The 288,358-nt window shown below is 42.6% G+C and overlaps 1 protein-coding gene and 1 pseudogene across 8 annotated transcripts; both read left to right on the top strand.

The window, feature by feature from the left end:
* The first annotated feature begins 80,676 nt into the window (after positions 1 to 80,676).
* On the top strand, positions 80,677 to 270,723 carry SCHIP1 (schwannomin interacting protein 1). Of its 8 annotated transcripts, none has more exons than XM_055410792.2 (8): positions 80,677 to 80,758; positions 112,736 to 113,428; positions 234,588 to 234,706; positions 258,142 to 258,259; positions 261,242 to 261,439; positions 262,382 to 262,505; positions 265,013 to 265,106; positions 270,079 to 270,723. In XM_055410792.2, exons 2-8 carry the CDS (start codon positions 112,754 to 112,756, stop codon positions 270,128 to 270,130), a joined length of 1,380 nt encoding a protein of 459 aa, XP_055266767.1. In that variant the 5' UTR covers positions 80,677 to 80,758; positions 112,736 to 112,753; the 3' UTR covers positions 270,131 to 270,723. The 8 variants fall into 8 exon arrangements, with proteins under 8 accessions (XP_055266767.1, XP_055266739.2, XP_088695578.1 ...); XM_055410764.2 differs by lacking the exon at positions 80,677 to 80,758 and adding an exon at positions 111,543 to 111,611; XM_055410754.2 differs by lacking the exon at positions 80,677 to 80,758 and adding an exon at positions 112,008 to 112,200.
* LOC148778851 (cytochrome c pseudogene) lies at positions 82,724 to 83,332 on the top strand (annotated as a pseudogene).
* Positions 270,724 to 288,358: the final 17,635 nt, after the last annotated feature.

Genomic DNA, 288,358 nt, shown 5'->3' with positions numbered 1-288,358 from the left:
TACCCCTCCATCGACCCACCCACCCTCGTATCCTTTTGTATAGTGAGTGTATGCTCACGTTAGGTCCTGTGCAGAGTGCTCTGTGGATATGAATAAAGCTCAGCACTCTTCATTGGACTCTTAGCCCAGTGGGTGAGGGAAACAAGGAAGCCCAGACTCTGGTTGATATCTGCTGAGCTATAAAAAGGCAGGAGTAGGGGGCTCTGGATAGATGTTAAGGGGGCAACAATTTTTCGTCAAAAAGTCATCTGAGATTTCAGATTTCGAAAGTCAGAATATCTTTCTGTAAGGATTAAACTATGTGAAAGCTGAATTTCCTTTCTTATTTCCTTATTTATCCCACATAATTTATATAATCATTTTAGGCATTTTAGACACAATTTCCATATAGGTATCTCTCCATATATTAAGGACCAACATAAATATTCATGCTCATGCCCAGCTATGTGTAAATTATAGGAATAAATTTTGTTAAACATCTTACACATTGTTTAAAAATAGACCATGCCCATAATCAAATAACATTTTCAGATTTTAAAACTAAGCACCTACTGTGTGCCAAGTCTGTACTAGAAAGTTTCACAGTCATATTACAAAAATCCAGTGAAGAAAATATTATGATACTGATTTACAAAAATGCATATATACATATACCATAACATATATTTATATGTAAATGTGTATATATTTTCATGTCATATGTAATTGTGATATGTATATATACATATAATTATAAAACATATAATCGATATAATATGTGGTATATGTACACATATACATATAATATATACATATATGCATACATAAAATCGGGAGGTGCAGTGGTAAAGAATCTGCCTGCCAATGTAGGAGGTGCAAGAGATGTGGGTTCAATCTCTGGGTTGGGAAGATCCCCTGTAGTAGGAAATGGCAACCAGCTTCATAGACAGAGGAGCCTGGTGGACTACAGTCCATGGTGTTACAAAGAACTGGACATGACCTAGTGACTGAGCACATATAAATATGTGTGTATTTTTTTTAAATATATATGATTGTGAGAGATGAGATTTCACATCTCAAGATTAAGACTTGAGCTCAGAGCTTCTGATTTCAAGTTGAACTTTTATTATTATTATCACCATGATCATCATCATTGTCACAATTATTATCTTACCATTATTATATATATCATAATGTATATAGCAGCCATATATTTTATTTACTAATAGCTTACAGTATAGTAATATCTATCTAGATTATTAGTCTAGAAAGACATTAAGGATTATCTAATTTATGGTGTCCTGCAAATGAAATGTATTTTGTAGCTAGCATAGTGTTTGTTTAATTTGAATTGGAATGTTTCTCGTAGATATAAGGGGTAGGGTTATATGATGAGGCTGTGCTTCTGCAGTTTTCCAGGGCACCTACTCACAACAGATCCTGAAAGCTTTGAGTTAACCATCCCTGAATCCTGGTGTAAGCCTTTCCTTTTACAAGTAAGGAAAATAATGCCCAGTACACTTCCCAAAGTCATAGCACTCAGTGGCTCATTAGACCTTGCTTGAAGACTTTGGCATCTAGATATGGAGACAACCTAACTCACGTGAACTGCATGCAGCAAAAAACACAACTGGGCAAAGTTGTAGGGCTCTGAACCCAGCACGAATCAGAACACCTGAGCGGTTTTACTTGTTTTCTGATTTAAAAAAGAAAGAAAATAAGAACATACTCTGCTTGACTTTTATTGAGAAAAAAATTGCACTTGTTTTAAAAGTATCAAACCATTCAAAGAGGTATATAGTCAAAATCCTAGCATTCTATCCTTTAAGCTGTGCGTCTGTATGTATGTGTGTTGTTTGTGTGTGTGTTAGTAGCTCAGTCATGTCCAACTCTTTGTGACCCCATGAACTATAGCCTGCCAGGCTCTTCTGTCCATGAAATTCTTCAGGCAAGAATAATGAAGTGGGTAGCCATTTCTATCTTGGGGTATCTTCCCAACCAAGGAGTCAAACCCTGGTCTTTTGCAAGTCTCCTGTATTGCAGGCAGATTCTTCACCATCTGAGCCACAAGGGAAGCCATCCTTTAGGCTAAAACTGTTAATAATTGTTATTCATCCATCTGAAAATTTTCCATACATTAAAAAAGCAAACAGGTATGTGTGTCTCCCCTCACTTCTTTAAATAGAAATGATACCCACAATGTTTTCCTTTTTTCATTTACTGTGAACAGTTGTGAATTTCCATGGTGGTACATATCAGTTCAGTTCAGTTGCTCAGTTGTGTCCAACTCTTTATGAACCCATGGATTACAGCAGGCCAGGCTTCCTTGTCCATCACCAGCTGCCAGAGCTTACTCAAACTTATGTCCATTGAGTCAGTGATGCCATCCAACCATCTCATCCTCTGTCGTTCCCTTCTCCTCCCTCCTTCAATCTTTCCCAGCATAAGGGTCTTTTCTAGTGAGTTGGTTCTTTGCATCAGGGGGCCAGGGTATTGGAGTTTCAGCTTCAGCATCAGTCCTTCAATGAATATTTAGGAGTGATTTCCTTTAGGATAGACTGGTTGGATCCCCCTGGAGTCCAAGGGAGTCTCAAGAGTCTTCTCCAACACCACAGTTCAAAAGCATCAATTCTTTGGTACTTAGCTTTCTTTTTAGTCCAACCCTCACATCCATACATGACTACTGGAAACCATAGCTTTGACTAGATGGACATTTCTTGGCAAAGTAATGTCTCTGCTTTTTATTATGCTGTCTAGGTTGATCAAAGCTTTTCTTCCAAGGAGAAATTTCATTTCATGGCTATAGTCACCATCTGCAGTGATTTTGGAGCCCCAAAATATAAAGTCAGCCACTGTTTCCCCATCTATTTGTCATGAAGTGATTGGACCAGATGCTGTGATCTTAGTTTTCTGAATGTTGAGTTTTAAGCCAACTTTTTCACTCTTCTCTTTCACTTTCATCAAGAGGCCCTTTAGTTCTTCGCTTTCCGCCATAAGGGTGGTGTCATCTGCATATCTGAAGTTATTGATATTTCTCCCGGCAATCTTGATTCCAGCTTGTGCTTCATCCAGCCCAGCGTTTATCATGATGTACTCTGCATATAAGTTAAATAAACAGGGTGACAATATACAGCCTTCCGATACTCCTTTCCCAATTTGGAACCAGTCTGTTGTTCCAAGTCCAGTTCTAACTGTTGCTTCTTGAACTACATACAGACATCTCAGGAGGCAGGTCAGGTAGTCTGGTATTCCCATCTCTTTCAGAATTTTCCACAGTTTGTTGTGAACCACACAGTCAAAGGCTATGGCATAGTCGATAAAACAGAAGGAGATTTTTTTTCTGGAATTCTCTTGCTTTTCTTTGATCCAATGAATGTTCGCAATTTGACTGGTTCCTCTGGCTTTTCTGAATCCAGCTTGAAGTTCATGGTTCACGTACTGTTGAAGTCTGGCTTAGAAAATTTTAAGTATTAGTTTGCTAGTGTGTGAGATGAGTTCAATTGTGCAATAGTTTAAACATTCTTTGGTATTGCCCTTCTTTGGGATTGGAATGAAAACTGACCTTTTCCAGTCCTGTGGCCACTGCTGAGTTTTCCAAATTTTATGGCATATTGAGTGCAGCACTTTTGCAGCATCATCTTTCAGAATTTGAAATAGCTCAATTGGAATTCCATCACCTCCACTAGTTTTGTTCATAGTGATGCTTCCTAAGGCCCACTTGACTTCACATTCCAGGATGTCTGGCTTGAGGTGAGTGATCACACCGTCGTGGTTATCTGGGTCATGAAGATTTTTTTTGTATAGTTCTTATGTGTATTCTTGGAGAAAGAAATGGCAACCCACTCCAGTACACTTGCCTGGAAAATCCCATGGACTGAGGAGCATGGTAGGCTACAGTCCATGGGGTGGCAAAGAGTTGGATATGACTGAGTGACTAACACTCTGTGTATTCTTACCACCTCTTCTTAATATCTTCTGCTTCTGTTAGGTCCATACCATTTCTGTCCTTTATTGTGCCCATCTTTGCATGAAATGTTCCCTTGGTATCTTTAATTTTCTTGATGAGATTTCTAGTCTTTTTCATTCTATTGTTTTCCTCTATTTCTTTGCACTGATCTTTGAGGAAGGCTTTCTTATCTCTCCTTGCTATTCTTTGGAACTCCACATTCAAATGAGTATATCTTTCCTTTTCTCCTTTGCCTTTAGCTTCTCTTCTTTTCTCAGCTACTTGTAAAGCCTCCTCAGACAACCATTTGCCTTTTTGCATTTATTTTTCTTGGGGATGGTCTTGATCACTGCCTCCTATACAATGCCATGAAGCTCCATCCATAGTTTTTCAGGCACTCTCTTAGATCTAATCCCTTGAATCTATTTGTCACTTCCACTGTATAATCGTAAGGGCTTTGATTTAGATCATACCTGAATGGTCTAGTGGTTTTCCCTACTTTCTTCAATTTAAGTCTGAATTTGGCAATAAGGAGTTCATGATCTGAGCCACAGTCAGCCCCCAGTCTTGTTTTTGCTGACGGCATAGAGCTTCTCCATCTTTGGTTGCAAAGAATATAATCAATCTGATTTCGGTGTTGACCATCTGGTGATGTCCATGTGTAGTTTCTTCTCTTGTGTTGTTGGAAGAGGGTGTTTGCTATGACCAGTGCATTCTCTTGGCAAAACTCTGTTAGCCTTTGCCCTGCTTCATTCCGTACTCCAAGGCCAAATTTGCCCGTTACTCCAGGTATCTCTTGACTTCCTACTTTTGCATTCCAGTCCCCTATAATGAAAAGGACATCTTTTTTGGGTGTTAATTCTAGAAGGTCTTGTAGATATTCATAAAACTATTCAATTTCAGCTTCTTCAGCATTACTGATCAGGGCATAGACTTGGATTATTGTGATACTGAATGGTTTGCCTTGGAAGCAAACGGAGATCATTCTGTCATTTTTGCGATTGCATCCAAGTACTGCATTTTGGACTCTTTTGTTGACTATGATGGCTACTCCATTTCTTCTGCCCACAGTAGTAGACATAATGGTCATCTGAGTTCAAATCACCCATTCCGGTCCATTTTAGTTCACTGATTACTAAAATATCGATATTCACTCTTGCCATCTCCTATTTGACCACTTCCAATTTACCTTGATTCATGGACCTAACATTCCAGGTTCCTGTGCAATATTGCTCTTTACAGCATCGGATTTTACTTCCATCACCAGTCACATCCACAACTGAGTGTTGTTTTTGCTTTGGTTCCATTTCTTCATTCTTTCTGGAGTTATTTCTCCACTGATCTCCAGTATCTTATTGGGCACCTACCGACCTGGGGAGTTCATCTTTCAATGTCCTATCTATTTGCCTTTTCATACTATCCATGGGGTTCTCAAGGCAAGGATACTGAAGTGGTTTGCCATTCCCTTCTCCAGTGGACCACGTTTTGTCAGAACTCTCCACCATGACCTGTCCATCTTGGGTGACCCTACATGGCATGGCTCATAGTTTCATTGAGTTAGAAAAGGCTGTGGTCCATGTGATCAGTTTGATTAGTTTTCTGTGATTATGGTTTTCACTCTGTCTGCCCTCTGATGAATAAGGATAAGAGGCTTATGGAAATTTCCTGATGAGAGAGACTGACTGAGGGGAAAACTGGGTCTTGTTCTGATTGGTGGGGCCATATTCAGTAAATCTTTAATCCGATTTTCTGTTGATGGGCTGTGTTCCCTCCCTGTTGTTTGACCTGAGGCCAAACTTTGGTGGAGGTAATGAAGATAATGGTGACCTCCTTCAAAAGGTCCCATGCACGCACTGCTGCACTCAGTACCCCCGACCCTGCAGCAGCCCACCGCCGACCCACACCTCTGCCAGAGACTTCTGGACACTCACGGGCAAGTCTGGGGAAGTCTCTTGGAGTGGTACATATGATCCACCTTATTCTTTTTAATCTCCTCATAATACTTTATTGATTAGCGTTTCCATAATGTATTTCATTAATGTCCTATTGATGAACATTTAGATTATTTCTAGTATCTTGTTATTACAAATACCTTTGTAATAGATCTTTGCCTAAATAGGAAAACATTTCAGTAGAATAAATCTTGGAATTTCTGAGTTGAAGGAAATATGATTTTTTTAAACTGCCTAATATTGGTGTCCTAGAAGCAGCTTGTACCAGCTTGCAACAGCCAATTGTTGAGTATATTCAAGAATCTCATGAGACCATTATTAAATTGCTTATAACTTGAAATGAGCCATGGTGGGAGTGTTTACACCATGAAAACCCAGGCTAATTTTTATTGACATACATATTTTTGGCAAACCAGTTTACCAGCACACCACTGCCTAGAAAGATAACTAACATTTATTTGAGGAAGGTTCCTAAAGTGTGGGGTGCATCCCAGACCTACAGAGCAACTGGGGGGTGGGAACAGAGGATCTGAACTTGTAGAGAATTTCTCATGGGATCTCAGTGTAGCCAATGACGAGGGAACCTCAGCGATGATTAGAGAAGGGAGAGGATGAGAGTGATCAGAGGGTGCTTTCTGGAGAAGATACTAAACTGGAACTTTCGGACTGTTCAGGAGTTAGATACACAAAAGATCCTGGAGATGGATCCAGGTGTGGGAAGTGTTTTCCTCAAATGCATAAAAGATAGATTCTTGGGAAGCAGAGGTCACAGAAGAGGGGGTTCCTCTCACTCAGCTGCCCTTGCAGCCATCAGTCTTCTACTTCCCGTCAGAGCTCATCTCAGAACTTCCCCCTCAACCTCTCCCCAGACGTCCTATTAACACAACACACTCACACACACAGCCTTAGGATAAGTCAAGCTTTCCCCTCTCTCCTTATCTTAAAAAATCCCACTGCAGATCCAACTGAGTTAAATTTAAGTGAATAGTTTCAGGGACATTAACTTAAACTCAGACCAAGAGGGGCATCTCTCTGGATTAGTCCTGAGCTTACTGATGTCAGATGGGGTCTTTCTGATCAAGTGCATCACAAGGACAAAGGGATCCCACTCCGAGTCCCCACCTGCCAGTAGATCCCAGGGAGGTCTTATCCAACAGGCTGTTACAACCTTTCCACCGAAGAAACACATCCCCCACAGCACTGCTTCAATGTGGTCCTTGCTAAAGGGAGAAAGAAGACCAGGTGATGCCGGTCTAAATAAAAACAACAAAATTCCAGGAAACGTGAAAATTCTATTGTCTAAGTCACTCTACTGTTTTCCTTTTCATCACATGACCATTTGGTTAGACAGATTGAGATAACCAAAGAAGCTGTTTAGAATGGTAGTAGTTGAGCACAAAGATTCTACACTGAGTTCATATCTTGACTCAAGCTCCTTGACCTGGGGTATGCGGCTTAACTTCCATATACCTCAATTTCCTCACATAGAAAATGGGGATAATAATAGTATAACAACACAACCGATTCACAGTGTTTTTTGAAGCTTAAATAAGGTAATACATATGTGTGTACACATATCACTATGATGACTGACACATTAATAACTGCGCCGTGTGGCAGCAGTTTTGAGCATTTGGACAGTCTTTAAGATATTAATTCTCCACTTCAGATTGTTTCCAGATGGACAAACCCTGGGTCAGGAAAATTAAAGCCAGTTTAATCGCAACAGGAGGGATAGATATGATAGATGAGAGATGCTTTAATAACATTTTTTGAGCAGCTTGCTCACAAAAAGCACATCAAAATTATTCCTTTCAACAAGCTATAGTGGGGTATAAGGTGCAAAAGTAATTGCTTTAGACCTCCATTTTGACAGACCTTGTAAGAGTTCCCTTTACTTTTAAAATCACTAACTCAGTGTGAAAATTAAAAGTTCAAATTGGAGGGTATCTCCTAGTCCATCATTTGAGGTTTATTTGTCTGTCTCGTTTCATTTGGTCCTCCTGACGGGATTTAAGGGAAGCAGTGGGAGACAAGAAGGGGTCATAAGGTGCAAACTGACTGGGAAACCCTGCCGGGGAAACTGCAGGAGAAAGAGGCATTGCGTTCATCTCTGCCCCACTCAGCACAGCACTCTTTCCCTGGAGGCAAAGTCATCATGAGAGAAATGAGTCTCTGGCTGGTGTGGTGGAGGGTGGAGAGACCCACAGTCTACTTCATATTTACTTATACTGACATATACTGCCCCCATGTCACATCTGTGATCCCACCATTAATACTATAGCAGTTCTATTTCCTTATGTGTTCCTTGCAAGCTGGATTTTAACAAAAGAAAGGCTTATAATAACTTCAAGTATTATCCCAAGGTTGAAAAAAAAGGATAGCCATAGTTTATTTTTGTACTCACATCAATGTAGGCAATAAAACCTTATTTAATGAAAAATTGCATGTCGTAAAAGTGTTTTACAATGCTTACAACAATGTAATATTACCATTAACAAATTCAGTACAAGCTCCACAGTTTATGTTTGCTGGACGAAACCTAATGCCAAGTCAATGAAAATTGGATTACAGCCTTTTCTCAGTGAAGTGTGTTTTGTGACAGGGAAGGTGCTCCAGGAAAAAGGAAAAATGTTTTCAGAGACCTGTAGGGTAGACAGAGGGCTTTCCAGGTAGAGCTAGTGATAAAGAACCCACCTGCCAGTTCAGGAGATGTAAGAGACATGGGCTTGATCCCTGGGTTGGAAAGATCCACTAGAGGAGGGCATAGCAACCCACTCTAGTATTTTTGCCTGGAGAATCCCATGGACAGAGGAGCCTGGTGGACTACAGTACATGGGGTCACAAAGAGTTGGATATAACTGGAGCAACTCAGCACACACACACAGGGTAGAAGGAACACACTATTTATTAGAGGAACGTAAGAAATCAGTCATAGCTGAGCTGGTAAAGAATCCACCTGCAATGCAAGAGACCCCAGTTCGATTCCTGGGGTCAGGAAGATCCCCTGGAGAAGGGATAAGCTACCCACTTCAGTATTCTGGCCTGGAGAATTCCATAGACTATATAGAATCAGTCACAAAGAATCAGATAAAACTGAGCGAATTTCACTTCACTTCAAGGAGTCAGTGGGTGGGAAGGAGGGTGAAGAAAAGAATATGAAACCAATGAAAGGAAAAATAAGGCTTGTGATGGGACTTGTGATGGTTCATTTTATGTGTCAACTTGGCTGGCCTGAGGGATGCCAAGATAGTTGGTAAATCACTATTTCTGGGTGTGTCTGCAAGGATGTTTCTAGATGAGATTAGCATTTGATTCAGTAGACTGGGTGATGGCTGTCACCTCTGTGGATGTGTATCATCCAGTCTGTTGAGAGCTCAATAGAACAGGAAGGCCAAGGAAGGATAATGAATTCTCTCTCGGGTTTTGAGCTGGAACCTTCATCTTCTTCTGCCTTCAGAAATGGAGCTCCTAGCCCTCGGGCCTGATGATTCAGGAACTTACACCATCAGTCCCTCACTCCCAGGCCTTTGACCTTAGACTGAATTACCCCACCAGCTTTGCTGGTTCTCCAGCTTGCAGATGGCCAAGTGTGGAACTTCACCTCCACAACTGCATGAGCCAATCCCTATAACCAATCTCCTGTGTATTCTATCTGTCTCTCTGTACATCCAATTGGTTGTGTTTCTCTGAGGAACCCTGACTACTACAAGGCTTTGAGGACACCTAAATGTGGATTGTCAGCCACTGTGTGTACAAGTGTGGCCTGCAACCAGCACTGCCAGTGTCACCTGGGCACTTGTTAAAAATACACATTCTCTGCCCCCTCTCAGATCTACTGAATCGAAAACTCAGGTGGGACCAGAAAACTGTGTTTTAACAAACCCTCCAGTGATTTTAGAGTATAAATCATGTTGAAAGGTTTAGTGTGCACAACAGAATCAGCTGGTAGACTTTCAAGACAGGTGTCTGATCCCCACCCTGAGTCAATTAAATCTGGGACTCAGGTTCTGGCACTAGTATTTTCTGAAAGTTTTTCAGGTAGTTTTAACTTGTGGGGATGGGGGGAGGTGTCCTTGGTGGCTCAGACAGTAAAGAATCACCCAGGTTCCATCCCTGGATTGAAAAGATCCCTTGGAGGAGAGAATGGCAACCCACTCCAGTATTCTTGCCTGGAGAACTCCATGGACAGAGGAACTTGGTGGGCTACAGTCCATAGTGTTGCAAAGAGTCAGACACAACTGAATGACTAACACTTTTTTTTTCTGACATGGGACCAGAATTGAGAATCATTGGTTTAGACTAACATTTTGTCATCTGTCATATGTTAATCATAGGGAAATTTTACTCTGAGAGGCAATTCATTGATAACCAACTCTCTTTTGGTTTAGGCCTTAGTAACAATGATCTTTCGGAGAAGGCAATGGCACCCCACTCCAGTACTCTTGCCTGGAAAATCCCATGGATGGAGGAGCCTAGTAGGCTGCAGTCCATGGGGTCGCGAAGAGTCGTACACGACTGAGCAACTTCACTTTCTCTTTTCACTTTCATGCATTGGAGAAGGAAATGGCAACCCACTCCAGTGTTCTTGCCTGGAGAATCCCAGGGGCAGGGGAGCCTGGTGGGCTGCCATCTATGGGATTGCACAGAGTCGGACACGACTGAAGCGACTTAGCAGCAGCAGCAGCAACAATGATCTGTAATTGACATTATCTGTCTTCTAGTGCTCAAGACTAGATTGCCCATGCCCTTGGCAAACATGTCTCCATGTCTCTTAACAGAAAGGCCTTTTTGCCCAGACAACATTGTGTTGGTAAGCTTCCATATAGTAAACTTCCATTTAGCACAAACTAAGCTGGAGAAGGAAATGGCAACCCACTCCAGTGTTCTTGCCTGGAGAATCCCAGGGACAAGGGAGCCTGGTGGGCTGCTGTCTATGGGGTCAAACAGAGTCGGACATGACTGAAGCGACTTAGCAGCAGCAGCAGCAAGCTGAAACTTCAATACTTTGGCCACCTCATGTGAAGAGTTGACTCATTGGAAAAGACTCTGATGCTGGGAGGGATTGGGGGCAGGAGGAGAAGGGGACGACAGAGAATGAGATGGCTGGATGGCATCACCGACTCGATGGACAGGAGTTTGAGTGAACTATGGGAGTCGGTGATGGACAGGGAGGCCTGGCGTGCTGCGATTCGTGGGGTCTCAAAGAGTCGGACACGACTGATCGACTGAACTGAACTGAACTGAAATCATCAACTAAACAGTCAAAGAAGTGGGTCCCAAAGTAACAACATCCTTTAGATTAAATTTACAAAGTGTGGGGGGCGGTGAACAAGGGGATGGGGGAAATGGAAGGAGAGAAAGGGACACGAGAAAGCATCAGTGAAGAAAAATAAAGCTTTCATACTTTGATTATTGGAAGATTGGGACTGACATACACTACTATGTATAAAATAGATAACTAATAAGAACCTGCTGCACAGGAAACTCTACTCAGCACTCTGTAATGACCTACATGAGAAAGAATCTAAAAACGAATAGATATATGTGTAACTGAATCACTCTGATGTATAGCAGAAACCAATACAACATTGTAAATCAACTATACTCCAATAAAAATGTAAATATGTATATATATATATATATATAAACATAATTCTTACTATTTTTTTAAAGGAAATAAAGTAGCCATACTCCCTTTGGTCTGCTGCTGCTGCGTCACTTCAATCGTGTCCGACTCCGTGTGACCCCACAGACGGAAGCCCACCAGGCTCCCCCGTCCCTGGGATTCTCCAGGCAAGAACACTGGAGTGGGTTGCCATTTCCTTCTCCAATGTGTGAAAGTGAAAAGTGAAAGTGAAGTCGCTCAGTCGTGTCCGACTAGTAGCGACCCCACGGACTGCAGCCTACCAGGCTCCTCCATCCATGGGATTTTCTAGGCAAGAGTACTGGAGTGGCTTGCCATTGCCTTCTCCGCCCTTTGGTCTAACAGGGAGCTATTTTTTAAAGTTCAAATATCATCTTTATTCATCACAAATCCTTGAATACTTGCTAACTGGGTAATCTTTAATAGTGATAACCACCATTTATTGAGCATTCATGGTGGGGATCACATCTTCAGGAAGGGAGCTTAGGTTCTAAAGATAGTATATAAGTTGAAAATCAAACGAAGTCGAAATTACCCTTGTACATCACTTAATGGCTGAGATAGAAGAGGCACGTGTGTGAGTGTGTGCGACAGTCACTCAGTCATGTTCGAATCTTTGTGACCCCGTGGACTATACAGTCTGTGGAATTCTTCAGGCCAGAATACAGGAGTGGGTAGACGTTCCCTTCTCCAGAGTATTGTCCCAACCCAGGGATCAAACCCAGGTGTCCCACATTGCAGGCAGATTCTTTATCAGCTGAGCCACATGGGAAGCCCACAGAAGAGGCATATAGAAACCAAATCTCCATGAGACCAGCTGACCACATCCCCAATATCACATACCTCAGAGCTCCCCAAATAGGTTGACACTTCTCTTTCTTTCTGTTGTTCGTGGACTGGATGTCTGCTTTGAGTGTCTCCCTTGCCGTTACCTCTTCAAATATTCATCACAATCCTATAAGGCAAAATTATTATTATCTCTTTTGCATATTTTGCAGAGGAAGTAATTGAGATTTAGAGAAGTAAATTGCCCAAAGTTGTGTATTGGAGCCCAAATTAAAACACAATATGTGCAACCCAAGGACTCAGACCCACTGCTCCTCTAAACCAGAGCCAATTTTAAAATTATTTTTTCAGTGCGGGTCTTTTTACCTTTGCATCATTTCCAGGAACAATAAACTTCTTCTAAGTAATTAGTTATAATCCCTGAAAGACTGATAAGGCCAGTGTTGTAGGATCAAGGCAGAACTAGTCCCTTCTGTCCCACAAAGGGAACACTGGTACACTGTTGGTAGCTGTGTAAATTGGTGCAGCTACCGTAGAAAACAGTATGTGATTCCTCAAAAAATTAAAAATAGAACTACCATGCATATATTCCAAGCCGCTTCAATTGTGTCTGACTCTTTGCCACTCCACAGACTGTAACCCACCAGGCTCCTCTGTCCATGGAATTCTCCAGGTAAGAATACTGGAATGGGTTGTCATGCCCTCCTCTAGGGGAACTTCTTGACCCAGGGATCGAACCCATGTCTCCTGCATCTCCTGCACTGCAGGGGGATTCTTAGCGCTGAGCCAACAGGGAAGCCTAGAACTCCCATATGATCCAGCAATCCCACTCCTGGGTATATATCCAAAAGAACTGAAATCAAGATCTCAAACAGATATCTTTGCTCCCCATGTTTACTGCAGCATTGTTCATAGTAATGAATAATGGAAACAACCTAAGTGCTCATCAATGGAAATAAAGACGGAATAAAGAAGATGTGGTGTATAAATATAATGGATATTATTCAGTCACGAAAAAGAAGAAAACCCTCCCGTTTGTGACGATATGTTTGCCTTGAAGGCATTATGCTAAGTGAAATAAGCCGAACAAAGACAAATACTACAGAATATCATTTATATATGAAATCTAAAAACAGTCAAACTCATAAAAAATGTGGTTATGGGGGGCAGGGGAAAATAAAGAGAGATTAGGAAAAGGGTATAAACTTTCATCTGTAAGATGTATGAGGTCTGAGGATCTACAGTATAACATGGTGACTATAGTTGATGACTCAGTATTATGTTACTGAAATTTGCTTAGAAAGCAGAACTTTAATGTTCTCTTCAAAGAAGAAAATAAATCTGTGAGGTGATAGATGTGTTAATTAACTAGATGTGGGAATCCTTTCACAATGTATTTGCATATCGGATCACCATCATATAATTTTTTTTTCACTTTTTATTTGTATTGGGGTGTAGCTGATTAACAGTGTTGTGATAGTTTCAGGTGAACAGGGAACGACTCAACCATACATATACATGAATCCATTCTTCCCTAAACCCCCCTCCCACATACATTTTAAACATCTTACAATTTTCGTTGTCAATTACACCTTAATAAGGTTGAAAAAGGGCTTCCCCAATGGCGCTGTGGTAAATCCTCCTGCAATGCGGGAGATGCAGAAGATGTGGGTTCAGCCCCTAGGATGGGAAGATCCTCTGGAGGAGGGCATGAAAACCCACTCCAGTATTCTTGCCTAGAGAATGCCATGGACAGAGGAGCCTGGCAAGCTACTGTCCATAGGGCCGCAAAGAGTCGGATGTGACTGAAGGGACTTAGCACGCATGCAAGATTGAAAAAAATAAAGATTTTTAAAAATTAACAATAAATAAAAAGAGGCCACACATTTGACACCCTAATAAAATCCGCTTCATCCCCTGTTTGGTGGTCTCCAGAGATGGGAGCCCAGTATGAAAAGAGTGTCCTTGCAGTTGACAGACCATACATATGAACACCCCAAAGGGAGACTCTGAAGGGAGAAACAGTGGAGAATGGCAATAGTTTGAAAAGTTATCACATCCTTCTCAGCATCCTCAGGCTCTGCTGGAACCTTCTTTCCTTTCTAGTGAGAAAACAGATTCAATGAAGGAGCAGACATTTCCAATTAGTGCCCAAAATAAAGCCAGAAGAAACTCGAGAGAGCTTGTGAGATGATTGATTGCCTGCTCAGTTTAGCGTCTCCTGAGGCCCGTTCTCCTCCTCCCCAGCCTCCCCACTGTTGTACAGAGGGAGGGGGAACTCTCCTCATCACCCACATTTCTAGGACTTCAGCCCAAACCAGGAGGAATAGTTTTTCCTGGGAAGAGAAACAGGAGCAATGGAATACCTTCCTGCTCCACAGCCACCTCCTCTTCCAACAACTCCAGTCCCAGACAGTACATAGCTGATGAAAAGCAGAGAACAGTATGAGTGTAATTAAATTCCTTGAGCTGACACACACAGATGTCCAGGTTGCACACTGAGCAACTTCATGGATCACAGTGTAAATGGCATCCCCTTGTGATGGGCAGTGCCTAATATACACAGCTGTATGTGGCAGCCCTGCCAACTACCCCCCAGGTTTTGCCAAGGCAAATAGTAAAACATAATACTGTACATCTGTTTTTCCCCCAAGGCAAAACAAGAAGACTTTGTTGTCCATAATTTTCTATAAGGATATTATCTAGTCTTCTCCTAAAGTAATTCAAATGCTCAAGACAATTAGGTGTCTTTCTTTCTGAAACAATAGGGTGCTTATTTGTGTGTTTCCTTCCTTGTTACAAATTTACATGTGCATCTGTTCAAAAATATACATGTACATATGTTCACATAAACAGCAGTGAAAGAGTAAAGCAGTGACAAAGGATTTACACCAACTCTACAATTAGCAAACATACTATAAATATATTTAAACTTAATTTTGAGCTTCCTAGAGGCCAGGGCATAACAGGGTAATGTTGATTAGCTGATTTGTCATATCTGACTCTTTGTGACCCCATGGACATTAGTCCACCAGGCTCCTCTGTCCATGGAATTTCCCAAGCAAGAATATTGGAGTGGGTTGCCATTTCCGTAGGTTGCCATTTCCTTCTCCAGGGCATCTTCCCAATCTAGGGATCGAACCTGTGTCTCCTGCACTAGCAGACAGATTCTTTACCATCTGCGCCACCTGGGAAGTCCCCAAACAGGGTAATACAATTATATTATTCTTAGGTGGTGGATAAAAATATACCTGAAGTTTAGGAGACACACCTGTTTTCCTGAAGCTCAGTCCTTAAAGAAGCATATCACATTGAAGCTAACTAGCTTTCCTATCTTGGCCAGGCAGCAATGGTGAGATTGGGATGAGGGGGCAGAGCTTCAAATCTACATGGAATGAAACCTACATGATGTACTGGTTGAACTTGCAGGCATGGAAGCATGTGGGCCGGGTTCAAATGCCTGCTGGCCTTGGGCCATCCACTTAACATGGCTCCAGTTTTCTTGTCTGTAAAATGGAGGTAAAATATGCACATGATCTGCTGTGACAGTATGTGGAATATAATGACGGTGTGCTTAGCATAGCCTCTGGTTCATGGTAAGCCCTCAATATATTAGTTTTTATTATGGAAGCCTAAAACAGGAGGTGGAGCTTGTGGCTGGGATTAAATACTAGACTTACTCCTAAGATGCCCAAAGAAGGAGGCATGAGGAAACAGTTCAGGAAAGCCAGGGTGAGGAACCTTCTGGAGAAATCCTGAAAGATGTCCAGCCTCTGTGCCCTCGATCTGCTGCAATGTTCAGGTTTCACCCTCTTGGGCAAGCCTTGGCAACCAGCAGATGACATTGTAAAGAAATGTCTATTAGGTTGATAATAGTTTTGTTGCAAATGCAGAGGGACATGTGTATATGGTGGAATCACCCTTACATGGATGGTCAAGGCATCCAGTGTTCTGACAAGACTAGCGCCTCAAGGCACAGATGTGTGTGTGTGTGTGTGTGTGTGTGTGTGTGTGTGTGTGTGTGGTGGGTGGAGGGTGAGGGGATGGGCTGGTGCAGGTAGCAGGCACAGGATACACAGGAACCAAAGTCCTGGTCATGGATCAGCTGGCCTCTGGAAGGAAGGAATGTTGAGTTTGAAATGTTGAGCCTCAGAGGAAGGCACAAAGCCACAATGACCTTCAAAACAGCTCTATAAAAAAGGGCTCTGTTAAAGCCTCTGACTAGAAGAAGAGAAAGGGGAAGTTAGAGTACTCCCATAGGGAGAGCTTTTCCAACTATTCATACTATGACCCACAGTGAGAAATGTATTTTACACATGAATACATATAACTGAACACAATCTCACAAAACAGTTCTTACCCTTACCATGTATGCTTCACTCATATTATCACTTCCATTTGCTTTCTTTTTTATAAAAAAAAAAAATACTATTTTATTTCACAATTTCAAAAATGCTGCTTTAAGAGAAAAGATGGAAAAGGACCCTTTGGGAGGACCTTGGGCCCAAGACAGTAAGACAGAAGGTTCTTTGGAACAGATACTGACTAAGGAAAAAAGGTCTTGTGCCACAGTGTGGCTGCAAATGTTGGGCTGAGTAGGGGAAATCAGTGAGACCCCGCTAAACTGGATCGTCTTTGAATCCCTCACGCCTTGCACACAATGGGCCTTTAGAAGAGTTATTTTAACTGAGCTTGACTTACCCTAACTGAAAGTAGCTACCTCAAGTACACAGCCTTCTCATGACCTGATGTGACAGCTCAAGGGACTTGAAACAGCTGGAGGAATGGCTGGACGGCATGTCCCACTAGCTTCCTTAACAGAATCCTTCCTCTGCTGGGCTGACACAAGGGCCTTTGTATTGGAGACGTCAGGTTTGCCCCCGACATTCCTCTTGTAGGGCCTGGGGCTCTGGCCTTCTCTGAAGATACTCCCCTCAGGTTGTCAGACCCCGCAGTTCCTGTCAGCTGGGAAGAGCTGAGGAGCTATTTTGAACAGTTCAAGCTACTAAATGAATTTTCTAGGAATGTTTCCTTGTCGACTCCTTCTCCATTTCCTCTTTCTGCAGTAGAGAACTTCTCCCTTTTCCTCCGTCTGTGCCGTTAGACTTCTCAAATTTAAAAGTTACAGGCCTTTTTTTATTACAAGCAAACAAGTGCTCTGGCTGTTCCAGAATGCTAATGCTCACCTAAAAGGAAAAAAAAAAAATCTTTTATGAGACCATAGGGTCTACCCCAGTCTGTGCAATTTCCATTTTGAGTAAGACAGTTCCAGCTCCTCCCTCAGGCTTTTTCCTCGATGCTCCCAGAGTTCTTGAGCTTTAATCCTCCCTGGGTGCTCCCATGGGAGGAGGGGCCGCAGAGGACCAGAGTTCTCTCTGAAGGAAGGGCTGCAATAGGGCCTTGTGAAGGCACCTGTGACCTGGGCAAGCAACTCAAATTTCCGACATGTCATTGCTTCTTCCAGGAAACTAGGATGGTAGTGATATCTTGCAGAGTTGTTACAGAGGGAAGAAAAAATGTATGTAAAACAAAGCAGAATACGAGCCACATGGAGGTACTGGAAAGTCATTAGTAGTTGTAGTAGTAGTAGCTGGAGTTTTGTCATCATCACAGTTATTACAAGTTTCTTCTTGAAAGTGAAAGTGTTGGTCGCTCAGTCCTGTCCGACTCTTTTCAAGCCTATGGATGGTAGCCCACCAGACTCCTCTGTCCATGGAATTCTCCAGGCAAGAATACTGAAGTGGGTAGCCATTTCCACCTCTAGAGGATCTTCCCAACCCAGGAATCAAACCCAGGTCTCCTGGCAGATTCTTCACTGTCTGAGCTACCAGGCTAGAGTATAGATGCTCAATTCACAAGTATCTTCTTAGATGACCCAAAGAAAGCTAGGCTGATTTTGACCAAAACGAAATAGGAAATGGATCATTCGTATTATCACCATTGTTAAGTATTTATGAGACAGCCTTCTGCTCACATCACAATATAAAGAGCATTAGACCCAGTGTCTATCCAATAGGAAGATCTTTTTTCTTTTAATTATTTATTGGCATATAGTTGCTTTACAATGTTGTGTTAATTCCTGCTGTATAGCAAAGTAAATCAGCCATATGTATACATATATTGTCCCTTTTTTTTTAATAGCAACAAGACTTTTCTTTTTTATTCAAATTATTTTTAAAACAATACTTTTTCCCTAGAAGGTGGCACATTTTCAACAACTAAAAACAAAATCTAATGACCCAATGATAATCTGCCTAGAAATACATACATACAATATTAATCTGACAATATTAAATCAATGGTAATCACCATAGAACTGGGCTGTAAGTAGACTGTATACTATAACAGAAGAGTGTGGATATCCCTTTTTTTTTTTCTTTCCTTTCCATTTAGGTCACCACAGAGCACTGAGTTCCCTAAGCTATACATAGGAAGCTAGAGGACCCGGCTGTGAAGTGGTAGATTCTACATAATGATGTGAAATGAGCAGATCACTGGAAGCAGGGGTTTCCTTGGTACAACTGTGACATTTAGGCACAGATCTTTTCTGTTCTACTAGATTAAAAGCCCTCTCACCCCATCATAGGTCAAAGTATCTGTTTCATTTTATTTTCAAATTCTCTCCCTTGCTCTGCTCCCTACACCAAGCAGGCTTTGGGCACAGTTTGGCCAGATGGGTAAATACAAGTATTAAACAATCCTATGACACCACATCAGATGCTCAGGTAATGTTTGAATGCATCCATGGTGATGGATGGTAAGGAACAAATGCTGGGACCCTTTTTAGAAGAAACTCCACTGCATGATATCCTCCAGCCCTGGGAGGAAGCAGTGTATCTTCTCAAGTCAGCGTTGGCAAGAGGCAAAGAGAGGAAGCTGGTGCCTGAGCTTGTCATAAGTGAACCTGGGTGAGTCAGCGTCTATTGTGAACAACTAGCTCCTTGGTAAGGGGCTCTCTGGGGAAGAGAGATTCATCAGGCCACACATTCTGAACAGCTAAAGAAGATTCACCTTATGGGAGGATGTCAACCAAAACTCCAGAAAAATGATCTTGTGTAGGGAAAGCTTGTATCTGGAAAAGAGACTTTGTGCTCCACTTGAAGGCAGTCTTGGCTATACAGGTACATCTGTCTGCTTCTCAGCTGGATTAGAACATTCCAAGTATTAAAATTAGTAGGTCTGCCTAAGTTAAGCAGAATAAACAAACCCAGGACAAGGAGAAGCTCAAATGGCTTCTTCTCACTGATTTTCTTTTACTATTTAAAAAATATTTATTTATTTATTTCTGACTGCATCAGCTCTTAGTTGCAGCACATGGGCTCTTCCTTGTGGCACACGGGCTTAGTTGCCCTGCAGCATGCGGGATTATAGTTCCCTGACTAGGGATCGAACCCATGTCCCCTGCATTGGAAAGTGGATTCTTAACCACTGGGCCACCAGGGAAGTCCCCTCACTAATTTTCATCATCATCAAAATTAGATCTCAGAGCCTAAGTGTCTAGTTGTTGACATCTTGCAACTAATCACAGATAAAAGAGCACCTTAATTGCTCTTCCACAAAACATGTTTCATTGGATTTAAGCAGCCCTGAACTGAAGAGAGAGCAGCCAGGTCAAGGTGAATGCTTCCTTTTACTGTCCAGAATTCAATCACAGGGTTGATGAAAACATGTTGTAAACTGTATTTTCCATTATAAGGTGATCCTTTTTTTTTTATGCTTTACAATTTAGTATTTCTTAAATCAGTATAGGTTGGATATTTTATTTATACAGCTAATGTGTTTATTTTTCTCAGGAAAAAAAAGAAAAAGCTGCCACTAAGCCAGTGGAATGTCAGGTTTGATGCTACCTTAGAATTCGAGAAATAGATGCTTCACTGCTTTTGTGTAAGAACTTTCAGCACAATGTCTTGTGCACAGCCCTTGAGTCATGAGCCCCCCTCCTAAATAGCCCCATCCTCCCTTGGGTCCTGCAGCAACCTAGAGACGCCTTGTCACAAGGACACATTAAGACAGCATGGTCACTGCCGCCCAGGAGCAGCTATATAATTTGCAGATCCAAGTGCAAAATGAAAATACGGGGACTGTCATTCAGAAATTGTAAGAATTTCTACAGAGTGACAGCAGAACGTTAAGCCAAGAGTGGGCCTTTCTGAGCCTAGGGCGCTGTGTAGCTTTCCCCATCTCACGAATGCAAAGCCAGCCCCCTGCTGGCCAAAGGAGCAGGCCACGCTGAGCTTCAGATGCCATGGGAGTCCTCACGCTCCCCAGAAGCTCCTCTCCCCCAACACTTCAAGCTTTCCTCAGTCCCATTCCCAAACCTCCATCCCACCACATCCTCTACCACAACCTATCAATTCGGTGTGTGCTTGCTGAGTCGCTTCAGTCATGTCCGACTGTTTGTGAGCCTATGGACTTAGCCCGCCAGGCTCCTCTGTCCATGGATTCTCCAGGCAAGAATACTGGAGTGGGTTGCCATTTCCTTCTCCAGGGAACTCTTCCCAACCCAGGGATCAAACCCGTGTCTCCTACGTCTCCTGCATTGCAGGCAGATTCTTTAGCACTGAGCCATCAAGGAAGCCCCTCGTCAATTCTACACATGCCCAGTGAACCCGTTCTGTCCGGAGGAAGGGTGATAAGAGAGTCATGAGCAATGTGAAGGCTCAGGAGACCCCCCAGCCTGCACCTGGACAACGTGGCTCCCACCCCAGCCAGTTTGGGCGTCTCCTCATTGACTTCCTTTCTGACCCATTTTTCCTCCTTCTTATTGTCCAGGTGTCTCTTCTGCTTTAGAGTTAGCATCCCTGCCCCACTCTCCCAGGCCCTTCTTTCTCTCCATCCCACATTCAAATAATTTAATTCCACAAACCACCACACAGCAGTAAACTCAACAAAGATTTTCAGCTTGATAATTGACCTATAGGTCAGAATTCTTCTCTATGTGAGCTATAACACAGTCCAGTGTGTTACCAAGTTATTAAGCCAACTTCTAAGTCAGCCTTTGTTTATTTGGAGAGTGGCACTGATGCCTGAGCTTTCTTCCACTGGCATTGGACTTGAATTTTCCCTCGAAATGATTACTGTTAAGTCATTGCCTGAACTCAAATTAATGAGTTCATAATCACATTTTTTTTTTTCTGGGATTGTGACTTAGAAATAGAAAACCTTTCAAAATCCATGGCTTTTCAGGAGAGAGAGTGCTAAGGAACCAAGAATCTGAGAAATATAGGGAGCCAGTTTTGAACTGATTCCATTTTCCCCAACGGGCTCCATTCACTCTCCTGGGAGGGCATCACTGAGGGGGTGACAGGCAGTTCTACACCATGAGAGAGCCCAGTACCAAGAAGGCTGTGTGATCCTATCAACTAATTGGTTGGCTTCATGAAAACTGTTGAGAGCAATCATTTTGTGACAGCTCAAGTTTGACCAGGTACATTCCATAGCTGAAGATAATTGGAACTGCAAATGTCACTAAAATCTAATATCTTACAAGGACTCCAGAGTTGAACTTTGAAAAATTATTAGTCATTGCAGAATTCTCTCATGATGCTGCCATGGCAAAATTTCCTTTTCTGAATCTACTTTGTAATATGCTGAGTCTGCAAGCACATCATTCCTTACAAGGTTCTAGAGATGATTAAATGGGCAAACACTTACAAAGTGCTTGGCACACCTCTTGGAACATAGTAAGCACTCAATAAATGTTAGCTGTTATTGTTATCGGCTCCTTTATTTTGAAACTGACATTAATTGCTGTGACAACCGAAGTACATTGAATCATTCTACTGCTGTGCAAGGCAGTCTCTTCACACAAGTGCTGATGCTTACATGTTAGTTTCTAGCTAAGCAAAGAGTCAGGTTTGCAGGTAGCTTTGGATTCAAAGTTTAATTTTAGGGCTTCCCTGGTGGCTCAGAGGATAAAGTGTCTCCCTCCAATGCAGGAGACCCAGGTTCGATCCCTGGGTCAGGAAGATCCCCTGGAGAAGGAAATGGTAACCCACTCCAGTATTCTTGCCTGGAGAATCCCATGGACGGAGAAGCCTGGTAGGCTACAGTCCACAGGGTTGCAAAGAGTCAGACACGACTGAGTGACTTCACTTGGATTCAAAACCTAGGTTAACCAGTTATGCTATGAACAGTGATTCTTTACCATCTGAGCCACCAGGGAAGCCCCATGAACAGTGATTCTTATCCAAGGGCAATTTTACCCCCAGAGGAACACTTGGCAATGTCTGGAGACATTTTCTGTTGTCACAACCCAGGGAGGTGCTATTGGCATTTAGCAGATAGAGACCAAAATGAATGTGATAGTCGTTTAATCATGTCCAATTCTTTGTGATTCCATGGACTGTAGCCCGCCAGTCTCCTCTGTCCATGGGATTCTCCAGGCAAGAATACTGGAGTAGGTTGCCATTCCCTTCTTCAGGGGATCTTCCCAACCCAGGGATTGAACCCGGGTCTCCTGCATTGCAAGTAGATTCTTTACCAACTGAGCCATCAGGGAAATCCAATAGAGGCCAAGGATGTTTCTAAACAACCCGCAGTGCACAGGACAGTCCCTCCTCTCTCATGAAAAAAATTATCTGGTCCCAAATTCCAGGAGTGTCATGGCTGAGGAACTCTGCTCTGTGAGAGACCTAGGTGGGATGTTGAATCTTACTGGGCCTCAGTTTTCTCATCTTCAGGAAGGAAAAGAAATAGCATCCTACTTGCAAGGTTGCTAAAGCAAAAGAAAAAAATTTAAATGAAAGTCCCTTAGTGGGATCCTGACATATAGTCACCTGACCTTGGCACCAGGTTTCATGGAAGTGGTGGTGGGTTCTTTCGGTTCCTGTGCAACAGGAGAGTTCATTCCCATAAATACCTGGGGGAAGATAGAGAGTCTCAGAAACCATTTAGGCTTTTTTATTACCAGGAGAAGGAAAATGTAACAAGAATCTGCTCTTCTCCTTTTGAGCTGTTTAGAAGTGTCTGTAACACTCCCTTGCACTACTGTTTCCATCCCTTCTCAAACACACAAAGTCCAAGTTATGCAACCACAGTGAACTTGAAACAGCTTTTCAATTCTGCTAATTCACACAGTTATCACTGATACTGGGCTTCCCTGTCGGCTCGGTCAGTAAAGACTCTGCCTGCAATGCAGAAGACCCAGGTTCCATCCCTGGGTCTGGAAGATGCCCTGGAGAAGGGAATGGCAACCCACTCTAGTATTCTTGCCTGGAGAATCCCATGGACAGAGAAGCCTGGTGAGCTACAGTCCATGGGGTTGCAAAGTCTCCAGCAGCCGTGTAACTGAGCCCCCATGAGTGACCTGCGTGATCCTGCCCCAGGTGATGTCCCCTCAGCCCTGAACATGCTATCTTCCTCCACCCTAATGATGAGCACACCTCCCTGTGACTTCTTTTTTTTAAGATTTATTATTTTTGCCTGTACTGGGTCTTCGTTGCTTTGCACAGGCTTTCTCTAGTTGAGCAGGTGAGCAGGGCCTACTCTTGGTTACAGAGCACAGGCTCTAGGGTGCATGGGCCCAGTAGTCGTGGCACACTGGATTAGTAGCTCCAAGGCATGCGGAATCTCCCCAGACCAGGGACTGAACCCCTGTTCCCTGCATTGGCAGGCAAATTCTTAAACACTCGACCACCAGGGAAGTCTGTCCCCTGTGACTTCTATCCTGCCATAGACTATTTCCTAACTTGAAGGTGCAGATATCATAATTGCTTCCTCTTTTACTGATGAAATGTCTCTGAAGGACAGAGCTCAGGCCTATTTGGTGAGCATTCACCTGATTATGGATCTCTTGTTAGTGATGTCAGGCAACTGTGGTTCCCTGCAGGGAAGACCTTCAGAAAATTCTCATGTGGGTAACTAACCAGGCCAAATGGGCAGGGTTTTCCTCAGGGAGGCAAATGATCCTTACTGCAAATCCTCCTGGGTCTCCTGAAGAGAACAAGGTATATCATCAGAAGTGCATAAGCCAGTGATAAGCCTTTATCAGAAAAGAATGCTAAGGGGGAAAGTTATTTACCATCTAATATGCTGCTTCCGAGGGCTTCCCAGTTGGTGCCAGTGGTAAAGAACTCACCTGCCAGTGCAGGAGACATAAGCGATTCAGTTTGATCCCTGGATAGAGAAGATCCCCTGGAGAAGGGAATGGCAACCCACTCCAGTATTCTTGCCTGGAGAATCCTATGGACAGAGGAGCCTGGCAAGCTACAATCCATAGGGTCGAAAAGAGTCAGACATGACTGAAGTGACTTAGCACCCACACACTTACTATTTCCAACCAAGGAATGGCTTGAACATAAGAGACACCATGCTCAGGCCTTATTCAGCATTTGCTCAGTAAAGAAGTATTGCCCAGTGCCAAGCATGCTCAGGGCAATGTGCTTGGCACAGGACATGACAGTGAACAAGCCACGCCCCTGCTGTCTGGATGCTAGCACTGAGCTGACGCAGGGTCCTCCTCAAATCCCTCCTACCCTGGGGCCTAGGGCTGTGAGTTGTTTGCTGAATCCTCTCCAAGGAGCTGATCCAACTGTACCTGAAGCATCCTCTTCACATATTTCTACCAAAATGCCTATTGGGTCCTTTAAGGACCAAACCTGTCTCCTCTGCAAAACCTGCCCTGGGTCATAAATATGCTTCACACTCCCACAAAGTTTAACTCTCTTCATCAGCCCTTACCTTCATATATGTACTAAATGTAACCTACAAATTTATGAAAAATTTGACTTTTTATGTCATAAGTTTGGCACAAGGCATCACAATAGACCCTTGATAAACTGGGACTGGAAGGGTGGGAGAGGGGCACTGAGCTAAGCCCCTGGCTGGCCATGGAGGGCCTAGGAGGACTAGCCCAGTTATAGACGGTGCCCAGAGAGGGCAGCTGGGCAGCCCAAGTAGAGTGCACACGGGCCTGCTTCCCACTACCTATTTTTCGCATAGCCAGCAGGAGATAACAACTGGGGACCCAGGCCATCTTTGAAAGTCAAGGCCAAACTTCTAACAGCTGTCTTTGGGAGACCTGTCCACACATGCAGGACCTGGTCTATTGTCCTTAGTTATGGGGTCAGGATTCAAACCTCCAGAAAGAACTGGGAAAAGCTATCTCTAGAAAAGTTGATTTGAATTGAGACCAGGAGAAAGAGGAAAGAATGATGTACTCAAGCAAGAACAGGAAATGAGAACCTAGGGGAAAACTCAGTCCCAGAGGCTGTGGTGGTGGTGATTTAGTCACTAAGCCATGTCCAACTCTTTGTGACCCCCATGGATTATAGCCTTCCAGGCTCCTCTGTCCATGGGATCCTCCAGGCAAGAATACTGGAGTGGGTTGCCATTCCCTTCTCCAGGGGATCTTCCCAACCCAGGAATTGAACCCGGGTCTCATGCATTGCAGGCAGATTCTTTACCAACTGAGCTATGAGGGAAGCCCAGGTGGGTTCCAATTAAGGTATGCCACAGCGGTGCCTGGGCTCCCTGGAGCATGCCCGGGTCTCATTGGCAATGATAACTCTGTAGGGAGTAGCAGCAGGGATCAAGGAGAGACCAGGGCAAGCACACAGTGATAGCAGGGCTGTGGAGCTCAAGTCTGGAAGTGACTTTTTCCCAACTCGAGGGAAGAGGAGGACAGTGCTGATGCAACCCCAGATCAGATGAGACAAGCCCAGAACAGAGCCCCTGTCAGAGATGTGGGTTCATGCTTTAGTGGATCTGTACTTCAGAGGACCTGGCTTCAGAGCTTTAAAAGAGCAGAGGTCAAGCTGGAGGAAATAGCAGAGAGGCAACTGACTTGTACATCCTTAGATGTGCGGAGACAGAAATGTTGAACTTACTGGTTTGACATGCTTACATATCTCCTCTCCAAGACTGAAAGACTGTCAAGATTACAGGGCAGCACAGCTTCTCTGTGCTCTGCAAGACCCTATGTTTGTAATGGCTGGTGATAATGGTGGGGGAAATGACATGTATTAAATGATGCAGTCTGTAAGTTAAGAAGAAGCGCAGCTACAGATATATTCGAAAGCGTCCCTGAATCACTCATATATTTGAAAGTAGCAAAGGGTGATACCACCTCCAAAAAGGTATGATGAGTTTGTTAGCTGGAGGGTATGTTAGATCACAGACTTTATTTCTCACACTCGAAAAAATGTTACACAAAGTAAAAGGGACATAATGTGAGTGAAATCTTTGGGGACATCTCACCAAAGGCCAGGGACCTGCTCTTGTGCCTGCAGGGTCTTGGTCAGTACCATGGGTTTGGACAGCTCTGTCGAGAGCAGTTCAGGGATGCTGAAAGCCCTAAACAAAATCCCTTATGAGCTAGTGCCAGTTTTACTTTCACAAAAATCCTCCTCAGCACACTGAAGAGAAATCCAAAATCCCTTCTGCTTGGAAGTTTTAACTTATGCAGGACTTCCCTGGTGGTCCAGTGGTGGAGAATTTGCCTGCCAGTGCAGGGAACACAAGTTCCATCTCTGGTCGGGGAAAAACCCACATGCCATGTAGCAACTAAGCCTGTGTGCCACAACTACCGAACCTGGTGCCTAAAGCCTGTGCTCTACAGTGAGAAGCCCACGGACCACAGTGAAGAGCAGCCCCTGCTCGCTGCAACTGGAGAAAGCCCGTGTGCAGCAACGAAGACCCAATGCAACCATAAAGAAATTTGACAAAAATAACTTATGCAAAGAGAAGTGAGGTCGCCCTCTCTTGCCCAGGATGGAAATCTTGGAGTCAGGGCTGAGCACAGAAGTGTAACTTAATATTTACATATGAAATCTAAGTGTTTCTGTAGTTACAAAGGAGACCAGGCTCTCGAAGGCTTTACCCTTTACCATTCTTCCTCTCAAAAATAATCTTCCATAGAAACAGATGTTAGTTTCTTCTGTCTACATCAAAGTTCAAGAGAAGGCAATTACTCAGATAATGCTTTAGATAAACAACGTTATTCTGTTCAGTTCTTCAAATAATCTTCTATTTAAATCATAGCTAATTACTATTTAGCAAATTAAACTCATTGAGTATTTCAGAAATGTTCTATTTTACTGTCAGAATGAATGCTTTAGAGATCCCCTATGGTGAGGAGCCTTCTTTTTTCATTATATAGAATATTATCTAGTTGGCCTGAATCCTTGAAAAAGATTTTCTTTTCATATCCCTTAAAAAACAAACAATACAAATCATTTGTGAAACTTCAGCTCTTTAAGTAGACATTTCTTTAGCACAAGAAATTTCTTAGGTAATGCAGAAAAACCTTGCCAGTATCTCTAGCTGTGGTTAGACCCTCTAACCACGTGTCAAGAGGTTAGGAGTGAAGAAGGGATGTTCATGGAAATGTGTGACTGGCTAGCTGGAATAAACTAGAATCAGTCATGGTGGTTTAGTTGCTAAGTCATATCTGACTCTGAGATCCCATGGACTGTAGCCCAGCAGGCTCCTTTGTCCATGGAATTTCCCAAGCAAGATCACTGGAGGGGGTTGCCATTTCCTTCTCCAGGGAATCTTCCCAACCCAGGGATTGAACCTGCGGCTCCACCATTGCAGGCAGTCTTCTGCATTGCAGGTGGATTCTTTACCGACTGAGCCACCCACCAGAGCTGCTACTTGGGCTGTGTGCTCCACAGTTGTTCAGCCATCCAGCCTCCCTCCAACCTGAAGGAACACTTTTAACTGAAGATTATATAGAGTCAATAATATGGATTCCTTGAGAAGAACTAAATCCACATTACAGAATGAAATCTGCTTATTAAAGAATTACAGAGTGTAAAGGAAACAAGCTACGCACACAATAGAGGCATCTGCAGTGGGGTTCTGCCCGCCATGTCTGCCATGGTACCAAGAGCACTGGCCTTAGACCCACATGGTTCAGAGGATCCCTCTCTAGCCATCTTCTAACCACATTCCCAGCCACAGCTCTCACCTCCCATAGCAAGAAGTTCATGGAACCAAAACGCCTTTTCCACTTGGAACCCAAGTCCTCCCTTCTATGCAGTGATTCAGGTTCTCAGGACCCTAGAATTTCCTGCTCAAGTGATTCCAAGTCTACATCCATGACTTACACAGACCTCTACTCCATGTCCTACCCCCACGGGCAGATTGAGCCACCAGTGTGTGTGCTCAGAGGCCCAAGGAGTGGCCAGTGGAGGGGGGCTGTTGACATGGAATGTGGACAAAATTCAGGCGTATAGTAAAGTAAGAGGGGAGGCTGGGAGAGGTATGTACATATATATATATATACACACACACAAGGCCCCGGGGTACAGGGTAAGAACAGAACTGTGTCAGGCTGTAGGCTGAGAAACAGTGAGCCAGCTCTTCATGTACTACAGAATCCTACACTTGAACCTAATCTTCCAGATAGTTACAAAGGTATATTTGTAAGACAGGAGGATGGAACATACTTATTTAACAGTTTACCAGCCTGACAACTTCTAAATATTTAGACATGGTGAGTGGGCCTCCATCTGTACTCCTGTCCTGGGGCCCAGCACTGTTGCAGAGTGGGAGTCCCTGGTGAAGGCCCCAGTGTTGGAGGGGATCCCCTTTTTTAGAGCATCCCTTAGGTCTGCACAACCTGCTAATCTACTTCCCGATCACGTCTCAGTCCCTCAGTTATACTGGACACAGAGAATTCTCAGTATGGATATCTGGGGTTACTCAAAGTCCATCTTTGAAAGAAGGACCTTTGTCAGATGTGTTCCTATAACTCTAGTTATTTCACAGACCTGTGAAAGCTCTAGGAATTGGAGCAGAAACATTACCCAATAAATCTTATCTGCCTTTTATGTCTACTTCATCTCCTCTTTTGAACCCATAGCTTTTGTGCTGTCTCTAGCTACCCAACATCTCTGCTAGACAGAAACTTTCTCATCCAGTCTTCATCTCCATAAATTGTCCTATTCTCCACTTCACCCACAACTTTGTCATAAAGTCCCATTTCCTCACTGAAGATGATTTTATCCAAGTGAAAGAAAAAGGAGTCTGCAAACACTAATTCATACTACAGTGTGAATGATTGATAGTTTCCTTTTCACCATTTCAATTGCAATTGACTATCTAAAAAAACTCTAGTTGAACCAAGTGAGTAATTTCAGCTGTCAGCTCTTATAGACATATTTTAAGAACAGCATAGATAAGAATGTTTTTTATTGGTGAAAAATTTTATCAGCAAAAATTTATTAATATTGGCAAAATATATTTTAATTTTATAAATTATCTGTTTATGATGAAGACTGATACAGTAAGATATCCCATATAGTAAATATCCCAGTAAAAGGAAATAAAGTAATTTAAGCTTAATTAGTTATTGGATTAATGGCACTGACTGGCAGAGGAGAAACTGACTTTCTCAATAGTGAACGTTGCCCAAAGGATTCTATTGATGAACTATTTCCTCTAAGCCCCAGTTTAATTCTCACAGAGTATGACTTCAGAATTCAGTAATTAAATTCAAATCATGCCTGGCTCTATTCTTCAAGTCTGTATCAAGGTGATTTCAACCCAAGAGAGTTCATTTTAAATTTAGAGAGGGCTTGTTGGCAAACATGTGTTATGAGGGGGGAAATCCCTCTTATAGTTTTATAATATAATACTCTGTCAGAGATTTTTTTAATGGAGTGAGGAAGAAAATGCTTTTATTCTTCAAACCACAATCAGAAGAATACCCCAGATATGAAAATCAGAGCACCTTGGCATCATGGTTTCTCCTCGGACTTGCAGAGGAAGTGATTTTTTCAGTTGGGATGTTTCTGTGAAAAAGTCTCCATCAGTCAGGAACAAGGAGACAAATGGTTCAGCTAATCAGTTATGAAACAAGACAGGCACTGGGAAAGCATGTCCCTAAGACAGACAAGGGAGTCATCATCTGCCTTATCTGAGTCACATGGGGAAGGGTGGTTCTTGGCAGGAAGCCATTTTCAGGAACACAGAAGTGGAGGGAGATCTCTTAACCGTCCCTGTTTTCCAGGAGTGCAGGGCTATGGAGAAGTTCCACACTGTCCATCCACTTGTGGAAGTGTGCACTTTCTTAATGCACAACTATCCTGTTTCATACCAACCCCTCCCTACTTGCTGAGAGCAACGGTGCACTCAGCCTCATCCCTCACCTGCCTTGCTCTCCATTCTCACCCCAAGCTAACTTACTCAGCACCTCTGCCTGGAGTGCTCCACCACCCGCCTCTCTCATTCAGATACTTTATTGAAATGCCATCTTTCCTCTGAGACATCGCCTCTCACATATATCTGTCTCCCTTCTGCGCTTCATTCTCCTTGTGGTATGCATGGACTACTTCACTGATTTAACTGCTTTATTGTATGTCTTCCCATTAGATTATAAACTCCATGAGAATGGGGATGTTTTCACACTTAGTGTAAGCTTTGCCTCGCCTCCTGTTATTAAAGCTGTTTGTTACAGTGATAAATATTCTTTTTTACACAGGAACAGCATGACCTGGGAAGAATAGCATTCTGTTTCTCTTCTGAGTGCTCAATCTAAAAATACGTATTTGAAAACTTTAAAAAGTTTTTTTTTTTAATTACAACTAAAGATCCTGAAGCCAATATACAGCTACATATGTTCCAAATATCAGCTTTCAGAATTTTGGCCTTTTAACTCACATGTCTAATTGATCTGAAAGAAAAGGGCCGAACACTGTGTACATTAAGAAATGGCCACTGATCCCTCAGGGTCTCCTGATCTACAGGTGCTGTATTAACCATATGTTACACGAGGTCTGGGTTACTCTCTCCCTAGAAGCAAGTGAGAGTTGCACAACTGAGTGAGAATTTTCTTTTTTATTTCATTTTTATCATTGGTGGGAGAAGCAAGCATAACAGCATTTCCCCAAACTTCTTATAATCCTGCACAAGGTTTGGGTTCCCAGAAAATGAGAAGGAGAAAAAAATTTCTAATGAAAAAAAAGGGGGAAATTGATTCTCAGGTGATGTTTCTTTATCTTAATTTTTATTGTAAAACTAACATCATCACAAGTAGCAGAATATTCTTAAGCCTTTGGTGAGTCTATGTCCCTAATAAAGATTGATTTTATTATTTCAGATTTTCTTTCAGTTCCTGATCACAAGTACATGTAATTTTTCATACAGTTGCAATCATAGCATAGATAAAATTTTATATTTTTAGGGTTTTTTTCCTGCTTAATGGTAGTCTATAAAAATTACCCACATTATCTTGGCATCCCCAAAATTATCATATTTTGGTGCCTGAAGAATATTTCATTAAGTCACTGATGTACCACAGTTTACTTGTTCAGCAGACGTTTCTCTTCTTTCTGGGTTACTTCTCTCCACTCTTCTTTTTGCTAGATGTGTTATCAGTTGGACTTTGAAAAACTCTTCCAGTTGAGTCACTTGACTTGTCATAACTTGATGTTACCCAACTAGCCGTGTTCCACAGAATTTCCAATGTGCTCCTAATAGGGGTTCTGTGTTGGGGCAGGGAAAGGAGGTCGGGGGACTGTGAGAAGGGAAGCCTGTCCACAAATGTACTTAATAGACAGATCTTGGAGTTTCAGTATCACATTTATATATTAAAGGCTCTGAGAGGTCTTTCAGAAAAGGAACTTACTTGACTTTAATCTAGCTTTTCCAGACTTTGACCATCAAGAACTCTTCCTGGGATTTCCCTGTTGTCCAGTGGTTGAGAATCTGCTTGCCAATGCTGGGGGTGTAGGTTTGATCCCTGGTCAGGGAACTAAGATCCCACAAGCCATGGGGCAGGTAAGCCTTCACGCTGCAACAATTGAGCTCACACATGGCAACGAAGACCTAACACAGCCAAAGATACATAAATATGTATTAAATATGTATGAAAATGTATTAAATATGTAAATAACTATTTTTCAAAAAGAAAAAGAATTCTTGGAACTCACAGAAACCATCCAAGGGAGCATTCAGCTTCCCTAGTACCTGGTGCAAAAGCGCTGCTCTAACAGCTCTCTCCAACTGAAGTCTTGCTAGTTCAGGGACGAGTTCCTCATCTTTCCTGTTCAATAGCATCTCTCTGCTATCCATTGATTTCATAGCTAGACTTTCAGAGGAGCAAATGGAAGCCCATGTTGTCTTGGGTTAGCCCAGGGGGTGCTCGGGAGCTAAGAGATCTGAGTTCTGCTCTCAACCTTGCTCCTATTTTTCTCTATGACTTTGGGCAAATCACCACCACCTCTGCCCCATTGCTACTCCAATTATAAAATGAGGGTCTGGAGTAGACAGTTTCTGGAAGGGTAAGGCTGTACACAGTCCCTACAGTCTGTACACCTCCCTAGGGAAATAGTGGGAAGACTGGCTCAGCAGTTAAGAAACCACCTGCAGTGCCGGAGCCACAGGAGACACGGCTTTGATCCCTGGGTCGGGGAGATCCTGTGGAGTAGGAAATGGCAACCCACTCCAGTATTCTTGCCTGAAGAATCCCATGGACAGAGGAGCCTGGCAGGCGACCATCCACCGGGTTGCACAGAGTTGGACATGACTGAAGCAACTGAGCACGCAGGCACAGGGAGTAGCCTGAAGCCTTCTCTGACTGTTGTCTGGAGCCTCCAGAAAGGGAATTCTGGATCTTGCACAGAGATGTTTCCACAGGAGCCCACGCCCTCCAGCAGAGCATACACATTATTCTCAATAGCCGCAGACATTCTCAATGGCCACCAGTGATCAAAACTTGCTCTTTTCTGTTTCCTTTCCTATTTGATTTCCTCTGTTGTCTTGCTGAAAGGAATCTTAAGTGACTTACTTCACGTCTCTCAACTGCAGTGACTTATCCTTTCTGAGCCTCAGTTTCCTCATCTTTAAAGTAAAAATAATCCAACCTCTCAATGAGATAACATATGTGAGAGACCTCGTACGCAGTGAGCACTCAGTAAATATAAGTTTCCTCTCCTTCCCTTTTCTTTGCCATAGTAAGTGACTGCATGCATGTGTTCTCAATTGTGTCTGACTCTTTGCCACCCTATGAACTGTAGCCCGCCAGGCTCCTCTGTCCATGGGATTTTCCTGGTAAGAATATTGCTATTTCCTACTCCAGGGGATCTTTCTGACCCAGGACTCAAACCGGGGTCTCCTGCATGGGCAGGCAGATTCTTTTCCACTCAGCCACCTGGGAAACTACTGAGTTTCTAAAGAAGACACTGCCAAGGTTGAATAATTTCCAGGAAACTCAATAGAGCATGAAATGACTTCAGGAAAGACCTCAGCTCCAGCTCAGAAACATGAGAACATGGCTGGTGCATTTCATCAGAATTCAGCTGTTTGATTACTTCATGCCCATTTACATTAGGGTTATAGTGATGTGAGAGTTGGACTGTGAAGAAAGCTGATCGCCGAAGAATTGATGCTTTTGAACTGTGGTGTTGGAGAAGACTCTTGAGAGTCCCTTGGACTGCAAGGAGATCCAACCAGTCCATCCTAAAGGAGATCAATCTTGGGTGCTCATTGGAAAGACTGATGCTAAAACTGAAACTGCAATACTTTGGCCACCTAACGCAATGACTTGACTCACTGGAAAAGACTCTGATGCTAGGAAAGGTTGGGGGCAGGAGGAGAAGGGGACGACAGAGAATGAGATGGCTGGATGGCATCACCGACTCTATGGACATGAGTTTGAGTGAACTCCGGGAGTTGGTGATGGACAGGGAGGCCTGGCGTGCTGTGATTCATGGGGTCGCGGAGAGTCGGACACGACTGAGCGACTGAACTGAACTGAACTGAAGTTCAAACCAGTGGATGACTGGGGTACATACTAAATCTCTGGAAATCTAGATCTTCGAAGGAAACTGTGTACTTCTTCTAGACAGTCTCAGAGGACAGGATCACAGAAAAATGACTGGAATGGACTGACCACCTGGTGACATAAACACACTAGACAAAGCAGGCATTCTGAGCATGACCCTACTTGAGCCGGGGTCTCTTGGCAACTGGAGTTATTTCGACCAACACATTCTTTATTAAATTTCCTTTGGGCTCAAATTTCACAACTGACATTAAAACCATTATTTTATTTGTGTATTCCACTGATGCCATACTTTGCCAACAAAGGTCTGTCTAGTCAAGGCTATGGTTTTTCCAGTAGTCATGTATGGATATGAGAGTTGGACTATAAAGAAAGCTGAGCACCAAAGAATTGATGCTTTTGAATTGTGGTGTTGGAGAAGACATTTGAGAGTCCCTCGGGCTATCCTAAAGGAAATCAGTCCTGAATATTCATTGGAAGGACTGATGCTGAAGCTGAAACTCCAATACTTTGGCCACCTGGTGGGAAGACCTGACTCATTGGAAAAGACCCTGATGCTGAGAAGGATTGAAGGCAGGAGGAGAAGGGGACAACAGAGGATGAGATGGTTGGATGGCATCACCGACTCAATGGACATGAGTTTGAGTAAACTCTGGAAGCTGGTGATGGACAGGGAGGCCTGGCGTGCTGCAGTCCATGGGGTCACAAAGAGTGACTGAACTGAAATGAACTGAACTGATGCCTTTAATTTAAGATGGTGCTAACCTAAGTCACTCCTTTCTCCTTATTCCTAATATACTTTTTTAAACTGAATGATAGCTGACTTACAATGTGTTAGTTTCAGGTGTATGGCACAGTGATTCAGTTATGTACATACACATATGTATATAAATATACATTCTTTTTCAGATTTTTCCCAGTACAGGTTATTGTGAGACACTGAATGTAGGTCCCTGTGCAATGCGGTAGGTCCTTGTTTTTACCTATTTCATATGTGATATTGAGTGTCTGTTAATCCCAAGCTCTTAATTTATCCTTACACCTCGCTTCCCCTTTGACAATGTAAGTTTGTTTTCTATGTCTGTGAGTCTATTTCCATTGTGTAAATAAGTTCATCTGTATCATTTTTTTAGATTCCACATATATGAGATATAATATGATATTTGTCTTTAACTTACTTCACTTAGTTTGATAATCTCTAAGTCCCTAATATACTTTTTAAAATTAATTTTTCTTGGAATAGAGTTCATTTACAATGTTGTGTCAGTTTTGGGTATACAACAAAGTGAGTCAGTTATACATATACATATATCCACTCTTGGGGTTTCTTTTCCCACGTAGGTTATTTCCCATATAAGTCATTCGTTTCCCATAGAGGTCATTACATTAAAGTTCCATGTGCTAGACAGTAGGTTCTTATTAGTTATCTATTTTATATGTAGTAGTGTGTTGTATATGTCAATCCAATCTCTCAGTTTATTCCTACCCCCTTCCCCCTTAGTAACCGTAAGTTTGTTTTCTGCATCTGTGACTCTCTTTCTGATATGTAAATAAGTCCATTTGTACCATTTTTTAGATTCCACATATAAGCAATATAATATTTGTCTTTCTCTGATTTACTTCATTCAGTATGACAGTCTCTAGGTCCATATACGTTGCTGCAAATGGCATCATTTCATTCTTTTTTATGACTCATTTCACCTATAAGTGATAACATATGATATTTGTCTTTCTGAGTTATTTCACTTACCATGATAATCTCTAGGTCCCTAATAAGCTTTTAACTATAAAATAAACAAAGAGGAGGAAAGTAGAAGTGAGAAATATTCAGTTATAACTGTATTTCTCAAAGTTTGATCTTGCATCAGCATTATCAAGGATGCTCGTTAAAATTCAAATTTCTGGGCCCCTTCTCAAATCTATTGATTCAGGATTTCTGGAAGTAGGAATTAGGATTTTGCATTTTAAAAAAGCCACCTAGGTATTCACATAACATTGAAGTTCAGAGCCTCACAGCTCATACCTAGGTTAATACAACTGTCTGTTAGCTGATGTCCTGCCCTTGTGTTTTCCTTCAATCATTTTTGGAATACTCCTAAAGATCCAGATCCACATTTATCACGCAATGATAAATGTAGCATGGTTCCTTTGAATCACCTCATTATATTTAGATTTTCCCTTGATGATGAAAGGCTTTCTTCCTGCCTTTTCAATGCCTTCTCACTGGCCTTGTCCCCAGCTCCTCCCCAGACCAATTGTTTATTTGGGCTAAAATAAGCTGCCCTCAGACTACTCAGAGACGCTCTCTCATGGTTCCATTGAGAACTCTAGGGGCTGTCACTGGGGAAAACAGATTGGCTCTAGAACGCTCCATCTCCATTCCAACCAGAGCTTCACTTGTACTTCCTCATAAAACTTATCTGGGGATAAAACTCTTGTGAATATAATAAATTAAAAACAACAACAGCAACAGCACTGTCCTAGATTAAATCTCCCGCATCACTTTCCTCTCTGCAAACACTTCCATTTTCTTTATGTGAAACCCCTGCCCATCACTCCCACTTCAAGGCTTCCTTATCAACAGTCCATAGTCTGTGCATCAAATTTAAAAACCTTCCTTGAGATGCAGCTGGATCTCATCTAACCTTCCAACCTCAGGGTTGTTTGTATCATTCAGAGCTCAGATCAGCTCACGGCAAGTGGGTTTAACAATTTCTCATTGTTAAATTATACCTATCTCAGTTATTTCCTTCATACAGCACACATTTATCAAGCCACTGCTCCAGAGCAGGGTCTGTGCTCAGCCCTGGAAATACAGTAGTGAACAGACAAAAGTTCCTGCCCCTTGTAGAGCTTACATTTTTATGTCCATGTCCCCCCCAAAGAAATTCTTCATTCTGCAATAAGAACCTGATCTTCTCCTAGTTTTATATCCTTTCAAATTTCATAGTAGAAATAATCAATTAACTCCATTATAGGAAACATGACCCAAAATTCATGACAAAGCTATTCCATGTCTTAAAAACTTTGGGGTTTTATTTTCTGGTTACTTGAAAATTAATTTTGAACAATAATTTGTCTGCTTCCTACTTATGTTTCAGATTGTGTTTAGAATCAGAGACCCAAAATTTAAGGGGAAAATTAAATGACAGTTATTTGCAATTCTTTAATTTTGTAATCAGCATGTCACCATTCAATTTTTCTCATACTTTTTCCTTAAGTGACTCTACTATCCTTACAAAAAGAGCTTGTTTAAATTCCCAAACTTACCCAAACAATTTGCATTATTTGCCAAAACTACAAAAAGCTTTGAAAAAGGAGAAGTTCTCCCAGTTCTCCTTACCCATTCCAGAGTCGAGAACAATTTTTTTCTTACCTCATCATAGGTCTAGTGAGCATGAACTTCACACTCACATAACTCAAGCTTGACTTCTGATGTCCAGCAATGCTGAGCTCATTTATTCAGGCCAATTCTCCTATTGAAAATCACTAAAAGTACTGAATAAAATATGCTTTCATCTTTACTAAAAAGCATCAGTAAGCCAAAACATTAGTAAGGCATTACCAGCCTCAGAATAGATGACAACAAAGAAAAGTAGGCCAAGCACTTGAAGCTGCTTTTGTTCCAAGGGCATTTGCCTTTTTGGACTATGAAACTGAGCTGTGGCCTCAATGGAGTCCTGGGGTGAGAGGAATGGAAATCAGATCCCAGGGCCTACCGAATGTGGAGAGTATAATAGAAGAACCCCATATTACAGTGAAACACAATGGGCTACCCTAGAGGTCAGTTCATCCCCTCCCACCCCTATCAGAGAGCTATGAAATGGTTGTTTTAGCCCAGCACAGATCAGAGCAGGAAGAAAAGGAATCCCACCCAGACCCCAAAAGACTATAACCACAGGAATATTTGAAGCCTAAAATGTGCAGCCCCAAGTTTGTATCACTGCTCAAAGTCTAATTTAGAATGATACCAGACTGTCTACCCAAGCCCCCAAAAGAAGAAAGTGCAAACCTCCTCTAGAGGAAGTTAGCATCATGTTCAGATGCTAACTTTGAGAGCCTTTGAGAGTCCTCAAAATATACTTGCTCAAGTGGTATGAACAGCAGAGAATCAAAGGTAACCAAGCACACACACACAAAAAAAAACAAGGCAGCAGGAAGAACAACTGGTAGAAAAAACATGGGACTCCCCTGGTGGAGCAATGGATAAGAATCCGCCTGCCAATGCAGGGGACATGGGTTTGATCCCTGATCCAGGAAGAGCCCACGTGCTGTGGAGCAACTAAGCCCGTGTGTCACAGCTACTGAGCCTGCACTCTAGAGCCCATGAGCCACAACTACAGAGCCCCAGTGCTACAACTACTGAGCCGACATGCCTAGAGCCTGTGCTCTGTGGCAGGAGAAGCCACCCAGTGAGAAGCCCTCATACCGCAAATGAAAAGTAATCTCTGCTCACCGAAACTAGAGAAAGCCTACACACAGCAATGAAGAGCCAGCACAGCCAAAAATAAAAATAAACACATAAAAGAAAAAATAACTAGTAGGAAGAACAGGCAGCAGAATCTGACACTCAGAAACTTTCAGATATTGGAATTACCATACTCAGGTTATTTTAAAAAGTAAAAAATGCTTTGTTACAGTTAAAGAAATCTTTAAAGCTTGAAAATAGCTGAAAGAATCATGAATCTATGAAATTGTCAAAGCAGTTTTTTTAAAGGGTCAAATAGAATCTCTGGGGATTAAAAAATATAATAATTAATATAGAAAGATAAATGCCTTTTCCTCCATAATTGAACTTAGCTCCTTTGCCTCTATTTCTGTTGATGTGAGAGTTTGAAATGTATTGATTACATCTCCAGGTAATACATAGTCTCTTCCAGGTAAATATTCAGTCATCAGTACTCAGTAACTCAGAACTGTGTAAGTTCCAGTGTTTTGCCTATCCTCGGATGGTGGTTGGTCTATGAGGTCTTCTGTCTTCCTATGGATGCTCACCCTGCTTTCTCCCTTTCTGAGGCACACTTTGGCCTCTGTCCTCACTGTTGCTGTTGTTCACTTGCCCAGTCGTGTCCAACTCTTTGTGACCCCTTAGACAACAGCACGCCAGGCCTCCCTGGCCCTCGCTGTCTCCCAGAGTTTGCCCAAATTCTTGTCCATTGCACAATCGATGCCATCCAGCCATCTCCTCCTCTGGTGCCCTCTTCTGCTTCTGCCCTCAGTCTTTCCCAGCGTCAGGGATTTTTCCAATGAGTCGGCTGTTGGCATCAGGTGACCAAAATACCAGACTTTCAGCTTCAGCAACAGTCCTTCCAATGAGTATTCAGAGTTGATTTCCCTTAAGATTGACTGGCTTGATCTCCTTGCTGTCCAAGGGACTCTCAGGAGTCTTCTCCAGCACCACAGTTCAAAGGCATTGATTCTTTTGCACTCTGCCCTCTTTATTGTCCAGCTCTCACAACTGGACATGACCACTGGAAGACCATAGCCTTAACCATACGGACTTTTTTTGGCAAAGTAATGTCTCTGCTTTTCAACACACTGTCTAGGTTTGTCATAACTTTCCTGATGAGAAGCAATCATCTGATTTCATGACTGCAGTCACCATCCAGTGATTTTAGAGCCCAATAAGAAGAAATCTGACACTACTTCCACCTTTTCCCCTTCTATTGGCCATGAAGTAATGGGGCAGATGCCATGATCTTAGTTTTTTTTAATATTTAGTTTTAAGCCAGTTCTTTCACTCTTCTCCTTCACCCTCATCAAGAGGCTCTTTAGTTCCTGTTCAGTTTCTGCCATTATAGTGTTATCATACACATATCTGAGGTTGTTGATGTTTCTCCCACCTATCTTGATTACAGTTTGTAACTCATCCAGCCCAGCATTTCTCATGATGTGCTCAGCATATAGGTTAAATAAACAGGGTGACAGCAGAGAGCCCTGTGGTACTCCTTTCTCAATCCTGAACCAATCATTGTTCCATATGGGGTTCTATCTGTTGCTTCTTGACCTGCATTCAGGTTTCTCAGAAGACAAGTAAGAAGGTCTGGTATTCCCACCTCTTTAAGAGCTTTCCACAGTTTGTTATGATCCACACAGTCAAAGGCTTTAGTGTAGTTGATGAAACAGACGTAGATGTTTTTTCTTGAATTCCCTTGCTTTCTCTATGATCCAGAGAATTTTGGCGATTTGATCTCTGGTTCCTCTGCCTTTTCTAAACCCAATTTGGACATCTGGAAGTTCTTGGTTTGCAAAATGCTGAAGCCTAGCATGCAAGATTTTAAGCACAACCTTACTAGCATGGGAAATGAGTGCAATTGTCCGATGGTTAGCACATTCTTTGGTACTACCCTTCTTGGGAATTGGGATGAGGATTGATTTTTTCCAGTCCGGTGGCCTATGTTTTGGTCTGTGAGGTATTCTATCTTATTCTGGATTCTAACCCTGCTTTCTCCCTTCCTGAGGCATTCATTGGGCTCTCTCCTCACTGTACACACTTTCAAAGCACCCACACTCACTTCTGCACGCTATTCCCTCAGCTAACTCTTGTTCATCCTGACCATAAGTCCTAGCTTGTGTCTATAGAAAACATGGAGAATTCCCAGCCACTGGACCACCTTCTGGGGCCATATGACCTGGGACAGCCTTGGGCCCTCTCCGCCTGAAACCTCACTTGCTGCTGCTGCTGCTGCTGCTGCCAAGTCACTTCAGTCGTGTCCGACTCTGTGTGACCCCACAGATGGAAGCCCACCATGCTCCCCCGTCCCTGGGATTCTCACTTAGGGAGCTCTATTTTCCCAGACAGTAAGCAGGCAAAAGTCCCCTCTACAGTCAGATCCAAACTTTTCTGTCCATTTTGTCTTTTGTGACCCCACTAGCCTCCCTACCCAGACTCAAGAAGAACTGGAAAGGGAACTCTCGTTTCTCCTCTCCCTCTCTGCTAAACTTCTCATCCATCCCAGAAATGTTTTTGTCCCTCTCATATCGCGGGAAAATATTCTGTGCTTATGTAAAAATTTTTTCTGTTTTGTATTTATTTTATCAACTCTATGCTCTGAGATTTCCATGCTTTGTCTTGATATTCAAAACTTTTGGAGTTTTGAATACACAAACAAATAATAACAATGAAAATGTTTCTCTTATCAAGAATCTTGCTCTCAGAGTTGAAAACTCTGGCTTTGAAGACTGTCTTTGAAAACTCAAAGCTAAGAGTATGACTCTGTTTTTTTAACCAGCTTTTTTCTCTTCTCCCTTCTCTAAGATGTAGAATTTCTCTCAGGGTGAGGGTAAAAGGAAATTACTTAGAAGGAAACTTATAGTCAGTTATATTTCAAAATATTTTTCGGCTGCATCAACAACTTTTCTTATCCAGCCTCTATAAAAAGACAGTGTGTGTAACAATGAACTTGATATAACAAAATTGTATGTGTTAGTCACTCAGTCATGTCTGATTCTTTGCAACCCCATGAACTGCACCCCTCCAGGCTCCTCCATCCATGGGATTTCCCAGGCAAGAATACTGGAGTGTGCTGCCATTTCCTTCTCCAGGCGATCTTCCCCACCCAGAGAATAAACCTGGGTCTCCCTCATTGCAAGCAGACTCTTTACCACCTGAGCCACCAGGAAAGGATAATAAAATTATCTTGTGACAAAAATATGTGGACCATGGAGTCTTGTTATATAAGTCTTCAATCAGCCTATAGGTTTCAAAAGCAGGTCCTTGGCAAGTTGTATTAATTTACCACGCATTTCTCACGTGCGTGTGTGTGCCAAGTCACTTCAGTTGCGTCCAACTCTGTGACCCTATGGACTGTAGCCTGCCAGGCTCCTCTGTCCATAACACAGGTCAGAAATAGTGTTATTGAGATTGTTTAAGATTTGGAACAAAAATATATTTACTTTGGCTGGTAGCTATGAAGATAAAATCCATTTTCTTTTCTTTTTAAAAAAAGATTGGTTTATTTTATTTATTTATATTTGGCTGTGCTAAGTCTTCATTGCTTTGTGTGTGCTTTCTCTAGTTGCTGGGAGTGAGGGCTACTTTCATTACAATACATGAGCTTCTCACTGAAGTGGCTTTTCCTATTGTAGAGCACAGGCTCTTGGTGCATGGGCTTAGTAGCTATTTTGCAGGGGCTTAGCTGCCCACAGCATGTGGATTCTTCCCAGGCCATGGACTGAATCCATGTCCCTTGCATTGGCAGGTGGATTCTTAACTACTGGACCACCAGGGAAGTCCATCCACTTTCTTTTAATCTCAAAATTAAGAGGGATATACTGTTACCATGATTATGTCACCCCTAAATGTCAACAGGGAGGGTTTTGTTTTTAAATGAGAATGCATACCATAAATAGACAATTCAAAAATGACTCTACTCATCACCTAAAAATATCACAGCCTTTAATGTTATTCAAAATAATTTGGGTTTCATTGAAGCAGAAATTTTATTTTCACACAGATTCTAAGATTTTTCTTTCCTTTGAGGATAAATATATATATAAAGAGAAAGTATGTAAAATCTTTATTTGGAAAGAAATACAGAGATGATTTTCCTGCCAGCAGTCTTGGATATGAACTAAGTAGATAAAGTCATCAGAAAGGATTAATTGAGTCTCAACAAATGTAATTGAGCTGACACTTTTGGTATGGCGACCACTAAAGTTTTAGACTAGAGAACAAAGTGCCTCTTTCAACTAGGACTTAAATGTTCCCGAAGACCAACTGGAAAACACATTAAGAATACACTGAAATGTCCATGATTTTGTTAGCCTATCTCTGATTGTAACTGTTGATATAGCCCACATTAGTCCTATGGAATCAGCCTCAGTTCTGTACATCTGCATTTAAGGGAAATAACAAAATCCTCCAATTTTCAGAGCTTTGGCTATAAGAAAAAAACTCACCTAGAGCTGAAATTTACAGAAACAAAACTACAGAATCTTCCCATTTTTAAGATTTCAGTTTGATAAGTTTTAGAGATTGTCTTCAAAAGTGAATCCATCCATTATTAAGTCATTTCCAGAGTGTTCGAGGTGAAGGTACATACGTGTGTCATGAAGATCAGCGCTGTGGTTTCCACAGCAACGACAGCTGTGTCTCACTAGACCCCTCACTTTGTGCCTTTTTCAGCCTGTGCTAGTGAATTCAGGCCCGTGGTGAGTACAAATAGGTGAATACGGGCAGGTGCACACACACACCTGTGTTTCAATACGGTCTTTCCTGTAAAACCTAAGTTTTCCTTTTCATCATGTCATGATATATTTAATCTTTAAGGCTGGAATCAACAGAGTCTTTTGAAGGGCTTCCAATTCCAAGGCATTGTAGTTAAACATTTTTGTAATGAGAATTGCATATTTTTTAATCCAAAAACAGAAGGGATATAGTGTAAAAGTATAGCTGATTCACTTTGCTGTACAGCAGAAAGTAATATAATATTATAAAACAACTATCCTCCAATAAAAATAATACATTAAAAAAATTTTTTTTATTAAATGATCACATCTTTGAATAACCCAAGTCTGTCAAGTTTATGACTGAGCAAGAGACCTGTCACTGATTCAAGAAAGGAGTCTTCTTTTGAGCCCACTGCTAATTCCAGAGATGAGGCTGATAGAATAAGGGGATATTTCAGCTCAATTTTCCTTGAAACCAGGTATCTGGGGTTCACACAACAGCACTTCAGTCCCTTCCAACTGAGCTGTTCAATTGCTTTGTGATTCCTGATAGATTGGTTGACTGGGCTAGATGTATCTGTCACAGCAGGCCCCAATGCTTGACTGATTGCTGTATAGTGCAATTAACAGGCCAAGTTATTAGAAGACTTGTCCCCACTGTAAAATACAAGCTCCATCCCAACAATTCTAGAGCTTCTTGCTCCAGTTTCCTGTGGCCTGAATTCCTCCTGAAGGAAACCACTGTTTGCACCTTTGATGTTCATTTATGAATGCACCCAGCAAATATTTGTAGAGTGCCTACCATATGAAAGGGGCTGTGCAGGGCACTATGGGCCCTGTGCTGAGCCTGTCTTAAGTGCTTTGAATCGAGGTCTGAAACGGACCCACAGCAAAGTGAACAGTCTTAGTGAAAGGTTCACAGCTTAGGTTATTCTTAGCTACCAAACACTTACAATGACGTCAACATAGCCACTGCCATGTTTTCCTCTTCCATTACAGGCTTTCACCTACATCCTCAGGTCCTGCCCTACTACTGATCCTTCCTTCAGAGTCCCCACTCTTCCTTTTTCTCCGTGTCCTTTCCTCTAGCCAAATAAATCACCACTTGATCCCCACTCTCACCTCAATATTACCTGTCAGCTTCTCACACCTGTCAGGCCACTTCACCCATATGTTGTTTTTGCTTTTTCTTCCTTCATTCCTCTTTTCACTGAGAATTTTGAAGTCTTCAAGAGACAAGGAAATCTAAGACATTGTGTGGTTTTTGTCTGAAGAGTTGAGGACTTGATGGTGTTTAGGGAATTAGTCTGGGGCTCAGAGTTGAGCCTCCTTGGCTACCTTCTGTGGTATTGATATGAGAATCTAACCACTGTCTTGTTACTTCTTTGGCAAGTGTTTCCATGTCCCGTATAAGCCATTACCTTCTTTATCTTTCCCTCCAACCAGCCTGAACTCTCAAAGAAGTGACACCATGCATAAATTCACCTGAACCAGAATCCTAGGAATGATCCAAGACCCTCCCTGCTCCCTAACCCTTCCTTATCCCTCAGTCACCAAGTCCTGTCTTCATTGCCGCTACCTTCGTTGTTGTTCAGTCGCCAAGTCTTGTCCAACTCTTCATGACCCCATGGACTGCAGCAGCCAGGCTTCCCTGTCCTTCACCATCTCCCAGAGTTTACCCAAGTTCAAGTCCACTGAATCGGTGATAACATCCAACCATCTCATCCTCTGTCACCCTCTTCTCCTTCTACCTTCAATCTTTCCCAGCATCAGAGTCTTATTTAGGTTTTTATCACCTCTGGTTTGAAGTTGCTCTAACCCTATCACTGATTAGTCAAATCTAATCCACTAACACCACACACCGTACTGAGTCCTCTACCTCCGTCCATCAAATCCATCCCTTCAAATGCAACCATGGAGTTTTTTTCCAAAATATATGTCATTTCTTGGCCTGAATCCCACAGCTTGCAGGATAACATTCAGACTCCTTGGTTTTATAACACAGAGTTTATGATCAGATCCTGCCTCCATTTGTGTCCTCTTTTCCCAGCAACCTGTGCTGTTTTTTCCAACAGTGAGTGATTCCCGTAGCCTACTCACACCTGCCTTGTTTTACATGTGTTGACTCCTCCTGGAATGCCTTTCTCATCATAAGGGAGGAAAAATTAATTTTCCCTCTATCCATCTAACTTTTAAGCTCTAACAAAAGACAGATTAATAAAAGCAAACAAGTTTATTAACATATATATCTCACATACAGGTGAGCTATACCCAGGGAAAAATACATAACTCTGAAAAAGGTGGCTTTAGAATTCAAGCTTAAACACCATCTTAAACTTAAAAAAAAAAAAAAGGTGTGGGGGAGGCCAGTTATGGGGAGATAACCTTGAGCAGGAGGGTTATTATGCCGATTTACCTTCTTTTAAATGGCCATTCATCTGATGGTTTAGAGTCTTTGTTCTCTCCATGGTAGGGAAAGGGAAAGAAAGAGAGACCCTAATACATGGAGATTTTCTTTATAAATATGAATTTCCCTTGTGTGTGCATGCTTAATCATGTCCAACTCTTTGTGACCCCACCAGTCTCCTCTGTCCATGGGTTTTCCAGGCAAGAATACTGGAGGGGGCTGCCATTTCCTCCTCCAGGGGATCTTCCCAACCCAAGAATCAAACTCGCATCACCTGTGTCTCCTACATCAGAGGCAGATACTTTTACCCGCTGAGCCATTGGGAAAGCCCAAACTTTCCTTACAGAAGGGTAACTTCTCTGTTTTCAAAGTTTCTTCTCTGTCTGCTGTTTCTCAAAAAAATCAACTCAAAGTAACCCTTTGCCAAAGAGGCATACTTTGGGTTGGCAAAACTTGCCACCCTTCACCATGAAAGGCATATTAACTCTCACTGATCTTACTGGTCCTTAAAACTGAGTTTACTGTGTGTTGTGCACTGTGCTCAGAGCAGTATATGTATTTGTGGAATCCTAACCCCAATGTACACATCCTTCATTTGGGTTCCTTAGCATTCTATGACGGAGAAGGCAATGGCAAGCCACTCCAGTACTATTGCCTAGAAAATCCCATGGATGGAGGAGCCTGGTAGGCTATAGTCCGTGGGGTCGCTAAGGGTCGGACACGACTGAGCGACTTTACTTTCACACATTGGAGAAGGAAATGGCAACCCACTCCAGTGTTCTTGCCTGGAGAATCCCAGGGACAGGGGAGCCTGGTGGGCTTCCGTCTATGGGGTCGCACAGAGTCGGACACGACTGAAGTGACTTAGCAGCAGCAGCAGCATTCTATGAATACCTCTATTAGGGCTTCAATCACAGATAACATTTATTTTGTCGATCTCATTCATTTACTCAAGCAATATTTATTGACTACATTTCATACAATAGTGGGCAGCTTAGACAAATTTTCTGCTCTCCAATTCTTACAGTCTAGGAAGGGAGAAATAACAAGAAAATGGGTAAGTGTCTCCATAGGAGAAAAAGTAGAAGATTCAGTGGGTTATGGAGCCCTTAACACAAGCCAGAAGGTCAGGAAAGGTTTCTCTAGAGATCCTTCCTTCAGTTGAGGCTGAGGCATGATCCAGGAAAAGAGTCAGTCCACAGAAGACCTAAAAATGAGAGAGCACAGGCCTTTGTAGTAAGAAGAGTTCACTACAAACGGAAATAGACTGGCAAGACACCACATTGGAGAGATGGTAGAGGCACCAACTAGCAGAAGACTGCAGAAACATTGTTTATGGAATTTGGGTTTTTACCACCCAAATAATAGGAAGGCCATTGATCAGTTATAAGGAAAGAGTGACATGATCAGACTCACCTTTTAGAATGATCGCTGTGCAACATATGAGAGTGGAGTGGTTGGGAGGTCAGAAAGAGGTTCGATGTAGGAACACAAATGAGGACACTATTACTAATCCAAGTGAGAGATAATAGTAGGTGAAAGTAGGCAGTACCAGTAGGGGTGAAGAAATGTAGACAGATTTTAAAACTGCTTGTGAGGTAGAACTGACAGGATTCATTGACTTATTAGAAAAAAAGACATGTGGGAGAGGCAGTCAGAGATAATCCCAAATTTCTAGATTAGGATCATAGGTATCATTCCAATAATTGGGAATGTTTGCATGTAGAGAGAAGTTTTAAGAGAAAGAAAATAAGCTCAGTTTGGAACACATAGATTTTGAGGAAAATAAACAAGTAAAACTGTCAGTAGATATTTGAAGATTTATGGACCTAAAACTAAGAAAAGAAGATGAAGACAAGGTTTGAAATGGAGATCTGAAAGTCACTAGCATATGGGCTGTGATCGATTAAAGCCAAAAGAATGAATATGATGCTATTATTTATTTCTGTATCACCAGGGGATTAATACTGTGCCTGAAAAAGAGTAGGTACTCTGATCATTTTATTGAATGAATGAATGAATGAGTGAGTGAATAAGTCAATAAACAGTGTGCAATGCAACCAAGTTTAATTGGCAAACTGCTTGAATATAAAATATTGAAAAATAAAAATTATTATGGTATTAGTATGCACCAACAAAGTTTTTAGAAAAACAGTACTGGAAGGGGTAATCTAAAAAAAGAGTTGGATATAATTATAACTACTCTGAAGACAAACAAAATGCATTTCATTTGTACAAATTAAGGCACAGTTACAGTCCAAAAATTACCAAAGCAGATTGCAATTGCTATTTTATTATCATCATTTATAAGGTGCCTGTAATGGTGCAATTAAAATTTGATAATCATATTTGTCTATGCATAATAATTAGCAAGAGACAAAGAGATTGAAGGAATAGTTAAAGAGAAACAACAATGAGCAACCTTTAAACCTGGCATTTGGCACCACCCAAGCCTACTTTCAGCAGTGGCCTTCATGGTGTCTTGTTTTCCATTTCCTACTTTCTAACCTCACAGTTCTGGAATGCAAGGATGCAACAAAACTTCTCTTGTGCATCATCATAGTAATTTTCTAATTATTTTTGGAAGGAACTCTTTGAGTCTTTTTGTTCTTTTACTGAATATAACATTTAAATGTAGGAACACGTACTCTGGAATCAAACCCTGTCTGCTGGTAAGGGGAAGAGATATGGGCTCCATGACAGAAAGACTAGGTCCCCACTACTTTGTAAGCATGTGGATTCTTCCATTTCATTGGAAAGTCTAGGAGGTACAACTGAGAGATTTTTATTTTCTACTTCTGTATCATAATCCCAGTAATTAGGCCAAGTCCCAAAGATAAATCTCAAGTGCACCATTATCAAGTACATAGATGGTAAAGGAAACCATCCCAGCCAAAGGCAGACATGGATGCACACTGAAGCACACCTGTTCAGTTAGCGGAGGAGCTCAGAGAAGGTTGTTCAACCTTTCTGGGTCTCATGGTCTCATACATAAAGTGAGGAATTGGATTTGGTTACTTTTAAGACCCCCTTCTATCTCTATAATTTTATTATTTTATTATACCCTGAGGAACATTTTATTACTTTAAACTACGTAGACTTTATTAAATTTGACTTTGCCTCATTATTTTATTATATCTGTTCTCTATTAAATACCATTTTTTGATATACTGACTATGTCTCCATGGCTGGTGACAACTAAAGGGCTAGAGACATAGGATGACCATGGGGACATGATAACACTAACACTGGTGCTTCCATTCTTCGGGTGTTTACCATGGGCCAGGCATTGGCCTAGGCATTTGCTCTATCTCATTCACTCTTCATAGCAATCCCATATAATAAGTATTAATATTCTCATTATATAGAAGATGAAACTTATATATGTTGTTAACAGGGCTTCCTTGGTGGCTCAGCTGGTAAAGAATCAGCCTGCAACACAAGAGACCCCAGTTTGATTCCTGTGTAAGGAGGTTCCCCTGGAGAAGGGATAGGCTACCCACTCCAGTATTCTGGGGCTTCCCTGGTGGCTCAGTTGGTAAAGAATCCACCTGCAAGTGGGACAACTGGGTTCGATCCCTGGGTTGGGAGGATCCCCTGGAGGGTATGGCAACCCACTCCAGTATTCTTGCCTGGAGAATCCCCATGGACAGAGGAGCCTGGTGGGCTACAGTCCATGGGTTTGCATAGAGTCTAACATGACTGAGTGACTAAGTACAGCACGTGTTGATAACTTGACATCTAGAAAGTTCTATAGCTTGGTTTCAGCCCCAGGTCTGCCTGCTTCCTGTGCCTGTGAGCTTAACCAGTACATTAGATCTAGATTTCTGTCTAGGCCCCACTCTGAGGGTTGGTGTGAACCCAGTAGAAGCAGGTAGCACTCAGGGAGGAAAGTTAACTGGAGCAATCAGGGGTATTTATCACAAAAAATGCAGATTTGAGAGGTGAGCAAAGGAGTCAATTCAGTTGCTCAGTCGTGTCTGACTCATTGCAGCCCCGTGGACTGCAGCACTCCAGGCTTCCCTGTCCATCACCAACTCCCGGAGCGTGCTCAAACTCATGTCCATTGAGTCAGTGATGCCATCCAACCATCTCATCCTCTGTTTTCCCCTTCTCCTCCTGCCTTCAGTCTTTCCCAGCATCAAGGTCTTTTCCAATGAGTCTGTTCTTTGCATCAGGTGGCCAAAGTATTGGAGTTTCAGCTTCAGCATCAGCCCTTCAGTGAATATTCAGGACTGATTTCCTTTAGGATTGACTAGTTTAATCTCCTTGCATTTCAAGGGACTCTCAAGAGTGTTCTTCAACAACACAGTTCAAAAGCATCAATTCTTCAGCACTCAGCTTTCTTTATAGTCCAACTCTCACAACCATACATGACTACTGGAAAAACCATAGCTTTGACTAGACGGATCTTTGTCAGCAAAGTAATGTCTGCTTTTTAATATGCTGTCTAGTTTGGTCATAGCTTTTTTTTCCAAGGAGCAAGCATCTTTGCATTTCATGGCTGCAGTCACCATCTGCAGTGATTTTGGAGCCCAAAAAAATAAAATCTCTCACTGTTTCCATTGTTTCTGCATCTATTTGCCAGGAAGTGATAGGACTAGACGCCATATCTTAGTTTTCTGAATGTTGAGTTTTAAGCCAACTTTTTCACTCTCTTCTTTCAGTTTCCTCAAGAGACTCTTTAGTTTTTCTTCACTTTCTGCCATAAGGGTGGTATCATCTGCATATCTGAGAATATTGATATTTCTCCCGGCAATCTTGATTCCAGCCTGTGCTTCACCCAACTCAGCATTTCACATGATTTATTCTGCATAGAAGTTAAATAAGCAGGGTTACAATATACAGCCTTGACTCCTTTCCCAATTTGGAACCAGTCTGTTGTTCCATGTCTGGCTCTAACTGTTGCTTCTTGACATGCATACAGATTTCTCAGGAGGCAGGTAAGGTGGTCTGGTATTCAGGAAAACTGAAACTGTGCTGGAAGACTGTTCAAATTGTGGCTGTATGATGTGTCACATCCAAGGTGAGCAGCAAGAATGAACATAAGGGACTTTCCTGCCAGTACAGGGAACACAGTTTCCATCCCTGGTCTGGGAAGATTCCAAGTGCTGTGGAGCAACTAAGCCCGTTGCCACAACCACTGAAGGCCATATGACCAGAGCCTGTACTCCTCAACAAGAGAAGCCTCTACAACAAGAAGCCTGTGACCACAACTAGAGAGAAGCCCCCGCCAAAACTAGAGAAAGCCCGCACACAGCAACAGAGATCCAGTGCGATCAAAACATTTTAAATAAAAAAAATTTTAAATGTTTTTTAAAGAAATGATTGGACATTGAACAGTGACATGGGTCGCCTGTAGAATCTTAGCAGAATTCCCTCTAAGACTTCATCATTAAAGCTGGGTACAGCAGGACCATGTGGAAATTCTTAAAATGTTACCTAGTGGCGGCATAAGGAAATACAGTGAAAGTATCTGTAAGACAATGGAAAGGGATCCCAGGAAACACATGGCAAGTTGCTTGTGCTCATGAGAAGCACATTAAAGAAGCTTTCTCAAAGAAGAAATGGGGAAGATGCATCAGGCAGAGATCTCACATGGCTGATACTCACAACTAGGAGATACAGTAAGTATCCTTGGGGCTGGTGTTCTATATTGCCAGGTCATCTCAGTTCACATGATGAAGGCCTCAGAGGCAACCATGCCCACTCTTTAGAAAGGTTTGTTTCCCAGGTGGTGCAGTGCTAAAGAATCCATCTGCCAGTGAAGAAGACATTGGAGATGCAGGTTGGATCCCTAGGTCAGGAAGATCCCCTGGAAGAGGGCATGGCAACCCACTCCTGTATTCTTGCCTGGAGAACCCCATTGACAGAAGAGCCTGGTGGGCTACATTCCGTAGGGTCATGAAGAGTCAGACGCAACTGAAGCAACAACTAAGCACACATGCACGAACAGGCAGTATTGGACCATATGGATGATGGATGGTATATAATTAGAAAACCCTAGATTTTATGTAAGGCTAATTCCCACTGTTAGACATTTGAGCAAAGCAATCTCTCCTCATCTTAAAATAAAGATAATTGTAGCTCCTATCTCATAGAGATACTATGAGAATTGAATATAATAACGTTAAGCACAAAGCTTGGCAGAGTAAACATTTGCTATATCCTTTTAGAATATACACAAGACTTTGTAGAGTGGTCATGGCTATCTAGAGAGGAAATTATCGATTTTTTTCTCTTCTATTTTAGACAGACTTTCAATGTCATTCAATCCTAAAGTTTTCATCATTTTCATTGTGAGAATACATGTGTGTATCCTTTTCTAAATATTAACAAACTTTATTTCTTAGAGAACATTTAGGTTCATGGCAAAATTGAGTGGAGAGTAGAGTCTCCATGTATCCCCTGACTCCACATGCATACAAAATCTCCCACTATCAACACTGTGTCCTTTTTGAATGATGAATTATTTATGTCTGATTTTAAATTTTTCAAATAAATGGAAATTTTTAACTGATAAATTGATATTTAGTTGCACTGTCATCAGAGAAAATGCTCTGTATGATCTTGACTTTGTAAGAATTTACATTTAAACTTTCATTTTCCTATATAAACTAATATATGCTAAATATTTGAAAAGGAGGCATATTTTCTATATGCAAGATTCTTCAAAACAGTCCACATTTTCAATATGATCTATCATTCTTTAACATAAATTTTTAAATCCCTCTTAACAGTTATAGATTTCTCCATTTTTCTAATAATTGCAAAGAGTCGGACACGACTGAGCGACTGAACTGAACTGAACTGAACTGAAAGGTAATGTAGGGACCCTTTTAATCCTGATTGATCTTTTTTGCCTTCTATTCTGTTTTCTTGTGTGAACTATTTACATAAGGTAGCACAGGGCAAGGAGTAGTCAGGAGATGGGCCAGACTTCTGAAAGTGTAAGAATCAGAATGCAGAATGGTATAGTGGTTACTAGCATGTTCCTTGGATGAAGACTGATCTAGACTGAAGTCTAGGTTTATCATGTCTAAACTTCTGTTACTCATCTGTACAACGTGGCTAATGATAATCCCAGCCCAATCCAAATCCACACCTGGAGGTGCTTTATGTTCAAGGTCAGGGTGTTGCAAAATCCTGACGAATTCCCTAAAAGTCCCAGTTGGGAAATAAGTCAGTGTTGACTTGGATAATTCAGGAGCTTAAGAGAGTTTGTTGTTGTTTAGTCACTAAGTCATATCTGACTCTTCTGCGATTCCATGGACTGTAGCCTACAGGCTCCTATGGCCATGGGATTTTCCAGTCAAGAATACTGGAGTGAGTTGCCTCCAAAGGATCTTCCCCATCCAAGGATCGAACCTGTGTGTCCTGCATTGGCAGGCAGATTCTCTACCACTGAGCCACCAGGGAAGTCCAAACTTGAGAGGGCTTACCTACCCACTTGTAGCAATGGCAAGGGAATTATTAAAAAATCACAGCCGAAGTTACACATGCACCTGGTTAGTTTCCTTGAGTCCTTGGTTCATCACCTCAGTTTTCAGAGCACTAGAGGAGCTTAAAAAATCTCCTGAATTCTTTTTCATTTTATCATGTTTTCACTTTGTGAGCAAATTCTGACTAAGCCAAAGTAATTTGTTAATTCAGCCATATTTTCTTAATATCCAAACAAATTATAATAATCTAAATAATAATGGGATTTCAGCCAATGCCTGTTCCTTTAATCTTCTTACACAAATTCTTTAAGATCCTTTGTCTATCTTTTTCTCCAAAAGCATACATAAAGCCAAACCTAATCCTCTCTTGACAAAACACATCCATAGAAGTGAGCTTTGAAGTCTGCAGATAGCTAAAAGGAATGGACATGGTTTACAATAATTGTGAATGTTTAACTTTCCAAAGTGTCCGCAAGATTTAATAGTTTTGTCCAGTTCAAAAACAAAAATAGCACCCTTCTTTGGCCCTCATTTATCTAGAGATCAGTTCAGTTTATTAGCGAATATTTGTGCTCTGCTATGTGCCAGACACTAGACTCTAGGCTTTGGGAAAACCAAAACTGCTAAGACATGATCTGTGGTGAAGGGAATCCTAGTCTATTTAGTAAACAAGCAAAGTAATGAATTAATACAGGTGTATGGAAAGTGAAAGTCGTGTCTGACCCTTTGTGACCCCATGGACTATACAGTCCATGGAATTCTCCTGGCCAGAATACTGGAGTGGGTAGCCTTTCCCTTCTCCAGGGATCTTCCCAACCCAGGGATCAAACCCAGGTCTCCCACACTGCAGGTGGATTCTTTACCAGCTGAGCCACCAGGGAAGCCCAATACAGGTGTATATCAGAGTCTAAAAACAGGTAGCCTGAGGACAATTGACCCACATGCCATTTTTGTTTTTAATCCAGATATTTCAATAGAAATCTGAGTTTGGGGGTTCTCCAGTAGAGCCAACAAATGTGATCGACAGCATTTTGGACTCACTTTTCTGTGTGGCTGCTGTCAATATTAAGAAGCCCTGTGGTTCATGGGGTCGCGAAGAGTCGGACACGACTGAGCAACTGAACTGCACTGCACTGAAATAGAGACACAACTGTAGAGGACGGACGTGTGGAACTGGTACAGTGGGAGGGACTGGCATGGACTGGTATCAACTGGGAGACTGGGGCTGACATATAAACACCGCCACGCGTAAAGCAGGTAACTAGTGGGAACATGCTGTACAGCACAGGGAGCTAGTTGATGACCTAGTTCGGTGGGATGGAGGATGGGAGTGGAGAGAGGTCAAAGAGGGAGACAGTGTATATACGCTTATAGCTGATTCAGAGGAAATGAACGCAACATTGTAAAGCAACTACACCCCAAGTTAAAAACCATTACCAAAAAAATAAAGCCCTACTCTCTTTGGAAAGAACACATACCTCTCAGGTGGCCAGAGTCTGCAGCCAGCCTGCCTCACATACTTGCCTGGCTGCTGGAGGAGTGGAAGCCTCCATTACCAAATAATTTGACCATTTGGTCAAAATATTTGACCATTACCAAATAATCACAGACAAGGTGGTTTGCTTGAATACCAATGATCACTTTCATAGCACTTATAAGCTATACCTTGATACTTCTTTGTAGGAGCTTCCTGTGTGACTCAGTAGTAAAGAATCTGCCTGCCAGTGCAGGAGACAAGGGTTTGATGCCTGGGTCAGGAAGATCCTCTGGAGAAGGAAATGGCAACCTACTCCAGTATTCTTGCCTTGGAAACCCCACGGACAGGGGAGCAAAAAGAGTTGAACACAACTTAGAGACTAACAACGACAATATTTCTTTGTACATAAAGATAAGATATTAAATTATTTTAATAAACACAAAACCCAGTATCGCTAATAAAGCTGCTGGAGACCCTCCACAGTCAGGAATGATCTTGAGGTTTCTTTGACTACAAGTAAAAAATACTAAATATATAAAACTATCTACAGTGAATTGGACCAGATTACTCTGTAGAAGAGTAGTTTGGAAACTGATTTTGTTCACAATGGCAACCTACATGTTTATAATGTTTTTGAGATCTTTTCAGCAAATAACATGTAAGTGTTCTACATGGATAAGGGAAAAACTATTTACTGTTCTCTGCTTAGGGAACATCTGTAAAGTAATTACCTGTGTAGTCATAGCCTAACTTCAAATGTGAGCAGAGCTCTCTACATCTGAGAGAGCCAGTCACTAAGAGCAAGAAGCTAAGTTGAATTCTGGGGGAAAAAAAAATGCACTCTGAACATAAATTGCCCAGACTCCTCCTAACAGGTGAATTTAGAACATGATGCTAATTTCGGATTCATTTTTGAAATTTTCAGAAAATGAATATAGGATTTGAAACTAAAAGTGCAATGGCATTTCTGCACTTAATTTTCTCAAGTTCAACTACATAAACTTTATTATACATGATTTATACATTTAAAAATTTTAGAGTATTTTTTGCAGTTCAATGAAAGGATTATTTTCCCAAACCAAAGTATAGCAAAAGTTTGTGATGACAAGTAGACTTCCCAAGCAGGCTTGTGAAGAAAGGCAGCCAATGATACAATTTTTCTTGCATATCCATTTATAAAGATTGAAAGTTTTTCTTATATAATTGTCTGTATAGTTGAAAAAGTATACACATTTATTCTGATTGCCATTCTCTAAGTGATAAGGTGTTAAGGAGGAGCCATTTGTTTGGGACCTTGAGTTGAATTCATACCTCTGATATGAATGCAGCCAATGATCAGAACCCAGTGTAGTACACTTCTGCCTGGACTGGAGAGGGAAAGGAGGATTATCCATGAACAATCAAATGATTCAAGAACTTGAGCAGCAGAATCAAGTAGAATTCCAGAGTGCTTCTAGACTGAATGACTAAAAACCTTATTCCATTAACCATTTGCATGGAAGGAAACTGATTTTCAAAGTTTTTTTCCATAAATGTTCTCTTTCCACAATCATTTCCCCCTTATCAACCTAAGAACACATAGTACAGGCAAAGTTGAGTTAAAGCTTGACAATAAGTGATATTTGCCAACAGCCTGAAATGAATTTCACCCAAGATTTGTAGCTGACCTGGTGTAGTAAAGTGAAACTGTTAGTCGCTCAGTTGTGTCCAACACTTTGCGATGCTATGGACTGCAGCCCGCCAGGCTCCTCTAACCATGGAATACTCCAGGCAAGTGTCCTGGAGTGGGTTGCCATTCCCTTCTCCAGTGGATCTTCCTGACCAAGGGATTGAACCCTGGTATCCCACATTGCAGGCAGATTCTTTACTGTCTGAGCCACCAGAGAAGCCCTACCATAGAGATATGGGTGAATTATGTCTCAAAGGAACTGTAGGATTGAACTAGAGGTCCCACAGCAGGACCTATCACAGTATTTTACAAAAATGGGGTCCTCAAGCAGTTTCACTGTTGGCACCAACCCCTGACACATCTCTGCTTTCCAGCGCCCTGAAACATTTTGAGGCACCACTGTCTCCCAGTATAATGCACTTCATCCATACCAGCACACATTGGAATGGCATCCACTTACACAGTCAGGTTTTTATTCTTAAGAAAGAAGGAACACAGAAATTCAGAGAACTTGAGTTCTTTCTCGCACATTGAACTGTGTTTGGACAAAAGCCATTCTACTTGGTGTAAATCCAATCAAATTTCATTCTCCAAACATAATTTTGTGGCTCTCATCTCTGTGTTTTGTGCATTCCAAAATGTCCATCTTGGGACTTGCCTAGTGGTCCAGTGACTAAGATTCTGTGCTCCTAATGCAGGGGGTCCAGCTTCTATCCCTGGTCAGGGAACTAGATCCCCATGCATAAAGAGTTCATATGCCTCAACTAAAAATGATCCTGCATGCTGCAGTGAAAATTGAAGATCCCACATGCCACAACTAAGACACAGTGCAACCAAATAAATAAATATTTTAAGAATAAATAGTGTCCATCCCGTATTTCTCACTTCTTAAGCTCCCACTCCTCTCTATAAGTAAAACCTAAGTTTCACCTCCTCTTGGAAGTCCTCCATGACTTCCTCTCCCAAGGCCTTCTTTACATCAAATAGCGTTAAATGCAGTGTAAAGGAATTATTGTTTTATCTGCCTATCAGTCCACTATACAGTGGGTGCAGGTGCCATGTCTTTCCTAAATGTTTAGTGCCAAAGGCTGACCTGGGGCTCAGAAAATGTGTTGGATGGATAACTGAATGAATGAACATATGCATACTAAGATCTCACTAGATATTATCTCACCTGATTAGAGACTGTCTTCTTTGTTGCCAATCAGTGTATTGATTCCTATGATTCCCAAACATCCCCTCTTTAAATCAGAAAAGTGGAAAAGCAAGCTTTCTATCACCTAGCAATAACTTAATAATTTTTTTTTAATGAATGAACATTTTTTTTGAGGATCTGTTGAGTTGACCAACAAGTTTTTTCCCTAACATCAATCAGAAAAACCCAAATGAACATTTTGGCCAACCCAGTATTTTTGTATTGAGCAATTCTTTTGGAAATTAACAGGGAAATTTCCTTTACAGGAAACAATCTCTTTCTTTAACACCAAAGAGACCTCCATTTAAAAATATTTGAATCCTGTTCTTGAGGCCAAAAGAAATGGCACAAATACAGATAGGGCTTCATAGCAATAAAATTATAACAGGATAATACCTTTAAAAATTAATTTTGTCCTTTGATCCCCCCCCACTTTCTTTTATTTGGCCACACTATCTCAAAGAGAGTAGAAAGATTAGATTGAGAATAAAAGAGAAGAATGGTACATGTTCAGCTTTGCAACTCTGAAGCAGGCTTTTGCAAATCAAAGGGACATCTTGAGAGCCCAGAGACCGTGACATAGAAACAGTAAGAGATTAGATGAAGGGCCAAGCCACCAGCCCCCATCCCTCCCAAGGAGGACTAGCAGATATAGAGATAGGACAACACTTGGGGTCAGGGAATGGAATCAAAAGGACTTGGGGTCCCTGTGAAGTACCACAGGGAAGAAGCTTGGTGGAGGTGAAGACAGGCAACATCAAAGACTGCCCAGCACTGCTGGAGCTCAGTACCAAGAGGGAAATAAGGTGACCAGTCACCGCTTGAAAGAACACCGCACACAGGTGTAGGCAGAAGAGCTGCTTTGCATCTCTGCTCCTGCCCTGCAAATAGTTTTACCTCTACCATTTAAATTCCATATATATGCATCAAATATGATATTTGTTCCTCTGTTTCTACTTATTTCAGTCTGCATGATAGGCTCTACGTCCATCCACGTCACCACAAATTACCCAATTTCATTCCTTTTTGTGACTGAGTAATATTCCATTGCATATTTATAACACATCTTCTTGTAAAGAATGAACATGTGGACATAGTGGGAAAAGGGAAGGTGAGACCCATTGGGGGAATAGCATTGACACGCACACCCTACTGTGTGTGAGATAGCTAGCTAGTGGGAAGCTGCTGCATAACACAGGGAGCTCAACTCAGTGCTCTCTGACGGCCTAGAGGGGGCTGGGGGAAAGTGGGGAGAGGTCCAAAAGAGGGGCGGTATGTGTACACTTACAGCTGATTCAATTCGTTGAACAGCAAAAACTAACACAACATTGTAAAGTAACTATACTCTAATAGAGAAATGTTTATTTAAAGAAAAAGAAAAGAGCTGCTTTGCTAATCCTTCTATCAACAGGCGTCTTCTCACTGTGGATTATCCAAGCTAAAAACATTTACTTATACCTCAAGTCTTTTCTGAACTCCATCAGTACTTCCCCATGTAATTTTTTTTTTTTTTTTTTTACTATCCAAGATACCTGTAAGCTTCATGCCAGTCCCTTAGTAGAGGGAATGAGAATCCTTGGCCTCCAGTGATGCTAGGAAATAGAGTGGCATGGAAGAGAAGGCCCAGCACAGGTACTTGGGAAACACTGGACAGTGATTAACTAATGAGATGGCTGGATGGCATCACCGACTCTGTGGACATGAGTTTGAGTGAACTCCGGGAGTTGGTGATGGACAGGGAGGCCTGGCGTGCTGTGATTCATGGGGTCGCAGAGAGTCGGACACGACTGAGCGACTGAACTGAACTGAACTGAACTTCTTACACATATTTTATTTTATTTATTTATTTTGTTTGGCAGCACTACAAGACTTGCAGGATCTTAGTTTCCCAACCAGGGATAGAACCCATGTCCCCTGCATTGGAAGTACAGAGTCCTAACCACTAAACCACCAGGGAGTTCCCTCTCACACATATTTTAAATAGAAGTTGAAGATTTCTTCAACTATGAAGATTTCTTCGTAGAGGAGGTAAAGTTAGAATCTTAGTTTCAGTTCAGTCACTCAGTCATGTACTACTCTTTGTGACCCCGTGGACTGCAGCACTCCAGGCTTCCCTGTCCATCACCAACTCCCAGAGCTTGCTCAAGCTAACATCCATCGAGTCGGTGATGCCATCCAACCATCTCATCCTCTGTCGTCCCCTTCTCCGCCTGCCTTCAATCTTTCCCAGCATCAGGTCTTTTCCAATGAGTCAGTTCTTCACATCAGGTGGCCAAAGTATTGGAGCTTCAGCTTCAGCATCAGTCCTTCCAATGAATATTCAGGACTGATTTCCTTTAGGATTGATTGGTTTGATCTTTCTGCAGTCCAAAAGACTCTCACGAGTCTTCTCCAACACCACAGTTCAAAAGCATCTTAATTTAGAGTCTAATAAATGTGGTCAAAAAACATAAAGTTCAGATCTTTATCCTGAGTACTAAATATGATGTACTTACATTCCATAGAATGTGGACAGAATGATCAGATGAGGATAATCCCAGGCACACTGGATATAGGCAGCTCAAAAAACTTAGATGAAGACTTTTCTGGGGTGTGGAAGGAAACACTAGAGTTCATTAGTCTGCTTCCCTGAACAATGGCACTAGCAGTCAGGGTGGTTCAAAGATACTTCAAGGACAGTTGGTGGACCAGCTGGTTAGAATAATTCTACAGGACTTTTGACAGATGAATGTGGGTTAGTTAGAAGTTGTGGTGACTTCTGACTCTGAGAATCTGTAACTCAATGAAATAAAGATAAAAGGACCTATTAAACCAACCAATAAACATGTATTGATCACTCACTATTTATCAAGAACTGCTTTCTAAATGCTGGAGATGTAATGGAGCAAAATGACCTCTCTCATGCAGCTGACAGTCTAGGGAAGAGAAGACAGACATTGACCAAATAATCACATGAACAAATATAAATTTCAGTGGTGACAGGTGCTGCAAATAAGAAATCCACAGTGCTGTGAGAGCTTTCAAGAGGGCAAGAAGGTGAGGATGGCTCCCTGAGGATATGACTGTTAATCAAGGATGAGTAGGAGATATCCAGGAGAAGGGAGAAGGGCAGAGCAAGCAAGGTCATTGGAAGGAGCAGCCCTGTCTTCCCATTTCCTGGTGGAAAACAGTATGACTCACTGAGAGACAAGATGCCCTAATTATTAAAAGATAGACTTGAATTCCATACCTTTCACTTACGAGTTGTGTGTCCTTGGGCAAGTTATTTAGGCTTTCTGCACCTAAGAGTTCTTACCTGTCAAATTAGGAAAATACCTGTCTCACAGGATTGTTGGCTAAGATAAATGAAACAACGAAAGTAAAATGCAATCCAAGCCTAATACATAGTGTTTATTAAACTTTGTCTATAACCCATAAGTAAACCATAATATCACAATGACAATTTATTCATTGAAGGCAAAATCTTTTAAACAGCTAACTAGTAGCCTGGGGACACTATGTATTCCACCATTGAGGCTGGGAGCCCAAAACCATTAATGGTCAGGAGTGAGAACCATGGTTCACAAACTTGTTATGAAAGAAATCCCACAATTCTTCTTTTTAATGTGAATCTAATTAAATCTTACTCTTACCCAGGTCAGGAATTATTTTCCCTAGATCAAAGAATTTAATCTCAGTTATAATTGGATGCTGTTCCCCTCCCTAATCTTCAGTCCTTCAAAGTCATTAATGATTAATTCATTGGCCAAGAAGCTTCCCCCTTGAAGGCAGGCACCGCGACTTGTCAAAGTCTCTGCCCGTTTCCTCATCTGGGGGCTTGCCCCTCTCCAGTGGTTCTCCCTCTTCTCCTTTCCTCTTTTCCCCGTGCCTCAGGAGGGAGGGGTTGTGCACAAAGGGGTAATTATTCTTAGATTTAGCTTTTCCCGTCGCTTCCATCTTCTGCCAGTGCCTCCAGTGACCCCAGTTGGAAACCAAAGAACAAGGGCACCTGGGTAATGTAATCTTCAAAGGCTGGCCTTCTCAGGTACAGAGTAGGTTAGGAAAGGGCAGATGGGAGTGGGGAAAGGCGATGTAGTGTAGAGCAGTTACCTGTGATGAACATTTATACCATCAAAAGAGACTAGCTCGGTATAAGATAGCATCACTGACTCAATGGACATGAATTTGAACAAACCTTAAGGGATAGTGAAGGCCAAGGATGTTTGATGTGCTGCAGTCCATGGGGTCACAACGAGTCGGACTCTTAATGACTAAACAACAACATATACCCAGTAGTGGGATTCTGGGTCATATGATAGCTCTATTTTTAGTTTCTTAAGGAGTCTGCATGCTATTCTCCCTAGTGGCTGTATCCATTCACATTCTCACCAACAGTGCAAGAGGGTTCCCTTTTCTCCACACCTTCTCCAGCATTTATTGTTTGTAGATTTTTGGATGATGGACATTCTGACCTGTGTGAGGTAATGCTTTATTGAAGTTAGGTGGATGGGATGGGGGTTGGAAGGGAGATCCAAGAGTGAGGGGATATATTTATCCATATAGCTGATTCACTTCATTGTATAGCAGAAGCTAACACAATATTGTAAAGCAACTATATCCCAATTTTTAAAACAGAGATTAGCTATTTTTGACCTGAAAACCGTGTACAAATGAAAAAAAGATTAGTAGTTTTTATGAGTGAGGTTGGAAGGGACGGGAGTGTCTATAAAAGGACAACACCAGGGATTCTCATGGTGATGAAAATGTTCTGTATCTTAACTGTATCAATGCCAGTATCCTAGAGGTGATATTGTACTGGAGTTTTGTACAATATTACCATTGAGGGGAACCAGGTAAAAGGCATAAGATCACTCATATTATTACAACAGCATGTGAATTATAATTATCTCAAAATAAAATGTTTAATTTAAAAAGAATAAAGCAGGCCAGTTTAAGATAGATAAGATGCTAGATATTTCCTGGCCTTATCTCATCAAAAGAAGTGTAATTATTTGTTTCCCCCAAAGACTGCATCTTGCATTTAGTTTACACAGAAATATGTCGCTCCTGGGATTTTTATTCAGTAATAATAGCTGAACAAATTACTTTTTGCTAAAAGGTGCCTGAGTGTTCAGCTTGACCACATCTTTAGAATGTTTGTTAGATTGCAGAATCCCAAGCACACCCGTGAATAGCCTTGATTCATTAAGTTTTTGGCAGAAATACATGCTTTAAGGACATGGAGGCAGAGAGAACGGGGTCTAGTAGACATATTACAAAGAATAGAGCAGGGAAAGTAGAGGCAGTTTATTTAAACATTTATTCTCCATCATATTACAACAAGGATTTAAATGGATTTCAGAACTTCCCTGGTGGTCCATTGGTTAAGAATCCACCTGCCAATGCAGGGAACACAGGTTCGATCCCTGATCCAGGAAGATCCCACATGCCACGGGTCCACTAGGCCCTTGCACCACAACCACTGAGCCTATGCTCTAAAGTCCAGGAACCAAAACTACCGAGGCCCTCGCACTCTGGAGGCCAAGCACCAAAACAAGAAAAGCCACTGCAACAAGAAGCCTGAGCACCACAACTGCGGAGAAGCCTCTGCACAACAATTAAGACCCAACGCAGCCTAATATAAGTAAAATTTTAAATTTTTTTTTAAAGGAATGCTTTTAAAAAATAAAAATACAATGGGTTTCAAACAGGATCAGTTCAGTTCAGTGACTGAGTAGTGTCTGACTCTTTGCAACCCCATGGACCATAGCACACCAGGCCTCCCTGCCCATCAGTAACTCCCAGAGTTTACTCAAACTCATGTCCATTGAGTCGGTAATGCCACCCAACCATCTCATCCTCTGTCGTCCCCTTCTTCTCTCACCTTCAATCTTTCCCAGCATCAGGGTCTTTTCAAATGAGTCAGTTCTCCACATCAGGTGGTCAAAGTATTGGAGTTTCAGCTTCAACATCAGTCCTTCCAATGAACACTCAGGACTGATCTCCTTTAGAATGGACTGGTTGGATCTCCTTGCAGTCCAAGGGACTCTCAAGAGTCTTCTCCAATACCACAGTCCAAAAGCATCAATTCTTCAGTGCTCAGCTTTCGTCACAGTCCAACTCTCACATCCATCCATGAACACTGGAAAAACCATAGCCTTGACTAGACAGACCTTTGTTGACAAAGTAATGTCTCTGCTTTTTAATATGCTGTCTAGGTTGGTCAGAGCTTTTCTTCCAAGGAGTAAGCGTCTTTTAATTTCATGGCTGCAATCAGCATCCACAATGATTTTGGAGCCCCCCAAAATAAAATCTGTCACTGTTTCCACTGTTTCTGCATCTATTTGCCATGAAGTGATGGGACCAGATGCCATGATCTTAGTTTTCTGAATGTTGAGCTTCAAGCCAACTTTGTCACTCACCTCTTTCACTTTCCTCAAGAGGCTCTTTAGTTCTTCTTCACTTTCTGCCATAAGGGTGGTGTCACCTGCATATCTGAGGTTATTGATATTTCTCCCAGCAATCTTAATTCCAGCTTGTGCTTCATCCAACTCAGCATTTCACATGATGTACTCTGCATAGAAGTTAAATAAGCAGGGTGACAATATTCAGCCTTGACGTACTCCTTTCCCTATTTGGAACCAGTCTGTTGCTTCATATCCAGTTTTAACTGTTTTAACTGACCTGCATACAGGTTTCTCAAGAGGCAGATCAGGTATTCCCATCCCTTTCAGAATTTTCCACAGTTTGTTGTGATCCACACAGTCAAAGGCTTTGGCATAGTCAATAAAGCAGAAACAGACGCTTTTCTGGAACTCTCTTGCTTTTTCAATGATCCAACAGATGTTGGCAATTTGATCTGTGGTTCCTCTGCCTTTTCTAAATCCAGCTTGAACATCTGGAAATTCATGGTTTACGTACTGTTGAAGCCTGGCTTGGAGAATTTTGAGCATGAGTTTACTAGCGTGGGAGATAAGTGCAATTGTGCAGTAGTTTGAGCATTCTTTGGCATTCCCTTTCTTTGGGATTGGAATGAAAATTGAACTTTTCCAGCCCTGTGGCCACTGCTGAGTTTTCCAAATGTGCTGGCATATTGAGTGCAGCACTTTCACAGCATCATCTTCAGGATTTGAAATAGCTCAATTGGAATTCCATCACCTCCATTAGTTTTGTTCATAGTAATGCTTCCTAAGGCCCATTGACTTTGCATTCCAGGATGTCTGGCTCTAGGTGAGTGATCACACTATTGTGATTATCTGGGTCATGAAGATCTTTTTTGTATAGTTCTTCTGTGTATTCTTGCCACCTCTTCTTAATATCTTCTGCTTCTGTTAGGTCCATACCTTTTCTGTCCTTTATTGAGCCCATCTTTGCATGAAATGTTCCCTTGGTATCTCTAATAGATCTCTAACCTTGATGAGATCTCTAGTCTTTCCCATTCTATTGTTTTCCTCTATTTCTTTGCATTGATCACTGAGGAAGGCTTTCTTATCTCTCCTTGCTAGTCTTTGGAACTCTGTATTCAAATGGGTGTGTCTTTCCTTTTCTCCTTTGTTTTTTGCTTCTATTCTTTTCACAGCTATTTGTAAGGCCTCCTCAGACAGCCATTTTGCTGTTTTGCATTTCTTTTTCTTGGGGATGGTCTCGATCTCTGCCTCCTGTACAATGTCACAAACTTTCGTCCATAGTTCATCAGGCACTCTATCAGATCTAATCCCTTGAATCTGTTTCTCACTACCACTGTATAATTGTAAGGGATTTGTATTCAAACAGAACACAGTAATATTTTTCTTAACATGTGAAGAAATCCAGATGAAGATAAAACCAGAGTAGTAATAATGAGACAGGACCGGGGTAGGGTTACTACACAACATACAAATGTGATTTCATGTACGCTCTGAGAATCCAGTCACTCAGGCGGCCTTTGGTCTTACCTTTCTGACAGCCAGTGCAGAGAGCAAAACCTGATCTATTACATGCTTGTAAGAAAAAATTGACTTGAAGGACACCTCTTCACTGTGTTGTCATACAGGTGACATTACAATTTAGTCAACATTCTTAGGGTTAACAATGCAACCGATTTCACAGTTTAATAAAAGCAATTATCTTAGGGATCTAAATGATGCTGTTTAGATGGACAGCATTCTGGTTTTGATTTGGGGGCATTTTGGAGTATATTGAAAATGAAAGAATTACTCCCTTCAAGAAATAAAACATAGTTTTCCAGAAAGCTTTGGGTAAAGATTAGTGAGGTGGCAAACTAAAATCCTGACAAGGTACAGGAAGGTACAACAGCTAAGAAAAACAAGACATCTGTTATACACACACACACACACACACACTACAAATATAGTAAAAATGGCATTTTCTAAATGGCCTCCCATTGGGAAGTTCACTAAGGCATGGTGGGATCTACGCAACCTATAGGCCACTGCTCATTGCCAGCCTATTGTTACTATAACCAGAATCAGGGCCGGTCAGAGCTCCTTGTATTCCTGTGTATTTGTCAGAGTTCTGGTCTACAAAACAGAAACCACTGCAGCTATTTTAAACACAAAGGGCAAAGGGCTTCAAACAGGGAATTAGGTGCTTACAGTGTGTTCAAGCTGGGCCTTCAGGGCTGACCGCCAGAAGAATAATGAAGAACCCGCCCCCAAGGAGGCTGCCAACTCTGGCTCAGCTGGGAAGATGGGAATTCTGGATGTTTTCCCTGAACTGTTAGCTCTAGGAACAGCCTAGAGATTAGGTGGCTGTGAATGTTGTCACTGCCAGCTCCAGAGCCATACCTCATCTGTTAGGTCCCCGCAAAGCTGCTGACATGGTTGCTGCTACAGAAAAGCCCAAAGCATTCTTGATCGAGCCTGCCACCAGGGGCAACTGGCCTCTGCCTGTTATGTCTCCTCTTGTGCATCTGATTGGTCTAAGCTAAAACTCAGTCCCTTCCATCTTAGAAATGTCATTTTTAGGTGCCCGGCCTCTGGGGTGGGGGGTTAGAGGGTCAGGGAAGCGGGGTGTGTGGAATGCATGCAGAGTAACTATTTCATCCATCACATTTTATTTTGATGCAAAAATCACCTGAGCTTTTCAATGCTGGTAATTAAATCATTTTTAATGAATACCAACAGGCAGGCTGATAATGTGGGAGTTGATAAAATACATCTATGAACAGATTCAGCTTCATGACAAGCAACTGGATGGCAGTTTTTGGTCCACTTCAGTACATGGAAGGAGACCATTAAGCCCTCCCCAGTCCCCATAGGGGCTTCCCTGATGGCTCAGACAGTAAAGAATCTCCTTATAATGCAGGAGACTGGGGTTTGATCCCTGGGTCAGAAAGATCCCCTGGAGAAGGAAATGGCAACCCATTCCAGTATTCTTGCCTGGAGACTTCCATGGACAGAGGAAGTCCTGACAGGCTACAGTCCATGGGGTTGCAGAGTCAGACACGACTGAGCAACTAACACTTCACTTCCTTCCTGTCAGCCCTTATATGAATAACAATTTGTGTAGTGCTGTGCTGTATTCAAAGCAGTTAAAATGAGCTTACTGTTAAAAAAGTAGTAAATGCTTAAACAAACAATATTCCAACACACGGGTTCACACAGTAGAAGTTTGTTTTTCTCCTCTCACTTCCCACTGTCACTCCCCAGATGTAATTTCAGATAACATTGTGAAATAAATCAGACTTCATCGTGTTTGAAGTTGACTCTTCCAGAAGCACCTTTGTTTCAGATGATCTACTAAGAGAAAGCTAGAATCAAGTGTTTGAAGCATTTGGACTCATGTGAGAATCTATCCACCATATATCTGGGGTTTAATTGGGCTGTTCATTGGAAGGACTGATGCTAAAGCTGAAACCCCAATACTTTGGCCACCTCATGCGATGAGTTGACTCACTGGAAAAGAGTCTGATGCTAGGAGGGATTGAGGGTGGGAGGAGACGGGGACGACAGAGAATGAGATGGCTGGATCGCATCACCGACTCGATGGACATGAGTTTGAGTGAACTCCAGGAGTGATGGACAGGGAGGCCTGGCGTGCTGTGATTTATGGGGTCGCAAAGAGTCAGACACGATTGAGCGACTGAACTGAACTGAACTGAACTGAAGTCTGTTGACTGAGGAATGGGCTTACTATCCACAGCAAAGAGTTCATATCCAGTCTGGGAACAAATATAATTTCCTATAACATATTTTATAGCCAAGTGAACAAATATAATTTCCTATACCGTACATGTTTTACAAGCTTTGTGGCAATCTCAGACTTTGTGGTTAATGGTCATATTTATTGCTAATATTGCTACTATTTGACCATTAACCACAAAATCTGAGATTGCCACAAAGCTTGTAAAACATGTACAGCATAGGAAATTATTGCTAATATTTCTCCCTGGTAGCTCAGTTGGTAAAGAATACACCTGTGATACAGGAGACCCCTGTTCAATTCCTGGTCAGGAAGATCCTCTGGAGAAGGGATAGACTACACTCCAGTATTCTTGGGCTTCCCTTGTGGCTCAGCTGGTAAAGAATCTGCCTGCAATGCACAAGACTTGGGTTCAATCCCTGGGTTGAGAAGATCCCCTGGAGAAAAGAAAGGCTACCCAATCCAATATTCTGGCCTGAAGAATTCCATGGACTATACAGTCCATGGGGTTGCAAAAAGTCGGACATGACTGAGCAACTTTCACTTTCACTGCTAATATTTGAAAACCTTAGTGTGTCCTCTCAGTAAACATGAAAAGAGAGGAACTATCATTTATTATTTTCTGAAACATTGTAGGCAAATACTTAAATTTAAATAAGGCCTTTGTTCCCCTAGGTTGTCTTTCAACAATAGTCCTTGTTTATTGTGCTCTTCTTCTCACCAGAAAGTAAATATTCTCTAAGTTTCTCTTTTCTGTCTTATGGAAAAGAGTAATAAGCAACACTTCTCAAAATATTTGGGTCAACAGGACATTTCCTTCTCAAGGCATCTCATCAAGTCCACAGTGATCTGTCATTTTATTTACACTTAGTCAAGGTCAAGCCAGGGAACTAAGCTTCTGATTATTATATCCACAACTGTGTAATATATACACGTAGACATTTGTAATAAACACATTTTGTGTATATATGCACGTGCACGTTTGTATCACATCATTTTTTCAAGCACTTTCACATACTATCTTATTCAGTTGTCACAAGAAGTATATAAGGAAAGTGGATTTCCTATTATTGTCTCCGAGGAGGCTCAAGGAGGTTTAATAGCTTCATTAAGAGAGCCCAATCAGCCTAGATCTGGGGGTAGCAATCAGCCTAGGTCTGGGGCTTCTACTTCTGGGTCTAGTTCTCTTTTCCCTTTTACATGTCTTCACATGTAAAATCATACAGCATAACTGAAGGGCCTTAGCGTTCACATCCATGCTCCTGGAGGAAAGTGGGGACCAGAAAGAGCGGTGGGGGTGGTCCTTTCAGTAGCATCTCTTCCTCTCACAGTTCCAGCCTTTAGGATCTGCTGTTGCTCATGAACAAAGCCTGTATATGTACAGTGTGCCAGGAATCAGGTAAATGTTTTTCAGCTTCTTGTCTGAATCCTTGACCTTAGCTCATCCAGAATTTAGATTCTAATTTGTTCCTTTTTAATTCTCTTAAGAGATTGGAGAACTACCTCTAAAACTTAATGTTGTCTTTTTATTAAAATACTTTTAAATGTGAACTAATTAATATAGAAAAACCAGTTTCACAAAGATAAGAAATAATCACTGGGACATCTCTGGCAGTCCAGTGGTTAAGGCTCTGTGCTGCCAATACAGGGGGTGCAGGTTCAATCCCTGGTCGGGCAACTAAGATCCCACATGCCTAAGGGTGTGGCCAAAAAAATTTTTTTAATAAAAATAATCTCTCTTTAAAAATAATAATAATAATCAGTAATCCTACCATCCAAATATTTCTACCACTGTAGTTTTGATATATATCCTTTATCTCTTAGTTATTTCAGGCCACTCTAACAAAACACTGTAGATTGACTCAAACAATAGATCAGTTCAGTTCAGTTCAGTTCAGTTGCTGTCGTGTCCGACTCTTTGCGACCCCATGAATCACAGCATGCCAGGCCTCCCTGTCCATCACCAACTCCCGGAGTTCACTCAAACTCATGTCCATCGAGTCGGTGATGCCATCCAGCCATCTCATTCTCTGTCATCCCCTTCTCCTCCCACCCCTAATCCCTCCCAGCATCAACGTCTTTTCCAGTGAGTCAACTCGTCACATGAGGTGGCCAAAGTATTGCAGTTTCAGCTTTAGCATCAGTCCTTCCAATGAACACCCAGGATTGATCTCCTTTAGAATGGACTGGTTGGATCTCCTTGCAGTCCAAGGGACTCTCAAGAGTCTTCTCCAACACCACAGTTCAAAAGCATCAATTCTTTGGCGATCAGCTTTCTTCACAGTCCAACTCTTACATCCATACATGACCATGGGAAAAACCATAGTCTTGACTAGACGGACCTTGGCTGGCAAAGTAATGTCTCTGCTTTTTAATATGCTATCTAGGTTGGTCATAACTTTCCTTCCAAGGAGTAAGCGTCTTTTAATTTCATGGCTGCAATCAGCATCTGCAGTGATTTTGGAGCCCAAAAAAATAAAGTCTGACACTGTTTCCACTGTTTCCCCATCTATTTCCCGTGAAGTGATGGGACCAGATGCCATGATCTTCATTTTCTGAATGTTGAGCTTCAAGCCAACCTTTTCACTCTCCTCTTTCACTTTCATCAAGAGGCTTTTGAGTTCCTCTTCACTTTCTGCCATAAGGGTGGTGTCATCTGCATATCTGAGGTTATTGATATTTCTCCTGGCAATCTTGATTCCAGCTTGGGCTTCTTCCAGCCCAGCATTCCTCATGATGTACTCTGCATATAAGTTAAATAAGCAGGGTGACAATATACAACCTTGACATACTCCTTTTCCTATTTGGAACCAGTCTGTTGTTCCATGTCCAGTTCTAACTGTTTCTTCCTGACCTGCATACAGGTTTCTCAAGAGGCAGGTCAGGTGGTCTGGTATTCCCATCTCTTTCAGAATTTTCCACAGTTTGTTGTGATCCACACAGTCAAAGACTTTGGCATAGTCAATGAAGCAGAAATAGATGTTTAGTTATTGATATTTCTCACAGTTCTAGAGGCTCAGGAGTCCAAGACCCAGGTTCCATAGTGTCTGGTGAGAGCCCTCTTCCTGGTTTGTGAATAATTCCCTTCTTGCTGTATCCTCACAGGGTGGAGAAAGAGAAGACTCTAGTTTCTTCCTCTTCTTCTAAGAGCACTAATTCCATCTGGGGGCTCCACCCTCTTGACCTCATCTAAACCTAAATACCTGCCAAAGATCCCACTTCCAAATACCATCACATTGGGAGTTAGGGTTTCAATATTAGAATGAGGGGGAGGGCAATGTAGGTGACACAGATATTCAGTCCTCTTAACATGAATTCAGCCAATGGTACTTTCTTTCTTTATAAATGTAAACATTTTAAAAAATAAGATGAGCCAGTTTGTTCTCTTTGCAACATGTTATTTTCCTCTAGAAATAGAAATACATCAAAAACATACTTCTATATCTTCTGGAATAGTCTTCTGTAAGAACAGTTTTGACGATCATCTCACTGCATGATGGCACAGTTCACTTCATATCCTGGGCTGGGCTTTTGAGTGAGTCCTCTTCTTCACCATTCTAGATAGGTTACGCTCATTTCAGTCCCTGTCTCTTGTGGCGCATGCAGCACCTAGCCCTCACTCCACAAATAGCCCCTGGAAGAAGTAACTCTGTGTATCCTATGACACTTCCCTTCCCAGACAAATGATGGTTGATCGGATGAAGTCAGCCAATCAATCGGCACTCAGCAAGTAATCAGTCTAAATCAATCGAGAATTTTAACTAAGAGAACCAGAAAATGTAGAAGAGAATAGGCATTTCAAATGAAAGATGCCTTGCAACCTAATACTTGTGACTAAAAGAACCTTGGCTAAAAAAATCTGTGGTAAAGCTCGAGGTTGAATCTTTTTTCTTTTAACCTATTCATAATTATTTCTTAGAATAATGTTCAGAAGTGGGATGCTAGCTCAACTTTATTTATTTTTCAAAAAAGTTTTGACATGTACTGCCAAATTGCTCTCTAGAAGTTATTCTCTTCCCAACCATCACTAAAGGTTAGTTTTTCCAATTGTATTTCCAAAATGGTATCTCATTGTTTTACGTTGCATATTTATGAATTCCAAGTGGGTTTTAATGTTTTCTGTGGGTATTAGGATTTTGTATTTCTTCTTTTGTGAATTGAAATTTGTGATCATTTGCCCATTTTTTTCTAAAGTAATCATATTTTTCTTTTTGATTTAAAATAACTCTCTATACGTTACAGACTTTAATCTTCATCAGGATACTTTTCACTGTGAACTAGTGGAAATCAGAAGAAAGAGTAGAAAAAGATAGACCAAGGATTTGGGTGAAGGTCAGCAGCCAAAAGAGGATCAGGTCAGGGGACACTCCACCCTCGACTCTTCTTCCTCTTTCCTAGACGTGTCTTAAATGTGGAATACAGGTGTCCCTGGACACTCATGGAGACTTTCAAAGGGCTATATAGACATAGAGATTTTTAAGGGAGTTAAGTTCCAGATCTTCACATTTTACATAACTTGTTCCTTAAATTGACTGCCTAAGAAATCCTTTCCTATTTCAATTTTCCTGTAGTGTTTCTCTCATTTTATAAAATCTCATTATGGTGATTTGCACTGAGACATACATATAATTCAGTTGGGAGACATGCTATAACTACCTCTACTTCCACCTACATGAACAAGATTTCTTGGTCTTTTTATTGAGATGCATTTTCAAAAATTAAAAATTATTTTTTTTAATAGTGAACTATCAAAAGTTGTAATATATCCATGTTTTTTTGATCAGTTATGGCATATGTTAATCAGGATAGTGTAAACTACCTTAGTAACCAATATGCCTAAAACTTCAACAGCTTAGCACAACAAAAGTGTATTGCTAATTTTTATATCACAGTCCAGTTCAGACAAGGAGGATCTTGGGGATTCTCTTCCAAGGGGGCCCTAGATAATTATGCTTCCATTTCTCATCTTTGCCATCTCAGAATTTTAGGATTCCAACAGGGAAACTGAAGGAGACAGAGAAAGGGAAAGAGAAAGAAATACAGCTCAACTCACTGTTAACTAGAACAGGAAACAATACGTCATTTCTGTTCACACTCGCAATGGGAAACTAAGAAATATAAACTTCCTCTACCTCCAAAAAGAGAAAAGGATGTGGTGAACACACATTGTCTCTGCTACAGGTATTTCCAGTAATGATTGTAATGATAACTCAATCCAGATGATTTAACAGAACTTGTGACTACAGATTATTTAAAAAGCTTTAATTTTACTTTATTTTTATACAGAAGTATGGTTATACAGTTGATAAAGAATACACCTGCCAATGCAGGAGACACAAAAGAGATGGGTTCAATCCCTGGGTCAGGAAGATCCCCTAGAATAGGAAATGGTAACCCATTCCAATATTCTTGCCTGAAAAATCCCATGGAGAGAAAAGCCTGGCAGGCTAGAGTCCATGGGCTCACAAAGAGTCAGACAAGACTGAGCACACATGCACTGTTATATGCATGAAATAGTTAAATAAATATTCTTAATCACAAAAATACATTTTATTAGGATAAAATTACGGAAATGAATAGAAATAAAAATAAAAGGAGAAAACAAAAAGATGTAAAACTGCAACTATTACTCAGTAGATGATAGTGGATATCGATTTGCTATAGGATTTACATTCTCTTGGATTTATTATAACAAGTTAAGTAAATATCACTTTAAAGGGCTCCCCGGACAGCTCAGCAGTAAAGAATCTGACCTCAGTGCAGGAAACACAGAAGATGCAGGTTCGATCCCTGGGTTAGAAAGATGCCCTGGAGGAGAAAATGGCAACCCACTCCAGTATTCTTGTCTGGAGAATCCCATGGACAGAGGAGCCTGGAAGGTTGGAGTCCATGGCATCGCAAAGAGTCAAACAGGACTGAGCGCACACACCACACACACACACCACACACACACACACACACACATCACTTTGAAAAAGCCGGTATTGACAACAGACCATAAATTATACCCTTTGCTACTATTCAAGGTTTGGACAAAATGTTTTACAACATAAAACTGAAGGAGGGTGCATAGTTTTTCAAAATTTCTTTAGGACATAGTGAACAAAAGCATTGCATCCCAGTATCCTATCCTATATTTAAAGAAACACCCACCCAATTTGATTTTTTTCTTTAAAACTATCAAGAAAGAAAGAAAAATACACTGTTAATGGAACTGCTTCTGCCGTACTGGACTTGCAGATGTCAAGGGTTGCAAACCATGGTAGTTTATGACATAAGCTTCCCAGAAAGTCCAAGGATAGAGAGTGCCAAGTAAGAAATGTATTTCTTGGCAGAGTTCATGTGTCAAGGTAGCAACCAGACCCACGGTGAGCCATGCCCTGCTTAGCTTTGCGGTCAAGCTACCTTAGGATTTAAATCTTCCCCCCTGAAGTAGGTGAATTCTTATTGCCTTGCTCATCAGCTGGTCATATTGAACCACTCTCCCAGCTAAATAAACATCCTGCCACTTTCCAGAAGAATCTAAAGCAGCCTGTCTTTTTGACTGTCGAAGAAGATGGCCGTTTTAGACAGGGGCCTAGCTCTCCTTCCTAAAAAGGCCCATTGACCTTTATTGCAAGTGAAATAGCTTATGGGAACAGTAAATGGCTAACCTCACTGTACCATAAAATAGAGCTTCCTACAGCCTCTCCTCTCTCAGCCCTGGCGAGAGGCCTGTAATAGCACTCCTCATAAAAGCCTCCGTGCCATTCCCCAGGTGCAACCCTTTACAGAAGTACAACTAGGGAGTTTCCAAATGGCTTGAATAGAAGGCCATCTAAGAATAATGCCAGCTATTTAGCAGATGTTTCATGGCCAGAATTCGACTTTTTTTTTTTTGCATTTGCTCTTTTGTAACTAGTATAAATGACAACTGGCAATATACCAGAAACATAGAAGAGGAAGCTTGCATTAAAAGGCCATTGAGATCTTAACTCCCTGACCAGGGATTGAACCTGCACCTTCTGCATGGGAAAGTGAAGTCTTAACCTCTGGGGAAACAGCCAGGCAAGTCCCACAATATCTTTGGTAGGCTGAGGTTGGACCCAAGAATTTGCATTTCAAAGGCTTTTCCAAGAGATGCTGCTCTTGTTGACCCCCGATGCACTTTGAGAATCATTGCTTTAAACTGTAGTATGACTAGAAGAAGCTGATGGAATTCCTTTAGAACAATCTGCTGGGAGTTGACAATGCCTCCTTTTCAAAATTAAACAAATGTTACATTTTTTAAAAAAGAAACAATACTGTAGCAAGTTTAATAAAGACTTTAAAAATGGTCCACATCAAAAAAAAATCTTAAAAAAAAAGCCATTGAGAATGCCATCTGATTTGGAGATTAAAAAATAAATTCTACTCTCTGAACCAATGAAGTTATAAAATAGAAATTTTTGTCACATTTCAAAAATAAATACATGATTCTATAATATTGATTGAGCACCAACCATTTGCAAGGTGGAGTGCTACAGGAACTAAGAAGAAAGATATCAGCTTCAAAGTCAAGAATTCAGAAAATCTTTTTCTAAGCAACACCGTCATCTCCTTCACATATTGTGTTTTCATCAAGGAGTTTATCACTGCCTGACATTTTCTCCTTTATTTCTCTATTGGTCTCTCTCCCCTCAAGACTATAAGCGTCATGATTATTGAGACTGCCCATTTTGTCATAGCTGCATCCCCAGGTTTCAGCATTAAGCCCAGGATGCAGTAGACTTTCATCAAATTTTGTCAAAGAATGAGTAAATTCCCACCTTTAGAAGGAGCATGGACTCACAAGGGGCTGGAATGTACATCCCAAATATCAATAATATTCATTTATATATTCAGAAAAAAAAAAAAAGAGCTCAAACAAACCATAAGGGACTTAGCGGGAACTTTCCCTTTTTACTTTTTACAATCAGCATCTACATATATTTTTAGAAAAACAAATATAAAACTGTAAAATAAATGTAAATTAAAAAAACACACACAAAACTTTGACATTCCTAAGAATAAACTTCACCTTAAGCTTGAACATAAAGATAGTGCATGAAAAATTATATTATTTACTGATGCTTCTAACCATCATGTGCAAAGGATCTGTGACCACAGATGGATTAATACCTATTACTCAACCTGTTGTTTAGTTTATTTTGTTTGTTTGGGTTTTGTTATACTTGCTTTGTCTTTTTCAAAAGGGGTAACATGATGGCATCACCGACTCTGTGGACATGAGTTTGAGTGAACTCTGGGAGTTGGTGATGGACAGGGAGGCCTGGCGTGCTGTGATTCATGGGGTCGCGGAGAGTCGGACACGACTGAGCGACTGAACTGAACTGAACTGAATATGTATTTAGCTGAAAAGAATATTAAATAAGTTTGCTCAGTCTACAGTTTTATGAAATTTTAGTTTACATTATTAGCATTTTATTAGGAAAAAACTTTTACTTTCATTTAGATATGTTATTAAGTTTATTAAATCTTTATTTACACATTCATTTGGAATTTTGGAATCACATGGTCTCCTGTCCCTTTTCTTTTTTTTTTTTTAATATTTATTTATTTATTTGGCTGCTTTGGGTCTTAGTTCTGTCATGTGCGATATAGTACTCTAACCAGGGATCAAACCCGGGCCACCTGCTTTGGGAGCTCGGAGTCTTAGCCGCTAGACCACCAGGGAAGTCCCTTCTCCCCCTTTCTTTTCCCTCCTCCCATGAGAGAATATCTCTGACCTAATTTTAGAAAGGGCTTCCCTGATAGCTCAGATGGTAAAGAATCTGCCTGCAATGCAGGAGACCCTTGGTTTGATTCCTGGGTCGGTAAGATCCCCGGAGAAGGGATAGGCTACCCACTCCAGTGTTCTTGGGCTTGCCTAGTGACTCAGCTGGTAAAGAATCCGCCTGCAATGCAGGAGACCTGGGTTCGATCCCTAGGATCTTATGGGGAAGATCCCTTGAAGAACGGAAAGGTTACCCACTCCAGTACTCTGGCCTGAAGAATTCCATGGACTGGCCATTGGGTCACAAAAAGTCAGACACAAATGAGAGAGTTTCACTTTCAATTTTAGAAAAGAAAGTATGATTAGTGGGTCAAAACTATAAAAATATGAATGCCTCCTGAAGCAAGTTTTCAGTTTGTTTTCTAGAGCTTAACTTGTTTGATTTTGCAGTACCTTATAAGGTATAAATATATTCATTTCATACAACCCTCAACGGCTTCAAGCAATACATATACTGTCTTAATTGCTAGTTAATTTACACCGAAGTTGCCCTCTTCAATCCTAGAATAAGCCCATCTTCTGAGACATATCTGTTTGTTTACTGATAAATATTATCAGATTTAGAATCCCTCACTGGAAGCCTTCCTACATAAGGAAAAATGTAGGTTAGACTTCTTTCCTGAACAACACTATCACATAAAGCTTTATCCTTGTTGTTGTTTAGTTGCTAGGTCATGTCTGACTCTTTTGAGACCGATGAACTGTAACTAGTCCATCCTAAAGGAGATCAGTCCTGGGTGTTCATTGGAAGGAATGATGCTAAAGCTGAAACTCCAATACTTTGGCCACCTCATGTGAAGAGTTGACTCACTGGAAAAGATTCTGATGCTGGGAGGGATTGGGGGCAGGAGGAGAAGGGGACGACAGAGGATGAGATGGCTGGATGGCATCACTGACTCAATGCATATGAGTTTGGGTGAAGTCTGGGAGTTGGTGAGGGACAGGGAGGCCTGGTGTGCTGCGATTCATGGGGTCACAAAGAGTCGGACACGACTGAGCGACTGAACTGAACGGAGCTGAACTGAACTGTAGCCTGCCAGGTTCCTCTGTCCATGGGATTCTCCAGGCAAGAATACTGGAGTGGGTTGCCATTTCCTTCTCCAGCGGATCTCCCCAACCAGGGATCGAACCCACATCTCCTGCATTGGCAGGCAGATTCTTTACCACTGAACCCCCAGGGCAGGTCCACAAATCATAAGATATTAGGTGAAAATGGACAGTGAAAAATATTTTGATGTACAGTCCATTCGAGGGTGACTGAACTGTAGCGTGGGGATGCGACATACAGGTCCCTTCCCTGAGTGTGGTGAATCACTCGGCTGGGAGAGAGCCCCCCTGGGATAATAGCACCACCAAAAGAGCCTCTTGACACTCACTACTCTAGGCTGATAGCATCATTTAGATAGGCTTAGAGCCAAAAGAATGCCAAGGTCAATGTATTTGTAGCAAGTGTTAATTCTTATCAATTTAAAAATGAAAACCATAAATAACATTTAAGACAATTTTAGAGAAATCATATCATAGTCCAAAACTATTATATAACTGTTTTCTGTTTTGCATAAGGCCTTCCATTTCTTATAGACAGTTAACACTAGTTATAGGTATTTTATCTTCTGCTTCAGTTAACTTTATATCATAAGCATGTTTCCAAGTTTGTATAGAGTTTTGTGATTATTATTTTTAATGACTATGTGAAGGCCATTTGATTAATTTTATTACTCTATCTATCCTCAATGCCTATTATGCTCAGTGAGTCCTGATGAGAGCATAGGATGAGTGCCTGTGTTCTCAGTCACTTCAGTCATGTCTGACTCTTTGTGATACCATGGACTGTAGCCTGCCAGGCTCCTCTATCCATGGGATTCTCCAGGCAAGAACACTGGATTAGATTACCATGCCCTCCTTGAGCTTAGGATGATGCTAGTCTAAATGCTAGTGCCAAAACACCTCAATTCAAACGTAAGTTTATTAACCTCTGTGCCTTAGTTGTCTGGTCTGTAAAATGGGGTTGATGACAATTCCAACCAAATGGGTTTGTCATGATTAAATGAATTAATTTTCTTAAAGTGCCTGGTACATGGTAAGCAATCAATAAATGTGAACTATTATTATTGATGTATCAAGGTAAATGACTTTGGAGCCTTCAGGTATCTCTTGCTTTTGCTATTGCAGACAACAATGTAATGAACATCTCTACTTATCAGATGTTTTGCTTCTGTTTAATTATTTTGTTAGATTAAATTTCTAGGAATAGATTGCTAGGTCAAAGAGTTTATCACAATGATTACTTTCAAAGAAATTCCTTTAACCTTGCCCCTTGAAGAAAATGTGATGGCATGGAAAACAAACACAAGTTGATACAAAAGGGATGATCAAGTAAAGAAATCATGGCTTTATTTAACAACAATAATTTTAGTAAAAACACATTTTATTCATAAAACTAGGTAGACATTATACAAAACCCTGGGTCCTATTCAACTGATTTAATCCAACAAGTATTTCCCCTCCTGCTCTATGCTTGTTCCATGCTAGGTATTAAGCAGAGTATGGGAGGATATGAAGTGACCTTTGTCCTTAAAGACTCAAAATCTATGTAAGAAAGTGAAATATGAAGGTAGTATGAGACTATAGAATCAAGGGCCAAATTATATATATATATATTTTAATCCAAAATCTATGATACAGATACCAAGTATTAGGTATAGTCAGCTGGCAATAAAGAAACAGTAGTTTCAGTGAAGAAAAAGTGTGTGTGTTGGGGAGGTGGGGATATGTAATGGTATAAGTGCACTTATAAACAAAACAGAAGCAGACTCATAGACATAGAAAACAAACTTATGGTTACCAAAGGGGAGCAGGGGAGATAAATTAGGAGGATGAGATTAACATATACTCACTAATATATATAAAGCCAACAAAGGACCTACTATATAGCACAGGGAACTAAAGTCAGTATTTTGTAAAAACCTATAAGGAAAAAGAATATATATATGTATATACGCACACATATATGAGCTTCCCTGATGATTCAGACAGTAAAGAATCTGTCGTTTGCAATGCGGAAAACCCAGGTTCAATCCCTGGAAAAGGGCATGGCAACCGACTCCAGTATTCTTGCCTGGAGAATTCCATGGACAGAGAGGAGCCTAGTGGGCTACAGTACATGCGGTCACAAAGAGTCAGACATGACTGAGTGACTAACACACACACACACATATACATATACAACTGTATGTATGAACATACATATGGTGGTTTAGTCGCTAAACTGTGTCCGACTCTTGTGACCACGTGGAGCCTGCCAGGCTCCTTTGTCCATGGGATTTCTCAGACAAGAATATTGGAGTGGGTTGCCATTTCCCTCTTTAACATAAACACACACACACACACACACACACACACATATACATATATCTTATATGTTTTATACCTCAAACCAACATAATATTGTAAATCAACTATACTTCAATTAAAAATTAATAGTTAATTCATTAAATATATTAAGCAAAAAAGAAGGAAAAAGAGATAAGTGTGTGACCATCCAAGTGATAACTAAATTAAGCTCCACTTTTTTCCTCAGAATCTAACATTTTATAATTTCTTTTAATACACCTCAAACATTTTCTGTCTGATACAGATAACATTTTCTGTACCAAACAGAAAATGTTTGCTCTTGCTAAGACACATTCTTATCCCTGCCGGTTAAGATAGAAGTGCTCCTCAGACTTCAACTGTGGGCTTTAGTCAAGGGAGCCTGAAAGGGGTGCTCAGGAGTGGAGGTGTCCTTGGTCAAGATCTGTGTGTGTGTGCCTGTTTAGGAAGGGCCTCTGCCAGCTGAACTGAAATAACAAAATCAGCTCCATTTCCCTCGTTTTGAGGGAAGCACTGCTACAGTATCTTAAACAACCAAAATCTCCGACCACAAGCCCCACTACTTTGCTGTCCTCTTCTGAGTGTTGAAGGAAGTGAGGACCAACTGCCTCTTCTTTTTGAGATGAGCAAGATCATTGGTTTGTTTCCAGGAAGTCAAACCTGAAATAGGAGCAAAGCCCTTTCCCGTCACTGAGGCAGACTTCCCAGCTACTGTAAACCCTTTCTGTAGAGGGCAAGCCCCAGATAAAGGGTTTTCCAGTCTTTAAAATGGCCTGCCAAATACTATTTGTGTACCTTATCCAGCAGTTTTCAACCTGCCTACTATGTATAGATCCTCTTGAACTGACAGGCTCCAGATTTTCCCAGTCAGTTTAAGCCTCTGCAATGTCCAGAGAAGGAGCTGCTTTGCCCAAACAGGTCCCAAAGCAGACAAGTGAAACTGTCTTCCTTATATGGTGAAAAGCGCCCTGTCGCTTTAAGGCCAAGAGATTTGGCTGCAGATGGTCCCTGGGAAGTTTGCAGGCAGCCCCATCCTGTGTCTTCTCCTCTCCTCGCAGCTGTGCAGGTGAGTTTCCAAACCTTCTTTCACCAATTTGCCCTCTACAGTCTCTCTTCTGGCCTAGCCAGTTGGAAATGCCCTTACAGAGGGCTAGAGAAATTCAGGGTCAATAGAGATGGTGTTGTTTGAAGAAGTTTGAGCTGAAGGAAAAAAAAAAAAACAAACACACAAGCTTACTAGGAAAACGTGCAGTAATGCAGCCAAGGAGGATGCTTTCAACTTCCAGTGGGGAGGCAGCATCAAGGTTACAGGAGGCCCTGAGGCTTTCCGGGACCAAGCAGGGGAGGAGGGACAGACTCTAGGTAAGACCCTGCAGGGGTGAGTTTGGACTTCTAAGCTATAGAACCTGGTCAGCTGCAAGTCTAAGCCAGAGAGAGGTGAGAGGAAATAATACTTCTGGAAATGCTGAAGGCTTTACAGGAGATGGAGCTACAGGGTTGACTGTAGAAAGTGAACGTGAAATGTTTGCAGCGTCTGCTGGCATGGAAGGCTGCAGCCTTAACCCTTCATTCAGCCTGGCTGATTAGCAAGTAGGATTTGACTGCACAGAGCACAGGCGGGGGTGGGGATGCCTGTGTGGAGTATTGCAGTAGAGACTAAAACAAATGGATAAGACTGTGATCTATGATCGTGGAACCGCATCTCCGTATCCCCACAGTACCACCTGCAGAGAAAAGAGCTTTTCTAAGCTCAGAAATTCTGTGTCATCCACAGGCAAAGAGCTGCAAGAAGTCTCATTTAAGCTGCTTACTGCTCTGTCATTTACTAATTCAGTTTCCTGATTTCTTTTCTCCCATGGCCTGGAGCCCCCTAAGATATTAATTTGGAATTAATGAATAGAACTTTTTAACAGCTAGAGATGTGCTAGCAGAAGTGTGTCTGTGAGAGGCTGAGATGTATCTGGGGGTTGGGGTTGGGATTTTATGGATAGGGTGAAAAGAGACGGGATGGCATAAGAGGAGAAACACTTGGTGGTCATTTTACAATGTATGCAAAGACCTTTAACTGAGCCCATTCGGCAGCTATAGCCAAAATAGAAGTCCACCCAGGAATTTAAAAAGTGTGATGCCAAATGATGGGACTGGGCTTGTCTTCCCTCCTGGTTGAGTCTGGGGCCATTCATCATTCAGAGGCCAGTGGTTTCTCTACAGCTGTCGTGTGGGGGAGTGAACCCGGCGGCTGGATTAAAATTCCTTGCATACCCCATGCCTCTAAAAAATATTCATTCATCTGAGTAGTCACTGAAGAATTCGTTTTATTATTAACTAACAAGTGCTCCATCTACTTGTTTTCTAAAGACACAATGTCCATGAAAAAAAAGGTTTGTTTTATCAACAGGGATTTGTTAGTGCAAGAGTTCCTCTTTTCTCACTTGTGATGGCTAGGCAAAGTGAGAATTATAGCTTGCCGACACACTGACGTCCTGAGCAGAAAGTTAAATTTTGAGTTCATAATTTGGAAGAGAGCAGGGAGTGTGAGTATAATTTTATTTTATTTGTTTCAAGTTAAATCCAGAAAGCAGTGTCGAATATACTGCTTTCAAATATGAACACTGCCAAGAAAAACAAAATCTAATCCCCAAAGCTGGAAAATCTCTAAAAGTAACAGACTGTGATCTTTTATAAGCTAAATCAAAGTGTTAAAAGGAAAAAAGATGTGGCTTCCTGAACATTTCACATATTGACCCTCAATCACACATCAACTAGAGGACATCTCTTAAGCGATTTCTTTTATCTGTGCCTCAGTTTCCTCACCATTAAACTGGGCATTTCTGTGAGGGACTTTCCAGTGAAATGGAAAGATCCACTGGAGCTGAAACTGAGCAGATCTGGGTTAAATTTTCCAGTCCCTTCATTTATTCCATAATGTTAAGCGAGTTACACAGCCAGTCTGAACCTTGGTTTCCTTATTTGTAAAAAGACTCACTGGAAAAGACTCTGATGCTGGGAAGGATTGGGGGCAGGAGGAGAAGGGGACGACAGAGAATGAGATGGCTGGATGGCATCACCGACTCGATGGACATGAGTTTGAGTGAACTCCGGGAGTTGGTGATGGACAGGGAGGCCTGGCGTGCTGTGGTTCATGGGGTCGCGAAGAGTCGGACACAACTGAGCGACTGAACTGAACTGAACTGACTGAACTGAAAGAGAGTAAATAATTAACAGTGTCATCAGATTAGAGGAACCTACCAGGACATAGGCTCAGACCTGCATGTCTTTGGATTTGGAGAGAAGGACATTGTGAAAAGAGGACGATCTAAACATGGGTAATGTTGAAAAAGACAAGAAGATTTTTATTCAGAAGTGTGTCCAGTGCCATACCATGGCAAAGGGAGGCAGGCACAAGATTGAGCCAAATCTCCATGGTCTTTTTGGGCAAAAGACAGGTCAGGCCCCTGAATTTTCTTACACAGATTTCAACAGGAACAAAGGCATCTCTTGGGGAGAGGAGACACTGATGGGGTATATGGAGAATCCCAAGAAGTACATTCGTTGAACAAAAATGATCTTCATGGGCGTTAAAAATATGGCAGAAAGGGTAGACTTAATAGTTTATCTCAGAAAAGCTACTAATGAGTAATAGTTGTGCATTGCCTTGTTTATTGGCTTCCCTGGTGGCTCAGAGGTTAAAGCATCTGCCTACAATGCGGGAGACCCGGGTTCGATCCCACAAAACAGAAATGTCTCATGAGTTTTTTATGTGTACCACATTTAAATAGACCTCATATAGCAGCGTCCCAATCATGAATAGCTAGTAGGATATTTATTTTGGATAGTCCTGATTTATATAGATTGACTCTTGGTTAAATTAATATGATCAGCTTTTTGAATTTTGATACTAATGCTAGTTTAGCAAGTACTATCTCTGTTCTCCCCTTCTAAAGACGTGACTGGACTTGATGAGTAGTGTTCAGCTCTTCATAGAGATGGTGAATGCCATTTCAATACCTATAGGAAACTGGTTTTACATTTAAATTTATATAACTGATTACATTAATATATTTAAATATGGAGGATATCCCTTTACTATGTCATAGAACAGCAAGACTCACCTGTGTTTCACGTTGTATTCATTAGCCTTCTAAAGGCAAGGGCTGAAGATAAGCTGGTAATGTCCACTCTATCTTTTTGGTCTTAACTATTACCAATTTAATTAAAATCCCCTGTATCTAAAATGTTGCCTTTTATTCAATGAAAGGCATTTTAGTGCAGTTCATGTATAATAGCATATAAAGAATATTTAATTCTTTTCATATTTCATAGGTGATTTGTAAGGTCACATGGGCTTCCCAGGTGGCAGGTAAAGAACCCACCTACCAATGCAGAAGGCATAAGAGATGTGGGTTCAATCTCTTAGTTGGGACGTTCCCCTGGAGGAGGGCATGGCAACCCACTCCAGTAATCTTTCTTGGAGAAGAATCTCATGGACAGAGGAGCCTGGCAGGCTACAGTTCATAGAGTCAAAAAGAGTCAGACATGACTGAGTAGACTTAGTACCCATACAAGGTCACATGCTTTTAAAATTTAGCCTCACAAGCTATAGTGGCAAACTTTGCTTTAGAATTCTTTACTAATTCAAACTAAAGTTATATTTCAGGATTGTCTTTTAAATTGCTATTCCAAAACACAAATAACCGTAGAATTACCATGTGTGATTGGCAATGGTGCTTTGGCCAACTTGTTAGAAACATTAGAGAAGATATACAATCAACAAAAATGTATAAATTATGTGATCCTAAGACTTCAGATAATTAAAAACAAAATCACAGATCATGAATAAATTAGAGGAATCCTGGAATCCAGTAGAGTCTCCATAAATGTTATTTTTCATTATTTTCTCTATGACTTAGGAAACTATATTGTTCCTTGCAGAGGAAGAAATGAGTTTTGAGAGCAGAAACCAGCTCTGTAGCACAACTTTAGAATCCCTGTTACTTCACCTGCTTCTCCCCACCCTCCTTCAAGAAAGGATGCCCAAGTCCCTAGAAAATCCATTCTTAATTATTAACCAGGCTCATTGCTCAGAAGTTGTTCTTAAATTAAACTCACTTCCACCTATTTTGTGTTCAGAGATATGAATATTTGGTTGTTTCCCTATAGTATAAAGATAGTCTACGGGCTCCCCAAGTGGCGCTAGTGGTAAAGAACCTGCCTGCCAATGCAGGAGACATAAGAGACATGGGTTTGATCCCTAGGTTGGGAAGATTCCCTAGAGGAGGGCATGGCAGTGCACCTCAGTATTCTTGCCTGGAGAATCCCATGGACAGAGGAGCCTGCCGGGCTACAGTCCATAGGGTTGCAAACAGTTGGACACGACTCAAGTGACTTAACCATGCATGCACACAAAGAGAGTCCATATGTGTGAAGAACAATGGTAACCACCTTAGAATCTCAATAAAGGTGGTCTATCCAAAAGCAAGTTTAAACAGCATTTTTTATGGATTTTTTTTTGTTGTTGTTATTAGAAGCCACATCTTATAAGTGGTTCAGTACTAACCAATTACTAACTTTCAGTAAAATCTCGTAACACATTCCCACCGCTGTCTTTAAGAACATAGTTAGTGCCACTCTCAGAGTTTTAATCATTCACTGCAGTCATTTTAAGATCAGGGTTGCCATACCTGCAATGGGGCTGTGTGTAGGACACAATGTTAAATTGAAAACATTCCTTCCACCAGCTTAGAAAGGTGGTGATAAATAGCAGCAGCAGCAGAAACATTCAATTGGAAACACAAATCACAGCACATGCATTGGCTGGGAATTGAGAGCTGTCATTTTTAACTCAAATAAGGGTAGGTCACCCCTGTAGCCAATCTTCTAGTGGTGGATTAATACCACCTTTGTCAGGAGACTGGTGTTTAGGATCTACCCTTGGCCACTTAAAGTAGCTGTGAGACTCTGGGCTAGTTCCTTTATGTATCTGAGCCTCAGGTCCATGGTCTGCCTCATGGGAATGACAGTAGTACTCATACACTTGGTTGTGGGAAGAACAGAAAAGTTGGAAGTGCAGATACTCAATAATTATGTTGGATCTGAATGCCTGACGTTTTCTAAATAAGGTCCTTGTTCTTTAATAATAAGACATTGGCCATCAGTTCAGTTGAGTTCAGTGTCCAACTCTTTGCAACCCCATGGACTGCAGCATGCCAGGCTTCCCTGTCCATCACCAACTCCCGGAGCATATTTAAACTCACGTCCGTTGAGTCAGTGATGCCATCCAACCATCTCATCCTCTGTCATCCCCTTCTCCTCCCACCTTCAATCTTTCCCAGCATTAGTGTCTTTTCCAAGGAGTCAGTTCTTTGCATCAGGTGGCCAAAGTATTGGAGTTTCGGCTTCAATATCAGTCCTTCCAATGAACACCCAGGACTGATTTCCTTTAGGATGGACTGGTTGGATCTCCTTTCAGTCCAAGGGACTCTCAAGAATCTCCTCCAACACCACAGTTCAAAAGCATCAATTCTTTGGCGCTCACCTTTCTTTAAAGTCCAACTCTCACATCCATACATGACTATCGGAAAAACCATAGCTTTGACTAGATGGACATTTGTTGGCAAAGTAATGTCTCTGGTTTTTAGTATGCTGTCTAGGTTGGTTGTAGCTTTTCTTCCAAGGAGCAAGCATCTTTTCATTTCATGGCTGCAGTCACCATCTGCAGTGATTTTAGAGCCCAAAAAATATAGTCTTTCACTGTTTCCATTGCTTCCCCATCTATTTGCCATGGAGCAATGGGACCAGATGCCATGATCTTAGTTTTCTAAATGTTGAGTTTTAAGCCAGCTTTTTCACTCTCCTCTTTCACTTTTATCAAGAGGCTCTTTTGTTCTTCTTTGCTTTCTGCCATAAGGGTGATGTTATTTGCATATCTGAGGTTATTGATATTTCTCCCAGCAATCTTGATTCCAGCTTGTGCTTCATCCAGCTCAGCATTTTGCATGATATACTCTGCATAAAAGTTAAATAAGCAGGGTGACAATATACAACCTTGACGTACTCCTTTCCTGATTTGGAACCAGTCTGCTGTTCCATGTCCAGTTCTAACTGTTGCTTCCTGACCTGCATATAGGTTTCTCAAGAGGCAGGTCAGGTGGTCTGGTATTCCGTCTCTTGAAGAATTTTCCAGTTTGTTATGCTCTACACAGTCAAAGGCTTTGGCATAGTCAATAAAGCAAAAGTAGATGTTTTCCTGGAATCCTGTTGCTTTTTTGATGATCCAATGGGTGTTGGCAATTTGATCTCTGGTTCCTCTGCCTTTTCTAAATCCAGCTTGAACATCTGGAAGTTCATGGTTCACGTACTAGAAGCCTAGGTTGGGGAATTTTGAGTATTACTTTGCTAGTGTGTGAGATGAGTGCAATTGTGTGGTAGTATGAGCATTCTTTGGCATTGCCTTTCTTTGGAATTGGAATGAAAACTGACCTTTTCCAGTCCTGTGGCCACTGCTGAGTTTTCCAAATTTGCTGGCATATTGAGTGCAGCACTTTCACAGCATCATCTTTCAGGATTTGACATAGCTCAACTGGAATTCCACCACCTCCACTAGCTTTGTTCATAGTGATGCTTCCTAAGGCCCATTTTACTTCGCATTCCGGGATGTCTGGCTCTAGGTGAGTGATCACACCATCGTGGTTATCTGGGTCATGAAGATCTCTTTTGTATAGTTCTTTTAAGTATTGTTGACACTGCCCATAGACCTTGTCTATACCCTTTAGACCAATCTGCAAGTATGAGTAGTGCCCAAGAATGTGTAAATTGAACTTTTAATAAAAATTAAGGTTTCAGGTTTGGTGGAACCAAAGAGAAGTCAGTGCTGAGGCCATCTTAGATCATGCTGCAGGGGTTAACTTTGGAAAACAGGTTTAAAATCTGCTGGATCACACAGGGCTTTGGTTAGATTACGTTTTCTGAAAGTATTTTATAACTTTGACCCCACTAGAGGTACTTCTGTGTCTGTATACTGGCAGAAAGAGTTGGAATGGGGGAATGCAATGGTCTAGGTTGAGCAGGTGAAGCAGAGAAATCCCCATGGAGTTGGATCTCTTGACACATCTTTGATACCCCCTCCTTCCCACTGCCCCCAGGCACCTTGACCTTGTCAGATGCAATTCTTTCATGAAATTACCAAGCTGGGGGAGCCTGAGGAAGTGTCTAGATCAGCTGCTTGCCTTCAGTCAAAGCTGTACTTGAAACCACCAAGAATAAGGGCCACCTTCCTCTGCTCAGAGAAGGAGCCTTTCAGTTTCCAGTCTGTGGTCTCCCTGCATCTGGGCCACATTTGGGAAGCTATTCCTTTGCTTTGGAGCTATTTTCATTCTCTCTTGGTGAACTCCGAGTCTGTCCTTGGTTATAACAAACTGCTATCCTGCCTGCGGAAGCAGCCGCTAGGGTGGGGCATGCTCATGGCCACATCTTCTTTGAGGGGAAGCACTTCCTGTTTCCTCTCTGATTAATCACCAGGTGAGCACACATGCTTCTTGTTTGACTTTATCACATCTATTCATCCTCTGCCTTCCCTCTCCCTACTGCAGTGCCTCCCAAACTAGAGAGAGCATGCATCAGCAAGGCTTGTTAACACACTCAATGCTGGGATCTATCCCGAGCTTCCGACCTGTAGATCTGAGCTGGGGCCTATGTACAATTTGTTTCAGAACCACTCATCTAGTCCAACACTCAGTCTCAATCTACTGTTTCCAGTAACCTGCACCACCTCCTGCCTTCCAAGATAATATCTCCTCTGTGTTCTTGGGGGTTAAATAAAGCCTTCTCACCACAGTTCTATGCTACTATTTAGCAAATTCTAATTGTAACAAGCATGGTGATAAACACTTTACTGCCATTATTTGTAATTTTCCCCAACAACCCTACAAGCTTGATATTATGAGACCAACAGAAAGAGAGTGAAACCAAGATCTCACACATTACAGAGAGCAAATGTGGTATTCACACTCAGATTGGTCTGGAAGGATTTACTCTTTCCACCATTCCCAGGCTGGCAAATAGATGTTTAACTTGTATGTCAACTCCAGTTCATTGCTAGTTGCTGCCAGAAACACTTGGTTGAGAGTCCCAGATGGAATGGGTGCTCAGCAAGAGGAGGCACTAAGATTGGTGAGCTGTACCTGCTGTGATGCAGGAGTGGAGAGAGAACCCAGGTGCCGTGTGTTTGCTATGCCCCATGTGATGCCTTGTTCGTGGATCAGTTTTGTCAGCCACTAGAATCAGAGGAGAGCTGAGTGTTCAGACTTGTTTTACAGAGAACAATAAAACATTTCCTTTCTCATCTCTTTCTCCAAAGGGTGAATCTAAATTTTTGAGGCTAGATTTGAAAAGGTATAATAGCTTGTAAAGTAAAAAGAAATCCAGTTAATAGACATATAGTAGTAGCCACAATGGACATTTAGCCTCAAAGTGGTGGAAACAAGAGAATTTATTAATTATGTATGTCTCTGTATGTTAAAGGGGCTTCCTTAGTGGCTCAGTGATAAAGAATCCACCTGCCAATGCAAGAGGCAGAGGTTCCATCCCTGGGTTGGGAAGATCCCCTAGAGAAGGAAATGGCAACTCACTCTAGTATTCTTCCCTGGGAAATCCCATGGACAGAGGAGCTAGGTGGGCTATAGTCAAAGGGTCACAAAAGAGTCAGACATAACTAAATGACTAAACAACACCAGCAACTCTATGTTATATGTCTTTCATTGTGACCTGTCTAATAGATCACCATGTCCTGAATAATCCACTGTGACTTAATAAGGAGGCAATGGCATTTCTGGTTTTGTTCCTCCCTCCATCACTAATATTCAGTGTGAGATTGGTTATTTTTAGTGTCTTGGTACTTTATCTAAAAAATGAGTTTGATAATGCTTTTCTGCTTCTTCCCAATATGTATTATGTATGTGGTTAAATGAAAAATAACCTTATGGCATCTATTATTCAATCAACAAATATTTATAAAAATTTATCCCCAGGATCTGGGAGTATAGCAGCAAACAAAACAGACTGTTCTCATGGAACTTACATTCTAGAGAGGGGAGACAGACAATAAACAAGTAAACAAAGAAGAAAATTGTGTATCGTGATAAGTATACATAGTGAGAGTGACTCTGTGTGTGTGTGTACTGCTATTTTAGAAGAGGTGACCCAGGGATGATATTTCTGAGGAAGTGACATTTAAGATAAGACTTGAATGTGAAAAGGGAGCCAAACCTGGCTAGTCTGGGAGTGGAACAGTCCAGGCAGAGAAAAGAGCCCACGCAGAGATCCTGAGGTTGGAGGTAGGCAGGTGCCAGATCATGTAGCCTAGTGGGGATTTTCAGCTGGGGGTGATGCCACCCTCCTTCCCCTGCCTAGATGGTGTTTGAGGATCTGCAGCTGGTGGTTTGGATGCAAAATATAGAGTTGAAGACAGAGCACTGTTGGCTTTTGAAGGCAGGACCAGGGGTGCTAAACTTCTTGCACTGCTGTAGATGGACGCACACGAGAAGACTTGCCCTGCTCTTCTTCCTGTCCTCCACATACTGTCTCTGTTGAGAAATCCTGAGGAGTCTCTAGGGTAAGAAGCTTGAATTTTATCCTGTGTACAGTGACAAGCTTGTGGAGAACTGTAAGCTTTAAAAGATGAACTTTAAAAAATAATTTTGGTTGAGAGGCGAGTGAACTGTGAGGGTCAGAGGTGAAGCAGGGAGATTCAACAGGCAGCTATTTCAGTAATCCAGGGTAGAGGCAATACAATGGTGGCCTGGGCAGGGGAGTCACGGTAATGGTTTTGAGAAGTACTGGGTTGACCAAAAGATTCATTCAGGTTTTCAATAACATGTTATAGAAAAAGCCAAACGAACTTTTTAGCTAAGCCAATATTTCTACCTTCAAGAAGACTGCTTAAGTAAGTAAATATAAAATGTTTTTTCCCATGACACCCCCATGTTATCTTCTTAAAATTTATTTATTTATGGCTGTGTTGGGTCTTTAAGCATATGAAAAACCAGAGACATTATTTGCCAACAAAGGTCTGTATAGTCAAAGCTATGGTTTTTCCAGTAGTCATATATGGATGTGAGAGCTGGACTGTAAAGAAAGCTGAGCACCAAAGAATTGATGCTTTTGAACTGTGGTGTTGGAGAAGACTCTTGAGAGTCCCTTGGACTGCAAGGAGATCAAACGAGTCAATCCTAATGGAAATCAGTCCTGAATATTCATTGGAAAGACTGATGTTGAAGCTGAAACTCCAATACTGTGGCCACCTGGTGCAAAGAACTGACTCCTTGGAAAAGACCCTAATGCTGGGAAAGATTGAAGGAGGGAGGAGAAGGGGATAACAGAGGATGAGATAGTTGGATGGCATCGCTGACATGATGGACAGGAGTTTGAGCAAGCTCCAGGAGTTGGTGATGAACAGGGATGGACAGGGAAGCCTGGTGTTCTGCAGTCCATGGGGTCGCAAAGAGTCAGACATGACTGAGCGATTGAACTTAACTATATTGGTCTTTGTTGCTGCACAGACTTTTCTCTAGTTGTGGTGAAGGAGGGCTACTCTCTAGTTGCTGTTCACAGGTTTCTCATGGCAGTGGCTTTTCTTGTTGTGAAGCAGAGGCTCCAGGGCACATGGGCTTCAGTAGTTCTGGCTCCTGGGCTCTAGATCACAAGCTCAATCCTGATGCACAGGTTTAGTTGCTCCACAGCATGTGGGATCTTCCCGGATCAAGGATGGAAGCCATGTCTCCTGCATTGTCAGGCAGATTCTTATCCACTGAGACACCAGGGAAACCCTGTTATCTTTTATTTCTCCTTTAAAAATTTTACAGTTTTGGAATCTGCTGGTTTCCTCTGTAGCCATTTAACAGAATCTTTGTGGCACCAAATTACAGACTTCGCTCTTTCAAATGCAAGTCCTTATCCTCTTGCTCTTTAACCTAGAAGATCTATGTGCATTTCAAGTTGTTCATAGCTCAGGGAAGTAATCTATTTGATTTGGGCTTGTAAAATGACATAAAATTACATGTGCTTCTTGAATAACAATATGTGATTTCTCTCTCTGAAGGGTCAATAGGAATTAGCCTGCACACATCATTTTACACAACTGATGCCTAATCACATGAATAACCGAGTTCACATTTTTTTTTTCTGCCAAAAGAGGAACATTAAGTGAACATCACTATCTCTTGAAGAGATTCCAGGCATTTCAGTACTAATTTTACTCGGGCAGTAAAGTCTTGCAAATAGTTTTCAGGTGCATCAGCTACTCCCCGACAGAGGCAATTCAGCTTCCAAAATTCTAGACAATTCCCCTCACTGCTATCTTCTTTTTTCACATCATGGCCATCTCTTCTTCCTGTCCCCTCATGGCAAGTGCCCCCACACTGCCCCACCCCCACAATGTCCCTGCAATTGCAGAGATCCATAAAGCACAACACGGAAACCCACTAGCTCACCTGCAGAAGAACACCCTTCTCCAATAGCTGGGGGAAGAAGCACCCTGGCCCCCAGGCTGAGCTGAAGGGGTGGAGGAGCAGAAGAGAAAGGCAGCTGGCTTCAGGCCATCTTGTACCAGTGAATGGTTCCACTGAGTGTGAAAGTCAGGTGGTGGGTCTTTCCACTGGAATCTTGTGTCCTCAAAGTAGAGAGAGGTGTCACCAAAGAAACACTTGGGACTGGATGCAGACAGGTGAAACACCACACCACATGTTCCAGCTACTCTAAAGCCTCTTGCAAAACAAACCATCCACCTCACCCAATTCCTACTTCTCACTATCCCTGAATTAATAACTGACCCCACGCTGGCCCCATTGGCTCCTGAGAATGCTCCCGTTGGCACACCTAGAACACTACTGCTTTTCTTTATTTCTTTATTTGCGTCTCTTTCTCTATTAGCTCTTCAAACCCCCCACCCTCAAAAGGAGGTACCAATGTCAGGATTATTCTTAGAAATTCCACAGTTTGGCACTGTACCTGACACTTACTTACTAGATGTTTAATAAATGTTTGTTGTTGAATGAATGACTAGAGAGGATCTAAAAACAGAGAAGAACGAGCCTGAGCCAGTTCAAACCTCAAGAGCCAGCTTTTGCTAAAAGCCATATATTCTGCCCATAAGATCTTGGACTTCTTGGAATTAAAAAGAGAGAGAATAGGGAATTTTAGATATTATAGCAATAATTTTCAGACATCACAGTTTCTAATACCCTATGTCTCCACTGAGATACACCAATTTCACAGGATTTTAGAAATACTAGAGTGTTACCTAGCCTTAATGGAATGTCTTATATTTGTAAAAACCTAGTACAAAATTGCTGAGTAGAAGTTTCCAGATCCCTTACTTCATGACTTCATGCCTCTTTAAGCTGTTCTTAGTGAGGTGGGGGAAAAAAAAATCAGAAAGTTTAAAACTGCCTGCATCTTGTTTTCATCAGCTTTGATCCTTTCACTTATTTAAAATTCATAATCACCCTGGCCTCAATTAGAATTGCTAAAGAACATAGGAAAGGTCATATAGGATGAACCCCCTGGCCTATTTAGCCAAGTCACCAAAAATGGTAAAACCTTGCTGATGTGGTGCTGGGAGGAAGGGAGGGGGTTGGGACTGCCAGCAGAGGTGGTCCGGAGCTGACAAATCCCTGTTGGTCCAGTTCCACGAGTTTGGATATAAGGGGACTAAGATTCGGTGCAGAGGCAAAACTTTTGGGCAGTGGCCAACTGTTTGATGAGCTTTAGTGTAATCAGGGAGGACCACGCACCGGTGACTCCAGCCTCAGGAAAGGGGTCAAAAGGAAAAGGGAAATGCAGTTCATTGTGCCACTTCCTTGCACCAGGCCTGCTGCCCAACAGATGCTTCTGCAGGGCTGGGGTGGGAAGTCCCTGCCCCGGAAATGTGGAATCGCCAATGGCGTTTCTGAGGGGTACTGAATGAGGGTTTCTTCCAGAATACTGTCCACAGGGAAGAATAAAGTACACCTCCAACTTCAGTGTAGTGATGTGCTACTTAAGGTTCATCCACCTACTTGTCTAAGCAACTTGAGTAGCCAGTGTCATGAACTCAATTATATTTTTAGTTTTTCTGTCCTCTGTGGAAAGAATTGAGTCCGTTTGGCCTTCAGTAGTGCTGTCCTGAGGGTGGGGAAGAGCCCACCATGAGACCATGATACAACCAGAGATATGATGACAGTAATAAACCTTATCTGGAACCAAAAAGAGCAGGGTTTGGGTAATGCTGGAGACCCGGGTTCAATCCCTGGGTCGGGAAGATCCCCTAGAGAAGGAAATGGTAACCCACTCCAATACTCTTGCCTGGAAAATTCCATGGATGGAAGAACCTCATAGGCTACAGTTCATGGGGCTGCAAAGAGTTGGATATGACTGAGCAACTTTGCTTTTGCTTTTTTGGTAAGCTCCTGGGGGTCTTATCTAAGGGGTGCACAAGGGGAAGGCCGTGAGAGGTGAGACTATGTATCACCGGCTACTGGGGAGTTATATCAGGAGTGCACATTTGCTGTGAGCCTGCAGGCTGTTATTCAGGGCATGTGCTTGATGACATGAGGGGCTGGCATCAGTTTAAGCCCACCCCCCACAGACCTCTTAGCCAAAACATTGGATGCTGAGGCAGTAATACCATGGTTTAGCTAAGCTCTGGATCATACCTTATTGTAAAACGTTAAGGAAGGGGTTAAGCTAACTTTAAGGATAATGTCGAGGAATAGAAAGGAGAGACAGAGGGAGAAAAGTGACAGGATGTGTGACCCAGAGGGCCTCAAAGGTACCGGAAGCAGCTGACTTTACTGGAGAGATGGGAAATGCTGGTGTTCATTTCGTTATTCTTTAAACTCTACATAAATGCTTGTAGACCCTGATTTGTATTTATGACATATTTTAAAATAAAAAAATATTAATTCCTTCCACAAAAATAAAGACCCAAAGTCTGAATGAAAGAAACTGATCAAGAACCCAAAAAGCTGCCAAAATAAGGTCATTGAGACCTTGAGTGAAAAGGTAAAACATTAACCAGAGAACTAATACTCTGTCTCTCTGCCTTCCCTGGTAAGACTTTTGCTGACTGGAAAAACCATCACGGGAGAGAGAAGCATTAGAACTTATCTATGAATTACATTTGAGAGAAAATACTTTTTCCTCTCCCTTCCCATGCTGCTCATAGGGGTAGGAGTGATTCAGAACACTTTCTTTTCCAAAGTTGAAAGGTTAAAAATAGTGCCCACACTCTGTAACCATTGGACAGAGTCCCACTTGATGTCAGAATGTGCTGTCTGTAGTCCTGGGCCTCCCGAGTGCCTTATCCTGCCCTGGTCGCTGCCTTTCCCTCTGTTCCTCTGTCCGAGGCGCTCCATTATGTCCTCTGCACCACCTCAGTATTCCTTATGTAGCTTCACTCTTTACATGCCTCGGATAGCTCATTTTTTCCCTGAGCGCCCAGCTTAGCCAAGTTCCCAGTATTTGGTTCCTTTGATCCTTCTCTTAAAACCAACCTCTTCCTCTATTTTCTCTTCCACTCCTTTGAACCCCTTCCAGTTGCCTCTATTTCTCAATAAGCCAGGTATTTAATAAAGAATCTGGATGAGGTTCAGGCAGAATCAGGTACATGCAGCTGCTTGCCCTTGGGTCACTTGTTAACCTCCTCTAAGCAGCGAAGATGGTTTGCTAAAGACCAGTGACATTCCAGAGACATGACAGTGCCCTGCACGTGGCAGGCACTCAGTAATTATTGCATGAAGGAATTAATAGGGATCTCTTTTAAATGAGCTAGGCTATATTCCAACTTACACTTAATCTGTTTCCTTATTCCACCGTCAGCCCGGGTCTTTCTGCTTTTCCAGTTTAATAGCTTATTTCTTTGATGCTTTAGTTTCAGTTCAGTTCAGCTCAGTTCAGTCACTCAGTCATGTCCGACTCTTTGCGACCCCATGAACCGCAGCACACCAGGCCTCCCTGTCCATCACCAACTCCCGGAGTTCACTCAAACTCATGTTCATCGAGTTGGTGATGCCATCCAACCATCTCATCCTCTGTTGTCCCCTTCTCCTCCTGCCCTCAATCTTTCCCAGCATCAGGGTCTTTTCAAATGAGTCAGCTCTTCACATCAGGGGGCCAAAGTATTGGAGTTTCAGCTTCAGCTTCAGTCCTTCCAATGAACACTCAGGACTGATTTCCTTTAGGATAGACTGGTTGGATCTCCTTGCAGTCCAAGGGACTCTCAAGAGTCTTCTCTAACACCACAGTTCAAAAGCATCAATTCTTCAGCGCTCAGCTTTCTTTATAGTCCAACTCTCACATCCAGTTTACACATTTTCAAATCAATTTTATTCTGTTTCCTGCTCATATATTTAACTTCATTAGTTTAATTCAGGGTTGTAGGATTTTACTAGTAACTTTGCTTACCAGATTAGCATTGTTTCTAAATTATTCTGTTTTACCCCTTACTCTAAATAACTGATCATCGTGTTCATATTGTCTTATTATTAATTTCTCTTTACTAGAGAGTAGACTTTGCTTCTGTATTTGTGAATTTTCAGTGTTTTTTAATTAGCCACAGCACAAAGTTCATCATATCCTATGATTCTGACACAGGTTTGGGTTTAAGGAAAAAGATCATAGTTTTAAAAAGGTATGATGTCTGGGATTTGCTTCAAAATAATCCAGTGGAAGGATTATAGAGGAAATAAGATTACTGTGGGCTGATAATTGCTAGGTTGGGGTGATGGATACATGGGGTTCATTTTTCTATTCGATTATGTAAACGTTTGAAGTGTTTCCACAAAAAAAACTTTTAAAAAAATATATAAATAAACTATAGATGTATAAATAAAAGTTGATACAATGGGTTTATCTTAGGATATACAGAGAGGAAATGCCTCCAGCATTCTCCATCCTGCCCTGTCACTGTCATCTACTGGAGGTTCAGCCAGCCCTCCAAGTTCACTGTGAAATTTAGCACTGGCTCCTCCTCTTCCTTTCTTCACAAACTCTGTCAGCTGGGAGATCTCCTGCCTATGTGGGACTCCTTCAGCACCTCACATCTGCAGTGCTAATCATCTGCCCTTTCACACCCTTTCAGCAGCCCACAGTCCTGTCCTGATCATGGTTCAATTTTTTACATGACACGGATCTCTACGTGCTGACTGTCTAGCACTCTGGCTAAGGCCTTCAGGTTATGTTTTAATACAGAATTTACTTTTCCTCAGCATCAGTCAACACATAAAACACACATATAATCCAGCCATTTCTGGCTGAAAATCGTTCAGGTCTCTCTGTGAACTTCAAGGTCAAGTTCAGTATCCTTCCCATCCAGCTTGTGATTTCCTACCATTTCCAGCTTCTTTCTCTACCATCCTCTGATATTCACTTTCTCTTTTCCAGTTATATTAATATCTCTTATTTGTGGGTGACAGATCATGCTTTCTTAACAAACTGCTAAATTTTGACCACGCTGTTCCCTGAGGTGGGGGTATCCTTCTGTCATTCGGCGTCTGGAGGATTTCAGCAACTTTCACTTACACCTCAAGACTCAATTCAAGCATCACTCCTTCTGGAAGACTTCCCTGGGAGGTCCACATTGAGTAAAATGCCCCGTTCCAATACTTTTTTCCTTTGTACTCTTTGTCTACACCCACCCTCATACTTCGAAACCCAACTGTAATCACTGCTGTTCATTTCCTTTCTACGCGGTGAGCTGTTTGACCTCTTTCAACTGTTTCTTTCCAGAACCCAGCACAGTGCCTGGCACTTGGTATTTCAATGAATGAACAGAGAAATGGAAAAATGAATGCTGTTTTCTTCTGAAGGTAGCACCTACCTACTCAAGGGCCTTCTCCAGAAGTCTAGGTCCTGGACAGCTCCTGCAGGCTTTTGCCTCTTAATTGCCTTCTTCACCCTACCTGAAAAACCTGGTTCTAACTGTAACCCAACTGTCCCTGTGTCCCCTGAGTCCTTTCTACTTGGTGTTCCAACAAGATGAGTGTAGCCCAAAGTGTGATACACAGTAATTTTTAGGTGATGCTCAGACAAATGTCTTTTGACAGTCTTGTATTTACATTCATATATATTTGGCAGAAGGGAATGAGCGCATAAAACCTGTAATTTCACAGAGAATATTGCTTAGGATGAGACAAATGTAGTACTGTCATGGGAATCAAGCTTACCTACACCTCATAAATCAGGAGTGCGGTGCTCAGGCATAATCATAAGTGTTCCAAGCCCTCAACAACGGAACCCTCAGCCACGCCATTAGAAGCATAGACAACCATGACTCACACCAAGAGGGAAGGACTCCCACATACTGCATTTTACAGGTACCTCTGTGTTTTATTAAGTGATATGTTGAAATATCACTTCCTAAAGTTGCTGAGTATGTATATGTACACTTAAATATAACAGATAAAATAGTTGAATATTTTTGAACTGTCTTAACCACATCCTTGGTCTTCCTAGGTGGTACTAGTGGTAAAGAATCCACCTGCCAATTCAGGAGACATAAAAGACGCGGGTTCAATCCCTGGGTTGGGAAGATCCCCTGAAGAAGAGCATGGCAACCCACTCTTGTATTCTCACCTGGAGAATCCCATGGATGGAGAAAGCTGGCAGGCTACAGTCCATAGCGTTGCAAAGAGGCAGACATTACTGAAGCAACTTAGCAAGCAAGCATGCACATGCTGCTGCTAAGTCACTTCAGTCGTGTCCGACTCTGTGTGACCCCATAGACGGAAGCCCACCAGGCTCCCCCATCCCTGGGATTCTCCAGGCAAGAACACTGGAGTGGGTTGCCATTTCCTTCTCCAATGTGTGAAAGTAAAAAGTGAAAGTGAAGTCGCTCAGTTGTGTCCGACCCTTAGCGACCCCATGGACTACAGCCTACCAGGCTCCTCCATCCATGGGATTTTCTAGGCAATAGTACTGGAGTGGCTTGCCATTGCCTTCTCCGTAATATAGAAACTAACAGGTTTGTCTCATTGATGTGGATCGTTATCTTTGTCTGAAATCCTAACTAGAAATCCAGTTAGGATTTATAGTTATTTTGATCCCAAAGTTCCATTATAATCAACAAGAAACTTATATTCAACCATACATTTTATTTATTTTTCAACTGTGCTGGGTTTTAGTTGCAGCACATGAGCTCTTCAGTTTCTCTTGTGGCATGCAGGGATCTTTAGTTGTGGCATGCAAACTCGTAGTTGTGGCACGTGGGATCTAGTTCTCTGACCATGGATGGAACCCCGGGCCTCCTGCATTGGAAGTGCAGAGTTTTAGCCACTGGACCACCAGGGAAATCCCCAGCCATACATTTTATAAGTCAGTTTGATTTATTCTGTTTTTCAATTGTCACTTTTACTTTTCATTTTTAAAAGTTCAATAGCATTGTTTTTATAGAATTTACTATATTCCATCAAATCTAGCACTGATAAGTAAAACACGCCATTATTTTATATGCTACTAAAATGTGATGTTGCCAATTATAATTGTAAGATGCCATTAATTCTAAGATACATCTCAATTTCATAGATGTTAAAATTATGTCGTATATGTATACTTCTATTTCAGCACATAATACTTATACTCTATTTATCGTAGTAATATAAAGTTTCTCCTTTAAATGAATGTAACTGAACAACAATCGATTTAGCATAAAATATTGTATAAGTTGGAGTAGAGGTGGTAAGTGTGCATGCTGTCTTGTTTTATTCTTTGCAAATCCATGGACTGTAGCCCACCAGGCTCCTCTGTCCATGAGATTTTTTAGGCAAGAATACTGGAGCAGGTTGCCATTCCCTCTTTCTGGGGATTTTCCCAACCCAGGGAATGAACCTCCATCTCTTGCATCTCCTGCTTTGCAGAAGGATTCTTTACCTGCTGAGTCATTGGGGAAGCCAGAGGTGGTATATAGTATGGCAAAATCCTGGAGGTGGTAACCAAGTGACTGTGCCTTGGACAAGAGTCTAGACCCAGATTCTGTCCTTTGTCCACCCCTGCCAGCTCAGACCAACCCAGCCACCCTCTGGCTCTGTGCCCAGATCCACATGAGGGAGAGCCTGACTCTTCCACTGAGAGTGGGAGAGGAGTCTGAACCCATGCTCAGGAGTCTGAGATGCCCAGGGTCAGGAGTCTGAGCCCAAGCTCAGGAGTCTGAGATGCCCATGCTCAGGCTAAGAAATGTGACTATCATTCACTGAAGTTATTTGATGAGAATGAAAAGAAATTCCCAGGAAATAGACTCATTATAGGCATTGGAATAACCTGGTGTGTGTGTGTGTTTGTTAGTTTCTCAGTTGTGACTGACTCTTTGCAATCCCATGGATTCTAGGCTCCTCTGCCTATGCCTATGGCATTCTCCAGGCAAGAATACTGGCATGAGTAGCCATTTCCTTCTCCAAGGGATCTTCCCGACCCAGGGATTAAACCTGGGTCTCCAGCATTGCAGGCAGATTCTTTACCATCTGGGAATCCCAGGGAATCCCAGGAGCAATCTGGACTTGCCTCTATTTAAATAACAGCATACTCAGAGGTTTCTCTTTTGTTTTCTTTTGAATCCAAGAAATAAGTGAGGAGGGGAAAAGAGTATTTGAGTCTCTGTTGATGAGCAATTTATTCACTGATAATGGCTGAAAAGTGAACATGAAAGTCACTCAGTTGTTGTAGACTCTTTGGGACCCCATGGACTGTACATGGGATTCTCCAGGCCAGAATACTGGAGTGGGTAGCCTTTCCCTTCTCTAGGGATCTTCCCAACCCAGGGATCGAACCAGGTCTCCCACATTGCATGCGGATTCTTTACCAGCTGAGCCACCAGGGAAGCCCAAGAATATTGGAATGGATAGCCTATCCCTTCTTCAGGGGATCTTCCCAGCCCAGGAATCGAACCGGGGTCTCCTGCACTGCAGGCAGATTCTTTACCAGCTGAGCCAATGGCATCATAATAGATTTGTCAGTTGAGAGTATCTGAATAACCTGAAGCAAAATGTATTTCATTGAGAAAGTAGACAAGCAGCTGATTTGCTTCTTCCAGAATAAGAAAAGTGAAATCACTTTACAGGGAAGAGTGAAAAACGGTTAAGTTTCTGCTGGTGAAACTCTGTGCTTTCATATGCCATCTCCCTGGATGTTGCAGGGGATTTGTGTTCCTCGTGCTTCCAGCTCTCACCTTGCTCTGAATCCAGCCCTTGGACTGCAGTGCACATTTCCCTGGGAGCCACACACAGAACCCTTCGATTAATTCAGTGCTTATTCTTGAAGGTTATTGTCATCATTAACGATGCAATAGTGCAGGAGATCACAAGCCATATAGGCTCTGTCGCTTGTCTGTTTTTGCAAACTTGATTTGGAAGGTTTTAATGTAGGTGTAATTGAGAAGATAAATTGAACACATATGCATATTCTAATAAAGGTATTCTTCCAAGTCAGCAAATAATCACATCATATTAAGGACCAAGGAAATTATTACAGTATAATAAAGTGAAAAAGCCTTATAATAAAAGATTATTTATAGGCTATTGGTTATTAGTACAGTTTTAAAAATATATTCAATAACAATTAGCAAAATTGATAATATTGGAGATACAGCTGTTTCCACTCTCTAGTACAAATAATACGAGCAATAATTCTATTTAGTAATATCAATCAAAAGCTAAATCTCTCCCACGCTCTTTGTCTGTCCTTATGGGTGTTTTTATCAGCTCATTACTGCATATTTTATAAGAACTATTTCCTGGTATTCATAAAAGTTATTGATGTCATACAGTAAATTTTGAAATTTATTCCTGGATTAGAATAAAATTATAAGAATAACCCAGTCCTGTCTCTTTTCTCCAAGCAGATGTAGTGGTCAGAAAGCCAAATATATTAAGAAGCAGAATCATGGGATCTTGACGTCTTAGGTCAGGTTCCCTAGAAACAGAGTCTGAGACAGGGATTTGCATGCAGGTGATTTCAGCTCAGTTCAGTTCAGTCTCTCAGTCATGTCTGATTCTTTGAGACCCCATGGACTGCAGCACGCCAGGCCTCCCTGTCCATCACCAACTCCCAGAGCTTGCTCAAACTCATGTCCATCGAGTCGGTGATGCCATCCAACCATCTCATCCTCTGCTGTCCCTTTCTCCTCCTGCCTTCAATCTTTCCCAGCATCAGGATCTTTTCCAATGAGTCAGTTCTTCGCATCAGGTGGTTTATTAAGGGATAAGCCTGTAAGAAAGTGAGAGGAGCAGGATGGGGCAGGAGAAATGCCAAGTAGCATGTGGATCAGATGGTCTATCCCTGGCCTGATGAAGGCAGAGGGACAAATTGCACCATAGAGGATAGCTGTGAGCCTTCATAAGCCAATATTCACAGCAGCTGGGGGGTGGGGGTGTAGGGGCCAGGAACATGGCTCTGCTTGGAGCATTAACAGCACTCTGTGTGCTATGCTTAGTTGCTCAGTTGTCTTTGACCATTTGCAACCCCATGGACTGTAGCCTGCCAGGCTCCTCTGTCCATGGGGATTCTCCAGGCAAGAACACTGGAGTGGGTTGCCCTGCCCTCCTCCAGGGGATCCTCCCAACCCAGGGATTGAACACAAGTCTCCTGCATTGCAGGCAGATTTTTTACCATCTGAGCCACCAGAGAAGCTCAAATAATATAACCTTAGAATAAACATGTTGCAGATTCTAGGAATCAATCTGGGATCTAGGAATCAACCCAGGGTCTCCTGCATTGCAGGTGGATTCTTTACCAGCTGATCTACCAGGGAAGAGGTGAAGCACAGATGGGAGGGACAAGGATGGCTCCCAGGTTTATGACTTGAACAAATGAATAGATTCCTGGATACAACAGCAACACTCCCCTCATGGCACCAAACGTTAAGATTATAGAATGATGAAAAGATTCATTTTATAAGAAATTTTTCTTTAGCTTTTACTTTCTAGGTAAAACTACCAACTTCTTGATATATTTGTATAGGTTCAGTTTTCCATTAAAAAAGAAAAAGAGTTTCTTTTTAAAGTTTGCTCCAGGTGACTCCAGTGGTAAAGAATCTGCCTGCCAGTGTAGGAAACGCAAGATATGTAGGTTCAATTCCTGGGTCAGGAAGATCCCCTGGAGAAGGAAATGGCAACCCACTCCAGTATTCTTGCCTGGAGAATCCCACACACAGTCCATGGAGTTGCAAAGAGTCAGACACGACTGAGCACACACACACTAGACACACTTTTGGATCTTTTCTGTTTATTCTGCTTCCTGTTGAAAATAGATCCCAACTGGTTCTAGGACTTTAATAATTGAACATTCAATCCCAATATTATGTTAGTTTTTAATGAGAAAGTAGTTATGTATTGTTCTTTTTTTAATGTTTTGGTTTGTTTTAATTGTTAAAATTTATTTATTTTTGCCTGCGCTGGTTGTCTTTTGCCTGAAGGTGCTCATTGCAGCCGTTTCTCTCGCTGCAGAACACTGGGCTCTAGGCGATGGGCTCAGTAGTTGTAGTATTCAGGCGCAGTTGTCCCTGGCATGTGGAATCCTCTAGGACCAGGAATCAAACCTGTGTCCTGTACATTAGCAGGCAATTCCTATCCACCAGACCGCCTGAGAAGTCCGTTATGTGTTATTCTTAACGTATTCATCCTTTACTCCAGAGGTCATTAAACTGTGGTCTGTGGGCCAAATCAAGCCTACAACCTGGTTTTGTATGGCTGGAAAACTAGAAGTTTTTACATTTTTAGGGGGTTGCTTAGGAAAAAAAAATAAGTAACAGTATGATTGTATGATTCACAAAGTCAAAAACATTTACTACTTAGCCATCTACCATAAAAGTTTGCCAGCCCCTGCTTCCATTCATTATGGTCTCAAACTTTTTTTCAGAAGTGTGCTGATTCAATCTGTATTTTGAAAGAAAATCCTATATTAAAAAATTTTATACTAATAAACCACTTTGTTGTTCAGTCACTAAGTCGTGTACGACTCTTTACAACTCCACAGACTGCAGCACCCCAGGCCTCCCGTCCCTCACTATCTCCAGGAGTTTATTTATTCATTAGTTAAATTTATTTTTATTTCCTTATTATTTATTTACTAAATAAGCAATTTATGAAACTATAAAAGTATTTATTTATATGAAGATTCATCACAGAATTTATATAAATAAATTCTATCTCATTGGAACAATCATTTTAATGGGATTCTTTAACAAATTTAGAATCATTCATTTTGAATAAAATAAATATGCATAATTTGTTTTCTAGTTTGAAAAAATGTTACAACCTATTCTGTGATGATTGTAAAGAAATTGAAAAATACATAGATACAAATGTTAAAAAATCACCCGCAATTTTGCCTTCCAGAGTTAACCACCATTAACATTTGGCTACATCTTTTTCTAGGTATATATCCATTTAATTTTTTAAAATGTGGATCACATTGTGTGTATAATAGTATACCCTCCTTTATTCATTTAATGTTATAATTTTCAAAAGCATCTTACTTGACTGCATTTATTCCACGGAATGAATATGTCACAATTTATTTAAACATCTTCCAATTTTTTTACATCTAGGTTGAAGCTAATTTTTCACTATTGTATATGCCACAATGAACATCTTTATGTGTAAATACAGATCCTCTTTTCTGTGTCCTTCCGTTCTGTCGCTCAGTTGTGTCCAACTCTTTGCGACCCCGTGGACTGTAGCCTACCAGGCTTCTCCGTCCATGGGATTCTCCAGGCAAGAATACTGGAGTGGGTTACCGTTTGTGTTCTTAGGCTACATTTTTTAGAGTAACGACTGTCTCCCCTCCCATTCTCTTCCTTGTCTTCCTTATAAACACATTCCTCTTACCGTAAGATCTATAAATGATGGAGTTCCTCAGGGCTAGAGACTTCTCTTCTCACTCTCTCTGTTTGTCTCCAGTGTCACATACACCAAACTTTCACATCTATATGCTGCAACTCCCATATTTACATCACCAGCCCCAGATCATTCTTCTAAGTTCCAGACCTACATATCCAAATACCTTCTTGTGATCTCCATTTGTATGTCTTATACCATCTCAAACAGAAAATGTCCAAAAAGGAGTCAATGTTTTCCTTCTTTCTGCTCCTCTGCCCAAACTCCCTCCTCCTAACTGCCCGTTTCAGTAAAGAGACATCACCTTTGCACTAAATTCCCTGTGATAACAACCTGGAAACTGTCCATGGGGATTCTTCAAGCAAGCATACTGGAGTGGGTTGCCATGCCTTCCTCCAGGGGATCTTCCCAACCCAGGGATCGAACCCAGGTCTCCTGCATTGCAGGTGGATTCCTTACCCACTGAGCTACCAGGGAAGCCCAAACTGAGGATAAACCTGCTTTTTGTCCTGAATTTTATTTCAGATGTCTCTGTGCTGTTCAGTGAGTCAGTGGCTCAAACTGTGACTTCCTATTGCCCCTGCTGCCAGCCTCACTCATTTGCCTCACCTGCCTGACCCTCGGAGGCATCTGATGATTTCATACAATTCTCCTTTCATGATGAAGCCAGTGGCCCAAAGAGCTACAGGGACCACCTTGCCCCTAAACGTAGAGTTGGGCAGAGGCAGAGGCAGAGTCAAGTCTCTTGGCAGCATTCTCTCCTGTCCCACCTCACCACCTCCCTCCACTTTCCAATGCATTCCTCTTGCTCACATTACACTGACAATGCCAGCAGCCACTTCTGAATTTTAGAATGCTTCCAACGTTATGTCAAGAAGTGGCCGGAAGTTTTCACTTCCATATATACATATACATGTATATGTGTATTTGGCTATGCTGAGTCTTTATTGCCATGTGGGGGATTTCTCTAGTTGTGGCGATTGGGGGCTACTCTCTAGTTGCGGTATGTGGGCTTCTCATTGTGGTGGCTTCTCTTGTTGCAGAGCACGGGCTCTGGGGCATGCAGACTTCAGTAGCTGCAGCACGTGGGCTCAGTAGTTGAGGCTCCCAGGCTCCAGAGCATAGGCTCAAGAGTTGTGGCACTTGCTCTGTGCATGTAGGATCTTCCCAGACCAGGAATTGAACCCACGTCTTCTGCTTTGGCAGGCAGATTCTTTACCACTGAGCCAGCAGGGAAGCCTAAGGTATACACTTTCTGAGCACTTCATCCTGTATCAAGTGATGGGCAAGTGGGCTTCAGTGCCCATCACTTGTAATGCTTCCCTCAGCTCAGGCAGTGTGTCTACAAAATTTCCCAGCTTTTCCTAAACATCCTTTTATGTAATGTATACTCTTCAGCGGACTTCCCAGGTGGCAGGAGACTTAGAGACATGGGTTGTATCCCGGGTCAGGAAGATTCCCTAGAGGAGGGCATCGAAACCAACTCCAGTATTCTTGCCTGGAGAATCCCATGGACAGAGGAGCCTAGCGGGCTGCAGTCTATAGAGTCCACAAAGAACTGGACACTGTTGAAGCAACTTAGCACGTTCACCTACCCTTCAATAAAGTTCAAAAAAGAAATTCAGAGTTGCTGACAGACTTGCATTTTCAAGAAGTGCTAGGAACTTACGGAAAGTAGAACCTGATGACAGAAAACGTCTGGGGAAAGAAAGACTGGAGGGTTTCGATGAGTTGAATTTGTGTTCGTGCCATCCAGTCTGTGGTATGCCTTGATTAGCAAAAGAACAGCAGCCTTCCTCTTCTGATCGTGCCAACAGAGAAGAAATTTCCTACCAGTGGAATTCCCAACAGAGCCTATGTGTACTGAACAACTCCAGAGGGCATCATTTACATTGTCATCTATGCGAAGGGAACCAAATGGCCCCTCCTGGTAGGCGCCTGAGGTGGGGTTCACAATCCTCCTGGCACTGTTCAGGGCACAGTCTGTGTGGCCATATGCTGAGGTCCTGACTGACACATTCTATGTCAGTTTTCTCTGATAAAGATGCTGTCCCTTTGCCACAGTTACACTTGGCTTTCTTCGCCAATGCCGACAGATTTTTCAGGGTAATCTTCATCTCAAACACGCATTCACCTAGTTTCTGTGAGTGCTGTAGTATTTGTCGAGCCAAGTGTCCTGGTTTCAGGTTTAGAAAATAGGTCATTGGAGCTATCTTTTAAGAGCTGAGTTTTGCCTAGATTTTGCTATTTCCTTTTTACTGAGGAAAGCACAGGAAATAAATGCAATCTCATGGTTTGCTAGAGAATCAAAATATTTCAGATAATTTTTTTAAGTTGTGTTTTTTTCATTAAAGCATAGCTCTATAAATGGAAGAAAAAAATTATTTTAGGTGTGTATAGGAACCATCTCCAAAATAGCTTCATGTATAGACTAATAAGTTAATTCATTTGCCCTACAGAAATAAAAGAGACACACCATGTATTCAACCTATCTAAGGGAGATAGACCTTGGTTTTGAACTGCTGGAGGAACCAACTTTGCATCTCCCAAGAAGGAAAGTGACCAAATGATTCAGAGACATTTCTAAAAGGTCCTTAAGCTAGAAGAAGCCTTTTAGTGCAGTCACTTAATCATTCAGTCACTTGATTCTTACTATTTAACACCGGGAGCGGCAGTCCAGCTCCTTCATGAGGAAGCTGAGGTCACAAAAGTGGTTAGAGACACTGCAGGAAAGAAAGCCCAGATGTTCTATACCCAGGACACTCCGCCCCACAGTGCCTTTAAATATTCCCATATAGTCACACTCCGGTGATGAAACAGGAGAGCATCTGTGTACTGCATGTGACTTGCATGTAATTCATGTAATAACGATAGAATACAAACCCCTTTGCCAGCCATATCTTTATTATTCTAAATGCCACAACTTAGAGAAGGTTCAGCAATAGGGCTAATAACTTCAGAATTAGTTTGGAAATTCTGCAAATAAATCTTTTGCCCCCTATTCTTACTCCTTATGATTTAAATATGTCTGTTGTGTCTTTTAACAAATGTTGCCTTTACAGATTAAAATCCTATAAATAGCACTGATCTCTAAGGAAGGTGATCTCATCCAGACCCTTTGAGTATTATTCCAGTTTCCTGCTGCTGCTGCTGCTGCTGCTGAGTCACTTCAGTCGTGTCCGACTCTGTGTGACCCCTTAGATGGAAGCCCACCGGGCTCCCCCGTCCCTGGGATTCTCCAGGCAAGAACACTGGAGTGGGTTGCCATTTCCAGTTTCCTATCCATGTCAAAATGAAGACCTCAATCTCAGGGTGGCTACCTTCTTAAAGGAGTTCATAATAATGTGAAATTCATTTTCTGATATGTCTAGACTCTTCCTTTTAGACAATGAAGTGCCCCGACTTGCTGTTTACTGCTGAGCTTGTTGACAGTTGAGGACGTTGACTGGCGCACGTATGTGCAGAGGGGAACAGCTGTTCTTGGTCCTCTGTACAGACATAAACACTGCGCAAGGAGTCTCTGCAGGTCAGGAGACAGAGAACTCACTGAGGTGGCTGTAAGGAATCAGTTTTGCTTAGTCAATTCATCTATATGCATCTGGACCAAGGGATGCTGAGCCCTTAGCTCTGTGACTAAGGGCAAGGATTCTGAAGCCCAGCTGCTGCTGCTGCTGCTGCTAAGTCACTTCAGTCGTGTCCGACTCTCTGCGACCCCATAGACGGCAGCCAACCAGGCTCCCCCATCCCTGGGATTCTCCAGGCAAGAACACTGGAGTGGGTTGCCATTTCCTTCTCCACCTGGAATCAATTCCTGGCTCTGCCACCCAGCTTTCTAGCTTTTCACATTAGTTGCTTAACCTGTCTTCAGCTTCCTTACCTATAGATGGAGATACTAGGTGTTGTATTTTTTTAATAGGGTTTTTGAGGATTAAATGTAACTATTAATAATTCCAGCAGCAAATATCAATCAAGTTCCTATTCCATTCCAATTACCAGGAACAAGATAGAAATAGCCCCTCCCTTTATGGAATTTAGAGTCTTTTTTCCACAACCAAACTGATCCATTCGAGGGTTGTAAAGTCAATGGTGAAATGTGACCACATTTTGTTTTAAATGGATTAGGATAGGATTTTACAAAATAAGAGTTTTAGGGAACTTTTTCATATTTTTATATGTATGTATGGCCTGGGTCTTGATCTAAAATGGATTTTTCAGTCTAGGAAAGATGATCAGCAATTAAACAGCAACTTGGGTATAGCTTATGTGATAAATGAAGTGTCATGGGAACATGGCAAAGTCATGATCCCCTTCCAATGGGTACACAGAATCAGAGAAACCTTCCAGGAAGAAGTGACATTGAAGCTGAGACTTAAAGGATAAGTAGAAATTAACCAAAAGAAATTGGGGGAGATTGGACAGGAAGCAGTTCCTTTAAGGGCAGTAAGGAGCCCTGGTTAATGAAGCCAGGAGAGAGCTACTCAGATTTGCACGGTGTGTGGGGGAGGGGGGAGGGGGGAGGGGAGAGGTGGTGGTGGCATCTTCACTATGGCACATGGGCTTAGTTGCTCCATGGCACGTATGATCTTAGTTCCCTTGACCAGGGATCAAACCTGAGTCCCTTGCATTGGAAGGCAGACTCATAACCACTGGGCCACGAGGAAAATCCCTCAGATTTGCATTTTAGAAAAGCACTCTGGTTGCTTGCACAGAATGGGCAGAGTTAGTAGGGAGACTGTTTAGTAATTTCAGGACATAGTGGTCTAGACTAGAGTGGGAGCAGTGGGCACTGAGAGGGACAGAACCCTGGTGATTGATGGGGCTGAAAGCGCTGGTCTGGGATGACACCCACCTGACTCACATGTCTGACATCTAATTTACAGAGGCTGCAGGGGACAAATCTAAGTCTGTAAGCCCCAAGCCCCTGATTTGAGGAACTGTTCCTATAAACAGGAAGACAGGGCCTTTCCATCATTTTGCAAATCATTTCTTCATCCCATTGGACATATCTGTAGACTATTGCCTGGCCTGGCAGTTGGCAGGGTTTCATGTTCCAAAGTGGGATGGTTCTTGGCAGGAGATGGAAAGCTGGAAACAATGCAAACTGGGCGAGCCAGGCACCTTGCATGAAGAGAAAAGAGAAAAAAAAGGGATGGTACTTTCCCATCTGATCCAGAATATCTGGTCAGAAAATAATTTAAAAGGACAGATAATTCAAAGATGTTTCTATTCGGCTTTGAAATGCCGTGCATTTTTGGCAGGGATCTACCTTGCCAAATGTTTTGCTAAGGCGTCATTTTGCATTCCCTGAACACAGACCATCTGGGCAGCAGCGGGCTGAGCCTGAACCCAGGAAGGAGTCTGGGGGGCTGGCTGAGGAGGTCCTGATGCTTGAAAATCAGACGGAGACCACAGCTCTCCCTTATCGCCCCAGTTGATCAACATGTGTCTGTCTACCTGTGTCCTGCCACAGAGCACAAGCTTTTTCTGACCTAAGCCTTCACATGGTGACTTGGAAAGTAGCTCCCTAGTTTCCAGCACACAATGTGTTCTACTCCTGTCTCTGGACACTCACAGAGCCACCTCTATTCCACAGCGGGTCAGCCCACTGACCCAGGGCTCCGCAGCAACCTCAAAATCAAACCATTTTTGGAGCAGGAGGCAGGCTGTTTACAGATGTTACCATAAAAGACATTTTAAATTATATTCCGTCCTATTTTACAGAAGAGCTGTAAACGGGACAGACCAGAAGGCCCCTTTCCTGTTATTCATAAATAAGATAGCTGCTTCCAGACAAGTGAAAAGATTAGCTTATCTTCCCTGGCTCAAGCCTACCTAAGAGAGGAAAAGAGTCTCATTTTACAGAAATCACTTAAACAAAGGGTCTCTCCCATTTAGGACTTAGAAGAAATGTCAGGGTGGCAGCCACTCCCTACTAAAGAATTCCAAGCATTCCCCCTTTTCTCAATCTGGAGGGTGCCAAGCCAGGGTAGTGGCTTGGTCCAGACTAGAATTCACAGGGAATAATTAGTAACAGTCCCAAATCTGGAAGTTCAAGGAAACTGGTTTTCCCCCAATCTGTAGTAAAATTAAGCACTGATTTTTTTTTCTTGTTCTTCATTTTCTTAAAAAAATTTTTTTCCCGCTTTATTGAAGTATAATTGACATATAAAATTATTACATGTTTTAACTGTCCACCATGGTGATTTCATATCTATAAATTATATATATATATATATATGGGACGCCCCCCCACCCTGTACCTAGTTACATCCATCACCTACTGTATCTTTTTTTTTTTTTTTGGCCTGTGGAAGAACACTTAAGTTCCAAGTACTGTTTTTCATAATCAGAAAAGAGGGCATTTCCTTCTTCCCCAAAGTTGGCTAACAGTTTCTTCACAGGAAACTCTCAATCCTTAAAAGATGCTCTGTGACCCAACTCCTTTTCCCGAGTGTCAGTTCTTTCATTTCATAGAACCTTGGTCCTACAGAGCTAACAAACTAACGCCCTTGAAGTGTTTTGAAAAACCCAGCAGAGGTTTCTTTGATTCGGTTTTCCAAAAAACTGAAGGAAGCCAAGCCAGGCGGCACGTGACCTGACACCCACCCTTAATGTGTCCTAGATCCCACACTAGTGTTCTTGCCTGGAGAATCCCAGGGACGGGGGAGACTAGTGGGCTGCCGTCTATGGGGTCGCACAGAGTCGGACACGACTGAAGCGACTTAGCAGCAGCAACAGCAGCCAAGGGGGACTTCGGAGGCATGCCCAAACCTTTAGAACAGATTCCCCACCTCCATGCCAGATACTAGTCCCATCTGCACTACCCTGTTCCTCGTACACACACCTCTCATAGGTCATTCTCAGCGAGCAGCCAGGAAGGGAAAGAAAACGTGTGCTAAAGCAACAGGTTCCACCCACAGCCTGAACTTGGCAGGGGAGGCTGGAGCCAGGCGACTGGAGCTGGGCGGTGGAGGGAGAGGAAGCGGCGAGGAGGAAGGTGGAAGGGAAATGATGGTGCATGACCACGGAGCACACGTCACTCGGGCTCCCACATGGGCTTGTGTACGTGCGCGTGTCGGGGGAGGGAGGTCCTGCAAGGGGTCACCCGGGGACTTCCGCGTGGGTTTACGAGGCAGGGGCCTGCGCTTTGGGGTGCCGGGAGGTTTAGGCGGGGCAATGAACCCCGCAGAGAGGGCTTGAAGCGCGCACAGGAAATATGAGTGTTTGCGGGTTAAAATTCACCACTCTCCCCAGGGCGCCGGCCCTGCTAAGTGGCCATGTCTGCGTCCCTAAAGCCCCCGAGTCCCCTTCCCTCGGGCCTTTTCTCGGCCCCTCCAACCTCGTCCCCGCCCGGCCTCCCGCCCCAGGCTGCAGCCGAGAAAGCCGGGAGAGCGGACTCCGCCGCGCCCGGCAGCCTCTGGGCATGCTCGGTGGCGGGACCCGCTCCGCGCCGGCAGGGCGCGTCCTCCTTCCCCCAGGGCGGCGGCGGCGCCGGCAGCCTCGGCCGCCGCGCCCCGGCCCCGCACACCTTTGGGGGCGGCGGGGGCCACCCTGCCCAGTGGGAGCCGAGAGCGCCCCCCACCCGGAGCCTTCCAGCGAGCAGAGGCGGGGCTGGCTGGAGGGGCGCGGAGGCGGGAGTGAGACCTCCGAGGTGCCTGCGGTTCCTTAGAAAGTAAAGCTCAGCTCGCTAGCAGAGCCGGCCTCCCGGCCGCCGGCGGGGGCGGGGCGGGGCCGGGCAGGGGGTGGTCTCGGCGCCCAGCGCGAGGTGAGAATTTAGTAGCCGCCCACCCGCTTCTTGGTCCCCGCCCCCAGGGAATTAGAATTCTCTGGGAAAGTGTCTGGTTCTCGGAGAATCCCTGGAGCGGGGTGCGGGGGCGCACCCGGCACAAAATGGTTAACAAAGTCCACGCGCGCCTAGGGGCCCCTGTTAGGAAAAGTCTGCGCGCCAGCGCCTGGGCACCCCCTTTGCAGATTTGAGGGTCAGTTGCCCGGAGGAAATCCGCTCGTTGCTGGGGAAGGGATGCGATGAGGGAAGCCTCAAACCGGTGCCGGCTCCCACCCCGACGCCTTCTCGGGGGCGCACCTCCAGCCTGGCGGGCGCGGGGCACTACTGGGCCGGGGCGTTCGCGGCGGGCGGCCGGAGCAGGCTCGGCCAAGGGCTCACTCTCTCTGCCTCCTCCCCCCAGGATTACCGAGAGGATGGGATGGATCTAGGCAGTGACGCCGGCAGCAGCAGCAGCAACAGCAGCCGCGCCAGTTCGCAGTCCAACTCCACCAAAGTGACCCCTTGCTCCGAGTGCAAATCCTCGTCGTCGCCGGGGGGCAGCCTGGACTTGGTGTCTGCCCTGGAGGACTATGAGGAGCCCTTCCCGGTCTACCAGAAGAAGGTGATTGATGAGTGGGCGCCGGAGGAGGACGGGGAGGAGAAGGAAGAGGAGGACAGGCGCCACGAGCGAGGGTACAGGGATGGCCGCTGTCCGGCCCGGGAGCCGGGGGACGTGAGCGCCGGGACCCGCAGCGGCGGGGGCAGGCGCGCCACCCCCGCCATGCCGCCCCCGGTGCCCAACGGCAACCTCCACCCGCACGAGCCCCAGGACCTCAGGCACAATGGCAACGTGGTGGTGGCCGGCCGGCCGAGCGGCTCCCGGGCCCCGCGCCGGGCTGTCCAGAAGCCCCAGCCAGCAGGGGGCCGGCGCGGCGGCCGGGGCCCGGCGGCCGGGGGCCTCTGCCTTCAGCCCACGGACAGCGGGACGTGCGTCCCTGAGGAGCCCCCGGTTCCCCCTATGGACTGGGAGGCGCTGGAGAAGCATCTGGCCGGGTTGCAGTTCCGGGAGCAGGAGGTGCGGAACCAAGGCCAGGCGAGGACCAACTCCACCTCCGTAAGTTGGCCGGGGTGCGTGCTCACGCGCGCACACACGTACCCACCCCGCGCACGGCCCGCACGCGCCCTCCCCGCGCTCGCGCCAGCCGCCGGCCCCATTCATTCTGCCGCGAGGGTGGGGGCCGGGCCGGGGACGCTGCCTTCTGCTTCCCCGGGGTACGGTTGCTCAGTCTCTGAGCTGTCTGGGTTTGCAGGATGGGCGGAGAGGAGGGCGGGGCAGAGAGAGGGCAACGGAAAGTCGGGTTAGTGGAGCTGGCGACTCATTTTAATGGAATTACTTATGGAGACGAGACTGTGAGTCACTTCCCTGAAAATAAATCCGGGGAGATTTTGGCACCGAAGCCGGTACCCTGCGGGTGATAGTTCAAGTCGTAATTCTTGTGGTTTTATCAAGCGTGGTGGGTCTCCCTTCGCTGCCACTAGTGTCTCGCCCATATATAGGCTGTCCCTGCGCAGAAGCGTGCATTCGCCTGCCCACACCTCCGGTGAGGAAGCACGCCGTTGTTCCCTCTTGACGTGTGTGCGGATGCTCCTGAATTGGAATGGGCTGACCGCCCTACTCAGACTTTTGTCCTTTCTGAAACCCGACTTATTGTTGACCTGCTAGGATAAGGGAGTGGTTCTTTCCTCTGTCGGCTGACTCACCCCCACTGTCCGGTGAATCCCTCCTAGTTTTGATAAGGAGCCACTTGCAGTTCCTTACCAGAGGCTTGTGCCTCAGTTCGAGGAAAGGGTACTGAAGTGGATGAGGGAGGGAAGGAGGGCTGCATCTATAATAAGAAGTTCTGGCAGGTTTACACTTGTCTCAACATCTCTTTTTGCCCCCGAGAGAAGAGCAGATAAATGACTTAAAAGAACAGCATTATGAGAGTAGCTCCTCTATTTATCACTGTTTTGGGAGAAAGCAACAGTTGTAATTTGCAATCGTTAATGACGATCGTACATGGGGTTGAAGGGTACACAGTTTAAATGAGAGTCTCTCAGTGTGTGGCAGCTGTGTGGCAGTGTGGGAGAATGCTTGCTTGCAGGTGTAATTTTTGGCTTCCCGGCCCCAGGGCTACTGGAAATTGGGTGCGTGCACTTCTGACTTCAGGGGTAAGGACAGTAACTGTGTTTCACAGAGAAATTGGCATGGTTTCTATGAGAGAGAGCCCTTGGCTGACAGAGCCTATTGGTTAGTGTCCCTTGAGAAACTACCTATTAAATTAACACACTCGTTTTAATCCCAGCTGTTTACCATGGCCACTAGCAGACACGGAATCTTTCCATTACAGCCAGTACTTGCTCTTGTATCTTGCAGTTCAAAACATCTTTCTTCCACTTAGTGCTGAGAAAAATACCTGATTAAGCTCCCTGGACTTAAACAGTGACTTGAAGATAAATAAGTTTCCTTTACTATGGCCTGACATTTTTACACTCCAGGAAAATGTAATGATTGGGTTATACATGCAAAGTTAGGGTTTAATGATGACTATGAGCTCCATTATTCAGAATGTTCTTGAGCACCTATGTTGTTGTTAGTCAGTTACTAAGTCGTGTCTGACTCTGGGACCCCATGGACTGCAGCATGTCAGGCTTCCCTGTCCTTCACTATCTCCTGGAATTTGCTTAAACTCATGTCCATCTAGTCAGTGATGCCATCCAACCATCTCATCCTCTATCACCGCCTGCTTCTCCTGCCCTCAATCTTTCCCAGCCTCAGGATCTTTTCCAATGAGTTAGCTCTTTGCATCAGATGGCCAAAGTATTAGAGATTGAGCTTCAGCATCAGTCCTTCCAGTGAATATTCAGGGTTGATTTCCTTTAGGATTGACTGGTTTTATCTCCTTGCTGTCAAAGGGACTCTTCATGACTTCTATGCTAAATTCAAAGTCTGATTCCCGGGGCTGCAGTGACACATCTGTCCACATAGGCCTGGAATTATGGTGAGCAAGGTAGAGATACAGATTGACTTCCTTCTAGGAACTTAAAACCTAATGGCTCACCTAACAGACCTGCTTCTGCCAACGCACACTCCTTTCTAGCTATTGTGGAGACTGAATCTTTCCTTCTCGGGCCATCTTTGAAACCTGAGGTGTCTTGTCTCCTCACCTAGTAAACAGTTTGCTTGTGTGGGTTCCTCCTCTTTCCTTCCCTCACCCTCCTAAAGATGTCCCCTCTGGGCATTTCTTTCACAGAAATTTGGGTTCCATTGCTCTAAAGCAAATATGTGTACAGGAAAAACGGGAGGGGGAAATGGCCTTTGAAGTTGTTGAATATTGAATTTTTCCATAGTTTGGAAAAAGTTGAACAAAACTACTAGCCATTATTGGGTTAGAATAATAATTTTCAAACTGTAAGTTCTCCATGAAATCATCTTATCACTTTAAAAAAATAATAAAATTAAATAGAATGTACTACAGTGACTGATTTTTTTTAAAGTTTTATTTCAGTTGTATGTAGACACTGGGTTACAGTGTAAGATTTCTTTTGCACTGTGGGTCACTGTCATGAAAGTATGGAAAACACTGATTAAAATCCTGTTTACTCCTGCCTAGAATAAGTGTGAGAATTTATAACCCTGGGGACAGAAGCTTGAGAGTCACAAAGGAGTTGGTGTGGAAGAAGTCTGTCTTGAAGGAACTGCTCAAATCAAGTGCTAGTTTTTGCACCTCCTTAAAAAGTCGTGTGTGGGTTTGACAGAAAGCAACAAAATTCTGTAAAGCTATTATCCTTCAATAAAAAATAAATAAATAAAAAGTTGTGTGCAGGTTCCCTTGGTGGCTCTGGTGAAGAATCTGCCTGCCAATGCAGGAGACACGGGTTCAACACAGGTTCAGTCCCTGGTCCGGAAAGATCCCACATGCTCTGGAGCACCTGAGCCCAAAACCATAACTGTTGAGCCTGTGCGCTAGAGCCTGGGAACCTCAATTACTGAGCCCATGTGCTGCAATTGCTGAAGGCCATATACCCCAGAACCTGTGCTTTACAACAAGAGAAGCCACTGCAAGTGGTAAAGAACCTACCTGCCAATGCAAGAGATGTAAGAGATGAGAGTTCAGTCCCTGGGTCGGGAAGGTCCTCTGAAGGAGGGCATGGTAACCTATTCCAGTATTCATGCCTGGAAAATCCCATGGACAGAGGAGCCTGGGGGGCTGTATCCATGGGGTTGCAAAGAGTGGGACACTACTGAAGTGACTTAGCACGCACGCATTGCAATGAGAGGCCTGCACACTGTAGCTGGAGAGTAGCCCCTGCTCTCCACAATTGGAGAAAAGCCCGTGCAGCAGCTTTAAATAAATAAATACATAAATCATTTAAAAAGGGCTGTGTGCAAATATATTTAAGTGAAGTTAATATATAGTACTGAGAGGAAGGGTATAAAGTGAAAAAGAAGGGCACCTCTTTTTCACCTGTGAGGAGACCCAAATAAGCTATTCCCGCCTCACGACTTTTGCCTGTGCTGTTACCTCTGTGTGGAATTGAGTGACTGGTTCCTTGCATCATCCCAGACCGTACTCAACTCACTTCCTCAGGGAGGCTGTCCCTAAGCCCCCTTCCAAGTGCAGAGTAAGGCACTCCACCTTCTACCCAGGCACTCCTTGTATATTTTCGTAGTGCTTGTCACTGCCTGACATGATCTTATTCATTTCTTCATTTTTGGTCTTTTTAGAATCGAATTGGAGTGCAGTGGGCTAGCCTGCATTGTTTTATTGCTATAACCTAGTATCTGTGATAGTTCTTGAGTAATGAAGGAATGAATGGTTTATAAGACTCACATGCCCCAGACCTAAAAATCAGTCCCATTATTGTACCGTTGAGAAAATTGAGCCCCGGAAAGGTTAAGTGATTTGCAGAAGACCCCAGGAAGAAAATCATGAAAGGGTTTTGTTCTTTCTTCTGTTGCTAGATTGGGTTTTTTTTTTTTTCCTTTCAACGCTTAAAATTAATTGAAATAAAAGGAAGAGCTTCCACCTTCCTGGAATAACTTAAAGGGTTTCCCAATGGCGGCTCCTCTCTTGTGTTTCCTCAGTGTTAAGGACAAGTAAACTAGAAGATCATCAAAATCCCATGACTTTATGAGTCTCTTCTCACAGACAGGCTTTGGTTTGGTTTGAATGGAATAATATTGAATTCTGTCCATCAAAGCAGTGACAGCCTCCTCACCCTTGTTCATGCCCCTTTCTTCCTCTCACCCACAGTGACAGGCTCAAAACGAAGGATTGAGATCGCGAAGATGTGTTGACGATCAGCTGTCTCTAATCTAGGGAAGATTTAGAGGCAAATTTTAAAACACAGTGTTTGGGTAGGATGAAAAACCTAGGGCTGACCTTAACTTTATGACAGTTTCAAGTAGCTAATCTCTTTCGCTGCCAGTGGAGGGGGAGGAGCGTGGATGCTCCTGGGAACTGTCTTTGGTGTCAGAGCAGGAGGGGCCTGGGGAGTCTTGAAGGAGCCTCTGGTGACCTGACTTCCTGCTGTCTTCTCCCGGCTGCGCCGGCACAAACCTGCATGGCCTCAGATGGCCCAGCCCCTCCTCAATGTCCAGCCCTTCACCTTGATGTCAGAGCCTTGAGGGCAGCGAGGTCACTTTATTCCACTGCCTTATCCCCAGTAGCTCCCTTGGGCCCCAGAGATGCCTGGCACTATGGAGGGGCTGGGTAGGGGGTGAGGTTCCATCCAACAACCAGAACTACTCCCCGAAGTCCCCCCTTCAGTTGGCCAGACCCCACTCCCATCCCGAGTCCCTGTGTTTCTCACGGTCCTGCCCTGCACCTGCAGGTGTGTAAAGGCTCCTGGTAAGCTCAAGGGCCGTACACAACCCAGAACCAGAGTACCACGTTAAGTGACTCCTGCCCCCGTATGTTCACTGTGCTGTGCTGTGCTTAGTCGCTCTGTCATGTTCAATTTTTTGCGACCCTATGGATTGTAGCCCACCAGGCTCTGTCCATGGGGGTTCTCCAGGCGAGAATACTGGAAAGGGTTGCCATGCCCTCCTCCAGGGGATCTTCCCAACCCAGGGACTGAAGCCAGGTTTCCCGCATCGCAGGCAGACTCGTTACCCTCTGAGCCACCGGGAAAGCCCACTGTCTTCCTGCCTGCTCTCTGGGAACTGGTATGGACAACCCTTCGGGAAACCTCAACTTCTCTCCCTGTTTCCCTCTTCTGAACACAGCCAAGTGGTAGGCATTCCCTTTCTCCTGCTTCTCCAGGACCTTAGTTTGTCACAGTATCATTCTTCTGTCTCCCCTTCACCCCAAGTGGAGTTGGGGTGCCCACTGCCTCGACCTACTCCTCTTCCTAAATGGAGTATAACTTCACCCCTTTTTCAAAATGGTCTTTCTGTGAAATTTTCTCAGGCTTTGTGACACTTCATGTTGAGCCTGTTCTACCTCTGGAAAGTCACTCCTTTTTTCTCCCTTTGACTTCTCCTTTTGGTTTTTTATTAAAAAAAGCAACAACAACAACTCCATTGAGGCAAAATTGACATACAATTAACTGTACATTTAAAGTATGCAGTCTGATGAGTTGTGACTTATGTGTATACCTGTGAAACCATGGCTAAAGTCAAGGTAGTGAACCTATCTTTCACTCCCGGAAGCATACGCATGCTGCCTTGTAATCCTCCCTTTCTGTCCCTTGGCAACCACTGATTTCATTTCTACCACTATGAGTTAGCTTGTATTTTCTAAAACTAATGTAAAAGGAATCATATAATATACACTCATTTTTTTGTCTGACATCTTTCAGTCAGCGTATAATTATTTTGTGCTTTGTCTGTATTGTTGTGTATGTTAATAGCGCATTCCTTTTGTTTACTGATAGAGTTCCATTTTATGGATATACTCTATTGCCCAGTTGATGGACCTTTGGGTTGTTTCTATTTATTTGTTTTTGTCTATTACAAATAAAAGTGTTATGAATATTCACATACAAGTCTTTCCATGGACATGTTCTTTTACTTCTCTTGGGAAAATACCTTAGAGTGGAATGACTGGATCGTATGACAGCTGTGTGTTTAACTGTTTGAAGTTGCCTGTTTTCTAAAGAAGTTGCCCAATTTGATGTTGGCTTCCTCTCCCACCAGTTGCCGTATTCCTCCTGTGTTCTTGGGGACTGGCGGGACATCTCTCTTCAGGTGACTGGGGTAACTTCTCCCCTCTGCCTTAAGAGAAAACCCCAGCAAAATACCAGGATCACATCTTATATCCAACCTGCAGTCATTACACCCATTGTTCAGAAAAAGAAAAGGACTCCTTTTTAAATTAGAATTCTAGTTGTAGACCTGAAACATTTTAATCGCCGTTTTATTATTTTTTTTACTGTCTATGACAGGTACATTTCCCTCTTTTAATGAGAAGATAAGAATAATTTTAATTGACATGTTAATTGAAAGTAGATTCTCCTGGTGAAGTTATTTCCAAAGTACTTGAAAGCAGTTTGTCTTTTTATTTGTTTGTACTATTAACTAGTCGCGAACTTTAAATTACCTACATTTCTTCCTAGAATGGTACTAATTACAGGTTGTTTTCAGTGTATTATTCTGTAAGAATTACAACCCAGTTACTCCTCCATCAACGACACTGCTAAAGTAGCTTTGAATGGCTAAGTAGTTTGTTTCCTTAGTTACTTAGGCTATGTTTAAATTACATGAATTCCTGTTTTTATAGACTAAGTTAAGAGGTCTTTATTATTCCTGCAAAATATAGTAAAGTTTGTGTTTAATAAGTTATGTGATTCCTCAGCCTGGGACACCGCAGTGAAAACATTCTGAGTGGTTTGCAGTTGCCATTTATCCTTCTTAGCATGACGTGACAGTGTTGCAATCACTTTTTTTTTTAAACCATAACTGCAAATGACTGGGGCTGACTGTATTCTGTGTATCAACCTTACTTTGAAATGTTTAGTGTCATCACTGTCTGCTTTTCTAATTTATGTTGATTCCTGTTTAAGAGCTGCAAGGCTGCTCTATCCATTAGCATGTAACTTCAGAAAGAAATATGGTTGGCTTTTCCAAAAAAAATAGGTTGCAGGTAAACCACAGGTTCTCAGGCTCTGTGTATTTCAGCTCCCATCAGATAGTTCACCCTACTGCAGAAGAACCTTTGGAAAATATTGTAGTTGGATTAAAGGAAATCTATGCCCACCAGTTGGTTTGCACGTCGTGGTCCTTTCGAACATTCTGAGGAACACTGTCATGGTGCAGATCTGAAAAACAGATGCAGATATGCTCATCACACATTCACTGAGCTGTTTGGACATCTCACCACTGACACTGCATCACCTTCCTCCATCCACTTCTAGCTCAGCCTGCACTTTCAACTCCAGATCCTTCGCCTGACATTCCTTGTGACTTCACTCCCTGGAAGGCCCAGCACAAGCCCTTTCCTCTGAAGGAGGACCAGACATTATTGGCCACCAAGCAGACCAGCACTGTCTTCCCCAAGAACTGCTCTGACTCAGGGCCTCACCTCTTTGGGAAGCCATACCTGATCATCTCAGCTCTGAGCAACTTCTCCTCTGAACTTCTTATTTCACTTATGTTCCACTTTCTCATTCTTAGGCTTTCAAAGGCTCATCCCCGACAAAACTCAGACCAGATCTGTCAATTTCTGCTTCCAGGCATTCTCTTTTTGTGGGTATGTCTCTTGTCTGCCCCACTATTTTAAATCCTTCCTCCCCTTCAAACACATACATATATAGGCTTGGGCATTTTCTGAGGACTAGCCATTTGATGGATGCTTGTTATCTGTATTAATGCATTTTGTACCACCTGTTTAATTCTTAAATTTGCTCAAAGCTGCTATACTATGAGCTAATTCATAGGACTATGAATTAGTCATAGTCCTAATAATAGTAATTCCAGGTCCTTCCTTAAGAGCTTCTCTAAACTCTGTGACTTTACATTTGCATTTTTAAAGAAATTTGTTTTTACTTCTGGACCTTTGCACCAAAGACATGAATGGTTTTGTTTTCTTACCTCTGAAATTCAATCCTAAGATTTGTTGTTGTTTTTTTTAAACAAGGGCCTTTGCAAATGTTTTTCTTTAGCTGCTTTATGTTCCTTGAGCTCTTAGGACTGATGACTGTTTACACACTTACTGCTTTTATACTTTCAGTCACTGGGAGATTATTTTGCACAGCTGTTGGAGAAGTTCGAGTGTCAATTATGAAACTGAGCATTTTTAATAGAAAAGTAGTAAGATTTTAAAGATAGAAAGGATCTGAGAGGTCAACTCATCAAACCCTCACCACTTTCAGAGGAGGAAACAGGCTTATGATGATTAAATATCTTCACCCACCTTCCTCAACCCAGGACTGACCCAGTCTCAGGTCACCTGACTCACAGTTTCCACTTTTAATGGACTCTGTCCTCTTCAGCTATCTTTTTTTTTTTAAAGAAAATCTTTTCACAACTTAATTGGAGGATAGATCCATCCTCATCACTTAAGAGCTTCATGACTAGAAGTAGATTCTAATTTTTATAACCTGATAGGAAAGTTTCCTTTTATTGTTTTCTCTTTTCTTTTTAAAACCCATCAGTTCAGTTCCGGAGAAGGCAATGGCAAGCCACTCCAGTACTCTTGCCTGGAAAATCCCATGGATGGAGGAGCCTGGTAGGCTGCAGTACATGGGGTCGCTAAGTGTCAGACACAACTGAGCGACTTCACTTTCACTTTTCACTTTCACACATTGGAGAAGGAAATGGCAACCCACTCCAGTGTTCTTGCCTGAAGAATCCCAGGGATGGGGGAGCCTGGTGGGCTTCCGTCTATGGGGTCACACAGAGTCAGACACGACTGAAGTGACTTAGCAGCAGCAGCAGCAGTTCAGTTCAGTTCAGTCCAGTCACTCAGTTGTGTCCGACTGTTTGCGACTCCATGAATCACAGCACGCCAGGCCTCCCTGTCAATCACCAACTCCCAGAGTTCACTCAAACTCACGTCCTTCAAGTCGGTGATGCCATCCAGCCATCTCATTCTCTGTCATCCCCTTCTCCTCCCGCTCCCAATCCCTCCCAGCATCAGAGTCTTTTCCAGTCAGTCAACTCTTCGCATGAGGTGGCCAAAGTATTGAAGCTTCAGCTTCAGCATCAGTCCTTCCAATGAACACCCAGGATTGATCTCCTTTAGAATGGACTGGTTGGATCTCCTTGCAGTCCTAAGGGACTCTCAAGAGTCTTCTCCAACACCACAGTTCAAAAGCATCAATTCTTTGGTGATCAGTTTTCTTCACAGTCCAACTGTCACATCCATACATGACTACGGGAAAAACCATAGCCTTGACTAGACGGACCTTTGTTGGCAAAGTAATGTCTCTGCTTTTTAATATGCTCTCTAGGTTGGTCATAACTTTCCTTCCAAGGAGTAAGCGTCTTTTAATTTCATGGCTGCAATCAGCATCTGCAGTGATTTTGGAGCCCCAAAAATTAAAGTCTGACACTGTTTCCCCATCTATTTCCCCTGAAGTGATGGGACCAGATGCCATGGTCTTCGTTTTCTGAATGCTGAGCTTCAAGCCAACTTTGTAATACAAGTATAAACTTGATCTCTTCCATTCAGAGTTTAACTCATCACTGTGTGTATTTCTGCCAACAGAACAGTGCTCTCCTTGAGCTGACAGATTTTTTTTTCTGTCCTTTCGTATCTGTAAATACCTTTCTCTGACTGTCCACCCTTCTTTCCAGCACTGGGGGACACACAGTCCTCTCCTCTCATGGGTTCAGGGCTGACTGGCACTTGAGAACGTGGCAAGGAGCCGCCTGAGCTCCAGGAGACGGAGGAGGCAGCTGTGCGGGTGCGGGCTCCCCGTTGTGTACATCACTTCTGCTTATAGTCTGTCCATTGACTGTCGGGCTGTGAGGTGGTGCCTGGGCTCAAAAAGACAGAGGAGAGAAGGCCTCTCTGTGACTCACTCAACAAGGCGACTGATTTCATTTTGAGACTGGTTTTGTTTTATCTAGTCAGAGTTTTGGGCTTGTCTGGTGGGTCAGGTGGTTAGGAATCCGCCCGCAGTGTGGGAGACCTGGGTTTGATCCCTGAATTGGGAAGATTCCTGGAGGAGACAACCCACTCCAGTATTCTTGCCTGAAGAATCCCCGTGGATAGAGGAGCACAGCAGGTTGCAGTCCATGGGGTCACAAAGAATCGGATGCAACTGAGCAACTAAGCACAGCACAGAGTTTCAAGTGATCGTTCATTGTGAGCCTCCAAAAGAGCAAAATGAAAAAAACCAAGAAAAAGACTGGAAAGAAAGGCATTTATGGAGTTCAGGGGCAGCCCGTGGAATAGTCTCCATTAGGACTCTGGCTTCATTAGAATATGGGTGAGAACCAGGAATAGAAAAATGGATGTCAGGGAAGGGAGATGTATTTGGATTTTTCTGTTGCCTATATGATGTTTTTTACTCTTCCAGTTAAATCTGTAGAACTGAGCCATCACTTCTTGTCAGGTCCAGAAGAGTTGTGATAATTCCCCTTCACTTGCCAAGCTTCATCAAATCCCTAAGGGTGCTCACTATTCCAGATGTTCTTGGTTTGTCTGCTTTGTTTTGCTTTGGTCTGATTGCTGTTTCACTTTTGTGAATGATTGTTATTTTCCTATATATTTCTTTGTTAATTATGTCCAGCATGTGCTGTCACCAATCTTTACCACTTGTTTTGCTCTGTTTTCATTCATAAATATTTTAACCTAATTTTGTTCTCTCCACCTGACCTATTTTTTTTTAATATTTGTGTCATTTTAGGTTATTCTCATTTTTTCCTACTTCCATGGTATTTTCTCAGTAAAGCATTTGTGATTCAAAAGGTGATGATTTAGATTAGGAAACACCCAGGTGATAGGCATGAACTTGACCAGTCTTGTTTAGCCCCTTGTTCAGGTTGATGGTTATTTAAGTACTTGTAAAATATTTTTTAGTTATGTTTAACTGGCATGAGGTTATTCTTAAACCAAAACTTACTGGAAGTGAAAAAATTACCAGTTTTCTTCAATTTAGCTTTGTCTATCAGATTTCCTAATAATTACCTCTTGTATATGTCCATTTTACTGATACCCCTTTATCTCCATCCAAATATTTTATGTTTGTAATTGAATGGCCTTTCTGGTATATCCATCATTAACAATATCATGTTCTTCTTTCTCTCTTTTTCTATTTTTCAACGTCTTTCCTTAATATTTATGGTTCATGAAAGTGATTGTGAATCTTCCTTGGGGTATTAGCTCAGTATACAAAAAAAAAAAAGCTTCAATTTTTATGGATTACAGGGAGCAATGCATTAGTCTGCAGCTGATTTCTGCAAATTCATCACTTCAAGAGTTTTATTACCCATGTCCTAATAGACATGATTGATTCTTCAAAACTCTTCCTTGTAGAAATAATGTCTTAGTTATTCATAGACTTTTTGACTTTTTTCTTTCTCTTTTTTACAAAATGTTACGAAAAGCTTCTATCAAGAAAGTGTGGGGACTTGCGCTTTTCCAGGTGATGCTCCATTTGCCCAGGTGGATGGGGTTTGTTTTCAAGATCTTTGAGGAAGAGCGGAGAACAGAGCACCATCTCTGTAGCCTCACAGCCAAGCCTCCAGGAGGCGGAGTTTCTGCCCCTACCTCCTGGACACCCACCGGCCAGGCTGGTTGATCATTGTCCCCACAGTGGCACACACCCATCACTTCCTCCTCCAGGAGACCCCTCCCCACTGTGATCTGCAGCCTGCCTCTGTTTCCCCTTTCACACCTGTGCAGGTGACCTGTCTGAGAACCAATGCAAAGTCGGTAAGAAAGTGGCTTCTCTGTGCTGGGTCCCTCTGGTGGCCAGAGTCCCTGCCAGGCTCCCTCCTGGACCACTTGGTGATGAAGAGCTGAGGACAGGCACTCTCCCCAGCCAGCTAGCTGTGGTCAGGGCCCACCTGCTCACTAGTAGGCTGTAGACATGTCCTGAACAAAATGACAGGTAGGTCGTAGCAGCTGCTTGATTCTGTAACTTGATTCTGTTTCCTTCTGTGTTTGCCATACATGGAAAGAACTTTGCTGTCTAAAAAAGTTTAAAGGGAATGAGGTAATTTCCTCATAATTCCTGAGATCTCTAGCCATGTTGTAAATTTAGATTTGAGGTTAAAAGCGTTAAAAAATAAAAACAGAAAAGTTGCTGTGTTATGAAAGGCTGGGGCATTTTAAATGTCAAGCATACGAGCTTGTACCTCTTTTTCTCCATCCATAGAAAGAGTAGTGTTCAACTTCCTTCTAAAATAAGAAGGGTCTGGACCTCTGGGAACCTAACACAGTGTCTTCTTAGAAAAGAACATTAAGGCCTCATCTCCACTCCTATAAAAATAACATGTTTTCAAATAGTTTCAAAACCAATATAGCCTTCTGTTTTTCTCCTTATGGTTCCGGTGGCTAAAAATTATGCCACTTATGAAAATTACAATTTTTTTTCTTTGTGCAATCTTATGTAATTTGGGTCCATTTTGACCTGGTCTGACATTTTATTATGAGTAACAACATCTTAAGTGCTCTGTTCTTTTTATTTCCACTCTGAAATTGGTTTTGTGAGGAGTAAGAGAAGGCCACTGGGATTTTATTTTTAAATACTTAAATTACGTAAATTATGTAACCATTCATCTCCTGTTAAGAGTTGTCATCTGGTCAACAGTGGCCCCACTCTCTGACCCAAATAGCCCTTAAGTAAGAACTCATTCTAGAAGAAGAATTTTAGGGAGCAGTAACTTTAAGTTTTTCTGAATACTGGCTCTCCTGTGGTATGGTGTTTTCATTAGATGTATTTTTCTTGTGTTTCATATAGAAACTCAACAAAGCAAATGTATAGTGGTTGTGCTTGTACTGACATGTAAGACCTCTGCAGAAATTCTAGTACTCTGGAAGTAAATTAAAACTCTAGTAAACAATCACACTGAGAATGTGAATATTAGAGCTGGAAGGGACTCCATAGCAAAGGTGGCAAATTCTAATGCTTCCAGAGGCCGCGTAGGGAACTAATGAGAGCAGTGGAGGACGGGTCCCAGGGACAGAAGACAGCTGTTCTTTCATACTCCTGACTCGTTGCTGTGCCAGGCAGAGTCTCAGAGTTCTGATATGTCAGAAGAAACCCAGGACCCAGGTTTTTAGGAAAAATATCTTGGATACTGGGGCTTCCCAGGTGGCTCAGTGGTAAAGAATTCACCTGCCAATGCAGGAGACTCAGGAGATGCAGCTTTGATCCTAGGATCAGGAAGATCCCCTGGAGAAGGAAATGGCAAGCTACTCCAGTATTCTTGCCTGGAAAATCCCATGGACAGAGGAGCCTGACAGGCTACATTTGCAAAGAGTCAGAGGGACATGACTGAGCAGCTGAGCATGGATTCATTTTGAATACTAAATGCACTGCAAATAACTTTAAATAAGGACAAGTTTTGTGGAATTAAGAAGCAGATCTGCAGTTCAAAAGGTGCCCTTGGACTACCAGTTTTCCATCCTACTCTTAACCCAACCCCTTCATTTTACAGGTATGAAAACTGAGACCCAAAGATGTTAGATGACTTACCTGATGTGGGGATGAGATGAGGGTAACTTGCTGAAATGTTTGATAAGAGTAGAAATGAGAGATCTCAGGGAGGAAAACTCCTGAAGGAGTGTTGGCCTGATTTACTGATACCAGAGTAACATCTCCCCCACTTCCAGTGCTTAAAGTAATTTAAAGCAGTAACAGCCAGAGAAAATAAAAGATACCTTACACAGCTTCCTCTATTTCACTTTATTTTTATATACATTCCATTACTTAGAATTTTCTTTTCTCTTTCATCTTCAAAGCAGTTCAGAAATTGATTTCTTATTTGGATTTGGGGTATTTCATTATTTGTAAAGGATGAAAAGGGAAGGGCTCTTTAAGAACAGATTGTCTTAAGCATAAACATATGTGTGCACACAGACCCAGACACACTGCAGGATATGTGGCCTCAGTTCTTTTATCTTCTGGAAACTCATCTGAGACCATTTAATTCCAAGGGGTGACAGTAGGGGTGAGTTCTAATAAAATTTCTTGTTATATAGAATCTAATGAAACTTTAATACTGCTGAATTGTTTTGAGTTTTTATTTAATTGTAGCTGTTACTACATAGTATTCAGGAGGACCTAACTCTTGCCTGGAAAAGCCCATGGATGGAGGCGCCTGGTGGGCTACAGTCCATGGGGTCGCAAAGAGTCAGACATGACTGAGCAGCTTCACTTTCACTTTTCACTTTCATGCATTGGAGAAGGAAATGGCAACCCACTCCAGTGTTCTTGCCTGGAGAATCCCAGGGACAGTGGAGCCCGGTGGGCTGCCGTCTATGGAGTTGCACAGAGTCGGACATGACTGAAGCGACTTAGCAGCAGCAGCATTGAAAGTATAGTTTTTTTTTTAACTTTTACTCTTTAGAACTATTGGCTTTATGTCCAAAGTCAACAGATTTCAAACAAATGAGACAAGATTGAGGTGGTTATTTCACTTTCCTTTTGAAAAAATAGAAAATGTTCACTTAGATTTTTTAAAACAAACTTATTACCTGGGAACAAATTTAGATTTACAGAGATGTTAAAAAGATACAAAGACAGTACCAGTTTCTGACTATCCTTTACCAACTTCCCCTGATGTTAAGATTGTATGTAATATATATTATATACAATATACATATATATATAATTATTAAGAGAAATACATTTGTTTTTTAATATTTATTCAAATATAATAAATAGTTTGTGTGTATGTGTGTGTGAGTCATTTATAACTGTGGTACATTTGTCGAAACTAAGAAATGAACATTGGCACAGTATTATTATCTAAACTGCAGGCTTTAATTGGATTTATATTAGCTTTAAAAATTAAGAAGTATGTATTAAAACCACCCAGCAAAGCTAATAAATAACATATAGGCTGTGGCTTGAGGAGAGAGGGGAGAGTCAAGTGCTTCATATTGTCCCTTGGCTCCCACAAAGTCATCCCAAGCAAACTTGAAACTCAAACAAGTTCTGCTAGTGTGTTTGCTTTGTAAATGCATGTTGAAGATGGGACTCCAGCTTCTCTTCCAACGAGGCTGTCTTCTCTCAGTCTTTCCCCTGAAGGAGGAAGCCTGTGTCATGAAGGGACAGGAGAGCCAGGTGAAGAGAGAAACACATACACACAGACCTGAGGGGAGGCTCCTCCAAGCAGGAAGGTGGGAGGCAGGGGGCTGTCCTGAGCCATTGCCTAGTTTCATGGGCTGTGGCCAGCCACAAGTTGTCACTGTCCTTAGGAATGTTATTTGGCTTGCCAACTTCTGAATCTTTTGTTTACTTGTTTTTTTAATGAGGGAGCAGCATTTTGGCTTGAGAGTCACGTTCTTTAAAGTAAAGGGTCTGGTGGAATTGCAAAGGCTCTGTGAGCCCGCAGTGTGAACATTCCAGCAGAAGGGAGTGAGTTAGAGTTGACTAGAAAGAGGTGTAAGTGACGTGGGGGACACAGGCCACTCAAGATGTGAAATGAGGGAGGGTCATAAGGAACACATTGGAGGTTTCACAGACTAAAAATGGTGAGGAAAGAGGTTTGAGACTTGTGAAAATGAAAAAGGAAAGAAAATTGGCATATGAGAGTGATCAATATTTGCGGACTGCTTGAATACTCTGAATTTTCAAAACTAAACTGGTAATGGGCTCCAGGCACAGTTTTCTCAGCCAGAGAAAGATGTCCCTGTGACTCAGTGACTTCTCATAAGGAGGGTTTCCTGGTTACTCATTCCCTGCCTTTGGGTGGCCTGGTTTGGCTGACAGGCTCAGTGATTTCCTCTTAAGGTTTTCTTCAGATTTCCCAGAATTCTTTGTTAATTACATGTTCAATGTATTGTGGATTATGCTACTACTAAGTAAACGTTCTTTTGGTAGAACCCATACAATCAAGCTGAAAACTGTGTGTTCTCCAGACCAAAATGGTTGGGGTTTTTTTTTCATTTTTTTTTTTTAATTGCAGTATAGTTGATTTACAATGTTGGCCAGTCTCTGCTGTATAGCAAAGTGTCTCAGTTATACACATATAGACATTCTTTGTTATATTCTTTTCCATTATGGTTTATCACAGGATATTTCAGACCAAAATTGTTTTGACCCACTGCTTCAGTTTATATACTCCTTTGAAATTCATTGGACGCTATGCTTGAAGACAGAACATACAGACATCGCTGACCTCTGTATTCTCAGGTTCTCGCTCCTCTGGTGGATGTGCATGGGGTTTCTGCCTGGCATCAGTTAACCTTCCCAATAGCACCTATGTTCCCCTTAGGGAATTAACTCTTTGCTGATTTTGGTGGGAGGACAATCGCAAGTGGCTGACTCCTGTTCTAGAGACCTCAGCCCAGATTCTCCCTCCCCTGACACTGCTGCAAGCGGAGGAGCTCCCCTGGGACTTTGGGTGTAGTGCATTCCCTGTGAGGCCCTCAGGTGCAGTGGGAGGCTTCCTTGAGCTGGTGACAGCCGCTGAACTCCTCCCACAAGGGGACCGTGGCCACGGCTTCACCTTCCCTACGTTTTCCACCTCCCTGCGTTTCTCAATGTCCATCTTCTGTTGATTCTGTGAGCTTAAGTCAGCTAGGGTTGGTCTTATTGCTTTAAAATCAGGAACTCTAACTGATGAACCAGCTCATCAGTCCCAGAACCAGGCCCTGATATGCTGGGAAAGATTGGGTGCAAAAGGAGAAGAGGGCAACAGAGGATGAGATGGTTGGATGGCATCACCGACTCGATGGACAGAAGTTTGAGGAAACTCTGGAAGATAGTGAAGGACAAGGGAGCCCAGCATCCTGCAGTTCATGGGGTTGCAAAGAGTCAGACACAACTGAACAAAAACAGACTGATAATAAAAAGCAGTCTCTAAACTTATGACTCAGATTCGAACATGACAGTTGTAGGCCCAACAGCACTAAGTAGATGCCTCTAAGGTGTTTTGAGTCTTTCACTGAATGTCAAAGGTGGGATGGACCTTAGAGCTCAGCTGGTCCAAGGGAAGGGTAACTCACACTGGGCTGTCAGTTCCTTCCATTTTTATAGGTAAGGAAATAACCACACAAAGTGAAAGTAGCTTTCATGTTGTTACAAATAGAACATGCCACAGTGACACCTCCGCTGAGACCTCATGATTCCTCTGCTCAGGGCATCTTGTCCTCCTGCCCTCCCTTTACTTTCTCTGACCTGGTGCCATGGTACCCATTTATCGGGTGACTGGCCAGATGTAAAGTCAGCATCTGTAACCCTGAAGAGCATCAGCAAAGCTAACTGGACCACATAGGGCTTCAACCTATGGCTGGTGGTATTAATATTAGAACCAGTATTCAAACACTGAGCTTAAAGAGGGACTGCCCTCTGATGCCAGTCCAGATGTGTCCTTTGTTTTTTATTCTTTTCTAAAATTAATTTTTATTGGCATATAATTATTTTACAATGTTGTTAGTTTCTGCTATACAGCAAAATGAATCAGCTATATACATATACATACATACATTCCCTCTTTTTTGGACTTCCTTCCCATTTAGGTCATCACAGAGCACTGAATAGAGTTCTCTGTGCTATACAGTTGGTTCTCATTAGCTATATATTTTATGCATGCTGCTGCTGCTGCTAAGTTGCTTCAGTCGTGTCCAACTCTGTGTGACCCCATAGATGGAAGCCCACCAGGCTCCCCCATCCCTGGGATTCTCCAAGCAAGAACACTGGAGTGGGTTGCCATTTCCTTCTCCAGTGCGTGAAAGTGAAGTCGTTCAGTCGTGCCTGACTCTTCGCGACCCCATGGACTGCAGCCTACCAGGCTCCTCCGTCCATGGGATTCTCCAGGCAAGAGTACTGGAGTTGGGTGCCATTGCCTTCTCCAAAAGTAGTGTATAAATGTCAGTCTCATTTATCTCAGCCCCCATCCTCTCCCCCTACCCCGGCATCCGCACGTTAGTTCTCTACATCTCTATTTCTGCTTTGCAAGTAAGTTCATCTATATCGTTTTTCTAAATTCCACATGTAAGAGTTATTACACAATATTTGTTTTCCTCTTTCTGACTGATTTTACTCTCTATAACAGTCTAAGTCTATCCACCGATGTGTCCTTTTGATGCAGCTCAGACTGTGTATAAGGAAGTAGTTATCAGCAGTCTCCGGAACCAGGCAGACCTGACCCAGAACAGTAATAGTAGCCTCTTTGTGATTAGGGACAAAAAACAACTAATATTATGGTAGAAATCTCATGTTTTTCATGTGAATTTTAAAGATTGTCTTCTAGACACCTCTTATTTTATAGAAATTGTGCTTTTATGTTGTCTAAGTATAGCAAGGCTCTGAGCTTTGAAAGGGTAAATTTTCTGAATTCATTTTGGAGCAAAAGCTATATTTTAAAATTGCTTATGTGAAACTTTTCGGTGAAGTGAGAAGTCTACAATATGATGTCTGCCAAGACTTTCCTTAATACATGTCATTATATTTTTCTTCAGAGCTAAGCTTTATTCAGTCGGTGACTATATATTGCATGTCTGCTGTGTTTTGGGTGTGGGAGATAGAGACGAGCAGAAGCTCGCTCACATGCAGCTGTCATGTCACTGGGCTTCTTGCCTTCATGGAGCTTGCAGTTGAGTTGCAGAGACCCATATAAATCATATAAACACACAAATGTGCAGGTTCTGCTGAAGAAGGCCATGATGCTGTGAGAACCGCAGAGACATGCCCTAAACCTGTTTTAATGAGAAAAACAAAGCTATTACTTATTGAGTGCCTACTGGGCAGGCACTGAGCTTTTTGTGTATTTGCCTAATGCACAGTGGGGCCAGGTGAACGCTGTTACTCCCATTTTATAGGCAAAAAGATAAAGCCCTGAAGTAGGGACTTCCCTGGGCTTCCCTGGTGGCTCAGAGGTTAAAGCATCTGCCTCCAATGCGGGAGACCCGGGTTCGATCCCTGGGTCGGGAAGATCCCCTGGAGAAGGAAATGGTAACCCACTCCAGTATTCTTGCCTGGAGAATCCCAGGGACGGAGAAGCCTGGTAGGCTATAGTCCACAGGGTCGCAAAGAGTCGGACACGACTGAGCAACGGAACGGAGGGACTTCCCTTGTAGTCCAGTGGTTAGAATTCACTTTGCAGTGCAGGGGGTGTGGGTCGGGGAAATAATATCCCACATGCCTCAGGGCAACTAAGCCTGCATGCTCCAATGGAGAGCCCACATGCTGCAATGAAAGATCCTACATAATGCAACAAATATCCTGTGTGATGCAACTAAGACCCAATGCAGCCAAATAAATAAACAATATTAAAAAAAAAAAAGACAACACCTGAAGTAGATGATGGGATCACAGAGTTAGTACACATTCTTCTGGCTCCAAGGGCCATGTGCTTTCCACTTCAGCTAGAAACCACTACACCAACTGTTTGGAATGTAGCCCCTCTAACTTTCCATAACACAGTAACTGCTTATTTTTCCTGATGGCTATGACCACAACTAAATATCTGTGATCTTGTGATATAGAATATCTACTTATGCCCACCTGTTTGTATTTGAGAATTTTACATAAGCTGAAACTTTAAGTAATTAATTAATAATTAATTAGAAATTCATTTGAACATAAATGTGTGGCTTTGTGTTTGTTTTCTCTCTTTAAAGGTCCCTACCACCCACCCTCTGTGCTTTCATTTAATCATCAGGTCTATCCAGTTGTTAAGGCTAAGTCAAAAACTCACCCAGCGTATTGGCGTGAAGGGGACGTAATGACTCTCCAGTTGTGTGGAAGCTCATAGAGAGAAAACTGTGCATTCTCACTCCCTTGACACTCAATCTTGAGCAAGTGGCTCCTCTTAAATTATTTTACGCATAGAATGGGATGAAGGGGTCCCTGAGGTTCCAGGCAACTCAAATGGATGGGGCATGCCTCAGGAGCCCTTACCATCAAGGAAATGCACCCAGAGAGCTTTCTCTCCAAAACTCCTGAGACCACATTCAGCAGTGGCTTTACCTGTGCCAGTAAAAGAGACCGTCACCTGAGGAAGCAGGAAGAGGGACAGGCTGGATACGGTGAAGCTGAACGCGCCGCGTTCTGTGGTTTAGATTCTGCCCCTTCGTGTACTTACTCACCTAATAGCCATTCACTCAGCAGTTGTCCTGTGCTAGACGCTGAGAAGTTGTTGCTGTTCAGTCACTGAGTCGTATCTGGCTCTTTATGACCCCATGGACTGCAGCACACCAAGCTTCCCTGACCGTCACTATCTCTCAGAGTTTGCTCAAGCTCATGGAGTTTGCTCAAGAGAGCAGTGATCCTGCCCAAATGGCATCGTTATTTTGGTGAGGGAGGGGGGCATTAAACAACTTACTCAGCTAGTTATTTAATATCCAAGGTAAGTGATATGCAGGAGAGGTCCAGGGGACAGAGGCAGCAGGGGAGGACAATGGAATGGAGATCTGGGAGGAGGGAGCCCTGCTCAAGGAGGGCTGGCAAGAGCTACCCAGGTGGAAGGGCTATGGAGCAAGAGGGAGTTTGGAAAGGTACATGGAAATCAGCCAGGAGGATCCTGACCAAAATCACTCTCTTTCTCAGCAAACATCCCAGTCTTTTGAGTCTGTACATGACTTTTGGAACTTTCCACCACCATTTTTAAAGGTATCTTTTTCACAATAAAATCACCTTGCAATTTTCCTATAATAATTTTTACACTGTTCATGCTGTAAGGAGTTTAATAAAAGAGGCAATATTTGAAATGCCATTTCCTTGGACCCAGAGAATGGGGGTACATGGGGAATGGGGCCTTTTAGGAAAATAAGAGGGAAGAAGCTACTTAAATTCAGAGGTGAATTAATGTTAAACTTCTCAGGCTCCCGAAACTTCTAGAGTATTTTGGTTTAAAGGAATTGGCATATTGGTGGGTTTTCTGCTCAGGTCTTCTGGATGCTGTGGGCTGGGAATATGTTAAAAACAGGAGTCCCTGCCTTTTTCCTCGTGAGCTATTTGTGCTTCAGACACATTAACCCAGGTACAAATGTTAACATGCCAGATGCTCACAGAATTCGGGGCAGAAGGTCAGGCATTCTCATGCTGGCCATGTGAGCACTCCATCCTAGGAATTCCTTTCAGAAATCCCCATAATGCTCTGCAGGCAGGTCCGGGAAAGTCAAAGCTATGGGGTTTTTCCATTAATCATCTATGGATGTAAAGTTGGACCATAAAGGATGCTGAGGGCTGAAGAATTGATGCTTTCAAATTGTGGTGCTGAAGAAGACTCTTGAGAGTCACTTGGACAGCAAGGAGATCAAACCAATCAATCCTAAAGAAAATCAACTCTGAATATTCACGGGAAGGACTGATGGCTGAAGCTGAAGCTCCAATACTTTGGCCACCTGATGTGAAGAGCCGACTCACTGGAAAAGCCCCTGATGCTGGGAAAGGTTAAAGGCAAAATGAGAAGGGCAGCAGAGGATGAGATGGTTAGATAGCATCACAAACTCAATGGACATGAATCTGAGCAAACTCCGGAGACAGCAAAGGACAGAGGAGCCTGGAGTGATGCAGTCCATGGGGTTGCAAAGAGTTGGACATACCTTAGCAACTGAACAACAACCAACCAAGGAGGTTAGAGAAACCCCTTCCCTCCCCCAGCCATCCAACTTGAGATGATTGGATCTGGAGCCTTGGTTAGGAGCTATAGGGTAATTACCAATTACCGTGTCTGAGCAGGACCAGTGAATAGTGTGAGCTGCGGTAAAGCTTAATCCTCTCTCTACCCACCCACAATGAAAAGCTGTTGAACGTCAAATAGGGTTTGCAACTTTGAAGTGAAAATGTTTCCTGCCACATATCATCAAGTTGAACAAGTCCACACTTGTTCACCTGGTCCTTGGTTAGGAGAAGGAATGAAAAAGAAGAACTGTGTGCCTTTGAGCTAAGGCATTTTAAATACTTATTTCTGTGATTCACTTTCCAGCATTCACCTTCATTGCAGTTTTCCTTTCATCTTGACACTGTAAGTAATGCATGAACCTTCCCTATGGAACACTGCAGATCTCATTTAAATGGTAAAACCGTCTCCAGCTCAGGCCCATTGGCTACGCAAGAAATAGGAGATGTTTTTGTCAGATAACAGCCAAAGGATTTCTTGTAACATGGGCACCTCCCATTGGCTTCATCACTGTATTCCTTTAACCAATGGTTTCTGTTCTTTCAGTTATCTTAAAAACTGATGGAAAAATAAATGGCTTCATAGCATTGTGCTGGGTCTGAGAAAATTGTCTATACATCTCCATCAAAAACAAAACTTCAAGGACTTCCCTGGTGGTCCAGTGGGTAAGACTCGGCCTTCCAGTGCAACAGTACAGGTTCAGATCCCTGGTTATGGGGCTAAGATCCCATGTGCCTCTCAGCCAAAACCCCCAAAACATAAAACAGAAGCAATATTGTAACAAATTCAGTAAAGACTTTTAAAAAACTGCAAATGCTTTAATACCAAAATCAAAAACCAATCTGAATTTTCTCCTTAGTACACCTCCTTTGCTTTATAACCTAGAGATTGAACTAGAGCTAGAGGTAATGAACTAGACAAGGTTTGCATGTTTTGTTTTTTTTTTCCCCAAACACTCTCACCCATTAAAAAATAAAAAAGTTTTAGGGAGAACTCAAAGGTCCATATTACTTTTTTAAAAATCACAATTATGTATTATTCAGGTTATCTATCCACCCGCCAAAGGCAATACACTTAAAATGCCATATCAGAGCAGTTGTGCAACTTCTCAACCTGATAGCTTTTCTGAAAAGTGTAACCATGCATCCATAAATGTAATGAGAGCTTTTTTCATATTAAAGGCATGTTATTGGGAGATGGAATGTTTCCTTCTCCCTCCATAACTGCACAGTGATTAAATATTGACTAGGAGCCAGGAGTTGACAGCCCTTGGCCTCACACTGGTAAATGCTGATGTGTGAGGCTGAATGTAAATACAGAGTCATCCCCACAGGGCCACGGTTTCCTGTTGGGAGGTGGGGAGCAGCAAGCAGTGTGTTATGCATGAGGTGTCAAATTCCAGTGCTCAATAGAAGGATGTAATTTGAAAGAAGTAATTCCTTAAAAAGCAACCTGACTCTGTCAAAAGAAAAATATATTTTCCTAATCAATCTGAATAATAAAGAGGATGTTAGTCAGAAGTTTTAACAAAACATCCAGGGTATCCACTGAACACTGCTTCTTACAGAAACAGAAGAGCTGTCTGGCACTGGAACAGCTTATTCTTTCACTGACAGTGATTATTTGGTTTCTATGAAACAGACTGGTTGAAATCATCAGATTTATTTCTGTGATACTCACTTGATTAGGAAATTTCAATGCATCGTCTATAGCTTTCTTGTGTGTGTACTTTTTATTGTTATTTTAAACAGTCTGCCCATTGAGAACACGCAATTATCTGTTTCTGTCCTTCTATGGGGGAGGGGAAGGGAAATGAGATGTTTTGCTTGGTTTCTATAAGAAAATAGTTTTCATTTCATTTTTTCTGTTAATAAGGTTCAGGTAAAGAGTCTACCTGCAGTGCAAGAGACCCAGGTTCAATTCCTGGATGGGGAAGATCCCCTGGAGAAGGAAATAGCAACCCACTCCAGTATTCTTGCCTGGAGAATTCAACGGATAGAGGAGCTTGGTGGGCTACAGACCGTACGGTTGCAAAGAGTCAGACACAACTGATTGACTAACACACATACACGATCTAATTATTTTTATTCTAAGACATTTAAATGATGCAGCAAATACCTGGAATTTGTTTCAAAATAGCTCCCATCCGGGCTGAAGGTAGACTGTGAGCTTTTGCCTAACCTCCAGCCTGTTTTGTTTCTTTGAGTTTGGGTTGTCTTTCAAACCCTGGAAGTTGCTGAGGCACCTTCCTCTGATTTTCCAATCCTTGTTCATCCCCCACACATTCACACATACTTGGCTCAGTTCAGTTCAGTTCAGTTCAGTCGCTCAGTCATGTCCGACTCTCCACGACCCCATGAATCACAGCATGCCAGGCCTCCCTGTCCATCACCAACTCCTGGAATACACTCAAACTCATGTCCACAGAGTCGGTGATGCCATCCAGCCATCTCATTCTCCGTCGTCCCCTTCTCCTCCCGCCCCCAACCTTTCCCAGCATCAGAGTCTTTTCCAGTGAGTCAACTCGTCGCATGAGGTGGCCAAAGTATTGCAGTTTCAGCTTTAGCATCAGTCCCTCCAATGAACATCCAGGATTGAGGCTCAGGGCTGTATATTCAGACCCTGGGATCTGAGTGACTGTCAGCCTGTGGAGGACCCTGCCCCAGAGTCTCCCCCCTGGCTGAGTGTCTCCTGGGCTGAATGGACTCATATGGAAATGATGAATCCCTTTCCTCAAATTCTATGTTTTTAAGGTGAGCGGAGAGCAAATCCAATAGACTAATTTTTAGTGTTTTCTCCTCCCAAAAAACACCTTTGTGGCTTAACTGGGCTTTCAGAGATTCAACCAAGGACTGACGACTGTGTTGAAGAGGCAGCTGTTAGGCCAGAGTCCTCCTGTCTCCCTACTGCACTGGGACCAGACCTCCTCAGCCCAGTTTCAGCTGGTCAGCCAGCATGGAACATCTGGCGTGGTTTCCATGACCCTTGACTTGGGCTTCAGTAGGTGGGATGGAGAAGGTTAGCCAAGGAATGTTTATTTTTTCTGATTTCATGTGGCAGATAGAATTACCATCCCTGAGATTTCAAAATGGTATACTTATCAAAATCTGAAATTAATCAACATCTTTGCTCTTTCTCCAGAGAAAGAAAGGTCTGTGAACACCTTAACTTCATCTACTTTCTGTCTGACTTACATAATTTTGCTAGGTACATATTATAATTTTTAATAAATGTTATTCATTAAAAAAATAGTTTAATGAAGGTCGCTTGACCCCTGCTCAGAATAGTCCGCTTCGCCTGGAGACCAAGCCCTGCCTTCATTCTTCATTAGCTGCCCCTCTGAGTGGCTAACATGGAAGCAGAGGGAGAATATCCTTGTCCGTGAGTTTCAGGAAAGTACATTTTTTTCAAAAGACTTTCTAGACTGATGTATTGGGGCAGAAACACTAAAACAGACAGTATTTGAGATGAAGTTTTCAATTTTACTCTTTCCAGAAAAGCAGTGTGCTGATAAGAATCTACTGAGATACAAGGCCTAGCAGAAATGACAAGATGCAGTCACCATGCTCATGGCACTTAAACCAGTGGCTCCTGTGGATAGAACAGAATCTTAAGAACGGCCTGCTGAGTGCTGAGCGTGCTTTCACTTGTAAGAAATTAAACTCAGAAACACTAAACACAATTCCTTGATGTGATTTCCTGTTGGTTCATCTATATACTCTAGAAGATTCCTGAGGCGAGGTTTATTGCTCACCGGAATTTAGTGCAAGTGTCCTCCCACAGTGTTGACTGTTTGCTAAGAGCCCCCTCTCAGAGGCAAATTATCCAGTTCCCTTTCCCTGTGAGTTTAACGCAGATCATACATTTATCAAAAATATAGAAACAGGGACTTCCCCAGCAGTCCAGTGCTTAAGAATCTGCCTCCAATGCAGGGGACTTGGGTTTGATCCCTGATCGGGGAGCGAAGATCCCACACGCTGTGCGGAGACTGAGCCTAGACACTGCTGAGCAATCCCAATACAGCCAAACATAAATACATATTAAATGTATATACATAGAAAGAGCCTATTATAGGCCGGGCACTGAGCATTCAGTACTAGAAGAAACAGGTAGAATCCTGGTCCTTATGTAGTGCTTAGTCATGTCTGACTCTTTGCGACCCCATGGACTGTGTAGCCTGCCAGATTCCTCTGTCCATGGGATACTGGAGTGGGTTGTCATTTCCTTCTCCAAGTCCTTATATAGACACATACATTAAGCCTATGAACCACCCTGCATTAGTCAGGGTTCTCCAGAGAAACAAAACCAATAGGATGTGTTTGTTTTGCTTGTCTTTCATTCTATCTATCTATCTATCTAGAGATTTAAGGAAATAACTTTTGTCCAGGCTGCCAAATCTGAAATCTACAGGACAGGCCACCAGGAGTTGATGTTTGAACTTTGAGTCCAAAGGCAGTCTGGAGACAGAATTCCTTCCTTGTCAGGGGACCCCAGATTTTTTTCTCATAAGGCCTTCAGCTGATTAGATGAGTCTGCCCCACATTGTGGAGGGTAATCTGCTTTACACAAAGACCATGAAGTTAAATTTTAATCACATCTAAAAAAAAACCAAAAAAACCTTCACAGCAACATCTAGACTGGCATTTGACCAAACAACTGGGCACCATGGCCTAGCCAAGTTGACACATAAAATTAACCATCAGTTCCCTCCCTCCACCCCCAAGTGACTATGTTATTTCAATTTAATGACTCTCAGACTTAAGCAGGCATCAGAATCCCTGGAGTACTTGTTAAAGCAGAGTGCTGGCTCTTGTTCCCTTGATTCAGGAGGTCTGGGATGGGGCCCAAGAATTTGCAGTTTTAATAAGTCCCAGGTGATGCCAGTGCTGCTGATGCAGGGACCATACTTTGAGAACGAACTGCTTCGTGTAATTCAGGGGCTGCCCCTTCACCTCATGGCTCAGAAACTGACTTTGTGATCATAAGAAAGGTTTTTTATTTCTCAGGGATGGACCCAAATGAACCCAGATTACAAAGCTGCTGTGCAAAACATCAGTGCAAGGATGTATATTAACCACCATAGTGGTTAGAATAATTGTATCTGCTTGGGAGGGGTAGTCTCCCATAGGGCCACTTCATGGAACAATGAGCAATGATCAGAGGGAGCTAGAGAATCAGAGCCAGGGAATAGGAATGATTGACTGTTTGCTACAGTCTCCTCACCACAAGGTCGGTCATGTTCTCAGGGTCCTGTGGCCAAGGCTTTCTCTCCCTGGACCTTGTACAAGGATTAAGATAGAGCTATTGTTTAAGGAATGGATGCCCTAAGTGGACAGTTTGTTTGTACTGGTCTGAAAGAATGCTTCTCTCTGCACTGCAAACTCTACTCAGCAGTGGGGCTCAAAGTCCACAGAGATTGGAAATACTTGTAGTAAATCATTAAAAATTTACTTTTTATAGTAACTTTTCATTAGCTGTAACACATACTGTTTTTATGAAAGAGAAGACTGGGCAGCATTAGAATTGGTTAGTGTGTGTCCTTTATATGTTGGGTATCCTTTCATGATTGTACTTTGAGTGAATTTACAATCTCCCCTTCAAAGACTATTTCCGCCTTACTTTGTACATTATGGGGATTTGAGTTTGAAAAAAAGAAAAACAGTTACACATTTCATATTTTCAAAATCTTCCATGTCCATTTAGGAGCCACTTTCCCCTGAGTTTTAGCTTTCTGCTTCTATTGTGCTATTTTTAGATTTTTATTAATAGTTAAGAATGGGATTCTTCGCTTCATACAGACCTTTGAACTGAATTGTGTTGCAAAAACGTTGTTTATATTATTTGTTTCAGTGTTATTTTTTTAAAAGAGTTCTGCATTTGCCTTCCTCAGTATGAAAAGTTTGGTCTTTTGTTGAAAGACAGACCCTTAAAGCTGGTTCTTAGAAATCTGTGGGCTAAATTGCCATCACCCCACTGACCTAGCCAGTCTTTCTGGGAGCTGCCCCTGGGTTATTGTCCCGAGATCTCAGTGCAGATAAGAAGTATATCCATGCCACGCGAATCTCAGTGACATGGCAAACGCAGGTGCATTCTCAGGCTTTCAGTCTCTTTGTCCTACCGATTCAGGGTGCCTGTGTGCACACTAAGTCGCTTCAGTCGTGTACGACTCTGCAATGCTTTGGACCATAGCCTACCAGTCTCCTCTGTCCATGGGATTCTCCAGGCATGAATATTGGAGTGGTTGCCATGTCCTCCTCCAGGGGATCTTTTCAACCCAGGGACCAAACCTGAGTCTCTTAAGTCTCCTGCATTAGCAGGCAGGTTTTTTACTACTAGTGCCACCTGGAAATCCCACTAGTCTAGGGTCCAGTTAGCAAACAGAAGGCAATCTAGGAATTTCAAGGAACTGACTTAATACAGGGAACTGGTTACACGAGTGAAGGGAGGCTGACCAGGCACAAAGCGTACTTCGAGGTAACCCAGAGACGTGTAACTGCAAGCAGCCACCCCCGCCAGAACGGATACCACAAACTGGCAGAGATGGTGTTACTAGAATCTTCCTGGGAGGTGCCTCGTGTGCTTAAGGCACAGCCCCTGGAGGACAAGGCATACCTTAGGGAGCATCCTGGGGCTGGGAAGCCAGCAACCACAGTCAGATCACAGGAGACCACACCACGGGTGGCGCTCTGTAGCCACTGGAAGACCTGACCTCACCGAGCACATGCCTCTCGCCTCCCATTGGCCAGCCTCCCACGGGGGCTTCCCGCGGACAGGATCTCGCGAGAAGACAAGTGGCAGAGGATCATGAGGTGTGGTTTGCAGAGGATCATGAGGTGTGGTTTGCAGAGGATCATGAGGTGTGGTTTGCAGAGGATCATGAGGTGTGGTTTGCAGAGGATCATGAGGTGTGGTTTGCAGAGTCTCAGTCTCGGCATCATAGAGCAGAGACCTTCCATGGCTTTCTTTCTTTCCTTGCTATGTCGGTCTTTACTCTCTGTTTTATTCACTTATTTCTATGAAAAAACAGCATCGCAAGTGAGAGTAATATTATTGCTCAAGGGATCTCCAAGATCAGGGGAGGAAATCTATTAACCCATTTAGCTGATCTTACTGATCCTTCCCCAGTCATTATTAGGAAACACTTTTATATTAATAAGGGAAAGAAAAATCTCTATTTCTTTATTTATTTATTGGCCGCAGCAGACAGCATGTAGGATCTTAGTTCCCCAACCAGGCATCAAACTGCTGGCCCCTGCAGTGGGAGCACAGTGTCTTAACTACTGGACCACCAGGGGAGCCTCAATCTCAATTTATTTTTGATGTTTAAGTTTCCTGGAGACTAGAATGACTGTGTATGTTATCATTTCACTTTTGAGATTTTAAGTCTCGTTCTTATTTGGGTATAAAAGTATGTTCTCATAAGAACCATTCTTGCCTGTGTGTCTATCTTGTGTCTAGAAAATAAATCATTTTTCTCCTAAAGATTAGATTTCCATGGGCATCACTTTTTGCTACAATTCCTTTGTTTGTTCATTTCAGAGATGATGGAGTTGGCAGTGATAATGCCCTCCTTGTGCTGGGTTCGGCTCAGCTGAACGACCCTTTAGCAGGGCTTGTCCAATGCCAGGCTGTATCCTGAAGGCAAGGAGACAGAGGAGGTGGGCAATGAGAAGCGCTTTGGGCTTAGGACAGGCTTGGCTTTGAGTTCCAGCTTAACCACCTGAGTTTCTTACCCTGATAAGCTCAGTTGCTTCATCTATGATAGGAGGATAAACACTAATGTCACAGGGTTGTTGAAGAATTATATGTGGCAAAGCATTTGACATTGTGTCTAGGACATAGTAAGTGTTCTATAAATGGTAACATGTTTTTACTGTTATGACTATTGTTGGTAATAATTCATAGTTTTGGTAGACTTTTTAGATTATTAAATTTAGTAGCAAAGTATTCATTACTTAGTTATTTGTGTTTCATTTGCACAATCAGCATTTTAGTTGTCATTGGCCTAGAAGATTTTTCTTTTAAACTTTTTAAACCTATAGACTTACTAGTTTGTTTAGGATTTGTTTAACTCCGTTTCCTACTTCCAGAAAGGATTTGAGCAGCTGGCTTATTGTTTATAAGGTTTTAATAAAGGATTAAAAAGAAATAACTCAAATACTTTGATCAGTTTTTAGGTCTTTGGTTTTCATACTTACTTAATAGTTGAGAGTTTGTTCATCAGAATGGGGATTTGATGTGGACTTGAGTAGGGAGATTTATTCTATTCCAGTGACTCTAGCACCGAATTGGCATTTTAGAAGGAACCTGTGTGCTACTTTTAACTATGTCAGAGATTTGCCCATAACTGTAGGTTGACTGTTTTATTCTCTCTGCTTGTTTTCATTTTATATTTGCCGTCTTCTTGATTCACAATGGTTATAAGAATTAATGAGAATGTTTATAAATAGCATAGAGTATATATTTATTTTGTTTGGAAAAGGCTGTGTACAAAATATATCCTACCCTACTTTTGTTGATAGGGGGCAAGATTCTTAGCTCTCCCTGAGTATCATAATCCCTTGAGAACCTTCAATAAATTCAAACCCAAGGCATCTCCTATCCCACCCTAAGATTCTGATTCAATTGGGACCCTAGCATTAGCTTGTTGTGTTGTGTCTGTCTGTGTGGTCTATTTATCTCTCTGGGAAGGTTCTGATAAGACACCAGCATTGAAAAACCTGGGCACAAAGGATCAAGCCAACCTGTATGCTTGGTTCTTTCTCTTACGTTGTATTTATCGGCCATTTCATTACTTATTACACATGGCAGATGCATTAGTTTCTTACTGCTGCTATAATAAATCACCAAAAACTTGGTGGCTTAAAACATTACATCTTTGCTATATTCTAGTTCTGGAAACCACAGTCTGAAATGGCCTTACAGGGCTAAAATCAATTTGTTGGCAAGGTTAATTCTTCTGGTGGCTGAAGGAGAATGTGTTTCCTTGCCTTTTCTAGCTTCTAAAGGCTGCCTGCACTCCTTGGGTCATGGTCCCACATCATTCCTACCTTTTCTTCTCTCTTTACATCTTATTCTCTGACTCTACCTGCCTCTCTCTTATAAGGATCTTGTAATTATCAATACACTGGGACCACCTGGATAATCCAGGGTAATCTCACCATCCCAGTATCTTAGTCACGTCTATAAAATCTCTTTGGCATGTAAGGAAATTTATATCAGGACATGGACATGTTTGGGAGACGCCATTATTCTGCCTACCACAGCAGGAAAAAAATTCAGATCCTCCCACTTTTCCTATTTGAGTACAGAAACCCCAGAGTTAGCCACAGTTTCTACAGTTTTGATAGGCAAAAAATAAATAACATTTTGCAAAGGCTGGAGGTGATGATACCAACTTCAAACTTTTTATTTCATTGATTTTTTTAGAAGACTACCAATTTTTAAATTTTTCAGATGCCTTAGGAATTTGTTTCAGAAATAAATTGCATAACATTTGAATTTCATCAGCTCTTAAATGGTACATTGTCCTTCAGATAGGGTACTTTTCTGCTACTAAAACAGTGATCCTCAATTTATACTTGATTCATTTCTCCAACGAGCATTTATTGAACCCCGCATGTGTACTCAGTCCTTAGACACAAGAAAACAATATTCCTGACCTTTAAGTCAAAGTCAAAGAATTCACCCCTAGTGGTCAATGTGTTGTATTTTAATATAGTTAATTACCTTGTAATCATATGTTTTTACTACATGCATGTGAAAAACATTGGCCTGGGAGGGGGGGGTTGTCCACAGTCTTCATCCCTCTGTCAAAGAGATCCTCTTGACATAAAAATGATGAAGAACTCCTATGTGAGGCCAATAAATAGGAGTCTAATAGAATGGTAGGTCTCAACAAAAAGATGATCCTGAGTTGCCAGAAGCTGCCCAAGGGAGGGGGCAGCTCCTGGAAGTGGTTTTCAACTCTAGCTGCCTATTGGGATAATGGGCAGAAAGTGGGTGGTGCTCCTGAAAAATACCAGTGCCTGGGACCCATCAACAGAGATTCTGACTTGATGATTCTGGGGAAGGCTCTCACATCTGAATGCAGAGGTGGTGTTGAGTTTGGTCTTACAGAAGTGAAGCAGAATGGGAAGACCTGGAGAGTGTGGCAGCCGAGTAGAGGATTCGGAAACAGTTCAATTGAGCTGAGATGTGGACACAGCCAGTTAGTCCATTAGCTCATCCTGCCAGCTCCACCCCAGTTCTTATGCCAAACAGTCTGCTGAAGACTGTGACCTCTGAGTAAGACAGAACCAAACTTAGACATTTGGCAGTGCAACAAACCTCTGTTCCTCCCTTAGCCAGCTCATTTCCTTGTAGGGAAGACAGGTCTCCAGTTAGTTAAGAATGTGGGCACCAGACTGCCTGGAGGCTAATCCCAGCTCCTCTACTTAAATAGCTATGAGATCTTTGGAAATTTAGTTAATCTCTTTGCCTCAGTTTCCTCCCTAATGATAACTTACTAGGATAGTTATCAACAACTGAGTGGGGTCGGTACTGTTCTTGGCTCTATTTACAGATGAAATTTAGAGATATTAAGTAACTCCTCCAAGATGTCACAGCTGCTGTCATGACCTGAATATTTGTGTCTCCTCAAAATTCATATGTTCAAGCCCTCACTCCCGATGTGATGATATTAGGAAGTGGAGCTTTAGGGAGCTAATTATGTTTAGACTAAGGATGAAGCCCCAGTGATGGAATTAGTGCCCTTATAAGAAGAGTAATAGAGACAACGGCTCCTTTCTCTGTCACATGAGGATATAACAAAAACCCTCTTCTTTGAAGGCTCAGCAGTAAAGAATCTGCCTGCAGTGCAGGAGCTGCAGGAGACATGGGTTAGATCACTGGGTCAGAAAGATCCCCTGGAGAAGCGCATGGCAACCCACTCCAGTATTCTTGCCTAGAGTATCCCAGGGAAAGAGGAGCCTGGAGGGCTACAGTCCATAGGGTCGCAAAGAGTTAAGCATGACTGAATCAACTTAGCGCGCACACACGCACTCTTCTTTGAAGAGGGCCCTTCAAAGAACCAACTCTTGGACTTCCATAGCATCCCAGTGGTTAGGGGGCATGGATTTGATCACTGGTCTGGGAACTAAGTCCCACATGCCACTTGGTGTGGCCCAATTTTTTTTTTTTTTTAATTAAAAAACAAAGTACCAAAATCTGGCGCCTTGATCTTGGACTTCTCAGCCTCCAGAATTAAGAGAAATAAGTGACTGTTGTTTATCAACCATGCTATGGTATGTGTGCGTGTTAGTTGCTCTCAGTCATGTCCGACTTTTTGCAACCCCATGGACTGTAGCCCACCAGGCTCCTCTGTCCATGGAGTTCTCTAGGCAAGAATACTGGAGTGGGTCAGTCAGTCAGTCAGTTCAGTCGCTCAGTCGTGTCGTAGCCAATCCCTTCTCCAGGGGATCATCCCAACTCAGGGATGAAACCCAGATCTACCACATTACAGGCAGATTCTTTACCATCTAAGCCACAACAACCCAAATGGACTGACAGCTAGTGAAGGGGCAGATCTGGGATTGGAAACTGTATCTTTGATTTTCATGTAGAGATGCCTCACCTGCATACCATCTCAGTGTAGGGTAGTCAGTATGACGAACTAGGCACAGTGGTGACCCAAAGGAAGGAAGGAAGGAAGGAGTACTTCATCTGAGTAGGTTAGAGGAAAAGACTCTTTAATTGGGTCTAGAAAAGTAATGAATCCTCCCGAATTGGCCAGGAGGATGCAGCAGAAGGCATTCCAGGTGAAGGTAATGGCACATGGAACATTATGAACACTTGGAAGACAGGCTGCATTGGGAAGCATTTGGCCATGGAATAGGATGTACTGAAGGAAGCAAGAGGGAGGCTGAGCAACAGTGTTTACCCAGGGTTGTGCTGCATCAGATGTATATTAGAAGCACCGGATATGCAGAACCCGGGCCTCTCACATGTGTAATGAATCAAATTTTCTCAGGTCAGAGCCTGGCCATCTGCATTTTAAATGAAGCAAACCCTATATATCTGAGAAGACTAAGGTTTGGTGAACCACAGACAAGGCTGTAGGGGAAAGAGAAATCACAGGGGGTCTTCTGTGTTCTCTGAGGTGTTTGGACTCAGGCAGAGCCACTGCAGGTCAAATTTGGATTTTCGGGAAGATCACTCTGAACAGCGTGGAAGAGGAAGGTGAAGGGTGTGCCTGGGGGGTGGCATCTGATGTGGTGGGAGTGATTCTTGCAGGGGGATAAGTGTCCTAAGTGAAAACACTCCTGAACTAAGACAGAAGGTGGTAGCAGAAAAGAGAAGGGCAGAAACAGAAGTGATGTAAAGTGTGGAGAATCATTAGAATGTAGTGAGAGATGGGCTGTGTATAGAGGCGATGGGTTGTTGCCTGACATGAAGTGATTGATAGGAATCTACTGAGTCACTAAAGCACTGCTTCTTGCAAAGGAGACCTGCCAGGGCTGAGTGTCATGCCTGCATCCTCCCTGGATCCCCCAGAGGAAAGCAGAGATGGAAACATAGCGTGACTGGGTGACAGCACCTGGAGGTAACAGGGGGAACACCATTTGTTTCACTACAATCCTCTCTCTGTGTGACACGTGTAAGTAATGGTAACCATACTAAAGGATGTTTGCCATTTTGAAATAGACGTTGCCATGCAAAGAGTTGACAGTCATTGTACTAAAGCAAAGTGCTGATCTAGAGCATACCTTGGTGACAAAGAAGTCTTACATTAACCATGGAAAAGCAACGTAATAATTACTCTGAGCATACCAAGGCCATGAAATCATGAAAGGGGGATTAAAAACCCAAACCAGGCACTCTGAATGTCAGGGAGGGAAATGACTGGAGCTTTCTGGACAAGCATCACTGTGTTTTGCTTTCAGATGATGTCGTTCAGTTAGAACAAGGACTTATATGATCAGCGACTGAATTACCCATTTTTCCATGACTAACTGTCTTCTCTTTTGTTTGGTGCTTGGATTTCTGCTGCTCAGGAGATCCACAGCTGCTAGTTCAACCCCACACTCTTCAAAATTACTATTATTATTTTAATTCCTCTAAATTGATGGGAGGGAATGGTTGCTCCCATGTCTGCAACATAGAATTGATAAGGTAGTAAGGGCATCACATGCTTTTGACCCTGGCTATTTATGTTGCCCCACTGGTAACACTAACCAGCAAGTCATTGTAAAACTTGGTTTTATTAGATGTCTTTACATTTATCTTAGGTTAAAATGTGAAACTCCTACAATCACTTATTTGTTAAGACTTTCTTTGAAATTTTTCCTCCAAAGGATTTTCTCTTCTTTCCCTTAAAAGAAATTAAACATGGCATCAACTTTATGAAGTTTCTTACTGTAGTCAACACATCTGTAAGATACAATTAGTATTGGAATGTTGTTAGATTAATTCTGTACTACATTTTTCTTAAAAATATAAAACTAGGTATTAGAGACTGTAATTTATATTAGTATTATATAAAGTAGAGAGTTGTTATTGCCTCGAACAGGTTATGGAGGCAGCTGGGCTAGATCTATTCCTTTCTGTCCCATCTAACTGTGTGACCTTGAGCAAATTACTTGATCTCTCTGTGCTTTGCAGATTTTACAGATGCAGACATTGATAGTGTATAACTTCAGGGCTGCTAGAGGATGAACTTGTGATGTGTATACCTGACCCATAATTATTGTTATATATTTTTCTTTATCATCATATTTACTTCATTTTCATAATAGCTAAACAGGACTTATGTTTTCAGGGGTCTGCTGGGATTTTGTATACTTGCTTGGCTCTTAACAAATGAATAAATCTGAACTTTTGCATTAGACTAATCATAAGCTGAAACAGAAAGTGATTTTAAAATCCCTCCCTTGATTTCATGAGGTTTTGTTTTCATGATGGTTGCAAAGCTTCCAGAATTTTCCATTTAGCTATCTTCCACTTGTGGCCTCACACGTGGGATGAGAAAAGTTGGGTAATAGAGGGAGATGCTGGGCAGGGCAATCATTTGACCTACATTCCATTGCTCTGGTGTTCAAAGCAACACTCACACTCCTGAGTAACAGCAAACATTCCATCAGCTCCTGGTAGCATTCTTTCTTGCTGAGGTAGGATAACTTTCTTGTGAGTGCTATGGGGAGAGATCAGACACAAGTGAGCTCCCAGGGTGGCTAACCTGGAAGAGGAGGTGCCAGTGGCACAGTGCAAAGGAAGTAGGCTCAGGTCCATGGACTTGTGCTTGAACCTGGGCAATGACTTAGCCTCTGTAGCTTCAGCTTTCTCATCCATGAGAAGCAGAGGATTACCAAGAGCATGGCACTGAACCCAACGCAAAATAGAATGTATTTATCCAGTGAAAGTCTCCTCACTGCCTCTTTTGTGCCAGGGCTTCCATGAGCTAGATGCCAGGGATGCAAGTGACCAGGGTCACAAGACAACCTGACAATGGCCTGCAGACAGACCATCTGACAGAGGGCACAGTGAGGGAATGAAGAGTGATGGTGAGAACATGGAAGACAGAGCTGAGAGCTGATGGATGAGGTGGGAGTGTGCACCCCCCCGGTGGAGATGGGAAGGAGGGGTGTGCAAGAGGCCTCTGGGCATGCAGAAGAACTCAGTAAGGCTGGCCAGGGCGGGAAGGATGGTCGGAGGCCTCATTTAAAAACTTGGACTTTGTCCTAAATACTGTAGAATTTTTTCTTTTTATAGTTTTATTTATTTTATTTTTGGCTGTGATGGGTCTTCGTTGCTGCATGGGCTTCTCTCTAGTTGCAGTGAGTTGTGCTGTGTGGGCCTTTGATTGCGGTGGCTTCTCTTGCTGCAGAGCACAGGCTCTAGGGCATGCAGACTTCAGTAGCTGTGGCTGCCTGGATCTAAAGCACAGGCTCAGTAGTTCTGGCACGAGGGCTAAGTTTCTCCATAACATGTGAGATTGTCCTGGATCAGGAAATCGAACCCATGTCTCCCAAATTGGCAAGTGGATTCTTTAAGACTGAGCCACAAGGGAAGCCCTATAGTAGGATTTTAAGTGAAGAGATATCAGTGATTGGATTCTAGAAAGATAACTCAAAGTGGAGATTGGATTTGAGGGGGAGCTATAGACCATTCAGATATGACCTAAATCAAATCCCTTATGATTATACAGTGGAAGTGAGAAATAGATTTAAGGAACTAGATCTGATAGATAGAGTGCCTGATGAACTCTGGACGGAGGTTCGTGACATTGTACAGGAGACAGGGACCAAGACCATCCCCATGGAAATGAAATGCAAAAAAGCAAAATGGCTGTCTGGGGAGGCCTTACAAATAGCTGTCAAAAGAAGAGAAGCGAAAAGCAAAGGAGAAAAGGAAGGATATAAGCATCTGAATGCAGAGTTCCAAAGAATAGCAAGGAGAGATAAGAAAGCCTTCCTCAGCGATCAATGCAAAGAAATAGAGGAAAACAACAGAATAGGAAAAACAAGAGATCTTTTCAAGAAAATTAGAGATACCAAGGGAATATTTCATGCAAAGATGGGCTCGATAAAAGACAGAAATGGTATGGACCTAAAAGAAGAAGAAGATATTAAGAAGAGGTGGCAAGAATACACAGAAGAACTGTACAAAAAAGATCTTCATGACGAAGATAATCATGATGGCGTGATCATTCACCTGGAACCAGACATCTTGGAATGTGAAATCAAGTGGGCTTTAGAGAGCATCACTACGAACAAAGCTAGTGGAGGTGATGGAATTCCAATTGAGCTATTTCAAATCCTGAAAGATGATGCTGTAAAAGTGCTGAACTCAATATGCCAGCAAATTTGGAAAATCAGCAGTGGCCACAGGACTGGAAAAGGTCAGTCTTCATTCCAATCCCAAAGAAAGGCAATGCCAAAGAATGCTCAAACTACCGCACAATTGCACTCATCTCACATGCTAGTAAAGTCATGCTCAAAATTCTCCAAGCTAGGCTTCAGCAATATGTGAACCGTGAACTTCCAGACGTTCAAGCAGATTTTAGAAAAGACAGAGGCACCAGAGATCAAATTGTCAACATCCACTGGATCATGGAGAAAGCAAGAGAGTTCCAGAAAAACATCTATTTCTGCTTCATTGACTATGCCAAAGCCTTTGATTGTGTGGATCACAATAAACTGTGGAACATTCTGAAAGAGATGGGAATACCAGATCACCTGATCTGCCTCTTGAGAAACCTGTATGCAGGTCAGGAAGCAACAGTTAGAAGTGGACATGGAACAACAGACTGGTTCCAAATAGGAAAAGGAGTACGTCAAGTTTGTATATTGTCACCCTGCTTATTTAACTTCTATGCAGAGTACATCATGAGGAGTGCTGGGCTGGAAGAAGCACAAGCTGGAATCAAGATTGCCAGGAGAAATATCAATAACCTCAGATATGCAGATGACACCACCCTTATGGCAGAAAGTGAAGAGGAACTCAAAGGCCTCTTGATGAAAGTGAAAAAGGAGAGTGAAAAGTTTGGTTTGAAGCTCAACATTCAGAAAAGAAAGATCATGGCATCTGGTCCCATCACTTCATGGGAAATAGATGGGGAAACAGTGGAAACAGTGTCAGGCTTTATTTTTTTGGGCTCCAAAATCACTGCAGATGCTGACTGCAGCCATGAAATTAAAAGACGCTTACTCCTTGGAAGGAAAGTTATGACCAACCTAGATAGTATATTAAAAAGCAGAGACATTACTTTGCCAGCCAAGGTCCGTCTAGTCAAGGCTTTGGTTTTTCCCGTGGTCATGTATGGATGTGAGAGTTGGACTATGAAGAAAGCTGATTGCCAAAGAATTGATGTTTTTGAACTGTGGTGCTGGAGAAGACTCTTGAGAGTCCCTTGGACTGCAAGGAGATCCAACCAGTCCATTCTAAAGGAGATCAATCCTGGGTGTTCATTGGAAGGACTGATGCTAAAGCTGAAACTCCAATACTTTGGCCACCTCATGCGAAGAGTTGACTCACTGGAAAAGACTCTGATGCTGGGAGGGACTGGGGGCGGGAGGAGACGGGGACAGCAGAGAATGAGATGGCTGGATGGCATCACCGACTCGATGGACATGAGTTTGAGTGAACTCCGGGAGTTGGTGATGGACAGGGAGGCCTGGTGTGCTGTGATTCATGGGGTCTCAAAGAGTCGGACACGACTGAGCGACTGAACTGAACTGAACTGATGCTGGGGTCTGGGGTCCAATTCAATTGAATGGCAGTTGAGGTCTTCCAGGTGAGAGACAACAGGGACATGGTCTTGGAAAGAGGAGGCTTCTAGAGAGAATAAAGTGGTGCTTTCATTCATTCACTTATCCCATACACATTAATTGAGCATCTGTTATGTACCATGTACTGTACCATTCTAACTGCCTAGGGTCCTGTAGTGAACAAAGCTCCTCACTCATGGAGCTACATTCAGCATGTAACACAAGTGGATGTAAATGAAGCATGTATAACTCTCTGATTTTATGACCAAGTTGATGCCCACCTTGCTGATCTCACTTTTACAAGGAGAGGTCAGTAGATTTGAATGGGTGTTTCTCAGGCCAGCTTCCCAGTGCACAGGATTGACAGACATCTCTGATCACAAGAACGACACACCCGAGTCCCAAGAGCCGGAGTTTTCTGACCTCGTCTAGGAGCCCCTCTTGCAGTTGCTCCTCCCCCACTAACAGATATGGAAAAGGGACTCAATGCCAGGGTCACAGACTCAAACGCCTTCAGGGGCAGAATATCATTATTGGCTTTGTTACACAGATGGTGTCTGGTGCTGGAAGGTGAACTTTGCAATGAGTCCGTTGGGTTTGAGGAATACAGACCGCCATGGCAATTGCTGCTGTGTGACTGTGGAGCAGTGGTTCTCCACGTGTGGTCTTCAACGACTGGTGGGCCAAGAGGGTCCCAGTGACAGAAGGGGAACTGAACCATGCCAGTCATTCATCATTACTCTCTGCCCATGACCTACAGGTGCATGGTCTCCCGTTTTCACAGGGCAGAGGTGTGTGTGTGTGCGCAAACTCAGACACCTTAAATCATTTGTGAAGATTCATATGTCTTCAATACAGGCCAGGCCGGTCTGTACCTAAGGGGAGTACCCCTCCTCACCTCGCCCCGCTGCAGGTACAGAGAGCGTAGACGTCATCTAAAGGGGCCCAGACAGTGCTATGTGCTGTCAGCTGTGTGTGACTCTGTGTAAGTGCAAGTCATAGGATTTTTTTTAATGTGAAAATTCCGGTTTTAAAATGTTGGCAACTGTGTCCATTTTTTAAAAATTATCTGTGGGCTGGATTCTCCTTTGATCTTTTCCAAGGCTGCCCCACCAAATCCTCCACTTCGGGCATCTGCTTTTCTACCCTTTCACTCCCCACTGAGTCCTACAGTCCATTAGATCCAATAGGAGTGACCCCAAATTAGCCAAAATGTTCTTGCTTTTATACAAAAGTTATATACAGAAATAAGTTTGTTTATGCAAGGATTTTCTTGTATAAGAAAGAACTTTCAGTTGGGGACATTAGCCAATGCTGTTTCTCTCTAAAGGGAGAAACTTCTAAATTCTAGTCAATTTACAAACACTTGTTATGGAACACAAACATTTATTTATAAATAAAACAGAGAAAGTACATGCAGACATCAAATATACATTAATACACACTACATATGAGTACATAATACCATTTTCCTAGGAATTGTCAGATAGTTTTTCCTGAATCAAATGAATCAAAGGACTACTTAAAGTATAAAAGAAAGAAAATCAATGTATTCTGTAACCAGTTAGGTAAATAGGTGCCTGTATTCTGGCATTGGAGAAGGCAATGGCAAGCCACTCCAGTACTCTTGCCTAGAAAATCCCATGGATGGAGGAGCCTGGTAAGCTGCAGTCCATGGGGTCGCTAAGGGTCGGACACGACTGAGCGACTTCACTTTCACTTTTCACTTTCACACATTGGAGAAGGAAATGGCAACCCACTCCGGTGTTCTTGCCTGGAGAATCCCAGGGACGGGGGAGCCTGGTGGGCTTCCGTCTATGGGGTCACACAGAGTCGGACACGACTGAAGTGACTCAGCAGCATTCTGGCATTATGTAGTTTTATATTATTTTTTAAATTTAATGCAAGTTTTATGAGTGAAATATTTTTCTTTCTAAAATTAAGGTATTTTCTTCTAAAAGAAGTAATTGATTTGATCACTACTATTGCTGTATTTGTATGTTCCTTACAACTTTATAAATTTCTTTTATACACTGTATCCTTATAATCACTTGCTTATTTTTACTTACATTCTTAAAAACATCTCTAAGAGGAAAAAAAAAAACAAGTTTCACTGAAATAATAAAAATAAAAGGTTTAGTGCAGTGCCTAACACTTGATAATCATGCAACTTGCCAACAATTGTTATTGCTACGATTAATGATATCACACTTGTTATAAACCTGATTGACAGTTGAAGAAGCTGACTCTTAAGTAACAAGTCCAATAGAGTTATAAAACCAATAAGTTTTAGAGACTAGAACTTATTAAGATAACAATTCTACTGATCTAAAATGGCAACCCACTCCAGTGTTCTTGCCGGAGAATCCTAGGGACGGGGGAGCCTGGTGGGCTTCTGTCTATGGGGTCACACAGAGTCGGACACGACTGAAGTGACTTAGCAGCAGCAGCAAACTCCATAGGCTTTCTTTTTTAACAAATAAAAAACTAAAGAGCAAAGGAAAAGAAGCATTTGTTATTAGAGCACTATTTATGTGCTGGGTGCATTGAACATATTAGCTTATTTGATTTTTTTTTTTTATAAGTATACTGAAAGAGGTTTCATTTTATAGATAAAGAAACTGGAGCTAGTGAGGGGTTGTGTTACTTACCAAGGTCACATTGCAAGTAAGCGGCAAAGCGTAAAAGTGCTCCTAGATCTGAAGTCAAGGTCCCTGACCACTGTCTGAAGCACATTGTCTCTTACTCCATTGTATCTAATTGATGCTTGCAAGTAACAAGTATTGTACTTTTAACTGATAGTGAGCATTTGTGTCGCTAAAAAAATAGTCTTCATTTCATAAAATTGCCAGTCAAAGTAGGAGAAAGCAGTCATCTTGAATAGATAGGGTTTTCTGTAAAATAAACAAAAGGTTTTGTTCTTGGTTTAAAAAAAAAAAAAATCTGTATTTCTTTCCATGTCTGAGAGATGACCTTTCTGATGTTATACCATGGATAGAATTCATTCTGTAGGATGTGAGTGGGATTTGGGGAGTATGATGGAAATCACTGATGAATCCACATCCCCTTTGTAAGTGGTGTGTCACATTAGACCCAGTGCCATTCTGATATCACAGATGCATGCTGGAAACATAAACAATCGATATACGCAAGTGTCCGTTCAGATTAGGTTTTGCAACGAGTGATAAAAAAAAATACAACTCAATGCTGGGGCCTCAAATAAGATAGTGTTTTATTTCTCATGCATATAAAAACAAGTGTGAAAGTCAGGTGTCTAAGGCAGTTTCAAGATGATGGTTCGTTTTCTGTTTTGCTCTTCCATCATCCTCAATACATGACTTTCTGCCTTGTGGTCCAACCTGGCTGCTTAAACACCTACTATCATGTCATAGTGTGGCCGGTGGGGAGGAAGAAGGGCACATCTCCCCTCCTTTAAGGGCACTTTCCAGTTGCACATGTGACAACTTTGCTTAGACCCATTTAGCCAGAATGCAGTCATGTGGTTGTGAACACACACACCTGGGTGCAAAGGAGTATGGAATATGTGGTCTTACGGGAAGGGATGGGGGAATGGGACATATGCTGTCAATAGGAAGAGAGTGAGAACAGATACTGGGGAACTTTCTGCCACAGAAAGAGTGTAAAAGAGAAAGATTGACTGATCCACCTTTTGTTCTAGAATACCTTATATGCACTTGCCCTAGGACAGGAATCCTGGAACAGATGTGCTAATGTAGGTCCTAAACTTTTACTCTGAATAGATGATAGAAATCTTTAGGCGCCTATGTATTTAAAAAAATCAAAGATGACAATAATCTGATTTTTTAGTAGCTCCTTTTCACACTGCTTTAGCACAAATACAGTCTACCTAGGAATTACATCATTAGTAAATCACTAACTCCAAAACTGCAATGACTACCCAAAACCGTCAACTTCCATTTCAAAGCCTGTGCTGCTTGACATAGATACAGACTGTGTACAAGGGACATGGATTTCAAAGTTCTCGGCCCACTGATCTCATCAGGAAGCACTGTTGTTCAGTTGCTAAGTCCTGTTTGACTCTTTGCGACCTCATGTACTAAAGCACACAGGATGGTTTCCGTGTCCTTCACTATCTCCCAGAGTTTGCTCAAACTCATGTACATTGAGTCAGTGATGCCATCCAACCATCTCCCTTCTCCTCCTACCTTCAGTTTTTCCCAGCATCAGGGCCTTTTCCAGTGAGTCAGCTCTTTGCATCAGGTAGCCAAAATATTGGAGCTTCAGCTTTAGCATCAGTCCTTCCAGTGAATATTCAGGATTGGTTTCCTTTAGGTTTGACTGGTTGGATCTCCTTGCAGTCCAAGGGACTCTCAAGAGTCTTCTCTAGCACCACAGTTTGAAAACATCAATTCTTCAGCACTCAGTCCAACTGTCACATCCATACATGACTGCTGGAAAAACCATAGCTTTGACTATCTGGACCTTTGTTGGCAAAGTGATGTCTCTGCTTTTTAATACACTTTCTAGGCTTGTCTAGCTTTTCTTCTAAGGAGCAAGCATCTTTTAATTTCGTGGCTGCAGTCACCATCCACAGTGATTTTGGAGGGCAAGAAAATAAAATCAGTAAGCATACACCCAGAGAATCTCATCATGGGTGGGAAGTAAATACAGTCCTTCCTCCATTTCTGCAGGGGATTGGTACCCAGGACCTACCACCAATACCAGAATCCTCAGTGTTCAATTGCCATAGTCATTTACAGTGGATAGTGAACATAATACAAGGTCTGAGGATGCAGACCCCCTTGATTGGGAAGGCAGACTAAAAATACACTGAGAAGAATGTTTAGAGAGCTGGCTGCTTTTCTGCCAGAGTGCTCCTTCTACTCAAGGAATTTTGAAAAAATAATGATAGCAGCCATTCTTTGAATGCCAAACCCATTACATGTTACTATGCTTAAACTTCAAAGTGACTCTGAAAGGTAGGGTTTATTCATTCTCACTTACAGACATAGAGGCTCAGAGTCAGATAAGTAGTAAGGGGAGTTCCTGAGATTTGAATTTGGGTCTGATGGACTCCAAAAATCTAAACCCTTTGTCACCATAGCGTCTCATCTTTAAAGAATACAAGAAGGAACTAGGACCCCTTCAGTGTTGTGTGTGTGTGTGTGTGTAACAGTCTAAGAAAAGTAGGGAGTTGGGATCAACTTTTCCTGATGCCCAGAGTTGTGTCAAGACCCCTCAACCCTCTCATTGGTTCTTTACTGAACCAGTGGACTAAATAAAACCTCAGTAGAGTCACCTGTAGGAAATGACACTGTTTTAAAGCAGTGAGGGTACAGACTGCTTAGGGCTGAGCAGGTGATGTCAGTAACAAAGAACTGGGGCTCTGTTCTGTCCCTGGGGTTTTTTGCTTTTCAAATGTCTGTTTTCACCACTGTACTCTTATTCCCCAGCTACCTTCATCTTATAGCTGTGCCTCCACACCTGGTGGTTACCACCAGGTTTATATCTGGTGTTTATATCTCTAGGGTTTGGGATTTCTTCATCTTAATCCTGGGAGAGAGAAAAGGAGAGGGAGGGAGATTTAACAGAAGCTCTCCCAGAAGAGCAAGGAAGCTACTTGCCCGTAATCCACAGAAAATTACTTCTCAATCTCTGTTGGTCCACATAGGGTCACCTGTTTATCCTAGAACCAATCCTGTGGAGCTGGGGATGGGGTAATGCAAATTCACTTAGGCGGAGCCACAGATCCCTCTCTCGGATCAATTTCCCTCAAGCACTTGGACTTTGCAAGAGCGGCTGAGCAAATAAAAGTTAAGTTTGTTACTAAAAGACTGGGAGTGAGGTTTGGGAAGGCATCCACAGTGTCTTTTAGATTCTCCCTGTTCTGAGAATCAGCCCCTATCATCCCCCCCGCAGCACCCCAGGACTGGGGCTCTTACTGCCTCATGACTTTTGGAAGGCTGCTGACCCCTAGTGTTTGGAGTAGAGCACTGGAGGGAGGATCCAGAGATTTGAGTTAACCTGTAAAGTGAAAGGGCTTCCCAGGTGGCTCAGCAATAAAGAATCCTCCTGTCAATGCAGGAGAAGTAACAGGCGCAGGTTAGATCCCTGGGTTGGGAAGATCTCCTTGAGGAGGGCATGAAAACTCACTCCAGTATTCTTGCCTGGAGAATGCCATGGGCAGAGGAGCCTAGGAGGCTACAGTTCATGGGGTCGTAAAAATCGGACACAACTGAAGCCACTTAGCAAACTTTAATGAATATGTGATTTTAATTAGAACTATTCCAAAGACCCTTCAAGACCCAGTATACAGGCCTTCCAGACCTTGCAGACTCGCACCCTCAGGGCACACTCTGTAACCCTTGTCACACCTGCGAACAGTCATTCAAAGTATGTCTGCTTCCCTAAATGAAGGCTATGCTCTCTTAGGGCGAACCTGGCTGCGAAGTCTGCAACGCCAAGCACCCAAGCCTGGATGCTTAGTGAAAGACCCAGATGTTGCCCAGCTCTACTCTTCCCTACCCTAGTCACTGCTTTCACTTACAAAGATCAAATAGATCAGCGTAATTGTACTCACAATAATAAAACTAAACAAGCTACCAAAATTGTGTTTGAAATATATAAATATGAAAATATTCCAACAACCCCAAATATACATGCTTTGTAATGTGAAATGGTCGCTACGTGGTAGGACAGCAGAGAAAACTGATTTGACTTCTGTGCACATCAGCAAGCACAACTTCTGGGAGCTCTCCTTTGATCTGCAGACAAATTAGATGGGCACCTTCTTTGGTCTGTGTGTTTGAGTCACAGGGCTTTTTCTGCCTTCCACACTTTGGGATAAGGGTGGAAAGGAAAAGCGAGAAAGTGGCCATAATACGGGATGGCTCTCAAGAAAACAGAATGCGGTTCTGTTTTGTTTTGCTTTTCATTGACTTCTGATTCAACTGTACACGCGACAGCTTGCAGGATGAGAGGTCTTTTGCACAAACCTGTGAGTAGAATGAACTGCCACTCAGCAGTGGAGGACACGAAAGGACAGATAGGATTTCACAGTCGAAGCTCCGGGAACGAGTTCTGGGAAACGGTGGCAGCCACAGCTGTAGAAGCCCCAACAGATGTTGGGCTTTGGCAGGCCAGCTGCTGCGCACCACGGGAAGCTGTGCTGGCTCAGTCCGGGGCCCTCTCCTGACTTGCAGCCTGCAAGATCTCCTCCCCAAGAGGAGTCCCACACAGTCTTTCTCTCCCCCTTTTCACAGGGAAAAGCAAAATGGGAACACGGGTCACAGGATGGGAAAAAATTAAATCACTGATACAAAGGGACTGGGAAAAACAGACTATACCCTTGTCTCCTAAAGTGTATCAGTTCTGCCAGCCTGTTCTTGTCTCATGCGTGCGTGCATGCCGAGGCTCTTCAGTCATGTCTGACTCTTTGTGATTCTATGGACTGTAGCCCGCCAGGCTCCTTTGTCCATGGGATTCTCCAGGCAACAATACTGGAGTGGGTTGCTGTGCCCACCTCCTGATCTTCCCGACTCAGGGATCGAACCTGTGTCTCTTACAGCTTCCTGAATTGGCAGGCAGCTTCTTTACCACTAGCGCCACCTGGGAAGCCCTCTCTTGTCTTTTAAGTAAAAGCAATGCTATTTATTGTTGAGGCTCTTGTTATTAATAAAATTGAATCTTTTGAAGAGAATGAAGATGGGTACTAAATATTATTTTAGCATTTAGTTGGCAAATTTCACAATTCTGCTTTGGATTTGTTCTTCTCCTTTGGGATACCTAGTGGTCTTATAGAAATACAGATTATTTCTAGTCATTGTTTAACTGACTTTTAAAAAGCCACTAAAGTTGCAAGGAGAGGGAAATGGCAACCCACTCCAATATTCTTGCCCAGAAAATCCCATGGACAGAGGAGCATGATGGGCTACTGTCCATGGCGTCTCAAAGAGTCTGTCACGACTTGGCGACTAAGCAACAACTGAAGTTGCAAACTGACCCCAGCAGCCAGTTTGAACATTCTCCTCTTGTAAACTAAGTTTGTGCCTCAGGGAGAAAGTGATGAAAAAGGATCTATGTTGGTTTTGTCAAACTGATGTATGAATAATGGACTAGGAACGGATGACCCGGGGCTCATGCCAGCAGACCCACCTGCACACCTGCTTATCCAAGCACCTGGCACAGGCCTCACACTTTTTTAATGTGCTAAGGACATAGATGTAGTTGGTGTGTTTTTTCTAAGTGCTCTCTCTGATTCTGTATGAATAACATTCCTAATTCTATTAGGAAGGTTACAACACTTTGGGTACAAAAGTGAAAGTATTTTTAAAAGTTTGTTCTCTACAGGTTAACTTTTATCTTCAGGGTGCTTTCTTTGATTTGGTTTTGTTTTCATTATTTAATTTTGGTGGCAATGGGTCTTAATTGCTGCATGCGGGCTTTCTCCCATCCAAGTACTAACCAGGCCCGACCCTGCTTAGCTTCCGAGATCAGACGAGATCGGGCGCGCGGGCTTTCTCTAGTTACAACACGTGGGCTCTAGAACACGGGCTCAGTAGTTGTGGTGCATAGATTTCATTGCCCCCCCACGCCCGACATATAGAATCTTCCCACACCAGGAATCGAAGCCAGGTCCCCCCGCATTGGCAGGCGCCCCTGACCAGGGGGCCACCTGGGAAGTCCCTGGTTTTGCTTTTTGTCTGCTTTATGTGTATTTTTTGGCTTGGCTTTTTGCTCTTCCCCTCCCGCTTCCACACCCTGCAGTTGTAATTGTGTGTGTGTGTGTGTGTGTGTGTGTTGAATGCTGCTGCTGCTAAGTCGCTTCAGTCGCGTCCGACTCTGTGCAACCCCATAGACAGCAGCCCACCAGGCTCTGCCGTCCCTAATAGATGATATTTAATTAGGAATTCTCTTGAGAAAAATTTTCATCCTGAGAAATACGGGGAAACCATGGCTGAAGAACTCTGAGACAGCTGTTTAATTTTGGCAGGAAAAAAAAAGTAGGGCTTAATCTTCGTTGGGTGCGTGAGGCACCCTTGTGTCACTCTGCAGTGTGATCTGTGAAGGAGGGAGGTTAATGCACTGGCAAGTGCTTTTACACCTGCAGGCTTATCACCTCTACCCAGTAGCCCTGTGAAGGAGGTCTCATCATGCTACCTGTACAGGTGAGGAGATTGAGGCTTAGATAAGCTTTGGCATTTGCCTAAGGCATAAACACTAAAAGAGGGTGGTCAAGTTTTTGAATCCAGGCATTTCCAAACTCAAGGATGCTGTTCTTTCTACTGTTCCAAGTGGCTCGGTTCTCAAGTTTTTGTCTTAGAAATAAAAATGTGAATAACAATAGACATTTGTTCAGCTTTACTATTTCTCAACAGAGTAACAGTTTCTTTGGAACTCTTGTGTTTTCACTGAGAATTTGATTGTTTTTGTTTTCATTTGGATAAGAAACGATTAATAAGAAGCACTTGGATCACCTGGATTATCACTTTATAATTGAGTCCTCCTCCATTATGTAAACAGTGCTGGTTCTATTTGTGTTTCCATTGACCCCAAGAAGTGTTTCTCCACCCCAGAGATGGCTAGCTGCTCTACTCGACATCCACTCATTCTTTCTTCCTGATTTGACAATATTCCTACATTTCTACATTCCAATTTTCTACATTTATTAAAAAGCAGAAACATTACTTTGCCTACAAAGGTCCATATAGTCGAAGCTATGGTTTTTCCAGTAGTCATGTACGTATGTGAGAGCTGGACAATAAAAAAGGCTGAGTGCCAAAGAATTGATACCTTAGAAATGTGGTGCTGGAGAAGACTCTTGAAAGTCCCTTGGACTGCAAGGAGATCAAACCAGTCAATCCTAAAGGAAATCAACCCTGAGTATTCATTGAAATGACTGATGCTAAAGCTGAAGCTCCAAGCTTTGGTCACCTGATGCAAAGAGCCAACTCATTAGAAAAGACCCTGATGCTGGGAAAGATTGAAGGCAGGAGGAGAAGGCAATGACAGAGAATGCGATGGTTGGATGGCATCACCGACTCAATACATGACATGAATTTGAGCAAGCTCCGGGAGATAGTGAAGGACAGGGAAGCTTGGCGTGCTGCAGTCCATGAGGTCACAAAGAGTCAGACACGACTGAGCAACTGAACAACTACTACATTTCACAGCCTTCCTTGAAACTAAGAATTGTCACAAGATCCTGTTCTAGCCAGTAATATGTAAGAGAGTTATTGGGTGGGGCTTCCCAGAAGGATCCTTAAAGGTGGCCAATGTAGCAGGCTAATGCCTCGTATGCTCTTTTCTTTCTCTTATTCTTCCTTGGACAGAGGTCAAGCTATAACCATGAGGGCAAGAACACATGCTATGGATGGCTGAAGAGGGAAAAGGCTGGGTCTCTAGTGAGTACAGAAAGTGTCATAATAGCCCTGGACTTAACTGTCTACAAACATCCTATCATATGGGAACAAAATTGAGATATAATTTACATACCATAAAGTTTTACCGCTTTTATATGTACAATTCAATGATTTTTACTAAATTTTCAAAGTTGTGCAAACATCACCATAATCCAAATTTAGAAAATTGCCGTCATCTTCAAAATATCCTACCTTCTCACTGACAGTCAAATTCCAGTCCCACTCTTAACATCTGGTAACTATGGATCTGCTTCCTGTCCCTATAAGCTGGCTTTTTCTGGACATTTCATGTAAATGTGACCATTCAATATGCAATCTTCTGAATATGGTTTCTTTCACTTGGCTTGTTATTTTTGAGCTCCATCCATATATCAATAGTTCACTCCTTCTTATCACTAAGATCCCATTATATGGTTGCTCTGTTTCATTTATCCTTTCGCCAGTTGATGGACATGTGATTTTTTTCCACTCTTTTGACATAGTGAATAATACTGCAAAAAACACATACAGGTGTTTTGTGATAGGTATTTTTATCTCTCCTGGGTAGATACTAGGAATGGAATTACCGAGTCATATGGTAAATTAATGTTTAATTTTTTTTTAAAGGAACTGACAGGCTTTTTCATGGTGTTTGCACTATGTTACATTCCCATCAGCAACGTGTAAAGGTTCTAGTTTTTCCATATTTTCACCAATAATTATTTTGTCTTTTTAATTCTACCATTCTAGTGGGCATGAAACAGTCTCTTGTTTATATTTGCATTTCCCTAATGACTAATGATGCTAAACCTTGTTTCATGTAATTATTAGCCCCTGTTTAAACTGGTTTGTCTTCTTATTGATTTGTAAGAGGTCTTTATATATTCTGGATATGTATCCTTTGTCAAAAACAATATTTGCATATATTTTCTCTGGGACCATGTCTTGTCCATTATTATTGGTAATTTTTTGTATTATTTTGTTTATTTATTTATTTGTGATTGTGCTGGGTCTTTACTGCTGCTCAGGCAACCAATTTCTCTAGTTTTGGAGAGCAGGGGCTAATCTCTGATTTTGGTGCACAGGCTTCTCTTGTTGCAGAGCAAGGGTTCTACATGCAAAGGCTGCAGTAATTGAGGCACATGGGCCCTGCAGTTGTGGATCCCAGGCTCTAGAGCACAGGCTCAGTAGTTGTGGCACATGGGCTTAGTTGCTCCACGACATGTGGGATGTTCCTGGATCAGGGATGTAACCTGTCTCTCCTGCAATGGCAGACAGATTCTTTCCCACTGGATCACCAGGGAAGTCCCTGTTATTGGTAGTTTTTTAGGCATAAAATTTTAATCTTGATGAAGTATATTTTTTCTTTGTTTTTCTTTTATTGATCATGCTTTTGGTATTGTCTAACCCAAGCCACAAAACAGCTATATTTTCTCTTAGAAGTTTTATAGTTTTGTCCTTCAGTTCAGTTCAGTCACTCAGTCATGACCGACTCTTTGCGACCCCATGAATCACAGCACGCCAGGCCTCCCTATCCATCACCAACTCCCAGAGTTCACTCAAACTCATGTCCATCAAATCGGTGATACCATCCAGCCATCTCATTCTCTGTCATCCCCTTCTCCTCCGGCCCGCAATCCTTCCCAGCATCAGAGTCTTTTCCAGTGAGTCAACTTGTCACATGAGGTGGCCAAAGTATTGGAGTTTCAGCTTCAGCATCAGTCCTTCCAATGAACACCCAGGATTGATCTCCTTTAGAATGGACTGGTTGGATCTCCTTGCAGTCCAAGGGACTCTCAAGAGTCTTCTCCAGCACCACAGTTCAAAAGCATTAATTCTTCGGCGATCAGCTTTCTTCACAGTCCAACTCTCACATCCATACATGACCACTGGAAAAACCATAGCCTTGATTAGATGGATCTTTGTTGGCAAAGTAATGTCTCTGCTTTTTAACATGCTATCTAGGTTGGTCATAACTTTCCTTCCAAGGAGTAAGCGTCTTTTAATTTCAAGGCTGCAATCAGCATCCGCAGTGATTTTGGAGCCCAAAAAAATAAAGTCTGACACTACATTTTCACTGTTTCCCCATCTATTTCCCATGAAGTGATGGGACCAGATGCCATGATCTTTGTTTTCTGAATGTTGAGCTTCAAACCAAACTTTTCACTCTCCTTTTTCACTTTCATCAAGAGGCTTTTGAGTTCCTCTTCACTTTCTGCCATAAGGGTGGTGTCATCTGCATATCTGAGGTTATTGATATTTCTCCCGGCAATCTTGATTCCAGCTTGTGCTTCTTCCAGCCCAGCGTTCCTCATGATGTACTCTGCATAGAAGTTAAATAAGCAGGGTGACAATATACAACCTTGATGTATTCCTTTCCCAATCTCGAACCAGTCTGTTGTTCCATGTCCACTTCTAACTGTTGCTTCCTGACCTGCATACAGGTTTCTCAGGAGGCAGGTCAGGTGGTCTGGTATTCCCATCTCTTTTAGAATGTTCCACAGTTTATTGTGATCCACACAGTCAAAGGCTTTGGCATAGTCAATGAAGCAGAAATAGATGTTTTTCTGGAACTCTCTTGCTTTCTCCATGATCCAGCGGATGTTGGCAATTTGATCTCTGATGCCTCTGCCTTTTCTAAAACCTGCTTGAACGTCTGGAAGTTTACTGTTCACATATTGCTGAAGCCTGGCTTGGAGAATTTTGAGCATGACTTTACTAGCATGTGAGATGAGTGCAATTGTGCGGTAGTTTGAGCATTCTTTGGCATTACCTTTCTTTGGGATTGGAATGAAGACTGACCTTTTCCAGTCCTGTGGCCACTGCTGAGTTTTCCAAATTTGCTGGCATATTGAGTGCAGCACTTTCACAGCATCATCTTTCAGGATTTGAAATAGCTCAATTGGAATTCCATCACCTCCACTAGCTTTGTTCGTAGTGATGCTCTCTAAGGCCCACTTGACTTCACAATCCAAGATGTCTGGCTCCAGGTGAGTGATCACGCCATCGTGATTATCTTGGTCATGAAGTTCTTTTTGTCAGTTCTTCTGTGTATTCTTGCCACCTCTTCTTAATATCTTCTGCTTCTGTTAGGTCCATACCATTTCTGTCCTTTATCGAGCCCATCTTTGCATGAAATGTTCCCTTGGTATCTCTAATTTTCTTGAAGAGATCTCTTGTTTTTCCTATTCTGTTGTTTTCCTCTATTTCTTTGCACTGATCGCTGAAGAAGGCTTTCTTATCTCTCCTTGCTATTCTTTGGAACTCTGCATTCAGATGCTTACATCTTTCCTTTTCTCCTTTGCTTTTCACTTCTCTTCTTTTCACAGCTATTTGTAAAGCCTCCTCAGACAGCCATTTTGCTTTTTTGCATTTCTTTCCCATGGGGATGGTCTTGGTCCCTGTCTCCTGTACAATGTCACGAACCTCCATCCAGAGTTCATCAGGCACTCTATCAGATCTAGTCCCTTAAATCTGTTTCTCACTTTCACTGTATAATCATAAGGGATTTGATTGAGGTCATATCTGAATGGTCTAGTGGTTTTCCCTACTTTCTTCAATTTAAGTCTGAATTTGCTAAGGAGTTCATGATCTGAGCCACAGTCAGCTCCTGGTCTTGTTTTTGCTAACTGTATAGAGCTTCTCCATCTTTGGCTGCAAAGAATATAATCAATCTGATTTCGGTGTTGACCATCTGGTGATGTCCATGTGTAGAGTCTTCTCTTGTGTTGTTGGAAAAGGGTGTTTGCTATGACCACTGCGTTCTCTTGACAAAACGCTATTAGCCTTTGCCCTGCTTCATTCCGTGCTCCAAGGCCAAATTTGCCTGTTACTCCAGGTGTTGTCCTTACATTGGTCAATTTTGAGTTCCTTTTTTGTTTATGAATGAGGGAAGTGTGTAAATTCATCTTTTTGCATGCAGATATGGAGTTGTCCCAGCAACATTTGTTGAAAGATTGTAGTTTCCCCTAATGGTTTCAGTTCAGTTCAGTTCAGTTGCTCAGTCATGTCCAGTTCTTTGCGACCCCATGGACTACAGCACACCAGCTTTCCCTGTCCATCACCAACTCCTGGAGCTTACTCAAATGTATCGAGTCCATTGAGTCGGTGATACCATCTAACCATCTCATCCTCTGTTGGGCACTTCTCCTCCCGCCTTCAATCTTTCCCAGCATCAAGGTCTTTTCTAGTGAGTCAGTTCTTCCCATCAGGTGGCCAAAGTATTGGAGTTTCAGCTTCAGCATCAGTCTTCCAATGAATATTCAGGACTGATTTCCTTTAAGATGGACTGGTTGGATCTCCTTGCAGTCCAAGGGACTCTCGAGAGTCTTCTCCAACACCACAGTTCAAAAGCATCAATTCTTCAGTGATCAGCTTTCTTTATAGTCCAACTCTCACATCCAAACATGACTACTGGAAAAACGATAGCTTTGACTAGACAGACCTTTGTTGGCAAAGTAATGTCTCTGCTTTTTAATATGCTATCTATGTTGGTCATAGCTTTCCTTCCAAGGATCAAGCATCTTTTAATTTCATGGCTGCAGTCATCTTCTGCAGTGATTTTAGAGCCCCAAAATTGAAGTCTGTCACTGTTTCCATTGTTTCCCCATCTATTTGCCATGAAGTGATTGGACCAGATGTCATGATATTAGTTTTCTGAATGTTGAGTTTTAAGCCAGCTTTTCCACTTGTCAAAAATTGATGGCCTATAAATGTAAGACAGAAAGCATATGATATCACTTATATGTGAAATCTAAAAAATGATGCAAATAAACATATAAATAAAACCAAAGCAGACTCACAGACATAGAAAAGAAACATGGTTACCAAAGGGGAGCGGGGGTGGAAAAGGATAAATTAGGAGTTTAGAATTAGCAAATACAAACTACTATATATAAAATAGATAAGCAAGATCCTACTGTATAGTTCAGGGAACTATATTCAATATCTTGCAGTAAACTATAATAGAAAAGAAGCCAAAAAGAATGTTGTATGTGTATGCTGATGCTGCTGCTAAGTCACTTCAGTCATGTCCGACTCTGTGCGACCCCATAGATGGCAGCCCACCAGACTTCCCCATCCCTGGGATTCTCCAGACAAGAACACTGGAGTGGGTTGCCATTTCCTTCTCCAGTGCGTGAAAGTGAAGTCGCTCAGTTGTGTCCGACTCTTCACAACCCCATGGACTGCAGCCCACCAGGCTCCTTCGTCCATGGGACTTTCTAGGCAAGAGTACTGGAGTGGGGTGCCATCTCCTTCTCTGGTTGTATGTGTATCAGTTCAGTTCAGTTCAGTCACTCAGTCGTGACCGACTATTTGTGACCCCATGAATCACAGCATGCCAGACCTCCCTGTCCATCACCAACTCCCGGGGTTCACTCAAACTCATGTACAAGTCAGTGATGCCATCCAGCCATCTCATTCTCTGTCGTCCCCTTCTCCTCCCTCCTGCAATCCTTCCCAGCATCAGAATCTTTTCCAGTGAGTCAACTCGTCGCATGAGGTGGCCAAAGTATTGGAGTTTCAGCTTCAGCATCAGTCCTTCCAATGAACACCCAGGATTGATCTCCTTTAGAATGGACTGGTTGGATCTCCTTGCAGTCCAAGGGACTCTCGAGAGTCTTCTCCAGCACCACAGTTCAAAAGCATCAATTCTTCGGCGATCAGCTTTCTTCACAGTCCAACTCTCACATCCATACATGATCACTGGAAAAACCATAGCCTTGATTAGATGGATCTTTGTTGGCAAAGTAATGTCTCTGCTTTTTAATATACTATCTAGGTTGGTCATAACTCTCCTTCCAAGGAGTAAGCGTCTTTTAATTTCATGGCTTCAATCAGCATCTGCAGTGATTTTGAAGCCCCCAAAAATAAAGTCTGACACTGTTTCCACTGTTTATAACTGAATATACATATATAGCGACTGAGCACAGTGAAAGTGTTAGTTGCTCACTTGTGTCCAACTCTTCATGAGCCCATGAACTGTGGCTCAACAGGCTCCTCTATCCATGGGATTCTCCAGGCAAGAATACTGGAGTGGGTAACCATTCCCTTCTCCAGGGGTTCTTCCTGACCCAGGGATGGAACCCCAGTCTCCAGCATTGCTGCAGATTCTTTATCGTCTGAGTTACCAGTGAAGCCCTGCTGCTGCTGCTGCTGCTGAGTCACTTCAGTCGTGTCCGACTCTGTGTGACCCCATAGACGGAAGCCCACCAGGCTCCCCCGTCCCTGGGATTCTCCAGGCAAGAACACTGGAGAGGGTTGCCATTTCCTTCTCCAATGTGTGAAAGGGAAAGTGAAAGTAAAGTCGCTCAGTCATGTCCGACCCCTAGCAACCCCACGGACTGCAGCCTATCAGGCTCCTCCATCCATGGGATTTTCTAGGCAAGAGTACTGGAGTGGCTTGCCATTGCCTTCTCCGAGTGAAGCCCTAACTGGGCATTATATATATATAATGGAATCACTTCTCTGTACACCAGAAGCTAACACAAAATATAAATTATACTTCAAAATATATTAATTAAAGGGTTTATTTCTAGATTCTCAATTCTGTTCCATTTATCTGCATGTCCATCCTTACAGCAGTACTGCACTATCTTGATTAGTGTACCTTTGTAGTAAGTCTTGAAATTGGAAAGTATAAGTTCTCCAACTTTGTTCTTTTTCCAGATTGCTTAGGTATTTCTGGGTTCTTTGCTTTCCTGTGTAAATTTTAAGATCAGCTTGTCAGTTTCTGCCAAAAGCCTATTGGAATTTTAATAGGAATTGTGTTGAATCTATAGATCAGTTTGAGGAGAATTGCCATCTTAATAATATTGAGTCTTCTGAACCATGAATATAGAATGTCTCCCCATTTATTTAGGGTTCTTTAATTTGTCTCAGCAATATTTTGTAGTTTTCAGTAAATAAATCTCACACTTCTTTTGTCCCTTAATTTTAAAATTCATTGTTTTATGGACTTTGTTCACCTAAATTGAAATCCTGATGTATGTTCTAATGGGTAAATGAAATAGAAAATTAAAGGAATAGAAGAGGACTTAACATACATAAATATTTCCATGTGAAGGTCAAAGAATGTCATGGTTCACTATATAAATGACAGGTTTCACAGTGGCTACAATGGAGGCAAGTGTTGAGAAAATGGAATTATTGCATGGCATACAGAATATAGGCATCTCCAATCCAAATGAAGATTGCCTTGAAGTTAGTACCATATGTATAAAAACCAATAAAGCGGCAGCATCTGTCACAATAACTCCATATTTGCTCATTGAAATTGATTGTATATCATTTTTATTTATATTTATTTATAAATATGTTTGTATTTTATGTATGATCAGCATAAGGAATTTATACTTAGTTTTACATTTATTGGCTCAATATTTTTTTCCCTTTAACGGATGTCTAGTACACAGCATTGGAAAACACTGGTTTTAGTTTATTAGTTTACAAAGCATCTTCAGCTCACCATCTTACTTTTCTGAGAGCAACCCTGGAGCCTTGATAAAATAAAGATTTCCATTTTCCCACATTGTAAATGATGGAACTTAAGATTCACAAAACTATAAGTGATATATGTAATTTCATACATCTATAAGTGGCAATTCTGTGATTTAAAATTAGAATTTCAGGCTCCACATCCCTTATTTATTTCACCACGTTTCACTCATTTCACTACATCATTGATCACTTTCTTAAACACTGCTAAGGATGCAAGAGAAATATAAAATGTGGATGGTCTTTGCAATCTAGGTAGGAAGATAAAGCCCATGAAACATGCTAAAAGTAAAGTTAGCATATCAGAGCCCACACCTCAGACACCAAGTGCTGTTGGCATCTACAGGATGTGGACAGGTGCTGGTCCTGGGTAACTGAGTAGAAGCATGACCTGAGCAAGGAGCAAGGAGGATACCTTCAGGCAGCCCAGATCCATGACACCACCCACTCCCTTCAGAAATAAAGCACTCATTCCCCACCTCCATGCTGCTGGGAAGGTTGGCAGTTGACAGTTCTCACTGGAGACCCTCTTTGAGGATTGCCCTAGGTGCCCTTGGCCAAAGAGAGCTGCTTTCCCCAAGGTCATACCACTTTGGGGCAGCCCATATCCAATGTCTGGTTGAAGATGAGACCCGATTCTCCCAGCTTGGGCCAACTCTCCAGGGCCAGCCCAGCTCCAAGCTCGTTTACAGGGGCAGTGAGGCCTTTGCGGCAGCTGTATCAGAATTGAACCTCCCCTTCTGTCCTGTCCTGATGCCTTTCTTCCCTCACGGGGGCTGAGATCCCCAGAGAGTTCCTTAATAAAACTCCTCCTGTGATCCTCACCTCAGAGTCCACTTCCTGGGAAACCCAACTGCATCAAATGATCCCTAAGGTTTCCAGACAGCAGAAATAACATGAACAAAGGCCTGGAAGCTGCAGCTTCTCTCGAGGATGCAGCAGAGAAAATGGAATCGTTTTTAAAAGCCTAGAAAAGAGGGGGCAGATGGTGAAGGACTTTTAGGAACAAAGTGAGGTATCAGCCTTGATACTGTCAACAGAAGAAATATATGCAATCTAAAAGTTGAGAGAGGAGAAGGGGATGGATGACAGAGGATGAGATGGTTAGATGGCATCACGGACTCAATGGACATGAGTTGGAGCAAACTTCGGGAGATGGTGAAGGACAGGGAAGCCTTGTGTGCTGCCGTCCCTGGGGTTTCAAAGAGTTGGATGCAACTTAACAGCTGAACAACAACAAGTCTTATTTGGTGGAAAATTTTAGGACTTAAGCCTGGGAGGCAGCATCTCAAGTAACCCTGAGAGAACTACTCTGAGGAAAGGGATGGGGCAAAGCCAGGTTATATAGAAGTTTTGCAACAAAGGGCAGGTAGTCTGAAGGTCAAAAGTTTTTTTATAAATTAAAGAAAAGCAAATATCCCAAGTTAAGGAATTTAGCACTTTTCTTTGTATGGGAAGATGCAAGAGTCTAGGCTCACTGAAGTCATTCCTCTGATGTACACCTCAGCTATCTGTGGCCAGTATCCTGTTTTCACACCCTGAATTCCCCAGGGCTGAGTGTAGGGAATGGCTGCTAAGCGGCAGCTGTTCTCTCCTTCCTGAGTTCCCTCAGGGCTCACCAGCTCACCTTCTGTGGTGGCTGCCATTGCTGATGTCTGTGACATTGTTTACTGATATGGCAGGAAATATTCCATTTCTCAATAGAGAATGCTCCAGAAAACCTGGCTGACCCATGTGCTGTGGGTACTGCCCCATGAGAATACTGGAGCTCACCCTGACACGTCCTTTATAAAGTGAATGTGTAACCCAGATAAGTCAGCCTTGGCCTTGAGAGCATATGGCCCCAGCCATCAGTCATCCTGTGAATCGGACCCTGAAACTAGAAAGGGAAGATCTGAATTTAAGATCTCCCTAGGACATGAGTTTGAGTGAACACCGGGAGTTGGTGATGGACAGGGAGGCCTGGCGTGCTGTGATTCATGGGGTCGCGGAGAGTCGGACATGACTGAGTGACTGAACTGAACTGAACTGACCTGAGGCCACTCACTGCTGGTGGGATTTTAGAGCTTTCACTCCTCATTTGGAAAATAGATATGCTATGAGGATTGAAATATTCCTAATTTCACTTGCAGTATCTGACAAGAGGCTTCCCTGGCCAGAATAACTCTGGATGATACCAGTCTAAAATTAGTTCAGTGGATTTCTTTGCTGCAGGATTTCTCTGTCTCTAATACGCTGCTGTGCCTTGTGATCTCAAAGAAGAGGATGAAATTCAAATCATCTTACCTGAACAGCAAGATCTTTGCCCATTCCTGACACCTTCCGGGTAGCATCTAATATGCTTGTGACCTACTGAAATCTTTTCAAGAACCACTGGCCCATCACAGAGCAGGCAGTTAATAAACGTTAAACTGAATTCTGTTGATCACCATAGTCTGCACTGCCTTGGCCTTAAACTAAGTTAGGAATCTCTCAGGAATATGGTGTGTGTGTGTGTGTTAGTTGCTCAGTTGTGTCTGACTCTTTTCAACCCCATGGACTACACAGGCTTCTCTGTCCATGGAATTCTCCAGGCAAGAATACTGGAGTGGGTTGCCATTCCCTTCTCCAGAGGATCTTCTCAACTTGGGGATCGAAACTGGGTCTCCTGCATTGGAGGCAGATTCTTTACCATCTGAGCCACCAGGGAAGCCCCCAGGAATATGTTATGACTTCTCTGTGACCCTGCTACTGAAGATCAATGTAGTCTTGCATATCTAAATTTGTCAAGGGTACCTCCAAATGATGATATGTAACTTTTAGAGAATGATATTCTCTCAAGCCTTTAGATTAGGAGGAGTCATGGGCTTCCAATGCACGCACTCTCCATTGGACTGTTAGTGGCCGCCATGTCATATGAAACATATGGTGGCTGCCCTGTGGGGATAGCGCAGTGTGCTGAGAAGGATGCTGGAGCTGTGCCTGGGCTGTGTGAACAGGGTGCTCTGATGGATCAGTGATGTTGTCCATTAACACAGCATTTGTTACGTTTATTTTAGATCAGAGTTAAATTTAGCTTATATACTCCTTTACTTTGTTTGCAATATATATATATTTTTTGGTTGCACCACATAGCCTGTGCAGTCTTAGTTCCCTGACCAGGGATTGAACCTGCACCCCCTGCATTGGAAGCACAGAGTCTTAGTCACTGGACCACTAGAGATGTCCAACACTCCTTTACTTTTTGAAGACAGTGGGAGAATAAATAAAGTGTACAAACTATCTCAAATGTAGCATGTTCAGACTAACTCGTCATCATCTTCTCCTCTAACTTGAGTCTATGCCAGTACCTTTCGTCTCAGATAACGGCAGTGGCCACCACCAACATACACATGATTCCTCCCCACTCTTCGTTTCCTAGAATAAATCAGTCACCAAGTCTTGCCAGTTTTCACTTCTAAATGTGTCTCAAATCATTCCCCTCCCCATTGCAGCTACTGCCCTAGTCCTACTGCTGCTGCTGCTAAGTTGCTTCAGTCATGTCCGACTCTGTGTGACCCCATAGACGGCAGCCCACCAGGCTCCCCCATCCCTGGGATTTTCCAGGCAAGAACACTGGAGTGGGTTGCCATTTCCTCTTCCAATGCATGAAAGTGAAAAGTGAAAGTGAAGTCGCTCAGTCGTGTCCAACTCTTCAAGACCCCATGGACTGCAGCCTACCAGGCTCCTCTGTCCATGGGATTTTCCAGTCAAGAGTACTGGAGTGGGTTGCCATTGCCTTCTCTGCCCAGTCCTACAAATGCTACTAATTCTCAATCTAGCTGCTATAACTTCTCCCACCTGGTCTCCCTGCCTCCAGCCTTGTACTCTTTAAATCCCTCCCCTAGTCGACCTGTCTTACCTGTTCAGGTGGGTCTCCTTCTCAGATCCTTTAATGACTTCCTCAGGAAAAAAGAGAAAAAGTGAAAATGTTAGTCTCTCAGTCACGTCCAATTCTTTGGGACCCCATGGACTGTAGCCCATCAGGCTCCTCTGTCCACGGAACTCCACAGGCAAGAATACTGGAATGGGTTGCCATGCCCTTCTTCTAAGGGATCTTTCCAGTCTAGGGATCCCACTCACCTCTCCTGCATTGTAGGCAGTTTCTTTACTGTCTGAGCCACCAGGGAAGCCCAAAGCCTAATCTAAATGTGGCATCAAAGACCTCCCGTATGAGTCTTTCTCATCTCTGGCCTCTATTTATGCTACTTTCTTGTGCTCTAAGAAAGCAATCTCTCTGACCTGCCTGGTTCACACTGTTTCTAGCTTCCATGCCTTTGCTTCTGCTGTACCCTATGCCTGAAATGTATTCTGCATCCTGTTTGATCTGTCCTTTACTTGCCCAGTTAATTCCCACTCATCTCTGAAACTTAGCTCAGCCATCACCAACTACAGAAAACATTTCCTGACCCCTCCTTTCCCTAGGCTTGGATAGGTATCCTAACCTATGACATAAATTATATATAAATATAATAAATCTGTGATGTATAGTATACTTGTCTGATTATGTACCTGTCTGCCCTTTGAGAAGGGGGTTCTGTATTATTTCATCTCTATTCCTTGCTGCTGTCAATATGACTGCTTTATCTGAAGCATTCAGTAGATTATGTGTGTCCCAAGTGAAGGAATTAAATATCTATGATGATAAAACTAAGCTGACAGCAGCCCATGAACATGGAAAATACAACCCAAACTCAAGTTAAAAAAAAAAATTCTTTGTGGATTAAGAAAGATTGCAGTGCCTGGCTGGTGAGGTTTAGAGAGAAAATCAAGCAATGGGTTTGACCAGTGAGAGTAGCAGTCTAATACCTTAAGGGTCACACAAAGCAACATCGACACTGAATTGCATCTTGTTTCCAGGGAAAGAAAGTCACTCTAAGAAGCGCTTAGCCGTGTTTAAAGTAATCTTTCCACTTTAGTGTGGCCATTTTGGTGTTGGCCAATATCTGTACTTCTGTGGCTGACTTTTTAAAAAGTGCCTACAATTCAGTTCGTTTTCCTTATGGATTACTATAAAAAGAACACCGTCTTACTACTGATTAGATCAGATTTAAGTTAACTCCCATGACCCTAGGGTGAACAACTTGAGTGGATTAAAACATCTTTTCAAGGAAAGCTTTTTTTATGACAACAGAGGAGGAATTGAGTGTAACCTGTCACCTTCTGGTTAAATTCCTCATTGTACTTTTGTCACTGCATTTTTACTATGGGCAGGACTTCTGCCAGTCACAGCCTCTAAGCCTTGACTTTTGAATGGTCTCAGGCATACAGACTTCCAGACTCTCTCCAGTCCTCTCATTTGTTTTTATTTTCCTTTTTATATGCATACACCACAGTATGCCACCTTCCAGAAACTTTGAATTTAAAAATAAACATGCAGGGCTTCCCTGGTGGTCTAATGGTTAAGAATCCATCAGCCAGTGCAGAGCACACAGGTTCAGTCCCTGGTCCAGGAGGATTCCACATGTCGTGGGGCATCTGGGCTCCATTGCACCACAACTACTAAAGCCTGTGAGCCCCAGAGCCTGTGCATCTCAACAGCAGAAGCCACCACACTGAGAAGCCTACGTACCACAAGTGAAAAGTAGCCCCCACTCTCCACAACTAGCAAGTAGCCCACACATAGCAATAAGACACAGTGCAGCCAATAAATAAAGAAATAAGTATTTTTAATAGTTATGTAATAAATCCTCATGATATTCATTAAAAATAAAATAAACATGCAACCCTGTCACACTCATCTGATGATGAGACCTTCAGCACCTGAGGTTTACTGAAGTCTCAGCAAACATCCTCAATTCAAGCAAATCATGCAATGGTCAGCACCAAAAGAGGGTTTGCAAAGTTATGTGTATCACACTTAAGTAAGTCAGGAGTATGTAAAGGGGTAAGCTGCAATTGGGTGGAAATTTTTGTGCTGTGCTGTGCTCAGTCTTGTCCAACTGTTTGCAACCCTATGGACTGCAGCCTGCCAGGCTCCTCTGGTCCACGGGATTCTCCAGGCAAGAATACTGAAGTGGGTTTGCCATACCCTCCAGGGAAACTTCTCAATCCAGGGATCAAACGTGTCTCTTGTGTCTCCTTCATTGGCAGGCAGGTTCTTTCCCACTGAGCCATGTGGGAACCCTGGGTTGAAATTTCACTCATCCTCAAATGATGCTCAATGAAAAAAGCACTTGACACCAGGGTAATAGCACCAATACTCTCATCACATGGCCCCCAGGGAGTGCACTGTGTCTCAGGCTGAAGTTAAAAAGCAGTTGAAAAGCTGTAAACAATAGCTGCTGCTACTGCTGCTAAGTCACTTCAGTCGTATCCGACTCTGTGCGACCCCATAGACGGCAGCCCACCAGGCTCCCCCGTCCCTGGGATTCTCCAGGCAAGAACACTGGAGTGAGTTGCCATTTCCTTATCCAATGTGTGAAAGTGAAAAGTGAAATTGAAGTCGCTCAGTCGTGTCCGACTTGTAGCGACCCCATGGACTGCAGCCTACCAGGCTCCTCCATCCATGGGATTTTCTAGGCAAGAGTACTGGAGTGGCTTGCCATTGCCTTCTCCGTAGCACATAGCAGACAACCAAAAAAGTTAACCATCATAATAACTCAATTTTTAAGTAAGTAGTTAATTCACAATTAATGGATTCATGTATGAGGCTAAGAAAATGTAATACGTTTGAGACAAAGGACCATCAAAATGATAAAGCTCTTAGAATCCAATTAAACTTCTAATTATCTAGAAAGTTGACTTATCTAATACACATGGCATGCTAATATACAATTTTAAGATTATTTTTATGTGTCCCTTGATAGATTATCTTTTAGTACAAATGACTGCAAAGAAGAGTGATTGCTTTGTACTGTGTGTGATCAGTTGTGTTCAACTTCTTGTAACCCCATGGAGTCCACGCCACGCTCCACTGTCATGGAATTTTCCAGGCAAAAATAATTCCTACTTCAAGTGATTGCCTCACTGAACAGATAATACAAAAATACCAGTGACCTTACTAAATTATTATCAAATAACTAATAGTTCTCCATCTGTATTATTCTACATTATAGTACATTATAATATTAAAAATGAAGATAAAATATAACCTCTTTTGCAGGCAGAGGCAAATGAAAGTTGAACAATGGGATGGAATGGTTTACTTTAAGTTAGCTTCTGCTAAGATGAAAAGACTGAACCCACATTCCTAACTTTCTTCTTTTCTCAGTTGCTGTTGCTCTTACTCATTAAATGGTGTCTGACTCTTTGCGACCCCATGGACTATAGCCTGCCAGGCTCCTATGTCCATGGAATTTCCTAGGCAAGAATACTGGAGTGGGTTGCCATTCGCTTCTCCAGAGGATCTTCCCAACCCAGGGACCAAACCTGCATTTTCTGAGTCTCCTGCATTGCAGGCAGACACTTTACCTGCTGAGCCATCTGGGAATACAACAGGTACCAAAAAGCATGCTGTGACTGCTCCCAGAAGTAAATGCTGACAGGACTTGCTCCTTGGAAGGAAAGCTGTGACAAATCTAGACAGTGTAACAAAAAGCAGAAATACCACTTAGGCGACAAAGGTCTATATAGTCAAAGCTATGGTTCTTCCAGTAGTCATGTACAAGCGGGAGAGTTGGACCATAAAGAAAGCTGAGTGCCAAAGAATTAATGCTTTCAAACTATGGTGCTGAAGAAGACTCTTGAGAGTCTCTTGAACAGAAAGGAGATGAAACCAGTCAATCCGAAAGGAAATCAACCCCGAATATTCATTGGGAAGGACGGATGCTGAAGCTGAAGCTCCAGTTCTTTGGCCACCTGATGTGAAGAGTTTACTCACTGGAAAAGACCCTGATGCTGGGAAAGACTGAGTACAAGAGAAGAGGGCAACAGAGAATGAGATGGTTAGATGGCATCATCGACTCAATGGACATGAGTTTGAGCAAACTCTGGGAGATAGTGTGGCACGCTGCAGTCCATGGGTGCAGAGTCAGACTCAAAGAACAAAGACAGGAAAGCAATCTAAGTGTCCATCGACAGATGAATGAATAAAAGATGTTGTGCATACAGTGGAATATTACTCAGCCGTAGAAAGAATGAAATAATGCCCATTTGCAGCAACATGGATGGACTTAGAGATTATCATAAGGAAAGTAAGTCAGATACACAAAGACAAATATTATATGATACCACTTACATATGGAATCTAAAATATGATACAAATGAACTTTTTCACAAAACAGAAACAGACTCACAGACATAGAAAATAAATTTATGGTTACTAGAAGGGGAAGGAGGTGAAGCAAGGATAAATTAGGAATTTGGGGTTAGTGGATACAGACAACTAGTTCAGTTCAGTTCAGTTCAGTCACTCAGTTGTGTCCGACTCTCTGTGGCCCCATGAATCACAGCACACCAGGCCTCCCTGTCCATCACCAACTCCTGGAGTTCACTCAAACTCATGTCCACAGAGTCGGTGATGCCATCCAGCCATCTCTTTCTCTGTCGACAGACAACTAAATATATAATAAATAACCAAGGTCCTACTATACAGCACAGAGAACTATATTTACAAACCACAAAGGAAGAGGATGTAAAATATATATATAAAATGGAATCACTCTGCTGTATAACAGAAACTAATAAAACATTGTAAATTAACTATATTTCAATTAAAAAGTGTTCCCTATGATCAAAATTGATTCCTCAAAGTTTTCTCAATGCTAATCTGTAATTTGACAAATTTCATGTGAAAATGTCTTTTCAAACCTATACTGCCAAATACTGATATCAAACCATGAGCATGAGTTTAACTGAATACATTCATCACTTGATAGGCAATTATAAAGTGTACTAGATTTCTTCTATGTTTGCATGTTAACATGTCATTACATTGTAATCACTTCTAGTTGAAGGTTGGGTGGAAGCACTACTCATTTGTACAATTAATGGGTTCTGAAATATGTAAATTTCTTCCACAACGGCATCAAAGTTCAATAAAATACTATCAGAACCATGGTTTGAGTTCAGAAAAAATATCCATTGCTAATTTTTCTTAGACATCTCACTTCTGGTTAACTTTTGACAGAAATGGAAGTATAATACTTGTAATTCAAACATTCAGTTCAGTTCAGTAGCTCAGTCATGTCCGACTCATTGCAACCCCATGAATCACAGCATGCTAGGCCTTCCTGTCCATCACCAACTCCCGGAGTTCACTCAAACTCACGTCCATCGAGTTGGTGATGCCATCCAGCCATCTCATCCTCTGTTATCCCCTTCTCCTCCTGCCCCCAATCCCTCCCAGCATCAGGGTCTTTTCCAGTGAGTCAACTCTTTGCATGAGGTGGCCAAAGTATTGGAGTTTCAGCTTTAGCATCAGTCCTTCCAATGAACACCCAGGACTTAATAGTTAGGGATACTTTAAAGTGGCAATGATAACACTGAGATTCAAAACCAAAGTGGAAAGAGTCCGCCAATAGTGCAGGAAGCCTGATAACTTATAAGCCTCCTGAACATTTTGTCACCAGCATCTCTCCCTGCTCCTCTCTTGTTTCTTAATCACCTCGTGTCCTCTTCCCTAGGAAGGGGCAGTGTGGAGCTATGGGCAGAGACTGTCTGGGGTCTGCTGGGCCTTTGTGTGTGTGCAGGGCGGCCTGGGGTGGCAGGATCCCTCTCACTGCCATCAGTCTCGCAGCATCAGGAGCTGTGCCAAGCCTGTGGCACTCATCATCTTACATGGCCTCTTAACCCCACTGCCAGGAGGCGCTGAGGCTTGGAGGAGCCAAGTTACCTGCCCAAGGATTGGGCACGGCTGGCCCAGAGGTCTGCTCCAGTCTGTGCTTCCTCTCAGGTCCTTTGTCTTCCTCTCAGCTGAAGACTTTTTATTCCCTCATTAACAAAATTATAAGTTATAGGTTCTTGATTTAAACATGAGAGTTTGTGTGGTCTTTTCATGTCCTTCCTTATCTGTCTTAGTTACGCATTCCTTTCAGTTTACTATAAAACTGAATAGCTTAAAACAACAAACATTTATTATCTCACAGTTTCTGATAGAAACCTGGGAGCAGGACTTTCCTGGCAGTCCAGTGGTTAAGACTTTCGCCATCCAGTGCAAGGGGTGTGAGTTAGATCTCTGGTCGGGGAGCCAAGATCCCACATGCCTGGCAGCAAACAGCCAAGACATAAAACAGAGCAATATTATAATAAATTCAATAAGGGCTTTTTAAAAAATGGTCTGCATCCAAAAAAAAAAAAAATTCTTTAACACACGCACAAAAAAGAAATCTGGATGCTGCTTAGCTAAGTGGCTCTGGCTCCGGGTCTCTGGTGAGTTTTAGTCAGAATGTCCACAGGGCTGTAGTCATCCAAAGGCTTGACTGGGGCTGGAGCGTCCTCTTCAAGGTGGCTCACTCACGGAGCTGGAGGTTGGAGGCTTCCGTTCCCCACTGTGTGGCCCTCTCCATAGACTGCTTGAGGGTTCTTGCAACTTGGTGGCTAAGTTCCCCCAGTGCAGGTGAATGAGGTGAGGGAAAGAGAGAGCAAATCTGTGCTTCTTAACCTGGTTTCTGTGTTCCTTCTGCTTTTCTTTCCCCCCTGTTCTATAAAAGAAAGTCACTAAGTCCATACTCAAGGGGAAGAGAATGGGGCTCTACGTCTTCAAGGGGAGAGTATCAGAGAATTTGTGGACATATTTAAACCACCTCACTCTCTCTAGCCCATATCCATACATCTTCTAAGGCAAACAAGACAGAAGAGACCCACCATCTCCAAAAACTAATTGTTCTGCTCTTTCTCTGTTTAACTTTCACGTGCATGTTCACTCCAGTTGAGAAAACATTTTCCTAACCCTAAACTACTACCTAAGGAAATGGCTGTTCCTATAGCAGAGAAATCTTTACTTTCCCAAGGAGTGTACAGAGACTGGAAAATATAGGGCTACCGCTTGTCCTCTTGATTAAGCCCTGGCTTGGGGGGCTGTCTAGAATCTGTCTCTCGCTTTTTGTTCTGCAGGACAGTGGTGTAAGTGGGGCTGAGCTGGTGCCTGTGGCACCCTTACCCACAGATTCTGCCCCATGTGAATTTTTCTTCCTGTCTCCTAAGTGAGACAGGGCCTCAGGGTGGGGCTTAGCCCCCAACTCCACCCTACTTGGGCTTCCTAGGTGGCACTAGTGATAAAGAATCCATCTGCCAATGCAGGAGACATAAGAGATGCTGGTTTGATCCCTGAGTCGGGAAGATCCTCGGGAGGAGGAAATGGCAGCCCACTCCAGTATTCTGGCCTGGAGAATCCCATGGACAAAGGAGCCTGGTGGGCTATACTCGATGGGGTGGCAAAGAGTCGGACAAGACTGAAGCAGCTTAGCATAGCACCACCCCCATTTGGTACCCGCACCCTTGGGGCAGATGGCTCAGGTAATCAGTTCCTGGGAACCACCTCTCTCTGGGCAAGATGGTCTTATCAATAGTTGGGATCAGTTGGTCATTTCCAGGTTTGAATGAAGGTTGTGCTGGTTACCAGGGTCACACACCTGACAACCTGCTCAGCTCTATTGTTGGTCACTCAGAACTCTCTGCCCAGACCTCAGGTGGATGCTCTATAAAAAGGCTTAAGTGGCTCTAGCAGGGCAACCCCAAGGTGAATTCTATATGTGAAAGTGTTTTTCTCAGAGTAAGAGAGCAAAACCAATTCTAGAATTGAGGTGTTCTTACCTTTCCCCCCGCACCTACCTTAATCAGAGTAAGCATTAGTGACTTCTGCCACTTAAAGGTAAATCAGACACCAAGACTAAACACTTGAGATTATGATGTCTTCCTTTGAGAGGAAATGATTAAAACTTCTAAAAATTGTAATTACAGACAAGTTAAAAATGTATATGTATATATATTTTCAAATGAATTTATCAATACAGTATAGAATATTTTAAAAATCTTCAGCTTTCGTTCTGTCTGAAATTAAATGGATCTTACCACAAAGGGGTACAGGTAGTTATTAGCAACATAATTAAAACCTGAAGAAAAGTAAGAAAGGAATGAAAATGTGTGCCTGTTTGGTCATTCATTCAAGAAATGTTTGTTGAGGTGCCTGGCACATGTGAGACAGTTTTCTACATGTTAGAGACAGCTGTAAACAAAATGGTCCCTTCAAGTCCTAAGACTGAAATGATACCAGGAGTTAAACAATAAACAAATAAGTACTTATATAATATTTTATTTATTTGGCTGTGCCAGGTCTGCATTGCAGTATACGGGATCCTTTTTTAAGTTGTGGCATGCAGTATCTAGTTCCCTGAGTGGCATAAAGGTGAGAATACCATGACTTTAGGTAGGGGGGTCAGGTAAGGCCTCACCATTAAGGCAGCATTTGAGGGGAAACCTGGAGAAAGTATGGGAGCAAGTCACAGGCTACATGGGGCAGAGAGCTCCAAGCGTGAGAAGCAGAGTGCTTAGCTTGATCGAGGACTAATAACGGGGGCGTTGTGGTGGAAACTGAGAAGGTAAAGGGAAGCACAGGGAGGCAGAGGACAGAGGCCTCCCAGGCTCTGAGCAAGAATTTGGCTCCCGTTCCTGCTACGAGAAGATTTTGAGCAGACCTGAAACTGATGCACTCAGATTATCCTTTAGAAGAATTAATTCTGGCTGTTTTGTTGAGGGTAGACCAAGGTGGAAGAAACTGGAAGGATGGAAGCAGAAAGTCTGAGTAGAAGATCTGGGTGGGAGATGGTGATGATTCGCAGCAGAATGGTAGCAATGGTGGTTGTGAGAAGTGGGAAGACAGTGGATATATTTGAAGGTTCAGCCACAGAGGATTTGCTGATAGGTAGTGGGGTGTGAGAAGCAGGGAAAAGTCAAGAATGACCCCCAGAGTTCAGGCCTGATTAACTAGAAGCATGGAGCTGTCAGATACTGGAATGGGGAAGACCAGGTAGAAGAGCTGCAGAAGTCAAGGGTTGTAAGAGATCAGGAGTTCGCTTTAGGACTGATAAAAGTAAGATATTTATTAAACATGCAAGTAGAATTGGTTGAGTAGGCAGTCAGATAAAGGAATTCAGGAAATGGTCCAGGTTAGATGTGTAAGTATTGGAGTCCACCAGCCGAGAAACTGGCTGACATTCTGAGGAGAGGGAGTTCAGATAGAGAAGAAGCCCAAGCATTGTAGCCATGCGTTCCGGGAAACAAACTCACTCAGAAGGACAATGCAGATAATGGAGTGCAGTTTATTATACCAGGGAGCCCAAGGCAGAGTCTCCGCTTTAGCCAAGGACCCTGACCAGTTTTTGTGAAAACCTTATATACCCTAAGCTTCTGTGCCCAAACCCACCTCCCCAAAATTCCCTGAAACTAGTCTGAACAAAAGAAAAAGAAACACACAATCAAAGTTAACCCGTGATTCATATGCCTTAAGCCTAGGTAGTTAACAATGGACAATTAGCAATAGACCTGTGGTCATACCTCAATAAGCAGAATAGAATGTATGATTCTATTCAGTTACACAGATAATTAGGGTATTATTTAGGGTATTCTTTTAGGTGAAGGAGAGCCCTGGAGCTCTTCCTTCCGGGGGCCTGGTTTTCCAGTTGGTATATCATTTCCATAGATACTGGGCATATAGCTCAAAGTCCACAATCCGGCCAAGATGGAGTCCTACTTTCAAGATAGAGCCTGTTCTTTCCTCCTTCACAAGGACTGAGCCTTGGGTGTTCTAGTGCAGCGCTGCCCAATAGAATATTCTGTGATGATGGAAACATTCTCTGTCTACTCCATCCAGCACACTAGCCACTAGATGTGGCTATTGAGCACTTAGGAACTAAGGAACTAAAATGATAATTTAATATAAATAGCCACTCAAAGCTAGTGGCTACCATATTGGACAGTACAGCTTCAGTGGGTAAAAGTTGAAGAAATGAGGAGGAATCCACAGAGGACAGACCTTTAATGTAGGAAAAGACCCAGGAGAGAATGTTGTCTAGGAAGCCGACAGTATTGACTATTACTCACTGATCTGGCATGAGAAAGACTAAGACTTGACCTTGGTATTTAGGGAGATGTAGCGGAGAAGGCAGTGGCACCCCACTCCAGTGCTCTTGCCTAGAAAATCCCATGGATGGAGGAGCCTGGTGGGCTGCAGTCCGTGGGGTCGCTAAGGGTCAGACACGACTGAGCGACTTCACTTTCACTTTTCACTTTCACACATTGGAGAAGGAAATGGCAACCCACTCCAGTGTTCTTGCCTGGAGAATCCCAGGGACGGGGGAGCCTGGTGGGCTTCCATCTATGGGGTCACACAGAGTCTGACACGACTGACGTGACTTAGCAGCAGCAACAGCAGCAGCCATTTCAATGGCCTCGGGTACACAAAAGCCTCCTCTCTGGAGAGTGTTCGAAAGAGAAGAGAGGGCAGAGGGAAACTGTAGACAGTGAATCTGGACAACTCTCTGAAGGAGTGTTGTGGTTGTCTACGAGAGTATGGGGGGTGAATGGACGGGGGAATATAGAGGAGACCGGCAGCAGCGAGGGCACCCTTGGGGTTAGTGGTCATGAATTTCAAGTGAGATCAGTTGGTATGCTTGTGTATTTTTCTCCAGCCACAAATATCAGCCTGAGAACAAGCACAGAGTAGCAAAGAGCTGAGTTATCCACGGCTGAAATTTAACCAAAGGAGTGTGAAGTGAGTCAGGGAGAGAGTTGGTGGTTGTAACGATGGGCCATGGAGTTTCAGATGTATATAGAGAGAAGGGAGGATGTAAAGGGAGAGAGGATGGTAGAAAGGTGGGCAAGAAATGGGGTGTAGGGCCTGGTGCAGCTGAAGAATTGTTGAAATTAGAATACTAGAGCATCAGCCAGAGTGATGAGGCGAGATTGTTGGAGAACAGGAGGCTTGGTCAGTGATGGCAAGGTCAGGATAAGAGCGTGGGAGCAAGTATAACTGAGATAGAACGGAAGAAGAGGGACTTCCCTGCCTGTCTAGTGGTTAAAAACTCAGAGCATCCACTGCAAGGGTACAGAGCACCCCATCACTGGTCCAGGAACTAAGATCCTGCATGCCCCAAGGCACAGCCAAAAGAGGAAAAAAGAATGGAAGAAGCAGTCAAGGAATTTACAGGTCAGGATATATTAGAGGGATTGTTTAGCAAACATGGACATTCCTAGGAATACAACAGGACTCACAGGGGAGAGGAACTCCTTAAGGGTTGAGGCAGAGTCACCTGGGGAGGAATAGGTGATTATAACCTGGAGGGCTAACTCGGGGTGACTGAGGAGCCTGAGCAGGGTGTTAGGGAGAGCAGCAGTGATCAGGAAGCAGGAGGTGAATAGGAAGACACCACCCATCCAAAAGACCCTTTTAGTAAGAGGGAGGTGGGAAGGCTAAGAGCTGCCACTTGAAAGAGCTATAAGGGAGACAGTGCCTTGTTAGAGCAAGACAGTGAAGTGGGGCCCCCCGGGAAGGCTGTGGGGGACTTTGGGAGGGGGAGGAGCTGGCCCTGAGATGGGGGTTAGAGAGCCGTACGGAAAGCAATACAGGTGGATGAGGGATGCCCCGAGGGGTGAAGGAACATGACTAGGAGCGAAAAGTCCTCTCAATAAAGTTGATGGTCTGTCTCTGAGATCGACACTGAGGGGGACGCTGCTCGCTGCTCGCATTGGAGGCAGAGGGTGAGTTCTTGCCCAGACCTCTGCAGTCTTTGGGCTGATATCTTTGGTGGGGCTGAGTGGTCTTAGGCGGAGGATGTGAGTCAGGAGAGAAATCTCCAGTACAGAATAGCCCCACCTGCCCTGGTGTCTGTATCTCTTAACCTGCTCTTTCTAAACTTGAAGCGGCTGAGCTTAAACCCATCACTGACCTCAGTTAGCTCTGCTTTTGTAGTGTGGACTCAATCCTACGCTGGAACGGGAAAGAATAGCACCAATGTCAGGGCCAGCTCGGGGCCCAGCAGCTGGCATGTGGTGGGTGCTTGGTAAAGGTCATTCTCCTCTCCTTCTCATTAGCCTCTTAAGTTTCATTTCCTCTTCTATTGAGGGAATTTTCATCTTGCCATTGATATTCACCTGCCAAAATCAAAGATATTTCTTTCTTTGTATCTGAGAACCCATGGAAATATCAAAGGAAATGTCTATATGTCTGGTTCCCTCTTCACCCCTCCTCTGCCACCCAGGATGGGTGTCATGGCTGTGTAACCTCTGCAGTTCACACAGGGCCCCAGGCTTCAAAGGCACTGGCTCTTGGCTTCATGCTCTGCTGCTGCCATACGGAAATTCTTAATAATTTTTGAACAAAGGGTCCCCGTTTTCATTTTTCACAGGGTCCTACAGAGTATGTAGCTGGCCCTGTGATTATAAATCCAGCCCCTAAAAGAACAAATAACAGGTAAAAAATGACCATGGAAGAGTCAGGCCACTGGATTTATCTTCCCATCCACGTGTCAACGTTTCAATGATGGGTAATTTGAAAATAATGAAAACACCTTAACTATATCATTTGTAAATCAGAAAATAATTGAGTACATCTGAAATCTTCAGTTCAGTTCAGTTCAGTCACTCAGTCGTAACCAACTCTTTGAGACCCCATGAATCACAGCACGCCAGGCCTCCCTGTCCATCACCAACTCCCGGAGTTCACTCAAACTCACGTCCATCGAGTCGATGATGCCATCCAGCCATCTCATACTCTGTTGTCCCCTTCTCCTCCTGCCCCCAATTCCTCCCAGCATCAGAGTCTTTTCCAGTGAGTCAACTCGTCGCATGAGGTGGCCAAAGTATTGCAGTTTCAGCTTTAGCATCAGACCTTCCAGTGAACACCCAGGATTGATCTCCTTTAGCATGGACTGGTTGGATCTCCTTGCAGTCCAAGGGACTCTCAAGAGTCTTCTCCAACACCACAGTTCAAAAGCATCAATTCTTCGGCGATCAGCTTTCTTCACAGTCCAACTCTCACATCCATACATGACCACGGGAAAAACCATAGCCTTGACTAGACGGACCTTTGTTGGCAAAGTAATGTCTCTGCTTTTTAATACACTATCTAGGTTGGTCATAACTTTCCTTCCAAGGAGTAAGCGTCTTTGAATTTCTTGGCTGCAATCAGCATCCGCAGTGATTTTTGGAGCCCAAGAAAATAAGGTCCTTGTTAGTTATCCATTTTAAATATAATAGTGTACACATGGGAGAAGGCAATGGCGAGCCACTCCAGTACTCTTGCCTAGAAAATCCCATGGATGGAGGAGCCTCGTTGGCTGCAGTCCGTGGGGCGCTAGGGGTCGGACACGACTGAGCGACTTCACTTTCTCTTTTCACTTTCACACATTGGAGAAGGAAATGGCAACCCACTCCAGTGTTCTTGCCTGGAGAATCCCGGGGACGGGGGACCCTGGTGGGCTTCTGTCTATGGGGTCACACAGAGTCGGACACGACTGAAGTGACACAGCAGCAGCAGCAGCAACAGCAGCAGTGTACACATGCCCATTCCAAACTCCCTAACTATCCCTTCCCCCCGTTTCTTCCCTGCAGCAACTGTAAGTTCATTCATGAAGTCTGTGAATCCCTCTTAGTCTTGTCAGCTCGTTTGTATCACTTCTTTTTTGATTCCACATGGAAGGGATATCAAAAAACACCTCCTTCTCTGCCTGACTTATTTCATTCAGTACGACACACTCTAGGTCCGTCCATGTTGCTGCAGATGGCATTATTCCATTCTTTTTAATGGCTGAGAATAATATATTCCATTAATATACTTACTGCAACTTCTTAGTCCTTCCCTCTGTTGATGGACATTTAGGTTGCTTCCATGTCTGGGCTATTGCAAACAGTGCTGCAATGAACATTGGATGAACACCCAATTTTCAATCATATATTTCTTCAACAATAAGAACCAGCATCACTTTCAGAAGGATTCTTCATCTATTCTCATTACCCCCATGTATCAATACATTGAAAATCTTAAAGTTATTTTTAACTCCAAGTGAAGCATGACTCAATTATTATCACACCAAATACAGCACCGAGTCCTTCCCTGAGAGCCTTTCTCACTTGCCCATAGGAACTCTCTTGGCTTTACTGGAGACATCCGTTCCCTGTAGAGTGTACATCTTAGAGCAGTGGCCTTAGAGGAAGGAAGGAAAGAGACACCAGGGCAGGGCGGGTGTGCATTCCACTTATTGATCTGGGGATAGCCAGCAAACCTGCCTCATTCTCTCACTGTCTGTGAAAAGCAAAGTCTCTACACAGATTAAGGCATCAAACCTGGATTATGGTGATTTGTGCTAAATGAAGCACCTCCTGGAGTTATCTAGATTCTGCAGCGCTAGACCTGTACTATGCATTTCCCAGGTGGCGTTAGTGGTAAAGAACCCCGCCTGCCAATGCAGATGGCATAAGAGACTTGGGTTCAATCTCTGGGTCGAAAATCCCTTGGAGGAGGGCACGACAACCCACTCCAGTATTCTTGCCTGGACAGTCCCATGGACAGAGGAACCTGGTGGGCTACAATCCATGGGGTCGCAAAGAGTAGGATGTGACTGAAGTGACTTAGCATGTATGCACGACCTGTATTCTATCCATTCTTTAACTCTGATTCACAATTAATTCATCACTGAGAGAGGGCAGGCCAGTGCTTGGAGTCCTGAAACTTGAGTAGCAGCTTTACCGTAGAGATCACGACGCTGCTGTACTGTGGAATAGGAGGTATTTTCTACGAACAGCACGCTTTGGGATTAGGTAGACTCAAGCCACATCCAGTTTTTATTCTTCAAACAATAGAATACTTTCTGTAAAACCACAACCCAAACTGCAGTTTCTTGCTTGTTTTTAAGCTGTCATTTTTGTTTGTTTTCCTCTAAGAAAACAAAAGTGCTCATTTTTTCTTTCTGTGCTTTTTCTCCCTCCAGCCTAAACCTCCATGAAAGGCAGGCAAATTTTTAAATGTCAGTCTTTCACAAACCCAGTTCACCTTCACCCAGGTCATTTTGCATCTTATTCTTTTGGTTAGGAAACTAGTTGGGACACTTTGTCATTCCTTAAATATAAGAATTCTGACACTGTACACTTATCAATATCTTTTTTATTTTTAGATGCACAAGTTGCCAGTGGCAAATTGAGAAGGGAGGAAAAAAATCCACTAAACTGTTTCCTTTTTTTTTTTTGAATTAATTTTGAATTCAATTGGGGGTGGTAGTCTAGTGAATGCACTTTAGAATGTGTTAACCTTCCATGGGGAGCTGTAAATGATTATTTTTTCTCTCAGGTCCAGCTGGCACAGTCGGTCCTGTTTCTGAGGCAAATTTACAAGGTGAGGGGCCCCTCTGAGTCACTGCTCACAAGGAGGGAGATGCAGCCGGAATGCCTCACCTTGCTTAGCTCACAAGCTGCCCATCAGCCACTTGGTGTACAGGTGAGGCCTCCCCCACTGTCTTGGGATGAAGAAGTGGCTGTTTCACCGGCTTTGCCCCAGTGATGAATTGAACTAAGAGCAGCTAGTTGCAGGCACTGTCCTGCCCTGGATCCCAAGGCCTGATACAAGAGAATTTCAAGAATTTCCTTCCTTCCTTTCTTCCTTCTATTATTGATTACCTGCTGTGTGCCTGGCCCTGTGCTAGATGCTGGATGGAAAGCTGGATGAAGTACACAGTTCAGTAGAGCAAATCAACATTATACATCCCACAAGTTAACAGATACTTACACATTGTGTGTGTGCTAAGTCACTTCAGTTGTGTCCAATTCTTTGCGACTCCACAGACTGTAGCCTGCCAGGCTCCTCTATCCACAGGATTCTCCAGGCAAGAATACTGGAGTGGGTTGCCATAAAGTGCTAAGAAGGAAAACATGGTGTTGGGTCTTCCCTAGTGGTCCAGTAGTTAAGAATCCACCCTGAAATGTAGGGGACATGAGTTCAGTCCCTGGACAGGGAACTAAGATCCAACATGCAACTGAGCCCACGTACCACAACAAGAGAGTGAGTACACAGCAAGAAAAGATCCTGCCTGATGCAAGGAAGATCTTGTGTGCCACAAATAAGACGCAACACAACCAAATAAATACAGATGAATTAAAAGAAGAAAAGAAAACACGGTGTGCTCAGTGAATCTGAAAGTTGCTTAGTCGTATCCGACTCCTTGCGACCCCATGGACTATACAGTCCATGGAATTCTCCAGGCCAGAATGCTGGAGTGGGTAAGCTGTCTCTTCTCCAGGGGATCTTCCTGACCCAGGTATCGAACCAGGGTTTCCTGTGTTGCAGGCAGATTCTGAGGCAGGACCTTATTTAGCCTTGGGGCTAAGGAAAGGCCTCCAACTTGAACCCAGAGGTGTTACTCCAGGTTGAGAGACAGCTCCTGAGAAGGGCCTGAGACAGAAGCAATCTTGGATTTTCTAGGAAACTGAAAGGCAGCCATTGTGCCCAGAGCTAAGTAAGCAAGAAGGTGGGAGGTACAGAGGAAGCCTGGAGAGTAGAGCAGGGCCTGTGACAATGTTAGGGCTTTAGAATTTTAGCCTAAACGTTGTAGGAAACCACTGAAGGATTTTAAGCCAAGACGTGACATAATCTGATTTATGTTTTCAGAAGGATTTTTCATTCACAAACAGGAAGTCTACAAAAGCTTAATTTTGTATAACAATTTGGGAACGAGATCAAGAAAGGATGCAGCTATGGAGACTTTGAAATCAGGGGCAGCTGGGTGAATGAATGAGGCTAAACTCCTTTGAAAGGGACGTTTTATAAATTTATGCCATCTAACATTAGAGTCGAAGGTCTGATCGCCTCCGTTGTAGTGACGGCTCTGGTGAAGAAATCACTTCTGTCCTTGGGAAAGCGAATGTGATTCCTAAAACCTCAAAACAAAACACAAGTGGCTGGAACCATCAGAGTGCAAAGCAGTCTGTCTGCAAAGCAGCTGTGAGCTTTTTCAGCTGTTCCTCAAGTTACACTGGGGGCAGAGGCCATGAGACGGGGAGAGGAAACGTGGGTGTTCGGACAAAATGGATCATGTTTATTTTTCCTTTCTTCCCCTCTTTTGATTGAATGGTAGGAAACTCACCTTCCCTCAGCATCATCTCAGATGAGGAGAGAGAAAGATCGGGGTGAGGCAGACAGGTGTTCTAGGAAGCACCAGATCGCAGAAGGACTGCTAATTTCTGCCTTGGCTTTCTTAGTAAATAATGGATGCACAAACAAGAGTGGAAAAGTCCTAGCACTTAACAAGAAGTGGGCATTTTCTTGACCCTGCTTACGTGTCTGAAAGAGATGCTCTTTGCTATTCACAGAAGAAAACTGGTGAAGTTATTTATATATTTCTTTTTTACATTCTCTTTCATTATAGGTTATTATAAGATATTGAATATAGTTCTCTGTGCTATATAGTGAGACCTTGTTGGTTATATCTATTTTATATATAGTCTGGGGCTGAGAAAGCAATGGCAAGCCACTCCAGTACTCTTGCCTAGAAAATCCCATGGATGGAGGAGCCTGGTGGGCTGCAGTCCGTGGGGTCGCTAAGGGTCAGACACGACTGAGCGACTTCACTTTCACTTTTCACTTTCACACATTGGAGAAGGAAATGGCAACCCACTCCAGTGTTCTTGTCTGGAGAATCCCAGGGAATGGGGAGCCTGGTATGCTTCCGTCTATGGGGTCACACAGAGTCGGACATGACTGAAGTGACTTAGCAGCAGTAGCAGCGTATATCTATTAATCCCAAATCCCTAATTTGTTCCTCTCCCCAACCCCTCTCCTTTGGTAACCATAAGTTTGTTTTCTATGTCTGTGATCTAGTTCTGTTTTGGAAATAAGTTCATTTGTATTACTGTGTTTTTTTGTTTTTGTTTTTTTTTAGATTTCACAGTAAGTGATATCCTATGTAATTTGTCTTTCTCATGAACCCATGACTAACCTTAACCCTTAACAAGTTCACCCCTCATCTACTGGTCAGAGCAGAGCAGCACAGTTTCCTAACCAGTAGATTTATGTTCTGAAAAAATTTATTTCTATAAGATGAGAAAGTTTCTTAATTCCACAGATTTAAGATAAAGCAAGCTAATGTAATAATTCATTGATATTGTAGCATTTTATTATCCTTCAAAACTCTTTTTTAGACCAGCATTTTCTCTCCTACCTTTTAGCAACTAAAATCATTTGAATACCTCTCTTAAAGGGCAAGAATGAGAAAGATGATAAAAACCATTCCAGATTGCTGCTTACCTGGCCCTGGGAAAGCTTGTTAGAGAATCTACCTGAGGAAGCTCTTAAGTATTAAATCGCATTATAACTAGTACACAACTCTTGTATTGGGCGGGGGTGGGGTGGGCAGTGGAGATTTAAAGAGCACTAAAGATTTTAATATTAAATAATTCCTTAGAGATTATGTTGAGTATAATCCTAAATTATTATGTTCTGTCCTGTGTTCAGTGATGAAGCAGGCAAATATGCCAGCTGGTGAGCAGGTAGTTTTCAAAAGAGATATATACTCATAAGTTATTTTGTTTTCCTTCTTTTTATTATTTTTACTTTATTCTATAAAACAAATTTTTTTTAAATAATAGCTCTAACTTTCAAAGTAAACTAAAATTTCATAATAAACTCCTGATCTAGTGTGTTTAGCTTTTGAAATGCTTTTTCTCACAGTCAATGTAAGAAGAAAAGTTAAAAATCATTACTTTCATAATATTTATATTAGGAAAGGTCTTAAGTTGAAAGCAAATAGTTTTTGTGGAACTACCCAGTGCTAATATATAATGTGATATTAATTTTATTTTGTTTTGTTGCTGATGTTGATACTGATTTGAAAGCCTCATCATAAAAAATAAACTTAATTTTAGAAGACAACAGCCTGATGGCCTGAAGGGAAGAGAGAGGGTGCAAGGAGATGACAGTTTGTAAATAAACCCATCTTATAGATTAGGAAATAGAGGCTCTTATATATAAAGTTGCTCAAGAGAATACACCTAATCAGAGGCACAGTCAAGCCCGAATCCAAGCCTGTGATTCCTGGTTCAAAGCTCCATCCATTCTGGAAACCATCAAAGATGGCCTAGATTGTAACTTTGGATATATTAACATTAGTGTGACATTTATGTTCTTTTACTAATGAAAACTTACGTATTTATGTTTATAATTAGTATTAAAAATATCACTGAAATTTCAGTAAGACAGTGGAGCATAATTTCAACACTATTTCTGTTTTCGAATCCTGTTGTTTGAACTGATTGCAAAACACACTTGTCCACTAGAGGTCACCTTTCTTCAAGATGAGGGTCAGTTCCCTTCCCTAGTCTTGAGTCTGGTTTTAAATCAACCACCACCTGAGAAAAATGAACAGCCCTTTTTGTGGTCAGGGACCTCGTGTTGCTTTGGTTGCTGCTGCTGCTGCTGCTAGGTCGGTTCAGCCGTGTCCGACTCTGTGCGACCCCATAGATGGCAGCCCACCAGGCCCCCCCGCCCCTGGGATTCTCCAGGCAAGAATACTGGAGTGGGTTGCCATTTCCTTCTCCAATGTTGCTTTGGCTAAATGCACTTATACTGGTAGGTAACTATTAGGGGCTGAAGGGAGGTGTGCTCCCTTTTTGCCTTACACACACACATACAAACCACACACGCACACATACTTTGTGTGAGTTCTGGCTTGACCATTCTTGATGAACCAACTTACTTTTCTCACACACACACACACACACACTGTGTGTGAGTTCTGGCTTGGCCCTTCTTGAACCAATGTATTTTTCTTTGGAAGGTCTTGTGTTAACCCTGGCAGGTTTATACTACTTTTCACTTTTTCTGCCACTGCTCTCTCTGATTCCAAAGTCAGAGACTAAATGGAGACTAAAAGAAATGGTCCTTAAACGCTGGCATAATTTGGGATGAAACCATATAGACTTCACCCAAATTTATCTAGGAGTCAGTTCCTATCTTTCCTCAGTAACTGACTCCTATGCGGTGTGTGAATTTCAGGCAGGGTTGGCCAGAGAGTACTATGGGGAGAAGACTAGGCCTGGGTCCAGTAAACAAGTGCTTTGGCAGATTGTATTGAAATATAAACCATCTCATTATTCTAGAGGGAGAGGGAGGCAGCGGCTATAGCACCACCTGATGCATCAGGTTTCAGACTGTGTCTGCAGAAACCCCAGGGCTGCAGGAGGTATTTTTAGAGTTTCGTTTTCTCCTGTTCTGTGAACTGCTGAACACCTCAGCCCCTAAAAAGTCAAAGTGGAAATGAAAGAGTTCTGAGATGTGAATTTAATTCAGAATAGAGAACAAATGAAATTGTGAGGCTCTGGGCATTGGGAAAAGAGTTTTCCTGTAAAGCCATGGTAAGAAGTATATAACGACGTTTCAGCCCAAGCTGTAGGGTCTCATTCCCTCATATCTTTGCAAAGAACTTCTCCCCACCCACTTTTCTGACATCAGCATATTAATTTATCCTGCCAGGGTAAGTAGTCTTTTACAGTCCTCAAAATTGAACTTGTAAATGTGTCATTTACCACAAAGGTGGTGGCTCCGTACTGGTCTTGCTGAAAACTCATGCCCAGGTAGGAAAAATGAGCTGGGCTGTCTGTGTGGCCCGGCTGAGTTCAGTGTCAGGTGAGGTCTACACATCTTTTTGGCACATTTCCACATCAAGCCTAGTAGGTGGATTGTGCAAATCACAAGTGAATGCCCAGTGTATCACATGAAGAGGTCTGTTTCCAGGTTGATGACCTGTTGTCAGTCTGGGTACTCTGTCTTTTCCTATCTTGTTTATAAAAAGGAATGTGAGCACTTGCTGTATGTTGTTAGTAAATCAGTTTTGAAATAAATTTTTTATGATGTTGCTTTCAAACTCCTGGACATGTTTAATGAAGACTATCCGGGGATTGCAGCATAAGCTATTATGAAGGACTATTACCATTTCCAGTCACTTATCTGTGTGAAACAGGATTCTCTTGGTGTGGCACAAACAAAATAAAGAAAGCATACAGTTGGAATAAGACTGTCACTGACTTTTATAAATTCTATTTTTAAATTTTTTTATATAAGAAAAACAGTCTCATGTTCCCAGTTAAGGATTTAATAAGTAAATAGTATCAATTTGAATGAAAAATAATTTTATTCTGATTGAAAACACTTTGGTTTGTTTTATATGAGTTTTCATTTGAAAAGCAGACTTGAATACTTAAAGAAAAATGACAGCAATTTTTTTCACACTAACAATTTACTCAGGCAACTATTTTTTTAGTATCTGAAATAATAAGCACAGGTGGAACCATTGTCAGAACAGTAAAAACTTTTGAGTAAATTAATTGATGTACATTTGTAAGACTCTCAGGTAATTTTCTTATAAGGATAAAAAATTACAACCTATTTTTACCCTTCTCTCTCTCCCACTTTTGGGGCTCAAAGGACGTGGGAAGAAGTTGTGGACGATACAAATACCAACCATCCTTTTCTCTGGGAAATGACCTTGATGCAATAGTAGCCTCCAAGTCCACTACCAGGCTCTCCTCCAAGAAGTCTCAGACCAAATTAAGATGCTTGGATCACAGCTTATAAAATCAATTTAAAATGCATATCAAGATGCAAGGGAAAGAGATGCGACGAGCTAGAATACTTAGTGTGATATTGTGATTAGGCCTTCTCCCCCCTTTCTGGCACAGAGCTTCTAAAAACCCTGGAATTTCCTAAGCCATGAGAGTGATAAAGCCTTGTCCTGCTATCTGTGTTAGTGAGGTGATTTTTGAACATACATCAGAATTGGGTCCCTCAGGCTCCCTCTGCAACTTGCTCCCTCACACGACGAGCAGTTTTGGAATTGTATTTTTTGGGCAGAGGACAAATAGGGACAGAATGTGTGTCACCAGTGGGCAGTGTAAAATCTAATGAATATTGAGGGCCTCGGGGTTGTTTAGCATGTCATGAATATTAGGTGCTTCTCTAGTCTTTCCATCCCTTTCTGTGTTGATCTAATTCTGCTGCTGCTGCTAAGTCACTTCAGTTGTGTCCGACTCTGTGCGACCCCATAGACGGCAGCCCACCAGGCTCCCCCATCCCTGGGATTCTCCAGGCAAGAACACTGGAGTGGGTTGCCATTTCCTTCTCCAATGTGTGAAAGTGAAAAGTGAAAGTGAAGTCGCTCAGTCGTGTCCGACCCTTAGCGACCCCACGGACTGCAGCCTACCAGGCTCCTCCATCCATGGGATTTTCCAGGCAAGAGTACTGGAGTGGCTTGCCGTAGCTTGATCTAATTCTTAGGCATCCAGGTTACTAACGTACTCTTTAATACATCACATCTCATGAATTCGGCCTCATTGTCTAAATCCTGCACATTTCATCTGTCTGACAACCCTTTACATACTTCATTGTCTGTACTTAACACATCTTATAGGTTTCATCTATCCCATTTGTTTTTCTTATTCTTATATAGCATTAGTCAACATTTCTCGAATATTCTCAAGTAATACAGCAATGCCTTCTACAAGGTATCTTGGAAGAGCTTTTCCCACACTGATCCTTCTTCTCTGATTCCAGTCTAGCCAGCCTCCCCATCCTTGAGGTCTTTCCCTCAAGGACCCAATCAAGATGCCAGTCTGTGCTCTTTCATCTTTCCCCATCTCCACTACAGGCTCCTCTTTACTCAACATTGCTTTGTAATTTCACTCCCATAGCTTCAGTTTCAAGGCTAAATAAAGCCCTGATATGTGCTCCTGATCTAACTCATCCAGGATCTGTTCTTTCCAGTTATTTCCCACCTAGCATAGTCAGTTTCTCCCTTCTTCCTGGCTCCTCCCCTGATGCCCACATAGACATTTGGATCTCCTCTATCTTACAGATCAACCACAACAACCACCTCTCTGATTCCATTATATCCTCAAGCTATCAACCTGATGCTCTAATTTATCCACAACCTTCTTTACAAACCACTCTCTACTCAGTCCTTCAACTTCTTAATGGCTTGTAACTTGGTTTCTACCCCTAACACACTAGTATTGCAATTATTCTCGAGGGGAACTGATGACCTCTCAGTTGTCAAATCTAACGACTTATGGTTGTGCTTCCCTGCAGTATTTGAAGCCGTGGAGCTCTCCCTTTGATCCCTGACTGTGTTCGTTTTCCTCTTCTTCTCACCTTATCACCCCACCCGCTTCCTTCCTCTTGCCCTCTAAATGCTGGCTTTCACCCTAGGGGATTGTGTTCATTTTCTATTGCTGCTATAAAAGATCACCCCAAACTTAGTGACTTAAGTCAACATGCATTTGTTGTTGTTCAGTTGATAAGCTGTGTCCAACTCTTCTCTACCTCATGAACTGCAGAATGCCAGGCTTCCCTGTCCTTCACTATCTCCCGGAGTTGGCTCAAACTCATGTCCATCAAGTTGGTGATGCCTTCCAACCATCTCATCCTCTGTCGTCCCCTTCTCCTCCCGGCCCACCTTCAATCTTTCCCAGCATCAGGATCTTTTCCAGTGAGTCAGTTCTTCACATCAGGTGGCCAAAGTATTGGAGTTTCAGCTTCAGCATCAGTCCTTCCAATGAATATTCAGGACTGATTTCCTTTAGGATGAACTGGTTGGATCTCCTTACAATCAAAGGGACTCTTAAGAGTCTTCTCTAGCACCACAATTCAAAAGCATCATTCCTTCAGCACTCAGCCTTCTTTACAGTCCAGCACTCACATCCATATATGACTGACTACTGGAAAGACCACAGCTTTGACTGAACAGACCTTTGTCGGCAAAGTGATGTCTCTGCTTTTTAATACTCTGTCTAGGTTTGTCATGCATTTATTTATTGTAATAGATAAACATACATTTATAATCTTACAATTCTGGAGGTTGGAAGTCCCTAGGAAATCTCACTGGACTAAAATCAAGGTGTCAGCAGGGCTGTCACCTCCTGGTGGCTCTAGGGGGAAATCCACTTCCTTGCCTTGTCCATCTTCCGTAGGACTCCACCTTCTTGGACTGGGACCCTTCCTTTGTCTTCACAGCCAACAACATTGGGCAGAGTCTTCCTCACGCTGCCATCTCTCTGGTTCTTCCTCTGTTGCCCCCTCTTTTTGCCTTATAAGGACCCTCGTGATAACACTTGGCCCTGGATGACCCACAGTAATCTCCTTGTCTCAAGGTCAGCTGATTAACAAGTCTAATCCCCACCCCCACCCCCAGCTCTGTGGGGATTGATGTGCCCAACATAGCAATGTCTGTGTTTCTTATCAGTCCTTTCTCTTCAATCTCTCCCTTCATCTAATCCATTTCTGCAACTATCCTGTCCCTGCAGAAGACCTCCCACGTTCTATCTGTTGGCCTGACTTCTCTTTTGAGCCCCCATTGCCTCCTGCACCTTCAACTCAAAACTTTATGGTGGAAAATAAAAGAACACTACTGCAACCCAACCCCTCAGAATCATTTCCTCCTCCCAACTTCTCTGTTTGGTTTCACAGCACCAAGTTTACTCCAGCAGTGGTCTCAGAACCTGAGAACTGTTCACTCTTCCAGGTCAGATCACTGGCTAGGTTCCGTCAATGTATTTTTCACAGTCTCATGAAATGCATCCCTCTGTCTTCAACTTTCCATTCCCACTATCACCTCCGTCCTTCCAGCTTCTTTTTGTTCCTTGGACTGTTGTTGTTGCTTTTAATTCAGATGGGGAGGTGGTGGTGGAAATCTATTTTCTGTTCCTTTCTAGAGCCCCTTAGAGCTGTTTTACATGTTATTCTAATTTTATCATGTCATCAACCCAATAAACCAGTAATTAACATCCTTAGTTTATAGATGAGGAAACTGAGGCTAAGAGCGATGAAGTAACTTTCTGAAAGTCATAATCATTCATTTGTTCTTTTAAAAATATTGAAAGCCTATTATAGGCCAAGTATTATTTCAAATGTTGGGGATAATAGTACTGAATTAATTAACCATGATCTAAGTTCTAAGGAAAATTACATTAATCTAGAAATAGAAAAAAATAGAGTTAAGAAGTAGAAAACCAAATGAACAAGATTATTGCAGTCTCCTAGCTAACCTAGCTAAGTGTTTTCTTGCTTTTCTGAATTCCTAGTGAGCAAACAACAAAATCTCCTTGGTAGCACTTTACTCATTCAACACTATATATAGTCATTTGTATACTGCCTGATTTCCCTCACCAAACTCCCTGGGGGCAGAAACACTGCCTCTCATGGCACATAACAGGATTTGTTTCAGCTACAAGGTTGTAAGAGTCAAAGAAGATGTTCAGGAAAGTACTCTGTAAACTGTAAAGCCATTTTCTAAGGTTTATTGTCATTAGTGATGCCAGCTGTGATCTTCTTTGGCAAGTCATCCAAGGACCCAATTCCCCTTGATGTGGACAGGGTCAATTTTCCTTACAATTCCTTTTCTTCCCTTACCTGGTGAAAAGGCACAACATAACACTATATGTTGGGTTGGCCAAAAAGTTCATTTAGGTTTTCTGTGTCATCTTACGGAAAAACCTGAATGATTTTTTTTTTTTTTTGGCCAATCCAATACAATGTCTACCTGCTTTCCACAAGTTCCTAAGGAAAAGCTTAAAAGTTATTGCTTAAGACAATGACTTTCTTGTTCATCTTCCCCACACCCCCAATACCTTCATTTTTTTTCCATAATATTTCATTACAAAGCTTTTCAAACTGAAGTTTTTTAGGTGACTATCCATTTATGCACCATCCAGATTCTACCATTACTGTTTTACTAAACTTGCTTTGTCACCCGCTTTCCAGTTATCTTTCCAGTCATTCATCTCATTTATTTGATGCATTTCAAAGGAAGGTATCACTAAACTGCCCCCTAAATACTTCAGCTGCATATCATTAACCAGATCATTTATATTCTTTTGAGGTACATTTGACATGCAGTGAAATGCACAAATCTTAAATGTTTTATTCAATGGGTTTTGACAACATATACTCCTCTGTAAGCCAAGCCCTTTCAAGTCATTCAGCTTGTGCCAGAAAGTTCTCTTATACCTTTCCCAAGTCAGTCCCTGACCCCAGAGTTCACTCTTGAAACTGTATGCTCAGATGACCTGCAGATGTGACTTTTTAACCACTATATTTACTATCCGAAACACCCCGTCATTCCGTTCCCATTGCAAAAATTTATTTTAATCTTTTTTTCAGCTTTCTTGAGGTATATTTGACAAAATTTGTATATGTTTAAGGTGTACAATGTGGTGATTTCCTATTAACGTACATTGTGAAGTGATCACCACAGTCAAGCTAATTAGCATTCATTACTCACCGACTCGATGGGCATGAGTTTGAGTGAACTCCAGGAGTTGGTGATGGACAGGGAGGCCAGGCATGCTGATTCATGGGATCGCAAAGAGTCGGACACGACTGAGCGACTGAACTGAACTTCATATAGTTACCTTTTTTTTCTTTCAATCCCTACCCCCTCTCCGTGGCAACCACCTTAAACAGGTGAATTCTCTGAATCTATGAGTCTGTTTCTCTTTAGTTCTGTTTGTTCATTTGTTTTGTTTTTTAGATTCCACGTATAAATAAAATCACAGTATTTGTCTTTGTCTGACTTATTTCACTGAACATAATACCATCTAGATCTATCCATGTTGTCACAAATGGCAAAACTGCGTTCTTTTTTACGGCTGAGTAATATATATATATGCCACAGCTTCTTTATCCATTCATCTGTCGAGGGACACAAGCTGCTTCCATATCTTGGCTACTGTAAATAACACTACAGTGAACATAAGCGTGCATATGTCTTTTCGAATTAGTGTTTTTATTTTCTTGGGGGAAAATACCCAGAGGTGGAATTGCTGGATCATAATCCCAGGGACGGCAGAGCCTGGTCAGCTGCTGTCTATGGGGTCGCACAGAGTCGGACACGACTGAAGCGACTTAGCAGCAGTAGCAGCAGCATGGGCTTCCCAGGTGGCTCAGATAGTAAAGAATCCACCTGCAATGCATGAGACCTAGGTTCGATCCCTGGGTTGGGAAGATCCCCTGGAGAAGGGCATGGCAACCCATTCCAATACTCTTGCCTGGAGAATCCCCACGGACAGAAGAGCCTGGCAGGCTACAGTCCATGAGGTTGCAAAGAGTTGGACATGGCTGAGTGACTGAGCACAGCACAGCACAGCACATGGTACTTCTATTTTTAATTTTTTTGAGAACTCTCCATACTCTTTTTCATACTGGATGCTCCAATTTACATTCCAATAGTATACAAGGTTTCCCTTTTCTCCACATCCTCTGCAACACTTGTTGTTTGTTGTCTTTTGGATGACAGCCATTCTGATGGATGTGAAGTGATATTTCATTATGGTTTTGATTTGTGTATTCCTGATGATTAGTGATGCTGACCATCTTTTCTGTGTCTGTCGGTCATCTTCATCCTGTTGCTACTAATTGCCACAAATGAAAAATTTTCAGGATTTAAAGACATAATAGTTTGCTTGGTGGAAGAAACAGGAAAAATGGCTCAGTGAGGCAATAGTCTAATTTTTCTTCTTTTAAAACATACCTTGAATTCAGTTTTAGGTCGAACCACTCTGCTGCCTCTCTCTTACCTTACGATAGATTTTTATTTCAAGGCCAGCCTACATTAGTTCAGTCAAAAAGGGTTTGTTTCTTTAAGTCCTCTGGCCCTCATTTAGCAATTTTTATATGAACTCACTCACAAGGAAATCTGGAGGATTTTTTTTCTTCTTACTGCCGTTGCTGGAAGATTTATGTTCTTGGGCATGTCACTACTCTCTTAGGCCTCAGTGTCCATAACTGGAAAATAAGTTTATCTCTTAAGTCCCCATCTAAATCTGAAACCCAATACTTTCAATGGGAAGAAAAGTTGTGAAGACCTGAGAAGAAAAAAAAAAGTATCTCTATGCTACATACAGTAGTATATTAAACGGTTCATCAATATTTTTTAGTCCAAAAATAATAAATGTTACTGTATCTTGGTAAGTTACTCTAGCTTATGTGTTCTTGGAACAGCTGATTTGTTTAAAGTTTTTTGTACTAGCAAATCATAATTTAAATTGTAACACAAAGTCCTTTCCAATGAATGACTATAGAAGGAAGCTTGCTTGATATATTCCTTTTTTTTTTTAAATCTTGTTTATACCTCTTGAGAGGGCTTTTTGACAGGATTTGGGAGACAATTGTCAGAAATCTGTTCTCCCCATAGCCACCTCTGAGTCACTTCCACTATTTATGGAACAGCAACTGTGAAGAGTGGGATCATGTTTAGGCTTTTTTTTAAAAAAACAACACATGATAAATGTCTTTAGAAGTTTATGTAATACATCCCGAAGCTTTCAGTTTTCAGAAGAGAACAGAGTCCAGAAAGCAACTTTTTAGGCCTTGTATAGCTTGAAAGCATGTTCCTGAGTCTTAGGATCCTAGATTGTCAAAGTAGTAACCTGAGTAAAGTTTTAGCAGTCTTTGGAGTAAAGCTGTTCTGTCTTGGAAAGTTGCGACTGTGCCTCCTATATCGGGCATAAGATTTCCATTTCATCTTATTTGCTACCTTGCAAAGGAACTTTTACTTTGGCTTACTTTTCTTTGCACATACTTCAGATTCCAGAGCCTTCATCTGCGCGGTTGTATAGCAAGGCACTCCACAAAGCAGCCTCTGTCTCTGTCCTGTATGGATTGCTCAAGAGGGAGGAATGAAATCTAGGATGGGGATATGTTGCCTGTTGTTTACTTTCGCTGAAGACCTTCTGTCCTCTTTTATGTTTAAGAAGACTCATCATCTAGCTCAGCTGTCTGCTTCATTCATCAAGCTCTCATTCTACCACCTGCCAATAAGCCGGCCTAAGAAGTCTGACACATGTTAGTGGCCTAGCTATCTCCTAGATTCCAGGCCCTCGAATTTGGCAGGGTGCGTGTCCAGAGTGCTTTTTCCTTGGAACCCAATGAGCCTGTGCGGAAATGGCAGTCTGTGAAATCACCAGTTGAGTCTTTCCTGTCGCCTTTCCACTGTCTTAACCAGGAAGCTGAAGCCAGGTTTGTGAATGTGTCTCTGGAATTGAACTCAGCCAACTTCTCTCCTGTCAGAATCTCAAGTCACGAAAATTAACAGCATACAAAAAAATAGGTTTTTCTCTTTCCAAGCAACAATGTTGTTAAGTTATAAGATTAAAAATGTTTTGCCAAATATCCTTAACACAAACTCTCAGCACTCCCAAAGATCAAGTCTGGTATGAAAACTTGTCAAATGTGTTGATCCCACTCATCAGTCAACAGTACTTGTTTTTCTTATCAATAGCATAATGAAGACTTTGCAGTTATTAATAAGAGTATTGAAGAAGATATAGCAAAATAGCTTAAGAATGTTTTTAAACTTGGTTTAAATTCAGTCAAGATTTTACGGAGTTCCATTTGCTTGAGCATCATTTTGAGAACCATTTGTTTTTATTAAGAAACAACAAAATGAGTTGCCTGTGGCAACTGAGAAATATGGATAGGGAAATTTTATTGTGTTTATTTTTTAAATTTTCTATCATTAAATTAGCTTCAAGAATTTATAGGCCTAGTTGTTCCTCCTTATAAACTAAAATCCTACAACGGCCCTGAAGAAGTCCAAAACTGGCTCCTCTTTTGACCTGAGACATGTATGGTCCAACGTGTGTGTCCTCTGATTACTATCTGGAAGTCCAGAATCCTTTCTATTATGGTCACTTACATGGAATGGTCTGTTTCTAGGATCATACTGTGGTATTGAGGGTGTCTATATATTCAAGTCATAGCACTGAGTTATATATATATATATATATATATATATATAGCCTTACTTTAAAAAAAAACTTGCACTTTGGTTTCATTTTCATGAAATGAATTATACTGACTTGAACACTTTAATAAGCCCTCTCCCTAAAAAGTTACAGGAATAATTATTTCATCTTCTTCTATTTGACTTAAAAAGCAGATAAGAACCAAAAATGAGTGGAAAATCAAAAGAATTCCAAAACAATATTTTTAGAAAGAATGAAGGCCCTCATTTTAGCTATAAAGTTGACAAACACTTCAAACACTCAACACAGAGAACACCCTTTCGGTGTCAAAATTCAAAATGGACTGTTTTCCCTTTCGCCTGTTCAAAGTTCTGAAATGATCCTTAAGGGCTCTCGTTTCATAAGCACCAGGCAAGCAGCATCAGTGGGCAGGAAGGATGATGCCGGAGGTTAGAAATGTTCAATTCCAACATTGATTTGTGTCTGCCTCTCTCCCTCTCCCTCGCTGGCCTTTTTCCCTTTAATGAGGACTAGAATGTTTCCACATCAGTTAACTGCCTTCATAAAGCACCAGAAGGTCACACCAGCCCCAGACTGATCCTTTTCTTTGTGCCGATAATATAATTGGCTGATTGTGCCAGTGATGAGCGCGCCCCCTCCCCCAGCCCGGTCCTAGCTCCATGTTTGTAAGCCTTACTGCTGGTTTCCGAGGAGAGCAGCTCAGCTCGCTGCGCGCTTCCCAGCGCAGGCAGTGCCACTGCGCAGGTTGATCAGCGAAACAGCATCCATTTTAATCTGCGGGGAGCCCCTGCCTTCCCAGGGCGTTCTCTCAGCCAGTGGATGCTCCGCGCTTTCCCTCCGCAGCCTCGCTGAGCAGTCCTGCTTTGGGGTCTGCTCCCTAGGATGCACTGAGATGGTACATCAGGAGAACTGTTCATATCAGGTAAGATTTAAAGCCTGATCGTGAGGCCGGCATCCTCTGGGAGAGGAGGCCTTCCTTGTCCAGAGCAGCAGGTTGCTTCTTTACGGGTTTTCACGAGATTTTGCCATCCTACACTCCTGGCCTCCATCACATACAGTATCTGAATTGTAATTAGATTTTCTGGGGAGTAATGGGGCAGAAAACTCAGCTTCTTGGCCTTTAAAACATATGTGAAATCCGCTGAGATGATCTGTGTTTTGCACATTCTGTATGTCTCTGCAAAATAAGAGAAGTCACGTTAAACTTTGAATTTAAGGGGCTTTGGAAAAGAAAAATCTGGGCGGAATTTCAAATAGATAAAAGGGAAAAATATTTTTCTCATTGCATAGGAGGTAAGTTGCTTCACATCCAGTTTTTAGGATTGTCTTGAAGGAAATTATGTAAATTGGAAGTAATAATTGATGATCTGAGAAATTTTCAAACACCAGCTGGTATGCACTTGACATTTAAAGTTGCACTTGTCTCTCCAAACTTATTTTTACTAGTATGTTGTTTTAAATGACTAGTAAATAAGAATTAAGGTACCAACGTGCATAAAAAACTCCAAATGGGAAATTTTTAGTAACACGTACTCATCTCTGTCCCTAATTTTCTGTCTGGAGTTTTCAAGTGAACACTTAGAGGATCTCAAAAGACCAGTTCTAGAGTGTGACTAGAACTGTGGAAGCAACACTGAAAATATCCTCCTTGTAAACAGACAACGAGAAGGTTCTCAGAGAAATTTCTCTGCAGCAGCAAGCACCGCTAGTCCAAGTCCTGGATAGTTAATATCAGGGTATTACTCAACTGACCGAGTTTAGAAGCTCCAAGAGACCATTTCTCTAATTTAACAATGCCTCTTCCTTGTGTGAGGTCAGATACCTGAGACCAGCAGGTGTTTCTCAGAAGGTCGGATTTCACAGTAATGAATGTATACAGGCAGAATAGTACATCTCACAAGACTCAAAGCAGTCGTTTCTCAGCTAAGTAATGTATGCCTAGAAAATATGTTTATGCACTTTTTTCTCTGCTTAATAATTGGAATTTTGTAACTGTGGGCTTCTCTTATAGTATTTTCATTTTATAGTCCATTTAGGTCCATAGATCCTAGATAGATTTCTGCTTCATAAGAGTTCTTACCATGCATGAGAAAAGGGTCATGATGCTGAGGAAACAACAAAACTTAACACAGAATACAGTGCGGGAGTGGAGAGTGTCGACTTTTATGGAGAGACTAACCTACTTATGGCATGGCTCCAGGTCATTAAATTACTATAATAATTAAAATAATTTTTCTGCTTGCTTTTTAGAGAAGCTATGTAATGTAATTTTTTGAAGGCAAGATGCTAGAAGATTATTCCCTATATCTTTTCATTTGGTTGAATATGGAGTCACTGGTTTTACAAGTCACAGATTGGTCAAATATCAGCAGTGCCATCAGGAGGGGAGGGGTTTTTTAGCCTTCTGCTTCCAGAGGAAAACAAATTGATTTTTTTTTTATATGAACTACAACATATAACACTGATTGTGTGTTCAATAGTTTTTGAAGTATTTATTGCTTATTTTTACAATAAAATTATGTCCATTAGGCAGGTGATAATAGGCAATAGATTCTACATCTCCATGGGGTTTAATAGAACTTTATTTGTCTGTCCTTTTGAAATGCTCTCCCTCTGTTCATAACTCAGCAAATAAAGAAGCATTAGCCTTGAAGCCATGTCTCAATCCTACTTGGAAACCTTAGTTTTTAGAACCCACCTGACACCACAGATTCTGAAAGGGCAGTTTCTCTAAGTTCTTGATGTTATCATGGTCACTGGTAATATCAATAATGATGTTTTTTAGAAATGTCCCCTTTTCTGATGAAGGCTTGCTTATTTATTTATCTATTCTTAAGGATGATAACAGAGTAGTTAAAACAAAGTCCCTAGATTAACATCTTAATGAGTAGAAGGAATTTATTTGTAGGATTGTTTCCTTTCATCTGTAATGTATACCACGATTTCTTTTTTTTTTAATCTGATTTTATTTATTTGTTTTTTTAAATTGAAGGATATTTGCCTTACAGAATTTTGTTGCTTTCTGCCAAATATCAACATGAATCAGCCATAGGTATACATATGTCCTCTCCCTTTTTTTTTTCTGGCATATGGTCATTTCCTGACCAGGGATGGAACCCACACCCTCTTCAGTGGAAGCACAGAGTCTTAACCACTGGACTGTCAGGAAGTCCCGTATACCACAGTCTCTTAATGGAGAGATCATGAATGGGGCTTCGGAGGCCATTCCCCTCAGACTTATTTGGATAATTTGGTGCACATGTCTGGGTGTGTGTTATTATTACCTTTGTCATCATCATCATCTTCTGAGCAATAACCGTCTCCTGACTACTCCTGCCCTTGCCCCTGTTCTGTGTTCTGTGTTCAACGCAGAATCCAAATGCTCTCTTAAGACCTAAATCAGAGCCTGCCACCCATCTCATAATTCTCCTCCTTGGCATAAAAGCCCACATCCCACTAGGGGCCCCGGGGTCTTACATTACCTCACCCCTGATTCCTCTCAGACTCCTCTCCCACCCCTCTCTGCCCCTTCACCCTGCTTTTCTCATGCTTCCTGCGTGTGCTGGCCCTCCTGCCTGGTATGTGCTTCCCCCCCAGGGAGCCCAGTTGGTTGCAGGTTTAGCAAGCAGTCTGCCCTTTTGGGGGAATGTTTATACTAAAAAATTGTTCACTTCTGCCTGAAATTCAGATTCACCCAGGCATCAGGTATTGGTCCTGGTGGTGGCCGCCACGGCTTGCTCTCACTTTCTTCAGATCTTTGCTCACACGTCACCTTCTTGTGAAGGCCTCCTCTGGACTTTCTCTGTCAACTTCCAATTCCCCAACTCTATCCCAATCTTTCTATTACACTTTATTTTTATATTTGGCGTTCATCACCATCCATCAGACTACCTGTGCTGTGCTGTGTTCCGTCGCTCAGTCATGTCTGACTCTTTGCGATCCTATGGACTATAACCCACCAGACTCTGTCCATTAGATTCTCCAGATGGGAATACTAGAATGGGTTCCCATTTCCTCCTCCAGGGGATCTTTCCGACCCAGGGATTGAATCCACATCTCCTGTGTTGGCAGATGGATTCTTTACCACTGTGCCACCTGGGAAGCCTATCAGACCACATTTTTGTCTATTTTCTGTCTTCTTTACGCCACAGAAGCTCCACGAGGACAAGAATTTTTAGGTTTGTGTCCATCTGCTCTCTCAGTGCTAAGAACAAGCTCTAAATAATATGGATGGATGTGACTCTTGTATGTAAAACTGAGTAAGAAAAAAGGCACTGTATACACTTTATAGCATTGTGGTTTCTTACACTTTGATGGCCATTGGGATGATTTTCAATCCTATTCCTGTTCCGACTCCCTGCCATTAACATGCCCTGATTTCATTGTCTTAGGATCAGATTATACTTTTATTTTTTACTTTTCTGATCGGTGAAATGGTATTTTTTCTTGTTAACATCCTGGCATGAGAGTTGGCAGGTCCCTGCCAGAGGTCACTTTTCTTCATCAACAAGTCAGTTACCATGAATTAGAAGCCACTTTCTCCCAATGTTTACATAAAGGGCTCAGTGAAGATTATAAAGCAGCCCAAGGAAACCATGCATTGCTTCACTTCCCAATTATTTATTGCTAATATAGAGAGTATAGCTGATCCTCAGGTATTACTTTTCCAAATAGATGATTGTTTTGAAAAAGAGAGTTTCACTGCTTCCTAGAGTTTGAACCCCCTGTTGGAGGTGGATGGATGTGCCATGCTATGAACAACTTCATCAGTGGCGGGGGTCGGGGGGATGTTCAGAGAGAAATTCTCAGGCAGAATTTTCCATGGTTGTTTTATTTTTAAAGTTTCTCAGGTTATCGTCATCTTTGTGTACTTCTCTCCCTTGCAGGATTTACATTAGCACAGAGGTTAGAGGCATGTCTTGTCATTTTCAGTTGTAGCCATGTTAAAAGATAGAGCTATCGACCTCCATTTTCCAGTCTTGGGAGGAAGCCAGTCTCTTCAGGAAAGAGCCTTGCCCACAGCTTTGGGCCTGGCAGCCTTTAAGAGACAAGATTCCTCTACACGATCTCTGATAGAAAGCGTCAAAATACTGTTAACTTGAAAGCACAAGCTTATGTCAAAGGGTCCATTTTGCTTTAAAACTCCCAAAGATTTTCTCCTCTTCCCCTGCAGTCAGTTTTGGGGATTAATGTGTATATAAAACCAGTGACTCGCTTTTATCCCTTTCTTTCTGTTGCTTAAATTCCTTTATGACCACTCCAGATATAAACCACACCCTCATGCTCTCAGCTCCAGTAGAAATGACAGAGAAAAAAAGTAAAATGGTATGTGAATGACTCCCATCTTTTTCCTCCCTTGGGAGTATAAAGAGACTCTTCTTCAAATGCACACCTGATCTTGAAGAAGAAGAGTGGACATTTTCATACTTCCCCATTTTCTTTAGGATAAACTTCCATGCCTTTTGCATGGCATTTAAGGCCTAATCATGGGGACTTCCCTGATGGTCCAGTGGCTAAGACTCCATGTTCCCAATGCACGGGGCCTGGGTTTGATCCCTGGGGACTAAATCCCACATGCCAAAACTAAAGATCTTGCATGCCACAATGAAAATTGAAGATCCATTGTGTCATAACTAAGACCCAGCACAGCCACATAAAGAAGGAAATACTAAAAAAAAAATATATATATATATATATATTTTTTTTTTTTTTTTTAAAAAGGCCATGATCTGAACCCTGGACAGAAACACCCCTCCCTCCTCACCTTGTCCTCCTGCCCCAACACAGCCATCAATCCTTTTTCTTTGCTGTGCTGCCTCAGCCTGGAATCCCTGCCTCCCGCACACCTGCTTCTGCCTGTTGCAAGCTGATGCACTCTGAGGCTCATGTCACTTCCATTAGGAAACTTTCTTCTTCTCAGTGCATTTTGTTTTTGCCTCTATAAGAACCCATTTACAGCTAGTGACATATGTCTGCCTCCCTGATTAGACAACAGGCTCCTTGAGGACAAACGCCTGATTTTCGTTTCCTGTCCTATACACAGATTGTGTGTTCCATAAATGTGTGTTGGACTGATTGGATTTTCTGCAGCTGGTCCTGTTCTGAGTCCCCAGGATGAGGGTTTTGCTTCATAATACCAGAGAGGAGCTCAGATCTGTGCATTGTAACTGGGAGCGGGTGAAGGTGATCCCCCTGCATTGGGAAATCAGAGTCTTAGCCACTAGACCACCAGGGAAGTTCCCATAGTTAGGCCTTGAATGCCATGCAAAGGAGTTGGAATTTTATCCTAAAGAAAATATGGGAAGTATGAAACTTTCTACTCCTTGTATGTGGCTTATGAGCCTCTTGCCCATCCCATGTGCTGAGATGAGGGACATTGTGCAAGGAACAAAATGAAAGAGACAAACATCCTACCCTTCCCAGAGACAATCATTAAGAATATACCACCACACCTACTTCTCCTTCACCAAGAGAGGTTCCCCAAGGTGAACCTCATGGTCTGTCCCCAAGCACTTCTTCAAAACACCTGTGGTCAGTGGAATCTAGTAGTCATCCTCAAGACACCTTTCTTAATATACTGAATTTTGCAAAGTTTTCATAAATCTTCTTACCATATAGAGGGATAATTTTACTGCCTCCTGAAACACCAAATATTCCTTGGGTAAAATGTTTCAGCCCAATTGAAATATTGTACCCATCACCTAGAATGAAAGGTGTCCTATATTGGTCTCAAATGATAAAACTAGGGAGTATATCAATTTAAGTAGTACATCAAGATATCTTAAAAAACTTTCTGGGAGAAAGTAGTAAACAGACCTTCATGCCCAGATTCTAGTGGGTTTGTGGTGTTTTTTTTGCCTCCGTGCATGGCATGTGGGATCTTAGTTCCTTGACCAAGGATGGAAACCTTGGCCCCTGCATTGGAAGCGTAGAGTCTTAACCACGGGACTGCCAAGGAAATCTCTCTAGTGGGTTATTTACTGGTTAACAAAAGAAAGGAAATATAGTCTGTCCCCGCTGACACCAGGCCAAGAGAGGGCTCATTTTCCAGTCTCCTCTTCCTGTGAATGAGAAAACAAGGTATCAAGTTTGACTTCATTTAAGATTCCACTCGGAGAAGGCACTGGCAAGCCACTCCAGTACTCTTGCCTAGAAAATCCCATGGATGGAGAAGCCTGGTAGGCTGCAGTCCGTGGGGTCGCTACTGAGCGAGTTCACTTCCACTTTTCACTTTCACACATTGGAGAAGGAAATGGCAACCCACTCCAATGTTCTTGCCGGGAGAATCCCAGGGACCAGGGAGCCTGATGGGCTTCCGTCTATGGGGTCGCACAGAGTCGGACACGACTGAAGTGACTTAGCAGCAGCAAGATTCCACTCAATTTAAGCCTGGTTTCATCCACAGCAGGGAAAAAAAATATATACTGACCTAATAGAAAGGGGGATTTCAAGACATTTAGTGCACTATTTGATACCGGCTTTTAAAATATAAGTTCAATGAAAAATAAATGAGAAAAATAAAAGCTCAGTGAAGTTATTTTTATGTCTTATTGTATAGATTTTTATTTGATTGGAGAATTTTTTCCCTGGGGTGTTGAAGAATACTTTGTCTTCATTGTTTTGGCTGGTTGGGGGTACAGTTGTATTTTGCCTTGTTGAGATGCAGTGTGTTTGTCTGAGGAGGGAATAACATGCCTATCACCTTAAAAATTAAGAAAATAGTTCTGGATACAAATTCATCTGCGCTTGTTTTTAGGCTGTATATCTGAAAATGTAATGTATATATTTTACCACAAAAGGAGCACAGTGATAAGTGCCCAGATGGGAGGGAAAAAATCATTTTAACAGGGTTTCAGTATGGGCCTGATCTGAAATAGAAATTTAGTACAAGCACATCATTCCTATTTAAAGTAGCACTGGGAGCCTCAAACATCATGATTTAGACATCAAGTGATTTTAAGAAATAAATATGCAATGCATATTTTAAGCCAAAAGTCTAGTATTTTCTCTTGGAAAGAGAGTGGTGGTGGGGGATTGGAAGGAAATGGACACACTGCTGTGATACACGTCAGGGCTTGCATGGAGAGCAGAGACCTCACCTTCACACACACACACAAACACGTGCATGCATGCACATGCACACACGCACAGTCTTAGGTAACTAAGACTTCACATGCAGAAGCTCAAGATTAATAGCATCGTATTCTATTATTTATTTATATTCTCCGTACCAAGGGAAAATGTGAAATCTTGGTGTACTTAGTATTCCCCTGAGCACTATGTGGAAGCATCAGAAATTACCAAGCTTCATGAAATAGAAAGTACTTTGACAAAATTGCTCGAATTCAGAAGAAAACAGTCATCCAAAGGCCTAGTGACAATCAGCATAGGAAAGCCATTAAGGGGGAAAGAATGCTAAGAGCTCAGAAAAACATAATGAGGGCATTAACAATGGTCCCCCTCTGAAGCTCTGCCATCATCAGCCAAGTGACCGTAGTTGGCGTTTCTCGTACTCAGGTCTTCAGATGGACGGAAAGCTTGATGCCTGTGGTCCTCAGTTTTTCTGATATGGATAAACGATTGACGTTTATCTCCTTCCAACGTTTTAACCGCCTCCACTGCACACTCCCAGTGCCAGTTTAACTTTTTAAATCTATAATGAAAAGTCCTCTGCAAAACAATATGCAGATTTTCATGGTTTATCTAGCTATCAGAATACTTTAATTGAAAAGAAAAGCAAATTTAGATGAATACTGCACAGAAGAAAAAATATAATTTTAAAAGAGATTATAAATCAGAGTCAGTTTGTGTAGCACATGGAATTTGGAGACTAAGGCTGAAGGAGAGGCGGTGGGAAACTAAAGGGTTAATCAGGATGAAATAAGAGTTTCCATTAATAAGAATAGGAAGATCTTTTGACAGTGCATAAGTGATTTCCCAGTAATGCGGTCTGTGTTCTCAGAGTCAATAATTTCCACCAGTGGCCGATAATGATCATTTAAAAGCATTAGCTCACGTGACCAATGCGCCTCACAGTTCAAATTATGGCTTGACAGGAAACTGAAGCTCTCCATTCTGGTCCTTGAATTTCAGGGCAGGGGGGTGAGCAGAGGCCCTTTCAACCTCAGGGGTTGTAAGTGGCTCTGTGTATTTTTCTAAGAGGAAGCATTAGTATCCGGCCCCACGTTTGGCAGGCAGAGTTCATTTTAGAGAGGGCAGCAGTAGAGGAAATGAGAGATGTGTCCCGGCTCCTCTATTCACGGGATTCTCCAGGCAGGAATACTGGAGTGGGTAGTCATTCCCTTCTCCAGGAGATCTTCCTGAGCCAGGGACTGAACCCAGGTCTCCTGCATGGCAGGCAGATTCTTTACTGTCTGAACCACCAGGGAAGCTCAGTAAGGAAGAAACCAGGAAAGGTTCTCTGTAGGAAGGACATGACTGACTGTTCTCTTGTTTGTGCATGGCTGCTTCAAAACCACCAAATACCAAGTTTGGCTCAAGTGTTCAAAGGTGGTGCTTTGTTTTTTCATTTCCTGTATTTATTTGAACCAGTTGGAAGTGAAATTAATCGCAGTGTTGATCCCAAGCATGTAAAGTCAGGGTCTTACCACCAAGCCTAGAAATATGATCGAAAATAAGAGAATGGCTTATACTGAATTTTTTTCAAGGTCTCGAGCTGTGCTTCTAAAATTTAAAGCGCACTCAAAAATCTTAGAGCTCTTGTAAGACCACAGGTTTTGATTCAGTAGGTCTGGGGTGGGAGCTGAGAGTTTGCATTTCCTGTCCACTCCCAAGTGATGTGGATGCTGTGGTTGGAGAACACAGAGCAAAGCTCTAGAAAGCACCAAAGATCAGTCTAAGGGATAGGAAGATAGCATATATTTTAAGCTGGCACAAGGCATCCAGATAGTAATGATACAACTCCTTCTGGAAAGGGTCTAGGCTCTGAGCCTATATCCCGAGCACTCATTTAGGGAGGGTGCAAAATACATTCATCACTGCTGGAGACCAACTTTCAAAAGAAGGTGTTTTATCACTTGTCTCTATATAGTACTTAGTAGAGGATCACTTATGCCAAGAAAAGATATAGGGGGTAGAGGAGGAGAGTGGTTTTTATTACTTTCTTGGGACTAACCCTTATTCCTGTTGTAAACTGGGAAATTTCCATCTTGGATTTTGAGATGCCCTTCTCCAAAAGGTAATCTATTATGATTGTATATGCATATATATATGTGTGTGTATGTATGTGGTCAATATATTATTGGTGCATATAAATTAATTTGAATATGTTTATACATATACATAGTTAATACTGAGAGTTCAGTCCTTTTAACTGTATCTTTAAGTCCACCGTGTTAAAACAAACCTGAAGAAGGGCATGGCAGCCCACTCCAGTATTCTTGCCTGGAGAATCCTATGAAGAGAGGAGCCTAGCCAGCTACAGTCTATGGGGTCATAGAGTTGAACGTGACTGAAACAACTTAGCATGTGTGCATGCATGTTAAAATTAAAGTCAAAAGATAATAATTAGATGTATAGTTTTATGTACGTTACTAAGTCTTGTAATATCTAAATTTTTATTGGGAATTCCCTGGTGGTCCAGCGGTTAGGACTCAGAACTTTCACTGCCATGGCCTGGGTTCAATGCCTGGTCAGGGAACTAAGATCCCACAAGCTGTATGGCACGGCCAAATAAATAAATAAATGTTTATAATCGCATGCATGTTAGCTCTTGATTATAGATAGCTAAATGGGCTAGATACTAACCTAGGTAAGAGGCTGAAATCACTGAAATGCATGGTAGGCCCCCTTCTTCAACCTGAGCAGACCCATGTATGTGGGTTAAATGTATGCGGTTTCCAAAAATGATTTCGGTTGAAAAGCACTCATATAAACTATTAATATTTCCTTCCATGGACAGCATTCCAAGGAAACATTGTAAGCAGCCCAAACCTTTCTCCTCTGGGCATGTATCTATTCAACAGCTATTCATTGTCCACTTAACATGTGGAGGTGGTGTCTAGATGCTGTGGGAAAAACAAGATGAATAACACAAATTTCTGCCCTCTTAGAGAAAGGCTTGAAACTTTAACGGTGTTAGAGAAAAACCATTATCCGTCTAAAAGCCGCAGGGTAAACCTGAATGGAAAGTTCACTGTACAGCGTGTTAAGTCACAACTATTGATAAAGGAGTTTTTGTTTCATTCCTTGAGGTCTGATCATCAGGGGAGAGTGGTGACACGTGCTGAAGGTTACAGATATGTGATTTAGAAAATAGTGTCAGGATGTGATATCATTTTTAAAAGCTATGTTTGATTATTGTTGGGTACAGTTGTTTCTCACAGAGGCAGCCAGTAGGAGGCAGTCTCCACACCCATTTAGAATATGGGCCACAGAAGCAAATTCTGTGCTTCAAATTCTGGTCTGACCGTGAGCAAGCTGCCACACTGGGGCAATTCCCTAGCCTCACTGATTTCTCACTCCACTGTGAAATGCAGTTTGATAATAATATCTACCTCAGAGGTTTCTTGTGAGGACTGAAACCAAATGCAAGAGGCACCTGTAAAGTACCTAGCCTATCAGTTCAGTTCAGTTCAGACTCTCAATCGTATCCGACTCTTTGTGACCCCATGAATCACAGCACGCCAGGCCTCCCTGTCCATCACCAACTCCCGGAGTTCACTCAAACTCATGTCCATCGAGTTGGTGATGCCATCCAGCCATCTCATTCTCAGTCGTCGCCTTCTCCTCCCACCCCCAATCCCTCCCAGCATCAGAGTCTTTTCCAGTGAGTCAACTCGTCGCATGAGGTGGCCAAAGTATTGGAGTTTCAGCTTTAGCATCAGTCCTTCCAATGAACACCCAGGATTGATCTCCTTTAGAATGGACTGGTTGGATCTCCTTGCAGTCCAAGGGACTCTCAAGAGTCTTCTCCAGCACCACAGTTCAAAAGCATCAATTCTTCGGCGATCAGCTTTCTTCACAGTCCAACTCTCACATCCATACATGACCACTGGAAAAACCATAGCCTTGACTAGACGGACCTTGGTTGCCAAAGTCCGTCTCTGCTTTTTAATATGCTATCTAGGTTGGTCATAACTTTCCTTCCAAGGAGTAAGCGTCTTTTAATTTCATGGCTGCAATCAGCATTCGCAGTGATTTTGGAGCCCAAAAAAATAAAGTCTGACACTATATTTTCACTGTTTCCCCATCTATTTCCCATGAAGTGATGGGACCAGATGCCATGATCTTCGTTTTCTAAATGCTGAGCTTCAAGTCAAACTTTTCACTCTCCTCTTTCACTTTCATCAAGAGGCCTTTGAGTTCCTCTTCACTTTCTGCCATAAGGGTGGTGTCATCTGCATATCTGAGGTTATTGATATTTCACCCGGCAATCTTGATTCCAGCTTGTGCTTCTTCCAGCCCAGCGTTCCTCATGATGTACTCTGCATATAAGTTAAATAGGCAGGGTGACAATATACAGCCTTGATGTACTCCTTTTCCTATTTGGAACCAGTCTGTTGTTCCATGTCCAGTTCTGACTATTGCTTCCTGACCTGCATACAGGTTTCTCAAGAGGTAGGTCAAGTGGTCTGGTATTCCCGTCTCTTTCAGAATGTTCCACAGTTTATTGTGATCCACACAGTCAAAGCCTATAGCAACCCCCAATAAAGGGTATGCTGTGTGTGCTAAGTCGCTTCAGTCATGTCTGACTCTTTGTGACTCCCTGGACTGTAGCCCACCAGGCTCCTCTGTCCCTGGAATTATCCAGGCAAGAATACTAGAGTGGGTAGCCATTCTCTTCTCTGGGGGATCTTCCCAACCCAGGGATCAAACCCACATCTCTTATGTCTCCTGTATTGGCAAGCGGGTTCTTTAGCACTAGCGCCATCTGAGAAGCATGTTAATATATGTCATGTAATAAGATGCGTGCTTCTTTCATTTTAACTAGCCTCCTTTGGCAGAGTTTAGTATGCAGAGGGTCCTTCAAAGTCGAGAATCCTTTGATTTTAACCACAAAGCCTTACCTCTGGAAAATTCTTTGGCTTTGGGAACATTCACCGTATGGCAGCACTCAATGACCAGCATGACCTCTCAGGCCTGGAGGGTGTACTGGGCTTCTTGCATGCAGGTGGTGGGACCCCTGTCCAGAGCAAGGGTCCTGGAGTCTGGAGGAGAGTAAGACAGGGGAGATCTCTGCTAGGGAGAAGGCCTGCCCAAAGACAGGTGCGGCTTGGGAGACACAACTCCTTCAGACTGTCTGACAAAGGCACAAGACAGTCTCAGGAACTGGGGTGGGGGATGAGGGTAGAGTTAAGCAGGGGTTTGGATTTGAGTTAGGGGCTGTAGAGGAAAGTATTTGCTTTATGGAAATAGTGCTACAGAAAACCATGTTAAGACAACTTAATCCTACAAGTCTTCCACAAATTGATTTTATTTGTTTAATTTGTGGAGAGAAAATACTAAAGTGATGTGAGCAACATCAGCAGAGGTGCAGATGCCAAAAGCTGTCTTGAACAGCATTTTGCCCTAGCGTTGAAGCTGTTCTTAACAGCGTTGAAGCTGGTCAAGAATTCACGTTGGAGAACCTATTGACTGGTACATTTACTGCTTCCTGTCTAAGCCTGTCAGACTGTAAGATTATGCTTCTAAATGGAGCCTTGGCCCTTGAATTCTTCTTTGACCTGTTTCTCCTGCACACAGTACTTTCAAAAAAATACCGTGTATATATTTTAGTTTATGGCCGTAGTCACTTGATAACAAGGAGCGTGTGTTTGTGTGCGCACTTGTTTATCTGCTTCTTGCATCAAAACATCCTGCAGCTGTGGGCCTTTTCCTTCTCTGTACGTAAAGCCAGTAAACAAAGCCAAAAGCCATGGGAAAAGGGTAAAAAGAGCAGCAGCAAGGAACGTCCTCTTTTGTGAAAGCCCGCCACTGCCTCTTAGAGAAAAGTTGATGGATCTTTTTCTCCTGCCTATATTACTAGAACAAAGCAACAATTCCGGGGGCAGAGGGGTCCCTCTCTGTGTTGGAGATGAATTTCATTCTTGTGCTGGGGTTTCTCCCTGAAGATGAGACTTTCACATTTGATTTGAAGAAATGATTGGTTATAGGAAAAAGGCAAGGGGGAAAAGGGCAAACATCTGTCTTACAGGTTAACTTTTAAATTATACTGTTTGGTTTTGTCATGCAATACCCGGCTTTTAACTCGCCAGTGAAGTCTGCGAGGCAGGGCTTTGCATCTATTTTTATCCGGTACACTCTATCCCTAGTTCAGAATAAGATTGCTGGCTTCCTCCAGAACTCTTATCCACACTCAGCCCTGAAGCGGGAAGTTCAGGCGTTAAATTGGCTTTTCCTGGATTGGGGGTAGAGAACGTGCTGGGGAGAGGCATCCAGGCAGGATCATTCAGGGGAAGAAGGTGACAGCAGATGTGGAAAGGCTGGACTCATCACCAGCCAAGTGTCAGGGCAGAGGAAGCCTTAGAGAACAGCAGCTGCCCCTGTGCCGGAGTGCGGGACAGACCAGGGAGACGGGTGGGGTGGTGTCTTTGGGACGGAAGGGGGCAAGGTCACACACAGCCGGACACAGACTCTTAGCTGGCTCTCCATGTCAGCATGAGCGGGAACCAGGGTCCCAGGCAACGGCACATCAGCCTATCAGGATTCATGGGAGCTTATTTCTTAAGTGAAATTGTAAAGAGTTAAAAGGATGAATTTGGACAGTGATGGAATGGATGACATCATCAGTCAAGAATCCCCATTGGATATGGAGGGGAATTATAAAAAGGTAAGGGGGGAGAGCGCTTTTGTTTGTAAACAATCGGACCATTTTTCTAACTGGGAGAAAGATAACCCTTGAGGAGTGGCCAGATTCCACACTCTGTGGCCATTACCAGAAAATATTCAGGAAAGCTCAATGCACAGAATCGAACGCGTTAAGTTGGGAGAGGACTTCTTTCTGCTTTTTTCAGCTTGTATTCATTAATATATTATAGCAGTAACTAGAATACACATGTTGTTCTCCTGAAGTTGAAGAAAAATTCTCTTATTCTTTTAGTTTCTAGTTAGGCTTTTTATGAAAGGAATAAATTTTTAAATTATTGACATGTTGACAGTTCATCTGCAAGAAATAATTACTAGCATGTTTAATACAACTAAATTTGACCTTTTTTTTCAGTTTGATCTTTTTAAACAATGAAAACTATGAAGTTTTACTAAGAGAAGTGTGGGGTTTTTTAAAAAAAAATCTAGTACAGTATCTGCTAATTCTTTGCTTGCATTTTCTTTTGCAAGTCAGTAAATATATTTTTGGTATGTTATTTTAAATGGTAATTGTTTCATAATAACAGCCCCAAGTAAAAATAGCTTTAGTTATATGGGTGAGGTCATGAAATTAAACTACCAGTATATACTTGTCTGTCCACAGAAGGCTAAACACTATGTCCTTCCCCCTTATTATTTCCTGTAAGTCAAGTGTAGGTCACGACACAGCACAGTATGAAAAATCAGGGCCGGGAAAGAAAGACCTCTTTTCCCTCAGAAGCAAATGACCTAAAACAGTAGAACTTGCTTCTAAATTTTTAATTTGATCAAATATGTCACTAACTTTTTTCCCCCTAGATTGAGATAGAAGATCTATCTGTCTTAATAGATCGTTATATATAATAATGTAAAATATGGCAGTTTAGATCTTATATGCATAATTGTGTGTGAGTATGGGGGCTGTTTTAAGTATATCCTTTATTTCTTAGGGCAGTTTAAATAGTTTGTTTCCTTTCTCAGAAACTGAAACTTAAATTTGTAAAAGAGGTTTAAATGACCTACAGTGTTGCTCTGTGTGGGTTTTGTCCTTTGTGATCCCCAAAAGGAAATGAGGGCCCAAGGGGATAAATGCTCAGAGTCCTGAAACCCTGACACTTCTCTGATGTCCCCTCCTGCTGGAAGTGGGTGTGCAAAAGATACTTGGGACGCTCAGCAGTCAGAGTCACTCACCCAACCCGGTAGAACAAGTGCACAGCTCTCATGTTGCCTCTGTATTCAGTGCCAAAGGACTGGTCACATTTTCTTTGTCACAGCGTTTCTCAAAAAGGAAAGTGTAGGTCAGCTTTCACTTCGGAAAAATGAAAGACATAGACCGTTTGCTCATGGAGTAACAATAAAGTAATGACCACTGTAGTTTTATCTGCTTAGAAACAGAGAAAGCCCAGATGCCAGGAATGACTGAACCATGATCCGCTGGCTCCGTGATAACAATGCTGACTAAAGTGTCAAACATGAAATGGTCAAGTAGCTTTAACACCTCAACAACAACAAAACAGAGTTGCATTGTATCACCCTTTATCTCACTAGGGCAGTAACACACCAGGTGTGACTTTAGGAGAAATTGTATCTGAGAGGTTAGTATAGAAGACTACTAGATGAAACTTCTAGATGTGGAAACACCCAGAGATCAGTATGTGTTGTTCTGGACCCTAAACCTGAGAATCGTTCTCTAGTCATTTTAGCTTTATCTACCTTTCTCAGGCGAAGTGCTTTCAAATGTATACACATCATGGAACTATGAAGGCTTCATTATGCTTTAAAAAAAAATATGTTAACCATTTCATTAAGAATATCTAGTGAAACCAGGTGATAGAGGCCTTCTTTAAAACACAAAAGGTAAGAAAGAAGTTACCTAAAATAAAAATCACTTTTCCTAATTAGAACCTTCCTTTTCTAAGTTTTTTTCCCTCTAACTTTTTTTTCTTCTTTTTTTTTTTTTTTTGGCTGTTTAGTAAGTAGAAAATTAACTTAGATACTTAGATGCCATAAAGTAGTGGTCTACAGGCTTTTTTGATCTCATATTTATCAATAAAATGTTTTTGAACCCAAGCCGTTAACATACACATATCCCACTCATAATTACACATGCATGCTGTGTCACTTCAGTTGTGTCCAACTCTTTGAAACCCTGTGGACCATAGCCCTCCAGACTCCTCTCTCCATGGTATTCTCCGAGCTCTAAGAATACTGGAGTGGGTTGCCACGCCCTCCTCTAGGGGATCTTCCTGACCCAGGGATTGAACCTGAGTCCCTTATGTCTTCTGCATTGGCAGGCAGATTCTTTACCACTAGTGCCCCCTGGGAAGCCCCATAATTACACATATACCACTGTAAAAATCCATCTTGTGTGTATGAAACTTATACACTAGTCCTTTGATATGCACTAGGGATTGGTTTTAGGATCCCCACAGATTCTGAAATTCCAGGATGCTCAAGCATGACATGGTATTTGCATATAACACACATATCCTCCTATATATTTTAAATAATCTTTAGATTACTTATAGCACCTCTCTCTAACCTCTGAGTGCTCAGTCGTGTCTGACTCCGTGACCACATGGACTATAGCACACCAGGCTGCTCTGTCCATGGGATTTCCCAAGCAGGAATACTAGAGTGGGTTGCGATTTCCTCCTTCAGGAGATCTTCCTGATCCAGAGATTGAACCCACGTCTCCTCTGTCTTCTGCTTTGCAGGCAGATTCTTTACCTACTGAGCCATCCAGGAAGCCTGCTAACTACCACCTAATACAGTGTAAATGCTATGTAAATAATTGTAAATACAATGTGAATGCTATACAAATAGCTGCTGGATGCATGGCAAATTAACATTTTGCTTTTTGGAACTTTCTGGAAGTATTTTTCCAAATATTTTTGATCTGTGGTTGGTTGAATCCACAGATGCAGAATCTGCAGATATGGAGGGCTGACTGTACACAAATAGGTATTTTTAAAACTAAGATGTTTAAAATATAACCAAAAGCAAAAGTTTTAGTAATTTCTTCTTTTACCTCCTTATAGTCTGAGGTCAGTTGTCCAAAACAATTTGAAAATTGGTATATCCCTTCCTGGGTACAATAGAATTTCCTATACCAGTTGCACTAATAAATACTGCCCTGTGTATAGGGATTATTTTACAAGGTTGTTTTAAAGTCAGGCAAACAACCTTCAGGGGAAAGGTCATTTTACAATGACTGAAATTAGATTCCACCCAGGCAGAGGAAGGAAAAGAGTACGCATCTGTTTCGTTTCCTTGGGGAAGGTCCTGTTGGTAAGAAAGATGTTTCATTTAGGGCCTCTGGTTTATTCAGTAACAGTAATAAGACTGTACTCAATGGAAAACGTAGCTGAGTATCTAGAAAGGAAAGTCTGCGCCTTGGCAGAATCCGAGGTGTGAACGTTCGGTCCATTTATGGCCCTGCCTTGCTCTGAGCAGCCTCTGGCCCTTTGGTCACACAGCCCATTGTCTTCAAGACACAAAGGCACACAGGTCAGTGTCCTGATTCCTTCAGCTGTCACTCACCAAGAGCCCTCCTGGGTCCCTGGCGTTGTGCTCGGGCCGGGATCACAGAAGGGAGGTTGGGCTTTCCCTCAGGGAGCTTACAGTCCACATGGGGAGGTACACACACAAATAGGCTGCCCTGAAATTGATGCCACCTGGAGCGACGTTCAGATGGCCAGTATGGACCCAGAAAAGGCACAGCCCATGCCATCTCAGAGCGGGGGAAAGATCCAAATTGTACCAGTGGAGGGGAGGGGTGGGGAAATCAAGAAAATTTAACGTGAAATACAGCAGAGGACTGGCTCCCACTTCGTGCCAGAGCAGAGCAAACACAGGGAAGCCGGCCTGGCTTTCTGTCCCCAGGCTACTCCTGGCAGAAGGAGCCGCAGCCGCAGCCATGTGTGGTTGGAGGATGGGCACGCCGGCTCGCCAGGCTTTGTTTCTCCAGGGTGCCGTCTCCAGTGTGGTGCATCCAATTATGGTGAAAGATTAGGGAGGAGCCCGTGAAAAAATTAAAAGGCTGGAAGGAACAATATTTAAAGTGAAGCCACAGCTGCGCCTCATGTTTTTTTAAAAAGGTGAATGGAAATGACTGCTTGAGATAAACTGCAATAAACAGGAACACAGAATGCCAGCTGCCATTCCAGACGAGAGCTCTGCCCGCCCCACGCAATTACTGAGGAAAAGCAGCCGTCGACCTCTGTGTACCCTCACGTCTTCCTGTCTGTGAGGCTGAACGCGCTTGAGGACCTCCGTTAAGTTACTGAACCCTGGAGGACAGCCCACCTCAGGCCCCCAGGGACAGTCTCTTCCACTCTCTGGGCCAGAGTCTCCTTTTCTTTCAAGGGAGAAATTGGCGGGACTGGTTTTAGGTCTTGTAAATATGAAGCCTCTTGGCTCCTCCTTCAGGCTTCTTTGCATCGTATCACCTGGTTGGTACACCTTGGTGAGCCAGCCTGGTCAGGGAATGGGTTCTTTCAGAACTCATAGATCTTCCGGATATATGATGTGTGGATTTTGTCTCAGTTTAAAAAAGACTCACACACACACAGTTTGCGGGAGGGAGGGTGCGGTTTATTTATTAACTGAGATACAGTTCACATACCTTAAGATTCAAGTTTCCAAGTGTACACTTCAGTGGTTTTCATTATATTCATAGGGTTCTACAGACCACTGCTATCTAATTCAGAATGTTTTCATGAGCTCCCCTCCTAAAATAAGCCTGTCCCCATTAGTAATTACTCCTAATTCCTCCCCACCCACCCCCCACAATCACTCATCCACTTTCTGTCTTTATGGATCCGTCTGTTCTGGACATTTCTGGACCTCTCTCATCCCTTTCTCCACTCTTCTCAGCAGCTTACCCCACCCCTCCCTTTAATATTAACAAGTGGACCATTTAATGAGTTTCTCTCTGGGTCAGACACTGGGTCAAGTACTTTCTATATAGTATTTTATTTCATCCTTAATACAACCTAAAAAATAAGGTATCTTTATCCCTTTTTTTCAGAAAAAGAAACTGGGGCTTAAAGTGTTTTCATAACTTGCACTGTTAAGTGTCACAGTGAAGAAGTTAACTTGGGTCTTCTTGGCTTTGATTGCCCTGCTCTGGGCTCCTGCACTCCTTCCTGGTCACGCACATGTGTTCAACACCCCAACATGGGCAGCCCACCCTGATGTGGGAGGTAGGGGACCCAGCTTCCTGTGGCTAATTGTAGTTTGGCCGTTTCATCACCTTGCAGTGGGTGTTTTGAACTGTTGTGTTCTGACAGTGATACCAAATGACCGAGATGGTTTTACAGACTTGTAAGATGGTGCCTATTAAAAATAGAGTCCCAGATAACACTGTCCTGTTAAAAGTAGTCTCTGAGGGCAGTCATTTGAGAAAAGGAGAGAGCTCAAGGTGTACCCGGCATTTCTGTCTGCCTCCTTTTGTTGATATCCTCTCCCAATAGCTGGAGGAAAAGGAATGCAGTAAATAGGCCGAACCATCCTCAGGATTAACCGAGAGTAAAAAAAAGAAAAAAATCTCAGTCGTCTGGACTGGTATCCCAACACTTTCATGTTGGCAAATTTTTAAGTAAAATAGGTGTCAGGAGGCTCCTGGGCCCTGCTTGGATACCCATCCTGGACTCGATCCAAGGGCAGCTCTCTCCTGAGTACTGATGTTGAGCAAGCCAAACCCAGGCCTCAACATTGCCTAACAGCCCGGCCTGACATCTAGTCCAGAGGACTTGTTTAGGCAGATCAGTGTAGGGATGCAAAGATAAGAGATTTCAACAGCACTTCGGGAAACTTTTCTGGATTGTTTAGTGTAAGTGTCTGAAATAGAAAATGTCAAAAAGACAAACTGAAAAAAAGCACCCAGATTTAATATCCATTTCAGTGATACAGTGGGAAGATACTTGGTTATTTAAGTTACATTTCCACTAAGAATCGTAAAGACCTTCCCAGGGTATGAAATCAGATGCAAGAACTTGAAATAACCTGCCCAGAGAAAGTATTTCTGCCCTTGCCATTCAAAAGCATACAATCTGTATTCTTACAGAATGCTGTGTTCATATTTTGATCTTGTGACAAACAAGATCTTGTGTAGTTGTTTCAGTGAGAAAATAATCAGAAAGTACTATCAATATTTGGTGGGTTTTGTTTTTATTTTTTGTTTAAAAGAAAATTTTCCGAATTAACAAATAGTTTGTCCTTCTGGTTCCTAATGTTTAAAAGTCTCAGACTCCTTTGCACTTGAATGCTGCCTATAAATTTAGAGTAAAAGTTCCTTTCTTAAGGAGAGAAATAAGAGTCACTATTATTCTCCTAAAGGAAGAGTTCTTTGCTGCAGGGAGCTCCAGAATCCCAATTGCATTCCCTGGTAGATGCTGCTAATAGCAATGATGCCAGATATCACTAGGCAATAGATTGCACTGAAGCAACGGGCACATTAATCGCTTCAAAACAGGCATCCTGTCAAGGCCTCGGCAGAGAGCAGACAGCCACCAATGCAGTGCACCTGGATCTGGAATCTGGACAGTCCACAGGCAACACAGCTGTGCTCAATTGAAGAAGTACCAGCTTTGTGCCCTGTGTAGCTCCTTGATTGGTTCAGGTGTTTAAAGCCATGGTTCTCAAGGTGTTTGAGCCAGCAGCATCTGGGAACTTGTTAGAAATGCACTTTCTCAACCTCACCCCAGACCTTCTGAATCAGAGAAATAGTGTATGGTTTTGCAAACCCTCCGGGTGATTCTCATGCATAATCAAATTTGAGCACTACTGATTTAAAGAAACTTGTGAACAGAGAGAGAGGACCACGCTGTGCGGGTACCCCACCTATGCAATTCTCCACTTGTCATGCTGGCTTCACAGTGAGGTCCCTACAGCCCGAGTTTCTTCCTGGGCCTTGGGGGACCAGGTTATTCATCAGCTCCTGGAATAATGCAGCCCTCAGGAGGTTTATCCTCAATGGCACATTGCTTTCCTTTTCCCCATTGGTGGAAAATGTTTATATCATCACTTTAACAGACATTTCCTGAGACTTATGTGGGACACCTAGGTGAAAGATGGAGAAAGAACATTCATGCCTGGAGGCTTCTTGAGCTTAGAGAGGGAGAGAGGACCTTCTGTGAGCCAACTAACTCCTTGCAACTCCTGGAGCATGTTAGATATGCAAGGTCTCAGGGATGGGGCTGATATATATACACTACCGTGTGTAAAAGAGATAGCTGGTAGGAAGTAGCTACATACACAGAGAGCTCACCTCTGTGACCTAGAGGGCTGGGATGGAAGGGGGGGCGGTGGGAGGGAGGCTCAACTGGGAGGGGATATATTTATACATACAGCTGATTCACTTCATTGTACAGCAGAAACTAACACAACATTGTAAAGCAGCTTTGCGTGTGTGCCAAGTCGCTTCAGTTGTGTCTGACTCTTTGCAACCCTATGGACTGTTGCCCACCAGGCTCCTCTGTCCGTGGGATTCTTCAGGGAAGAATACTGGAGTGGGTTACCACTTCCTCTTCCAGAGGATCTCCCCAACCCAGGGATCGCACCCGCATCTTTTACATCTCCTGCATTGGCAGGCGGGTTCTTTACCACTAGTGCCACCTGGTAAGCCCAAAGCCACTATACCCCAACTTTAAAAAAGAAAAAGAAAGAAATGCAAGCCCTCCGGCCTGGCCCTAAACCAGAATGTACATCCCCAGGTGATTGGTATGCACCCTGAGGTATAAGAAGCCCTGACAGAGTTAACTTAACAACCTTAGCAAGGCAGGAAGGAGGCTGCTGGAAGTGGTGTCTTACAGGATTTGTAGTGAATTGTACTGAGACAGCATGGTAAAATAAGCGCATCCAATAATAACAGGCTATTTCTGTTCCCATAGTGAACAGGTAGAAGAAGGAAACCATGGAGCTGGGGAGGAGGGGAAGATCAACCCAGGGAAGAGATGGAAAACAAGACACCTGGGAGAAATGCTTTCCTTTCTTTCCCCTACTTCCTTCCCCATAACTGAATCCCATCCAGACTCAGGTTGTCACTGCGCTTAAACTCACATTTGCTTTGTTCCCAAAGCGCCGCTGAATCGTTTGCATCGACTGTTCTCCCTGATTCTCTAAGCCAAGCTTCCTTATGTGTCTTCCTGCTTTAGGGAGTTTAAGGAACCCCTTCCTCTGGGTCAGGCGCTTTCCGACTACATAGGACCAACATCTGTGGAGGGGTCAGAAGGAAGCAGCTGCTCTCAGTGTCCTGAGCACCAGCTGGCTATAGGTTTAGGCACCGGATGTTGTGTGTTTCTGAGAACCCTGGTGGGCCTGCAGCTGCCCTCCCAAAAATACAGTTCATCAGATAAAGTTTAGAAATGTGCAAAATACACAATTTTCTGCTTATAAATATATGATCAGCGTGTGAAAGACAAGGTGGCTCCTGAATCAGCAACCAGATGCTGCGAGCAAGCTGAACTGAACAAAGAGGGATGAAGACAGGACCAGAGGAGGGGTTGGGTAACAGGTATGTAAGGACTGTATGTAAGGTCCCAGAGAAAGTGTGAAAAGAACTCGGGATGGACCAGATTTGGAGATGGAAAGAATCTGCCTGCCAGTGCAGGGAGACACAAGTTCAATCCCTGGGTTGGGAAGATCCCTTAAAGGAGGAAATGGCAACCCACTCCAGTATTCTTGCCCGGGAAAATTAATTCCATGGACAGAGAATACTGGCAGGCTACCGTCCCTGGGGTCGCAAAAGAGTCGGACATGACAGGGCACTGCTTTTACCAAACCCCCATCTTGATTCTTGTCGCATTTAGGGAATTGCAACAGAACAGTGGCACAATGGGAAAGGCTGAGCCCTGGCGTTTAAGTGTCGAAGGGCTCAGTGGTCCATGTTCTGAGATCTCAGCTCACGTGATGCCCTCAACAGCCATTGTGAGCCTTATCTGCCCAGGCTCAGCGGGTGGCAGTGGGAAATTCGGTGACAGGCGAGGACAAAAATTGCCTGTGACGACAATGGTGAGTCTGTGAGAGCATTTTCACTCTTGATGAGGGTCGTGAGAGCCATTCTGTCTCATAGTGATGAGCCGCTCCTCCTCAGGCGCCCTCTTGCATTTTGCTAGCAACATCGATTTTAGATGTTTCACTTTGGTTTTATGACGGTATTTCCCAAGGCTGTTTTAGGAGTGGACGTGGCTCAGCTTGCCATAAACACAGTCGGAGAGTGTAGTTTTGTGTTCTCCTCCTTCTTTTCCTGTGCACTTTGCTGTTCTTCACCCTGGGGCATCTTTGGGCTTTGGTGGCTTAGAGGACATAATTGCCCTGCAGGTATAATTCCTTAGAGAACAAAAGAACTTCGGAACTGTACAGGCACACACATGTAGACTTAAAAAATACTTACAAGCTCGAAGTTGAGAGTTATTTTTTATTTGGTGGGAATTTTTAGGACTTGAAGCACGGTAGTCAGCATCTCAAGTAACCCTGAGAGAACTGCTCCAAGGAGGCATCGAGGGGAAGTTCAGTTCCATATGTAAAATAGATAGCCAATGGGAAATTTCTGTATGAGTCAAGGAACTTAAACTGGGGCTCACTAACAACCTAGAGGGGTGGGATGGGGAGAGAGGCGGGAGGGATGTTCAAGTAGGAGGGGAAATGGGTAAACCCACGGCTGATTCATGTTGATGTTTGGTGGAAACCAATGCAATACTGTAAAGCAATTATCCTTCAATTAAAAAGAAAAGTTTTGCCATAAAGGACAGATGTTTGAACAGCAGAAGATGACTTAATTAAAGAAAGCCAGATATCCCAAATTAAGGAATTTAGCACTTTTCTATGTATGGGAAGATGCTAGAGTCTAGGCTCACTGAAATCATTTCTTTGATATGCACCTCAGCCATCTAGGGCCAGTATGTGTTTTTACTTCCCCAGTATCCTCAGGACTCAGCGTAGGGAGTGGCTGCAGTTCGATGGCTGCTAGATGGCAGATATTCTTTCCTTCCTGAGTTTCCTCAAGGCTCACCAACTCACGTTAAAGGGCCACACTCACTGAGGACTATGGTATCCTTTGTTTACCGATATGGCAAGGAATATTCCATTTCACACACAGACACACACACACTGCTGCTTTACACATGTGGGCAACTGGAAGGAAATTGAGTTCCAATTGTTGCAGTTTAAGAGAAAAACTGTTTTACTAGTCAGTTGATAATAGTAATTTGAAATGTTAGGAATCACAGTTTTTCCAGAAGGAAGATTGAGCAGTGATGGCAAGAGAGTGGCTCCGATGAGAAGATATTTGTGTTGTAGATATTTGTGGTTATAATTAGCCATGCAGAGTATATGTTTTGAAGTCAGGTGTTCTCCTTTTCTGAGAAACTGTCACATCCATTTCAGGAAAGCAGTCGATACATATCTATCTCCAGCATGGTGTCCGCCTGGACACTTGACTAATCCATGTGGAAGAGGAGCCGGGAGATGTGGCCCTAGAAGGATGGACTTGAATCCTTGCTCGTCTATCTAATAGTAGGGTAACTGTCCTTCAGCCTCTGTTTCCTCATCTTCAGAGCAAGAATGGTTGGAGGATTAATCATAACAGCTGCTGTTTATTGAAGATTTACATTACCATAGGGCAGGTACTACTACTAAGCAATTTACATAAATTTTCTCATTGAATCCTCCAACATCAAGTGGGAGCCCTTACTTCTGGACTGGGAAGGGTTTTCCAAGCACAGAGCCAGAGGACACTTCAGACGGAGTGCACTATTGACTGAACCATGTAACACTTAGGTTCCAAACTCAAAAAGAAGAACCATATGCTTACTATAAAATTTTCAAAACTCTCAGACCTATATAGAAAAATAAGCAAAACTCATAGTAAGTAGTTTCTAGAAAAGCTAGTATGTTAACTGAAAAAAAGTGTAAATATTTCATCTCACTGGTAATCGAAGAAATTAAAATAAAAAGGATAGTCCTTTTTTCCCATCAAATTAAAAACAATAGCATTTTTTTTTAAGTGAAAATACTCAGTGTTAGCCAGGATATAGTGAAAGCTGCACCCTTTCACGTTGCTGGTGGGCATGTAAATTGGAACAGATTTCCTCTCGAGCAGTGTGACAAAATGTGTCAAACGCCTCAACAAATGTTCACACTCAGCTGATCTGGTAATTCCACTTCCAGGAACTTATCCTGAGGAAATAATCAGACATGTGGGCAGGGATTGATGTAAAAATGCTAACTTCTATGTCATTTTTAATTGGATACAACCCAAATGGGTAACAATAGAAGTTAACTCCAGAGGACAGAATGGCATGAAGCCATTTACAATTGTATCTTTAAAGGATTTTGAATGAATGAGGGCAGTTCTCAAAGTATAATAAACAATGTGATCTCAATTTTATAAAAAAGAGAAAAATACACACATAAGATTAGAGAAAACTAAAAGGAAATATACCAGAATGTTAGCAGTGATCTGTGTCTCAGTGGTGGGATTAAGGTGACTTTTATATTCTTCATACTTTTCTTTTTTAATTTATTATTTTATTTATTTGTTTATTTGTGGCTGTTTGGGGTCTTCATTGCTTCATGGGCTTTTCTCTAGCTGTGGCGAGTTGGGGCTACTCTTTATTTCAGTACCCAGGCTTCTTATTGCAGTGGCTTCTTTTGTTGCAAAGCACGGGCTCTAGGGCACACAGGCTTCAGTAGTTGCCTTTCCAGAGCTCTAGGGTACAGACTCAGTTGTTATGTTACTTGGGCTTAGTTGCCCTGTGGCATGTGGGGTCTTCCCAGATCAGGGATCAAACTCATGTCCCCTGCATTGGCAGGTGGATTCTTTGCCACTGAGCCACCAGGGAAGCCCCCATATTTTTCTTGATCCAGAGGGAGAAGAGGATAAGCGGGGGACATTTGTGTATTACAAAATAGTCCTCTTTATTTTCTTAAATCTTATTTTTTTTAATTGGTGGAAAGTTGCTTTACATTTTGTGTTGGTTTCTGCCCTACAACAACGTGAATCAGTCTCTCTCTCTCTCTCTCTCTCTCTCTATATATATATATATATATATATATATATATATACCCCTTCCCCTTCTAAACCTCCCTTCCCTCCCCCATGCCACCCATCTAGGTTATCACAGAGTGCCTGCCTGGGCTGCCGGTGTTATTCAGCAATTTTCCACTATTTTACACATGATATGGCAACCCACTCCAGTGTTCTTGCCTGGAGAATCCCAGGGACGGGGGAGCCTGATGGGCTTCCGTCTATGGGGTCACACAGAGTCGGATACGACTGAAGTGACTTAGCAGCAGCAGCAGCAGCAGTGTATATGTGTGTGTGTGTATATATCTCTCAATGCTACTTTCTCAATTCATCCCACTCTCCTCTTCCCCTACTGTGTCCACAAATCTGTTCTCTACTAGGTTTATCAGTAGCATTTTATCTAGATTCCATATATATGCATTAGTATACAATACTTGTCTTTCTTTTTCTGACTTACTTCACTCTGTATAAGAGGCTCTAGGTTCATTCGCCTCACTGCAACTGACTCAAATTTGTTCCTTTTTATGGCTGAGTAATATTGGAAACAGTGTCAGACTTTATTTTTGGGGGCTCCAAAATCACTGCAGATGCTGATTGCAGCCATGAAATCAAAAGACGCTTACTCCTTGGAAGGAAAGTTATGACCAACCTTGATAGTATATTAAAAAGCAGAGACATTACTTTGCCAACAAAGGTCCGTCTAGTCAAGGCTGTGGTTTTTCCAGTGGTCATGTATGGATGTGAGAGTTGGACTGGGAAGAAAGCTGATTGCCGAAGAATTGATGCTTTTGAATTGTGGTGCTGGAGAAGACTCTTGAGTCCCTTGGACTGCAAGGAGATCCAACCAGTCCATCCTAAAGGAGATCAATCCTGGGTGTTCATTGGAAGGACTGATGCTAAAACTGAAACTCCAATACTTTGGCCACCTCATGCGACGAGTTGACTCACTGGAAAAGACTCTGATGCTGGGAAAGGTTGGGGCGGGAGGAGAAGGGGACAACAGAGAATGAGATGGCTGGATGGCATCACCGACTCTGTGGACATGAGTTTGAGTGAACTCCGGGAGTTGGTGATGGACAGGGAGGCCTGGCGTGCTGTGATTCATGGGGTTGCAGACACGACTGAGCGACTGAACTGAACTGAACTGAATATTTCTTTGTATAAATGTACCACAGTTCTTTAACCATTCATAAAACAGACCTCTTTAAACTGTTATTAAGTATTCTGGTATTAAAATTGTAATTAACATGAATAAAAATATTTTTAAGACCTTCTCTACCATCTATTGCTTTAACACACCAAGTAATCAGGAGAGACAGACATGGGATCAAGGGTATGTTAACACCTTTACACCCAGGATAGGTGTTTTCTTTAAAGAAAACCTCTTCCAGACCCCAGGATAATGTTGGACAATATTGGTCATTAACACTCATGTTATGATCTACCAGTTTTATATTTGGATATTTCATTCTGACAGTAGAGGACATTAAGTAATAATCTCTTTTGTCTGTTACATGGATTCAGAAATAAGTTCATTGACTATGTTAAATCTGCATAGCAGATTTGTGGATTTTGAAATGAACTTGTTTTAAGTAAAGATGTCAAGTGTGGTTCTGTTTTGGCAGGACCATCACCAGTAAGTACCAGCCTTGCATATTTGGAAGGGTGGGTTGCTTTAACTAAGGTTTCCGAAAATACAGTTGCAAGTGGTTAGTGAAATTAAAGGCATTCTTTACTTCCCTTTACAGCCTTGTGGTTGCCTTCTCAGGGCTCAGTGCTGTGCTCACCCAGTAATCAAGTGAGATCAGCATCACATCTGTAACTGTACAGAAGCAGTCTTTCACCGTGTGGCTGTGTAACACACACATACACACACACACACACTCTTTAGCTGCTAGTATGACACAGTTCCATGGGAAAATGAAAAATAGGAAGATATCTGAGTAGATGGATAGATTTCAATATAATTGCTAAATATGAAAGTTGAAAGAATGGTTATAGTGTTCAAGAATTTTTAAATGTTAGAGAAAAGGAAAATAAAGATGAGCTTTCCTTGAACTAGAAGGAAAACCTATTGAAACTAAATATCCAGTGCTAGAGACTAGGAGTGTGTATTTTACACTTGATCTTAGCCAGACGGCTCAGAAGCAATGGGAATGTGCATTTTTAAGTCTCTACAGGAAACTCTGATGCAGACTGTTGAAGCTAACGCTGTCTTAGCGGGGCTGCGCTGTCATGTATTTTATTCTGAGCTTCCAATATGGTATCTGCTAGAGCCACCTGTGGCTCTGGAGCTCTTAAAATGCAGTAGTATGACTGGAGAAACTGAATTTTTTATTTGAATTAATTTTAAATTTGAATGTAAATAGCTCCATGTGACTAGTAACTACCATGTTAAATAGCCTCCTTAGCCTGTAGTATATTGCCCTTCACTTGGGGCTGAAATGAAGCTGTTTTTCAGCCTGCCCTTATGATAGGTTGTACATTTCATTACTGTGACAATGATGCTCAGATGGTGGATTGGAGCATCCGCTGTAACTTGTGGGTACTGGTGGCAGCAAATGTGGCTCCAGAACCTCCTCCTGGGAGAATCAGGGTGATGGAGTGTTCCATGACCACACCCCATCACCTGAGCTGTGTTATGTAATATAATTTGGTCAGCATCGTCTTCAGCTCCCTGCTCAAAACTTAACATGGTGCTTCTCACATTCCCTCTCACCCCACAAAAACAGAAAGCCTAAATCTCATTCTCACCCCAGGATATCCAGCTCATTATATTTGTTTTTTGTGGTTTTATTTTTAACTAAGGAAATCATGTCTAATCTCCTCTCCTGTTGTTTAAGGGGTTTAGAAGTTCAGCATGGTGAGTTTTTATGGGACTTTTATGGGAAGCCAAGTGTTGTAAACATATCCAAATTATCCCAGTAGTGTAGTTTACCAAATTCTGTTCCTATGCACATGGACCTGACTTCCCTTCAACATATGAAACAGATGGGTCCAGTGAGAATCCTCCAGCTACTCCAAGCTCTGTGTTAGGATTTCTCACATTCTCAACCCAGTGAGATCAGGATATTGAACAAAAACAAATGTCCCCATCAAGACTAAGCTGGGTGGGGGCAGAGGCTCTGTCTATCCATCCTGAGCTGTGCTTCCAGCGTCACAGTATGGCTCCTGCCTCTCATAGAGGCTTGGTACCTGTCAGTTGAATGAATTAATGTTCTTGCCAAAGAGAAAGTGGACTGAAAGGGACCATGTAAAGAAGGCAAAAGACATGATCCAGGGAAAGCCCTCATTTAAGATAAAAGCGATTTGATTTAGGACAAAGTGCTTGTCCTCCATGCTTTTACTCTTTTACTCTTGTCATATCCAGCAGGTAAGAAGAAAGATGAAAGCACCAAATAATCTACCGGTGACCCTTTAACAAGGGGTTAGGGATGTCGACCCTTAGTACAGTAGAGGATCTGCCTGTAACTTATAGTCAGTCATGCCTGTGTGTGGTTCACAGATTCAACCAGTCATGGATCGTGAAATACTATAGTATTTACTATTGAAAAAAGTCTTCTGTAAGTGGATCTGAGCAGTTCAAACCCATGTTGTTCAAGAGTCAGCTGTAGTTCCATCCTGATGACAACCATTTAGTACCATGAAGGTGATTTCCTAGACTAGTGATCATAATGGGCTCTGAAGAATTGAAATTAACTCACAGACTCAGAGTCAGGAATGACAGGTTTCATTTCAGCTCTTATTAATTCAAATGCTCTTGTGCTGTGGCCTGTTTTATTTTTGTCTAATATTACAGTTCTAAGAGACCTAGCAGTTAGATTGCCTCTGGTTGTGATGTATCTGCCTGCTTATCGGCATGTTTTATTTTCCTGAAATTTTAGGCACAGAAAAATGAGAGGGAATCTATCCGACAGAAATTGGCACTGGGAAGCTTCTTTGATGATGGCCCAGGAATTTATACCAGCTGTAGCAAAAGCGGGAAGCCAAGCCTTTCCTCCCGGTGAGTGTTGTTTTGAGTTGATTTTTTGATATATACCTAATGGATTTTGTCATCTGACTGTATGTTTAATGAGATATCCTTTAAATCCTTGAGTATTTTTCCCCCATAATACTACCACCTTTATTTGTGTGCTGGACAGATCCCTCCCCACCTGTTTCTTGGGTTGGTTTTTTGGGTTTTAGTTTTGGAGATTTGGGGCCCATTTGCCCAGCCATTTGAGGTCAGATTTCTATATTTCATTTTTAGACACAATACTGATTTTACTTTGTGATGGGGAAATCAAGCTACACTCTTAAGCAAGCCAACTGATGTTTGGAACATTGTGGCAGACCACCAGATTTCCCATTAAGCAATCCCAAAACATCTGGACTCACCCCTCTGATGAATTTGATAAAAATGAATACTAGTAACTGAGAAATACAATTCCCACTTTGATCATTTAATATTTACTGCAAGTTTAACCTATCTTGCAAGGTGTTTTTTTTTTAATCTTGATTTCAGGGTATCATTGATTATTTTCATAGCTTTTAATTCCAATGAAAATATGCTAAAATCATAATTCTACCTAGAAAATAGGACTGTAGACCAGAGCTTCTCAAACTTTAATGTGCAAGTGTGTCACTTGGGGATTTTGTTAAAATGCTGATTCTGATTCAGTAGGTCTGTGTGGGGCTTAAGATTCTGTATTTCTTACAAGCTCCCAGCTGATGTTCCTCTGCCAGTCCATAGGTCACACCTTGTTTGAGGGGGTATAGACAATTTGCAAAATTAACTGTTACAAGTACAGGTATTCCAAGTGGTGAAAGTACATAGAACATTGTTTTTAAAAGGTGGTAGTAACTGAAGATGCATCAGCATTCTCTTGATCCCTCCCCAGATATCTGCTTCTTGTCAAAATACCTGTCTCTTCCTTTGGACTCTCTTAAGAGCAAATATCCCCTGTATAAATACTACGTATACTTACCATGATAAACCAAATATGGGAGACAAATAATAGCATTCATGCATTTGTTCAACCAGGGAATTTCCACTCTTTCCTTCAAATGAGGTCCAGAATTAGACACTTTGGTATCTATTTTATCTGGCTTTCAGTAAGCCTCATACTTCTGTCTGATCCTTACAGATTTACCTAAATCAGCACAAATCAGAAAGCACACATATGTGCATATCAAGGAGTTACTGCCAGTGGGTTAGTGCCTGGAGTCAGGAGCTGAGACCTGGCCACGCAGCGTTCAGGCATGTCCTCGTTGGTGGGTGGGGCCAGCACAGGCTCAGAGGATTCCCTCGATCTCTTCATATGTCATTTCAGAGCTGGAAGCCTTTGCCTTTGCTGTAGAAGCACCTTTCCCCTCCCAGTGGGATGTGGCAGAAGAACTGTGGCCTAGGAACCTGGACACCTGAGGGTTCATCCTAGTCAGCTTCTAACTCTGAGACTTGAACAGTTTACTTAGTTTCACCATGCCTCAGTTTCCTCGTTTTTGTAAAATGAGGAGAGTAGACCCCATAGATAGTCTTCTAGATCTCTGTTACTGCTCTCCCCAAAGCCCCAAAAAGTTTTCTTTTAGAAATCCCATCTCTCTGCTCAGCCATGTCATATTCATCTGGTCCAAATGGGAGGTCTGGGTTTCAGAATCAAAGTGTGTGTGTGTGTTTGTGTGTGTGTGTGTTACATGGCTTTAAAAGTAAAGTAGAATTAACTACAGTTGTATAATAACAACACAAAATAAAAGTAACAGTCCTTGGTCCTATCCCTCTCTATCCTCTCTCACTCTCCAGAAATAATAGTGTTTAACTCCTCAGCTATTGCTGCTGGTGTTTATGTCTCTGAATAAAATGCTGATCTTCTTAGCTTTTACTTTTAAACCATCTTTTGACTACCAAATTACAGAAGGCTAGGGTTTAACTCTCTTTTACAGCCCTCCCACAGACATATCTGTATATCCCCCCATCCTCCCCATGTAATTATTTCAGAATTTGGGGTAAAATAACTGTTTGATTTTACATTATTAAGATCGTATATTATTCACCTTGAACCGTATAGTAAGCTATGATTACTTGAGAAGTTGTATTGTTTATTCTGAGAGTTTAATTGCCCCATTTTCCCTTTGCTAGTTGGAGGGCTCTATTACATTCCACTGTATGAATGTATCCCAATTCATGGAGCCACTCTTCTGATGAAAGGCATTGACTTGCTTCAAACGTTCTTTCAAAGGTTTTGCTCTTGTAAATAGTGCTGCTTCTGAACATCCTTGTTCATCTCTTCTGCTGTCCATGTGCAAGTTTCTCTTGGTACATTCCTAGGAGTGGAATTCCTAAGAAAATACATGAATGTTCCTACTTAGAAAATAATGCCAAAACTGTTCTCCAAAAAAATTGCTCAAGTTACACTCCTACCAGCAATAGTTCAAAGATCCTATAGATCCATAGCCTTTCTAACACTCAATATTGACAATTTCTTTTATATTTTTTAACTGCATATGTATTAAATGGTATTTCATTGTGCTTATTAACTCTCATTGTTTCCCTTTCTGTGGTATATCTATTTGGGCTTTATGTTCAAATTTCTGTTGGATTCTTTATGCTTTTTTCAATGTACATCATATTTTAATGAGCTGTTTCTCGCCTGTATAACCCTCTGGACCTGGTGTCTACTTTGTATGTTTGATTTAACTGCTTTCATGGGAAATAGATGGGAAAACAGTGGAAACAGTGTCAGACTTTATATTTTGGGGCTCCAAAATCACTGCGGATGCTGATTGCAGCCAGGAAATTAAAAGACGCTTACTCCTTGGAAGGAAAGTTATGACCAACCTAGATAGCATATTAAAAAGCAGAGACATTACTTTGCCAACCAAGGTCCGTCTAGTCAAGGCTATGGTTTTTCCCGTGGTCATGTGTGGATGTGAGAGTTGGACTGTGAAGAAAGCTGATTGCCGAAGAATAGATGCTTTTGAACTGTGGTGTTAGAGAAGACTCTTGAGAGTCCCTTGGACTTCAAGGAGATCCAGCCAGTCCATTCTAAAGGAGATCAGTCCTGGGTGTTCACTGGAAGGACTGATGCTAAAGCTGAAACTGCAATACTTTGGCCACCTCATGCGACGAGTTGACTCACTGGAAAAGACTCTGATGCTGGGAAGGATTGGGGGCGGGAGGAGAAGGGGACAACAGAGAATGAGATGGCTGGATGGCATCACCGACTCGATGGACATGAGTTTGAGTGAACTCCGGGAGTTGGTGATGGACAGGGAGGCCTGGCGTGCTGTGATTCATGGGGTTGCAAAGAGTCGGACACGACTGAGCGACTGAACTGAACTGAACTGACTGAACTGAAGATTGTACACACTTTTTATTTCTTAAGTCAGTTCTAGTAAGGTGTATTTTTTAAGAAGTTATCCATTTTATGTTTTCAAAATTTTTCACATCATGCTTTCTCATTTCACTAAAGGTATTAATTTTAGTTAAATTGTTCAAAATGTTTTCTTCTGATTTCTGTAAGTCCACGATTTTTCTTCTGAGTTTATTTTTTTGTTTGTTTACATTTCTGTTAATAATTAGGCATAAAACTCTAAGAGCTGTTGGCTCCAAGCCCTAACACTGAACTCTCTGGTTAGGGCCTGTTAGCCACATACTAACTCTCCTCAGAGAGACATGCCTTGATCACCCAGTTGAAAAGTCAGCACCCAGCCTCTTACCCTGATTCATTTTTCTTTGTGACCCTTATCATTACCTGACATTGTATTAAATATACTTTTAACTTGGTTTAAGTGTACTCCGGGAGTTGGTGATGGACAGGGAGGCCTGGCGTGCTGTGATTCATGGGGTCGCGGAGAGTCGGACACGACTGAGCGACTGAACTGAACTGAACTTGTTCTTTGTCTTTCTCTAGTACTAAAATATTAACCTCAAGAGAACAGATCTTTTTTTTGTTCACCATCCTAACTATTGGTTAGTGTCTAGTCACCGAACCGTTACTGAATTAATGAATGATGAACTTCACTTTGGGTTTTCCAGGTGGTGCTAGTGGTAAAGAACCTGCCTGCCAATGCAGGAGATGTAAGAGACACCGGTTCCATCCCTGAGTCAGGAACATCCCCTGGAGAAGGAAATGGCAACCCACACCAGTACTCTCACCCTGGAGAATCCCATAGGAGCCTGGCAGGCTACAGTCCATAGGGTTGCAAAGAGATGGGCACAGCTGACATGACCTAGCATGCACGCACAAATTTCAGTTTAGAATGGTCAGGTGAAAACAACTATTTTGTTAGGATGAACCCAATTTAAAGTATCTAAATCTCTTTTCTCTTGGGCTGTAAGTTACCCAGAGAGAACCTCTCCAACTTCATCCTGAGGAAGTTTAAGCCTGGCTGCTAGTGTAAGACTCAAGCAGGCTAGTGGTTGACGATTCATCATGCACTTAATTCCCTTGATTTCAATAAGACCTTTCATTGCCATCTCAGCTGTGCCTGAGGGAGCCCCAGCCTGGAACTCCTCTGATTCAGCCTCTATAGATAGCATACTTTCTCATTCTGCCAGACCACAGGTAGACAGGGCAAGTTAGGTGGTCTAGATTTTTCTTTCAATTGCTAAATCAGTCTTCCTCCACAAACAGTCTACCCCACTCTCCCAGCTTCAGATGTACCTGAGCATTTCCAGGATCCTGCAGTGAAAATGCACGCGCTTCCTCCACCAGCCACCCCTGCAGGCATCTAGCAAATTGAAATAAAGTCAGATGCCGCTCATCCATCTGTGTTTTGTTTTTTTTCTATCTTGTGTGCCATTGTCTCCTTTTCCATTTTCTTCGTCCCTGTAGGTTTATACCTTCTTTTTTCCTTTTATATTATTTTAGTAGGATTTCAGAAGCGAGAGTAGATAAATACTTGTGTTCCATATGCCATCTGTAACTAGATGTCTCATAAAGATTTTCATTATTTTTTAAAGATTTTTTTTTTAATCTGGACCATTTTTAAAGTTTTTATTTAATTTGTTACAGTATTGTTTCTGTTTTGTGTTTTGGTTTTTTGGCTGTGAGGCATGTGGGATCTCCCTGACCAGGGATCTAACTCGCCCCCTTCCCCATTGGAAGGCGCAGTCTTAACCTACAGGACTGCCAGGGAAGTCCCAAAAGGTTTTCATTATTTTTAATAGAAGAAATATCTTTGCAGATAAAATCGTGTGCCAAAACCATGTGTGTAAAACAAAGCTGACCTCTGGTTCAGGAGGACTGAAGGAGAGAGGTTGGGATAACTCTGCCCAGAATATGCCTCCTCCACCACTTCTGCTCAGTGCCCCTCTATTCCACGCTCACTGACCCTCACCATCCCTCCCCTGTAAACCCTCAGCCCACCTGACACTCCTCTAGCAGAGCATCATTTGAGAATCAGTGAGTCATCCACGCCCTTTGGAGACACAGCTCTCTAAACACATATGTATTTCACAGGAGCTCAGAACAAGCTACTCTTGTTGACTCGCCATAAGGAAGATTATTTATATCCTGTTCTTTCAGATGTTTTCATCCTGGGATGAGATCATCCCCTCTGAGAACACGATGACTTTTTGGATGATGGTTAATGATGATACTTAATGTTTCTAAGAAATATCACTTTATCCCAGTAAATTTTAAGTCTTCAAAGACTGACTGCCGTTCCCTTTGCTCAGTCATAATGTAGGAGAAAAGCCTGAGGAGATGTTCAGTTGCAATTGTGTAACCCATATTCTTCATCCCTATTAGAATTAATGTTCTAATGTATTACAGTTCCTGAAATTCTTCATTAAGCTGGAAAATACCTTACCTCTTCCATACCAAAGTACTTAAGGGATGTTAGAACTCTGAGGTCTCGATGTGGCACTCCAAAATGCACCTAAGCACATGTGCTGAATTAGTAAAATAATCAAAACCAGGTAAATATTAGATGAATTTACTACTTTAAGGATCTCAGTACTCAATTTTAAATGAGGCTGAGGACTTAAAATTAATTGACCAAGCAACAGGTTTTGAAGTGCTAAGCTTTCTTTTACGGCAGGGCTTACCTGGTTAAGTAGGATCCTTTGGCAAAATAATAGAGTTCTATTTATGCATTTTAAAGGGTATGTGATTACCTGTAAAAATTAACTTCATGCGCGTTATGTGAGAAATTGTGAAGTAGCATGAGGGTCCTTTGGGAAGACGTGCTTATTAAGCCGCTACTGCAAACGTTAAGTCCTTCTCAGTTGGCCTTTGGGTTTCAGCCCCACTGAATTTTTCTAATTGGTGCTATCTCCTAAAGCACTTTTTAAAAGAATGACAAGTTATTAAATGTAAGCTAGGCTTACTATAATCCCATAAAGACATTTCATGCCCAATACTGCAGCAAAAGAATTTTTGATATTGCTTCATAACTCAAGTAATTAAATTTGACTTATACTGAAATGTGGCAAGTACAGGAAGTGCCATATTTTTCTTCCAAATTTGCTAATCCACACATAATCAGCCTTTTCAAATGGAGATCATATGACCTTTGTCAGTTTTTTCTACTTAAAAATGCTTCAGCTAAAAGCTTAAAAGGAAATGAGGAAAATGAATTACCTATTTTTGAAATAAGCTTTCTAAGAAATATTACTCATGTTCTCAAAAAATATTCGTTTTCTTTTATGACTGGTATAATACTTTGCTATAAAATTTTTCTCATTGACCAAATTAATCTTGAATCAGCATTATATTTTGGATTCTAAGTTTACATAGCTTAATGTTATTAATATCAAAGGAATGGAAATTGGCTTGCTGCTGTTAAGTCACTTCAGTCGTGTCCGACTCTGTGTGACCCCATAGACGGCAGCCCACCAGGCTCCCCCGTCCCTGGGATTCTCCAGGCAAGAATACTGGAGTGGGTTGCCATTTCCTTCTCCAGTGTGTGAAAGTGAAAAGTGAAAGTGAAGTCGCTCAGTCGTGTCTGATCCTTAGCAACCCCACGGACTGCAGCCTACCAGGCTGCTCCATCCATGGGATTTTCTAGGCAAGAGTACTGGAGTGGCTTGCCATTGAAATTGGCTTGGCTGCTATGAAAATACAAGACAAAGTGGTCATTAGTAATAGACGTCTAGGAAATCTTTCATCTTTCAAATAGGACAGCCTGTTTGGACATTGTAGAGAAAGCTATTTCTGCCTTTTCCATTCTCCTTTTCTCAGAGTAAACACAAAATAAACCTGACCCCCACTCTTCCTCTTCCCTTACCCTAGATAGATTTTATTTGTTGTTGTTGCTGTTTAGTAGCTAAACCATCTCCAGTTCATGGGCTATAATCCACCAGGCTCTTCTGTCCATGGAATTTCTCAGGCAAAATTATTGGAGTGGATTGCCATTTCCTTCTCCAGGGGATCTTCCTGGTCTTCTGTGGGGATCCAACCCAAGGCCCCTGTATTGGCAAGTGGATTCTTTACCACTGAGCCACCAGGGAAGCCCAGATTTCATTTACATGCATATAAATATAAATGCACTTTAATGCAGTCTATTTCATAAAATATGCAATGGGATGTCGTAACCTAGAAAAGGTTATTTACCCCTCTCTCCATGCAGCGTGAAGATTATGAAAAACAGACGTTCCCCAGAGAGTTTTTGAGATGCTGGTTTGAATAATGATTACTGTTTATTTGTCTCAGCCATTCCAACATCCCCAAATCAAAATGTATTTCTTTCTTGTTCTTACAGGTTTATTGGTGAATGACTGAGACAAGACCAATAATATTAACCCAGCACCTCCTTTTGTGTCTGGGCTGATTGGAGGGGAGCGGGAGCAGGGAGGCACTACATAGCCCAGGGAGTTGTGTTAGTAGGACGGATGACAGTGCTCTAGAGTGCCTTTAAAGAAACTGGATTCACAGAAGCTTTGAATGTGTGGAATTGAGGATCTGAATATATAATCTGATGTGGAATCACAGGTCAAAGCAGCATCATTTTGCCAGTAAAGTAAATCATCCTTTGGTCTCTGACAGTAATAATGTTTGCATAAATTCCTAGAATTAAGCACAGTGGTCATATATACCCAGCATGGGCGAGAAGAGGTTATCCTGTTTTAATGCAGTGAAATTTGCTTTCCTGAAGTAATAGGTACATACTCCAGCAACCTATTTATAACGTGTGACATATCTTTTAAACTTCATATTAATCTCACACAAGTACACTATTCATTTGCATAGAATATCCTTCATATGAGTAATTCCAAGGTACATGCCACTGCAAATGATAGTTTACAAATTCTTTTTTTTAATATACTATTTGAAAAGTCATCGGGTACCCTGCAGAAAACTCTTTACTATTTTTCATGCCCTCCTCCAAGAATTACCTCCAGTATTCTAAAATATTACACAATTTTAAAAGTAAAGGAAAATTTGGAAAGGATCTTTTGAGGACTAATACTATTAAAATGGCAAAACAAATTTAATTATGTAAGCAATCCTTCTCTTTTACAAACGTGAAAGGACATCGAATTGATATTTGTGAAATTTTCTTTGTCTAATAAATGGCCTCACTTTACGGTAATGCCAATGACCCCAGTTTAATTAGGTGCAATTAATTTTGTGCAAGTGAAATTTGACATCTTGCTAGAGGCATAACTAGCTGTACTCTTATGAATTTTATTATTATCACCAGTGAGAATTCAATTGTCAGAGCTACTGCAGAAGGGTGGGAGATGGGGAGAAAAGGGCCACAGGGCTGGCATTTTATATTTAAAAACGGTTCCAGTGGACAGCCAAATGTTTAATTAAAAGAACTTCTAGAAATGATTTTTCATTGGCGCATCATCTTTGACAAGTTATCATGACTTTATTATTGCCATTTGCACTCCCTACAGACAGTGGTCCCTCCCATGTGCCTGGACACACACAGCTTATATGAGGACTGGATTCTTTGAGACTTTACATAAGCACCCGCTGCTACGAGAAAAAAGCCTCACTGACTGCAAGTGAGCTCCGTCATCTGGAGGTTAACACAATCCTTTTGTTTGATTTTGTTATAAAATTTTTTGTGCCCCTCAGATTATTCTCACTCAGATTGTTGTTGCTGTTCAGTTGCTAAGTCATGTCTGACCCTTTGTGACCTCTTGGTCTATAGCAAGCCAGGCTCCTCTGTCTTTCACTATCTCCTGGAGTCTGCTCAGATTCATGTCCACTGAGTCGGTGATACCATCCATCCATTTCATCCTCTGCTGCTTCCTTCTCCGTTTGCCTTCAATCTTTCCCAGCATCAGTCTTTTCCGATGAGACGGCTCTTCGCATCGGGTAGCCAAGATATTGGAGCTTCAGCAGCAGTCCTCCCAGTGAATATTTGGGGTTGTTTTCCATTAGGATTGACTGATTTGATCTCTCTGCTGTCCAAGCAACAGACTCTCGAGAGTCTTCTGTAGCACCATAATTCAAAAGCATCAGTTCTTCAGCACTCAACCTTCTTTATGATCCAAATCTCATATCCTGGACTACTGGAAAAACCATAGCTCAATCAGATTATCACATGCATTAAAAACCCATGCAAGATATTTCAAAAAATCACTGTCAATTAAATGGTGACACTTGCCTCCATAACACGTAGAATTTTATTTTTTTTGTTAATCAGGGCAGCAGTGGGGCAGGGGGAGCTGTGCCATGTACATGTGGAATCTTAGTTTCCAAGGATCAAACCTGCGTCCCTTGTGGTAGAAGCTCAGAACCCTGACCACTGGATTTTCAGGGAATTCCAGAATTTTTGTTTTATTGAAAAGCTCTTTGAGGTTTATTTGGATATGCATTTTTGTCGCATGTGTCTTTTGTGCATACAAAAATATAAGAAAAAGGGAAATTGGTTACGGTAGTTGTACACCCTTTTCATATTCACAATTCAGTTCTCCTTTCACCAGTTTCCCTTGGAGTTGTCCATCTTTCCCCACAGTGTCACCCCTTGTGCCATCAGGAGGTGGCACATATCACCTTCCAAGCCACTGACCCCCATTCTGCATGTTTCCATCAGAAGGCATGGAGAGCCAGTTTCCAGAGCCCACCTCCTTCTCATCGGCGCTCATATGGTTTGTTGGCTGATGGGGCTACTGCCCAGTAGAACAGTTATGCCACCAGCTGTGTGGGTGACTGAGATCATGAGACATATCCGGACTTTAAAAGATGGCCAAAGATGAATAACCGTGTGTCACAGAATTAGCGCAATTCAGTAAATCTGCTGCATTCTCCTAATGATTGAATCGAATCAGATGACCACAAATTAAATCATGAAACAGAAAGTCTCTGAGATAAAGCTTACTATGGGACCAAGCCTAAACGGTAGCCCCAATGTTTTTTTAAACATAAACATGAAAAGTGGCGAAAGCAGTTCTTCAGTCTTAAAGAGAGTAAAAGAATTTGCAGTTAAAATTTTCACCAGATCCAACCATCCCCCTCCAAAACATCCATAGGCACTGAGTCTTCAACTGCCCTATCTTTAACCTAACCTCACAGACCTTAGGGCTTCCCAGGTGGCTCAGTGAGGGTTCAATCCCTGGATCGGGAAGATCCCCTGGAGAAGAAATGGCTAACCCACTCCAGTATTCTTGCCTGGGATACCCCATGGACGGAGGAGCCTGTGGGCTACAGTCCATGGGGTCTAAAGAGTTGGACATGACTAGGCAACTAAACAGCAGCAGCACAAACCTTATCACAGGTCTGGAAGGGGTATGAGCCGAACTTCAGCTCCAGCAGCTGAAAATCATCAGCAGGTCAGGCTGATACAAGTTTAAACTCCACTTGGGCTGAGCAGAATCAGTAGGCAGGCTGGCTTTAAAAATACAGTGAGGGACTTCCCTGGGAGTCCAGTGGTTAAGACTCCACGCTTTGACTCCAGGGGATATTCCACTTCAGGAGATGTGGGTTTGATCCCTGGTCAGCGAACTAAGATCCCACATGCTGTGAGGCACAGCCAAAAAAAAAAATTTTTTTTTAAGGTAAAGTTCAAAAAAAAAAAAAAGAAAACAAAGGGTGAAATGTATATCCATTACTTTAGAGTCTGTCATCTGTGCAGAGGCAAAAAGAAGGCGGTTAAGGCTAGGCTGGGGAGGGATGGCAACAGTTGAATCAAAGAGTCCATCCACAGAAATGTCCACTTGCAAGAAAATATGTTTCTCACTGCCCTCAAAGAGGATCTTCCACCACCCCCACCCCAGCACCCTGCCAGAAACAAAAGCCAGCCTGACTCATGAGTCATGGTCTCTGCATAGATACCGTCTGAGTCACACACGCAGCAGTCCTCTTCCAGCTGTCAAATATTTAATCCTACTCACCTTTCTCCAACAAACAAGTGCTAATCAACTTGCCCATTTTCTCTCCTTTTCCTTTTTTAATTCCTGCTAAATGCCCACACATAGCAACTTAGAGGCACTCAAAAGAGAAAAGTTCAAAGTCAGCTGAATTTCTTCCGTCAAAAAATATCTAGGTGTATTTCCTGCCACTTTTTCTGTACATATATCTCCACATTTTTGTTTACAGAGTTGGAATCATACTATATCTATTGTTTTAGAGTTTGGTTTTTCATTTTGAGTTAACAATACATCAAGATCATGTGCCCATTTCATAACTGTTCGTATGTTTTTACCAGCCTCATAATGGCCAATTATGTATTTCACCATAATATACTTAAATTTCTTATCGTTAGACATTGAAGTTGTTTCCAGTTTTTTGTTTTGCTTTTATTTTTTCGTCTTCTCTTTTATTCTTCCATTCATGAATTTATTCTAGACTTGTTAAAGTGCCTGGCTTCTCACCATACTCCCTTAGAATAAAATGCCAGCTTTGTGACTTTATATAATTTCTTGATTTTCTTATATGTAAAGTGGAGTTCATCATACTTGTTTTATGTGTATCTGAGGATTAAAGATAATATTTATTAAGTGCCTACAACATAGTAGATGCTCAAAAGTGGTAACTTTTGAGAATGTAGATGGCTTAGAAATCATTTGACTTTAATTAAGATGAAAGTATACCACATTTGGCACTTAGGAGAGATGACTGTTTTATTCCATCATTATTGCAGTATCAGAAGAGGTCTCATTCAGGTCTTCAATTCATGCAGAAAATATTTCTGGTGAAAATGCATTTTTTAACATTAAGACCCTATAATTCCCAATTTAATTACATGTAAGTGGTCATTAGTGAAGGGACTGGATACTGATGTGGAATTAGAACCAGCAGCTGTCTGAGGAATGCAGGTATTTATGGCTCCCTGAAGTGGAAGTGAGAAATAGATTTAAGGGACTAGATCTGATTGATAGAGTGCCTGATGAACTCTGGACAGAGGTTCGTGACATTGTACAGGAGACAGGGACCAAGACCATCCCCATGGAAAAGAAATGCAAAAGACCGAAATGGCTGTCTGAGGAGGCCTTACAAATAGCTGTAAAAAGAAGAGAGGCGAAAAGCAAAGGAGAAAAGGAAAGATATAAGCATCTGAATGCAGAGTTCCAAAGAATAGCAAGGAGAGATAAGAAAGCCTTCCTCAGTGATCAATGCAAAGAAATAGAGGAAGACAACAGAACAGGAAAAACAAGAGACCTCTTCAAGAAAATTAGAGATTCCAAGGGAACTTTTCATGCAAAGATGGGCTCGATAAAGGACAGAAATGGTATGGACCTAACAGAAGCAGAAGATATTAAGAAGAGGTGGCAGGAATACACAGAAGAACTGTACAAAAAAGATCTTCACGACCAAGATAGTCACGATAACGTGATCACTGACCTAGAGCCAGACATCTTGGAATGTGAAGTCAAGTGGGCCTTAGAAAGCATCACTACGAACAAAGCTAGTGGAGGTGATGGAATTCCAGTTGAGCTATTTCAAGTCTTGAAAGATGATGCTGTGAAAGTGCTGCACTCAATATGCCAGCAGATTTGGAAAACTCAGCAGTGGCCACAGGACTGGAAGAGGTCAGTCTTCATTCCAATCCCAAAGAAAGGCAATGCCAAAGAATGCTCAAACTACCGCACAATTGCACTCATCTCACACGCTAGTAAAGTCATGCTCAAAATTCTCCAAGCCAGGCTTCAGCAGTATGTAAACCGTGAACTCCCAGATGTTCAAGCAGGTTTTAGAAAAGGCAGAGGCACCAGAGATCAAATTGCCAACATCCGCTGGATCATGGAGAAAGCAAGAGAGTTTCAGAAAAACATCTATTTCTGCTTCATTGACTATGCCAAAGCCTTTGACTGCGTGGATCACAATAAACTGTGGAACATTCTGAAAGAGATGGGAATCCCAGACCACCTGACCTGCCTCTTGAGAAACCTGTATGCAGGTCAGGAAGCAACAGTTAGAACCGGTCATGGAACAACAGACTGGTTCCAAATAGGAAAAGGTGTACGTCAAGGTTGTATATTGTCACCTTGCTTATTTAACTTATATGCAGAGCACATCATGAGGAATGCTGGGCTGGAAGAAGCACAAGCTGTAATCAAGATTGCTGGGAGAAATATCAATAACCTCAGATATGCAGATGACACTACCCTTATGGCAGAAAGTGAAGAGGAACTCAAAAGCCTCTTGATGAAAGTGAAAGAGGAGAGTGAAAGGGTTGGCTTGAAGCTCAACATTCAGAAAACAAAGATCATGGCATCTGGTCCCATCACTTCATGGGAAATAGATGGAAAAACAGTGGAAACAGTGTCAGACTTTGTTTTCTTGGGCTCCAAAATCACTGCAGATGCTGATTGCAGCCATGAAATTAAAAGACGCTTGCTCCTTGGAAGGAAAGTTATGACCAACCTTGATAGTATATTAAAAAGCAGAGACATCACTTTGCCGACCAAGGTCCGTCTAGTCAAGGCAATGGTTTTTCCCGTGGTCATGTATGGATGTGAGAGTTGGACTGTGAAGAAAGCTGATCGCCGAAGAATCGATACTTTTGAACTGTGGTGTTGGAGAAGACTCTTGAGAGTCCCTTATACTGCAAGGAGATCCAACCAGTCCATTCTAAAGGAGATCAATCCTGGATGTTCATTGGAGGGACTGATGCTAAGGCTGAAACTCCAATACTTTGGCCACCTCATGAGACGAGTTGACTCACTGGAAAAGACTCTGATGCTGGGAAAGGTTGGGGGCGGGAGGAGAAGGGGACGACCGAGAATGAGATGGCTGGATGGCATCACCGACTCTGTGGACATGAGTTTGAGTGTACTCCGGGAGTTGGTGATGGACAGGGAGGCCTGGCGTGCTGTGATTCATGGGGTCGCGGAGAGTCGGACACGACTGAGCGACTGAACTGAACTGAACTGAAGAATCAGGCTAGGCTCCAGAGGCTGGCACTTCACCAGAGAAAAGCTGGCGAGTGCTAGTCCACCCCTAGCCTCTTAAGTAGTGAGAAGACTCTGTGGAGCTGGATGCCCACCAGCCCTCATGTGAACACATACAGACGGAAGGTCCAGAACTAACAAGCCTTAGAAAAGAGAGCAGACAAAAGGTCTGCCCAGAACTAGGAGAAGAAAACCCAGAGAGGGCCGTCCACATTTCCCCACCCTCAGAGCTGCTTTCCTCTGCTTTTGCTGAAGAAACCGGAAGCCTGAGTCCTGTAAGATGTGGGGTCAGGACAGGACATGAAGAGACATGGTGGCCCCTGTCTCCCAGTCCTGTCTCTAGCACACAGTTTGAAACAACCCTTAACTTCTCTTGACACATTACTGCTGGAGGGTTGGCTTTCCATCCCTCTCTGCATTTGCTCACCCCACCTCCAGTGGCCAGACGGCCTTTCTTCTGCAGTTAGGGCCCTGCTCATTCGCTCTTCTTGGTTACCACCTTACTTGCTAACTAACGTTCAGGTTAAGTGAAAGTGTTTCTTTTCTCATATGTAGGATAAGGAGTGTCTAGTAAGTGTTTGTTTTTCAGTTTTGTCCCAATGCTTTATATATTCCACATTTCTGTTTGTATATTGTGATTTAATACCAAGCATTTGGTACCTGTTCAAAGACCTGGTTTCTCTTCCTAGATCAACTACCTCCATGCATCCACTTAATACAGGGGTCGTGAACGTAAAATGCCTGCACGGGCCAGGAAGAAGCTTGAAGGAATGAGGTTGCCCAGATAAAAGGCAGTAGGTGGGACTGTAGGGAACTAGAAAGACTGTGTCCTGGCCTGAGGAGGTGTGGGGAAGGGAGGAATGGGGGGTGTGTCTTAGGCTCAGCACTGGCTGACCTGTGCTGTGGGGTTTTCAGAGATGTTCTTGCCTGATCACCAAATGAATGAATGAATAGTTAAAACTCCCCTTTTTTTCTAATATACTTGTAAGCATCACTGTGTGTGTGATGTTATATGTTAGACCAGCAGTATTTGAACCTGTTGTATGAATATCATTCTTTTTAAAAAGTCAGCTTAACTCAGCCATTAAGGAGCAATGAAATGTTATCACTTGCAGCAACATGGATGGACTTGGAGGGCATTAGGTTCAATGAAATTGTCAGACAGAGGAAGATGAATACTGTATGGTATCACTTATATGTGGAATCTTACCAAATACAGCAAACTAGTGAATATAACAAAAAAGAAGCAGACGCACAGTTAGAGAGAGCAAACTAGTGGTTACCACGTGGGCATCTAGGAGAGACGCCTGTGGGGAGGGGGAAGAGGGCGAGGCATCAGAGGGGGAGGGGAGTAAGAAGTACGAACTATAAGGTGTAAAATAAGCTACAAGGATGTAGTGTACAATGGGAAATAGAGCCAATATTTTTATAGTAACTGTAAGTGGAGTATAACCTTTAAAAATTGTGAAACACTGTATTGTACACCTGTAACATATAATATTGTACAGCAACTGTACTTCAATTTTAAATTTTTTAAAAGTCGAATGATCATCCCATGCATTACACAGTCTTTAGCAAAAGGAAGTTAACACAGTCCCGCTAAAGTAAAATAAGAAATAGTATACTTTCACAATAACAAACATTGGGAAACAGAAACTTTGCCTTCCCTTTTCTGAATAGTAATTCTGTAAATCTCATGGTAAATGTCAATATGAAACAGTAGGGAAAAGAAGAGTGAAGAGCAAGGTTTGGGAAATGGGAAAGGTGTTTCACGATTTTTTTCTGTTTTTTTTTGGTCATGCTGCAGGGCATGCAGAATGTTAGTTCCCAGTTCAGTTCAGTCGCTCAGCCCTGTCCGACTCTGCAAAACCATGGACTGCAGCACACCAGGCTTCCCTGTCCATTACCAACTCCCAGAGCTTGCTCAAACTCATGTCCATCGAGTCGGTGATGCCATCCAACCATCGTCCCCTTCTCCTCCCACCTTCAGTCTTTCCCAGCATCAGGGTCTTTTCCAATGAGTCAGTTCTTCACATCAGGTGGCCAAAGTATTGGAGTTTCAGCTTCAGCATTAGCTCTTCCAATGAATATTCAGGACTGATTTCCTTTAGGATGGACTGGTTGGATCTCCTTGCTGTCCAAGGAACTCTCAAGAGTCTTCTCCAACACCACAGTTCAAAAGCATCAAGTTCCCAGACCAGAGATCAAACCCATGCCCCCTGCAGTGGAAGTCCTGAATCTTAACCACTGGACCTCCAGGGAAGTAAGCCAGAAAGAAAAACACCAATACAGTATACTAACGCATATATATGGAATTTAGAAAGATGGCAATGATAACCCTGTATATGAGACAGCAAAAGAGACACAGGTGTATAGAACAGTCTTTGGGACTCTGTGGGAGAGGGTGAGGGTGGGATTATTTGGCAGAATGGCATTGAAACATGTATATTATCATATGTGAAACAAATCACCAGTCCAGGTTCAACGCATGATACAGGATGCTCGAGGCTGGTGCATGGGGATGACCCAGAGGGAGGATAAGGGGAGGAGGGAGGTGGGAGGGGGGTTCAGGAAGGGGAACGTACGTACACCAGGGGCAGATTCATGTCAATGTATGGCAAAACCAACCAATATAATATTGTAAAATTTAAAAAAAGAAAAAGGAGAATAAAAAGAATAAATGTATATATGTACAAAAAAAAACAAACAAAAAAAGTATGTTAATTTGTGATAACAGATGATTTGACTAAGTCTTAAGTAATAAACACCTTTACACATCTTCAAAAAAAAAAAAAACCCACCTCAGTTCATCCTATAGAGACTCCATCATACACCTCATGTATCTATAACTTACCCAGACCTCAGGTGTTCCCACATTCCTTCTTCATGACAAATTCTTAGAAAAATGAAATGTGTTTATAGCTATCCTTGGTTAATTATAGCATACATTTTATATTCCATCTCCTTTGAAATTCTCATAAAACAGCAAATGTAGAAAGGCTTTATGTAGAAAGCCTTTGAATAATGCATCAAAGACCCATTAGGTAATATATTTTAACAGCCCAGCCACAGACTAGTTGGGAATACTGAGTAATGAGTAACAGCAGAGCCAGAGGCTCTCACAACCACACTGGTTTTGGACAGAAGATGAACAATGCATGTTTGAAATGCCTAGGCATTTTGAAGTTCCCTTTTACTCCGTTTCTTAAGGAAACCATGCAATTGCCTTGAAATTATAGGCAACTACAGGAGGTTAATACATGGGCTTCCCTGGTGGCTCAGCCGTAAAGAATCTGCATGCCAGCAGGAGACTCAGGTTTGCTCCCTTGGTCAGGAAGATCCCCTGGAGAAGGGAATGGCAACCTGCTCCAGTATTCTTGCTTGGGAAATCTCATGGACAGAGGATCATGGCGGGCTGCAGACAATGGGGTCACAAAAGAGTCAGACACGATTTAGCAGCTAAACAAAAAACAACAGGAGGTATATGTGCTTAAAATTATATAGCCATCACAGGCAAGACTTGACAAATCCACACCTGAGATTAAGTGCAGTATAGGGGATAGGCCACTGGAGGTACAGCCTGTAGTCTCTTGCTTTGTAACCTTTCACCAGTTATCTGCTGCCACAGTGATGATATATAAGAAAAACCCACCCACATCAGTGGCATCAGATGATAAGCGTTGATTTCTACTGCTGGTCAGACCTGGGTTCACGTGGGGCTTATTTCTGTGTCTGTGATCAGCTATGGGTTGGCAAGGTGCCTCTGCTACTCTTCACTGAACTCTCTCAGGTGCCTGGGGCCTCAGTTGGGACAATTGCCAGTTGAGCTCTGTGCTGCAAAGTCTGTCTTCTGCCAGCAGGTGGAACCGGACCTGGGCAGTGGCAGCTTTCCCTGCAGGGGCGGTGGGGGGGACTCGGAACTCTAAAGCCATCACTTCCTCTGCACTCTGTTGGCCATGGCAGATCAGGAGGGCAGCCCCGGGATCAGGAAATAGACTCTCTACCTCTGGATGGAGAAGCCACAATCTTATTACAGAGGGACCAGACAGAGGGAAGAGAGGAATTGGGACATTTTAACAATCAGGCTGTCACAGATTGGGGGCAAGTTATCTGAGTTCTTTAAGTAACCCCTGTCTTGCCCATCCCTGGAGAGGGAAATGACAACCCACTGTGGTATTCTTGCCTGGAGGATCTCATGGATAGAGGAGCCTGGCGGGCTGCAGTCCATAGGGTTGCAAAGAGTTGGACACGACTGAGCACACCTTGCCCGTAATCCACAGATAGTTGTTCAACCCAGGGCAAGAAAGTAGTGAACATACTGTTAAATTCACATTCAATGCAGCTGTCCAAGTGAAGTTAACCAAGGTGTGGTGCAGGGTAAAGAACCAAAGAATCTTAAACATTTCTGTGTGAATGAGGGCAGTTTCAGCTGGTGCTGGGATATTCCTGTTTCTAAAATCGAGAAACACCAAATTAGTTCTGGGTTTTGGAGCTGGCCGTCACACCAGGCCACTCTCAGTCATTGAAACCCAAGGCCAGGACAAAGGCTGGGTTTCCAATGCTGCTGCCCCCAGTAGAAGTCACAGCAAACTTTAGGACCAGCCATCACTTCTCCCAGGGAATAAACTGGTCTTTTCCTTGTATTGTGAAGGGAAAAAAAATATTATCTTTCTACCAAACGTTATCACCAGGTAGCTAGGTTTCTTAGGAGGTAAGATCTTTCCTACTCATCATTCTCTCAGTTCCGCGTGTTTTTCCATAATATGCCTGGTGATGGTAGTGAGAAATCAGTGCAAACATTTTCTAAATAACAGTTTGCTGCTGCTTAGTCACTTCAGTCATGTCCAAGTCTTTGCGACCCCGTGGACTGTGGACTGTAGCCCGCCAGGCTCCTCCGTCCATGGAATTCTCCAGGCAAGAATACTGGAGTGGGCTGCCATGCCCTCCTTCAGGGGATCTTCCTGACCCAGGGATTGAACCCAGGTCTCCTGCACTGCAGGGGTATTCTTTCCACTTAGCCACCTGGGAAGCCCTATATATGTAAATGCTATGCTGTGCTTAGTCACACAGTCGTGTTCGACTCTTTGCAGCCCCATGGACTATAGCCCACCAGGCTCCTCTGACCATAGGGATTCTACAGGCCTGAATACTGGAGTGGGTTGCCATGCCCTTCTCCAGAGGATCTTCCCAACCCAGGGATCGAACCTGAGTCTTCTGAATTACAGGCAGATTTTTTACCATTGAGCCACCCAGGAAGCCCCAAGTAACATTTTCCCTCACTATGAATGCCAAGAGGACATTGAAGCTGAACAGCCTCTCGACTAAATGCCTCCCCACTTCTGGGTGACAGGAAATGTCACTCAAAAAACCACATGAACTCACAGAGACATCCAGAATACACACTTAGTCTTTTTATCTCCGTGTTTCTGAGCCATCATCTAGGACAGCCCCTTCTCAGACACTTGGCTGTCTGTCAGTAACCCTGGGCAACAGTATGGTTGTTCATGGCATAAGGAGAAGCAGTTCCTGGGGTGACCAGGACACAGACCTTCCAGAAATCAAATCCAAAGCAAGACACATGTCACACAGCTTTTTGCACATAGCAGTCTGCCAAGCGCCACTCCAAACATCAAGTAACCTTGAATTGGATGCTTTCAATTATACACTAATTAACAAGAAGAGGACGGTGTTTTGTTTTCACCTCAGACTGTGCTGGAGAGATCCAGGCAAATTAGCCCCGCAACTGCTGGGATTTCCCAAGACTGTGTAGCCTTGTTGTTAGTGAGGCCCCACAGCAGTGGGAAGGAGAGAAGCTTGGGCTCCAGGAGACCAGAGGAAGAGCCTCAGGGCAGCCATGCCTCCCCAGGGTGGGTAGGGGCCCCGAACAGGGCTAATGGTCCCCAACCCTGCAGCACAGAGACCCTCAGCAGCACCAGGGGACCCCACTCACCCTACAGCCCAGCCGCTGCTTGGGAGCTGTGGTCGAGTCTTCCTAAAAGCCGTCTTCATCTTAAACCCGCTTAAAGGCTAAAGGCAAACAAATCCTCCTTGAAACCTGAGTCTGTTTTAAGATGTCTTTACTAAAATCCCCGCTGAACTATTAGCTGCTGTGTCATATAATTTCCTTTTCCTGAGAGTAACATTCTTGGTGATTACCGCTACAAGGAATTATAAGGCTCGCCCTGTAAGAAGGTCTGCACAGTTTCCCACGGTGATAATGTGTTACTAAGGCGATTTTCTGAATTTCTACCTGAGGTGTTTTTTTCATTTTGCTCCAACTACTAAATCCTTCCCTTTTTTTTTTTTTTTTTTTTTTGCCTTTTCTGAGTTAGAAACGCTGTGTGGGATGGTTGATTTAGGTCTAAGGTCCTTAGCACAAAGGTCAATTTGGGGGCAAAACATCAGAATTTATGATCAAGCTTTCTTCAGAATGAAATATATTTCTTTGGATGTTTTAAACTTTATTTTGCAATGGTGTTATCAGTAATTTTGTGTGTTTATAATCTGTTTATGTAGTATCATCTCTTCAAGACTTTATTCGATAAATAGGAAATACTATATAATTCTAGATTCAAATTAGGGTTAATTTGAAATGTCTTTATTTTAAAATATGACTTTAAAATATGTCTGTTTTTAATTTGCACTTTTATTTCCCACTATTGTCCAATCCATGGATCTTGAGTTTTATTGTTAAAAACGGTTGCCTTTTTTAAAATTTTTTACCAACTACAACAATGAATTTTAAAGCTTAATTTATATGGGATCAAAGGGTAACCTGAACATATTAGATTACTCCAGAGAAAAATATTCTAATGGAAGAAAATTGAAAGGGGACAAGTTCCATCTCAATAAATGTTTAAGCTGCCTAACAGTTCAAGTCAGCTCAGGACGCTCTCAGAGAGTCAGTTGTGCGTCAGGAATTGCCGTGACAGGCCAGGTGTTCAAGTACATGACTTCAAGGGTCTCTCTACAAAGTTGCATCACCTTTAAAATCCTGTGTTCCTTTGTGAAGGCTTTCAGGAAGTAGAGAGGAGGAGGATGAATGCGTACAAAACGCTGTTCTATGCCAGCTCTGAGCTAAATCCTAAATCATCTTTCTTTGTTGTTCTGTCACTCAGTTCAATTCAGTCATTCAGTCGTATCCAACTCTTTGCGACCCCATGGACTGCAGCACTCCAGGCCTCCCTATCCATCACCAACTCCCGGAGTTTACTCACTCATGTCCATTGAGTGGGTGGTGCCATCCAACCATCTCATCCTCTGTCATCCCCTTCTCCTCCCACCCTCAATCTTTCTGTCGCTCAATCATATCCAACCTTCTGCGACCCCATGGGCTGCAGCACGCCAGGATTCCCTGTGCTTTACTATCTCTTACAGTTTTTTCATTGAGTCCACCAATGCATGTCCATTTGAGTAGGTGATACCATCCAACCATCTCGTCCTCTGTCATCCCCTTCTCCTCTTGCCTTCAATCTTTCCCAGCATCACGATCTTTTCCAATGAGTCAGCCCTTTGCATCAGGTGGCCAAAGTATTGGAGCTTCCTTCTTACCAAGTACTGAATTATACACCCTGTTTTACAGATGAGGATACAGATTGAGTATTGTGCTTAGGGAATGAAGTGAGAATTCAAACCTAAGTCCTGCTGATTCCAAGCACGCTCAGCTGATCACTGAAGAACCTGTCACCTTCTGTGGCCAGCCCTGGGCCGGACTCTGCTGGCCTGCACAGGAGGGTAGGGGGCAACAGAATTGGACCTACTGAGAGAAAGGCTGCATTTCCTTCCTGGGGAAATAAGTTGGGACTCTCAGTAATCACAGAAGTTAACAACAGGTGGCAGTACATACACGTAACAGTGGCTCCTGTGTTAAATCAGTACTTTTTCTGACTTCTGTATTGTTTTCAAGCAAGCGCTTTCAGTGAGTCATCTGAGCCTTTTGTACAGAGCATCCCTACCCTCTGGAATTTTTTAAATGCAAATGTCAGCTATCAGACAAGTTGATCTTGGCCTCTCTCGCTGTGACAGCAATGCCAGAGCAGATTCAGCGTCCACTGTTCTAAACCTGGCTTACACCGCCCTCCTTAGGAGCCCTTGCTGCTTAAGGAGTTTCCTTCTGCTTTTTCTTTCTCAAAGCTTACACCCAGACTGGAGACACTAGGGACGCTAAGAAAGTGCTTCTTGAAAAACTCTTTGTTGTCAAACAGTCATGAAACGTGTTCACCTTCAAATGAGCATGAGGACACAGAGTTGGATCCTCAGCCTGGCTGTGTGTGTGGCAGATACACAGCCTGGCGGCCCTTTGTGACCACATTTCCAGAAACATCCCTCCTGGAGCTTCCCGGATTCACCACAAACATAATGAACTCCCAAGACATCTCTGCCTCTGAGGCTCGGTGCACCAGGCGGTCTGCAGAGCCTTGCTGTGTTCCAACGTTGTGCCTTTATAACTAGGTTGGAAGTTTCCTTAAGTTTCTCTAGGGTGAACCTCTGGTGTGTGTGGTTTCTTTTTTTTACCTTAATGACATAAATGAGCTCCCTCAGTTGACTTTTGGCAACTGCCTCAAATAAAATTTTCCTAACGCCAAATCAGTTCTGGCATTATTGTCACAGTGAGAGATGCAAAGATCAACTCGTTTGATAGCTGACCTTTTTCTATTTGAGGCAAAAAAAAAAATAGGAGTCTTTTTTTCTGAGAGCTCTGGCCCCAGGATGCTGGCTTTAATGAGCATCTTTGGATTGTCCCCGTGGGGCAGGACATTAGATGACACCAGGCAGCCCTGTTTGGCTGAGGATCCATTCATCTTCATCGACAAAAATGTAAACTCAGTGTCTCAACTCATTTTTATCGTGTACCAACTATGCGTTTGGTATTGTGCCAGGTGCTATAATGTGGCTTGAAATTGGTTTTCAAACAACATGAATTTCTGTGTGGAAAAAAGCTACTACAATAGGAGTTAAAAGTTATCACCTTACTGTTTATCAATGTATCTTTCTTATCCTCTAGTAAAAGTTACCATTTATGAATTGGGCATAATATTGATCACTCACTGCTCCCTGTGAAGAACATGTTAAACTACTTTCTCTAGCAAAGCCATACTGCTTTTTGGATGCTGCCGGATAACAAATAGCTGAGTGGAATTAGTGCTCTGTTTGCTTCTGCCCAGCCTGCAGAGTGGGATGAACCTGCAGATTTGCTTTGTCAACGACAGCGGCAGCGATAAGGACAGCGATGCTGATGACAGCAAAACCGAAACCAGCCTGGACACCCCCTTGTCTCCCATGGTGAGTCTCCGAACTGCCACTGAGGTTCAGAGTGTGCTCTCCTGGTCACTTAGCTTCTTTTCTGTTGTTCATCAGGAACAAACATTGCAGAGATTTAAAAATAGATGTCTCATGACATTTCTTAACATGTGAAGTGTGAAAGTCACTCAGTCATGTCCGATTCTTTGCGACCCCATGGACTGTATGTAGCCCACCAGGCTCCTCTGCCCATGGGATTCTCCAGGCGAGCATACAGGAGTGGGTAGCCATTCCCTTCTCCAGAGGATCTTCCCATCTCCTTCACTTCATAAAGGAGATTCTTTATTGCCTGAGCCACTGAGGAAGCCCTTCTTAACATGAGATGCTCCTAAAATTTGAGTGATTGAAAACTTAAAACTGTGATCTGAGGAAACATAAGTTCTGTTAAAGTTAGCAACTACTTTCATATTAAATCACCAGGGAAACCACATAGGCCCTACAAATTATAAAAGAAAATATGCTATATAAAGGAATGAAATGGTGCCATTTGCAGAGACATGGATGGATCTAGAGACTGTCATAAGGCTGAAGTAGCCCGAAAGAGAAAAACAAATATTATATATTATTAACACATATATGTGAACTCTAGAAAAATGGTGTAGATTATCTTATTGTAACACGGAAATAGAGACACAGACATAGAGAACATCTGGAGGCTGGAGGGGAAAGGAGAAAGGGGGTGATGAATTGGGAGATTGGGATCAATATATATACATTCAGTTCAGTTCAGTTCAGTTCAGTTCAGTCGCTCAGTCGTGTCCGACTCTCCGCGACCCCATGAATCACAGCACGCCAGGCCTCCCTGTCCATCACCAACTCCCGGAGTACACTCAAACTCATGTCCACAGAGTCGGTGATGCCATCCAGCCATCTCACTCTCCGTCGCCCCCTTCTCCTCCCGCCCCCAACCTTTCCCAGCATCAGAGTCTTTTCCAGTGAGTCAACTCGTCGCATGAGGTGGCCAAAGTATTGGAGTTTCAGCTTTAGCATCAGTCCCTCCAATGAACACCCAGGATTGATCTCCTTTAGAATGGACTGGTTGGATCTCCTTGCAGTATAAGGGACTCTCAAGAGTCTTCTCCAACACCACAGTTCAAAAGCATCGATTCTTCGGCGATCAGCTTTCTTCACAGTCCAACTCTCACATCCATACATGACCACGGGAAAAACCATTGCCTTGACTAGACGGACCTTTGTTGGCAAAGTAATGTCTCTGCTTTTTAATATACTATCAAGGTTGGTCATAACTTTCCTTCCAAGGAGCAAGCGTCTTTTAATTTCATGGCTGCAATCAGCATCTGCAGTGATTTTGGACCCCAAAAAAACAAAGTCTGACACTGTTTCCACTGTTTTTCCATATATACATTACTAAGTGTAAAGCACATAGCTAATGAGAACCTACTGTATAGCACAAGGAACTCTACTCAGTGTTCTATGGTGACCGAAATGGAAAGGGAATCCGAAAAAAAGGGGATATATGTACACATATAGCTGATTCACTTTGCTATAGGGCAGAAACTAACACAATATTGTAAAGCAACTATATGCCAATAAAAATTAATTTTAAAAAAAGAATTGCATGCAGTAAATAAAAAAATAGAAAATGTGCTATGTACCATTCCTCCCTCATTGGTCTTAGAAATATGAGCATAGACTAGCAGTGGACCCATTTTAAAAGACAGGGGATGGGGTCCTGGCAGGCGGTGGGAGGGCTAGCACTTAAAAGATACCGCAAAGATACTGGCTCAAAGAAACCAGCAAGATAATGTGGGTTAAGCATTGCTTACTTTTCCTTGTGGGGTTTCCCTGGTGGCTCAGCGGTAAAGAGTCCAGCTTGCCAAGCTGGAGACAAAGGTCAGATGTCTGGGTCAGGAAGATCCCCTGGAGAAGGAAATGACAATCCACTCCAGTATTCTTGCCCATGGATGGAGAAGACTGGCGGGCTACAACCCATGGTGTCGCAACGAGTGGGACTCGACTTAGCAACTAAACAACACTTTTCCTTGCACACATATATAAAAGATGGCTTGATGATCCTAAGTGCTTGTTCCTAAATTTCTTTCCTCTCTGGGAGGTCTATCCAGCACCTTTCTTATCGAAGACCAATTAACAGGAAACAGTGTTAGTTGTTGAGTACAGTGCCACATGAGAACTTCTTTGGATAGCTGAGATCATGTCCACTCAGGGAGTAACACACTACCTTAGCTCTTGGCGAAATACTCTGCTGTAGTCTGTTCACTTCAAGAAAGTTTTGAGAGTAAGAATCAAAGAAAAGTCTCAAGTTTGTTATAAATATATATTCTCCCTATTATTAATTATGTTACTTTTTATGCTAAAATCAGCCTTTTATTGATACTGAGGAAATAAACTACCTTTGAAAATGTTACTTGCTAAAAAAAGAGGAGTATATATATATATATATATATAACTGGTTCACTTTTCTGTACAGCAAAGACTAACACAACATTGTAAAGGAACTATATACCAATAAAAATTAATTTAAAAGTTAAAAAATAATTATATTGAAATACAATTATTAAATATAAAGTAGCAAATAAATAAATGCAAAAATAATATGCAAAGAACTTAGAACAATGATAGCACATTGTTTCCATTAAATGCTGTGTGCTAAGTCACTTCAGTCATGTCCGACTCTTTTTGACCCCCTGGACTGTATAGCCTCCTAGGCTCTTCTGTCCATGAGATTCTCCAGGCAAGAATACTGGAGTGGGTTGCCATGCCCTCCTCCAGGGGAATTTCCTGACCCATTAAATGCTAATGGTAAATAAATAATCATTCAATAAAAGTTATTTGTGATTGGTACAGATCAAATCAAGAGTTGAGTTGTGTTGATGGAGAGGACTCTTGGCCACTCTAAGAGAGGGCTCAGAGAAGGCTGTAGTCCATCTCCAAAGGTGGTACCCAGCATACAAAGCTCAGGTGCTGCTTTTTTTCCCTTCACAGAGCAAACAGAGCTCTTCCTATTCAGATAGAGACACTACTGAAGAAGAATCTGAATCCCTGGATGACATGGATTTCCTCACAAGACAAAAGAAATTGCAAGCCGAAGCCAAAATGGCCCTTGCCATGGCCAAACCAATGGCCAAAATGCAAGTAGAAGTGGAAAAACAGAACAGGAAAAAGTCTCCCGTTGCTGATCTCGTAAGCAGCGAGCGCTGAAACGCAACTGACTGGGGGCTTTTGTGTGGTGGTTGGCTGGCAAGTGGTGGCTGCAAATGGTTGAGGCTGTCTCAGTCCTTTCCCAGAGTTATGCAAACTTGGGTTTCTAGAAGGCACTGTGTAAAACGTCATTGAGAAATATTTAAGTCTGTTTCTTTTTCCTTCCTACTATATCACAGAAGGATGCACAAGCTACATATTTCACGTACATAAACTTTGCTCCCCATTCATATCTACTCTGTAGATATGAATCTAATCTTTGGGGCAGTATTAGCTTTTCTGAGAATATTTTAATTCCTTTAAAAGCCGTCTCAGTTTAAGAACCCAATGCTGTGGCAAACTCACTATTGCTTTAACTCTTTATTCCTACTGTTCAATGAAGACAGTATGATAGAGTGAATAAAGGTCCTGGCCTTTGAAGCTTAAGACGAGTCCTGCCATTGATCTACTGTGGGGCTCTGGGCAAGTCTCAGTTTTCTCATCTATAAAATGGGGATAATAATAACACCTGTGTCAGAGCATGATTGTGAGAATTCAGTGGAAAAAGTGTTCAAAGCACTTGGCACAGTGCTTGTAGCATGCTATAAATTAATAAATAGTGGATCTTAGTAATTTAATCTATGTAACTGATACTGCTTGAGCTCCCTGGTAATTCATTTGTGGATCTAATTATTGACTCTCAGTTGTAGACCAGTCCAAAAGCTTTTGATTTGAGTAGTGTCCCATTATTATGCTGATTACATTTGAGAATGTGTGGTGTATGAATGGAGGGCCTTGCACTGGAAAAGTCAGACAGGGAAAGCTTTTAACTGAGGACCCTGAAGTGGGTGAACGAAGGTGGGTCTTTTAGGAGAAAACCGTGTCCTGTATTCAGTGTGCTTACTGCTCTGCTCTCATCTCTGTTTCTTCCCTTTGTGTCTTCAGCTGCCACACTTGCCTCATATAAGTGAATGCTTGATGAAAAGAAGTTTAAAGCCCACTGACCTGAGAGACATGACTATTGGGCAGCTACAAGTGATAGTCAATGATCTCCATTCCCAGATAGAAAGTAAGTGTAAGATACTCTGGAAAATGGGATATGAAAATGTTAAATATCATGGGATATCACGTTTCCTTGGGGTCCTCCTGTGTCCTTGCAAGGAAAGGAAGAGTATCGATGCTCTCTTTTTTCCTTTGTTTTTTCACTATAAAATGTTGAGAAACTTTAAGATTTTTTCAAGATTCACAGAGATTAAGGGTCCTTTTTATTCATCTGAAATCCCCAGCTTCTAGCACAGTGCCTGGTATATAGCTGGATTGCAACACCTGTTTGTAGAATACAATTTAGTAGTTCCAGGGTCTTTTATTATATTTATAGATATTTGTATATGTATTATACATATACAATTATATGCTCAACTTTCCTTGTATATACATTTATTTTAGCTCATCAGATTCAATACATGTTATGTTGTGGGACTTCAGGTGGTGAGAGTGTATAGGACCAATAGGTGAAAATTATAGGGTGAGAAGGAGTGGGCCTTTTACCCCCAGAATAAAGAAGGACCTCTACTGGAAGTGTGCGGGGAGTTGTGGTGAGTAAATGGCATTCACTTAACTGGCTGTGCAGAGAAGGGCACGTGCTGGGCCAATAACAGAGAGAGCTCAATCACTGGGGCATCTTGCTGAGTCCAGATGAACTCACGAGCCCTCCAGCCTTGAAACATATGAGTCCATAAAGTCCATGGCTGATAGATTAAAACCACCTAAAAGACATGCCAACCCAATGCAAACCAACTACAAAAAAGCATTTGGAAACCAACTGGGGAAATTTGAACGTTGACTAAATGTTTTATTAAAGATGTATTGACTTATTTGGGTACAATAAAGGCATTATCGTTATGTTAATTAAAAAAAAAAGAGCTCTGTCTTTAGAGATGCATACTGAAGCATTTATGGATGAAACAATACGATGTCTGAAATTCACTTTAAAATGACCTCATTGGAGAAGGGGAGAAAGATCAGTTACAACTGGCCAGGAGTTGATTATTTTTGAAACTGATTGAATGCATAGGGCAGGGGGATTCGTTAAACAAATCTCTTTGCTTTTGTACCACTTTGAAAATGTCCATAATAAAAAATTTTAAACTTCATATAGAAAAGACATTCCCATGCGCTATGCCAGTATAGAAAGCTGCCCTAAGAACTCACTAGAAAAAAATAAATTGCGCAGTGGCAATTTAATACCTTCCATATTTTGGGGAGGTGGGGTAGCATGAGGGATCTTAGTTCCCCAACGAGGGATCAAACTCATACCCACAGCAGTGCAAGCATGGAGTCGTAACCTCTTAACCCAATACCTTCAGTATTTTAAAATCAAAAGAAAGGATTTACATTTTAATTAGGAAACCATAGATTCATAGAACTTTTTTTCAAGTTCTACTACATTTTAATTTTCGTTGAGAATAAATTACTAGGAGTATTTTTCTTTCAAGGATTTAAAAGGCTTTCTGATCTCTTACCATTGACATATCTTCCTTAGACTTTTAAATAATAACATTGCCAGCTAGTCCTTTTCAGGAGTAGAGGAAGTTTTAGATTTCTTTGTATGATTTTTTTTCTCTCCTTTTTAAAATTGGAAACAAATCTGAACTAAAGGCAGGTAAATGCATCATTTCAGATCTGAATCCAGCGTTTTCAAGGAGGACCTTGCTGAGTACACGCTTCCTTTCTTTTGTTGCTGGGCCTAGAGCTCTTGCCAAATGAATGCTTTCCCCACGTGTCCACCTGTTCATACTTAGAGGCTTTTGTTCTAAGTCAGTATGAGGGGAAAAAGCAAGAAGCAGCCCCGGGTTTGTTTGTATTTTCCAATGGCAGAAGCCAGATTAACCCAGTGCACAGATTTCAGGAAGACTAGCCGTGTTTCCATCTATTTTATTCCCAGTATAAATCCTAAGGAGTCTTTTCCTCAGCACCTGTTGTCTGGATACCAGGGGTTATTTCTTCTTTCATATCTCGTTCTCCCACATCTTTAGATATTACTCTTTCTTTGAACAGCCTGCATGTTGGGCTGCTCCTCCTCGTGGCCCCAGGTAACCTTTGAGCATCCTTTGGGCATCTAATGTGGTACCCATGAGGTGCGGCCGCCCCTCCAGCTCTCAGTGTGGCTGGAGCCCCCCAAAGATGAACAGTGGAAAACTCAACATGCCCCAGACTTTTACACTCACATATCTTCAAAATAAAATCCTGCTTCTTCTAACAAGCTACTTTCCTAACAGCTAACCAGTTCTTTCCTCACTTTTTCTGTGAATGTAACTGGATTTACTTCATACTCCTTTTCTTCCAACACTTCTTTAAGTAGGCAAACTAGTGCTCTCAAATGGGTGACTTCTCCTGAGCTTCTGAGAAGCTAGTGAGAACCCTAACATTTCAGCAAAAATACTTTCCTACTGTGTTTAGTTGTTTGTATATGTGTGTGTGTCTATATGGTACACATACAATGGTCCATCCGTAGTTTCACATCCTGACTTTGATGCAGCTTTATCTTTTTCTATTGCTCTCTTTCCTTTGCCCCAGGCTTGAATGAAGAGCTGGTCCAGCTGCTCCTTATCCGAGATGAGCTGCACACGGAGCAGGATGCCATGCTGGTGGACATCGAGGACTTGACCAGGTCAGTGGGGCCTTCCCAAAAAAGAAAAGAAGCCCGGGATGATCAGAAGCTTAAGAATTAAGGCAGGAGTGAGGTGGCACTAGTGGTAAAGAACCTGCCTGCCAACAGGGGAGATAAGGGTTTGATCCCTGGGTCGGGAAGATCCCCTGGAGAAGGAAATGGCAACCCACTCCAGTATTATTGCCTGGAGAATCCCATGGACAGAGGAGCCTGGAGGGCTGCAGTCCATGGGGTTGCAAAGAGTCAGACACGACTGAGGGATTGACACACACATGGAGCTGTCGAGAATTTCTTCCTTTACTTTCATGAGTAACTTGCCTAATTTCTGCTGGTGTCAGCTATTTAGATGGAGGGAAGCAGTCCACGGGATCTCAAAGAATAGGACATGATTGAGTGACTGAGCATGCATGCAAGTAGCCAAAACTGCTCCCACCCAAATGCTTTGCTTCTTCACAGCCATCCTTCCCTCGTGATGGATTGTCAGTGCACTGGAACACCCGCACCTCAATCTGGCCAGCAGTTCTGGCCTAAGAACTTTATACTGAAGGACCATCCCCTGGGGAGTTGTCCCTAAGCCCTTCCATGCTGGCATATTTCCAGCACATGGTGGGTGCCCCCAAGTGGCACTTGCTGTTATCTGTCCCAACTCCTGATGACATCTGCCATGCCCAGAAGGCAAGGACCCTGGCATCTTTCCACAGCACCAGTGCCACCAGATTGCTCTCACCATGGGGAGATTCCAAGACTTGGGTTTCTAGCTGGGCCTGGCTCCAGGCCCCCTCTCTGTAAAGAGGTGAAGAATGCCTCCTTCCCTGGGGAATAGGGAAACTAGACTAATGCTGGTCAAGATCTTGCATTTCTTTGTCATTTTCTTTGTGGAAAAGCCTCTCACAATAAGTATGTAAAGTGCATGAAAAAACTGTGAGCATTCCTACGGTCTTATGACACCTTTTCTGAGTCAGTTTATAGGAAGTCTTTAAGCCACAAGGCAACAATTACTATTAATCCCAGAAATGGTATTCAGAGAGCAGAGGCTCCCGAAGAAAGAAGGAAAACTGCTTGTCACAATAACATAAGGAATTAACCATGTGATCCAGAACCATCCAAGGGAAGCTTGACAACATATGTAGTGACAATGCTCTCAGCACTCACCACAGGGACCTCTTCTCTGCGTGAAACACTGGGTAAAATATTTTCCCAAATGCAATGTTATAAAAATAGCTCAGGTAGCAAAATAAAGGCTGCAGAACTATGTTTAAGTTTGTTTTTTAAAGACCTATGGGCAGCACTCTGTTTTGTATGCTTTGGATGTTATTGCCATTGCTCCTAACAAAAACAAACAAAAAATCAGAAGGCCTTCTCATACCTTCTTAGCATGTTTGCCTACATCTGAAATATGGTACCACTCAAATATTGTTACTGCCCCCTACAGATATATTCAGGCACTGCACCAGCAATTGTAAGACACCTCCCTTTCTGTTAGGCTAAAAACTTTGCATATAGGAGTTAAGATTATGGGAAATCAGGGGCTTCCCTTGTGGCCCACGGGTAAAGAAATCTGCAATTCAGGAGACAGGGGTTCAATCCCTGGTCCAGGAGCCTCAGAGCAACTAAGCCCCTGAGCCACAACTGTTGAGCCTCTGCTCTAGAGCCCATGAGCCGCAATTACTGCAGACCCGTGGCCTAGAGCCCATGCTCCACAATAAGAGAAGCCACCATGATGAGAAGCCCGCACAAGGCAACTAAAGAGTAACCCCTGCTCCCCAGTAGAGAAAAGCACATGCGGGAACAAAAGATCCAGCACAGCTAATAAATAAATACTTTTTAAAAAAAAAAGATTACAGGAAATCAGTAGTGAACTATACAAGAACATGCATCTTCTGAAAAATATGTAAACTCTTTCATCAATTCTGTGACTTGCCAGTGTTAACAGAGGACAGTTTCTCTCTCCCTCAGAGCATTGCTGGCACTCCTTGGCGCAAAGAAGACATTCAGAGGCCCCTCCGTTTCCTCAGAATGTTCAGCTGTTACTTAGGTCTGCAGTGTACTATGTTTATACTGCAGATGATATGATCATGGGAGACAGGGAGGTCAGAACCATGGGGTTTAGAGGAGAGGAGTCACTTATTTAAAGGTGTTGGAGGAACCCTTGAAACAAGAACAGGTGGGGAGTAGTTTCTATGTCCATTTCTGGCTGCAGAAATATAATTTTGCTCATGGGGGGGAATCTAAATATACTTCAACTTCCCCAAAGGTGACCATGCCAGAATGTTGCAGCCAGATCCCAGAGACTGAGAACATGGCTACCAGGAAGCCCTGCTCACCTGCTCCCTTTACCTGTCCAGCTCCTACCATTCAGGTGTCAGTTCAGGTCCATGGTTCTCAATTTCAGTTGCACATTGGAATCACCTGGGGAGCTGTTAAAATATTGATGCCTGGGTCTCACTCCCAGAGGTTCTGATTTAACTATTCTGTGAGACAGGGACTTCTGTGCTTTAGAAGTCTTTTAAAGCTTTCCTGATGACTCCAATACATGGCCTAATTCGAAAACCACGGATTTAGATACTTCTTTGGAGTAGTGCTCCCTGAACCCCCAAGACTGACCTAGGACCCTCTTTGTGCTTCTGGCAGCCTGGCATTCCTCCCAAGTGGAGCCTGATCATACTATGTTATATTTGTCTGCTGTCTCTCCCAACCTGGCTGTGTTGTTGTTCAGTTCCTATGTCATGTCCAACTCTTCGCGACTCCATAGACTGCAGTACCCCAGGCTTCCCTGACCTCTACTATCTCCCGGAGCTTGCTCAAACTCATGTCCTTTAACTCCATGATGCCATCCAACTATCTCATCCTCTGTCGCCCCCTTGTGCTCCTGCCTTCAATCTTTCCCAGCATCAAGTTCTTTTCCAATGAATCGGTTCTTCACATCAGATGGCCAAAGTATTAGATCTTCAGCTTCAGACACAATGCTTATTTTTGTTCATTTCAGAGTCCTCAGAGCCTAAGACAGGGGCTGCCAAGCACCTAGTAAGTCCTCAAAAGTGATTGTTGATATTAAGAAGTTCTTGTGGGGCCTGAGTGAAATGAATTCTACTGAAGACTTTCATATAAATAGTTGATGAGAACCCTTTAGTTTTATAAACTGAAACTTTTTCCCTCCTTTGTTTAAAATTTTAATGAAATTCACCCTTGTATGTATGTCTCAAAAATAACACCCAACTTTCAATATTTTCTGAAGCTATTGCCTATCTGTTCTTTCCTTGACTCTCAGAAAACCTCATAGGTTTGCACACACACTCACACAAAGAGATACATATTTAAAGCTGCTGTAAGAACCATAATTTAATTAGCTACATGGAATCTTAGCCACTGGGTATCAAAATATTTCTTGAGCTGAATTTGTTCAAGTGAGGCCCATGAGCTACTTTATGAAAATAATCAAGATTCTTTTATACACATAAAAAAGACGATCTGCTAAAAGGCATGATTTTTCTTGGGGATACAGTGCTATTGTTATCTTTTTTCCCAAGTCCCTTTAGTGTTCAGTGAATATCAGAATGTTATTTGTGGGCTGCTGCATGTGGCAAGGACACTACTGTCACTTCCCTTTTCTGAAAATATTTGTGGTTTGTCTTCCCTGTGCCATAGATGTGAGACATTCTGCATCATTAATACCAGTGAGTTACACTTGATGTCATTGACTACCCAAGTCAACGCAGCGCACAGAAATTGCCCCAGGACCTTTGATTACAGCTGGAAACCACAGCTTTAGATAACTTTTCTCTTGCCCAATTTATAATTTCCTAAGATCCTCCTTCAAAACGTTTGTTTCTTGCAGCATTCTGACTCTACCACTCTCCCAGAAGAAGTTTGATTAGTGCCTATTTGAGTGACGTCAGTAGCTTGGCCATTCCCCTCTCCATCTCCACTGGCCAGCTGGTGGGTTGGCCCTCCTTTGGGCTCACAGGCCATGATAGGACTTGATGAGTAAGAAGGTTTACCCAGCCCTGTCCCCACTCTCACTGACCCAATCATGCCCTTAGGACTAATTGAGGGGAGGAAGAGTATCAAATATGGGAAATCTTTGCATCCGCCAACGTCTGTTTGTTCTAAAGACATTACTACCCTTTGTAAGAATGATATTGGATTATTGTATTATTAACAGGAGCCTTGTTAATACTTAAATTTGCATCTTTGTGCATATTTAGATAAAGTAGTCATGCAGTTAACTTTCTGTCACAATAGCTTGTTCTGACTTTTTTGCTTAGGACTTATTTTCTGTCTGCTGTCTCCTTGTTTGCTGTCCGTTCCTTTCTTGTCTCTTTCCTTTGAAATATGTGCCCCATGAGAACAAAGAGTTCATTGTCTGCTCACCACCAAATCCCCATTACCAGAAGCAGTGTGCCTGGCACAGAGAAGGCCATATTAAACATTTGCTGAATAAATTATCCTAATTTTCCCTTTTCGTTTTTAAACACAGCACTTTTCTTCTCAAAGAAAAATGGCATCTACACGTCTCAGGCCAATCCAGTGACTTACTAGATAAAAGGAATCATACATAGAATATAAAAATTGAAGGGAATTCCCTGGCAATCTAGTGATTAGGACTCCACCCTTTCACTGCTGAGGGTACAGCTTCAGTCCCTGATTGGACAACTAAGATCCATCACCATCCATAGTTAGGGACTTCCCTGGTGATCCAGTGGTTAAGACCATGCTCCCAATGCGGGGGGGCGCCCGGATTCAATTCCTGGTCAGATCCTGCATGCCAGGCAGCTTGGCCATGAAAATAAACAAAAGAAGGCGCATTCATTTCAATTAAGTACTGTTTCTCTTTCTTTTATTCTCTTATTTTGAATTAAGGATTGTTTCTTGATTCCCATGATTTAACTATGGAGGATGTTTTAGCTGCCGATGGAAAAGTAGTTTGGATCTTCCTCCTCAGCACTAAATAATTGTGTTATTCATCCCACAGACATGCCGAGAGTCAACAGAAGCACCTGGCCGAGAAAATGCCTGCAAAGTGAAAAGAAGCCATCCAACCAGAGGACAAGCTAGACTTTCTTTTGCTTCTGTGGTTGTAAAAATGCTGTTGCTAAAGGTGGCACAGAAACAAACAAATATCAGTGTTAGTCATTGATAATGTCTGAAGCTTAACGTCCAGTGATTGGCCTTTGCTTCTTAATTTATTTTAATTTTTTTACTGTGCCACTCAATATCAGGCATTTTAATAAAATATTGTTACAAAAAAATGTATAGTTACTTACACCACCACAAGTCATGGTTAATCAAAGAGGGTAGTTTTAACTTTATTTTTATTTGTTTAGAGATTATGAGTTGGAGCAGTATTTTACCATTGACTGCTGTCATTCTTCACTGTAGTTTTAAAGAAGAACTGTAAATGACGGTGCTATCCAAGTCAAAAAAATACATGCCTGCCTCGTAGTGAAGTTGTAGCTCTCCGTAATATGTATATTTTAATCAGTTTTCAACATTTTGTGAATGTTGACTACCTGAAGTTCATTTTTAGATGTGCTATTAACATTCTGTTGGATTCAGAGGGTTCCTTAAAAGTTTTATGTATAAATATGTAAAATAAAGATTAAAACTTTGTTTCATAGGATATGTCTTTTTGCTCACTAGCAAGCCCTACGCTGGCTATATATGTCTGTCTTCACTCTTCCTCAACTGAAATCCCCCACTGGGAAGCCTTTATCAGTGAAAAACAAAGGGCTCCAGAGAACAGGCAATGCAGGGAATTGGAAGATTGTGGAGTTTTGGGAGTGTGTGTGTGTGTGTGTGTGTGTGTGTGTGTGTGTGTGTGTTCGTGTTCCAAAGTGTGTGTGTGTGTGTGTGTTCGTGTTCCAAAGAAGGCAATATGTGTGTGTGTGTGTGTGTGTGTGTTCGTGTTCCAAAGAAGGCAATATCAACAACATCAAAGCCAGCACATTTGTTCCTGCTTAGTTATCAGTTGTAATTTCAACAGTTGTGGCTCAATGGTAAAGAACCTGCCTGCCAATGCAGGAGACGTAAGAGATGTGGGTGTGATCCCTGGGTCAGGAAGATCCCTGGGAGAAGGAAATGGCAACCCACTCCATTTCTTGCCTGGAGAATCCCATGGACAGAGGAGTCTCTCGGGCTGTAGTTCATGGGGTCGCAAAGAATCAGACACTACTGAAGCGACTAACCATATACATGATTTAATAGCTGCTGGACTTGTCAGAGCCAATGACTGCATCCAAACCGCGTGAACAAATGACACCTGCATTTACACTTTCCCCGAGGCTAATTGGTGCCATTTTTCACATTTCGATCGCTTCTTTTGGTCATGTGAAGAAAAATTCCAAGTCTAACGCAATAACAGAGTGTTCCTCAGTAGGTAGAGTTTCAGTGGCTCCAACAGTAAAGAATCTGCCTGCAATGCAGGAGACCCAGGTTTGATCCCTGAGTTGGGAAGATCCCCTGGAGGAGGAGATGGCTACCTGCTCCAGTATTCTTGCCTGGAGAATTTTATGGACAGAGGAGCCTGGCAGGCTACAGTCCATAGGTTCACAAACAGCCAGACACAGCTAAGTGACTAACACACTTCAGAAAATCAACCAGCGAATGTCCATGGAGGTATTAGAGAACCATAAACTAAAGCAGAGATGAGCAGTCAGCATTCCAGAACCACCCACAGGCCACCTGTTTTCACTATAAGATCCATGATACAATCCAAAAATAGAAGGTTAATCCACTGTTTCCATTTTCCTTTTTAAAAAAATATTCCAATAGGTATTAAGTAATTCAGAGTTGCCAGGTTTCAGAGCCTTCTTATTTATTAAAATAGGCCATCTTATATTGAAACCTGATCATTTCTTTATGGGACTCAGGCAGATTATTTTCATTTGGAATGGAAAAATAATGCAGCCCATAATTGTATTTGGTTTTTGAGAGTTGACTGTTGAGCAGGTGCTCACCCCTGGACTAGCCCCTGGAGGACCCCAAGTCCTCCCTTTGCCAGGGTCTCTAATGAGCCCCAAAGCCCTGCATTGGCTGTCAGTGCTCCCCTGAGGTGACCCCAGCCCTGAAAATCCAGTCAGAGCTGCTGGAGCTTTGCTGCTACAGCTGGGTGAGGATATTAGTCACTCAGACAGTGGTTCTCACCTTCAGCAGCACAGTGGAGTCACTTGGGGAACTTCAGAAACCATGGGTACCTGCATCCCACCTCCACAGACACTGATTTAATTGGTCCAGGATGTGGCGTGGGCCTCAGGATTTATTCAAGTTCCCTTTGTGACACTAATGTTAAGAACCGTGGCCTTGAACTTCCTTCTTTTTCTAGCTTTTCTTAAATCATTTGTAGTATCTATTAAAGTATATTCCTATTAATTTGGAACTCTGGGGGAAAGCCAACCAAGGGTGAGTGCCACAAAAATGCCTGAGCCCAAGTGAGAGAGGGGCAGTGACCAAACCCTCCTACAGTGACATCTGCAACCTGAAATCCTGACACTAAAACTCGGCCCACCGGGAAAGACTATCTTCATTTTTTTTAAATCCTTGTCAGAATTGCCCTTTCCAATAAAAATTTAGAAGTTAGCGTTGTTTATCTTAAGCAATGCAGTCTCTCTGGCTTGAAATACGTTCTGAAGAAATTCATAGCCTCAAAACCCTTCAGTTGTTTGAAGCCCATACTTATAACTGAAGATCCCCTTACTCAAGAAGGAAGAGGGACTTGCCTGGTGGTCCAGTGGCTTAACCTCTGTGCTCCCAATGCAGGGGGCCCAGGTTCAATCCCTGGTCAGAGAACTAGATCTCAAATGCCAGCCACAACTAGAACCTGGCACAGCTAAATAAACAAGTAAATTAAAAAAAAAAAAAAAGAAGTGGGATTACACCCACAGGGGCCCTTCAAAACACTTCTGGGGGCAAAGCCAGCTGAAAGTAGAGCAGTTTCACCTACTACCCCAAGACCCTCAAAGGAAATTGTACCCGTGTCCCTGTGACACTTCCCTACCCCTGGTAGAGACGTCACCAAATAACTCACCTCCAAGAGGATTCTTTCAAAAGGGAGTCTTTCCAGTCCCTTTGCTTTTTCAGCAAGGAATGAGATTATTCCCAAGAGGATTCTTACCTGCTCTAGGTTACCCCTCCATGCATTAGCTAGGACCCTTACTAGTTTACCTGGCTTAGGTAGATGCTAGAATTCCTGACCTAAAAATTAGGCTGCCTCTCCTCCCGATTTTAAGAGAAAGAGGTGTAAGCGAGAATGCATGGATTCTGGAGCCAGAGGGACTGGGCACAAGGCTGACTCCACTGTCTTCCCAGTGATTAGACCTTAAGCAAGTCACTGAAGCTCTATGCTGTCTTAGTTTACCTCCTGCACATAGGATCTCTTGGGATCATTCTAAAGATTGAATAAAATAGTCTCCATAAAATAAGGTACCGAGTGCGTGTACGCTTTGTCACTCAGTCGTGTCTGACTCGTTGCGACCCCGTGGACTGCAGCCCGCAAGGCTGCTCTGTCCATGGGATTCTCCAGGCAAGAATACTGGCGTGGATTGCCATTTCCTCCTCCAGGGGGTCTTCCCAACCCAGGGATCGAATCTGCACCTCCTGGGCCTCCTGCATTGGCAGGAGGATTCTGTTATCACTGAGCCACCTGGGAAGCCCCTGGCACCCAGTAGATACCCAATAATTGTTGAAAGGAGAAGTAAATGATCACAGTTTGGGTTTAGGAGGCATTCCGTATTTTACCAGTTTTGAGATTTAACACATCCTTGTAGGCTTTTTTTTTTTCTTGTTTATTAATCATTCATTCATAAAACAGACGCTTAAAGAAGAAATTCACTTCAATCTTCCAGCACGCCCTCCCTCCTCCAAATATTGATGTTACAACTCCAAATGTGTTCTTACACACCTTTCTCAGCACTTGAACAAATGGATGCACACATTTTGGTTTTGTTTTGATTTGTTATACAAAGGTGGGGTCACATACAGCTCAGTGCGTTGCAACCTGCTTTATCCTTGGACACCCTTCCAAATCAGTACATACAGACCTAAGCTATTTTTAAAAGCTGTATGGTAATGCCCAGTATGATGGAATATACTTTACTAGTCATTCCCTGTAATGATGGACATTAAGGATCTTTCCAGATCTCCACCACTAAAAACAGTGATGCAATAAACATGATTGTAGTTGTATCTCCTGTGCTTTAATTCTGTGATTACCTCCTTTTTTCTTTAACTATTGGTGTTTTGTTTAGATACTTCATAGTGTGTGCTGTGTGCTCACTCAATCATGTCTGGCTCTTGCGACCCCATGGACTGTAGCCTGCCAGGCTCCTCTATCCATAGAGTTTTCCAGGCCAGAATACTGGAGTGGGTCACCATGCCCTCCTCCAGGGGATCTGCCTGACCCAGGGATCAAACCTGGGTTTCTTTACCTCTCCTGTTTTGGGAGGCAGGTTCTTCACCACTGAGCCACCTGGGAAGCCCACTTTAGAGTACTGAGAGCTAATTAAGGTGGGGAAGGCCAGGTGAATCTATTGTAGAGAAGTTCAATTTCTTAAAACAAAATTGGGCCACCCCCTCCCCTTATCTGACTAATACCAATTCATTTGTAGAGCATAGGTGTCACTTCCTTGACGCAACTGTTTCTATTACACACACACACACACATGCATACCCACACTTAGGCTCCAAGGATGATCAACTGCTTCCTGAATACAGACTTTTCTCTGTTTCCTCTTTGAGGGTAGAGGCAAACCCCAGCCATTTTTGTAACGATAGCCCCCAGCGCAGAAGCAGGCAGAATCTCCCTTGAAGGGAAATGCTGACCATTGGGACCCGCCCTTTCAACACCTTCACTAGCGGGTGTGACCTTCTCTTCCTGATGCCTAACACCCCTCCCCTTAGCTGCGGGAGGAGACCCTTGGCCTGACTTTTACTGAGGTTTAATCTCACTGCTTTCAAGCTTGAAACCCCCTATCTGGTTGACTCTTCCTTAAGACCCTCCCTTTTCAAGTTTTGGATCTATGATCCCAAAAACTTTCCTTCCACAGAATGTCATCTCTGTTGTCTCTAACAGACAGCCATCTGGCAGGTAACTCATCTGCTGAAATTCATCCCCCTCCACCATGTTCTTACAGAGAATTACAGAGTTGTAACAGAGTTGTTGCTAGGAAGCAGCTAAACAGACAGAGACTGATTTCAGACCCACCATCCCTTTGCATTTAGATGTGACCGATGCCTGATTTTCACCAATGGAGTGAAATAAGTGTGATGTGTCTTAATTCCAAGCAAGGCTTTGAAGAAGGGACTTGCCATCTCCATGCTTTCTCTCTCCTTGCACCAGCCACAATCCCAGGGACCTACAGGAAGGCAGAGCCACCATATGGAAGGTGTTGGGGTTCCTGAGTCCACTGAATGAGAAGAGCTGCCTGCTGTAGAGTAGGGTTTGCCTCAGATGGTTGCAGAAGGCAGAGACAAACTCTGACTATGTTTGAGCCATCATACTGCAATAAATCTCTTTGTCACCACAGCTAGCATTACCATAGCTGATGCAAGTCCTTAACGAGGACAGCCATAGTCCTTTACAAAAGATCTGGAACACAAACTAGGTCTCTGAAGACAAATTCCATTTTCTTAGTCGCCACACCACACTGCTAGAGGCTCTGCTTCTTCCCTGTAGAAAATCTCTGCTAGGTCAGTGACTCACCCTTTTTCAGTTCATGAACCTCTTCAGTTTAGCTTAAATCCTGTCTCCCAGTCTATATTTTCCTTTAGCCACCAGGGCAGAAACCAGACCAGGTCAAAATAAGATTCATCATGAGCAAACAATCAGTTCATGCCAGAAAAAAGAACCTGGATTTTATTCTGGTGTCAGAAACACAAATGTTTATCAAGTGACTACAGGAGACTACTTTGGCACCCTCTGGAAAAGCCATGGGTGTCTGCAATCCTCAGCACCATGCTTCAACTATTACCACCCCAGTTGAATCCTGATGCTTAGAAATGCAGTTTACCTTTTGCACTGACATTCATTTATTTGTTTCTAAATAGGATATGACATATTCATTATGAGATAGGTTGATGGGTAATGAGTTTCCAGGATATTTTAATTGAGGCTTATGGTCAGTTGTTGGTATAAATTAGTATTATATTTAATAATTTACGAACTAATGGTCTCTCTCTCTGCTTAGTCACTCATTCATGTCCAACTGTTTGCAACCCCCTAGCTGCCCAGAATGAAAAGTCTCACTCCTCAGAAATAGTCCTTTCATTTCACAGCTTTGGTAGAAATAACTTACCAGGACTAATTAATTAGTCTAAGTAACGCTTTGCCATAGCATCCTTCTCTCTGAACATCCCTCTGTTTGAGAACAATGCTCTGCCTATGTTCATAACGTGGCCCTTGTTTTTAAAACTACTGAATCCACTGCTCTGCAGACTGTATTAAGAGCACAAGGTAGGAAAGCAGTACTAACAGTAAAACAGATTTTATTTTCACCCACCAGACTAGGCATTCAAACTTTCTCAGTGATTATTTACTACCGGAGTCTTTTTTCTTTTATATTCAATCAATACCTTATTTGCTTTCTGGCTTTGCAGAAAATAGTGGCATGTATCCTGATTCTGGTAAAGCATAGACAAGGCTGCAAGTGAGTTCTTTAATTTTCTGCCTCATAAAGTTACTTCCTTCCAGATGTCTGTTAGTTCTCAGAAGAAATTACAGTCACCTTGCGAGGGGGCTTTTTAGGTCACAGAGCATCCCCCACGTATTAGAAATGACATTTGAAAGACAACTGTGGGTTCACTTCAGTAGCAATTCAGATGTGAGAGTTCAAGGTGTGGACTCTCAGAGGCAACAGCGACAGAGGACTTTACCATTTATCACAAAACATCCGTTTCCTCTTTCCAGTAATGTGAAGGACTCTTGTCCCTGCTGCTTAAGAAGGCTGATTTTAAGATGTGTCATTGCCTCAGATGCAAATCAGATTGAGAGCGGGGCGCCAGGCAACTCTGTCAGGCTAAGTAATTTTTTAAGGGAAGTAATAAACGCCTCAGGAAGAATAATTCCGTGTGGGGATATTTCATATGGGAGAAATAAATTCGACTCCCTGCAGTTCTGGCTAAACTAAGAGTGGGAGGAAAACAGAACATGAGTCTTCTCGGAGTTCCCAAACAGTCTCCCCACACTACAAGCGGGGGGCGCTGGGTCTTCAGAGACACAGCAGCTTTCACTTCCAGGGCCCAGGCCCAGAGCAGGAAAGGCGTACGTGAGGACAGACGGTGGAAGCGCCTTCGTGAGCAGCCCAGGGGACAAGGCAGTGTCTGCAGACCCCAGCGCCTCTGCTGCAGGCCGTCCCATGGCGAAACTGTGGTGCTGGAACACCGGCCGTCTCCTGCGGGTGTTTCCTCTGCCAGAGTCACAGTTAGAGAACTACCTGGTGTGCCTTTCAGGGGACTCGCAGAGTCTCTTGAGGACATTCCTCAGTCTCCAGTGGGACTCGGTGAAGCTCAGAGCCAGGCCCACCTGTAGGAGTTCTGAGGCCTAGAAGGGGTTTTGCAATTTAGCAAAGGCAGCCTTGAAGGAACTGAACTGCTAAGGTTTTCTGAGTTCTGTAGGCAATACGCAAACCGTTAAAACCCTCATCTGCATTTCCTCTACTTTCCAAGCTGATCTGAGGGCTTCTTCCCTCACAAACATTAGGCAAGACTGTATTTGTAAGAGTCACTCCGGAAATACAAATTAATAGGCTTTAAAAGGAAGGGGTCAATCCAACAGTAAAAAATAAAACATAACAGTTTGAAATTATTTCCCTTTGACCACACTTGAAATTTGATGTTCATTTGCCCCTTTCTTTTTTAAAAATTTATTTTAATTGGAGGCTCATTACTTTACAATATTGTAGTGGTTTTGCCATACACTGACATGAATCAGCCATGGGTGTACATGTGTCCCCCATCCTGAACCCCACTCCCCACTCCCCCTTCCCTCCCCATCCCATCCCTCTGGGTCATCCCAGTACACCAGCCCCGAGTGCCCCTTTCAAGTCTTATTTTCTCTACCTCCTGTTTCCATTATAATCAGCCCAGTCCCCTGATCTGCATAACTGGTGTGCCAATATCATACCAACAATGCCCTCCTCAATTCACGGAACTAAAAAGTCTCAGTGCCCACTTCCTCTTTGCAAAAGTACACATATGTGTGTCACTTCCCAAATTATACTCATTGTCAAGAATTCTGGACTCTAAAATCATCCAAAAGTTGTTTTTATCTGAGGCAGTTAACTGCTCCTTTAAAGCATCAAAGTTGTTTTGATTTCATATCTTAAAAGCCTCTATACGTACAAGTTGGGGCCAAATATACGCACACATCCTCAGAATTTTGAATTTCAAAGAAAGCAGGAAGTTCTCATACAAATTACTTTCATTTCAGGTGTTTGCATGGATTTTCCTCTACCACCAATTAATTGGGCAAGCAGCATTGCTCTTATATCACACAAGAAAATGAAAGCCAAATCTTAGGGCCATTTCAGATTTCTGAGACAAGTACTTATGGTCATTCCCAACTGAAAGTTACTCAGGCTTCTTGGCTCAAGATGAAAGCCTTTTCATTGGGAATTCCTTTGGCTTCACTTTCCAAGCCAGTCATACAAACCATCCAAAACATGGACCAGTCTCACGACACTGCAAGTGGAGGTGCCAGGTCTTTAGGAAAACAATAGCTTTAACATTTAGTCAAATGGTCTGTATAGTCAAAGCTATGATTTGTTCCAGTCATCATGTACAGATGTGAGAGTTGGTCCATAAAGAAGGTTGACTGCTCAAGAATTGATGCTTTCAAGCTGTGGTGCTGGAGAAGACTCTTGAGAGTCCCTTGGACAGCAAGGAAATCAAACCAGTCAATCTAAAAGGAAATCAACCCTGAATATTCACTGGAAGGACTATTGCTGAACCTCCAATACTTGGGCCACCTGATACAAAGAGCCAACTCATTGGAAAAACCCTGATGCTGGGAAAGATTGAAGGCAAAAGGAGAAGGGGGTGGCAGAGGATGAGATGGTTAGATAGCATCATCAGCTCAATGGGCATGAATCTGAGCAAACTCTGATAGTGGATTACAGAGGAGCCTGTGTGCTACTGTCCATGGAGCTGCAAAGAGCTGAACTCAACTTAGCGACTGAACAACAAAACCTTACTTTCCAAGTTCCGAAGCCCACCTATGACGAATTAGTTAAGAACTTGGGATGGTATAACTCTTAAGTTACTTTATTATCCTTGTAAAGTGAAAGTTACTCAGCCGTGTCCAACTCTTTGCAACCCCATGGACTATACAATCCATGGAATTCTCCAGGCCAGAATACTGGAGTGGGTAGCTGTTCCCTTCTCCAGGGGATCCAATCCCTGTAAGTTGCTTCAAATTCTTTTGAGGAACCAAAAAAGCATCATAACCAAATAAATATCTTTATATTTAATTATATCCGTATCTATATATTCTAATCTATATATTTCCTGGTGGCTCATATAATAAAGAATCTGCCTGCAATGCAGGAGACCCTAGGTTTGATCCCTGGGTTGGGAAGATCTCCTGAAGAAGGGAATGGCTACCCACTCCAGTATTCTTGCCTAGAGAATTCTATGGAGAGAGAGACCTGGTGGGTTAGAGTCCATGGGGTCTCAAAGAGTTGGACGTGACTGAGCAACAAACACATGCATTTATCTCTGCATATTTATTTAGCTTTCTCTGGCTACCAAAACCTGGAAACTCCTCCCAGTGGCAGAATCTCCAGGAAGCTGCCAAAGATGGAAATCTATTTTGTTTTAGAAACCAGTCTTGATGTCAACTTTACCTGCATCCCAAATCTCTTTGGTCGCTCTTCTCGTTCATATTTCCAGTATCGTATTGTACTCAGATTCTGCTCTTTCGGTCAATGGTATTAACAGCTATGGCCTTTGTATTCTCAGTGCATGTTACCACTCTTCTGGCTTCTTTGGGGATCTCTTTGCCAACTCTAGGTGGTTCTGCCAAGGCTGTGAGACATGCTGCCAGCTTCCTCTATCACCAAAGTGACCTAGGCAATCAAACCCAAAGGAATACCCATTCTGCCCCCTCTACAGGCTCCTTAATGTGCATGTGACCCCAGCAGCACCAGCCAGAAGCTTCCCTGAAATTGATATACAGATACTGAACTTTCTCAACTGAGAAGAGCCTGGCATCCCTCTTGTATACTATGTGGGGAGAGAGCTTGCATCAGAAGCTGAGGATAGAGGACTTCTCTGGTGGTCCAGTGGCTTCATGCTCCTAATGCAGGGGGCCTGGGTTTGATCCCTGGTCAGGGAACTAGATCCCACATGCTGCAACTAAAGATCCTGCATGCTGCAAATAAGATCTGGCACAGCCAAATAAATAAATTAACTTTTTTTAAAAGAAGAAGCTAAGGAGAGCAGCAGAGTCAAGTGGTTGTGGGGGAGAAAGAGAAAACCTTGATGACATCCTATGAGTTTGGATTTAGCCTGAAGCCAGATCCACCCTTGGACATTTTGTTATAACAGTCAATAATATCCCATTTTACTTATATCAGTTGAGTCAGATTTCTGTCAAGATTGAAGGAGTCCTGACTGTACTTTTGTCTCTGATCTTGCAGCCCTGTTCCTATCACCTCAACCCATCGTCCACATGGCTAAGTGATCTTGTATGTTTCTAAGAAACATCTCATTTTATCATGTGCTCAGTGTCTTAAAATCTGTCACCCATAGTATAAAGTAGAAACTCTCTGCATGATGTTCAAGGCTTTTTATTCAGTTACCTGAATAGTTGTTAACAGTGACAACACTCAGAACCTGAGTCAATGTTCTCTGAGCTAAAAATACATGTGGGAAGAGAGTTAAGTCTTGTTGGCTTTCCTGTTATGTAGTTTGTGATTTCTCTTACTGACTATTAGAGTCAAACCTCGGGCTGAGCCCTGAAGTAGAGTTAGGTCCCTTCTTGCTAACCCTGTGATGCAGTGATGCAGAAACTACCCCTTAATGATGTTAGATATCTTTTGTTAAGTTCCAACCGCTGAATCTAAACCGGGGGAAATGGTAGGCCACAGTAAATTCAAGGTAGTAATAAGAATACCTTTCATTTATGTTTTCTGGGGAACTAACAGTATCCTGTTAACCTGAAAAAGTTATTGAAACTTCCCAGAGTTGTCCAACTTGCCCTCAGGAAACAATCTGGACCTTTTTGCATTAGTTCATTATCTCATATGATCTCAGAACATTCCTGAGAATAAGGGAAAGCAAGCAGGTGTGCTTTTTATTTTGCAGAAAGAGAAATGGACATAGAGGGATTAAGAAGGGGTTTCCCAAGAGTTGATAGTAACTGTGCAACCAGGATTAGAATGTCACATTTATAGTATTAGCCCAGTGGTCTTCAAATTTAGTCGCTCACATAGCCCTCAGAAAAATGGTTAAAACCCTGCCTTCCTCATACATTTTTAAGGTTACTTCAAAATTTGTCCATCATATATTTAAGGAATTGCAAAAAGTCATTTCCAGAACTTTCTAAATATAAACATTTAAAAATATATCTGCTAGGGAATTCAAACGGGGGCTCCATGACAACCTAGAGATGTGGGATAGGATGGGAGGTAGGAGGGAGATTCAAGAGGGAGGGGACTGATTCAGGTTGGTGTATAGCAGAAACCAACACAATGTTGTAAAGCAATCAGCCTTCAATTAAAAATAAATAAATGAAAAATATATATCTGCTATACCCAATAGAAAGCATCTTTTAAATGTATCCAATAGAATTTAAATACCAAGTCAATTTGACCATCATATCCATTTAAAAAAAGATAAATGAGTAAGCTATGCTTTATTCTTCTTAAAAATTTTTTATTTATTGGCTGTGCTGGGTCTTCGTTGCTGCACTTGGGCTTTCTCTAGTTGTGGTGAGAAGGGCCTACTCTTCACTGCAGTGTGTGAGCTTCTCAGTGTGGTGACTGCGCTTGTTGCAGAGCACAGGCATTAGGCATTCGGGCTTCAGGAGTTGCAGCATGTGGGCTCAGTATTTGCAACTCTTCGGGCTACAGCGTGCTGGCTCAGTAGTTGCGGTGCACAGGCTTAGTTACTCTGCCAAATGTGAAATCTTCCCAGACCAGAGATCGAACCGGTGTCCCTTGCATTGCAAGGTGGATTCTTAACCACTGGACTACCAGAGAAGCCCCTTAATTATTCTCGAACATATATTCCATTTTAATTCCTCTCAAAATTTAGTACTAACATATTTTAGGATTTTTAAAATGTTTTATTGACATTTAAACATTTTTAAATGTTTTATTTATCACCTTATCATACTTCTTCACACATAAAATCAATTTAAATTTTTAAGTTTTCTGTGACCACAAAGTTTTAAGTAACTAAATTCTTCTATATTTGTTATTATTACTATTACTATTATTAATCAATTGATTAAAGCAACAAAAGTCTATTATAAACTTTGATGAACCGTTATAGACTAAAAAGAGAAATTGAACTGGAAATGGTCATTTTATTGAGAGGGTCGTTTCCAATTAATTCATGTATCTACCAATAAACATTACTTATTGATAGAATGAGACAGAATTCTCCATCATTTCTATTCCCATTATTTGTATTTAAGGATGTAAACCTTGAAAAAAACCTATTCATAATTAACTAGGTAGGAGTGGAAGGAGTCTTGTATGTCACTGTCAATCAATTCTTTGAGTTCCCTTTGAATTATATGCCAAAAACTTGCTGTGATCTATCATCAAAAATTACTTTTAGTGATCTTTCAGATGACAACTCCATTAGTTCTTGAATTTTGTTGACAGCAAAGTACTGGAAACCCCTTGGCTTGCAACAATTTACTAGCCAGTGATTAGAGCTGTATACTGTTTCATACTTGTTCCTATACCACCCAGGTTTCTTCACAGGTGATTTTTTACCACTTGGGGGAACGCGTCTCAGTGAGACTGGTGAGAAAAGCCATTCGTTTGTTAAGTAAGAGCAGAAGGATTGGAAAAAGGAAGATGTAAAAGAAACCAGCAGGACAACTTTCTCGGTGTCTTCTCAGGCAGATCAAATTTGAGAAATGACTCATAGGGAAGTTGAGGATCTAGAAATTGGTTCCCTAAAGATCATGGCATCTGGTCCCATCACTTCATGGGAAATAGATGGGAAAACAGTGGAAACAGTGTCAGACTTTATTTTTTTGGGGCTCCAAAATCACTGCAGATGCTGATTGCAGCCAGGAAATTAAAAGACGCTTACTCCTTGGAAGGAAAGTTATGACCAACCTAGATAGCATATTAAAAAGCAGAGACATTACTTTGCCAACCAAGGTCCATCTAGTCAAGGCAATGGTTTTTCCTGTGGTCATGTATGGATGTGAGAGTTGGACTGTGAAGAAAGTTGATCGCCGAAGAATTGATGCTTTTGAACTGTGGTGTTGGAGAAGACTCTTGGGAGTCCCTTGGACTGCAAGAAGATCCAACCAGTCCATTCTAAGGGAGATCAATCCTGGGTGTTCATTGGAAGGACTGATGCTAAAGCTGAAACTCCAATACTTTGGCCACCTCATGTGAAGAGTTGACTCACTGGAAAAGACTCTGATGCTGGGAGGGATTGGGGGCGGGAGGAGAAGGGGACGACAGAGAATGAGATGGCTGGATGGCATCACCGACTCTGTGGACATGAGTTTGAGTGAACTCCGGGAGTTGGTGATGGACAGGGAGGCCTGGCGTGCTGTGATTCATGGAGTCGCAAAGAGTCGGACACGACTGAGCGACTGAACTGAACTGAACTGAAAGCTATCCATGCCCAGCCATCTCTTGGAAAGTCTTTGTAAAGTCTTTTGGCATAAGCATACTGCAATTTGAAGACCACTGTGCATGCTAAGTCACTTCAGTGTGTCCAACTCTGCGACCTTATGGACTGTGGCTCGCCAGGCTCCTCTGTCCATGGGATTCTCCAGACAAGAATGCTGGAGTGGGTTGCCACTTCCTCCTCCAGGGGATCTTCCTTATCCAGGGACAGAAACCACATCTTCTTTGGCTCCTGCATTGCAGGGAGATTCTTGACTGCTGAACCACCGGGGAAGTCCTTAAAGACCACTGTATTAGTTCATTCTTCGACCACTTTTAAATATATCCTTCAAATTTGTGTCCCATCCTTATACCTTGTATGTCAATCATCAACAATATGTTGGACATTCTTCCAATTATTGGGCCTACAACAATCAAAAAAGACAAAACTCCTGCCTTCCACACTAGTGGAGGAGACAGACAATAAATTATCAGAATTTGACTCTGTTTCACACTGAGCATGACATGGCATGGACATGGCAGTCAGAAATGGTAAGCTAAAACTATTGCTGATCCTCAAACACTGATGTCTTGTCTCCCCTGTAACCTGCAAGGGCAGAGGGTACTGGGACCTTCATCCTAAGTTTCCCCTGCACCAGGCAGAGTACCAGGCACATAACAGACGCTCCATATAAATTTGACTAATTAGCTGAGTGAAATTGCAAGTCAAAGAAGTTATATTTATCTTTCCAAAATGTCTGACACAATTGTCCTTTAAAGGGGAAATACTGTAGAAACATTCATAAAATCAAAGCCTTTTTAGATCCAGAAGAAAACTCAGTAACCACCTGATTCCTTCTCTTCTTTTTTTAAATAAACTATTTATTTTCCATCAGCCTTATTTACATTTTCTGTTAAAAAGTATGTGGAGGAGCTGTGTAAGACCACTGTGGTTGTTCCTCTCAGGTCAGTGGCATGAGCCTCATCAGCTGCAGACCAGGCTTCAGAGGCAGGTGGAGTGGTGTGGTCCTTTAGGAGGAGCTGCTGGAAGGCACCGAGGCCACCTGTGCCTGCAGACCCTGTGCCTACAGACCCGTCTGCAACTTGGGGTTGAGTAGCAATAAATTCAGGACCTGGAGCGATTCATTCACCCTGAAATTCCTCCTGAGTCTCAGCCTTTTCACAGCTGCCTGCTCTTCCTTTTCAGTCTCTTCAGGATCCCTGGTGAAGCAAAGACAAGATCTGACCTCCCACGAGTGCACACCTGAGATGGAGCAGCACAGGCGCAGAATCCCCAGGCCAGCATAGCCACGCCAGACCCCGGGAGCTCCCCTCTTACTGCGAGGGTGGCAGTGTCCACACAGCGCCGGGGAGTCTGTGTGACCTGAAGCAGCAGTAAGTGGGTTACCATAAGACACCTCTATGAGATTGGTGGTTACCCCTAGGGTCTGTAACCACAAAAGACAGGGCAGAAGCTTTCTACTCTGTCAGTTAATGATGCTTACAGGAGTGGATGAAGCGCCCCACAATGGGAGTCACTCCATGGCAGCAGCAAACTTCAGCACAGCTTGGCTGAATGGCCAGCATTCCCAGAGCAGAAGACACTGGCGTCATCTGGGTTTTCAGCATCAACAATGGCACAGGTTTTTCCCAGGTCCACTTCAGATTAATAAGGTAGTTCAGTTCCGTTCAGTCACTCAGTCATGTCGACTCTTTGCAACCCCATGGACTGCAGCATGCCAGGTAATGTAATGCCATCACTTTTCCTTTCGTAGATGTGCTGTTCCATTTGTAAGTCAGGGTTAGTGCCCCTAAGTGGGTTCCTCTGTGAGGGATTTGAGGACATCCTCCTCCTTCATTTGCAGGACATCAAGAACTCCAGATATTGTGAAATTCTCCCTTTAAGTTACAAGCAGGAGCCCAGAACTTGCCACCATATCGACCCCTCTCTGGCTAGCGTGGAACGAACGTTTTGCCTTTTCCTGAAGAAGAAAATTTAAGCCTGGGGACATGAAGCAGTTTGTCAAGGTCATGAATCCAGTAAGTGACAGATGTTATATTTGCAGCCAGTGGAAAATCTTTGGATTCCTTCAATTCAGGTAAAACTTGCATCTACTTTTCTTTAACATTGCCCCAGTTTGATAGTTGCCACTGAGAAATATCCCTGCCCTGTACCCCTGTAAGTTCCCAACAAAGCCTTAGCATCTATATAAAAAGTGAAATAAGAAAATGTTTCTCCTGCTATTGCATGAATTCCCTTGGAATTCACACACACAAAAAAATATATCTCATAACAGAAACAATTGGTTAATTGGGTCATTTAAAGTGGCTACTTATACAACCCAAAATGTGGTTTCTGTTTTTTAGCTTGGAGAGCATGAATGGAATTTCTAATGAATGGGAGTCTTCTACAGTTTCACTGTGAATTTAATATCTGTAAATGGAGCCCCAAGGCCAAATTTCCCATAAATGGTTAGCAGGATTATTGGTGAGGAAGATTCCTTAGACAGAGAAAGAGCAGTTCAAGTGGAAATGCAATTACTTCTGTTTTGAGGTCTCTGGGGTAAGTCCTTGGGACGGGTGCTGCCCCCACAAAAGGGAAGTTCCTGGTGGCTGAATAAAGAGGTTCCAAGTAAAAGAAAAAAAAGAGTTGTTTTATTACCCTGGCACAAATGGAAACCAAAGAAGTAAATAAAGGAAGAGCTTCTGAGAGGAGAGTTTGATGGTTTGGTTTCTGGGTGTGTTCCCAGTGGTTTCACTTTGCATTTCTGTGGCACTTGATTGAGGTGATGTGCCGTGAGAAGTTTCTGCTCATGGCTTTCCAATAAGAAACCCTGGAAACCACACTCAGGGGTTCAGTTCAGTTCAGTTCAGTCACTCAGTTGTGTCCAACTCTTTGCAACCCCATGAATCACAGCACACCAGGCCTCCCTGTCCATCACCAACTTCCGGAGTTCACTCAAACTCATGTCCATCGAGTCAGTGATGCCATCCAGCCATCTCATTCTCTGTCGTACCCTTCTCCTCCTGCCCCCAATCCCTCCCAGCATCAGTCTTTTCCAGTGAGTCAACTCTTCACATGAGGTGGCCAAAGTATTGGAGTTTCAGCTTTAGCATCAGTCCTTCCAATGAACACCCAGGACTGATTTCCTTTAGAATGGACTGGTTGGATCTCCTTGCAGTCCAAGGGACTCTCAAGAGTCTTCTCCAACATCACAGTTCAAAAGCATCAATTCTTTGGTGATCAGCTTCCTTCACAGTCCAACTTTCACATCCATACATGACCAATGGAAAAACCATAGCCTTGACTAGTAGGGACCCACAAATCCCAAAAAAGAGATCATTTCACAGTTATCATTCAACCTCCATTGATGACACCCAGGTAATGCACTCCATTCTTGAGCTCTCTCCCACGTCCCAAGTTGGATTTCTCACCCCTGTGGAAGTCTGCATTCAAAGCTTCTCAAGATATCTCAAGCCTATCCTCATTATCTTTGCCCCTGAAACTGTTCCTGCTCCTACTTGTTTAGCAGACAGCCCTGCCATTTATCCAGGTACTCCAGCCTGAAACTTGGAACTTCTTGACTCTTTCTCTTAAACCACTTCAAATTCAAATTCATCACCAGACCCTGTCATGTGAGTGATCCGTCACACAGTTGTGTCTGACTCTTTGCTGACCCCATAGACTGTAGCCTGTCAGGCTCCTCTGTCCATAGAATTCTCCAGGCAAGAATACTGGAGTGGGTAGACAGTCCCTTCTCCAGAGGGTCTTCCTGACTCAGGGATTGAACCCAGGTCTCCCACATTGCAGGCAGTTTCTTCTTTACCACCTGAGCCACCAGGGAAGCCTGGTCCTGTCATGGCTGCCTTCTAAATCCATTTCACACCTTCTTCCTCTTCAGCAGGCCTAGAGCAAATGCTTTAATAGAATGAGTCCCAACTTCTTGCCAGGGCTGATATAAAAACTTCCCCAGAGTTCCAGCCTCCACACAGTTCCGTCTAATCCATAGCACATCATTCCTTATGCTCTTTCAGAAAAGCAAATTCAATTACCTTTCCACTCTGCAAAGTCCTTCAGTGGCTCTGGCCACAGAGGCATCTACGAAATATGATATAACAAGGAGGAAACCTGTAAGTCTAGACACATGAGCAGGAATTCTAGCCCTGTTACTCATCTTGGGCAAGTCACGTAGCCTGTATGAGCCTCCATTTCTTTACCCACAAAATAAGGTATTTTGAACTAGGACAATAGATTTAAAGCTTTTAGCCCAGGAACAACACACTAGTACTCTTGCCTGGTAAATCCCATGGACGGAGGAGCCTGGTAGGCTACAGTTCATGGGGTCACTAAGAGTTGGACATGACTGAGCGACTTCACTTTCACTTTTCACCTTCATGCATTGGAGAAGGAAATGGCAGCCCACTCCAGTGTTCTTGCCTGGAGAATCCCAGGGA

Source organism: Moschus berezovskii, chromosome 1, assembly GCF_049115385.1.
Source record: "Moschus berezovskii isolate FMDL1 chromosome 1, NW_MosBer_1.0, whole genome shotgun sequence".
In the NCBI taxonomy this organism is placed as follows: Eukaryota; Metazoa; Chordata; class Mammalia; order Artiodactyla; family Moschidae; genus Moschus; species Moschus berezovskii.
This window is presented reverse-complemented; position numbering and strand designations above follow the sequence as displayed.

Excerpts from the sequence above, each read along its gene's own strand:
- SCHIP1 (XM_055410764.2), top strand. The coding sequence starts at position 111,558 with ATGATGGTGCATGACCACGGAGCACACGTCACTCGGGCTCCCACATGG. Across the intron at positions 258,260-261,241 it reads ACACCCCCTTGTCTCCCATG|AGCAAACAGAGCTCTTCCTA; the intron begins GTGAGTCTCCGA and ends TTCCCTTCACAG. Across the intron at positions 261,440-262,381 it reads AGTCTCCCGTTGCTGATCTC|CTGCCACACTTGCCTCATAT; the intron begins GTAAGCAGCGAG and ends TTGTGTCTTCAG.